The following is a 288,358-nucleotide window of genomic DNA, read 5'->3' as shown; positions in this document are numbered from 1 at the left end:
ACTGATACCTGGAGACCCAAGGTCATATTATAGTCCTCTGCTAGCATGAGGATATAGAGGGACAAGGCAATAAATGTAGTCCTAGCCCAGTTTCAGGTCACAGTAGGTCCATTAAGTTCTTGGACCTACCTAATATTCATTTTCTCAGTCCCCACATGTACAATTAATATGAACACACCTAGCAGTTGGCATAACTGACACAGGGAATGCTCTGCCTATAAGACAAGAGCTATTATGGTGGGGAAGGCCAAGTGAAAGCCTCTGAAATTGTTCCACTCTCTAAGGCAACATAGAAAATTAAAAATAATATTACATCTCAGGGAGAATGGAAGAAATTCATGTCACTCTTAGACCTAAGAGATGTAGAGATGGTGATCCCTATCATAAGAGCATTTAATTTATAATTCTGACCTCCATGAAGAAGTAGATGAATCCTGGAGGATGATAGTGTGCTCCTGCAAATTCAAAGAGTAGGAACCCTATTTGTAACTGCTATACTAGATATGTTATCTATACTAGAGCAGATTAACACAATCTCAGATATATGCTATGCAGCTATTGATCTGGCAAATAAATTCTTTTCCACCCCTATCAGAAAAGAGGATCGGAAATAGTTGCGCTCACTCGAACAGACAGCAATATATATTTGCAGACTTGCCCTAGGGCTTTGTGGAAGAGACAGAACACAGGACATCAAATGATCATGCAGTCCGAACTGTCCATCATGTCAGACTCACCAACTCATAAAATTGGATAGGCCCAGCAGCAATCCATCTTAAATTGGAAGTGGTACAGCCAAAATTGAGCATAAGCAATTTTGAGGTGCACAAGCAGGCTACGGGAGGAGGTAGGACAGATCGACATGCCATCCACCCCGGTTTTTGCACCAGCAATTCTCCCTCACCCATTCTTCCACACCTATGGCCCCCTGGGCAATCCCTGATGACCCACTAATGGATGAAAAAAAGACCTCCAAATTTGGTTTATAGGTGTGTCAGTTTGCCATTGGAGTGAAAGCTGAAAATAAACAGTGGCAGCAATATGATGTCACTTCATGGTGTCCCTGACAGTAATGAGTGGAAATCCTCTCAATAAGAGTTTTGAACAGTTTACCAGGCCATCCAATCTGTGTCAAAAGTGAAGTGGCTCAATGCAAGAGTATACGTGGACTCGTGGACAGTAGCAAATGGTGCCCCTGGTTAGCCAAAGGCCTGAAAAGAGAAAAATAAGAACATCAGAAACAAGGAATTATAGAGAAGAGCGATTTGATAGTGAGCACTAAGTAGTTGTAATCTATCAAGATTATATTGCCACTTATTCTCTCTCGGCACAGTTCTTCCTTCTGCCCTTCATGCTCCTACATGGTGAACCCAAGAACACAACATAATATATCTTCAACTGAGAGTCTGCTACCTAGGGAAACCAACCTACAAAAAATACCTCAAACATTGAAATCATAACTTTGTTTTCTGCTGTATTCCCAGTGCCTAGTTCTGTCTGGCACATATTAGGTTCTTAATAAATACTTGTTGAATAAATTATTAAACCTCAAGGAAGCTGATTTGACAATACCCATGACAGAACTATTTCTGAGCTCTGTACCCAAATGTAAATTCTTGCCTCCTTGGTCCTAATGTAGGTTCTAGCAGCCTGAGGAAGACATAAAATGGCAAGGGGAAGAGGATCATTCTTACTAAATTTTGTAGGCCCAAATTGTCATAACCACAAACACACACATACACATAGGCACACACACACACTCAAACAGACATACCAAAACACACACTTTTGTCTGCATTTTGGACAGCCATATTATATATTAATAACTTATAAAATCATTAATAACACAAAAATATCATTATAAAAGAATAGTTATTGAACTTCTTGATAAATTGTATTAGAGAAAAAATAGCATTTTTGTAGATCATTAGATCTTTTAAACCCACAAAAAAGAGTCACTTGGTTGTCATTCAATATTGCTGGCTTAACATTTTTTCATGGACACTCAAATGCAATGCATCAGTACAGTTAAAAATGTGCTACATGTTGTAAAAATAATTTATGTTCATATATTCAAAATAACAGAGATATAAATTTTAAAATATATATATGTAGTGTTAGTTGAAGGCCAAACTGGAAGGGAGTTTGAGAAATGTTCTTGGTGATATTTGATATTATGCATAATAGCATCTGCTGTGGTTTAAATGTGTCCCCCAAAGTTTATGTGTTGGAAACTCAATCCCAACGCAACAGTGTTGAGAGGTGGGACATTTAAGAGATGATTAGGTCATGACAGCAGACCCCTCATGGACTAATGCCATTATCATGGGGTTGGGTTAGTTAACATAGGAGTCGGTTTCCTATAAAAGGTTGAGAGTCAGCCTCCTCTCTCCCTTTTTCTCATGTGTGCACTCTCTTGAGCCAAATAAGTTTCCATTCATTATAAATGTTGAAGTCTGTGGTATTCTGTTATAAGAACGTAAAACAGACTAAGACAGAAAATTGATACCAAGAAATGGGGCTGTTTTTATAACAAATACCTGAATTTGTGGAAGTGGTTTTGGAACTGATTGAGTGGGTAGAAGGCTGGGAGAGTTTGGAGGAGCAGCCTAGAAGAAGCCTAGATTTCTGTGAATGGATAGTTAAGGACAATTCTGGTGAGGGCTCAGAAGAAGACAAGAGCTATAGGGAGAGCTTAAATCATAGAGATGCCTTAAGTGGTCAGGATCAGAATGTTGGTAGAGATATAGGCAGTAAAGGCCATTCTAGTAAGGTCTCAGAAGGAAATGAAGAACAAGATATTGGAAACTGGAGTAGAGGTCATTCTTGTTATGAAGTTGCAAAGTCCTTGTCCATGTCCTAGTACTTTGTGAAAGGCAGAACTTAAGAGTGATGAACTAAGATATCTGGTGGAAGAAATCCAAGCACTTTTAGATTTCTCATCTTTTTTTGAGATGGAGCCTCCCTCTGTTGCCCAGGCTGGAGTGCAGTGGCACAATCTCGGCTCACTACAACCTCCACCTTCTGGGTTCAAGCGATTCTCCTGCCTCAGCCTCCCAAGTATCTGGGATGACAGGTGCCCGCTGCCATGCCCAGCTAATTTTTGTATTTTTAGTAGAGATGGCGTTTCTCTATGTTGGCCAGGGTGGTCTCAAATTCCTAACCTCAAGTAATCCACCCATCTCGGCCTCCCAAAGTGCTGGGATTACAGGTGTGAGCCACTGCACCCAGCCACGTTCTTAGATTTCTCAGCAGCAAAGTGCTCAAGGTGATGCATAGCTTCTTTTGGCTGTTTAAAGTAAAATGAGTGAAGAGAGAAATGATTTAAAGATGGAATTAATAATTTAAAGGAAAGAAAAATGAAAAGATTTGGAAAACTCTTGGCCTGGCCTTGTAAAGATTTAAAAAGCATGTTTGAGAAAGAATACCAAGGGCGTGACCAAGCAATTGTTTGCTAAAGAGATTAATATGGATAGAAGGAAGCTAGATTCTATTCACCAAGATAAGGAAATAATGACCCTGAAGGCATTTCAGAGATCTTTAAGGAAAGCTAAGACCTTGAGGGCAAGGTTTCCAGAGAGGTGCCCAAGGCACATCAACATTTGTTGCCTTACACTGCTTCAGTAGTCTGTCTCCCTATATTCCAATACAGTGCCCCTCAGTCACCCCAGCTGTGATTCAAGTGTTTCCAGGTGTGGCTTAACTTGTCACTCTGAGAGGTGCAAGCCTCTGCAGCACCCAAATGGTGCTAATTCTGCAGTTGTGCAGAATGCAATAGCTGTGGGGCCATGGCAGCCTCCATCTATATTTCAAAGATGTTTTGGACAGTGTGGGGCCCTAGGCAGAGACTCATCACAGGGCAGAGTCACCACAGAGAATCCTCACTAGAGCAATTCCCAGTGGAGCCACGGGAGAAGACAACCTCCAAAACCTCCGAATTGTAGAGCTACCAGCATGCAACTCCAGCCTGGGGAAGCTGCAGGCACAAGACTTCAACCCATTTGAGCTGTAGGGTGGAATGAGACTCGCAAAGCCATAGGAATAGGGCTGCCCGAGACCCTGGGGGCCCAACTGCCACCCTAGTGTGTCCAGGATATGAGACATGAAGTCAAAGATTATTCTTCAGCTTTAAGGCTTAATATTGTTTTCTCTGTTGGTTTTTGGACCTGCTTGAGACCAGTTTCCCCTTTCTTCCTGCCGATGTATCCCTTTTAAAATGGAAATGTCTTTCTTATGCCTATCCACCACTGTAATTTGGAATCATGTGATTTTTTTTTAACTTCACAAACTCACAGCTGGAAAGGAATTCTCCTCAGGATGAGTTTCACCCACATCTGATTCAGATTATACTCTGAACATTGGACTATTGAGTTGGTGCTGGAATGAGGTAAGACTTTGGGGCTACTGAGATGGAAAGAAATTCATTTTGCATGTGAGAAGGACATAAATTTTGAGTGCCAGAAATGGAATGCTATGGGTGAAATTTGTGCCCCAAAGTTCATGTGTTAGAAACTTCATTCCCAATGCAAGAGTGTTGAAAAGTGGGATCTTTAAGGGGTGATTAGGTCATGAGGGCTCTGCCCTCATGAATTGATTAATGCTGTTATCGCTAGAGTGGGTTAGACATCACAGGAGTGGGTTCCTGTAAAAGGATGAGTTCAGCTCCCCTCTCGCACACAAGCATGAACTTGTGCACTTGCTCTCTTGCCCTTCCACCCTCCTCCATGAGATGGCACAGCATGAAAGCCCTCAACAGATGTGGGCCCTTAGACCTTGGACTTCTTAGGCTCTAGAAGTGTAAGAAATAAATTCCTTTTCTTTATAAATTACCCAGTCTCAAGAATTCTGTTAGAGCAGCACAAAATGGAGTAAGACAGCATTCCTCCTAAAATGTGACAAATTAACTACTTGCTTTTTGTCAGGTTCCCTTCCTAACTTGCTCTCATATTCTACTTGCCTGAATAGACAAAGAACTGAAAGTTCTGCTTGCACTATTATTTGTGAGATAATAAAAATTCTAATTTTAATCAAAATAATTTTCTATGTAGATGGGCCAGAATAAGTTGATTGAATATGAAGCTTGGGATCTCATATAATTTAATAAAACTGTATTGATCCAGCCTGAGTGTAGGAAAGAGCTTCTACTTATCTGAAGGCTGTGGTGGTGACAGCAGCAGCGGCAGCCTGACATGGTACTTTAACTTGCAACATAGTTGTCTGGGACATTGAAGTAGCAGCATTTTAATTACCAATTGTAGATGGTAGTTAGAAATTCATGTATCTCAGTATTTTTTGGGCTGGATGATCACTAAAATGTTAGGTTAATCTTTATTGCTAATCCATCTTTCATTTATTTATTTTTAAGTATTTGGTTATGTTTACTATATTTAAAAGTAATATTTACACACTATAAAAATGCTAAAGCTAAAGTTATGGACCTCCTCTTCCCTTCCCAATTCAATCCATATTTCATTATTATGAACAGGGAATGTATGTGTGGGGGGGTATAAATATTTTATATACATTCATTTTTATATAAATAAATTGCAGATTTGTCCTATTTTTTATATTTTTTCAATCATTTGCTAGATGGTCTATGATATGGCTTGGCTGTGTCCCCACCCAAATCTCATCTTGAATTGTAGTTCTCATAACCCCCACATGTCATGGGAGGGACCTGCGGAGAGGTAATTGAATCATGGGGGTGGGTTTTTCCCATGCTGTTCTTGTGATAGTGAATAAGTCTCACGAGATCTGATGATTTTATAAAGGGCAGTTCCCCTGCACATGCTCTCTCTTGCCTATGTCCATGTAGGACTTGCCTGTGCTACTCCTTTGACTTCTGCCATGATTGTGAGGCCTCACCAGCCATGTGGAGCTGTGAGTCCATGAAACTTCTTTTTCTTTATAAATTACCCTGTCTCGGGTATGTCTTTACTAGAAGCATGAGAACAGACTAATATAGTCTATATTTTGGTTTTATTTTGTTTCATAAATTTTCATTTCTGACCTGCTTTTAGTTCTTCCAGTGTTAATTTTGTAACTACATAAAATACATAGATGTCTCTGTTTCTTGGTTTAACAATGTTATTTTGAATCTGTTGTCTCTAATATGAAAGGTGAGAACATTAGCATGTATACCTCTCTCCTTGTTCCTCTCCAAATCTCCACCACCTCACAACCTCAGTTTTGTCAATGGTATTATTACTTTTTCACCTTGTCAATCATAACAACATTTATAATTTGGTTTGCAACCGTAATTCTAATAGTTTGTTAGCCCCTTCTCTTTTTGTAATAGCTTTCTAATGCCAGAGTTCTTCATTTCCATTCTCATAATTGGCATAATCTCTTTATTAATTACAGCTCAAATGTTTGAGAATATATTACTCCTGTATTTATTCATAAACAAATTGGCTAGATACAAATTCTCGGATTACCCTTTATTATCTCCTCTTAGACCTCTAAAACTATGTTACAGTATCTCAAAAATTTGAGGCCAGTCTGATTTTTCCTTTCCATATGCACTTACTCTTTCTACATGGATGTCAATAGGGCTCTTTTTAATTTTTTCCTGGGGTTCGCTGCCTCAGCACACCATGCCTTGGGGTTATTTTTGTATTTTTTCTTTTGTGTTGTTCTTTCTGGAACAACCTGATGTAAGAGAACAACACACTCTCCTGGAGGTCAGAAGACCTGGGTACTAAAACTTGACATAAATGGATGATTTTGAATAAGTTATCGAAGCTCTCTGGGACCCAATTTCTATATAGTAATATAGGAGGAAACATTACATTATCTCCAAGGAAACTTCTAGCTCCCAAAGCCAATGATACCCATTCAGATGCATGGCTTTATGCAATATTTATTAAGCTACTACAATTCTTGATAAACTGATGCTATCATAATAAATTTAAGTTAATTATAACAAAAAAGAGAATAGATGTGAATATCTCTTTAGCTCTTCCTTCTTGCTACAGGTTCAGTTGGTTAACATTTAACATAAATGAATGTTCATACGTGATGCTATAAAGGATATGGGAGAATAAGTAGGAGAAAGAAACAAAAAACATTCAAAGCCTCAGGCTTTATTCTTAGGGTCAAGGTTCAATCTTGCTTGGAGTCATCATATCAGTGGGAAAATCGCTGGGCTATGAGTCCAAAAATCTGGATTCTTGTCCTATTAATGCAACCAACTCATTGGTATGAATTTGGGCAACTGAGTTAGATAAACCCAGATTTGAATCCTGGCTTTGCCATTTCTAAGCTGTGTGATGTTGGAAAAATTACAACATTTCTCTGAGCCCCAGTTCGCCCATATGTAGATAACAATAATTATTCCAATGTTCAAGTGATGTTGTGGGTATTAAATGAAGCACATTTATTTAAATGGATGTTTGGTTCTCCACCTCCAAGCCACTTTCTGTCTGAGTGCTCTTCCCATTTTAACATTCTGTGAGTCTAATTAAAATTGGGACAACATAACATGTTGTTCATTTCCCCCCATTTCTCTGTAATATTTTTATAAAGCACTTGTCATTATAGTTTGGGTGTAACATTTTTCTATTACTTGGAAATCTCATTTTTAATAAAATATTTACTGAAGATCCATTTATGGTCCCTAATTAGGCATGACTGATGGGTATCCTTGAGACCACCATTTAGTAATTGCAAAATAGATACCATAAAAATACATAAAGAGGAAGAAAACTGCCTCATAGCAGCCAGATTCTCCTCATTCCTCTATTTAACAGTTTCATTAGATCTGGGGAATTCTCTGAAGTCAAAAAGAAATTAGATTTGTGAACAAGAAACTTGACATTTTGTTTCTAAATAATTCATCTGCAGAATTTGAATTTGACATGAAATCTTGTTCAATTAAAGAAAAGAAGTTAAATATAGTATTTTGCAAACAGAAAACAGGTGCTGGTTAATATACTATATTCTGGTTCTGTTAAAAATGCGAAAGAGAAATAAACTATATGCTTAACTGCTTTAACTTTTAATTTTGTTTCCTGAAGCCATACATCATCTGGCTAGGTGATGGATGGTATCATTTAAACTCAATTCTCAAAAAAAAAAAATAGTCCATTAGGTTGCAAATAAGATTGTCATATTTTCCATTGACAAAAAGAAAAGGTAAGAGATGAATAAATTAGCAATCTAGCATTCCTCCTCAGGGAATCTGGCATTAAATATTTTTGAAGTAGTGAGCAGTGTGGTGGAATCAACTCTAGGATGAGCTCTATTTACTAGTAAGGTGACCTCAGGAAATGGCTCCATCTCTTTGGGCCTCATTCTCTTCATCTATAAAGTGGGGGGGGAAAAAACTTCCAAAGGTTGTTTTAAAGATGAGACTAAGATAGTAACTTAGAAAAGGCATTGTAAAATAAAATGGCATCATTAATAATAGCTAATAATTAAAATGAAATCCTGTCATCTTTTCATGCTTTTTATTTCATTTTCCTACAGCCCTAAATCCAGAAAATTTTTATTTCTTCCTTTTCTCTCAGTTTGTAGGGGAAAGTATAAATTTTAAGAAACTATCACATTCCTCTAGATTTTAGCTCCAAATTTAAAGCCTTAAGACATATCCATCTAATCAAATCAACACATCTTTGGGAAAGAAGGAATGCCGAGGCATGTTAATTTATGAGACGTTATAAAACAGAATCACATTAAGCAAAGCCTCTTCAGTAAAGACGAGGCTGAATATTGGAGTCCTCCTTTGAAAAGGGACTTATTCCAATCTCTTTTTTCTAACGCCTTGAGCTGGATGTCTTCCTTTTGCTTCGCCTTCTTGTTCTCTGCCCTCAAATGCTGATCTGTCTGCCTGTAGCAGCAGTCTCCCCAGCCCTGGTTGACTTCAGTCAAAGAGGAGCCTCGCAGGAGACTGGAGGCAGGAAGGAGGCTGAAGGTGACATATTTCCGCAGCCCCTCCCATGGACTGGCCATGGCCTTCAGCTAAAGGTCACAGCTTCTTCTCTGTATCTACTCTGGGGATGGCTCCTTCCTCCACCCTTGCTCATTTAGCGGCATTAATGGTGTCTGGGCACTGTACCGCCCTTTATGGTTTTCCTACACTCTGCAACATTGTAAACAGGCTTTTTAGTAAACTCTCCTCCAATTGCTCATTTTGGACACAACTCCACTTACTTTCAAGCCCCTAATGACTACACCCTTTTATTCTCAACCTTCCACCCAACTCTACCTAGCACCCATCCACTTCCAATTCTAGGTCTTTAGAGGAGAGGAAATATTTCACCTTTATTCCGTTAGAATCTCTAGCTGGGCTTAAGAATTTAACATAAGACAGAATAACTGGAGAAAAGCATACAAGTTTCCTTTTTTTTTCCTACATGTTCGTGAGAGTTTCACAAGAAAAATGAAGACCCAAAGAAGCAGTTAGAGTTGAAACCTTATATACGAAGTTGGACAGAGAGTAGTAAATTGAGAAACATGATAAGGCAAAGGGAGCTGGGCTAGGGTAGTTAATCTTGAAGAAGTAACTAGGAAGACAAAGGTTCCTTTGATAAAGCTTGTTTTGTATAGATTTCTGTCAGCCTCAGCTTTCCATTCTTAGTGATAAGAATGTTTCATTCTTTCTGATATAGGGAAGGGATACTTCACAAAGTCGTTTCATCTCCTGATTTCAGGAAGAAAAAGAAAATTCCAAGTGTCCTTCTTGCATCTGCTGTTTTTCAAGCGCTTTCAACTCAAAATCATCAATATGTCAGAGCAGTATATTTGGGGGTGGTATGTTCTGAACTCGTTCATGCTGTTTGGTTTGGTGCCTGAACACCAGCATTTCTCAGAATTAGGGATTTGAAGACCCCTGAGATTACATTTATGACATCTCAGGAGTCTATGGATACCAGTCGGGAAAGCATTGTTTTGTCTATTATTCCACCCTCACTCCTCGAGCCCCATGGACTAACTCTTTTTCTATTTAAAGGAAAATGAACTTACTAGGAAGAAATCAAAATAACAATTCTATGTTGCTGTTTCATTTTTATAACGTTACATATTACAAAAATCCAATAGTCTACATGACCTTAGATTTTTAGGACTAAGACAAAAACATAGAATTTAATGCAATGTTTTTATTTTATAAAATGAATGAATTAAGATTCAAAGAAGTGAAGTGATTTACTCAAGGCCATACAGCTGTCATTGACCAAAGCTATAATCTGCTTCCTGAGTCCTAATCCAATGCTATTTTCTGCCCAATACCATGCCCAGTGTACACTATCTTATACATAAGATAATGAAAAACATAATGTGTGCCTGAATAGGAAGATTTTTCTAAGAATCTATTCCTAGGAGTGAAGAAATTATAAATTTGTGAGATATTAGAGCTAAATAAAAGATACTTTAGGACTCCCTGATTTTCTAGACAGGGAATCTGAGCCCCAGGAATCATCAATATCTTGTGCTCCCTATATTTCTTGGATTATTTCTATAGCATTTTCTCCATCACTTTCAGGATCTCTAGGGGAACTCTGAATAATTTTATAACCAGAATGTCTCCATAAATCTGTCATTTTTCTTGATGGTAGGATTTTAAGGCTCAAAGAGGTAGAAAGCTACAGAATGGAAAAGCAAAATATGCCCTCTGATAGTGAATATTACAAGAGCTGACCTGTAAATTGAAATATGAGTTAGTTAGCAGATCCCTTTATACCAGCTTGTTGGCAACTGACAAAGGCTCTGTGAAAAGGACGTCCTTGACCAGTGAGCCCACAGAGTCCAGGTATCCTTGGTAGTGCATGTTCTATTAGTATGTACTCTGGTACTAACAAATACAAGGAATGCTTTCGCCAGTGCAAGACATTCAAGATAAAGTTTTCAATCTCCATCTGAGGAAGGAGCAACTACCATTCAATCCATGGGAACACTTACTCAGTGTCAAAAGATGCTATTAACACTGAGCTGGCATCATTTTTCATCTTAAAGAGGGCACTAAATAAGCACAGTAAATTCATACCAGTGAACCTACATGTACTAGCCATAAAATAGCACATTGTTCAGGTTGAATTCCTTTATTAATACTTATTCTTTGAGTCAATTGGCCAATAACTTTGACAAATTGTTAATATCTATATTGAGGAAAGCCGTGAAATTGAGGTCCAGGGCCCCCACTATGTTATAATCAGCTCCAATTTTCCTTTTCTGCCATAATCAGTGGGCACACTGGAATTTGGAGCGAGACACCTGCATTTTGTCCTTAGGTGTCCCTTTCAGACAATGCAGGGCTACTCATCCCTGGTATCTGGTCATTGCATTTTGCTCACCTTTAGAATAGAAAGACCTTTTGGAACACAGGCATTTTGCTCAGTCAGGTTAGAGCTTCTCTATCAAAAAAAGAGACTGGAGGGGGGAAAAAGAAGTGAGATGTCTTCATGTCTGAAATCCTATTGAGAAAATTCATAGATTGGGAAGGCGATTTGATTGGATAATCCTCAAGGTCCCTTCCAACTCTCTAATCCTCTGGTTAGGAACTACAATGTGCGTCTCTGCCATGGTCTACAGCTGAATTAATCCACCAAGGTTTGCCACAGAGTAACCTAGACTTCCATGTGTCTCACTGACAAACCCTCCAGCCCCTTTCTCCATTCCACCCTCTATCCAGAATGCAGTGCTATGACTCTCTGAGACTTACCTGACCAAAAGAAGGTCTTCTACAGCTGCAGAAGATTTCTCAGGCTCTTCATTCTGTTTGAAATCTTTAAACTGTCTGCAAAACAATAGAGTCCAGAGGTGCACCCCACAAAGACCACTAGGGTGCTTAACCCAGTTTATTGCAGAGTGAGAGCCTCACAATCCTAAGTTTGAATCCTGGTATAACCTTGGTCCAGTTAATTACATTCTCTAAGGACCCATGCTGTCATCTATAAAACTGAGCACAGATACCTATCTAGTGGGGTGTTTGAAAGAGTTAAAAGAGATCATATATGAGTTTTGCACTGAAGTTCATCTCCAGGCCTGGGCTTTAGTCAAAATCTGGTACAGAGCTTCAGCTTTAGCCCTGATCTTTAAAAAGCATGATAGACAATTTACCTACTTCATCAGCATTTCTTGCATCCCTCACCTTGAAAGTGGTCAATGATTGTGTGCTCTCATCAGTAACACAGGATCAATACAACACATAACAAGATCGGTAATGAGAACAAGGGGTTCTATTCAGATTCATCATTAATATCTTTATATTCATTTTCTAGTAGGCTAACATTCCTGACCCTGCTTTATTTTTCTGTCTAGTCCTTATCACTACTTGACTCAATAACACGATGATATTTGTGTTTTCTACATATTTTCTGTTGCCCTATCTAGTACATAAGCTACACCAGGGCAGAAATTTCGTGTCTCATTTATCGCAGTTTCCTAAATGCCTAAGCAGTGCCAGCCACTTCACAGGCACTCAATAAATTATTGTCAAATGAGTGAATAAATGAATGAATCAGCGGCAGGTCCTAATCTCTATCTTCATACTCAGACCTGCAGGAACAATCTCTTTTTTATTCCCCTGTAACTGAACTGAGCTGCTCTTCACCAGATTGGCAGTGTGGGATTCAGCCCCTTTTCTAAGGTGGGTCTATTACATATAAGGTCTGGGCTTTACACAGTATCAAGGCGTAGGGTGGCACCAAGACCTCAGAGTAACCTTTCACTTTACCATGCTGATACCCACTGTCATTCTTCCATACTGTTACCCACAGATATATTCATTCTAGTAGCTGCCATGTCGTTTCTTCTATTCCACCAGACTTTGAGTAGCTCTCTTTTACTGCTGTTTCTAGGCCACTCCTGTACACCCAGGAAACACTGTGCAACTCCCATGCCACATTAGAACTGAGGGGAATCCTGCATTTCTGAAGTCCAGTCTGCCTAGGCATCACACAGTCACTCTTCTTCTAGTGTCTATCACTTAACGAGGGCTCTAGCTAGGAGAGGACTCAGAGACCCTCTGTTTTCAGATTCAACAAGTCCATCTGAGTTTTCCAGTGATCCAGAAAGCAGGGCACACACAGCTTCTTCCTTACGGACTCATTGGTGCTGCTTCTCTAGCTCCTATCCCTAGTGAGAGAATTCTTAGGCACTCTTTGTTGAGCATTCTGGGAATCTTCTCAGAGTCTCTGCTTTTGAAACTCAAAAACCAGGAGAGCAACTCCCTTTTCTCTTTTCTGTGTAGGCATTTTCTTTATCTAGTCCAGTGAACACAGACTAGTTTAGTTTGTCAAATGTGGTAGAAGAGACAGGTATAAGAGGAAATATAAGAAAGAAAATATGTTAGCATTTCCAAAGTATCATCCCCACCCACCAGCATACACACATACAAAACTGAGCAAATTTAAAAGTATCAGTTCAGCTGTCTCAGCCTCTCAATGAAAACTCGCATTCTCTCTTATTTGGGAAATAGCAGACCAATTTACGTAAGAGCTCTCAAACCCTCCTTCTAATAAACTTGTCTAGGAATTGTCAGCAATATCTATAAATAGATATTATGGTATCAAACTCTCAACATCAAGGGACGCAAAGGAGGCTTATTCTCCCAGACCTGCTTTACTATCACCTCCTCTGAGAAGCCTTCCCTGTTGTCCCAATTAAAAGGTCACCAGTCCCTCCTTAGTGTCCTTCACTATATCCTATTGCATTAACCAAATTAAGTTAGGCTGCAAGTTGCAGAAAATGCTAAAGAATAGTAGCTTAAACAAAATGTATGCTTACTTTTCTCTCTTGTAAATGAAATGTGAAGGTAAGACACCCAGGCTGGAGGCTGGCCTCATAGTCACCAAAGAATCTAGATTTGGCAGTGAATCTACTTTGCTGCTGCAATATTCTCTCCCTGCAAGACATCCAGCTCAGAGAGAAGACGACTGCTGAAGCCCCAGCTATCACTGACAGCAGCAAAAGAAAAGGAGACTAAAGAAATATCTGTTTACCTTCAGGAAACATTCCAGATGTTGCACACAAATCTTGTGTTTATCTCTCATTGGCTATAACTTACTTGCAAGGCCATACCTAGCTATAAAATGGAGTTGGGGATATAGTATTGTAGCCAAAGGCAATGTTTTCAACAAAAGTTTGGAATTCTTGTTTGTAGAAAAGAAGAAAAGATGGACACTAGAAGGCATCTCACACTCTTCCACCTCTTATTTTTTTTGTTTGTTTTATTGTTGTTGTTTTTTCACCCCTTCTTATAAAATGGTCACCATGCTTTTTACCTATCTTCTGAGCCAGATAGTCAGTCTCTCGAAGAAAAAATAAAAGAAAATAGCATCTCATTTATTTTTCTTTCCCAGATTCTAGCACGAGACCTGATTGGAGTAACACTCAGTAAATTCTTATCAGTAAAGGAGAATTTGAAATTCCTGCAATGTGTCAGGCACCTGATATATGTAATCTCCAGTTCCTAATTAAAATACAATACCAAAACCAATAAAAGTCAGTTTAAAAAGAACCTTCTTCTTTTTTTATTTTTTTCTAAAAGAAAAAAAAAATACGGGAATAGTTTTTTCCTTTTCCTTTTCCTTTTCTAAAAGAATCCCATTTTAGGGGAAATGTAGAAAATAGACCCAGAAATATTAAGTCACTTACACAAGATTTCATGTCCTCTAAGTGGCAGAGATCACAATTAAAGAAAGCACTGCCTGATTCCAAAGTCACACTCCTCCTACTTCATGGGTGTCCCTATTCACTGCTTCTGGGATTTTCTTCCCTCCCACTATGGTGACAGTACCAGGGAGGTAACATGGGCTTCTGAACCTTGGTTTACTGAGCCCTATGATCAGCCATATCATGACCACTCTGGTGGGAAAAGTGGCTGGTGAGAGCAGTGCACCACCCCAGGCTCTTGAAGGTGAAAACTTTTATTTACCGTGAAAACCCTTCCCCATTTAATCTCACACTTTACCGTCTATGCCAACCATTCCTTTACTCCATCCCAAGCCCTACTGTAAGGGCTGGATGATATAAGTCTGTTCTATTCTGCCTTGGTGACTTCATTTGCATGTAATTTTGCTCATCTTAGTGTCTTGAGATAAGGAAAGGCTTTGGACCACCAAGAGTGATGCCTGCCAGGTCCATGCTTACCCAAGATTTCTGCCCATTTAATGAGATGCTAATTGATGTTCTTGGCTCTCATCATTGCTATGGTCACAAAAACATAGAACCTCACAGCCTCCTCCTCTCCATCTTAATAGTGCCTTAAAACAGCTAACTATCTAAAATCTATTCCCCCAAACTCACTGATTCATTATATTTTATTTCCATTAATATAGCACAAATTATTTCCAAGCATATGTAACCGCATAATTATATCTTTATAAACCCTCTAACCAAATACATTTTATATGCTTATTAATTAAACTAATCAAATTTCCAATAAAATTTTATACAGATCTACATTATACATCACACCACACTATGTTGTCTCTCAAACACAGAAATTCTTAACCACTTTTAGCCTATGACTATGCAACTGAATTCAGTCGCAGATCAGGATTAGAATGTGAGGTCTTTGGAAAAATTGACTATCTGTACATCTTCAATGCCCCTATTCTCTGGCCTCCTCCTTGCCATGCATCATATCAGCTCTCACTTATTTCTCAGACTGATCCATATGGAATAACAAAGGCTTCAGCCAGTGATCAGGGCTGGCTCTAAATGTTCTTTGTCTTCTTGCCAAACTAGATCTTTCAAGAAACCAGTAACACTCAGGAAAAGAGAATTTTGTTCATGTTTGTGTCCTCTATTTTCTGACCAAGTCAGGTGGTAATAAAGAACATCTGAAGAAATGTTTGACCAGAATAGCAAAGTGCCCAACCAAGGGTGGGTATTCCGTATTTTCTTCAGGCAGTGTCTCTAAGGGTACTGCCATCATCTCAGTGAGCCTTTGATTACAGCCAGTGACAGACAAGTCAAATACCTCTATGGGCATCCTCTAGGCACATATTTGAGACACAAATTTCAGGAGCTTTCAAGGAACTGGAACCTGGAATAGGTCTAGAAATTCTAATATATATATATATAATCATAAAAACAATCCAACTTTGACTAAATTCAATAAATATGTATTGAGTGCTTAGTACATACCAAGAACAATACTGGGCACCAGGGAGGGTCAGATAGATGAATAAAACACACTTTCCATCTTCAACAGGATTACAGACTACAGAGGGAGATAGAAGTATATATAATTAGCTGATGCATGGCACATTGTAGCATGCATTCTAATAGAGGTATAAGAATATGCATAAGAACAAGAATAATAGTATAAATATAGATATAAATGCAAACATAAACATGGCAAATATTTGCTGAGTGCTTACTGTGAACTCTAAATGCATTATCTTGTTTATTCCTCATGGTAACCTATCAGGTAGATGTCAGTCATCTCCATATTGCAAACAAAGAAATGCTATTGGGATGAACAGAAGGGAGCAGCAAATTCTGTCTTCAGGCATTGGGAAAGACTTCACTGAGAAAGTAACATTTGTTGGTATCATCAAATCTGGTTCCTGGTACAGTCCCCAGCAGGCAGCAATGAAACTTCATAATAAAGTCACTAATAGAAATTACATACTGGGGGATTTCCAATGAAATTGCTAATGGGGAAACTGCCTATATTAGATGACCAAATATGCTGTTCTGGGTCATTAAAATTGTATTATGCATACGCTAAGGTTGGGATTGGCTGCAGCATTATAGAGGGCTGCTAATCTGATCACTAGACCATGTTCAGTAAATTTGTTCAGGGATGAGCTAAAGATAAAAGTATAAATCCAGCTGTAAATAAGGAAATAATTGGACTGCCTGTATCAGTTGATGGGAGTCTCTGGCCAGCTGGAAATCTTTAAAAAATGTATTTTTCATAAAATATTTCATACATTCAAAAAAGGATGTATAATGAATGCCTAAGGTATAAAGAATAATTAAGTGAACATCCTTGTGCCCACAGCCAGCTTAAGAAATAGAAAATTACTAATTCTGGTAAAGCCCTTGATATTCTTCTCCATTACTTTTTTATTTCCCTTCCTCCACCAGAATTACGGTTTTAAAAAATAGTAGTAATAATCCACTAAGTATTATCGCTTTTAAAAATAGCATTATTACATGTGCATATAACCCAAAATTATAAACTACTCATTTTTGTACATCTAAACATTATGTAAGTGAAATCACGCTCTGTGTATCTTTTGTGATTTGTTTTCTTTGCTCCACATTATGTTTTTTATTCTTATCCATGTTGAAGCATGTAGTCGTATTCAATCATTTTTACTGCTGTATAGTATGCAATTTATTGATACATTCTTCTGTCAATGGACATTTGGGTAAACATAGTAGGAATATTGTTATACAATGTGCACATAAGCAAGAACCTCTTTACAACACATACCTAAGAATGAAATTGCTAGGTAATAGGGTATGATTTTCTTCAAATTAAAAAAAATGCCAAATAATTTTCCAAAGTGATTATACATTTACAGTCCCACAATGTCTAAGTGTCTCACATTCTCATCAAAACTTACCCAATTTTACCAGTCTGATAAGTATAAGATGATAATTTACTGTTGTATTAATTTGCATTCTTCTGATTACTAATTAGGCTGGATATTTTCTTCAGATATTCACTAGCATTAGGGTTTCTTGTTATGTGAAATGTTTTTCATGTCTTGTGCTCATTTTTCTCTTAGGTTTCTTTCTATTTTTCTCTTTTCTGATAAGCACATAATTTTTCGTCAGTATGATCAAATGTATTGCTTTTTAAATTTATGATTTATGTTTAATGTGAGTTGTTTAAAAATACATCCCTACTCTGAGGTAAATGAAGATTTTTTTCCTATATTCTCTTTTAAAAGTTTAAAGATTTATTTCACTTTTAAACTTTTAATTCACCTGAAATAGATATGTTTAGAATATGAAGTAGAGTTCCAATTTCACTTGTTTCCACACGGATAGTCAGTTGTCCTAGCACCATCAATTGTACAGTCCATTTCTTTCCCTTGGTGTGCAATGCGAGTTCCCTGGGTAATAAGCTTCCATAGATGGGTTAGTCTGTTCCTGCTCTGTATTCTGTTTGGGTGATCTCTTTATGTACCCACATAGGAAGCTAATATAAAGCTTTATCATAAGTCTCCACAGCTGGTAGGTCAAGTTTTCCACATTTTTCTCTTTTTAGGATGTTCTTTGCTATTTGTTTGGGCTTCCCTCTTTCATATACATATTAGATGGCATCTACCAAGTTTCATAAAGAATTCAATTTATATTTTAACAGATCAATTATGGGAGATCTGATCACTTTATCTAGGAACACTTCATGTCTCCATTTACTTAGGTCTTCTTTTCAGAAAAATTGTGGACTTTTCTGACTGGCATGAAATGGTATCTCATTGTGGTTTTGATTTGCATTTCTCTAATGCTCAGCAGTACTGAGCTTTTTTTCACATGCTTGTTGAACACATGTATGTTTTCTTTTGAAAAGTATCTGTTCATGTCGTTTACCCACTTCTTAAGGAGGTTGTTTGGTTTGTTGTTGTTGTTAATTTGCTTAAGTTCCTTAAAGATGCTGAATATCAGATCTTTGTCGGATACATAATTTGCAAAAATCTTCTTCCATTCTGTAGGTCGTCTGTCTACTCTGATGATAGTTTCTTTTGCTGTACAGAAGACCTTACATTTAATTGGATCTCATTTGTCAATTTTGCTCTTGTTGCGATTGCTTTTGGTGTCTTTTTCACGAAATCCTTGTCCGTTCCTTTGTCCGGGATGGTATTGCCTAGGTTGTCTTCCAGGATTTTTGTAGTTTGGGGTTTTACATTTAAGTCTTTAATCCATCTTGACTTGATTTTTGTATATGGTGTAAGGAAGGGGTCCACCTCCAATCTTCTGCCTCGCCAGTTATCCCAGCACCATTTATTGAATAGGGAGTCTTTTCCCCCACTGCTTGTTTTTGTCAATAGCTATTATTAAAAAGTCAAAAAATAACAGATGCTGGTGAGGTTACAGAGAAAATGGAACACTTCTACACTGTTGGTGAGAGTGTAAGTTAGTTCAACCATTGTGAAAAACAGTATGGCGATTCCTCAAAGAGCTAAAAGCAGAACTACCATTTGACCCAGCAATCTCATTACTGGGTCAGTATATTCCTCTGGTATATATTCAGAAGGATATAAATTATTCTTCCGTAAAGACACATGCATGCAAATGTTCATTGCAGCCCTACTCACAATAGCAAAGACATGGAATCAACCTAAATGCCTATCAATGATAAACTGGATAAAGGAAATGTGATACATATATACCATGGAATACTATGCAGCCATAAAAAGAATTAGATTATGTCTTTGGCAGGAATATGGATGGAGCTGGAGGCTGTTATCCTTAACAAACTGACACAGAAACAGAAAACAAAACACCACATGTTCTCACTTGTAAGTGGGAGCTGAATCATGAGAACTCATGACCACAAAGAAGGGAACAACAGACCTGGAGTCTACTTGAGGGTGGAGAATAGGAGGAGGGAGAGGAGCAGAAAATATAAATATCAACTACTAGGCTTAATACCTGGGTGATAAAATAATCTGTACAACAAACCCCCATGACACAAGTTTACCTGTATAACAAACTTACACATGTATATCAAAACCTAAAATATACATTTTTTAAAAATCTTTTTAAAAATTACATACTTTTCTACACAAATGACTTGGACATCTTTTGTTTAAATTTATTCCTTGATCATATGTTTTCTTCTATTTTTAAACATATTCTATTTAAAATGAACACTTTGTGTCTATTGGCTGTTGTTGTATAGCTTTGCAATTGACTTTTTGAAATTGATCATATATGTAGCAATCTTATTAAACTCGCTTAGTGTATTTATGTGTGCATGTGTGTGTGTGTGTGTGTCTGTGTTATATATCTATAGTATACATTAGATCTTCTATTTGGACAATTGTTATGCTGTCTCTGAATAATCAGTTTTCCTACCATGGCAATTTTTATTTCTTTTTCCTGCCTTACACCAATGGCTGGAGCCTCCAGTACAATGTTGAATAAAAATAATAATACTCGGCTTGAAAAAATTAGAATGTTTCAATAACTTCTTACACAGTAGTCATGCTAATATTCTTGGACTTACTCCATTGTTAGTACATGTGCTGCCAAAAGGAGACACAGTCAAACTCTGCTCTCCTAGGTAGCAATTGACCACTCCCCGGTGGACCTGCAAGGACCTGAGGAAATGACTGTGCAGGTGGGGTCTGTTTTCTGAAAAGAGAGAGACTGCCTCCAGGACAAGAAGTTCTAGCCCTTGGATTGGAATCATCCTTTTCACAATTGTCTCCCTCTGGCCCATCCCCTTGAATATACTCTGCATCTCATAAGTAACCATGAGATTTGTCTTGTGTTCCCTTACTTTAACCACCTTGAAGAGTGAGCAACATTTCTGCCACACAATGAGCAGAGATCCCAGGAGAATAGATTCTCAATCCTCCAGAGTACCACATTTGCAGTAGGTACTAACACACCTGATTATTTTGCCAGCCCCAGGTGTGTCATCTTTATTACCTAAGTAACCAAGTGAATGTACTTGGGCTTTTCAGCATGCAGTGTTTTGCCTTTCTTTCTAAATCCCTATTACACAACTTGGAATTTCAGCAGCCAAAGGCAGGTTTTGGTCCATGCTCATTTTTCTGGTTTCTAAGATTGAAATTGAGCACATCAGTGTTAACTCTGCTGGCTATATAATTTAATGCATAAACCGGGACACTTTTGAGAGTGGAAAGAGGTGCTAAATACATAAGGTGGCTGAGCATAGGTATAAACCGGGGCTCCCCTGAGCAAACTAGGGTATGCAACCACTCCAGCTATAATACTTTCCTAAGTCCTTTTTCTTTCTGTAGCTCCTCTCCCACATAGCATTTCTGCCTGTTATATTTCATCCCTATTTCAAACATTCCTCAGTTCTATTTTGGGAGGGATTCACCCAACCACTGTCGAACCTGTTAGTCCACTTGAAAATGGTGAAGCCACAAATGAGGTATAGCTCAAGTACCTCATGTAAAATGATTTCAAAGAACCTCTGACTGACCTCTAATGCTGTTCCACATCCTTTGTAGTACTACAAAAGATAAGCCTCTAATCTTCTCATCTGCACTCTTCTTTCTAAATTGTACTATCCAAATGTCCTGTTACAGCAAACAGCATACATTACTTAAACACACATACAGACACATAAAATAAAACAAAAATGATGCCTTTATCCCTGATCAGGGAAATTTGCTATAAGCGGCACCACATCAAAATGTTCTTGGGTCATGTTTTTTGTGCTTTATTGGTGACACTCAAAGTAAAGCATTTCAGTTCTTTTCAAAGATCATTTAGTTGAGTTTCTAGCTTATTCCACCAAAGTGGCAGGCATGCTGGGCTGCTTGTCTCAGAATGCCTCTGCCACAAGCCAACATCATTCTACACCACAGTTATTATTTATTAATTGCATTTTAATTGGTCTAGCTATTGCCAGCTAATGAGGAGATGACTATCAAATGTGACAGATATGAACTTAAAAGAGTGGAGTAGGGACTACATAGAAATGGCCAATTTGAGAACGGGCTTCTCTGAAAAAGGCAATATAACTTTCAGAAGCCACATTTCCTGATACTCCAAAATGGTCTCCTGATGGTCTCCAGTTTTATATTTGCACAGGAAATTATGTTTATCTGCCAGAAGGATGGCTCCAAAGAGTCAGATTCAAGACTTGCACTGAGTCTAGTGTTCTATAGGTACATGGAGAATGACACACTCACAAAATAGCAAATGATAATAACAGTTAACATTTATTGAATTCTTGCTATGTTCCCAATACTTATCATGTCAAGAGCTTAATATTTATTATGACGTTTAATCCTCAGGTGACTATGTTGTAGGAACCATTGTTAATCTTCAGTTTACAGGTGAAAAACCTGAATAACTTGCTATGGTCATATGGTAGAGTGGGAGAGATGGAGTTTGATGACAAAGCTGATGCCTCAGTATACAGTATGGCTTGCACTATGTTTGCATTAAGTGCCACGCTATTGATGTTTGTCTTTGGAGCCTCTTGCTATCATATTCTGCAGACTCATCCAGCATGCTGAAGAATACTTTTTACCCATGGCCCCATGAATATGGCAATATAAAACTTATTTACTTATTCACACATCCATTGATTCGCCAAAAATATACATTGCTACAGCTTTACAAAGAAGGACAGTTTACTTTCAGACTGCAATAATAAAGCAAGATTTCACAGGTGAGGTTAGAGTTAACCAATTTCTTTTAAAAGTTAGGATGGGAATCTTTCCAAGCAGAGGAAATAGAATGTACAAGACACAGAGTTAGGAAAGCACAAGAACTGCTTAAGAAACATGGTGGTTCAATGTGGACACAGCATAATATAATGTGACGGAAAATCCATTTGGAAAGGTGGGTTGAGCCAGATGACAGAATTTATCAGACTAAGCCAGGCATCCCCAGAATGACTCAGATTTCCTTGGGGTTAGGGACTATGATTATTCATCTTAGTGACTCCCTCTTCCCAGCAGGACATTGCATGATGTCTGGCTCATTATGGGCATTTACAGATACATATAACATATAAAGGAATGAAGTGTCAATCTTACCAAGACATTATGTTTTTTAAAAACATGGATCTAAACCATAAAGGAAATATGTTCAAGTGGAGTAGTTGGAGTATCATAAGAAGATAGAGAAAAATTTAGGAAGTTTTCAGTATCTCACTAGAATTCCTAAAATTGGACGAGCTAATAATAACTAACATTTTCTGTGCTTGTGCTGTGTGCTAGCCAATGTCCTTGGTGTTTCATTTAGCATCACACTTAATCTTCACAAATCCTAAGAGTACATACCATTATTATGACTAGTGTCCATTTAGGGATACGAGGGAACCATTAGTAATCTTTGTCACATTAAACTAAAATTATGTGTTATCAGCATTTACAGAGGCCTTTAATTTAGTATTCTATTAAGTCTGACCACCCTTCAAGGCTTGGCAACACTGGGAACATTCTACTGCATGGACGTATAGTAGTTACAATTCCCACTATTTGTGAGATGAAAACATGTCATTAGAATGTTACTAATGTTGTCTTGAATGACCAGGATTTTCCAAGGCTGCTATCCTTGCTTTTAAATTAGCATTAGTTTAATTTCATTGTTTTTACTTCAATTTTTTTATCAGTTAATTAACTCTAAATTTGATCATGGCATTTTTGGCTTATAATTTTTCAGTAACTAACACGGAAGAGTTTGACTGTGGTTTTTATTATTTTGTTCTTCTCCAATTTTTTGTCACCATGGAGTATTTTTTACACTAGAAATTGGAAATGGATAAGGTATATGAATCAAGGAATCTTTTGATCCACCTAAGCAGGCTTCAGTCAAAGATTAAAAAAAAGAAAAAAATGACCTAGAAGAAGGCTGCTAAACGAATACCATCCATAACCACCTCCTGCTCTCACAGCTGACATTGCTAATTAGTCATGGCACTGTTTTCACTGAGCTAAAATGCAGCTTCAGAATCCTTCTTAACTCAGCATTCTAGATAGCATGTGAATAGAAGAGTCAAACCCTATTTTCAATCTCTATCTTATAGCTATTACTCTAATCTTTGATTGGAAAAAATCTGCAACATAATTATTGCTTGTAAGTTATTGTTTTGCCTGCCACACTTAGGACTATCCAGCATAATCAACATCATCATTACCATAGCCATGTTTAGGCATCATGCTAAGGGCTTCATATGTTATCTCCTTTAGTTCTCACAGTAGCCATATGAGGCAAGTACAACCAACAACCACTTTGTGATAGTTTCGTATTTTAATTCTCAGAAGTGAATCTTATTTCCAAGCTATTGACTTCACTGTAGTCTCCAGATCCTAACAACTAATGGTATCTCAGTCTTTGGGCAAAGGATGAAGACCCTAGAAGAATATTCTGGAAAAGCTTCAAATAGCAAATGTCTAAGCAGTCCTGAAAAAATATGAATACAAGAGCAATGAACAAAGCATATTTGTAAAAGATAAGAAGGCTATATAGTGGAAATGTTTTAAGGCAGGCAAAGTTAGAGCTGAAATTAAGCCTCTAGTTATAATATAGATAAAAAACAGAAATATTCGCACAAGTGTGCATTATATCAGGGAATATGACAAGTTGTTTCATCACAGCTTATCTCCACAACTATCTAGAAGGTAAGTACAATTTGAGCATCACTTATCCAAAACACTTGGGACCAGCATTGGATTTCAGATTTTTTCAGATTTTGGAATATTTGTGTATAAGCTATTTTGGGGATGAGAGCCAATTCTAACTGTGAAATTTATTTATGTTTCATATAAACCTAATACACATAGACTGAAGGTAATTTGTTCAGTATTTTTAATAGTTTTGTGCCTGAAACAAAGTTTTGACTACATTTTGACAGCTACTCATGAGGTCAGATGTAGAATGTTTTACTTGCATTGTCATGTTGGTGCTCAAAAAGTTCCAGATTTTGAAACATTTTGGATTTTGGATTTTCTGATTAGGGATACTCAGCTTGCATTATTAGCTCCTTCTACAAAGAAGAAAAACAGAATTCAGTGAGATTAAGTCACGTTTCAAAGTCTTACGATCAGGAACCAGGATTCAAACCAATTTGCCTTTCCCCACTCTGATGAGTAACTAACGTGGAAGAGCTTCAGTAAAGTATAATTAAAAAAAAAATTAAAAAAAAAGAATATCTCGAGATAAAATGGGCTGTTGGAGGCGCAGAGTTCTCACAGTGAAAATGTTTTTCAAGCTAGAAAACTCCTTGGTATTGGTTTCAAGACTGAGATTCTGTGAGTCCATAAATGTAAGCAGTAAAGCCACCATCCATGCCCAAAAAAAAAAAAAAAAAAATTCATTATTTTGTTGCTTGATGAGGCAACCTGAGGGGAAAAAAAACTAACGTCAGCCCCAGTAATTTTTTGCTGGGTTCAAAATGCACTGACATTACAATTCAGATCCACTAGGTCCTACAGTTTGGGAGTGACAGACTTAAGAACAAGATCTAAGCAACTTTTTAAAGTGTTAAGTGTAGGGTTAAGTGTTGAAGAGGAAAAAAGAGATCCATTCTTTGAGCACTTTTGTCCAATACTTCTTTAATCAAATATTTCTCCTCTCTAATAGAAAAAAACTCTTATCCTTTCTCACCCAAAGTACAGGTGCCAAGGGCCATCATCATTCATTTTACCCCATTGTATTGTCATCAGACAAATAATGCTAGTGATTATTTCTGCTCAAGACTTGCCAGTGAAAAATGCATCAGGAAATGTCAGCCTTCCATTTTTCATCTTAAAGACGACAACACTAAATAAGAACAGAAATTCACACAGGTAAACCCATCTGTGCTGAGCATAAAGCCACACAGTCTTCAAGATGAATTATTTCAGTGTGTGAGCCTTTGAGTCAGATGGCCAACTTTGCCAAATTATTAATGCGTTGGGTGTTTTTATCTTCTCTCAGAAAGAGACTGAATTCAGAAGGAAGTTCTCACTTACACTCCCTTAGAATCTGAAATTTAAATCTTGGGTTTCAATGGCTAGATTTTTCTGACAATTTGAAAGCAATCCGGGTTTAGAGAGTCTGTATCCTTTTTCTTGTTGTGCTACATTCAAAAAATGTGTCTCCTGTCAATCTCCTAACCAGTGGGCAGCTCCAGCATAATATGCTTCTTCATTTTCCCCCACCCTCTGCAATAATAACATTGGTCAAACTTCATTGAACTCTCACTTACTTGGCATTACAGACATTGCAGGGAAGTATAAGATCACTATGAGGGTCAGGATTAGGAATCTGTTCATTTTTCCTATGCTGCACTTGGTCTTAATTTTTTTTAATTGAGGACAAATATCCTCCCCTTCATAAAATATTTCTCTAAATGAAGTGCAACTTATACAAAAATAAAATGTTTGTAAGTTCCTCCCCCAGCAAGCAAATTTTAAAAAATAATTACTTTTATACTTATTTAACAAGTAGATTGCTCAATTTTAGTATTATAGCCATTTTAAAAAGCAATCTTTTCAGAATTATTTGTTAAGTCTTCCATTTTATGCCATATATAATAAGACTTAAAATTAGGAGCTTACGCATAAAAATTAGTCTTAAACATAATTACCCAATTCCTTATCCCCTAAATACTCTCTTTAATTATTTTCTTATCACAAGAGTAATATATGCTTCTTGGAAAAGTTTTGCTTAAAAATAAAATTCACCCATAGTCCATCATGTAGAGTTAAGCTCTGCTGATATTTAAGTGTAGATGTCACTTTCACTTTTCCCTAGGAATTAACATATAGATAATGCATTCACTGGATGTGGGCAGAAGAAACCTAATTGAAGTAATTAAAGCAAAAGGGAGATTTATGATAAGAATAGCAGAATGTCTCCCTGACTTCACAATAAAAAATGCACCAGGCCTTAGAATCAGACTTAAACACTGCTGGGAATTGGGAAAATATCTGTTCTCTGCATTCTTCGCCTCTCTTTCCTCACCCTGTGGCAAAAATAAAATTAATAATAATAATAATAATAATGGTTAGTAACAACATCTTGTTATTTTAAATCTCCCTCTGCTTAAGATAACTGCCAGACTGAGACCGTACATTCTTAGTCACAATCCCAAAACCCTCTGGGTAGGAAATGAGGACTGGTCAGGGAACCCATCACTGATTTAGTCAGCTGTGGACAGGGCCATGCACATATTCTATAAATATGACTGCCTCCATTGAAAGTGTCTGTCTGGGCTGAAGGGGGGACAGGAAACAGAAAGGAGACATTACTCTGAGCTAGGGAGATAACCACAGATATTCACTGGTGATAGATTTGACATCTTTATTTTGCAAAAGTGAAAATAACCACACATATTGTTTTGTAACTTTCTCCCCTCATTTAATACAAAATGGCTAATGTTCAAATGAGCTTCCTTCATTTCCCCTTTATTTTTGTTATTAATGAAACTTTCTCTGTATTTTTGTTTCCCTAATGCAGTGTTTCCAAACTTCTTTTACATTATGACACACACACACAGAAAACAATACTTGTGTTGCATACTCAGTAAACTGGAGGAAATATAAGGGCATATATAGGGCTTGGTGCAAAATATATTTTCTTTATATTATAAAAGAAGTAAAATATATTTTCTTTATATTATAAAAAGTAAAATAGTACAAACAGCAAAATTGAGGAACACATTAAATATTAAATTACAAAAAGCTTCTAATTAAAGTATTCTCAAGATGTTTGATGAAAAATTTGAGCTTGCTTCCACGACTCTTTTATTCATGTCAGATTTTATGCTTGAAATAACTACACAAAATTCCTGATGAAGAATTTTCCATGATGATATTTTCAAATTCTTTATAAGCACCATCGTGAGAAACTTTGCACATGTAGGTGATAAAAGAGAGTAAAGCATTTTTACAATTATTCCAAAACGGACACATTTAAATTATACTTAAAGAAACTAACAGCTCTTCCTTTTATCTATTAATGTAATATTGAAATTTCTTGTGATAATGTGAATGGATTTTGAATCCATCGAATTTTTTTCATATTAAGTATCTCAAAATAATGGTAATTCTCTCATTTTCAGAATGAGCATATGCTCTTAGAAAGGCCATTCTGAAGCTAGCTAAGTTGCCACTAAAAAGGCACTCTGCCAGAAATGGACAGAAATATCGGATACATGTGAAGGCAGAGATTGGGGTTATCACAGGGAGCTGTACCCACATGGGCCCAACCCCACCTGGAGCTAGTGCTATACTCTCCCAACAACATCATGTTAACATTGGCTGCTGAAGGAGATCCAGGTGATAGCAGTACCTCCTTGTCAGTGCTATGCACATCATGGTGGGGCAGAGTGAAAATGAATGAAGACACATTGTCAGCCTGTGGGGACTGAGAGCATACTATCAGACCACTGCACTCTGTATGAGGCAGCTCCAAGTCGAAGGCTATGGGACTCCAGCAGCCCCAGGCCTGCCCAGCTACCCCATGGTCAGAGATCAATATCTCATGGCAAGCTGTAATCCATTCGTAGCAGATTGGCAAAAGTTGTAGTCTAACAAAATGGAAGTTTTATTGATTTTATCCTACTAGTGCAGTGGTTTTCAAATTTTGGTCCATGAAGCAAAATCTATGCAGGATTTTGCTACAGGGCTCTGAAGCAAAATACAGGTGAAGAGAAAGCCCAGGGGTTAAAGTCCTGGGTTTGCTGCTCTGTCTCAACCAGCACAGTCTTCACTGTTTGTTACCTTTTCTATATTCAGGTGTGTGGGTGCGTGTATAGGGAGGGGGGGATTTTAACCACTAAAAACAAAAAGCTTTAAACCTGCCATACTGATGTCCATCCTTAAAACTTTTTTAAAAAATAAATGATTATATATATACATATATATATTTCTATAAATATCAAACACGACACAGCAGTACTCCTTCATGTAAAATGTGAAATTTCACATACACATCTCAACACTCAGTTTTTGTTGAAATGATCTAGGATTTTAGATCTCGATTCTTTTAATACATTTTGACATTAGGTATCTCCTGTTTCCCTTTATTTTTGACATTTGCAGTAAGTTTCATAACTACATTAGCATTAGTAATCTAAATGTAATACTATTTCACTAGCTCCATCTTTCATTACATTTCCTTTGATAAATCTTCCTGATTTCTAAATTCTTTATTATGACTAATTTCTTGGTTCATTGGAGCACTTATTCAAGTAATTTTTTCAGGAAGAATACACTGACAGTATGCTTTCTGAAGCTGTGCACATTGGAACTTGTTTTTCCTCTACCCTGCCATTTGAAGGCTAATGTGGGTAGGACTAGAATTCTGGGAACATATTTTGCCCCTGGAAATTATGTGGACAATGTGTCATTGTTCTCTGACAGTGTTCATTTTAAACAGAAAATTTCTGATGTCAACTAGATTATTTTCCTTTATAATGAATCCATTTGTTTTCCTCAAAATTGCATTCAGGGATGCTTTGAAGGATTGAGAAATCATTGAGATTTTAAAGCTTTGGGATAGAGTCATTTTAATTATTTTAACTCTAAGATTCATGTTTTTCCTCCATTTAAAGATATTTTCTTTGACTAGTTCTTTGGTTACTTCCCTCCACCTATCTTCTCGTAAAGGCATTTCAATTACGTGATGTCAAATCACCAGGGTAATGTCCCACGTCTCTTTTTTGTCATGATTTCCATTACTTTATCCTTTTCCTTCATGTCTTGTGACAAGTTATAAAGCTTACTTTTTATTCATTAATTGAGTTTTCTACTATGTTTCACTTATTGCCTGCTTTCTCCACTGTATGCATTCAGAGTTCATGTTTTTCTTCTCCAAGAAATGTTTTTTACTTTCAAGACTCTTTTAAGGACTGCCTGCTTCTGTATTATGAATGAAATACTCTCTTATTGAAAATACAAATGAGTCATTATCTGGGAGTTCCCTTCTTCTTGTGACTTGTCGGGTAACAGTTGCCCCAGGTGTGTTAGCATATCTGCTGTCTTTTGAGCCAATGCCTCTTCTAAAATACCCAGTGAGTTTTCCATTTTCCTGCTCTGCAGAGAGACGGCTGTTTGCCCAGCATGAGGAATTCAGGCAGATTCTGCCCCAGAGGACATGGGTCCCTGATGAAATATTTCAGACTCAAGACAAATAAAAAAGGAAAGGACTTAGATTGACTGTAGTGTCACTTTGTGAGATGAGAAGTCTTGCTGCCCAGGGAAATTGGGAGGAAGCTACAGACCCAGGGCTATCACTTCGGAGCCTCATCTCTGTGCCCATGGTTCTGATTCTTTTCCACGTGTGATGTGGTAGCTAGAACATGAGCTGGGGCTCTTGCTTTCCTTCTCCTCTAATAGGCACAACCACCTTTGTTAAGAGTCTGCACAATTTAACTGATCATCTGAGTCAATTACAAGCCCTTAAGTGAGTACCAGGAGGGAGTCAGTTTTCTCATCTACACATGGGGATGGTAGTACTTACCTCATGATGGTGTTGTGATGATGGAAGGAGTTACTGCATATAAAGTCCATAGAACACTGCCTAGTGTGTAGTAAGCACCACGTTATAGTCTGCTATTTTCATACTGGCCTGCACTCCGGGAATTCCAATAACAGCTGCCTTTCTCAGAGGTACAAGTGAATGAAGATCTCTCTCTCTCTCACACACACACACACACATACACACACTCACACACCTGTCACATCATGTGTCCTGCTGTGTAAGCTGGTGGCGTTGTGGACTTTCACTGTGTCTCTTCTTCTCCACCCACACATTGGGCTCTTCCTTCACATATAGCAATTTCAAAGCTGGGCAATGCTTCCCTCAACCTGGCCACACCATCTTTTCCAATAACATGAATTTGCTCCTTTCAATGAAAATTTGGAGAAGTGAGTAAGATTTTGCCCCATTCTGACAGTACCTGGCACATAGTCAGTTCTTAATTTAGTTCTGTTAAAGGAAAGGCTATCCATAGCATCAATTCCCTTTGTGAATCTAAAACTTTCCTGTTTATAAGTGTGAGAAGTGACCTAATGTCATCTCTAGAATGTCAAGGCTTACTGAAAACAGTTTTATCACAGCTGGCAGCAGCTGACACCAATCAAAGTACAATTAGTCAATGAGAATGTCAGAGAAATGATTTTAGACTCCTTTAGGGCTGGAAGTTGGAGCAGCCATCGGTCAGTTGTGATAGACAAGAGGCTTGGAAAATTACTGAAGAGTTTTTAAAAGAGTTGGAACACCTAAGCGAACATTTCTGATCAAAGACAGACTGAGCTGCTAAAATCTGTTCAAAGGCTTTTAGAGCTTCAGCACTGAGCTAATTTTAATTACCATCTTTAGATAAGGGAGAAGTAAACAGATCGCTTTGGTACATTTATAAATGCTATGTGAGTTTTGAGCACTTTTGAGCAAAGAGGTAGAATCTTGAGTCTAAACCTTCCCCCATCACACCAGGATTGCAGAGGCCCAGATAGCACTCTACATCTTGAGACCAATACTTCAGTGCAGTTCCTGGAATAAGTTCAAAAGAATATTGAATTTGGAAAGCAGTATAAAATTCATTTTGGACCAACCAAACTAATCCTTCTTTAATGATTGAAAACATAGTACATCCAAAATCAAAACAAATCTCAAAATAGCAAGAGTCAAACTATGTAAACAAGCTAAGAGGATCTGAAGTACAAGAAAATAAAATAATAATTCAGACCTTCATGAGGTCCCATCTCAGTGGATTTGGTTATACATGATCCAAATAGAAGCTGGTCAGGTAAGTTCAAAGCCGTAGTTGTTCATGACAATTAATTTAGCAATGCCTAAAAGAAGGCTGTATCCTGGAGAAAATAGAGCCCCCTCTAGCCTTCCCTAAATGAGAACATTAAACTCTTTTATGCCAAGCCACTGAGATTTTGAGATTTATTTATTACTGCAGTGTAGTCTCACAGTGTCAGCTTTCACTAAGTTATGCTGGGAAAACAACCGCAAAATACCAGTGGCTTATAACACTATTAGATGTTCTCCCATCAGATGTGGCTGTGGATTGGCTGTTTCTCTGCCGTATGAGTCATCTTCATTCACAGGTTCAGAGGTAAGAAGCAGCCCTTTTCTTGAATACCATTGTTCAAGACATAGAAGAGGCAAGAGAACTGGTGGAACTACATGAAGGCTTTTACACCTTCTGTTCAGAAATGGTACATAATGCTTCTGCCTTCATTTCATTGTTCAAAAAAAGCCACATGACCAAGCCTTATTACAATGGGGCAGAGAACTGTGTGATCTTTTCACAGGGAGGGGTAACAAATAATTGGGAATAATAATACAATCTATCACATCGTCTTACCTTGATGAATACAAATATTGGAAAGAGAAGTGGTGAGCCACCACCAAATAACAAAGCAAAAACAAAAACTTAAAGCTAAAATATGTGGCACTGGCCTAGCCATGAGTGTTGAGAAACCTGCTGTCTGAAGTTGGAGAGATGGAGATCTATGTAATGTATTTGGTGGAACCATCTTCAGAGGTAGCACAGGAAGCAGGTCATGTGTCTGCTGAGCAGGCATCTTAAGAAGAGAGGTTGGAAAACAAAAATTTAATAGTTGTTGTTATTGGCCATTTGGCAATACTACAAAATAAATAATATCTCAGGAAAGAATTGGGCAATTTCAGGCAGAAATGAAGTAAATGGAGAGTCCAAAAATGTGGGGTCTTGCAAGACCAGTAAAACTGATTGCTTTCAGACTCCAAACAGTAGAGATGCAAAAAATGACCTTAAATGGCAGACTAAAATGGAATTTTGGTCTTTGGAACAGAACTGTCTACTCATCTTGGTCCTGTTACATAAAGAATAAGCTTCTATCTATGGTGAGCTACCGAGTTTCGGGGTCTCCTTGTTATAGAAGCTTAGCTTGCACCTTGACTAACAGATAAGTGTAAAGTCACTCTGAATACCAAGATTGCTTTCAAGATTGGTCTCTTGGAATCCAGGACAATTGGCTGGGCTTCTTTGGCATCTAACCTAACCTTAACTAACTTCTTGTTCATTTAGACTTTGTAACTCCCCAAAGACAGGATCCTACCCAATATGAGTGCCATTCTTAGGGAAATATCAAGGAATTCAAAGCAAGCTCATTGCTCTGCAGAAAATTATTATCTAGTATATAATTTGCATTTAATTTAAAGAAAGCAGGAGATGCAACACCAAATGTAGGTGTAATCAGGCATCACTGACCAGGATACATTCTAAGAAATGCATCTTTAGGTGATTTCATCATTGAGTGAACATCACAGAGTATACTTACACAAAACTAGATGGTGTAGCCTACTACACACCTAAGCTATATGGTATAGTCTGTTGTTCCTAGGCTACAAACCTGTCCAGCATACTAAATACCATATGCCTACTGAATAATTGCCTACTGTGCTGAATACTGTAGGCAATTGTAACTCAATGGTAACTGTTTGTGTATCTAAACATAGAAAAGGTAATGTAAATATATGGTATGAAAATCTTATAGGACCACTGTCATTGTGCAGTCCGTTGTTGATTTAAATGTCATGATTTGACATATAACTATACTGACATTCTTGCCAATCTAGTTCAGTTCTTCATTTATTGAAAAACAGACAGACAGAGAGATATGCAGTTTTTACCCTCAAGAAGGTGTCAATTGATTCAGGGAAACTTATCTTACACATATAATGATATAGTGTGATAAACTGTATTGCAGAGAAAAGTAAAAGGAATGTCGTGGAAACACAGCTATAGATGCCTATCTCAGTTGGAGGCAAGGGCTCAGGGCAGGTTTTGCAAAGAAGGCGGTGCCTCAGCAGAGACTTACAGAAAAAAATGAAGAAATTATTCTGGTAAAGAGGGAGATAATCGTGTTCCTGGCAGAGGGAGCCATGGGAGCTAAGTCAAGTATGCAACAGAAACATCCTTACTGCTACTCCAAGGTCTGCCTTGAATACTGAATCCAGATCTGTCACTCTGTGAATACCAGGTCGCTGAGACTCTGAAAGCTGCCTGATATGCTTGCCTTTCCTTTCTTAAGGAAGCATTCTTAGACAGCCAGTCTTAAAGAGTGTCCTTAGGTACACTTGGTCATGTGTGTAAAGTTGCTAAAGGCTTAATATTCTTTCTCTTAGATGTCAGTTGACAATTCTCCATGGTGTTTCTGCATGTCACCTATCAGCTTTTGTTCCAGGCTACCTTGTCAAGGATGTTTGTTAAACAAGCAGCCTTCGAAGATAAAGATAGTGTCTCCCTCGAAAACAGAAAACATGTATGTTTCCTGACCTAGCATAATAAAGATAATGTCTCCAAAGTTGAGCAGGTTTACAAACAGCATTTAAAAGATATGGATTTTTTCATATAAGGTGTAAGGAAAGGATCCAGTTTCAGCTTTCTACATATGGCTAGCCAGTTTTCCCAGCACCATTTGTTAAATAGGGAATCCTTTCCCCATTTCTTGTTTTTGTCAGGTTTGTCAAAGATCAGATGGTTGTAGATGTGTGGTATTATTTCTGAGGGCTCTGTTCGGTTCCATTGGTCTATATCTCTGTTTTGGTATCAGTACCATGCTGTTTTGATTATTGTAGCCTTGTAGTAGAGTTTGAAGTCAGGTAGCATTATGCCTCCAGCTTTGTTCTTTTGGCTTAGGATTGACTTGGCAATGCGGGCTCTTTTTTGGTTCCATACGAACTTTAAAGTAGTTTTTTCCAATTCTGTGAAGAAAGTCATTGGTAGCTTGATGGGGATGGCATTGAATCTATAAATTACCTTGGGCAGTATGGCCATTTACACGATATTGATTCTTCCTATCCATGAGCATGGAATATTCTTCCATTTGTTTGTGTCCTCTTTTATTTCATTGATCAGTGGTTTGTAGTTCTCCTTGAAGAGGTCCTCCACATCCCTTGTAAGTTGGATTCCTAGGTATTTTATTCTCTTTGAAGCAATTGTGAGTGGGAGTTCACTCATGATTTGGCTCTCTGTTTGTCTGTTATTGGTGTATAAGAATGCTTGTGATTTTTGCACATTGCTTTTGTATCCTGAGACTTTGCCGAAGTTGCTTATCAGCTTAAGGAGATTTTGGGCTGAGACAATGGGGTTTTCTAGATATACAATAATGTAATCTACAAACAGGGACAATTTGACTTCCTCTTTTCCTAATTGAATAAATTAATTCAAGATGGATTAAAGACTTAAATGTTAGACCTAAAACCATAAAAACCCTAGAAGAAAACCTAGGCAATACCATTCAGGACATAGGCATGGGCAAGGATCTCATGTCTAAAACACCAAAAGCAATGGCAACAGAAGCCAAAATTGACAAACGGGATCTAATTAAACTAAAGAGCTTCTGCACAGCAAAAGAAACTACCATCAGAGTGAACAGGCAACCTACAAAATGGGAGAAAATTTTTGCAATCTACTTATCTGAAAAAGGGCTAATATCAAGAATCTACAAAGAACTCAAACAAATTTACAAGAAAAAAACAACCCCATCAACAAGTGGGTGAAGGATATGAACAGACACTTCTCAAAAGTGTCTGTTTATACAGCCAACAGACACATGAAAAAATTCTCATCATCACTGGCCATCAGAGAAATGAAAAATCAAAACCACAATGAGATACCATCTCACACCAGTTAGAATGGCGATCATCAAAAAGTCAGGAAACAACAGGTGCTGGAGAGGATGTGGAGAAATAGGAACACTTTTACAGTGTTGGTGGGACTGTAAACTAGCTCAACCATTGTGGAAGACAGTGTGGCGATTCCTCAGGGATCTAGAACTAGAAGTACCATTTGACCCAGCCATTCCATTACTGGGTATATACCCAAAGGATTATAAGTCATGCTGCTATAAAGACACATGCACATGTATATTTATTGTGTGGCACTACTCACAATAGCAAAGACTTCGAACCAACCCAAATGTCCATCAATGATAGACTGGATTAAGAAAATGTGGCACATATACACCATGGAATACTATGCAGCCATGAAAAATGATGAGTTCATGTCCTTTGTAGGGACATGGATGAAGCTGGAAACCATCATTCTCAGCAAACTATCACAAGGACAAACAACCAAACACTGTATGTTCTCACTCATAGGTGGGAATTGAACACAGGAAGGGGAACATCACACACCAGGGCCTGTTGTGGGGTGGGGGAAGGGGGGAGGGATAGCATTAGGAGATATACCTATGTAAATGATGAGTTAGTGGGTGCAGCACACCAACATGGCACATGTATACATATGTAACAAACCTGCACGTTGTACACATGTACCCTAGAACTTAAAGTATAATACAAATATATATATAAAGATATATATATAAAGATATATATATAAAGATATATATAAAGATATATATATAAAGATATATATATAAAGATATATATATATATATATATAAAGATATGGGTTTTTTCATTTGCAGTGTATACCCACCATGTGCACATCATCACCTAGGTGTGCCACCAAATCTCCCCACTGGGATTTGACAGGTGAAGAGAACCAATGTAAATATGAAGTTCATGCTGCTTGTTGGCTTGTTGTGCTTTCAATAATAAATAAAGTCCTTTGTCTCTGACCCAGGAGTCTCATATCTCCTGCCAGTATCCATGAAATTGTGGCAGGGTAATTTGTTAGGTTCTGAGTGGGTAAAATCTCAGATTTCTCACCATTCTTGATATTCCAGAGATATTTTCATTTTGGAACAGAAAACATTCCCCTAAAACATGGTGATGAATTTCCAATTTGTGTTTTAGAAGGATGAATTTTCTTTATTAAGAATTTCAGACATTAATGAATGATTCTTAAGCAATAGACCTTTCCATTGTATCCCTTATCCAGCTTATAGGACAGCCTGGGTGGAGTGCTTTGGCACTAGCTCACCTCCTGAAAGTAAAGGACTAAGAAAGTCAGGGTGAGCAAAGCCTTTAGAAGACAACGGATGCATCTCAATATATTGTAAATAAAATGTTCTAGAAGCCTGGCAATATATTGCTAATAAATTTTCTATTGTTGAACGCATTGTGTCTGGCTCCAGAGTATGATCTGTGGTTCAGTTAACTTTATGGGAAACCATACATGTCAAACTCCCTGGCTTCTGAGTAATAAGGGCTCTGTCATCTCCTAGGGAGTAGTCCTAGTCACATCATCAAAGCTATCTCAGAAGCACAGTGTTCATTTCCAGCCAGTGGGAAAACAGAAAGTGAGTACCTGGAAGGCAACCAAATTTCTTTAAGGAAAGTAATGGAAGCTGCATACTTCCCTTCCGTTCATACTCTTTTGGGAAATGTGATCATACCTAGTTGCCAGGAGAACTAGGAAATGTTGCCTTTAACTGAATGCCTCTAGCTGTGTGCCCTGCTAAAATATGGTGGAGTTGAGTGAAGGCTCTACAACCACAGAAAGAAGGAGAGAAAGAATATTAGGAGACAGTTAGCTGTCTCTTTCACAGACTGAAAATATATTAATAATAATCCACTCTACAGTGCATCTTTGCAATAAACCCAATTATCAAAAGTATCCTGGATGAGTCAGTTCCTTAAAACGTACAACCAGTACATGTGTAGGACCTCAACCAGTGCTTTTTAGTTAACCTGAAGGGTTGAAGGGGTCCTTTACCTTTATACTATAAGCAGAGCAACTACAACAGCAATTGTGAGTATTCATGATAGGCCCAAGGAAAGATCCAGAGCTGATGCCCACATAGAAATGAAAATCCCTTGTGTGCCCTGGCCAGCTAGACTTACTCAGCAGTGAGTACCCTTCACTCACGCTGAAGGGTAGCAGATTCTTCTCTCTCAGCATCACCTTATTAAAAGCCACTGTTGGAAGGGGTGGTGGGGAGGATGGGGTTAATCCTCCCTTCTGATCTGAGTGAGGCTGACTGGGGGAAGACATTATGATGACAGGAAAGCATGGGGGGAAACTTTCTTTCTTGGATGCAGGTTGTTCTAGAATAAAAAAGAGAAGTGATGTCCAGTTAAAACTGGTCTGTTTTCTTTCTCAGTAATTTATCTAAATAATTCAGCAATATGTTTTCTTGCTTGATGCAGAGGATGCAGTTCAAAAGGTGCCAAGCAACATTTTACTTGATATTTTTAAGAATTTGAAATGAGTTACTAAATTGGTTTGGATCCCAAGAGTGATTTGAATCTAAGTTAAAAACAAAACAAAACTAAAAAGACCAACAAGCCCTCCATCAGTATTTATATGTGTTAAGTGAAAACGTACTCCACGAAATGAAGACTAAGTTGGGAGCCTAGTGTCATCAGCATAGTCCCCATTAACAGCTTATAGCTTGAGGGAAAGACACCTCTAACAGCTTAACCCTTCCACAGGCAGCACAATTGCTACCAGCATCTGAAATAAGCCCCTTTCATGGTGTAATTTTATTACGCTGCTTTAGGTTGTTGGCTGGTTTTGCTCTGTGCCGCCAGTTCTAAAAGGATTCTCTCCTCATCTCAGGCATTTTCTAGCTGTATGTTTCTCCTTCCTCTGAATTCTCTACATGGTGGCTGGAATAATACTTCTAAAACACAAGTCTCTTCATGCCACTGCTCTACTTAATTTTCTTCGGTGGCTTCTCCTGGCCAAGGACAGTGCCTGTCAGTGTTTTTCCCCTGCAATACACAAAATAAATGTCATTTAGAAAAAAGAATCCACCTATTGCTGGCCAAAGCCTACTCCCCTCACTTTGTGCACAAGCAAAGCAAATACTATCATGAATAATTATCAGAAGAGCCTCATGGACATGTAATCAGCTGAACATCTCATTTAATGAGAAAAATATTGCTAAATACTGCCAATTTTTATTTTTAAAGAGGGACTGGGCTTCCCCTCTTCCCCAGGACCTCGAGGTTCTTCTCAGTTTCAGGGCCTTTGCAGCCTCTCAGATCTTCACACAGTTTGCCACACACACTGGCAAAGGCAGATCTCCCCTCCTTCCAGTTTCTACTCTGTTGCCACTTCTTCAGGGACACCTTCCCCGACTGTTCCAGTCAACACCATCTGTTCCCTTAGGTACTTTAATTTTCTTCCTTGCATTTGTCACTCCCTGCAATTTTATCATGCATTTATTCATTTGCTTATGTGTATTCTCCTTCTGCTAACAGAATATAAGCTTTTTAAGGGCAAGATTTTTCTTTTATGGCTATATCCCCAGTAACTGCAAGAGTAGGTGAAAAATTATATTTGTTGAATAAATACATGTTGATACACTATTCACTGTCTCCCAAGCTAGCATTATTTTTATACCCAAACTTTTAATTGAAGTTTAATATACGTACATAAAAATACATTTACAGGTCCTAAACTTACAATGTAATGAGTTTCACAAGTTGAACACATCCGTGTAACCAGCACCCAGATCAGAAAATGCATTATCAGCAACCCCAAAGCCCTCTCCGTACTTCCTTTCAGTCACCTACCCCCATCAAAGATAATTATTATCTGAACTTCTAGAGCATAAATTAATTTATTCTGTTTTTGAATTTTATCTAAATAGGATTATATTAATAAGTACAGTCATCCCTCAGTATCCATGAGGGATTGGTTTCAAGACCTCCCTCAGATATCAAAATTCACAGATGCTTAAGTTTTTTTATGTAAAAAGGCATAGTACTTGCATGTAGCCTGCCACCTGCACACATCCTCCTACATATTTTAAGTCATCTCTAGATTATTTATAATACCTAATACAATGTAAGTGCTGAGTAAATAGTTGTTATGCTGTATTGTTTAGGGAATAATAACAAGAAAAAAATCTGTACATGTTCAGTACAGACACAATTTATTTCAAATATTTTTCCATCTGCCGTTGGTTGCATCCATGGATGCAGAACCCATGGATATTGGGGGCTGACCATATACACTGTTTTGCATCTGACTTCTTTCATGAATTATATTTGCGAAATTCTTATATATTGTTATATGTAGTTGTAGTTCGTTCTTTCTCTTTGCTGCATAGCTTTCCATTATATGAATGTGACATTATGTGTCTATCATTACCCTGTGTTGATGGCAATGTGGTAGTTTCCAGTTACAGGCTACTACACTCCGTGGTGCTCTGAACTATTCAAGGACATGGTTTTGGTGCATATAACCAAGCCCCTTACTCAAGCTGTAGCTTACCTAACTTCCAGTCAATCAGCAACAAAGGACCCAAGAAGCTATTAACCACAGGTTCCTGTGTTAGTGGGGTAGGGACTTCCCTGAGGGCTCCCACATGCACAGTTAGACTTAAACTTCATGCCTGGGATGGAGATTTAAAATGCTAAGGTTGCATACAATATAGGAAGAACCATGTAAAGCCACTGCGCATGCGTTAAAGAAACCCCTCCTCTACATACCCTGATGAAACCCTTCCCTATGGAAATGTCCTATAAAACGAACCCATATACTACCATGGGGAGCAGCCCGCCATTTTCCTTTCATTGTGCTCGCTTTCTTGTGCACAAACTCAAAAAACTTTCACTTTCTCTTTGTTACTATGTCTGGTGATCTCTCTTGATTTTCTATCCTGGGAGATTTCAAGAACCCAGAGCGCAGTGCCAGTAACATTACCATCAGTGTATGAGTTCTAGATGCTTTTAGCAATTCATAATTTCAATGATTATATATTTTTTTCCAAATATATCTGATTGTTTTTGATCGTCTCTTGTTCTTTGCTTTCTTTTCTTTTCATTTCTTTGACATTTCATACATAATTATTGTACTGGTTTTCCAGGACTGCCATAACAAAGTACCGTAGGCTGGGTGGCTTAAACATCAGAATTTATTGTCTAACAGTTCTGGAGTTGAGACGTCCGAGATCAAAGTGTCTGTGGGGTTGATTCCTTCTGAGGGCTGTGAGTGGGATCTATTACAGGCCTCTCTCATTGCCTTGTAGATGGCTGTCTTCTGCCTGTGTCTTCACATCATCTCCCCTCTGTGCAAGACTGTGTTCAAATTTTCTCTTCTTATAAGGACACTAGTCATATTGGATTACAGTTCACTCTAATGACCTCCTTCCAACTTAATTACCTCTTTAAAGACCCTGTCTCCAAATGTAGTCACATACTGAGATATCAGGGCTCAGGATTTCAACATATGAATTTGGGGGAGAGACACATAATTCAGTCTGTAATAGGTGTATTATATTATGTCTCTGATAACCCAAATATGTGAAGCTCATAGGGCTCAAATCTTTGATTGGTTATTTCTGTTGATTTTCAAACATATGTTTGCTAAGATTGAGTTGCTTAAAACCACGAGCTCATATAAGGTCTGGTTTTCTCCAAAGAAGATCTGAAAAAGTTCCGGATGCCAGAACCTGTTGAATTTCATCTGTTAGCTATTTCACTGGCTACAGAGGTCATATAAATTTAAATTCCAAACACCACATGAGAGTAGGTCAATGGTAGCAAATTCCCAGAAGATACCTCTGTTTTTCCACCTGGCAGAGATAGGCCAGTTTCAGTGTCAATTTCTAGCCTACTCTTTCAGTGAGAGTGTGCACACTTATAGTGTCCCCAGTGAATGTGGGAGTGACCCATTCAGCTGCCTGCATTGCAGAGGTCTCAGTTTAGTATTCCTCATCCCTGTATGTGTCATTAATCTCCAAAGTTCTATTTTAAGGGTAACTGCATTTCTTTCCCCTCCCCCACGCAGGACATCCCCAGGTTGCTGTGCCCCTGGATCCCTCTGGTTTCAGCTCCTGACGATTTAATTTGTAATATTCCTTTATTTATTATGTTGTTGGGGTTTACTGGTCTTGGGACAATCCCCTTACTTTTTGCACATTTAGTAATGTATTTATAACTTTTTTGTTTGTTTGATTTTAATTTACCCATCATCGAGATATTTGTCAGCGAGAGATCTTTTCAAAAATATGCAATCTATCATTTTCCCCAAAGCCCGAGTCTATGCTTGACCTCTTAACTTTTAAGAAAGAAGCGCTTCCTCTTTCTTTTCTTTCTCCTCCCTCTCCTTTCCCTTTTCCTTGGAAATGATGGCCTAGCTGGCACCAGGAAAGGGGTGGAGCTGAAAGGCTGCAGGACCAAGGAGGGCTGGCTACAGGGTGGGAGGCCCAAGGAGGCAGTGGTGCTGTGGAGGGGGCAGTGAGACCAGGAAGTGCAACAAGGCTAGAGAGGCAGCAACAAGGCTGAGGACCAAAGAGACAGCTGCATGACCTAAAGGTTGGTGCAGAAGGATTGAACAAATAAATAAGTGTATTGCAAATAATGGAAATAAGTTTCCCACTGTCAAAGAAAGGATTACAAATATAGAAAGGGGGAAGACTAGAAAGAGCTCTAAGGTGTTAGAGTGGAATGGGAGATATCAGTGTGAACTCATGGTTTTTAATGGATATATAGATAAATATTGATGTATGTGTGTATAAATATATGTATATATATGCATACATGAATGATACCTTTTTAAAGGCTAAATATATATGTATATATATGTGTGTATATATATATATGCACCACTCTTTTTATTCATTCATCTCTCTATAGATACTAATATTGTTTCCATATGTCAACTATTGTGAATAATGCTGTAATAAACATGGAAGTGCAGACATCTCCATTTCCACTCAGTATCTTTGAGATAATGATTTCATTTACTTTGGCTATACACCCAGAAGTGGAATTTCTAGATCATATGGTAGTTCTATTTTTAATTTTTGGAGGAACCACCATACAGTTTTCCATAATGGCTAAACCAATTTACACTCCTATCAACAGCAAATAAGGGTTCCCTTTTCTCCACATTCCTGCCAACACTTATCTTTTGCCATTTCAGCAAACGTGAGGTGATATCTCATTGTGGTTTTGATGATGATCAGAGATGTTGAGTACTTTTTCATATACCTGTTGGCCATTTACATGCCTTTGAGAAATTATCTATTCAGGTCCTTAGCCCATTTTGTAATCTGTTTTTTGTTTTGTTTTGTGTTTTTTTGCTATTGAGTTTTTTAATTCCTTATATACTTTGGATTTTAACCCCTTATCAGATGTATGGTTTGTAAATATTTTCTGCCCTTCCCATATTGCCTTTTCATTCTGCTGATAGTTTTCTTTGCTGACCATAATAAGCTTTTTAGTTTGGTGTAATCTCATTTGTCTATATTTGCTTTTGTTGCCTGTACTTTTGCTGTCATATCCAAAAAAATCATTGCCCAGTCCATTGTCAAGAAGCTTTTTCCCTATGTTTTCTTTTAGTCGTTTATAGTTTCAGGCCTTATGTTTGAGCCTTTAATCCATTTTTAGTTCATTTTTGTATGTGGTATGATAAGGGTCCAATTTCATTCTGCATGTGGATATCCAGTTTTCCCAATATCATTTATCGAAGAGACTAATGTGTGCTCTTCCCTTCCCTAGTGTGTGTTCTTGGCACTTCTGTAAAGATCAAGTGACTTTAAAGGCATAGATTTATTTTGGGATCTGTATTCTGTTCCATTTAGTTCATATGTCTTTTTTTATAATGCCAGTATCATGCCATTTTGATTAATGTAGCTTTGTAATATGTTTTAAAATCAGGAAGAGTGATGCTTTCAGCTTTATCCTTCTTGTTCAATATTACTTTGTCTATTCATGGTCATTTTGGGATCTATATGAATTTTAGAATTTTCTTCTATGTATTTAAAGATAGCCATTGGGATTTTGATAGGAATTATATAGAATCTGTAGATCACTTTGGGTAGTATGAACATTTTAACAATATTCTTTCTTAATCCATGAACTTGGATGTCTTTCCATTTATCCGTGTCTTCTTTAATTTCCTTCACTAATGTTTTATACTTTCAGTATACAAATCATTCAACTCTCAGGTTAAATTTATTCCTAAGTATTTTAATTTTTATTGATATTGTGAACAGGATTACTTTCTTAATTTTCTTTTCAAATATTTCATTGTTAGTGTATAAAACTAAACTAATTTCACATTTTGATTTTTGTATCCTGCAACTTTATGGAATTTGTTTATTATCTAACAGTTTTATGTTGAGTCTTTAATATTTTCTTCATATACAATCATGTCATCTGCAAACAGAATTTTTCTTGTTCCTTTCTTTCAGCTTGAAATAAACTATTATACAATGTCACTTCTTCCTTTCTGGTTCAGATTTTTTTTCCATTTTTCTATTTTCAGATGTTTATTTCTATTTATTTGGTCTAATTGCACTGGCTAGAACATCCAGTACTTTGTTGAATGTAAGTGGTGAGAGTGGGAATCCCTGCCTTGTACTGGATCTTAGAGGGAAAACTTTCAATTTTCATTGATAATGTTAGCCATGGGCTTTTCATATATGGCCTTTCTTGCGTTGAGATAAGTTATTTCTATTTTGTTGAGAGTTTTAATTATTAATAGATGCCACACTTTGTCAAATACTTTTTCTGTGTCTATTGAGATAATCGTGTGTTTTTTTTCTTTCATTTTGTTAATGTGGTGTATCACATTGATTTATTCGTGCATATTGAACCATCCCTGCATTCCAGGGATGAATCCTCCTTGGCCATGATGTATAATCCTTTTAATGTGCTATTTAATTTGGTTTGCTAGTGTTTTATTGAGGATATTTGCATCTATGTTCATCAGTAAGTTTTCTTCTGGTGTCTTTGTCTGCCTTTAGTATCAGTGATGCTAGTCTCATAAAATGAGTTTGAAAGTATTCCCTCTTCTATTTTTATAAAAAGTTGAAGAAAAATCACCATTAATTCTTTAATGTTTAGGAGAATTCACTCATGAAGCCATCTGGTCCTATGCTTTTTTTTTTGTTGGGAGGTTTTTCTTTCCCATTTCAGTCTCCTTATTTGTTGTTGGTCTGTTCAGACTTTCTATTTCTTCTTGATTGAGTTTTGTTAGAATGTATGTTTCTAGAAATTTATCCTTTTGTTCTAGGTTATCCAATTTGTTGGCATATAATTCTTCATAATAGTCCCTCATGTTCCTTTTTTATTTCTGAGGCATCTATTGTAAAGTCTCCTCTATCATCTCTGGTTCTATTTATCAGTCTTCTCTTTCTTAGTCTAGCTAAAAGATTGTTGATTTTGTTTATTTCTGCAAAAAAAATCTTGGTTTGTAGATTTTGTATTTTTTTCCATTTTCTATTTCATTTATTTCTGCACTAATCATTATTATTTTCTTTCTTCTGCTAATTTAGGGCTCAGTTTGTTCTTTCTTTTCTATGTCATTGAGGTATAAAGTTAAGTTGTTTATTTGTAATCTTTCTTCTGTTTTAATGTAAGCATTTAATGTTATAAATTTCCATCTTAGTACTACTTATGCTGCACTGCATAACTTTTGGTATATTGCGTTTCATTTTTATTCCTCTTAAGATATTTTAAATATTCTTTTTTGATTTTCTCTTTGATTCAATGATTGCTCAAGAGTGTGTTATTTAGTTGCCACATATTTATGAATGCTTTTATTTTCCTACTGTTGTAGATTTCTGGTTTCATTTCATTGTGGTTGAAAATAATACTTGGAATGATTTCAATCTTCCTGAATTTGTTAAGACTTCTTTTGTGACCTAACATGTGATTTATCTTGGAGAATATTTCTTCTGTGCTTTAGAAGAATGTATATTCCCCGCTGTTGACTGGAAAATTCTACATATATATATGGTATATTTCTGTGTGTATGTATATATACACCATATATACACATATATTTATATATACACACCATATATAGATATATTTATAGATATATACTATATGGTATATACACACCATACATACACATATATACCATATATACCATATGTGTATATATGTGTATGTATATCTGTATATGTTCTATATATGCCATATATATACCATATATATGTGCCATATATATACCATCCTTATATACCATATATATGGTGCATATATATGCCATCTATATATACAGTATATATGTATACACCATATATACAATATATATGTATATATGGTACACATATATGGCATATATATCTGGTATATAAACTATATACATATATACATACATATATGTCTATATGTCATATATGTTTACACATATGGTATATATGGTATATATATGGTGTATATGTATATATGTTGTGTGTGTATATAGTATATATAAATATATGGTATACATATATATGGTGTGTGTATATATATGGTGCATATACTCATATATTTTGTATGTATATGGTGTGTATATATGGTGTCTGTGTACATATATGTACATATAGTCTATATGTATATATATACACATCATATATTTATCTATATGGTATGGTGTATATGGTATATATGTATATATGGCATATATGGTATCTCATGTATATACACACACATATGATGCCATATATATGTATAGATGATGTTTCATATATGTGTGTATATACATGAGATGTCATATACACCATATATACATGTATACCATATACACTATATATACACAACATGTATCTATATGGTGTGTGTGTGTATATATGTATATATCACTTATAAGAAAAGATTGGGTAAATGTGGTAAAGCATAAAATGTTAAAAATTGGGAAATCTGAATAAAGGGATTTTGAAAATTTTTTTTACTGTTCTGTTAGCTTTTGTATGTTTGAATTTTTTAATAATTTTAAAATGTACCCATGGATAAAATGAAAAAAAAACATGAAGTGACAATGAAACTGCAACTCACAAACACCATGACAATGCATTATCACTACAATCATCAATGTCACAGCAGTACCGGTGGCTCATGATGCTCTGTGACTGAGATAGGATAGATGGTGATTTGTGTGCAATTATTGGAGCCACAGTTAAAATTCTACTCCATTGTCTTCCATTCAAGGAAACAAATCAGAATGCAAATAGACAAGATAGATTAAAGAAAAGTCAGCCTAGAATATGCTCTAATTCATAAAAGAAACAATGAACCTATAAACCTTGGCATTTCAACTAATATTAGTATCAAATTGTGCCATGATAGACAAGCATGTTAACCATTTTACAGTTGAGAACAGCTGAGTTAGATTAAATGGTTCCGTACCATTTGAATGGTAAGACTTCCTGTACTTCAAATTTTTTCACAGAATAGTACATGAAAGTAATTCCATGGATTTTTCATTCAATCTATAGATGAAGTTTGACCACATATGGATTCTTAGAAACTTTGTTTTTTAGACTGTCCAATACCCTTTGGATTCATATCTCACCTACTGGGAATTACCACACAAGGATAAAAACTCCTTTAGGATTAATTTTGCACTGACTCCTTGGTCTGATCTACTTGGAATTATCCAGACTCATCATACTGCTTGAGACAGTCATCAGTTTACTCATGTCTTCCCTATGTCAGGAGAACTTATCTCTCCTCTTCCTGCTTGCTTTAAAAGCTTTTCCATTCTGATGTACTTAGGATTGTTAGATGCCAAATCTCTGATAAACACAAGACAAAATAAATTTTTTTGGAAGGCTATAGGATGGTTCCCAAGATTGAATGAATATCAGAAGAACCAGGCTCAGAAAGGGCAGGAACCAGGTCAGCTCCAGAAATCCTATTGGAAAAAAGTGAAACATGAGTACTGCCACCATGGGGATGAGTCCACTTCTACTAGTCTTTGTTTCCATCTGTGCATCACTCTGCTCAAGCTCTTAAGTCCTGGGGAGGGAAAGTGTGATTGGCCTAGGACATGTCGGCCCACTCATTGGCTAGAGGAGGGCAGGGCCCTTTGATTAAGAATGCCATCTAGCTGACACAAATGTGAAAGAACTAATGCCCCAAAAGAAAACCAAGAGAATAGATTCTGGGCAGCAAGAAAACTAACAAAACTTACCTCCAAAATGTTTAAGACTTAGTTCAGGTAGTATTTTTATCAGGTAAAATAAAAGCATATCAAACCAAAAGTGTACTCACTCTTTCACCCCAAAATGAAGAATACACCAATGTAATATAATATGATTTTTTATTGACTTCTGTCCTCCACCCAGCTCCTATTCTAAAATCGGGCCAAACAAAAATTCTTATCTTCTTGAGAGGGGCGAGGGGAAAGGTCAAGTTAGAGAATGACTGCCTTATAATCATTTGGGACTTTCTTAGTTCAGCTTATAGGACATATTGTGTTAGTAATTATTGGTGTATTTCCCATACAACTAATAATTTAGGATATTTTATTTCATAATGACTGAAAGACCAACTGTTTTAGTTCATTTTTGCTACTCTAATGAAATAACCAAGACCAGATAACTTCTGAGCAGAAATATATTGGCTCAGTTCTGAAGGCAGTAAATTTCAAGATCTAGGAGTTGGCATATGGTAAGGGCCTTCTTGCAGCATCATCCTATGGCAGAAAGCAGAAGGGCAAGAGAGAAAAAGAGGAGGGTGAACTCATCCTGTCATAGTAGCTCCATGCCCATCTATCAGCGTGGAAGCCTCATAAACTAATCGCCCCTTAAAGGTTCTACATCTTAATACTACTACAATAGCAAGTATATTTCAATATGTGTTTGGGAGGAGACAAACATTCAAACCAGAGCACCAAGTAATAAATACTATTTTTTCACCAATCTCATAATAATATAACATTTTTTTAAGTTTCGGGATCCACTTTTCATGTTATGGTGCTTTAATGTGTGTGTGTGTGTGTGTATCTATATGTATATAAAGACACATGCATACATACACAGATATATATACACATATGCACACATATACAGAAATATATAGACATATGCGTACATGTGCACATTTGTATGTGTACAGATATATACATATATCTGTTTATATATGCATATGTCTATATATATAGTCAGATATATAGAGAGAGAGACACACGCGTATCTATCTATCTATATATGTCTATCTACCTATCTATCATCTCTACAGAATAGCAAGGAAGGGAATACTAAGGAAGGTCAAAGCTACACATTCTATGTTCTCTTACTTTGAATCATCAATTCAGTCATTGGGGTTCTCTGTCCAGTTAATTAATGCACTTTCATTATTTAGGGATTTGAACCCTTGGTGGATCTGCCTATGAGGGGTTGTAACAGTCTTCTGTTAAGATTCCATGCAGAGGCTACCATTTCCATACTTTCTTCTCTCTATTCTCACTATATAACAGCAACTCTATTTTGCCTTGCTACTCAAGTTCAACCAGCCCAGCTGAAATACAACTTCTTTTTGTGTGATCGCCTCATGGCATAAAGAACAAGAAAGGCAAAGGGGGCACTGGCAGACTCCAATTTAAGGGAATAATTATTATGTCTCCTGGTAGAAATAGAACCCAGAGTCAAAAGGACAAGCAGCACAAATATTGCTAGGAGGTCATTAGATGCAATAATGCAAAACACCACTCCCTTCTAGCTGTCGGTTCCCAAAAGTTTACATCTTACTCATGAAGAGTAGTAGTAGGAAAACAATATTTATCAATCTCTGATTTATAGCAACATCTAGAAGAGCAAACCAGCTTTACAGGGTGTTGGCATCAACCAACAACAATAGTCTTCAATATTGCATTCCTCCACTGTGGAAGAGTAGCTGCTCGTGGGTGTTGAGGCATACAATGGTACCAGTGATTCCCAGGAGCATCATCCCATTGCCCTTTATTCTGCTATGATTTGCATTCTTTAGCCCAACATTGCATAGACCACCATAATACTACATATGGCATTGGTGTGCCCAGAGTTGGTGCCAGCATAGGCATGATGGGTGGGGAAAACAAATCCAAATCTTCTTATCAATACTATAATATAGGTATTCTTATTATTTCCACTTTACATATGAGGCAATTAAGACATAAGTTAAATAAAACTTGCCCAAGGTCACATAGTAAGTGGTAGAGACAGGATTCACATCACTGTCTGGGTCCGGTGGAAGATCTTAACCACTGGGCCTCTTTGGAGAAATTAGGTGACTCAACCAATGCAATAACCAAGACACTGGTCCCCTAATTACTGCTTTATCACTGTGTACTCTCTGCTATACTACCTGCTTGCTTTGTGGGTGCAGGAAAAACACTAAGGATTTATAACCCTAGAAGAGAAAGAGTAAACATTTTTTACATAATCATTGGTAGTGCTAAACATATCATGTTGTTTATCTTACAAATATGAAATGTGAAACCTCATTAATTTTTAAGTAGCTTAGATTTAGTAACATAGGTTTTCACCAAACAGAAGTAAACTGAAATCATTGTCACCCTCCTATGTAAAACCCTTAAGCAATTCCCCACTCACTTTAAAATAGTGTCCAAATTCCTTAGCCAGGCGAATTTCATGAATTGATCCCTGCCTACACCACCACCCACCCCTACACCATCACTCCAGTCTTACTGCTCCTGGTGTATCCTCACTACGGGTTCCAAATATATGGAAACACAAACAAATTCTTCCATGTACCTGGGCATTTGTGTAAGATAAACCCTCTGCCCAGAAAGTTCTTCTATTTCTGGTTTAGGCCTCTGCTCTGGCCCCATATAGTCGTATTAACCATGTTTTTTAAATTTTGTTTATTTTGACACTTTGACATTTTAGGCCTTGCTGTCTCCCTGGAGGGACTGCCCCTTCAAGGGTTAGCTAATTCCTAGTGAGAGCAAACAACTAGCCTGGGAGCATGCCTTTGATATGCAAACTACCAATCCAGAGGCTGTACCCCCTACTGCCTTCTTTATCAGCTCTCATCTACCTGCCATCATCACCCCAGGGCCAGGTACCAGACAACTAGAAACAGCCCTTATGCCAGAGACTGCTGAAATTATTCAAACTAGCCAATCCTAAATCTGCTCACTCTGCTTTGTCTAATCACAAGAAAGGCTGTTGCCCACATTGCCCCTTCCATCCTCCTCCACCCCCACCTCCTGATCGACCCTAGTGCTTCCCCACATGGCCTCTCATAGCACATTGTACCCTCTCCTCTTGAAGTTTCTGAGTGTAACTATTTTTTCTATCTGTTCATCTCCTGATCTGTTGGCCTCATCATACCTAAATCATAACAAAAACTTTATTTTAAGATATGATGAGTTGATTGCTCCTGCTTTTTTGCTACCACAGTACCATAAAGATACTGCTGTTGTACTTTCCACACGCCACACAGCATTTCTTTATGGAACTGTCTCTGCTGATGGCCTATGAACTTTCTGAGAAACACTTCCATGTTTGTTTCAGCACCTATCCTACTGCCTACTGCCGGTCACAGCACAGGCTCTTAGTACATGCTTAATAGATTAATTAATTAATTAATTATTCCTAAAAACCATGGCATGTCAAGTCGCTTCTATTCAAATCTCACTTTTCAGCTGCCCTTTCCATGTAACAATGCTTATAAATCCAGGCACCAAATTTATGCATGAAAAATTAGAACTCAACTCATTGGTACATATAACCAGTTAATATAAGTATGAAACAACTCCAACCATGGTAGCAAATGTCCAAGTCAAAAATAGGCTTTACAACTGGAAAATATTATTATTAGCTGCAAAAATGTGTGTGAAAGAAGTTCAGAGCAAAAGTACAGACTGTGGCTTTATTGCTTTAATTTTAAACTCTTCATCCCAACTCCATGAATCTGAGGGTTCATAAATTCTATTTGATGATAACTTACAAAAGGAAGAAATGGCTTCCATATATTTAAGCCCTAGATGTATAACAATACATAAATGGTAAATGATCTCACAGTATTTCATTTCAGCTACCATGTTGCTAAAGAGGAGAAATCACATGTAACTGAGGGCCTACTATGTGCCAGGGCCTGTGCTAGGTGTTAAATGAGTTATTGAGGTTAAGCCTCATGATAATCTAGCAAATTCAGTGCTGTGGCAGCCCTCTCCCTTCAAAGACACCACGTTAAATGAGCTCCTACCCTTCTACCTGATGTGGAAAGAGAAATAAATTTACATGTTAAGTTAGTCCTGGTTGGAAGGCAGTGGGAGGGCGGGACTGAAAATAGAGAATGAAACGATGCATATGCTTTACTGGAAGAGAAAATAGAAGCATCACCGAACATATAAGGATACGTAGGAAAAGATGCCAGTATCTGGGTTGAGAGGGTGCAACAAAGAAGTAGTCATCCAAACTGCACACAGAAGGAAATAAGTAGGCAGGGTGGGTGGTGGGGGGACTTGCAAGTGCCAAGGTGACATAGAGGGAGGAGGTGTAAGGGTCTATAGCTGGGTTTCTGCTTCGATATCTTCAGCCCACACTAGAATTGTGTCTGATTCATTATTTGTACTCTCAATATTTGTTGAATGAATGAATGGATGAAACAATGAATTAACATTTTTCAAACAGTTTAAATTGTCATTTAGGCACAACCTTTAATGCAAAACCATCTGGTTGTGCCACTGACATACTTATGTGTGGATCTTATAAAAATGGGTCCCCCAGAAAACTGCTGTCATGGCTCTTGTCTGTCATCTTAAGAGATAACAGCTGTCTGTTTGTGGAACAAAAGGAGACGTAGTTACTTCTGAAGTATCCATAAGACAGTACAAACAGAACATAATGTACAGGGATCCATCAGCCTGTTTTCACTTCTTTTTATTAATGTTTGCATTTCTCTCCCAGCATTAGGAAGTCTTGTTGTTTCCAAGGTATGCTTGTTTTCCAAGGAAGTGCCTCAGTGGCCGTCTCATGGGGCAGAAAAAGATCTGGGCTTCCTAATCCGATGTCAACCACAGCAGCTTCGATTTAAATTCATGTCATGAGCCTCCAGGTCAGAGTTTTACAGTAATACTTAATATGATTTGTTTTAAGTTAATTATGTGCCAAGGTCCAAATTCTGACACTACCACTTAGTAACTGTGTGACCCTGGGCTTTAGTGTGACCTTAGGCAAGATGCTGATCTGTGACTCAGTTTTCTTATCTGTAAATGGGAGATAATAACAATACCTACCTGAAAGAACTGTTATGAGGATTAAGTATATGGAAAATGCTATACCGTATACATTTTAGAAACTCTTCTCATTGTCTCATTTAATCCTTAAAATGGTCCCTCTGAGGAACTATTGCCATCTCCCTAGCATAGATGAGACAACTGGCGTTTAGAGAGATTTAGTATCTTTTTCAAGGTCACAATCTATAAGTGGCAGGGCTAGGATTGAAACACAGACCTAGTCAACAGTGAAGCCTGTACCCATAATCTTACACAGAGGTAAAATGGAGGTACCACAGATAAAAAGACATTTGAAAATCACAAATTTAGAGCTTTTGATGAGGAGGCAAGGTTCAAATTGACTCTTTAAATGAATGTTGACTTTTTAAAGTTTAACATTTCAATGCTGCTTAAATAAAATCCGCTATTTTAAATGGCATATGCAACATTTCCAAACAAAAGTAAGAAGACACCAGGATGATATAAATTAACGTGTGAAAAGAGGCAGAAAAACACATGTAGATCAATCATGCCTTTTACATTAGCAGAAATATTGCAAGGCCACTCAAGAATGCATGTTTAAATTCATTTTGAAAACTCGAACTAATTTTCCTTCCTGCAGCTGCTACCCCTTATGTTGCGCGCTCTACTAAAAGCACAAAAGAGCCTGCCTTCCTCAATGTAAAAGAGCCTGCCTTCCTCAATGTGTGCCGTCATCACCCTTGACTCCCTGGTTTAGCCAGGAGCGCAGGGAGTTTACAGCACAGCTTCTCATTCAGCTTCAGATTGTTACATTGGGTCCTGCAGGGATGGTCCCTTGTCTTTAATATTTGGAGGAAATATCTGATTTCTTTTAGAGGGAGTCACAGCATTTGCCCCTATTTATCTTTCCTCATTTTACTTTGAGACACTATAAATAATAAAATACAATATCTATTCCCAATGTGAAAAGCAGCTCCCCTTTCTGAAGTGTCCTGGTCTTCCTTCATAGTTGTTGGCCTATCCTCAAATATGCCACATTTAATATGCCGGTGGGGTTTATGAATCCCCAGCAGAGATTAGGCATGCTTTCGAGAAGAAGGTGGAAGAGCTGAGTTCAAGCCCTGATGCCACTAATCGGGTGGGTAACTTTGGATATGTTGCTTAGCTCTCTCAGTCCTAAGCTTAAAAAAAAAAAAGTTAAAATGGTGATGATGATAATAATCATTCAGTTGTTCATTCACAGTCACATTTTCTAAGCGCCTACTTTTCGCGAGGCACTGGAAAACAAAGGTGAGTAATAAAAAAATTTCTAAATGCAACTGCTCACAATCTAGATCAGGAGACAGGAATCTAAACAAATCAGTAATGAGAAAAAGGAGAAAGGCTGTGACAAGACATCTCTATTTGGAACATGAGCTGTGGAAGGAGGAGGAGGAACTGACCATTCCTAGGAGATACACAGCCTTAGTTGGAAACCACACATATTTCTACTTCACAAGGTTATTGGGAGGTTCCAGTGACAAAATGAATTTGATTCCTTCAAGAACTTTACAGAGCAATTTCCATGTGCAGCAGATGTTGTTGATGCCCCGCCCTCATCCCTGTGCCTTTACCACTTCAGTGCAAACTGGGGACTTTAAACTTCTAGCACCTGCATGTCTGCCTGAGGGATTTTTCCAGCCTCCAGGGCCCGCCTGCTTTTCCACCTGTTCTGCCAAGGAATCAACGCCCACCGCCACGTGCCCAGAGCAGTCCTCAACCAAATAAATACCACTACTCCCTCACCCCTCAGGTGGAATAACTGAGGCCTGAGTTCCACACTGGCTGCCAGGAAGTTCCCAGCAGGATTGAGCTCCAGTTGCCTATAGTAGTAACTTGCTTGATAATGCAGCATGAATTGGCCGCCTTCCCTTCCTGTGCCACTTCCCTACTCTCCCAATGGGGTTTCTTTCACCTGCCAAATATTACTGCACATGGATCCTTATCCTAGGGTATGCTTCTGAGAGAACTCAAACTAAGACAAGATGTAAGCCATTTTTTCTTCTTATCATGTATCATTTTGAAATCTGACCAGAATTATACACACCATTTTGCATGGGAAAAAGCACACTTTGTATTTATAAATCCTCTTCACAAAGTTAGGATTTAATCCACTTTAGCCATTGTAACATAATACCTGCCTAAGAATTTCTCGAATCCATCCCAAGCCAACACTGATCTGGCTGAAGCCTTCATCTCTCACTTGAATTTCTACAATAGTCTCCTAGCTGCTCTCTGACTCCACTCTTTCTCCCAACAAATCCACCCTTCTCACTATCTATCTGCAGTGACATTCACCTAGAAAGAAATTCTGAGCAGACCACTCCCAGCCCAAATAATACTTTTATGCATATTTATATAGGCCCCTGTTACTTGCAACACTTTACTTTTATCTACTGGAAAATTGTTGTGACGCTCTGATATCAGGTAAAGCAAAATGCTTAAGTGTCATCTTCAAGGAAACTGACAGAATAAATACACGAATCTGCAACATGTACGATGGGTGATGCCTATTCAGATGTACATCCTCAGGCACTGCACATCCTGCGCAACTGTATAGACCATCTTGGCTCTGACAACTCCCTGCTTCATTCACGAAGTGCTTGTCTGTTCCCAGCACCTACCACGAGGCTCCATGCCTCTGTTTATGCTGTCCTCTCTGCCTGGAAACACTGACTTCTCCTGGCCTACTTCTGGTGTTCCTTTAAAACCAGCTGAGCATTTCTTTTCCGCCAGAAATTATATCTGAACCACTCTCACATGGCTGCGTGTCCCTCTTCTGTGCCCCTTCCACTTCTTGGTTTGTAACTCAATCTTTACACTTAGCACATTGGGTTAGAACTATCTGCTTATATGGGCTTAATACCTAGGTGATGGGTTGATCTGTGCAGCAAACCACCATGGCACACGTTTACCTATGTAACAAACCTGCGCATCCCACACATGTCCCTGGAACTTAACATAAAAGCTGAACAACAACCAAAAAGCAGTATCTGCTTATCGGCTTGTCTTCCGCAGTGAGGGCTGTCTTACTCTTCCTCGCATCCCCAACATTTAGAGGAGGGCTTAGCCTAGAGTCAGAACATTTTGGAAACAGTGGAGTGTGGAATGTGGAGTATGTGAGAGAAGGCTCTTCAGTGACACAGACCTAGCCAAATCTTGATCTGTCAAGTTCTGGCCAAGTGACCTTGGGCAAATGGCCTCACCTCTCTACATCTCCATTTCTTTGTTGGTAAGATGGAGTTCACACCATTACCTGCCTCAGACAGTGATGGTGAGGGTGAAATAAGCTGCTGCCTATATTGAGCACAGTGCCTGACAGCAGGCACACAGTCCATATTAACTCTTGTTTTTTATTATAAGCTCAATAAACATTTGAAAGATGAATGTGCCTCCCTTTATACCAAACAAGCAATCCCTTATGGCAAACCTACCTTTAGATGGACCCTTCTGTATATCCAAAATTGTGATGAACACTTTGCATACATTAGTATATTTTGTCTATACAACCACTTTGCTAGAAAGGTTTAATGACCAGCCTGTTACAAATGAGGAAATTGAGAACAAAAAAATCAGTGGCTTCTCTTGGTGGCACGGGAGTTAAGTGTGAGAGGCTGGGCCAAACCTGGTCTGCGTGATACAAGCTTGTGCTCTTAACCAAACTATGGAAGCATAAAAGAGGAGCCTCACTATTCTACTGGAAGTTGAGGAAGTCAGGGAGGCTGCTGGAGGGGCACAGGCAGAGACATGAGGAGAGAGGAGGAGGTGGAGGGGTGGAGGGACTCCTTAGAAGACTCGATGAGTGTAAAGACTGTGAATTCAAAGAACAGGTTTCATGACTAGTTCCAAGGGTTCTTGTGTAGAAATTAGGAGGTGAGATTAAAAGGAAATGGTGAGTGCAAAGTCAGCAAGTATCCCGTGTACTAAGCAAAGATTTGAGTCTTTTTTTTTTGAGACGGAGTCTCACTCTGTCACCCAGGCTGGAGTGCAGTGGATCTCGGCTCACTGCAAGCTCTGCCTCCCAGGTTCATGCCATTCTCCTGCATCAGCCTCCCGAGTAGCTGGGACTACAGGCTCCCGCCACCACGCCCAGCTAATTTTTTGTATTTTTAGTAGAGACGGGGTTTCACTCTGTTAGCCAGGATGGTCTTGATCTCCTGACCTCGTGATCCACCCACCTCGGCCTCCCAAAGTGCTGGGATTACAGGCATGAGCCACTGCGCCCGGCCAAGATTTGGGTCTTTATCTTGAAAACTGTATAAACCTTTTGAAAGGCAAAGGACACTAGAAAGACTGACCACATCAAGGGCTTGACAAGGATGTGGAACCAACTGGAACTCTCATTCATTGCAGGTGGGAATATAAAATGGTACAACCACTATGGAAAACTGTTTGATAGCCTTCTAAAGTTGACTAGATGCCTATTGTATGATACAACCACTCCACTCCTAAGTTAATAGTTTTGCTCGTAAGAACCCCAAACTGGAAACAAACTAAATGTTCATTAACGGGAGGAAGGATTTTTTTTTTAAATATTGCTGCAGTCACACAACAGAATAGTATTCAACAATAAAAAGGAATAAGCTATTAATACACTCAACAACATGGATAATTCTCAAAAATATTATGCTAAGTAAAATAAGTCAGAATAAAAGGTACATGCTGTATGATGTCATCTATATTAACTTACAGAATAGGCAGATAAAACTCAAAATAATGTCTCTGGGTTTGTCTTTTGGTTGGAGGTAGTATGACTCGTAGGAAGTATGAAGGTATTCTCTGGAGTGGCAGAAATGATCTATATCTTGACAGTGGTGGTAGTTAAAAAGTGTATAATTTTGTCAAAACACATCAAACCATACACTTAAATTCTGCACATTTTATTGTATGTATATATCTTAAAAAATAAAAGTAGCAAAAAAAAGTACCTCATAAAATGAGGAACTGCCTTTGGTTATACTATCTAAAGGTTGGATTTTAACTATACATGCAGTATTCTTGTAAATCAGACCAATTTAGGGTTCAGTAGGAGAATTTGGTTATTGGAACTCTCGGAAAGCATCTATTCATTCTTTTGTCTTTGTTGCATTGTTGTTGAGACAAGGTCTCACTCTGTTGCCCAGGCTGGAGTGCAGTGGCCTGATTTCGGCCCACCACAACCTTGACCACCCATGGCTCAGGTGATCCTCCCACCTCAGCCTCCCTAGTAGCTGGAAATACAGGTGCAGACCACCACGCCTGGCTAATTTTTGTATTTCTTGTAGAGATGGGGTTTTACCTTGTTGCCCAGGCTGGTCTTGAACTCCTTTGCTCAAGCTATCCACCTGCCTCAGCTTCCCAAAGTGTTGTAATTACAGGTGTGAACCACCATGTCTGGCTTATTCATTCACTCTTTAACAAAAATTTATTTGTTTTATCAAATGTTTATTTAGCCCAATGCTACCATCTACTATCTGGGTGACTTTGAACAAATGACTCTTTGATTTTCAGTTCACTCATTTGTGAAATGGGGATAGTAATAGTACCTACTTCATGAGGTTGTTGTAGGGACTAAATAAGTTGATACAAGCAAAGTTCTTAGAATGGTGCTGGTGCATAGTAAGGGCTAGCTAAATGTTAGTGATTAATATTATTATCCTCAGTTATGTGCCAGCCTTGGTGGATATAAACAGTAATAAGACATAGAAAATTTATAGTCTAGAAGAGAGGATCAACAATAAACATGTGAATAGATATGACTAAATCTGCTTAGTGCAATAATAAAATTTGAAAAGTGCTTTGAGAACATAAATGACTGTGTTGGCATGGAAGAATCCATTAAAAATAAAAATAATCAGCCACCTAAATCAAATCAAGTTCTGATAGTCATTTATTGTTTCTCAATACTGTGGTTACTAAGATTCCTCCTTTTCTTGGCAACTGAAACTTGCAACTCTCAAGGCTCAGGCCTGTGACCTCTTCTATTCTGTGGCTTTTTCCTAGGTGATCTCATCCATTCCACTTGTGATACTCATTTCACATCTCTAAGCCCAACATCATACTGAACTGCAAGTGCCTGTGACATCTCACACTGATTGTGTCTACATCCAAATTCTCCCTCCACAGCCCCCTAATCCTTCTTCTCTCACAGTGTTCCCCATACTGGAAACAGCAGCTCCATTCTCCAGCTGCCCAGTCCACAAGCCTTGCAGTTTTCCTCCCCTCCTCTCTACTTCTATTATAATGTCTCATACCCAGTAATCACCAAATCTTGAATTCAGTCACTTGTAAAAGTTCTATGACCTTTCACCTAGACAATTGCAATAGCCTAACTGATCTCCCTGTTTCCACTCTCCCTTCTCCAAAAGCTATTCTCAGCACAGCAGTCAGGTGATCTTTCCAAGGCATTACGGATCCATAATCTTCACCTGCCTTAAACCCTCAGGTGGGATTCCTTCACACCATCTGTTTCATGGCTGACAAGTTCCTAGATATCTGGCTCCAGACTGCCTCTCTGTCATCCTCCTCTACCACTCTCTGGGTCCCTTTATTCCAGCCTCACTAGCCCCCTTGCTGTCTCTCCAACATGCCAAGCAAGGTCTTAGGCAAGCTCTCTCTTGTCTCATGGTCTTTGCACATGATGTTCCCTTTGCATGGGATGACCTTCCTCCAGATAGCCTCATGGCTCACTCTCTTACTTCACTCATTTATCTGCTCAATTGTTGCCATCCTAGCTACAACAGCTCCTACACTTCAATCTCTAACTGCTTCCCCTGCTTTTCTTCCTAGCATCTGACATTCTTTTTTTCTTGACACGGGGTCTTGCTCTGTCAGCCAAGCTGGAGTGCAGTGGCACAATCACGCCTGACTTCAACCTCGACCTCCCAGGCTCAAGCAAATCCTCCCACCTCAGCTTCCCAAGTAGCTGGGACTACAGGCATGCACCACCTTGCCCAGCTAATTTTTGTATTTTTTTGTAGAAACAGGGTCTCACCATGTTGCCTAGGCTGGTCTTGAACTCCTGGGCTCAGCAATCCTCCCACCTCAGCTTCCCGAAGTGTTAGGATTACAGGTGTGAGCCACCATGCCTGGGCCTATTGTATTAGTTTATCATCCTTGCTTAAATATAAACCTGATGAGGCAGAGTCTGTGTGTGTCTTATTCATATCTCCATGACCTAGAATAATACCTGGCACACAGTAGACGCTCAATTCATATTTGTTGAATTAATGAATGAGTTACTATCACCTTAGTTTATGCAGAGCTTCACAGTTTACAAAGCAGTCACATACACAATATCTTAATAAGCCCTCTAACGATTTGTGGTATAGGCTTTGTTATATCCATTTTATAGATATGTTGACAGTCCCTTGCTCAAGGTCACACAGCAATTAGAAGTAAAAGTCAAACTCTGGTGTTTTGCCTTCAAGCCCAGTTTATTAATCATAAATATAAAATACTATTAGCAATTTATTGGTGTTGTTCAAGACATTTGCATCTCGTTTAACCTTCATAACAATGCTTTGAGGTGGGTACTATTTTGCAGATGTGGAAACTAAATCCCTGCGAAGTAACATACCCTAGGTCACAGTGCTGAAAAATGGTAAAGTCAGAATCTGGGTCCTGACAGCCTGATTCCAGGAGCTTATTCTCAACAGATGGACCCACTAGGCCTAGCCTGTAAAATAAAGAGAGTTAAGGAAACTGCAAACATAAATGGACAAGAATCAAATTTGTTCCATGGGGACTTTCTGCCATTAATAAAATTTTTGCTCTTGCTTCATGTAGTAAAACTTTCTTCTTTTTCTTTGAGATCATAATGTGGAAAGCAATTGTATCTCAAATGCAGTTCATTATATTGTTTTCTGGTTTTTATCCATCTTTGAAATGTTTGAAACGTTTGTTTCTAAATTGAGAAGTCACTTAGGAATTTTAGGAATTGTGGGCAGAGCTTACGGATTTCCAGCAGTCTGTCTTTCTTCCTCCTTTGGTAGCTTTGTGCTGCCTTTTGTGGCATGAGCATAGGCTAGCGTTCCCTCTGAGCACGGATTCCACCTGCTCTCTCACCGCCCTATGACATGCCTTGTTTCATCAATTCTCACCTTCATTGTATCACATAACCTACATTGCAGAACACTCAATTTATTTTCCTTTCTTTTTTTCCTTTTTTCAAAAGGAAGAAGCTATTTGATTGGATGTGATGGCACCAGAGGCAGAAATGTGGCAAAATTTTAAATGGTGAGAAATCCATCTCAGCTACCTGGATTTTGAGAAACAAATTGTGATTTCTCGACTCACTTTGTATTGAACTGTGCAAGTTAGATGAACTAAAAAAGCTTCATTGACTTGTCTACTTGTCCGCTTGTCTCCAAGTCAGTCAAGTGTTTGTGAATGCTGCCTGTTTTCTACCCTGTATAGTTATTCAAATGATTAACTTAAGGGTGAATATAAAGGTACATAAACATAAGTAGATAGATGCCCTTGAAATAACAAAGCCCTCAGACCTTACATAAGCAGGCATTTAGAAGGTGAAAAACAAATCAGGTGTGTTGATTGTTCCTAAAGATTGTAACAGAAAGATTCTAAGCACTTATCTGGGAATATACTGTGAAGAGAGCATGTGGTCTATTGATCCAGGTATCCCTAATGCCTGGCACATAGTAGGTACTCAACAGAGTAAGTGCTTAACATAGGAAGTGCTTGATAAATTTGTGTTGAATCTATAGTACTCTGTCTTTTATTGCCTAGTCATGAACTTGTCTCAACACACGTGCATACACACACACATATTAGGTTGTAAGCTCTTAGAGGAGAAGGTCTGTCTTATTCACCACTGTATTCTCTAATACAGAACCACCAAATAAGTGGCAATCATTAATGATCATCAAATTGAAGTAAATTCTATGACTTGTTTTCTTTATCTCGTTTCCCTCACCCTATCTTGTCCATTTGGCTCTCAAGCCAGAATGCCTGAAACGGCTGCATTAATCTAATCAAATATGTAAAAGCCAAGACCTTGAAATCTTTCAAATCAAGCTCTGAATTACATTTTTAAATTTACCCTGGCCATTTCATAAGTAGATTTAGCAACTAGCTAACTGCTATCCCAGGAGGGGGAAAAAAAACCCATAAGCTTAATGAATTTGGTCAGACATACAGTGTAACAGATGTCCAACATGCTGCCATGAACTTAAATCATAGATATGATGCCTCTGTTTGGCATGGCAAAATATATTAGAACTGTTTCATCAGTCACTGGGCAACTTGCTAGATGGAGGGGGAATAATCCTGAAAAATGCAGGAGCTGCTTCTAATAGCATCTAAAAGGATCCCTGGAGAAACACAGATAATCTGCTTGCAATGATTCATCAAGTTGGTCCTTTGTTTCATTAATTTGAGTGTCAAGTGCAACCATACAATAAAGAATTGCCAAGACCTGGTAAGATTCTCCTCTGGCTGCTGCTTTTCCTGCCCTAACAACTGGTACTATTCATGCCTAAAGCACAAACTGAATAAATAGTTTCAAGGCTGGCAATGTTGGACAGTGCTTCCTATTTTGCTTTTCCTTGAAAGGCTAAATCGTGTGCTTTCTTGCCCTCTCCCAAACACGTTGCACTGATATTCATTATTGCACCAATAATTTTAACTTTCTTAATACTAAGTATGGAAGGATGCCTCATAAGATAAAAATAGTTCCTGTTGTATCATCAGTCCAGCAATAGATTAGGGAAGATTAAAAATGGATTGTAATGCCTTCTTTGGCCTTGAGAAAGCTCTTATTGTGCCCATGGTTCAGTAGGCCTGCTGATCATTTCCATCTTAATGTAATCTTTAACATTACACTGCTACAGGTGAGATGTTAAGTAATACATTAAGACAACTATTTTCACTGAGCAATTTCACAAGAAATATGTTTTTAGCTAAATTAGACATTTAACAAATGCCATTTGTAATTCAATGCAGAGGAGACAGCATCCTTAAAACAAGCTATTGATGTGACTTTCCCAACATAAAACAATACTTATGTTTTTTTAATTTTAATTGAAGTCCTGAATGTGAAATTATCGCCGTCAGTGCAGTAGACCAACGGAAAGCACCAAAGACCTTAGGATTATGAAATAAGCCATATGCAGTTTTATCTCTAGCAGACAGAAGTTCTTCATCCAAATTAGGAAGAATCTACAGGTCAAGTTAATCATGTAGCTGTGACGTGCTGAATGTTTTTAAAACTTTAAGATCATTTAGATGAACACTAGGAAACTCAGAGGTCAGGCAGAAATATAAATTGTAATATTTAATGAAAATAATAAATGAAATAATTGAGATGAAATATTGTGATCTAAAGAATGCATGAGAATAACTGAATCTGATAAAGTAAAATAAAGAGAGAAGAGAAAATAAGAAAGTGAGCAATTGAAAAACGGAACAATAAATAATTTTTTAAGAAAAATAATTTCATCATATATTTCTCTATGCTACGTACATAAATGCAAACGCTATAAATAGAGTTATTGACATTTGGGAGGTTGATTTGTTTTTATCAACATCGCAAAACAGAAAATTTAGTTTGCAGATTTTCACATGGCTATCACGTTCAGAATCCAATCAGGTTCTCCTTTACTACTTGATGACTTCTTTAAAGATAAATAAGCCCGCGGACCAAGAAGTGGGTACACTGGCTCGGTTAACTCTCTCTCCCCAGAAATTTCACTACTGAAAAGATTATTATTTGGGGGCGGGGAAGGGGATGCAGAGGTCTTTAGGACCCAGCAGGCGGCGGCAGGCGGCAGTTGTGTAGATCGCTGAGAGACTACGAGGGTCCGGTTCAGTTTTAATTCTGTCTCTAATCTCTGCAACAGCCGCGCTTCCCGGGTCCCGCGGCTCCCGCGCGCGATCTGCCGCGGCCGGCTGCTGGGCAAAAATCAGAGCCGCCTCCGCCCCATTACCCATCATGGAAACCCTCCAGGAAAAAGTGGCCCCGGACGCGCGAGCCTGAGGATTCTGCACAAAAGAGGTGCCCAAAATGAAGACCCTGATGGTGAGTCAGTTGTGGCAACTCCACCGGGCAAAGAGGGGGATCCCCGGGCTCAGGGTCCACGGGACGCACCGTGGAGACTCCGGGACGCCTAACCCTGGGCCGCGAGGTCGCCTGTTACAAAGGGACAACTTTCTACCCGCTCCGCGTTCCCTCCCGATTCTCCAGCTCTGCCTGGCTCGGAATCTCAGAGCCAGGATGGGAACTCGGGGTTGCCTCGCCTCCTAGATCTCCGGCGAGAGGTCCGAGGGGGTGGCGGAGAGCTGCAGGAGCGATGGAGGAGTGGGCAGATTGCTCAAGGGATGGGGGTGCCCAAAAGCAACAGCCTGCCAAAAACTAAGAGGGACGGGGAGGGGGGACCTTTGCAGACTTTCTTCGTTTTCTTAGATTTCAAACTTGCAAGGATCGCAAGGATCCAGGGCCCCAGGAAAGGATGGGTGTGAAGGACTCAAAATTCCAGCAGCTTGGCTGGGGTGGCTGCGCCAGACGGGCCCTTCCCCAAAGTGCAAACCCACCCCTGTCCTCGGCCCGGCGCGCTCCCTCCCTCAGCCCGGGGCCGTACACCACCTGCCCTCTACCGAGAGATCTGGGCGGCGGCGGCCGAAAGCAGCGACGCGCCCGGAGCATCCCTTGCGGTACGCGAGGGGACGGTGCTTTCTCTGTCCCAGTTGCGTGCGGCGGGGCTGGGGCCCAGGCCGCCCCAAATCTCCCCCACTAGAGTGACTACCGCGCAGTTGTCCCCGCTGGGCGCGCTCCTCCGGTGTCTGCGCTCAGCCGCTCTCCTCTTCTCTCTCCCGCCCGCCCGCAGCGCCATGGTCTGGCAGTGTGTTTAGCGCTCACCACCATGTGCACCAGCTTGTTGCTAGTGTACAGCAGCCTCGGCGGCCAGAAGGAGCGGCCCCCGCAGCAGCAGCAGCAGCAGCAACAGCAGCAGCAGGCGTCGGCCACCGGCAGCTCGCAGCCGGCGGCGGAGAGCAGCACCCAGCAGCGCCCCGGGGTCCCCGCGGGACCGCGGCCACTGGACGGATACCTCGGAGTGGCGGACCACAAGGTGACAGCATGCCCGCCAGCCCGCTCGCCACTCAGCCTGGGGATCCCGCACACCTGAGCCTTCCCCCTTTCCCGGGGCTGGGAGGCGCTGTGAGTAGGTGCCGTTCGAAGGCTGGAGGGGAGTGGACCCGCTGGGGTAGGGTGGGCTAGTTCCAACTTGGTATGAATTCTTATTTGGAGAAAGACACAAAGTTTTGTAGAAAATAGGGGTGAGGTGCGTGGACCCCAAAGCCTAATTTCCCAGCAGAAATCGGCCCTGGAACTATAACTCCCTGATCCCCAGAATTGCAGCTGCGGATGGAGGTCCGGTTCCTGAAGCCTCGGGTTTGGCCGCCGAGTCGCTCCCTGGTGGGAGGAAACTGGGGTTGGCGCGGGTACCAGCCTGAGCGTTCCTCTGACCCGGAACCGGAGGGTGAGCGCAGCCAGCCCGCGGCCACTGCTCGGGATCCAGCGTTCCCCTCTGATCTCTCCAGCGCATTGCTTTGGGCTGAATTCTCTCAGCCCTGGGGAGTGGTGCCCAGGCAGGCATGGAAGACTTGAGGGACACACTCAGCTTCCATTGGTTTGAAACTCATCATTGTGAGCCTGTCTTCCTCTGCTTTCCGGGAAGCTGCTGCATGGGGTGGCTAATAATTAATAAGATGAATTTTTTAAAATTGGGCCTCCTTTCCCTGGAATAATAAATATCTGGTTTCAGTGTGTGAAGCCTCTGGGAGAATCCTAATCAAGTTTGCTGATTCTGAAGATATTTTAATACAGTTTAAATGTATCCGCCATTATTTGAAGCTGCTCGTATGTTTTTATTAAAACACAATTCCACTCTCTATCTGCTTTATAAAGCTAGAGGATTTCTTGAAATCTCCCAATTATTCTTTTTGTTTTACTAAATTTTATGGTTGTGAACCGAAGTAATATATAGTAGATGCTCCTTTTGTGTGCAAAGATCACTCTAACCATGCGTGAAAAAGCCAAACTTTTTAAAAAGTGGCATTCAAAATATTGCCACACACCTGTTTCATGCATGATGCTAAGGATTTGAAAGGTATAAAAGAATTTAAGGCAGGACCCAGTCTTACGGATCTTTAAATACCTGAGGACAGAACAATATACCATGAAATGTGTGTAGATGGATAAATCAATAGATAAAAATGTGTAATAAATGCTAGATATGAACAGTACTGTAGGGGTGCAAAAATGAGAACGATGACTTCCCTGGAAAGATCAAGGAAAGCTTCTTTGAAAAAGTGGAATTTTGCAATGAGAAGAATTCAGGGAAGCAAAAAAGGAGGAATCAATTTCATTAGGAAGTGATTGTTTATTTATTTATTTATTGTTGTGGCAGGAGCAGGGGTTGGGGGGTGGGGGTGTTAGTAGACTTAAAATCCAAAAGCAGAAGGCTATCAATTTTACAATTACAGCTTTTGTTTCCGCTCTTAGTTGTTGATTGATGCTTTGTATCTGCATGTGCAAGCAACCGATAAGGGCTGGAGTTCCAGGAAAGTTTAGACATTAGCTTCTGACTGTAGATGGCTGTGGCGTTTATGTGTAACTGGTGTATGATGGATATACTGAGATCATGGATTTCCATGGCTATTGTTTGGTGGAAATTACTATCTAACACTTGTGAAGCTTTGATTAATGGCAGCATCAAAAGGTAAATTTGCTGAAAGTTTTGATCAGCTTTTGGGAAGAGATTTCTAATACTTTTCTTCCTGTGTTCTTCTGCTGTACAGACACCAGCTAAGAATATTGAGAGCTTAATGCAAAGTATAATACCCTAATGCTGATGTTCAAAACAATGGTTATTGACCACAAATATGTTTGATTTCAATTTTTGTTTATCAGAGCTTTATTTTATTGAAACAAAGAACAGTCCTTTTCAATTTGGAGGGCGGGATGTTGATACCCTACATGGGAAATTGAAATGATATTTAGTAAAAGGGTTTTACAAATTGTGAAGTGCTATATGAATGATAAATATTGTGTGAAAGTCATTGGAATTCCTAGTAGAAGAAGGTCTTTAGAGATAATTATGAATATCAATGAAATTATCTCATGGAACACCAACATCTCACAAAATTCTGTACCCAAAGGTTTTGAGGGAGTTCAAGTCACCACAAGCAAAGGAAGAAAAGCATATCTTAAAGTCTATGTCTTCTGTTTAGACATTATCCCAATTGTCCCACTGAACTAAATGTAAACTTCTCAGAATGCCTTAACTGATTCTCTTTACCGCTACTATTTAGCTGGCTGCAAATTGGGCAGAGTTCCCTTACAGATGGTCATATGAAGGTGCATGTGTAAAATGTTGTTTATGTTCTCTCCAAAAGTTCCTGTTTAATTAGGTTTATTTGATATCTTCCTATATTCTTGCATAGGCAGAGGTGGAAGACATTGTTAGAATATTGCTAGGAATTCTTTTCCAATTAAGACAGGGGAGGGTAAGAAATGAAAGCCTTTCTGTTCTTATTATATTGCCAGATGATACTCGATTGCTAATTTTTTTTTACCCTCACATCAGGCCTCAGGAAAATGATGGAATATGCTGGATGTGATGACCACCAAGCCATATGCTGCTGCATATTGAATCAGAATTCCAACAGCCTTTTTTATCTGCCATTGATTTACATAGTCTGGAGAGAGTTACAGATATTATTTAGGAAAATGTTCACACCTCCATAGCTGGAGGCCCCAAAGACTGATAAATATGTAGTGTATATGCTCAGTTACATGATGTTGTTAACATTAACAGTTCTAAGATTAAATTCAACAGGTGGTCCTAATCCCCAGCACCTGAATTTCACAAATTACAGCCTGTCTGCAATGATGGTCTTGTTTCATATGGCTGCAGACTGAATTACTGTTGAGATTAAATCACTGTGTGCTTTTGTTGAAATATATGCTGCAAGTCAAGTCAGTGATGAGCGGCATGTGTTGAGGCTTAAAATATCACTTTTCATGGTCATATTCTCTACTTCCTCTTTCACAAACTATGTGAGCTGCAATTGTAATTTCAGTATCACTAAATGAAGGCTACATGGAGTTTCTTGTCATAATGAAGGCATTTTCTGTTTGAGTCTTTCTCTTCTTTCCCAATCCCTTTCCCCAGACCAATTCCCACAAATGTTCCACCAACTCATTTCCATCGTGTTACATGTCTGTGTCTTCAGGTACTATATCTGTATTCTAACATTACTCTCTCAGTCCCGATTTGTGGAAGCCAATGATAACAAGATTGCTTAGGTACAACTGAAGAAGCCAATTTTCATGGCTTTGGGAACCTTCTGCATTTAGAACTGCAGCCTAATGTATAACCAAGCTAACACACACACACACACACACACACACACACACACACACACCACACACATTAAATCAAGAAATACTCAGAGGAAAGCTCCAAGTCTTATAGCAGAGTGGAAGGGAACATGGAACACAGTTCAGTTTCCAGTCTGGATCTCGTCTGGGTAGATGAGGTCATTTGCCATCTGGTAGACCCTGTGAAATGAAACCGTGAGCTAATTCCCATTTCTAGAGGACAGGCTCTTATCACAGAAGGCCCACTATCACCCAGACTGCCCTTTACTGAAATGGCTTATGAAAGGGCGGTGATCAATGGGGTCTACAGCTAAGCAGCTATCTCTTTGCTTCAGAAGTAGCCCCCAGGGATGGATTTTACACATACCAATAACATACTTGTCCTTGGTTCTTTCCATTTTTAGGCACTCAGTTATTCAGACAAATCAAAATTGCTTAGTGGTAATAGTACTATTACTATTAACTGGTAACTATCCGGTTGGAGTGGTAAGACAAGTGAATGCAAGAATTGAAAAATAGTAATCCAAAACCGGAATTTGGATAAATGCCATCTAACTTATTTTGAAATTATGGGATGAATATTCCTCTTTTAGAAAAGTATATAAATTATCAAACACAAGTTTACATAATTTATTTGACCACATTTTATGACATTTGAGTTGTGAATGAATGACTGAAATGAATGCTAAATCATTTGAATCTCAAGGAAATTCAAAGTGAGCTAATTTTCAATGCTCAGGTATTATAAGATGTAATCTGCCAACGATGATGAAACCCTGTTACCACAAAGCATCAAACCCCCAAAATCAGAAAAAGAACACTATTTCGTGGGGGAGGAGTTGCAATAATGTAGTCACTTTTAACAGGATAAATGTTTTTTATAACATTTATTAAAATACTTAACCTTCCTTAAATCTGTGACAGCCAGGATAATTTTTCCAGCTTCCCACATGGGTAATTTCAAGATATCACTATCCTCCTGTAAATGGCAGATGAGTTTGACCAGGCTCACTCTTAAATTCCAGGCATGCTGGCTTTCCTGCTGATCTGTGAACATTCATTCTGCCTCAGGACCTTTGCACATGCTCTTCTCTCTTCCTGGAAAGCTCTTCCCCAAGGTCTTTTGCATGGTTGATTCCTTCTGGTCATTCAGTCATCAGGTCACATGTCATCTTCTTATGGACCACATTCTTTAACTAGCCCCTCCTCAACAGTCATTCTCTGTCATATTAGCCTGTTTTATTTTCCTTATAACACTTAACAATATCTGAAATAATCTTAAAGTTTGTCTATTTTCTGCCCTTCCCCCAACTAGAATCTAAGTACTGTGACAGCAATGTCTTTGTACATCTTGTTGACCAGTTTAACCCCAGGACCTACAACAGTATCTAAAATTTAATGGGTACACAATAAGTATGTATGGAAAGAAAGAAGGGAGTGAAGGTGGAGGAGGGAAGGACAGACCTACTTACCTATGTCAACTTTTTTCTCTACAAGAATCATCATTGCAATCTCAAGACCCTAGTATGTCTCATTTTTCCAAAATTTGTTCTGCCCACAAAAGTAATTCTAATAACAGGGAGGAAGAGGAGGAAATGATATAAGAGGAAAGACAAAAGAATCTTTGGGAATGAGATTTAGGGGTCCATGTTTAATAAGCTTCCTTTTTAAATATTGCACACATTAAACTTTGAGAAACACTGTTTGAAATGTTTTTAATCATCACAATGTGTAGTTCTGTAGCTAATTCATTTCTAGGTTTTTGAACTAATCATAGCCCTTGGTAAATACTTGTTGAAGGCCTAGTAGTTTCAAAATTGGGCATTCTGGAGGAAGAACACAATCCCTACCCTCAAAGAACCTTTGATCTAATCGTTGCAGAGAAAAGACAAAGAAGCAAGAAAAGTTCAATAATAAGACAAGCACTGAATAATAATTTGAAATCAGGAAGCAATAAATCAAGGCACTGACTCTAAAAAGGAGATAATTTCTGTGATCTTTCTCCATCTATAAAACAAGTTAAATTCTATTATTACCTTAGAAGTTTGTTAAGCTTTCAAACTAATATTCCACTCTTTATTAGCCTCATATCTCTTCATGCGTGTGTGCAGGGTATCCAATGAATAATTACTGAACAAATTGGATATCAAAGCAACTTCAAAGTGGCTTGATTTTAAATTCAAAATATTGTCTCTTTATGATTTTCCTTTGGCATGACATAGGGTCTTCTGCACTCGTTAAGTTAAACCTTCTTGAATGTCTCTGTAACATATGGTGACCACCTTAACCAAGCTAAATCTCATAATTCATTGTACTAGTCAGGGTTCTGTAAAGAGATAAAGCTAATAGGATATTATATTATATATATGGGAGTTTATAAAGTATTAACTTACACAATCACAGCTTCCCACAATAGGCTGTCTGCAAGCTTGAGGAGCAAGGAGAGTCAGTCTAAGTCTCAAAACTGAAGAATTTAGAGTCCAATATTCAAGGGCAGGAAGTGTCCAGCATGGGAGAAAGATGTAGGCTGGGAGACTAGGCCCATCTCACCATTTCACATTTTTCTGCCTGTTTTATATTCGCTGGAAGCTGATTAGATTGTGCTCATGAGATTAAGGGTGGCTCTGCCTTCCCCAGCCCACTGACTCAAATGTTAATCCCTTTTGGCAACACCCACGGAGACACACCCAGGATTAATACTTTGTATCCCTCCATCCAATCAAGTTGACACTCAGTATTAACCATCACAAGTCCACCCCTTGTCAACTTGAACCCACACACATCTCCTGAGATCATACATAATCTTCAAATAAAGACAATAATGAGGTCATAATAATGCCTAACATAATAAAACTATCCTTCATACAACTGGAAACGCACCAACCCCCAACCCAAATACTATTACAAAAAGTTAACAATACTTAAATGCTGATATGCAGTCAATACATCTTATGTCACATGATAAAGGAAAAGGAAACAAAATTAAGATATTTTCTTAGTACAAGTGTATACATGCACAAATGTTTTTAACAGAAGAAGGAAGAAATACTCATGACAATTACAGTCCTCGTTTCTGCAGCTGCTCAAGCAGCTAGTAATGATTACTACCTTCTTCTACTACCCATTGTCTTCCCTTTGCCTTCAGCAAGCACCTCAGCAGGTCATGGTTTTTTTTCCTGGTGGAGTGACCCAAGCCTTCATTCCTGAAGGGTCTGGGTCATTTGTAGTCCTACCTGGATTGGGCGGTTGTAATTTCCCATTGACTTTAATCACAGGGCATGGTAATAACCTAATGGACACCCTAAAGGATCTCCCGTATCCCATGCATACTCTTCCTTACCTCCGTTGTGGAGTAGTGGACTGATTTCATCTTGATAGTCTGGGTCAGTCACCCCAGCCAACACTGTAACTCCCTTCTTACACTGTTGACTTAAAGGTAGGAGGAACACAAGGTGTCCAGGTGGCAATCTTAACTCTCAGTTTAATGGAATCATTGTTGTGTCTCCAGGTGGCAGCGTTCCTCTCTCTGGAGCTAAGACCTCTAGGACAGCAGAACGTTATGTTGCAGGAACAGGAAGCAAAACTTTTGCTAGTGGATCACTAGGGGTGATGGTTAGTGGTTCCGCTTCCACTTCCACCTCTTGATTCCTGGACCCCTGAATCCTGGCTATAGGAGAAACAGTACCATATATTGGACACTGATGCAGAGCATACATCCCTGCCACTATGGCCTTCTGGAGAACTTTGCCCCAGCCCTGCAAAGTATTGTCACCTAGTTGGCATTGTAATTGTGACTTCGAAAGGCCAGTCCACCGTTCTATAAATCCAGCTGCTTCAGGATGATGGGGAACATGGTAAGACCAGTGAATTCCATGAGCATGAGCCCACTGCCACACTACTTTAGCCGTAAAGTGAGTGCCTTGGTCAGAGGCAATTGTGTGTGGAATATCGTAATGGTGGATAAGGCATTCAGTGAGTCCACGGAAGGTAGTCTTGGCAGAAGCATTGTGTGCAGGATAGGCAAACACGCATCTGGAGTAAGTGTCTATTCCAGTTAGGACAAACCTCTGCCTTTTCCATGATGGAAGAGGTCCAATATAATCAATCTGCCACCGGGTAGCTGGCTGATCACCCCAAGGAATGGTGCCATATCGAGGGCTCAGTGTTGGTCTCTGCTGCTGTCAAGTTGGGCACTCAGCAGTGGCCATAGCCATGTCAGCCTTGGTGAGTGGAATTCCATGTTGCTGAGCCCATGTATAACCTCCATCCCTGCCACCATGGCCATTTTGTTCATAGGCCCATTGAGCAATGACAGGGGTGGCTGGGGAAAGAGGCTGAGTTGTGTCCACAGAATAGGTCATTATTAAAATCCTCCTCTGCTGAAGTCACTCCATGTGAACACTCACACGGGATACAAATATCTTCACATTTTTTGGCCCCTCAGATAGGTCCATCCACATACCTCTTCCTTAAATTTCTTTGTCACCAATTTTCCAGTCATGCTTCTTCCAAGTCCCTGACCATCCAGCCAAACCATTGGCTACAGCCCATGAATCAGTATATAATCTCACATCGGACCGTTTCTCCTTCCATGCAAAGTGCACAACCACGTGCACTGCTCAAAGTTCTGCCCACTGTGAAGATTTCCCTTCACTGCTGTCCTTCAGGGATGTCCTAGAAAGGGCCGTAGTGCTGCAGCTGTCCACTTTTGGGTGGTGCCTGCATAACCGTGCAGAACCATCTGTGAACCAGGCCTTAGTCTTCTCGTCTCTGTCAACTGATCATAGGGAACTCCCCATGAGGCCATCTGCTGGGCTGAGGGAGAGAAGGCAGGGTGGCAAGAATGGAGACCATGGGCATTTGAGCCACTTCCTCATGTAACTAACTTGTGCCTTCAGGACATGCTCAAGCCCGATCACGTATACACCACTTCCATTTGATGATGGGATGTTGCTGTGCACAACCCGCTTTTTGGCTGGATGGGCCAGAAAACACTCAGTTCATGATAGGCAATTCAGTTTGCATGGTGACTTGATGACCCGTAGCCAAATGATCAGTTTCCACCAAAGCCCAGTAACAGCTTCACCTTTTGGGCCTGCCAAAGGCTCCAAATAGCATCCCTATCTGCCACTGACACCTCAAGCACCATTGGATCTGCTGGGTCATATGGCCCAAGTGGCAGAGCAGCTTGCACAGCAGCCTGAGCCTGTTGCAGAGCCTTCTCCTGTTCTGGACCCCACTCAAAACTGGCAGCCTTTCAGGTCACTTGATAAATGGGCCAGAGTGACACACTCAAATGAGGAATGTGTTGCCTCCAAAATCTAAATAGGCCCAGTAGGTGTTGCTTCTCTTTCTTGGTTGTAGGAGGGGCCAAATGCAGCAACTCATCCTTCACCTTAGAAGGAATATCTCAACAGGCCCCACACCACTGGACCCCTAGAAATTTTACTGAGGTAGAAGTTCCCTGAATTTTAGTTGGATTTATTTCCCATCCTCTGGCATGCAAATGTCTCACCCATAAGTCCAGTGTGTTTGCTACTTCTTGCTCACTGGATCCAATCAGCATGATGTCATTAATGTAATGGACCAGTGTGATATCTTGTGGGAGTGAAAAGCAATCAAGGTCTCTCTGAATAAGATTATGACACAAAGCTAGAGAGTTGATATGCCCCTGAGGCAGGAAAGTAAAGGTATATTGCTGGCCTTGCCAGCTGAAGGCAAATTGCTTCTAGTGGGCCTTACGGACAGGAATGGAGAAAAAAAGGCATTTGCCGAATCAGTGGCTACATACCAGGTATGAGGAGATGTGTTAATTTGCTCAAGCAATGAAACCACATCTGGTACAGCAGCTGCAATTGGAGTCGCCATTTGGTTAAGTTTATGATAATCCACTGTCATTCTCCAAGATCCTTCTGTCTTCTGTCCAGGCCAAATGGGAGAGTTGAACAGGGATGTGGTAGGACTCACCACCTCTGCATCTTTCAAGTCCTTGATGGTGGCACTAATCTCTGCAATCCCTACAGGGATGTGATATTGTTTTTGATTTACTATATTTCTAGGTAGAGCCATCTCTAATGGCTTCCATTTGGCCTTTCCCACCATAATAGCCCTCACCCTACCAGTCAGGGAGCCAATGTAGGGGTTCTGCCAGTTACTAAGTATGTCTATGCCAATTATGCATTCTGGCACTGGGGAAATGTCTACAGGATGAGTCTGGGGACCCAACAGACCCACTGTAAGTCAGACCTGAGCTAAAACTCCATTAATTACCTGACCTCCATAAGCCCCTACTTTAATGGGAGGACCTCAACAACATTTTAGGTACCCTGGAATCTGTCAGCTCAGAGCCAGTGTCCAGTATCCCCAAAATGTCTGATCATTTCCCTTTCCCCAGTGCACAGGTACCCTGTAAAAGGCTGGCGATCTCCTGGGGAAAGGATGGGGAAAAGAGTCACTGCATAAATTGTCAGTAATGTAGTGGGGTCCTTCCTCAAGGGGATCCAGGCTCCCCTTCATTCAAGGCGTTCTGGGTCTGTAAACTGGCTCAAGTCTGGAAATTGATTGAGGGGCCAGGATTCTCTGTTTTTACAATTCAAATTAGTCTTTTGTCCATTTGACTTCGAAGTTTTCTGCTTGTATAAATTAAGTAGAAATGCAGTAGGCTTCTTATCAATTTCACTTCTAGGAACACCATGATTAATTAGCCAATGCCAGAGCTCTACATGAGTCAGGCTATTCTGATTGCTGCTTTGCCTCTGCTGTCCATTACGGTAGCTATGCCCACCTTGCCTTTGACAGTTGAGTGCCATCACTTGGCCCCTGCCACCTCAGGATCCAGTTATTCCCACTGTATTTACATTTTGTAGTTGAGTGACTTGGTTCCCACTGTTAGATCTGACATACAGAGAAGACCAATTATAGGACTCTTCAAAAACGTGAGTGCTGCCCTCATAAATCTATTTCGCAAGGCATTGGTCAAGGGTATGTCTTCTGGAACCTCCCAGCTGGGATGAGTAGGTCTAAAGTGACTAATCCACTCCACCATCCCAATCTCCCTAAGCCTTTGGTTCCCTTCCTCTACATTAAACTAGGGGAGACCAGGCATTTCCAGCTCACTCACAGTGAGTCATCTTTTAATTCATATTTCATCTAACCAAGCAAATAAACTATTAGAACCTTTTTTTAACTCCCTGAGCTGCAGTATTAAAAGCAGAGTGGGCCCAAATCAATAAATTCAGCCTGATCCAACTCTATGTTCCTTCCACCATTGTCCCATACCCTTAATATGCATTCTTATGCCTGTTCTCCAGATTGCTGTTTATATAAATTAGAGAATTCAAACAGTTATTTTCAAGTGTAGCACACCTCCTATTGGGTCACACTCTCAACCTCATCTCTAGGGGTCCACTGGGACTTTAGTCTAGTTACAGGTCTAGAAGCAAACAGGGGTGTTAGGGTGGCTCCTGAGGAGAATCAACATTATTTGGCCTGGTGAGTGCCTCAGGGAGGCCATCACTGTTGCCTCAGGCAGCACAGGGTTTATGTCCTCAGACAGATGTGGAAAGGCTATGGCAGTGTGGGTCAGGGAGGAGATGTTGCCACTACTGGGGATGGGGAAGCTGTTCCTTCTGGCAAAAAAGGTCCATCAGAGTTTACAAATTCAGTATCCCCAGCTTCATTAGGGTCCTCCACACATCCCCATTCCAAGTTGCAGGGTCCCATTCTTTTCCAATCAATGCCTTTAACAGTAGACACTGGGTGAGGCTGTGCATGCACCTTTTGTTGCAAGTCAGCCACTTGCACGATAAGAACTTGTGTCTGTTTTCCACAATTTCAGCTCTTTCTCTATGGGAGATAAGACTCTCACTCAGGGCAGTCTTATCAGATTTGAGGCTCAGTATCTGCTTCTGAAGCCAGGAGACAGAATCCCTGAGTTCATCATTTTCTTTCATCACTTTGTCCACTGAACTTAGGACCAACCAGCTTCATTATGTTCTTTGGTTCTCCACATATGGTCAAAGGTATTAGGTATAGAGTCACTAAACTCCTTGCCTCTTACGAGCGGTGAGTCAGGAGTGTCAAATGCATTTATTTTGCATAACTCTCTAAACAGTTTATGCCAAAGACTATCAGTGTTTTCCATAGTATTAGAAGTAGAGTTCTTGGCATTTTGGGGTCTAATCATATTAAGCAGCCAACTTCCCCAAAACCAACAAAAGAACTCCATCCTTAATATTCTGTTCCTCTCGAACCACTCCTGCTACAAAAATCTGTATTAGTCAGCATTCTCTAGAGAGATAGAACTAATAGGACATATACACATATAGGGGAGTTTATTAAGTATTAACTTACACAATCACAGGTTCCACAATAGGCTGTCCACAAGCTTGAGGAACAAAAAGAGCCAGTCCGAGTCTCAAAATTGAAGAACTTGGAGTCCAGTGTTCGAGGGCAGGAAGCATCCAGCATGGGAGAAAGATGTAGGCTGAGAGGCTAGGCCAGTCTTGCCAGCTTCGCTGGAAGCTAATTAGATTGTGCCCATCAGATTAAGGGTGGATCTGCCTTCCCCAGCCCACTGACTCAAATGTTAATCCCTTTTGGCACACACACAACCAGGATTAATACTTTGTATCCCTCAATCCAATCAAGTTGACACTTAGCATTAACTATCACACTCATGCTATGGTGAATGTGGGTATAATTGTGTTGACCACAAGACAGAATATTTGCAGTCAGGTCTGTCTTAGAAACATGATACCTATTATAAAAGAGAATTTCCGTAACCTCTAGGGTGAAGTGTCAGTACAATTTCTGCTTTGCAAATACTAGGATTATGGAAGATTAAATATGTGAAAGGACTTTGAAAAATTAAAACATATCATTAATCAACAAGTCATTCCTTAAAACCTCTTATTCACCTATTACATACTCTTTGGACAGCTGTGTAGGGTCTTAAGTATAGAATGACAAGGAGTGATTATCTCTTAAATAATATTGTCATCCATAACCCAGAACTTGATCCAACGGAAGAACTCTCATGGGAGTCAGTGAATTTATGATCAAATGATTGGTAAAACTTTGGGGGGGAGGTATGTGCATTTATGAGATGTGTTCAAATTCTTCTCCATAAGCTCCGAGTCTTAAACACTTAGTCTGGGCCTGGGACAAATAAATATATTTATTGCCTGTTCTATTCAATATGTCTTTCTAAATAAAAAATCACAGGAATGCATAGTCTCAGCATAGACAGCCCATCTGCAATGAAACCTTCCCTGACTTATAGCCCAGGTTTGATCTGAGCTGTATGTTTTGTCTTCATAGCTGAGATCCCATGATAATACTTATTCCACTTTATTGTTATTTCTTGTCTAAAATTGTCTGCCTTCCCTACTAGACAACCAGCTCTTGGAAACCAGGCATTTATTTTTCTCTCTTTTTCTGTCATTGTAGTCCCAGCCTTTAACATAATGCCTGGCATATAATGAGTCTTCAATAAGTACTTGTTGAATGAATGAGAATATCTACATAAAGATTTTGTATTTCTTCTAAAATAAGCCTACCTCAAGAGTTCCTAACCATTTGGAGTTACTGAAAAGGAATAGCTGCAAGTCATAAATATCAATTCCTCCTGCCACAATTTGTAGGCCTGTAACTAATTCATTTCTATCTTCTTGTACTAATCAGATCTCTTAAAACATACTCAGGATTTCAGAGCTAGAAGGAAAACTTAAGAATTATCAAAAGGAATTCCAGAGTGGTTGTGTGATTTGCCCAAGGCCATGGGTTAGTGGCAGAGCTGGGGTAAAATGTCGGTCTCTGATGTGAACATCATTACCATAAGGGAAATTCAGTGCCAACATCTTCTAAGCAGTGACTCAACATTATTTGGACAGAATTTATTAAAATGAAGAGCCTAGGCCTACCCAGTTATTGAAAAGTAATGAATATTTAAACATCTTATTATTCTGAAATGAATATGAGAATATGCCTCTGGATAGTTAAAAAGAGTCTTCCACCAACCACCAACTTTGCAAATGGGTGTTTCAGAGACCACACATATTCATGGTACTAATTAATTGAAACAATTTTCAAACCAGAGTAGATTTTTGCCTTTAAAACATAAACCAAGCCAAAAGGAGTGCCATGCTTAATTATTTGCATAAAATTTTCTGACCAGAGCACTCATTTAGCTGAATTACCTTCTCCACAGTGAAGAAAACATCATCAGGAGACTTAGTTAACCAAGTGTTTGAAGAACTACCATTCTGCAAATATCATTGACTCCCCCCAAATTCTGAGATGTAATACTTACTCTAGGATGGAATTACTTTAGGCAAATAAGAGAGCATTTTACCTATCATAGGGAAAATTAACCCTAATCATTGCTACAGCTCATGAAAAGGAAACTTTTTTAGTATATTCACTCTTAATGGCTAAGAAGGTGTCTGTAGAGTTCCTGGGAAACTGCACAGAGTCTGAGTATTCTCTGGCAGACTGAAATGCAGTGCCAAATAATTTTTTAATAAGAAAGCATATTCTGGAAATTAATTGCATATATGAGACATCTCCATTGACTGAACTGCAAGCATGATTGCATTTCCAACTTACAGATCTTTTCATGTTCCTTGCATGTTTCCTATGGCTTCCCATTGCCTACAGGATCAAGTTCAGACCCTCAGGAAGGCTTGCAAGGCCCAACAGGATCTTGCTGGCCTAATTCTCCAACCCTACCCCCACCACTGCCCTCAGCCTAGGCACTACGCACCCAGGGATACTGCTGCCCTCAGCCTAGGCCCCACGCACCCAGGCACCACACATACCTTGCTGTTTTGTTCTTGTCTGCTTTTCCTTCAGCACCTCCTTTCTAAAGTTTTCCCAGATACAACATCTATGCAGAGCATACCCAACGTTCTCTTATGTCAGCCACACATCATTCAGTCAATCACATATTGACTGAGTAGCTACCGTGTGGTAGGCACAAGGGAGGAAACAAGATAAAGGACCTTGTCCCTACCCACAGGAAAATCAGTGGAGGAAATAAATGTTATAATTACTATACCTTGGTAAGTGCTAAAATATTCTCTGCATCTTACACATGCTTCTAATCACACAATATTGCAATCATTTTTCCACATGCAAGTCTCCCTGACTAGGTTTTACCTTCTTGAGGCTAAGAACATAACTTATCTTGGTATCTACAGAATTGAAAACTGTATCTCAGACATATGAAAGCTAAATAAATATTTGTTGAATGTTGGGTAGGCAAAGTTCTATTTTAATTGTATGTAGTATGAAGAAATTTGACCAAGTCTGGCTAATAGACTATTAATTATAGGAATGGACAGAAATGATAAGTAAGGGCAGAAGGGCTTCAGGTATCTGACATACACATCTTTAATTTCTGTTTCCCCTTTGAATACAGAGCAACATCTCCTGACCTTTCCAGAACAGCTGACCAGATGTGGAGATGCAATGATGCCCATATTTGAAAACAGTATAGTACCATGACAGGCAGGCAGGCCCAGGCTATTTATTTGTTGTGATCTCTTTGGCATATCATAACTTCTAGGCTTGATCCAGTTTATAGAAGAGAAAGTTAAACTATATTCATTCATTCCCTCATTTATTAAATAATATTGTGTTTCTACCATATGCCTAGCATTGTGTTCAGGACCCAGGAAGCAATGAACAATGAATAAGATGTGATCCTCAACTCCATGAAACTTATATCTGTTGGGAGAGGGAGAAACACACATAAAATTTCAGTGCAGATTTGGAGAAGTATTATAGGCTGTGGAGATTGGATTTTATCCTGAAAGCATTGAGGAAGTCTTTAAAAGGTAAATTAGAGGAATAACTCCATCAGATATGTGTGCCAGTGGATCACCCTGGCTTCAGTGTGGCATGGGTTAAAGTAGCCATAGGTTGTAGGAAGAGGGACCAATTAGCAGACTGTTGCTTGGTTTGAGTAAGTGGCACAGCCAGAGGATGATGAAGAGACCTCAGGTTTCTGCCTGCCTTAAGTTTCTATGATTGGCCACCCTCCTGTGTCTGTGCAGACAGTCTGAATGCAGATTCTCCAACAGAAGGTCTGTGGTTCAAGATTGCCTCACAATTGCTGGTAAAGAGAGCTGAGGATGATCCCAGATGGCACTTCAACTTTCTCTAATTTTGAACCTTGCTGTGCATCTGAATACCACATACTGACTTGAGCAAAACAGTAGTGTTATTGTTAGGGCTGAAGCAAGCTGTTTGTCGAGACTCCATAATGCATACTGGTGACAACAGGAATTAAACTCTCCACCTGCAGGACAGCCAGCCAGTGGGGTGTAGAATAAGTGTGCTGGCAGAGACTTTAGTATGTAAAAGTGCCACAGGAAAAGGGGGCAAACTTTATTCTAGAATAATCTTGTCAGAGAGATTGTTACATAATAAATTTTACCAGGTATAGATCTGTTGGAAGTATAGGGTAGAGAATGGTTTTCTCTCCTTTCATTTCCCATATAGCTATAGAGAGAGCAGTTATCATTCTTTTAAATCACTTAAGTTTGTTAACAACTTCTAAGGAAAGTAAAGTTTCCATTTCATTTGCATCAGAAGGAAATTGGCCATAAAGTAATGTAAAATTTGTCAAGAGGAGCCTAGTTCCTAATTCATTCAAAAGGATTTGATTGGGAAAACAAATGTATACATCTGAATGAACTCCAGTTTTATGGGGCATATATTTGGAGTTATATGGCAACGTCGCACCTACCAGGCTGCTGTCAGGGATATAGCCAAGTTGTCTCTCATTACCTGAAGTGGTATCTGTCTCTGCTCTGTACTGAAAATCATAAAGCTGGTTTATTTCATTTTTATTCCACTTGTACAATTTTTGAACAATTAGAGTGCAGGAAGTGATAACATGCCACTTGTATTCCAGAACACAGAAAAGGGAAAGAGGACAGTAGGAACTTGTGTGTATTTCCCACTACCAAATCCCAGCCACACTGACTGAAGCTCCCACCATCACTAATCCCCGGAAGAATTATGCTCATTACTCTCAGTAGCAACCCTGTATGATTTGGGGCTCAGCTTGAAATGTGATGGGCTTTTAATCCAAAAGTTCAGAAATAAAAGAGAAAGATGTCATGGAGAATAGGGTATCCCAACTGAATGAGCCTGCAGTAGTGAAGGCTTATCTTAGTTCATCTTCTGTTGCTATAACACAGTACCACAGCCTGGGTAATTTACAAAGAGCAGAATTTTATTTCTCAGTTCTGGAGGATGGAAGTTCAAGATCAAGGTGCCAGCATTTGCTATCTGGTGAGGGCTGCATCCTCATATGGCTGAAGGTGGAAGGGCAAGAGAGAACAAACTCCCTCCTTCAAGCCTTTGTAAAGACACCTAATCTCATTCACAAGGGAAGAAGCCCTCGTGGCCTAATCGCCTCTTAAAGGCCCCACCTCTTCATATTATCAGATTAACAGCATCTGAATTTTAGAAGAGTCCCATTCAAACCATAGCAGATAAAGATATTATAATTAGAACCAGAACCAAGAGTAAATACTAGAGTAAGAAATGACACCAGTTTGCTTCTTCCCAGTATCAGAGAGTGTCTCTTTCTGGCTATACAGACATGAAATGTTGATTGGGTTCCAGAAAGGCAAGAAAGGGTGGCTTGTCATGGGCTTTTCAATGTCTACGAAGGACTCAAAGTTATTTGAGATATTACATTTGAATATGATTTGATGTGCTGTTTGATAAAAGAACATCAATGGGCAAAAGAATCACTTAGTCCAAAATAAGTTCTTCTGACTAGGACTTATGACAACTAGGGAAGAGTAGTAACCAGGCTTTTTTCTGGAATAAGAACTATGGTGTCCCTCTACGATGAGCAAGATCAGGTCCTCCAAGGAGTTATACATCGCAATACTGACTGGTCTGACAAGTAAAAGACCATTCTTAGTACCCCCACAGAGCATGCTGATGGTATCTCAACCTTTAGAAGGTTTAAAGGATGGGATGGCGCCAGACCTTACTTTACATCTCTTCCAGGGTTTTGTGCCAACCTATGAACACCAAAACTCAGCACTATTTTATGCAAACTATGCCTGTAGACCATATTTAAGAGTATGGAATGACTTCTCTCTGGAAAGAGTTTCCTCTGCCTCATCCCCAGTATAGCATGTCGAAAAGAAATAAGGAAGAAGAAATCCAGGATGCTAGTTTTGAAAAAGAAATTTTGTTCCCTTCCCAATTTTAAATGCAGGTATACTCATTGTCTTCTTGAAATGACAAAAGGAAAAAAAAAAGAGGAAAGTTACAATTATTCATAAATCTACCAATAAAATGTAATTACTGTTGGTACATCAATGTATTTTCATACAATCAACACGTGTATATACGACATTTAAATGTACTTCCTTCTAGTTTTTTATTCATCTATGTTGGATATGTGGGGTTTATGTGTACATTGATTTAGCAGTGCACGTGATCAGTGGTTTAAAGTAGGGGATGGCTTTGTTGTTAGATCCCAGTTATAAAGACTTATCTTGTTTAATAGTTTGAAACCAAAATCTATTTCAATTACAGTTGGAATAATTAGGAAATAGTCTTGATACTTACGCTAAATTATCCATTTACTAATCCGGAAGATATATTCATCCCTCTAGTAGCTTAAAAACCCCTTTCTTTCCCTGCTGTTTACAACCCTTAGCACTTTTCAATTGTGGCATGCTTCCATCTCTTTCATCCCCCACCTATATGCTCAGGCACAGAATGTGTTCAGGCAATTTTTAAGTTTTGTAAATCATTCCCAATAGTCCCTTAATCCTTCTTGCCACTTTTCTCTAAATCCCTTTCAGTCGATCAGTAGCTACTTGGGAGGGTATGGCCTGCGATAACCTGACACAGGCTTCCAGGACACTGTTAGAGGTGATCGCCATCTTCATGGGCAGTGGGGCAGTCCTTTGTACATATGCAGCCTCACGTTTGCCTTTATTTTCCCGGCTTCTGCTCCGTGATGCAATTTCCTGTCCATAAATGGTGCAGATCTAATTCCCTGACCACATATAGTAAAGGTTTACTTTGACATATTGTCTTTCCTAAAAAGAAATTTTACTGCACAGTTATAATTATCACATTTTTCTTAATTAGCAACCTCTTCTGATTTCTTTTTCATCTTCTAGTTTTATAAAACATTTTCTTTATCTTATTTTAACCCAACTTACTGAATTCTATGACTATTTTCTTAGTTCCTTTTTTTTGTACTTGATAAGATCTCTGAGCTACTCTTTACTGCTTAGATTTTTCAAATATGTGGTATTATATCTTGATTTTGGTGTAATCTCAGAACTCCAGCTATTCTTCCAGTCTATGGGTAGAATAATTATGTCATTAGAGACATTGGAGCCTGCCTCTCCCATGACGGCCAGCTGGCAGGGGATATATTTTATATGTCTTGGTTGACGGCTTTCAAGTAAAAGGGTGAATCTGCGAAGACCAGTACTCCTTGCCAACAAGCTCTTTATAAAATCAATTATTTCGTTTTGCCGCCTGAGCTCTCCTTTGGCCGTTAGATTGAACAATCACTGGATGTTTCCTAAATTTGTCATCACCCCAAACGGAGACTCTGTAATATTAAGTAATAACTCCTTATTCTTCTCTTCTACCAGTCCCTGGTAACTTCAATTCTACTTTCTGTCTCTATGAATTTGGCTGTTCTAGCTATTTCCTACAAGTGGAATCATTCAATATTTGTCATCTTGTGTCTGACTAATTTTATTTAGCATAATGATTTTAAGGTTCATCTGTGTTGTAGCATGTATCAGAACTTTGTTCCTCTTTAACACTGAATAATATTCCATTGTATGGCTATACCGTACTTTGTTTTTCCATTCATTAGATGATGGACACCAGGGTTGTTTTCACCTTTTGCCTATTAAAAATAATGCTGCGATGAACATTGGTGTTCCCATTCATTTTGTAAAGTAACCCCCTGTTTTTTCTTCCTTCTCAGCCACATGGCAGCACTTGAGTCTCCAACTCTCATATCCATGGAGGCTGTGCCACTTCCAGCCGTTCCCACCTCCACACACAAAAGTAAAATAGAAATTTTTTTATAAGGGAGAAAAGAAGCTATTAATTGCCCTAATTGTATTTCTTTGTTTAAAAATTATGTATGTTTTTGAAAAATATAGAAAAAATAAGAGAGGGGAAATGTTCCCATACTCCTACCACTTTGGTGTAAGTAATGATATAATTTTGGTTTATTTCTGTCAGTTTTTTTGCATTGCATTCTTTTTCAGACCTAAATGTGAGCATGTTATGGTTCAGAAGTCTAAGTCTGTTTTTGTTTTTGTTTTGCTGAAATTAAAATAGCCATTAAGATTTCCTTTGGTCAGTGTTTGCCTTTTATATCTTTTTCCATCCTATAATTTTCAGTCTTTCTGTGTACTTATATTTCATATATGTCCAAGTCTGCTCCTAATATTTGCAGAGCCTGAGGCAAGAGTACAAATAGAGGCCCACATACATTCTAATTGCTTTATTCAGTAATTATATCTTCATTTAGGAAAGATTTTCAAATTACAAAGGTCTCATCTGACCGATTCCAGTTACAAATTAGATCAGAATAATTCTCTTGCTCATTTTTATTATTTTGGCTAGTAATTAAATCCTCATTAAATATAAAATGTGTTGTTTGAAAATTTTTTATGATGAATGCTTGACAGAGATTTACCCACTTTCATTATTTCTAGTTTTTAAAAATGTCAGTAGACTGCTTATTTGTGTATTTTATTTTTTTGGCTTTTTTCCTCCTAAGATTTTTTTTCATAGGTTCTCTTTTATCATAATCTCAAATTCTTCTCATTCTATTTCCCCTCCCACCATACACACTGTGAAGCAGTGACTAGCTCCTTCTTAGCTGCGGTAAAACCTGCAAATCTTTATGGCATTTGAACACAGTGACCATTTGTTTCAAGGATTTAGGGCAAGGAAATGTGGAGAAGTACTTTTTCTGGAATGTGAATGGTATTAGACACAACCGTGGATGTTTAGGATTATAGATCATGCTGTGACAGAATGACAAAGGTGTCAATGTGGTCTTTAATATAATTTGTGTGTTGGTGGTATGATGTGCCATTTAAAGCAGCGCTTCTCAAACATTAATGGTACATATGCATCACCCGGAGAAGCTTCTTAAAATGCAGATTCTGAATCTTTAGATCTGGGATGGGGCCTGAAAGTCAGCATTTCTAACAGGTGCCTGAGTGATGCTGTTGCTGTTGGTCCGAGATCCATCTCTTGAGTTGTAAGACTGAAGCATAGGACCAAGATCAGGGGTCTCTCTCATCTGATATTAAGAGTAGTACTCTGTATGTCCTATATGAATACAATATAGCTGGAATTGATTTTTAATTTGAAATTATAATCATCGCCTTTTAAGAGTCATGTTTAGTTTATTTACATTTATTGTAATTTTCTAAGTTATTGATATATTGGGATTTTTTCCCCTATTATTTAAACACTGGCTTTGCATTTTATGCATTCTGTGCTTTGGGCTTTTTTTTTAAACTCTCCTTTTCCCCTGGACCATTTTTTCCCTTCTTCTTATTCCATTTTTAGCCTGTATTAGTTTAAAAATTAAATGCTTGATTTATATTCTTTCAATGTCATTCTTTAATTTTAACATGTATATTACCAAAGTTTAAATGAATTAATTTATTTTTAAATGGCAAATAAAAATCGTATATATTCATTGTGTACAGCATGATGTTTTGGTATATGTATACATTATGGAATGGCTAAATCAAGGTTAATTAACATATGTATTGCCTCACATACTTATCTTTTTTTGTGGTGAGAGCACTTAAAATCTACTCTGTTAGCAATTTTTAAAATACAAAATATTGTGATTAACTATAATCACTGTGATGTACAATAGGTCTCTTGAATTTATTCCTCCTGTCTAATTGAAATTTTGTATCCCTTGACAAACATCTTCCCAGTCACACCCCCATCCCTCTGGTAACCATCATTCTACTCTCTAGTTGTATGAGTTCAATTTTTTTAGATTCCACTTATAAGTGATTTAATTAATATCTTTATCCTCTTTCCAGATAATTCAAGGACCTTAGCATTTTAACTCTAGTCAACTGTAATATTACATTCCATTGTATTGCAGTATTTTAGTCTTCTTCTATTAAGCCTTCCAAATTGGATATTAGCATTATTGTGGTTGTTTCACATTAGCATTATTGTAGTTGTTTCAGATAGTCAATATTGATACAGATTTACCTGAATATTACCCATGATTACCATCATTCCTTCTTTCTACTTAGATCTCCATCATCCTTCTTCTTGAAATATAATTTTTAAAAGGTCCATTGAAGAAGTTCTGTTGATGGTAAATACAGTTTTACTTTCTTTGAAAATGTCTTTATTTTGCCCACATCAGTTATTTTATTGTTCAGTATTAAGAAAACCTAATTCCCGTGTTTTCTTCCCATCATTGTTAATATTGAGTTGTGTGCCATCAGGCGAATGTCATTACTTTTTAGATATTCTAAACTGTTGTTTCTTTAAGTAAGTACATTGTCTCCCCTTAATCTGTTCTCTTCATAATGTTTTATTTATTTGTCTCACTATAATGAATTCTGGACAGTTTCTTCTGGTCTTTCTTTCAGTTTGCTAATTCTCTATTCAGCTGTATCTAATCTGCTATTTAATTCATCCATCAAGTATTTTTTCCTTAGTATTTTGTTTTAATAATTTTATTTACTATTTCTAGATTTTTTTCTAATCATCCTGGTCTTTGTCATAGTATCTTCTTCTTTATATACATTTTATTTATGTATCTGATAACATTAATAACTTAAACCTTTGTAAGTTATAAGTATGTTTTTAGTTTTTGTGCTGATTTTGTTCAAATAAACATATTTTGTATGTGTGTTGTTTGTGTTCATGCAGATGTGTATGTTTATCATCACTCTACACTCATCTGGACTATATCTCTGGGAATTCTTCATGTCCTATATTGAAAATGCACTTCTTCAAAGAAAGATTACATTTGCTTTTGCCAAGCCCCTAGAAGCCCTACAAACTAGAACTAAAGCTTTACTAAAATAAGCCTAGACCTTCTGCACACATGCCAATAGTATGAATGCAAATCACAAATCTACATCATTTTTATGAATTCTAAACTTTTATGAAGCAGAGAATTTTTTTATTCTTCTTCACCCAGAGCCAAGGACAAAACAGACAAGTTTTCTTTTACGTTCCCTATGCTTGCTGGATTTTCTTTTTCTAGTTTACTCATTCCTTAGGGTCATGGTTTTTCAGGTCTTCCCTCATTGCTTAGAGTCAAGACTGTGCCCCTTGTCCCTCCACATGGCTGTTGAAATGCAAAGCTCTAGGTTAAAGGATCAGCAGTTACCCTTAGAGCAGCCACTGTCTGCAATGCCCATTCATTATGCTAGATTTTTACTTCAGTTTTTTTTTTTTTTTTGAGCTCTGTGGAGTTCTTTTACTTAACTGTTAACTTGCTTCATAAAAACAGATTTAAGAAACGTTTTGAATGTTTAAATACCAGCTTTTCTTGGTATTCTGTAATGTGAGTGCTTGTATCAATGACAAATTTTAAAATATTATTTATAAATTAAGTGGTTACTATGGTTAATTTAGAAATGCAGAAAAATAGAAGAATAAAAAATTTTAGAATTTTGTAAACTAGAGATAGCATAACCATTATAAACATGTTAGAATTTAAGATTTTTTTCATATACATTTTTACATAAATGAGATTACACTACATTTATCGATTTGAGCATAAGATATTCTCAAGTGAGAAAGTGAATGATTATATTGAGAGGTTGGCAGCAAATAACATCAAGTCTTTCCAAATGAAAACCTCAATTCTCATATCATTAAATATAAATTTTTCAATGTAGTAATTATTCATCATGTATATTTTTAACAATAAAACTTCTATTTGTGGAAGTACAAGTTTGTGTAGGGGACACATGTTTTCACTTCTCTTGGGTATATACCTAGGAGTAGAATTGCTGTATCATATGGTAACCTGAGTCTTAACCTCTTAAGGAAAAGCAAAATGGTTTTCCAAAAGGCGTACCATTTTACAGTCCCACCAGTAAGAAGAGGAGAGTAGGACACAGAGACCACGTGAAGACACTTTGCCAACACATGTTATCATCTCTCTTTTTAAATTTTAGCCATCCTATCAGGTATAAAGTAGTATCTCCTTGTAGTTTGAATTTGCATTTCTTTAATGAAGCATGATGTTAAACATGTTTTTATGTACTTATTGTCTATTTGTATATCTTTCCTGGATTATGTCTATTCAGATTCTTGGCCCATTTTTATTGGATTGTTTTTATTTCTGAGTTGTGTTTTTAATATATTCTGGATACAAGTTCATATAAAATACATGATTTGCAAATTATTTTCCCCCATTCTGTGGGTTGTCTTTTCACTTTCTTGATGGTGTTCTTTGAAGCACAGAGGTTTTTAATTTTGATGATGCTAATTTATCTATTTTTGTCTCACTTATACTTTTGGTGTCTTATCTAAGAAACTGTCACCTAATCCAAGATCATGAAGAATTATTCCTATGTTTTCTTCTAAGAGTTTTGTAGTTTTCGCTTTTACATTTAGGTCTATGACTCAGTTTGAATTAATTGTATACATGATGTGACAGAGAGGTCCAGCTTCATCTCTGGCATGTAGATATCCAGTTGTCCAAGCATAATTTGTTGAAAAAACTCTGCTTTCCCCTATTCAATTGTCTTGGCATTTTTATAAAAAATAAACTGCATATCTATGTATTTTAAATTCAGTTATATATACTGTCACTAGCCATACCAGGCATCATATGTACTTACAAGCTTAAGACTAGCATGGAAATGATTATCACGGGCCATGGCAAAGAATAATGATCTGTTATTTCCAAAGATTCTGTGAAGATGACTGTGCAGCCGAGAATTTATTTGGCTTATACAGACTAAAATTCCATCTGCTTTGTTCACTATTGAGTTAGTAGCTAAACGGTTGTAAAATTTCTCAAGTCTCTCAGAGCTCACACTTGCAGGAAGCTTGATTTCACAACTTGTACATGACAGTCTCACATAAAAGTACTCTCGTGAGAGTGTTACTATGGAAAGAAAAAAAGACTATACCTCTTTTATGACTGCTGTTGTTATTTAGGGCTTCTTTTTTCTTGATGTTGTTTCAAAAGGTTGCATTTTGCAATAAGCAGCAACACCTTAAGATAGATCTTAAACAGAACCATGTTTAAGGCTTTTTTTTCTCCCCTTTAGTTACACTGATTTTCCATTTGCCCTGGAAGGCATTCAGCATTACTTGTAAACAGCAAAGATAAATGTGGCTTCTGATATTCATCTTTATGAATAGTCCATATGTTTATAAATAGGCATAGAACAAAAAGCACTGTCCCAAACTTTCCTTTAAGTTCTAAACATCTAAATGTATTTTAAATATTCCACCCCAATTAATCTCACTTTTAAATAAAACATTGCATGTCTAAGGTGGAAAAACAAAAGACTCTTCGACAATGCCACACAACTGCACATGTTTGAAAATAGGGTGGTCACTTTTAATTGATATAGAGGAAATTTGGGAAAGAAGAAAAGTAATCAACTTTCCTATATCTGGAGTCCTTTAACCAATAAACAGACAAACCAACATAAAGCACACATGGTAAGCTCAGCACACATAACTGAATTTCTCTTTTTACGTTTTTGCACCTCAGCCTGTCCAATTGTGCAAAGAAGGGGAGGAGGATTAAATATGCAACTGAGTAGCCGGGGCCTCTAGCTGCTGGGAGTTCCTCAAAGCTGTACATCCCTCCCTCACCATAACTTGTTTGTTCTCTCCAGCAAATACCATTTACTAGGGTGCCCAGATTCACCTCTGTAGGCCCAAGACTGTGAGGTTCCTAGGCAACAGGATTTTGCTCTAAATATCATCCATATATGCGCTCTTTAATTTAACCCCGTCTTGGCAGGCATAAGGAGTAGCACAATGAAAAAAATGTAGATCCTGCCCCCAACAACTGTGTAAGCTTAGGAGACCAGCACTCAGAAGAAATTTTAGCATAGAGTAAGTGTGCAGTAAAAGTTTGTTAATAAGGAAGGAAAAAAAGAGGAAGGGTGTGCAGGAGGGAGGAAGGACAAATTTGGATTTCATATGTCATACCAGAGAAAGATGGAAGCAGCATATTGAGATATAGAAGTGGTGTAAAAGACAAGAAGAAATCAGTTTAGGAAGGCATAGGAACCAGAAGTGGAAAATTATGGTATAAAACTTAAGTGTGTTTGGAGACAAACTGGATTTGAATCTTAGATTTGCCATTTGCTGGCAGTGATTTTGGGCAATTTACTTAATTATATTTTATCTTCAATCCGCTGTATAATGTGTAAGGAGTAACTGTATCTACGTCATTGGAATTATTAGGAGGATTTAATAAGATAATAAGTTTTACCAATTTAGCACAATTCCCAGCACATAGGAAGGACTCAGGAAATATTAGCCATCAATAGAAGACACTATCTATTTATTTATTTACTTTTATTTACTTATTTATTTATTTTTGAGACAGAGGCTCACTCTGTCGCCCAGGCTAGATTGCAGTGGCGCAATCTCGGCTCACTGCAACCTCCGCCTCCCGGGTTCAAGTGATTCTCCTGCCTCAGCCTCCTGAGTAGCTGGGACTACAGGTGCGTGCCACCACATCCGGCTAATTTTTGCATTTTTAGTAGAGACAGGGTTTCACCATATTGGTCAGGCTGGTGTTGAACTCCTGATCTCGTGATCCACCCACCTTGGCCTTCCAAAGTGCTGGGATTACAGGAATGAGCCACTGCTCCCAGCCTAGAAGAGATGCTATTTATATTCAGGTTTTCTTTAACCCTGAGATGTGGCCATGGCACACAAATGTAAACATTTTCAAATCAGTCCCAGGTGGTAGGCTTCTAGAGTTTTGTTTTTTACCTTTGAAGTAGGTTCAAGACAATGCCATTATGGAAAGCTTCTGCAGAAGAAACTATTTTTATTGTACCAATTGCCTTTCTAAAATCTGTCAAATCTTTTAAGTTTCTCCCTTGACCTTTTTGGAAGCTTAAACAGGAACTGAATCATCATAAAATTTTTGAAATTTGCCTTGAATCTACTTTGGAGCTGCATGAATTGAGATCTCTTGGTAACTGACCTTGTGTTGACCCAGATAGGCCTGTTGCAGTGTACAGCATGTACACCGCACACCTGCCACCACCCCTGTGGCAGCAATGTTTGCGAGCCTGAAGAGTTTTGTGTGGGGAGTTATGACAGAAGTCAGCCAAGTGTAGGTAATGATGTCAGGTAGCATGGGAGGTTGGAGCGCAGGAAGAGGCAGGGGGGGATCTTTAAGCAAGGAACCCTTGTATCCAGCTGTGCCAAATGGGCCTTCCCTGAGGACTTGATAGGCACCCTATTGCCACTTGTAACTCAGCAATTGAGGTCACAGTCAAAGAAAAAAACTTTTATTTTTCACAATGTCATCTTTCAGCAGTACAGCTTCATAAGTGAAGATGGTGATGTTCCAACAGTTCATCTAAACTCTTTAAAATCCTACCAAATACGTTGCAGGTGGTCGGTATGTAGTAAAAGTGGATAGGAGGAGGGTAAGTATTGAAATCTGTTTGAGATATGAAATTACATGAGTAAGGTTTGGGGTTTCCACCACAATTTCACTTGCGTCCATGTGAAGAGACCACCAAACAGGCTTTGTGTGAGCAATAAAGCTGTTTATTTCACCTGGGTGCAGGTGGGCTGAGTCCGAAAACAGTCAGCGAAGGGAGATAAGGGTGGGGCCATTTTATAGGATTTGGGTAGATAAAGGAAAATTATAGTCAAAGGGGGGTTGTTCTCTGGCGGGCAGAGTGGGGGTCACAAGGTGCTCAGTAGGGGAGCTTTTGAGCCAGGATGAACCAGGAGAAGGAATTTCACAAGACAGTGTCATCAGTTAAGGCAGGAACAGGCCATTTTCACTTCTTTTGTGGTGGAATGTCATCAGTTAAGGCAGGAACCGGCTATCTGGACATGTACATGCAGGTCACAAGGGATATGATGGCTTAGCTTGGGCTCAGAGGCCTGACATTCCTGTCTTCTTATATTAATAAGAAAAATACAATGAAATAGTGGTAAAGTGTTGGGATGGTGAAAATTTTTTGGGGCGATGTTTCTCAGGGCTGCTTCAAGCGGGATTAGGGGCAGCGTGGGAACCTAGATTAAGCTGAAGGAAGATTTTGTGGTAAGGGGTGATATTGTGGGGTTGTTAGAAGAAATATTTGTTGTGTAGAATTATTGGTGATGGCCTGGATATGGTTTTGTATGAATTGAAAAACTAAATGGAATAACAGAAGGAGAAAAACAGGTATAAAAGGTCTAAGAATTGGGAGGACCCAGGACATCAGATTAGAGAGTGCCTAAGGAGATTCAGCATAGTCCTGCCAGCAAAGATTATTTATTTACTTCAGGAGTTAAGAGTGGCAGTTTGGGGATAGCACCAGGAGATATCAGCTGTGATGGCTTGGAGAAACAGTGTAAACTGGCAGTGTAAACAAGAGCAGGGCATGTATGAGTAGTTGAGAATGGTGAATAGGAGTATGACTAGACAGAAGATAGTAGGGATGACAAGTTTTTTGGGGGCACAGTCTAAGTTGGTCTGGTGTCTGGAATGAGACTGGGGCCTAATAAAAAGGAGCGTCTATACAGGAGCTCAAATGGGCTGTACCCTGTAGCATTCTGAGGACAGGTCTGACTTCTGAGAAGGGAAAGTGGTAAAAGTATCATCCAGTCCTTTTTAAGTTGGTGGCTGAGCTTGGTGAGGTGTGTTTTTAAAAGACCTTTAGTCCGTTCTACTTTTCCTGAAGGCGGAGGACTGTAAGGGATATAAAGGTTTCACTGAATACTAAGAGCCTGAGAAACTGCTTGGCTGATTTGACTAATAAAGGCTGATCTGTTATCAGACTGTATAGAGGTGGGAAGGCTAAACTGAGGAATTGTGTCTGACAGAAGGGAAGAAATGACTACGGTGGCCTTCTCAGACCCTGTAGGAAAGGCCTCTACCTATCCAGTGAAAGTGTCTACCTAGACTAAGCGGTATTTTAGTTATCTGACATGGGGAATGTTGAGTAAAGATAATTTGCCAGTCCTGGGTTGGGGTAAATCCTTGAGCTTGATGTGTAGGGAAGGGAGGAGGCCTGAATAATCCCTGAGGAGTAGTAGAATAGCAGATGGAACACTGAGAAGTTATTTCGTTGAGGATAGATTTCCACGATGGAAAGAATATGAGGTTCTAAGAGGCGGGCTAGTGGCTTGCCTTTGGTGGTGTGTGGCGATTAGGCCTGGTGGAACTGCCATCAATAAATCAAGCATGCTCAGGGTGAGGAACAGGAAAGAAGGAAACATGGGGAAATGAGGTGGATCAGAGAGATACAGTCATGGGGGTCAGGTGTGGTATCAGGAATAATGTGGGAGGCCAGATTGAAGTCCAGGCCAGGAACAATGGTAATTGTGGGACTTAAAGAGTGAGTACAGCTGAAGGAGCAGGGGAGCAGAAAGTATATGCATCAGGTATGAGGAAGAAAATAGATTTTGGAAGTTATGAGAAATGTAGAGAGTGCGTTGAGAATAGTTTGTGATTTTTAGGGCCTCTAAAGTATTAAAGCAGCGGCAGCCACTGCACGCAGACATGAGGGCTAGGCTAAAACAGTAAGGTCAAGTTGTTTGGACAGGAAGGCTCCAGGGTGCGGTCCTGGCTCTTGTGTAAGAATTCTGACCGCACTAACCATGCCTAGGAAGGAAAGGAGTTGTTGTTTTGTAAGGGATTGAGGTTTAGGGGATTAATCAGACACGATCAGTAGGGAGAGCACATGTGTTTTTATGAGAATTATGCCGAGATAGGTAACAGATGAGGAAGAAATTTGGGCTTGACTGAAGTAATGAGGGCTGCCTGTGAAGCTTTGTGGCAGTACAGCCTAGGTAATTTGCTGAGCTTGATGGGTGTCAGGGTCAGTCCAGGTGAAAGCAAAGAGAGGCTGGGATGAAGGGTGCAAAGGAATAGTAAAGAAAGCATGTTTGAGATCTGGAACAGAATAATGGATTGTGGAGGGAGGTATTGAGGATAGGAGAGTATATGGGTTTGGCACCATGGGGTGGAGAGGCAAAACAATTTGGTTGATAAGGCATAGATCCTGAACTAACTTGTAAGGCTTGTCTGGTTTTAGACAGGTAAAATGGGGGAATTGTAAGGAGAGTTTATAGGCTTTAAAAGGCCATGCTGTAGCAGGTGAGTGATAACAGGCTTTAATCCTTTCAAAGCATGGTGTGGGATGGGATATTGGCATTGAGCGGGGTAAGGGTGATTAGGTTTTAATGAGATGGTAAGGGGTGCATGATCAGTCACCAAGGAGGGAGTAGAGGTATCTTATACTTGTGGGTTAAGGGTTAAGGTAGGGGGATACAAGAGGAGGACTCAAAGGAGGCTTTGGACTGGGAAGAAGGGTGGCAGTAAGATGTAGCTGTAATCCAGGAATAGTCAGGGAAGCAGATAATTTAGTTAAAGTGTCTCGGCCTAATAAGGGAACTGGGCAGGTGGGGATAACTAAAAAGGAGTGCTTAAAAGAGTATTGTCTAAGTTGGCACCAGAGTTGGGAAGTTTTAAGAGGTTTAGAAGCCTGGCCGTCAATACCCACAACAGTTATAGAAGCAAGGGAAACAGGCCTTTGAAAAGAAGGTAATGTGGAGTGGGTAGCCTCCATATTGATTAAGAAGAGGCCGGACTTACTTTCCACTGTGAGAGTTACTCAAAGCTCGGCGTCCATGATTGTCTGCAGGGCTTCCGAGGCGATCGGACAGTGTCAGTCTTCAGCCGCTAAGCTGAGAAGATCTGGGAAGGAGTCAGTCAGAGAGCCTTGGGCCAGAGTTCCAGGGGCTCTGGGAGTGGCTGCCAGGTGAGTTGAACAGTCTGATTTTCAGTGGGGTCTCACACAGATGGGATACAGCTTAGGAGGAATCCTGGGCTGTGGGCATTCCTCAGCTCAGTGGCCAGATTTCTGGCACTTGTAGCAAGCTCCTGGGGGAGGAGGTTCTGGAGGAAACCCTGGCAGCTGCGGTTCAGGCCTTTGGAGTTCTTGTGTGCTGGAGATGTGGCTGGGGTTTGTCTCACAGTGGAGGCAAGGAATTGCAACTCAGAAATACATTGCTACTTGGCTGCCTCTACTCTATTATTGTACACCTTGAAGGTGAGGTTAATTAAGTCCTGTTGTGGGGTTTGAGGGCCAGAATTTAATTTTTGGAGTTTTATTTAATGTCAGGAGCAGATTGGGTAATAAAACGTATATTGAGAATAAGACGGCCTTTTGACCTTTTAGGGTCTAGGGCTGTAAAGAGTCTCAGGGTTGCTGCCGAATGAGCCATGAACTGGGCTGGGTTTTTCATATTTGATGAAACAGCCTAAACGCTACTGATTTCGGAGAGGTCGGATAAAGAAAAAGGAGCATTAACTTTGACTATGCCTTTAGCTTCAGCCACCTTTTTAAGAGGAAATTGCTGGGCAGGTTGGGGAGGGCTAGTCACGGAATGAAACTGTAAACTGGACTGGGTGTGAGGAGGGGAGTTGATAAAAAGATTATAGGTTGGAGGAGCAGAGCCTGAGGAAGAATTCGGACCTAGCTCGGCCTGGCGAGGAAGGGAGAGGTCAGATTGGTCTGTAGAAAAGGTAGATTAGAAAGACTCAGTGACACTTGGGGTTGGGACTGACGGGACAGGTGGGAGGGAAACAAGGAAGATTTGGGATGAGTTGCATTGGGAACAGAGACTAGGGAGGGACTGATGTGTAAAAGAATGCCTGGACATCAGGCACCTCAGACCGTTTGCCTATTTTATGACAAAAATTATTTAGAACTTGTAGGGTGGAAAAATTGAAAGTGCCATTTTCTGGCTATTTGGAACTACTGTCGAGTTTGTATTGGGGTCAAGCGGCATTGCAGAAGAAAATAAGATGGTTAAATTTTAGGTCAGGTGAGAGTTGAAGAGGTTTTAAGTTCTTAAGAACACAGGCTAAGGGAGAAGAAGGAGGAATGGAAGGTGAAAGCTTGCCCATAGTGAAGGAGGCAAGCCCAGAGAAAAGACAGTAGAGACACAGAGAAGGGGTGGGGGTTTCTTGCCCTCCAGAAAAGCAGAGAAGGGGTCGGGGTGTGGAAATAAGGGGTTGGGACACAGAGATAAGAGGTCGGGGCATGGAAATAAGGGATCGGGGCACAGAGATAAGAGGTTGGGGCACAGAAATAACGGATGGGGGCACAGAGATAAGAGGTTGGGGTTCCTGCCCCTCCCCCAGAAAAGCGGGACTTGCCGCTAAGGGTAAAGGACCAAGGCAGGCGTCCCTGCGTGGTCTGACACCACTGAAACCTGGGTGAATAATCAGAGAGGCATCCTTGCAATGATTAAACACCAAGGGAAGGCTGCCTTCCCTAGTCCGTGACTGGCGCCGGAGTTTTGGGTCCACAGATAAAAGTGTCTCCTTTGTCTCTACCAGAAAATGAAAGGAATTGAAATTAAGAGAAGGGAGAGATTGAAGTGTGGCGCCAAGATTGAAAGAAGAAAGAGGTTGAGGGATAGTGAGAGAGGTTGGAGAAGAGAGTAAAAAAGGCTGCTTATTGGATTTAAAATTGGTGAGATGTTCCTTGGGCTGGTTGGTCGGAGGACCAGAGGTTGTAGGTGGATCTTTCTCATGGAGCAAAATGCAGGAGGACAGGGGATTGATCTCCCAAGGGAGGTCCCCCGATCTGAGTCATGGCACCAAATTTCACTCCTGTCTGTGTGAAGAGACCACCAAACAGGCTTTGTGTGAGCAATACAGCTGTTTATTTCACCTGGGTGCAGGTGGGCTGAGTCCGAAAACAGTCAGCGAAGGGAGATAAGGGTGGGGCCGTTTTATAGGATTTGGGTAGATAAAGGAAAATTACAGCCAAAGGGGGGTTGTTCTCTGGTGGGCAGAGTGGAGGTCACAAGGTGCTCAGTAGGGGAGATTTTGAGCCAGGATGAGCCAGGAGAAGGAATTTCACAAGACAATGTCATCAGTTAAGGCAGGAACAGGCCATTTTCACTTCTTTTGTGGTGGAATGTCATCAGTTAAGGCAGGAATTGGCCATCTGGATGTGTACGTGCAGGTCACAGGGGATATGATGGCTTAGATTGGGCTCAGAGGCCTGACATTATCATTCATAATAACCAGAACTTTATATTCTTAACTACAATTATTAAAGATTTTATAGGTTACAATACACTGGGATATACCTTTCTCAAAGAAACATTTAATGTTATCCCAGAATTAAAATATACTTTTGCAAAATAAAATGTTTATCAAGTCTGCCAAAAAGAGAGCCAATTATTTGGGTTTCTCTCTAGGATTTTAATAAATTCCTTTGATACCTAGTCAAAGCAGTTGAGCATCCTCACATTGAACAAAATGAAAGCAAGGAAGCGATCAATCTCATTTGAAAAGTGAACAAACATAAAAATCATTATCTTTTCAAATTTTTCATTTTTACATGTTGCAAAGAAGAATAACCTTTCTTATGTTTCTTGCATGTTTCTTATTTCCTCAGTAATTAAAAAATCATATTTAGATTACTAGTGAATGCTTTTTCATAGTTTTAATCATATTGATTTGTTGAGAATTATCAGAAAACATAATTATTCAGATAAGGAATTGTGAACAGTCTTATGGATTAATACGTTCTCAGAACATCAGTGTTTTAGCAAATAAGATGTTATTTACAGTGAGCACATTGTTAGCCTCACTAGATGTCAGTGTAGTTCTCACTAAGTAAATATTTTATATAGTTCCTCAGTAGTGTTGAATGAGAAGATGTTTTGCTTTAGAACTTAAAGATTGAGAAGACGGAATAGTTGCAATAAGTGTTTGTGGTACATTAATTCCAACATCCTCCTCTGATGAAAACACATAATTGGTAAATTTATACACATCAACACAGGGCCAAAAAATAGTCCAAGGATGTAAATAATTATGGATTCATAGGATACATTGTGCTTCCTTAGTCACCAATGTATTTTCCGTACATTGAAAAGTCTTACTATACATCACAACATACTGGTCAGCCTTTTAGGGCTTTTCCCAATTGCAAAGGGAGCGTGGTTACTCCTCCTGCCATGAGAGGGCAGCACTGAGATTGTCTCCAGCCCAGGAAGCAGTGGGCACTGTTTAGTATGGGTTAGCACCTAGGTTTTTATGTGGAAGCATTCAAGTCAGGCTGTGGTGATATATGTTCTCAGAGTCTACTGTAGTATCATTTTAGTGCTTTTATTACAAGTCATCAAACACTGTACCTGAGAAACATGAGGATAAATTATGGTACATTCAAAAACTGCTGATAAATAGCAAAGAAGAGAACAGGGTACTTTGGGAATCTAAGGCCTTTTGCGTGAGAAATGTTTTGTGCTAGCTATGAGTGAATTTTCTACATGCAGAGAAGTTCCATTTGGTCCTCTGAACTGGTTAACATTTTCTTGATTCTTTGCTTAGTGTAGCAAATAAAATTCTGTTTATTCTTTTTGAGAGTTCCCAAAATATCTTTATTGATTTGGATTTTGCTTTTTCACTTTATTTTATAGTTGATTTTAAGTTTTTCTTGAGTGTGTTCATAAGATAGCCATATAAAATGGAACAATGCATTTGTAATAACAAATATTATACATGATATTTTTTTGGCCAGCCCAGTTGCACAGTCAACTGAGAAAGTGGAAGGTATCACTCTCCTCTTAATTCCTTTTACATATTTTTCCTCTGGATGAGAAAATGTTACTTTCTCATATCCAGAAAAGTGTTATAAAATGATACATTGAGATCACCTGATTCCCTCTTTATTGTGATTGTTTCTTTAAAAGAAAAAAAAGCAGAAAGGGGCCATGAACTTACAAAGAAAGTTTTAAAGAATACACCAAAAATTGTTAAAACAATAAATGAGTTCATCAAGGCTGCAGGGCACAAGATCAATACACAAAAATTAATTATATTTTTATATACTTGAAATAAACGATCTGAAAATGAAGGAAACAATTCTGTTTACAATAGCATCTAAAAGAATAAAATATTTAAGAATAACTATAACAAAAGAAGTGTAAAACTAATACTCTGAGAACTATAAAACATTACTGAAATAAATTACAGAAGATCTACATAAGTAGAAAAACAGCCCATGTTCATGGACAAGAAGATTTTAATCTTGTTAAGATAATAGTGCTCCTCAAATAGATCTAAAGATTCAGTACAATCTCTGTTGCAACTGGGATTCTCTAGGCCAGTTGGCTTCTTTGTACAAATTGATGAGCTGATCCCAAAATTCATATGAAATTGCAGGGGACTCAGAATAGCCAAAACAATCTTTAAAAAGAAGAATAAGTTGAAGGCCTTTCAAATTTCATAACTTCCCAATTTCAAAACTTACAATAAAGTGACGATAATCAAACATATGTTACTAACATAGGGATAAACATATAGATTAATGGGATAGAATTGAGAGTCTACAAATAAATCTATATGTCTTTGGTCACCTGAATTTAACAAGGGTACCATGGTTATTCAATAAAGAATATTTTTTAAACAAATGGTGCTAGGATGATTGTATATCCACATGTAAAACAATGAAATTGGGCCCTTACCTCACACAATATAGAAAAATTAACTCAAAACAGATCAAAGATGTAAATCTAAGATGTATGTACATATAAATCTATTAAACTCCTAGAAGAAAACTCAGGGATAAATCTGCAGGACCTCAGATTTGCCAACGAATTCTTAGGTGTAATTCCCAAAACATGAGCAACCACAACAACAAAAAATTGGTTTTCACCAAAATTAAAATTTTCTGTGCTTCAAAGGATGCTATCAAGAAATAAAAAAACAACCCATGGAATAAGAGAAAATATTTTCAAATTATATATCCCCTTTGGAACTTGTATCCAGAATATGTAAAGACCCATACAACTCAATAATAAAACAAATTAACCCAATTTTAAAATGGGCAAAGAATCTCAATAGACATATCTCCATAGAAGGCATACAAATAGACAAAGCACACGGAAAGATTCTCAACATCATTAGCCATCAAAGAAATGCAAATCAAAATCACAAGGAAATAACTCTTCACACCCCGTAGGATGGCTGTATTGAAAAAAATATAACAACAACTTTTGTCAAATGTGGAAAGAAATTAGATCTCTCATACATTGCTGGTGAAAATGTAAAATGATGCTGTCACTTTGGAAAATGAACTGGCAGTTCCTCAAATTGTGACACATAGAGTTACATGTGTCCCAGCAGTTCTACTCCTAGGTATATGCCAATATAAATGAAAATATCTAGCTACAAAAAACTTGTACACAAATGCATTATTCATAACAGCATTATTCATAACAATCATAAGGTAGAAACCTAAATGTCTGTTAACTGTTGAATAGATAAACAAAATGTGGCATAAAATGTGGCGTATCCATACAATTAAATGTTATTTGGCCGTAAGAAGCAATGAAAATACAGTAGTTAGTGATAGATACTACAATAAGAAGGAGACTTGAAACCATGAAACTATTAAGCTAAGTTAAATAAGACAGCCACAAAGGACCACATACTATACAATCCCATTTATATGAGATGTCCAGAATAAGCAAATCCATACAAACAGAAAGTAGATTAGTGATTGCTCAGGGCTGGGGGTGATTGGTGGGTAGGAGAGTGATAGCTAAAGGGCAGAAATGTTCTGAAATTGACTGTGGGGGTGGTTTCACATATCTCTGAGTAAATTAAAACCATCCAATTCCATGAATTTAGTGGGTGAATTCACATAGCTGTGAATTTTATCTAAATTGTGAAAATAAAACAGGAATGTGATGCTCTAACCAGCATAGGCCCAGGCCACATGCTTCTGGGGAAGAAATTCCACCTGAATACTTGGGCTGTAAATAGGTCATTTTCATGGGAAAAGGATGAATAGATGCCAGATGGTAAGAAGGGTGAAAGTCTACTACACATGTCTGCGAGGTCGGTAAGGGATCTGGTCTTTGCAAAGGAAGGTTATATTAGAGCTCAGTTGAGAAGAGAAAGGGAAAGGGACTCAAATTCATGGTTAAGGGTGCTGTGACAGGTATCCATACCTTTATTAAAAGACATGTACAGGAACGTTCATAGCAACACAGTTTATTAGCCCCAAATATCCATCAATATTTGAACAAATAAATTGTGGTATATTCAAAATGGAATACCATATGGTAACAAGAATGAACAAACTACAAAAGCATACAATATGAATGAATCCCATAAACCTAATATTGAATGAAAAGAGTTATTCAGCCAGATGTAGTGCCTCAGGCTTGTAATTCAGCACCTTGGGAGGCTGAAGGGAGTGGATCACTTGAGGTCAGGAGTTCAAGACCAGCCTGGCCAACATGGCGAAACCCCATCTGTACCAAAAATACAAAAATTAGCCAGGCAGGATGGCACATGCCTGTAATCCCAGCTACTTGGGAGGCTGAGGCAGGGGAATCACTTGAACCTGGGAGGCAGAGGTTGCAGTAAGCTGAGATTGTGCCACTGCATGCCAGCCTGGGCAACAGAGTGAGACTGTCTCAAAAAAAAAAAAAAAAAGAGTCATTAACAGACAGACAAACAATATGATTCCATTTACCTAAAGTTCAAAAATAGGCTAAATGAATCCATGCTGTAGGAAGACAGATTAATATATATCCTTGTGGGGGGCTGTGAATGGATGAGTGGAGGAGAGGAATGACTTTGGGGTGTTGACATTGTTCTGTTTCTTGATCAGGGTGCTGTTTATATGAGGTGTTCACTTTATGAAAATTCTTTCAGTTGTGCACTTGTTATTTACTCACCATTCTCTATGTAAGTTAGATTGTGACAAAAGCGAAATGAAAAAGAAACTAAATACCCTTGTTGTTGTTTACTTTCCCTAAAGATAGAGAGCACATCGTGTTTATTTCTAATGCTTATTCAAAGGGGTAGAGACCCTGAGAAAGGATGAGGTGGCGGGATAACAACTTACAAGAGTCAGAGTTACGGGGCTATTATTTCCTGGGCATGGAAAGAGTAGATCCCTTCCAGCCTAGCCATTTCATTCTTATTATCTTGGAAGCAAACTGTCCAGCTGTTCTTCCTAATGTCAGGTTAACAATGATTGTGGTCATTCCCTGCTGCATGGGTCAGGCTGTGAGACACCCTCCCCTTAAATTTACATAGAGACAGAAGGTATAGACAGGTGCAAATGGGAAGGGAACAGTGTATTTCTCCACTGTGTGCTTATGTCCAAATCAGAAACCAGCCTTATTCTTGCTCATTAATTATTAAGGAAAATAATTTTTAACTATCAGGACACTGTTCTTCAAATCGTGATTGGGTGAAGGAGATTTTCTTTGCGTTCTGTGAAATACTAAAAATTCTATGTGTTGATAATGACTAAAAATATATTTTCCACTTGTAAAGACAAAACTTCTGTATTGAAAAGTTATTTTAATAGAATAAAATCTTAGTTTCTTGAGTCAGTCTTTTGCAAATAGGGTTCCATGTATAAACTATCAAGAAAATATTTCCAGTAAATGCACTGGGGTAGGTTTAGATTTATTTGACATATACAGGAATATTTGAGGGAAGGGAGCAATAAATTCATCTCTTTAATTTGCTGCAGGCTTTCCTTAGAGGGAGTGCTTTTCTAGCTGGTGTTAAGATGGAGAAAGGTGCCTTCTATCGTGCTGTTGCTGAATTCCCTGCTCCAGAAACATGCAGAACGTTAGCATGACCCAACTGCTTGAAAGCAAACAAGATGCTCTTGTCTTAAAAAGCATCATTTCGGAGGAAGAAAAGCCATAATGAACCCTCCCTTTTTCTTTTTCTTAACTGAGGAGTAGCAAATGGTATTTAAGCTGTTATCTGGCAACAAAAAGTTTCAAGTAATGTTTTTAAAAAAGGCTGCCAACACTTCTTTCTGCTGGGCACTGATATAGCTGAGTTAAAAGCCCTTTCGAGATGGAGAATATGACAAGAAAAGTTGCACACCCCTAACCAAAGTGGGCTTTCCAAGAGCTAGAATAAAGCCACTTCATTAAGGTTTCTCACACTGGTGTTTTTTGGCAGCATTTTTCAAGGATCATTTCCTCCATGGGGGAAATGAAGTGGTAGTGTCTTTCCTGACTATTGCTAAAGGTGAAGTAAGAATTTGAATTGAGAAAGGCAGTTAAAATAGTATCTGAACTTTTGAACTTCCTGATCAGATAATTATTCTTGAAACTCTGTATAAGATGGAAAAGAGAATTAATGCCTCTTAAAGTGTTTAATTTTAGAGGAATATCATTATTAAATAGTACTCCTTCTATAATTTTTTGATTGTTGAGTACAGGTATGACAAGAATTAATAAAGATACTTCTGATTGATAACATGGGGTATAAACAGAAAGTTCTCTTAAATAGGGAAGTGTATATGTTTGGAAATTGGACTTGTCTCTTTTGCTTAGACGTGTGTATAAATTAATGCAAGATATTTGTCTATATCTCAACTCCAGGTCTCCCTCCTGCATATCCAACTACTTACTAGACACATCCCCTCGAATGCCCCGTAGGTACTTTATTTCAACATATTCAAAATAAAACTCATAATCTCAGCCTTCTCCTGCTCACCCACCTTGGCCCTTTACTACTGTTTCCTCATTCTTTTTTCTATTAATCATCGTTAAGCCAGTTTCCAAAATCAGGCATCTAGGTATCAACCTTGGATTCTGCCATCACTGATGCCACACACCCTAATAGGCCACTTCTGGTATATTTCCTAAATCCACTCACTTTCAGCAACCCACTATTGCCCATCTACAGGGGACCACTATCATTCTACCACTTGACTCTTTCAACATTCTGCTAACAAGCCTTCTTGTAGCCCTTCACTCTTTTGCCTCCTTCAAGCCATCACCACGAGAGGGATCCAAGATTCAACTCTCCTTTTTTTTCATTTCTATACCAAAACCATTCTTTGGGTTTCTGTTCTTAGGATGAACTCCTCAACATGGTGTGTAAATTCTATATACTCTGATCTTGACCCTGCTTACTACTCTCGCTGATGTGAAGCCTCCTGTTCCTATTATCATCTCTGAGAACACCCAACCCTGCTTGTTGGCAGCAAGGGACAGAAAAAGCACTTGAGGCAGCAGGCTGTCAGATTTGCTAATAGTGCAACCCAACTCATAAAAACCACCAAGTCCAAGACAAGGCCTCTTTTTGTGAAGTAACAATAACAAGTAGAACAGACATTTAGTCAGTTTTCACTGGCTGTAACTGTACTAGTGAGAGAAAGCCCTGCTCCACAGTTTCTTGCATCACTACACTCTGGGAAGCCCCAGTACTTTACCATGCAAGTGTAGCCCCACATCATCTCACTCTTTGCCGTGAGTTTAAATTCCTCCAATTTAAACTCTATCCAAGGGTCCACGTTCCCCTATCCCTGGATGCCATGTGTTTCATTGACATGAGTTTTCCTCCTATTAAGCATGGAGGGGTCTTATAAGTGGCACTGTGAGGACAGATGCTTGCACTTTGTCTTGACCTCTGCTTCAGCAAGTGTATTGTAGCTACATCCTTAGCTCACTTTGGTTTTAGTCTCAAGATCATCCCAGTCCCCTCCTCTATATTTGGTTCATGGTTTCATATATTGTTAACCAGGAAAGCTAAAAATATTAATTTGGTGCATTATATTTATGCGAACACTTGAGATGTTTCAAGCATGCAGGACCACCTGCAGAATCTCTGGAAGGGTTTATTTCCTATGCGCACAATTAGCTCAAAATCTTTTTAATACAATAGATTTTTTTATGATACTATCTATTACTTACCTTTTACAATTTTCCTTATCCCACCTATGGCTCCAAGCAGACTAAATTTCTCTCAGGTTCTTATTTTTGTTGTGCTCTCTGTCTTAGTATTTTCAGGCTGCTATAACAAAATATACCATGAACTGAGTGGCTTATAAACAATAGAAATGTATGTCTCACAGTTCTGGAGGCTGGGAAGTCCAAGATCAAGGCAGTGGCAGATTTGATGTCAGGTGAAGACCTGTTTCCTGGTTCATGGATGGGGGCTTCTCACTATGTCCTTACATAGTGGAAGGGGCAAAGCAGCTCTCTGGAGCCTCTTTCATTCATAAGGGTACTAATCCCATTCACGAGGACTCTGCCATTACGACCCAATCACCTCCCAAAGGCCTCACCTCGTAACCTTATCACATGGGTGATTAGGTTTCAATATGTGGATCTGAGGGGGACACAACATTCAGATCATAGCAGTTTCTTTCAAGACTTTTACACAACAGGTTGCCTCCAGATCACAAGGCTCTTACCCCTCTTTTGTTCTTGGCTACTTTATAACATCCACTTAGACCTCACTTCCTTCAGGACACCTAGGTTAGACCTTTGCCTGTGTGCTTCCCTAGCACCTTCCACTCCCTTCACATAGCACCTAACACACTCTGTTGGGTTTCTCTGAGGTATGTAAGCTCTGTAACCGCAGGGTTCCTGTCTTTCTTGTTCATCCTTGCAACTTCAAAGCCTGCCGCATTACCTGGCCCAGAGCAAGTACTTAATGATCATTTGTTAATGAATGAATAAATAGATTTTTCCATTAATCATCTAATCAGTGAATTTACAATTCTATGCAATTCTTTGATGCTCTAAGAAATTGAAGTTTTATTTTCTGAAGTTATATATTAGTTTTATTTCCTAAGGAATTTGATTTATCCTTACTTTAAATCATCACTACCCAGTGGTTATTATAGCTATGCTGCCATATGGTAAAACACATGAAGCATCTAATATTGCCTTAAGAAAGCTGTTTCACAGTAAAAACTCTTCAGGCCCTTCTCTCGGCACTTTTCATTTTATGTTGAAATTATTGGTGTTTGTATCTCTCTTACCTGTAAGACATTAGGTGCCTCAAAGGCAGTGACCATGTGTCATTCAACTTTGTATCCTCACAACCTTGTATCTAGTGCAGTGTTGGAAGTCAGTAAATGTTTATATAAATGCTTAAGATAGGCCAGAATCCACATCTTGGCTCAAAAACTGTATAACTGCCAACACCCGTCTCTGTACTTACACTCCCAAAGCCTCAGTTTCTACATCTGTAAAAATGGGGATTCTGCTGTTATAAAGGATCATCTTGCGGGGTTGTTATGAATTATTACATAAAATATAATGTAAATAAGGAACTCAGCATAGTGACTGAAATATAGGAATTATGAATAAGCTAGGATGGGGATAAATCTAAGTTTCTTTGTGAAGATGTATGGTGTGTCAAAATGTTAATTTTTCACTGTCACAGGCTGGCAAGACACGGTCTTAGATCTAGTAAAATTGTTGCAAAAAGAAAGCAAAGAGGCAAACTTTCCAACTTTTATATTAAGAATATTTGTCTGAAATATAAAACAAAGTGAGAAATTCAATGCAAATAAAATACACTACAGGAAAATTTATAGAGTGCTCAAATGGATGAGTTGCATAATTTGTCTTATGAATATTTACTAAAAGCAAAATAAATTGGACAAATAATATTCTCGGACTGTAAATCATTGAAAATGATATATACAGTTGGAGAAAAGGACAAGAAAATCATAGCAGGACCTGCTCTTTCCTAATTACAACTCCATAGAGTTGTCTACAGTGTGCTTGTTTTTCATTAATTTTGTGATTATCCTTCCCTTTTCTTTGAAATAACAATAAGAAAACACCAAGGAAAAAGGTTCTGTAGTCATAATATGCTTAGGAAAGTCAAGATGTTAACATTCACATTCTAGGACTGGGAAACAAATTTTAAGGAAAAATAACTTTACCCTTAAGCCTTAAGCCTCAGGTCTCCCAGTGTAACATGTTTCAATTTGCTGAGACTAAGGTGTTTGGCTGGATTGTTTGCTGTTGTCTGATAGAGTTCATCTTAAAGTAGTTTCTATTCTTGTATGGGTTTGTCTGACAATTTTCATATCATTTAGTGAGAATTTGTATTTTTTTCAATTGTTGCCTATTCCTCTGTAATTATTGTAATTGCATCTTATTATATAATTTGCGTAAATATATGCAATCATGGAATTAGAAAACGCGGGTGGTGATATGCAGTGTCACAATTGCAGTGGTTAAAGATGTGTGATTTTTTTAATCTTTGAAAAAAATTAAAGTGAAGTAAATATTGTAATTTCAGGGTAAAGCGTTTTAGCTGTCTAAAACTGATTGCCCAGAGAAATCAACCAAACATTTTTATTTAGACATAGATAAGAGGTTTCATGTTTTTGACTGTTCTAACTCAGAGATTTGGAAATCTTGGTTTTAAAATATCAGTTTGATGACTGCTCAAACACTTATAAAGTTTAAATATTAACTTTAAACTATAAAATACTGAGGATCATATGCTTCTAATGATACCTTTTCTATAGGTTGTTATCAATGTGAGTTTGAATAAGCATTTATTAATACTGTGAATAAGATGCATATTATCAATATTAACGTCTGCATCCATACAGTTGGAGATATTTATGTTGATGTAGATAAAGACACAGACAGGGGTAATTTATATGCCTTTCAAAATCCCAATGACTATAAAATTCTGCTCCTCTGACTATACATTAGGTAAATGGTGTATTTAAATAAGTGGTCAAGGCAAAAAAAAAGAGCATAATTCAAGTTCAGCACCCACTGCAATTGTAGATGATAAAAATGAGGCATTCATCAAGCTAACCCTTTCGCCTCTAGAATTTCATGTGCACTGAGAGAAAAGTCCATTGATCTACATTCAGCTCTTAAAAACTGCACTTGCTGTTACAAGACAGAACATACACTCACTTAGGAAAAACTTCAGGCTGATACTGCTAAGATTTTAACACATTTATAAAACTTCCCATCAATACCTAATTTATTGAGAGTTTTTAGCATGAAGTGTTGTTGAATTTTGTCAAAGGCCTTTTCTGCATCTATTGAGATAATCATGTGGTTTTTGTCTTTGGTTCTGTTTATATGCTGGATTACATTTATTGATTTGCATATATTGACCCAGCCTTGCATCCCAGGGATGAAGCCCACTTGATCATGGTGGATAAGCTTTTTGATGTGCTGCTGGATTTGGTTTGCCAGTATTTTATTGAGGATTTTTGCATCAATGTTCATCAAGGATATTGGTCTAAAATTCTCTTTTTTGGTTGTGTCTCTGCCCGGCTTTGGTATCAGGATGATGCTGGCCTCATAAAATGAGTTAGGGAGGATACCCTCTTTTTCTATTGATTGGAATAGTTTCAGAAGAAATGGTACCAGTTCCTCCTTGTACCTTTGGTAGAATTCGGCTGTGAATCCATCTGGTCCTGGACTCTTTTTGGTTGGTAAGCTATTGATTATTGCCACAATTTCAGATCCTGTTATTGGCCTATTCAGAGATTCAACTTCTTCCTGGTTTAGTCTTGGGAGAGTGTATGTGTTGAGGAATTTCTCCATTTCTTCTAGATTTTCTAGTTTATTTGCATAGAGGTGTTTGTAGTATTCTCTGATGGTAGTTTGTATTGCTGTGGGATTGGTGGTTTTATTGCGTCTATTTGATTCTTCTCTCTTTTTTTCTTTATTAGTCTTGCTAGCGGTCTATCAATTTTGTTGCTCCTTTCAAAAAACCAGCCCCTGGATTCATTAATTTTTTGAAGGGTTTTTTTGGTCTTTATTTCCTTCAGTTCTGCTCTGATTTTAGTCATTTCTTGCCTTCTGCTAGCTTTTGAATGTGTTTGCCCTTGCTTTTCTAGTTCTTTTAATTGTGATGTTAGGGTGTCAATTTTGGATCTTTCCTGCTTTCTCTTGTGGGCAGTTAGTGCTATAAATTTCCCTCTACACACTGCTTTAAATGTGTCCCAGAGATTCTGGTATATTGTGTCTTTATTCTCGTTGGTTTCAAAGAACATCTTTATTTCTGCCTTCATTTCGTTATGTACCCAGTAGTCATTCAGGAGCAGGTTGTTCAGTTTCCATGTAGTTGAGTGGTTTTGAGTGAGTTTCTTAATCCTGAGTTCTAGTTTGATTGCACTGTGGTCTGAGAGACAGTTTGTTATAATTTCTGTTATTTTACATTTGCTGAGGAGAGCTTTACTTCCAACTATGTGGTCAATTTTGGAATAGGTGTGGTGTGGTGCTGAAAAAAATGTATATTCTGTTGATTTGGGCTGGAGAGTTCTGGAGATGTCTATTAGGTCTGCTTGGTGCAGAGCTGAGTTCAATTCCTGGGTATCCTTGTTAACTTTCTGTCTCGTTGATCTGTCTAATGTTGACAGTGGGGTGTTAAAGTCTCCCATTATTATTGTGTGGGAGTCTAAGTCTCTTTGTAGGTCACTCAGGACTTGCTTTATGAATCTGGGTGCTCCTGTGTTCGGTGCATATATATTTAGGATAGTTAGCTCTTCTTGTTGAATTGATCCCTTTACCATTATGTAATGGCCTTGTCTCTTTTGATCTTTGTTGGTTTAAAGTCTGTTTTATCAGAGACTAGGATTGCAACCCCTGCCTTTTTTTGTTTTCCATTTGCTTGGTAGATCTTCCTCCATCCTTTTATTTTGAGCCTATGTGTGTCTGCACATGAGATGGGTCTCCTGAATACAGAACACGGATGGGTCTTGACTCCTTATCCAATTTGCCAGTCTATGTCTTTTAATTGGAGCATTTAGTCCATTTACATTTAAAGTTAATATTGTTATGTGTGAATTTGATCCTGTCATTATGATGTTAGCTGGTGATTTTGCTCATTAGTTGATGCAGTTTCTTCCTAGTCTCCATGGTCTTTACATTTTGGCATGATTTTGCAGCGGCTGGTACCATTTGTTCCTTTCCATGTTTAGTGCTTCCTTCAGGAGCTCTTTTAGGGCAGGCCTGGTGGTGACAAAATCTCTCAGCATTTGCTTGTCTGTAAAGTATTTTATTTCTCCTTCACTTATGAAGCTTAGTTTGGCTGGATATGAAATTCTGGGTTGAAAATTCTTTTCTTTAAGAATTTTGAATATTGGCCCCCACTCTCTTCTGGCTTGTAGAGTTTCTGCCGAGAGATCTGCTGTTAGTCTGATGGGCTTCTCTTTGTGGGTAACCCGACCTTTCTCTCTGGCTGCCCTTAACATTTTTTCCTTCATTTCAACTTTGGTGAATCTGACAATTATGTGTCTTGGAGTTACTCTTCTCGAGGAGTATCTTTGTGGCGTTCTCTGTATTTCCTGAATCTGAATGTTGGCCTGCCTTGCTAGATTCCGGAAGTTCTCCTGGATAATACCCTGCAGAGTGTTTTCCAACTTAGTTCCATTGTCCCCGTCACTTTCAGGTAAACCAATCAGATGCATATTTGGTCTTTTCACATAGTCTCATGTTTCTTGGAGGCTTTGTTCGTTTCTTTTTATTCTTTTTTCTCTAAACTTCCCTTCTTGCTTCATTTCATTCATTTCATCTTCCATCACTGATACCGTTTCTTCCAGTTGATGGCATCGGCTCCAAACCCACAGCCAATATCATACTGAATGGGCAAAAACTGGAAGCATTGCCTTTGAAAACTGGCACAAGACAGGGATGCCCTCTCTCACCACTTCTTTTCAACATAGTGTTGGAAGTTCTGGCCAGGGCAATTAGGCAAGAGAAGGAAATGAAGGGTATTCAATTAGGAAAAGAGGAAGTCAAATTGTCCCTGTTTGCAGACGACATGATTGTATATCTAGAAAACCCCATTGTCTCAGCCCAAAATCTCCTTAACCTGATAAGCAACTTCAGGAAAGTCTCAGGAAACAAAATCAATGTACAAAAATCACAAGCATTCTTATACACCAACAACAGACAAACAGAGAGCCAAATCATGAGTGAACTCCCATTCACAATTGCTTCAAAGAGAATAAAATACTTAGGAATCCAACTTACAAGGGACATGAAGGACCTCTTCAAGGAGAACTACAAACCACTGCTCAATGAAATAAAAGAGGATACAAACAAATGGAAGAACATTCCATGCTCATGGGTAGGAAGGATCAATATCGTGAATATGGCCATACTGCCCAAGGTAATTTATAGATTCAATGCCATCCCCATCAAGCTACCAATGACTTTCTTCACAGAATTGGAAAAAACTACTTTAAAGTTCATGTGGAACCAAAAAAGAGCCCGCATCGCCAAGTCAATCCTAAGCCAAAAGAACAAAGCTGGAGGTATCACGCTACCTGACTTCAAACTCTACTACAAGGCTACAGTAACCAAAACAGCATGGTACTGGTACCAAAACAGAGATATAGATCAATGGAACAGAACAGAGCCCTCAGAAATAATGCCGCATATCTACAACTATCTGATCTTTGACAAACCTGAGAAAAACAAGCAATGGGGAAAGGATTCCCTATTTAATAAATGGTGCTGGGAAAACAGGCTAGCCATATGTAGACAGCTGAAACTGGATCCCTTCCTTACACCTTATACAAAAATCAATTCAAGATGGATTACAGACTTAAATGTTAGACCTAAAACCATAAAAACCCTAGAAGAAAACCTAGGCATTACCATTCAGGACATAGGCATGGGCAAGGACTTCATGACTAAAACACCAACAGCAATGGCAACAAAAGACAAAATTGACAAATGGGATCTAATTAAACTAAAGAGCTTTTGCACAGCAAAAGAAACTACCATCAGAGTGAACAGGCAACCTACAAAATGGGAGAAAATTTTTGCAACCTACTCATCTGACAAAGGGCTAATATCCAGAACCTACAATGAACTCAAACAAATTTACAAGAAAAAAACAAACAACCCCATCAAAAAGTGGGCAAAGGATATGAACAGACACTTCTCAAAAGAAGACATTTATGCAGCCAACAGACACATGAAAAAATGCTCACCATCACTGGCCATCAGAGAAATGCAAATCAAAACCACAATGAGATACCATCTCATACCAGTTAGAATGGCAATCATTAAAAAGTCAGGAAGCAACAGGTGCTGGAGAGGATGTGGAGAAATAGGAACACTTTTACACTGTTGGTGGGACTGTAAACTAGTTCAACCAGTGTGGAAGTCAGTGTGGCGATTCCTCAGGGATCTAGAACTAGAAGTACCATTTGACCCAGCCATCCCATTACTGGGTATATTCCCAAAGGACTGTAAATCATGCTGCTATAAAGACACATGCACACGTATGTTTATTGCGGCACTATTCACAATAGCAAAGACTTGGAACCAACCCAAATGTCCAACAATGATAGACTGGATTAAGAAAATGTGGCATATATACACCATGGAATACTACGCAGCCATAAAAAATGATGAGTTCCTGTGCTTTGTAGGGACATGGATGAAATTGGAAATCATCATTCTCAGTAAACTATCGCAAGGACAAAAAACCGAACACCGCATGTTCTCACTCACAGACGGGAATTGAACAATGAGAACACATGGTCACAGGAAGGGGAACATCACACTCTGGGGACTGTTGTGGGGTGGGGGGAGGGGGGCGGGATAGCATTAGTAGATATACCTAATGCTAAATGACGAGTTAATGGGTGCAGCATACCAGCATGGCACATGTATACATATGTAAGTAACCTGCACATTGTGCACATGTACCCAAAAACTTAAAGTGCAATAATAATTAAAAAAAAAAAAAGAAAAACAACAAAAAAAAACAAAAAAACAAAAAACTTCCTTGGTGGTAATAATAATCATTTTTTTCTATTTGAGAATTTGGAATGTTAACAGAAAACATGTTTTCTACCAAAATAAAGGTAACAGTGATCTGGCCATCTGCATTAAAAAAAAAAAAAAAAACTCATTGAAATACTCCTGTAGAATAGATTGCTCACTTTTCCTTGCTTTTGTAGTTCATAGTTTTTAGGAAAAAAGTATCTTTTACCTTTAAACCAAGAAGGGTATCCAAATTTTGATTGAAAGCGCTCCTGTACCTCGGTTCTCTTAAGTGTTTCTGAGACATGAGTTTGCAGGTAGGAAGCTGGTACGGATGACACAACTGGGAGGGACGGGACTAAGCCAGCCTCATCCAGCTACATGCAGCTGCTTCGCCTTTGTCTCCAAAGGACTCATCCCTTGTTCCACATTTTAAAAACAACCATGCATTTACAAAGAAATTCTCAATCTTCTTGTTTTCTCTTTAATTCTCTTTAAAGGAAGGAAAAAAAATTCTGTATGCCCTATTCAAGTGCTGTACATTGGTCTTAGGGACTGGAACTGAAAACTTTTATGATCAAAAAATTTTCTCCTCCAGTTGCCATTCTGTTCTAAATTTTACTTTATTTTTTGATGTAGGAATGTTTCTTTAAACATCAAGATTTTAGTTTCCACTAGAAAACTAATGAATTATTAAAGGATGGGAACTTGAAGCAATCTTTAGTGCTTAATAAGGAGAAACCACAAGGCTTGAATAAACTGTTCCGTATTTCTCTTTTAATGCTTCGTTTAAAATCCAGACGGTGTGTCATAAGCCTTTTAAAAAAAAAGGATTGTGTTTACCAATATAGAATATGAGATTTTTGTTTCTTTTTAGATATTTTTCTTGCAATTAGGATATACTTTGATGTTACCATGGCTATGGCTTCACGTTCCAAACAATGAGTTTTTTCTTATGTTTGATTAAACCAAAATAATGTTAGTATAATTTCCCTGTTAATTATTATTTGTTGACAATCAGTGTTAATGCCACTAAAAATTGAGTATAAATATCAACAAAGTACACTGGTAAATGATTAACAGGACAAATGAAAAGAAAAATAGAAATTCTAAATAGAATTGCTATACTTCTCCATAATTCATTCCTCGTAGAATAACTCCCTCAGGGTGAATGAAAAGTCAGGTGGGCAAAGCTGTGAGCTCCACCTCCTTCAACTACACAAATTTTGATTTGGAAAAGGAAACTTTGACCTCATTATTTCACCCTGCCTTGAACCAAGTTTTTATGCACCTACTTTATTATTGCTCTTTGCATGTACATTAAAACAAATATTTTATTTTGACTTTAACCTAGAATGAGCACTACAGTTATAAGCAATTGACACAAGATAAGCCTAAAAGAACCAAAAAAAACATAGAGTAAGATTCGTGATAGACAAAAAGTGACTTGCTGGCAATATTAAACATTGCTAAACTCAAGCAATGAAAAATTAGGCTAAATATTGTCAACAGTGTCAAAATGTTCTCCATTCATAATCTATTATTGATCTACGATAACTAATAAATCTGTACACTGTGATTCATGTTTTTGGAAAATTGAACTCCCAACTTACACACAATATTCCAGTTGCCTCTGAGGAATGAGGTTATAAATAATTTAAAATTTTGGTGTCTTGTTTTTCTTTAATAGAAAATTTATTGCCTAGGTATAGTAGTGTATTAGCGTTCTCCAGGAATCAAAAACAATAGGCATTATAAATAAATATATAAAAATATATATTTATATTTGTATGTGTGTATTTATTATAAAGAATTGGCTTATGTGATTATGAGGCTAAGAAGTCCTAAGAGCTACAGTCTCCAGGCTGGAGACCCAGGCAAGCCAGTGGTATAAGTTCTGATACAAAGGCTAGTAGGCTGAAGACCCAAGAAGAGTCTTGAAGTTTTTCAGTTTGAGTCCAAAGGCAGGAAAAGACCCATGTCCCAGCTCAACAGTCAGTAGTAGGTGCTCCCTCTTACTGGGAATTTTGGTGCTATTCAGGTCTTCAACTGATTGGATGGGGCCCACTCACATTAGGGAGCAGAGTAAGCTTTACTCAGTCTACCAGTTCAGATGGTTGTCTCATCCAGAAACACCCAGAATAATGTTTGACCAAATGTCTGGGCACTCCATGGCCAAGTTAATTTGACACATAAGTTAACTGTCACACTAGGTAACATATGAGGAATTGTTTTTAAAAAAGTTATTCAGCTGGGTAGAAATTACCATCTTTCTAGAAAATAGAGTTGGAGAAGAGAATGAAGCTGATAATGTGCCTGAAATCTTTTTTCTGGCTTCTATTCCAGTCTGAGAGTCAGGAAAAGAAGAGATCTCTAATAAAATGCTTCTAATGTGTGGGTCATTTTTACCACAACATCAGTAATGGAAGAGAAAGTCAAAAGAATGAGGCTCCAGGCCAGGTGCAGTGACTCACGCCTGTAATCCCAAAACTTTGGGAGGCCAAGGCCGGCAGATCACAAGGTCAAAAGATTGAGACCATCCTGGCTAACATGGTAAAACCCCGTCTCTAATAAAAATACAAAAATTAGCTGGGCATGGTGCCACATGCCTGTAGTCTCAGCTACTCAGGAGGCTGAGGCAGGAGAATCGCTTGAACCCCGGAGGCAGAGCTTGCAGTGAGCCGAGATCACACCACTGCACTCCAGCCTAGTGACAGAGTGAGACTTCATCTCAAAAAAAAAGAATGAGGCTCCAAGCTGAGCACCTGAGCACCAAGCAGTCCTCATCCTTCTCACTGCTTTGGAGTTTGCCAGATTTGGGTACTTTGATCCCTAGGGAATAAACACTCCTTAGCTGGACAGCAACACAAATAACTCTTAAATGAACTGTGTTACACACACACAGGCACACATAGTTTCAATGGGGTTTATTGAAATAAAGTGGCCTCTACACTGAAGAATTGTAAGGACTGTATTCTATCCATTTCCTGTTTACTTCTCCATTTATTTGTATTCATAGGTAAGGTTTACTAGCACATCATTAAGATACTGTAAAACAGCATTAAAATCCTACCTTTTAATTTCCTCGGGTAAGCGCCTCTCTTCTTGTCTTAGCAATGCCTCGGTTCTCAGGCCTTGTTTATCTTTCTCTGTAATTGTGAGTGAGGAGCTTTCTGAACTGGATGACTGCCTCTGATTTTACCCCTTCAAATTCATCTTCCTTGCAGCCGATTGAGTGATCCCTCTGAAGAACAAACATGATTGATTGAAGAATAAACGTGCCCTCCTAACTTAAACAGCTTCCAGGCCGCCTCAATAACGTGAGGATTGAGGGAAAATGCCTCAGCCTGGCTCAGACAGTGCTTCCCGTCTTGGGCTGCTTGGCTCCTCTCTTCCTATTCACCCTTGTTACTCTCCAGAAGTACCAAGCAGCTTGTAGGTTTTCAATGCCCCAAGGAATGTGTGCGCCGTTCTTCACACTGTTCTTGCTCCTAGATGGCTCCCCACATGCTGAAAACCCCCACCTTCTTCCCTTAATGGGTTTCGATTTAGTCTTCAAGGCATGTCTCAGGCATGTTCTTTTCCCAAAAGTTTTCTGACACTCCCTCTGTTAAAGGACAAGGTGCCTTTCCTCTGTCTTTTGGAGGAAATTTACCAGTGATCACACTGAGCATATATCCGATAGTCTCATCTCCTCAGCTATAAAGTCTTTGGTTTTAGAACCTGTATTAATTCATCTTAACATCCCCTGTGCCTAACAGAATCTAAGTGCTGAGTAAATGGGGGCTGAACTAAGCTAAATTCCAAAGATCAAGCCAAGAGTTCTTAGTTACTTAAAAAACAAACAAACAAACAAACAAACTTCTGACCTTTCTTCATTATAATCTTGGCAAATCAGAATACCTTTGCCCTAAAATAAATGTAATCAAGGAGTTGACGCTAAAGTGATAATGAGAACTGTAGTATTACTACACTAATGAACCTTTTAGCATTGTACAAGAAATAATAGAAAAATCCATAACCAGTTTCACAGAGAACTGCTAATAAAAATCAGAAAACACTATAAATACGGCATTAAATAAGGTAAAAAGCTGGGCTGAAGCTTAAAGATGGAAATATTTGCAGAAAACTAAGGCAGTGAGAAATGATGTCCTGTATCATGTTTTGACGTGTTATATTCATTTTTCTGGTGATGACTTTATTTCACATGTAAATTAGGAAAAAGGGAAAGGAAAGCGTATCCATATCATTCATGTCCAGGGAAGGAAAGTGAAGTATCTTAGAACAGCTTCTCAAGTCAGCTCTACATAGCTGGGCTTTTGAAGTGCTGGTGAATATTTTTTAATCTCGCCTTCTACAAAGAAATAACAAAGCTTAGAAATTTAAAAATCCAGGCTACTGTCAATTCTGTGACTTTCCATGAATCAGTCTCATTATTCTTTGACATCTTAAAAGAAAACAGCCATATGACTGATAATCTTTGGGGAATTTCAGATGCATGTGCCATAGAAACTGTGAAGAAATTTAAATCTTAAAGTACTGATCTTTGGGCTTCTTAAAAAACCTTCCAGTTCAGATATAATGTCTGACACTGAATAATCAACTTATCTACTTTACTAAAAATGGCCAGTACCCCAAACTAACACTGTAAGTTTACCCAGTTGGGAATTTTAAATTGTGGTTTACTCTGAGTGCTTCATAGAAGTTCCCACTCTTACCTCCTTCTGAAAAGTTTTTTATGCATAGTCACATGCTGTGTACCTGCATTACCTTCTAATACTGGTCACAATGCATTGAATCAGGGAACAATGGCTGGCCCAAAGTCAGCCTGTGGGCTAATCTTATAAGTAGATATGGCCAATCTGGCATTTATACTGGAGAGTAACTGACAAGCCAATCAGATACTCTCTTGAAGAGTTTGAATATGGAAACACAAATAATAGAGTAATGCCCAAGCCCCCAAACAGAAAACATATGGTGGAAAGTAGAATAGAGAGCTCAAGGTGGGTTGCTGTAGTGTAAACCATCATTTAGTCATACTTAAGGTACGGTCATGAGAATAGGAAATAGCCATCATGAATGAGAAGTGAACTGCTAATGGCAGAGAATGTAGACTACCTGCTTGAGAGATTTGGTGAAGGAAAGCAATAAAGTAATATTTTAGTGGGAATTATGCCTGAGAGACTTTATTTAGAGTAGACTGGTAGTAGGAACAAATTTAGAGTCTAAGGCATAGCTTGAAGATGAAAGAAAAAAGAAAGTTACAAATGTGGCATGGCTGCAGAGGAGAAAACTGAAACCAAACTGGGAAGACAGAGTTTATCCTTAGAAAGAGAGAAAAGCATCCTTTCTCTGACACAGAAGGAATGGAGAAAAGATAGTGGAAGACACTAAGAACTGGAAAGAAAATGAGTGAAAAGGGGCTCTTCTTTTCCCCTCTTGGGGACTGATCTTCAGTACAAAGAAAAGTAAGAAATACAAAACAAGAAAACAACAGAGAAAAGTCAATGAAACAAAAAAATGATTCTTAAAAAAAGTCAGTAAAACTGATAAACCTCTAGTAAGACTCACAAAGTTATAAAACAAGAAAGAAGACAGAAATCACCAATAGCAATAATAAAATAGGGATTTCAATACAAATTCTGCAGCCATTACATGGATAATGGGATACTGTGAGCAGCTTTACATTCATAAATTTGGAGAAATAGACCAATTCTTTAGAAATTACAAACTACCAAGCCTCAGCCAGAATAGTTCTATAACCATTAATGAAATTGAATTTGCAACTGAAAAACTCCAGAGGTATGCAATACTAATTCACCATTTGAAAGTCAATAAATCATTAACAGAGTAAAGGAGAAAAACATGAGTATCTCAATGGACACAGAAAAGCATTTGACAGTATCCAGCACCCATTCATGATAAAAGCTCTCAGCAAACTAAGAATGAGAAGGGAACCTACTCAACTTGATACAGAACATCTACACAGAAACCCTTACAGCATATATCATACCTAACAGGGTAAGACTGAATACTTTCCTTTAAGATCAGGAACAATGAAAGGACGTTTGGCATCATTCTTATTAAGTATGGTGCTGGAAGTTCCAACCACTGAAATAAGGTAAGAAAAAGAATATAAAAAGCATATGTATTGTAAAGGAAGAAATAAAACTGTTTCTATTTTTAGATGACATGATTATTCTTTTTAGGAAATTCCAAGGAATCTACAAAACAAGTACTGCTAGAACTAATAAATAAATTCAGTATGATTAACAGGATGAAAGAACAACATGCTTAAAGCAATTGCATTTCTGTATTCCTACGATGAACATGTGGAAATAGAAATTTAAAACGTAAAACATTTACAATCACTCCAAAGTATATGAAATACTTAGGTATAAACCTAACCAAAAAATGTACAGAATCTGTCTGTGAAAACCACAAAATGCCATAAGAGAAATCAAAGATCTGAATAAATGGGGAGACATACTATATTCATGTATCAGAAGAGTCAGTATAGTAAATATGTCAGTTCTCCCCAAATTTATCTATAGATTTAATGTAATTCCTATCAAAATACAAGCAAGATATTTTTGGAGCTTATTCTAAAATGTATATGGAAAGGCATAGGCCCAAGAATGCCTGAAATGATCTTGAAAAAGAAACAAAGTGAGACTATTCACTCTACCTGATATAGCTATAGTTATCAACATAGTGTGGTATTACCAGAGGTATAGACACATTGATCAATAGAGTAGAATGGAGAACTCAGAAATAGACCCACACAAATATATACAACTGATTTTTGACAATGGTGCAAAAGCTTTGCATAAGAAACTTTTCAAACCACCCTGGGCAACATGGCAAAAAGTCTCTACTAGAAATACAAAAATGAGCTGGGTATGGTGACACGCACCTGTGGTCCCAGCTACTCGGGAGGCTGAAGAGGGAGGATCACTTAATCCCAAGAGGCTGCAGCTGCAGTGAGCTGTGATCACACCACTACACTCCAGCCTAGGTGACAGAGTGAAACCTTGCCTCAAAAAAAAAAGAAAAAAGAAAAGAAAAGAAACTTTTAAGAAGAAAGTAAGAATAGAGGAATGAAAGCATCTTAAATAATGTTGGTGCAATTGAACATCCATAGGCAAAAAGAAAGCCTATAAAAGGGCAACTTGAGGGATCCTTATGGCAATGAAATATTTTCTATCTCAACTGGATCAGTGTCAGTACCCTGGTTATGATATTGCCGTATACTTTTGCAAGATGTTACAATTGAGGAATACTGGTAAAAGGCATATAAGATCCCTTTGTATTATTTATTGTAACTGCATGTAAGTCTAATTATTGCAAAACAAAAAATTGCTTTAAAAAATTAAACAATATTACCTAATGAAAAAAAAAGGAGTGAGTGGACAATCAGGAACAGAGAATGGAGACTTACAGCCATTGGACGGGGTTTGGAACAGTCCATGTAGAAGTACTTGTTTGTTAACTGGAGATGAGTAAAAGGATTACCCACAGCCGAGCACTGTGGCTCACACCTGTAATTCCAGCACTTTGGGAGGCTGAGGCTGGTGGATCACTTGAGGTCAGGAGTTCAAGACCAGCCTGGCCAACATGGTGAAACCCCGTCTGTACTAAAAATACAAAAATTAGCCAGGTGTGGTGGCAGGTAGCTGTAATCTCAGCTACTTGGGAGGCTGAGACAGGAGAATCGCTTGAACCCAGGAGGCAGAGATTACAGTGAGCTGAGATTATACCGCTGCACTCCAGCCTGGGAGACAGAGAGAAACTCCATCTCAAAGAAACAAAACAAAAAACAAACAAACAAACAAACAAAAAAAACAGTTCCAACACTAGTCCCACTGAGGTTAGATCTCATGGATTTACAGCAGAACAATTACATGTATTTGGAAAAGCCTGATCTCAAGATATGATGACTTCATATCACATCTCGTACATACTATACTGATATTCACAGAAACTATAAAGTATCAGCTCCAACACCTTAAAAATTAATGGACATTCCAAAGAAAATATATGGCATGCACTTTCCTGAGCTTTTGCAAATGCATCAAATGAAAATTCTATTGAAAATATGGTCAAATAAGCACAGCATGATGGTACAAAAATGTGATGCCAAAGAGTAGGAGAGACAGATTTCTGCTGGGTTGTCTTAATCTGTGAGTGTGTGTGAGTGGGTGAGTGTGTGCATCTATGTAAGTTGAGGCGTAAACAAAGGACATTTACCTCCAGATAAAGAAGTAATATTTCTATCTACAAAGCCCACAAACCAGATTCTGTTCAGTAGCATTGTTTTCCCATTCCACTAAGCCCTTCCATTCCAATTTCAACTGCGAGATGTAAAATGCAGCACATTGAAGAGATACTCTGAAAGTATCTAGAGATCATGCTTCTATTGGGAGGAGAAGATTAATTTGACTTAAGTTTCTGGAGAGCAGATCCATTTTGTGCATCTTAATATCCCCTCCACATTTACTTTTATGTAAGAACACACAAGTATCTTCTGAGTGACTGGATGAATACACTCCTTTTAATGAGATCAAACTTTGTGTCTAACATTTATTGGACTTAATGGAGGATACCAAGGCATTTAATATACTGTTCTTTCCCTAAAATATTCATAACCAGAATTTTTGCCTGTCACCTTTTCTCTACAATGACAACTTCACTGAAGAATTAGTTCAAATGTGTTTCTTTGTTTCCTCACATACTTTCATATATGTACCAAAGTTCCATCTACACCATATCCTTGGTGTACAATGACTGGAGCATCCACAGTTCTATGAGCTCAAACACCTAGGGTTTCAGACCAAGGGCAATTTCAACTTAGGTAACCAAAAGCTTCCAAGAAACCCTGAAGAAATGTGTAGTCCTTTGCATCCAAACATTCCTGACCTGTACAGACCCATGAGCAGCAATTAGATTTATTTTTCAGTGTTTTGAAACTAAGGAGAGTAAGTAATTCTGGATGGCCTGGTGTGCTAGTCTGTTTTTGTAATACTATAAAGGAATACCTGAGACTGGATTATTTATAAAGAAAGGAGATTTAAGTGACTCACAGTTCTGCTGGCTTCACAGGAAGCATGGCACTGGCATCTGCTCCTGGTGAGGGCCCCAGGAAGCTTACAATCATGATGGAAGGTGAAGGGGGAGCCAGGGCATCACACGGCAAGAGCAGAAGCAAGAGTGAGGGAGGGGGAAGGTGCTACCTACACTCTTTTAAACAACCAGATCAGTCTCATGAACTAACAGCAAGAATTCACTCATCACCAAGGGGATGGTGTTAAGCCACTGATGAGGGATCTGCCCCCATGATCCAATGCCTCCCAGCAGGCCTCACCTCCAGTACTGGAGGTCACATTTCAACATGAGATTTGGAGGGCACAAATATCCAAACCATATCACCTGGTTTTCTTAAAGCAATCTATTTGAACTTGTCAATTCAAAGCCAAAGACATAGTTTATTATTACCATCAGAGTCACTCAATCTTGAAGATGATAGGGCTGAGAGGACCAGAGCTGAGTCCATTTTCCTTCCTTTAGTCATCACTGCACTGAAATTAGTTCAGATTAAAAAGAGTGAGTTCTTTGCTTTAAAATTTCAAATGACAGAGGCTCTCATGGAAATGCCTTCAGGAGTTTCAAAGCCTCCATCATTAGGTGCAGCCATCCAAGGCAAATATTTGATACTTCATGAAGAGAAGCAATAAGAAGATATGTGTGTCCTACAGGATACATTCCATAATGGATGATAATGTTTTAAATATATATATATACAAATAAAAACCGAGATTCTAATTTTTTCAGGTGTTTCATTAGTAAATATAAACATTTCTTCCATCTCTTGAACTGTGGGAAATACAAATTTCCTTTTCAAAGACTCTGTTTTGCATTTCTCAACATTAGAGAGGCAATATTTTAAAAGGTAACTAGCGATAAAACTCTCTAGAAGAGATGGCTAGGACCTAGAAGGACATTTTGATCCATAAGCCAGCAACACTGAAATCAGGACTTTCAACCCACATGCAGCTCTTTAGGTACCACATGCAGATTTGATGGGCTCTCTGGTTACAGAAACCTGGCCAAGTTCGCAGAACTCTGACAGCTCCGTGCCTCCCACTCCAGCTGAAACACTTGTGGGAAAACTGAGCAAATGGATCTGCCTCGCAGGATCAGAAGAAGTAGGCACCAGCAATTCCATGGCTCTTCTCTTCCTTGTTGTTTTATTTTTCTTGTTATGAAATAAAGCAAAGTAATACAAAATTTATAAAGTACAAAGCAAAGAAAATTTTAAAAAGTAATGAGTGCTCTAAAAGAGAAGTCACTTATATTCCACTATCAAGTGTGAATCACTTTTATCTTTGCATATAAATCTTTTGCAAAAGTTAAAATAGCATGCTTATTTAGAAAATTCAACTATCACCCAGCGGCAACCATTGCTAATCTATTGGTGACCACTCGGTCATCCCTTTATTCATACCTACACACACAGGTATCTCTGTAATTTATGTAGGGGTCACGCTCTATATCATGCCTTGCATCTGGCTCTTTTATTCAGTTGAATTTCAGAGAGATCTTTCTATTATCGAGAAATATTTAAAAAAGTATTTTAATTGTTGCAGAGAATTTCTTTAAATGGACAGATAGATGTTCTAGAATGTATGCAGCTAATCCTTCATTTATGAGTATGTAGGTTGTTTCTAGGTTTCTCTTCTCTGAAATAATGCTTCAGTGAAGCTCCTTGTACATGCATTCTTGTGCTTAACCTAATAGCTCCTTGATATAAATTTCTAGAAGAGGAATTAGTGGTTCAATTTTGATAAGTATTTCAGGACTGCCAAAAGAAAGGTTGTGAGGACGTATGCTGTCATAGCAATACAGGAAAAGATGGATTCTCCATACCTTTATCAGTATTACTAATATTTCTCTAATTTTCTAGGAGAAAAATGAAATATTAACCCCATTTGTTAGGTAAAAATGATGGGCCATTTTTACTGGTAATTTTTCATTAGTAGTACAATCAAACATCTTTTCAGATATTCATTTACCATTTTATTTCTTTTGTGAACTGCTCATTTTTAAATTGTGATTTTCATCTTATTTAAAATTGCTTTGTAAAGGTTTACTTTATATTATAAATATACACTTCATGTCTGTCAGGTATTGCAAATATTTTCACAATTTGTTATTTGTCTTTTGATTTATGATGTCCTTTTACTGTATACAAGTTTTTAAATTATGTATATATTTTAACACCTTCAAATAACACCTAGTACATAATTTCATATTTGGCTTTTGCATTTTTAATATTGTATTGCTTTTGTTTTTCCTTGTTATTCAGAGTTCTAAAAAATATTTTCATGAATATATAAAATATATTTTAGGAATGTACCATTATTTCCTTAACATTGGCTATATTTATATTTCTCAACACTAATAGTGCTGTATTGGAGGATAGTGAGGCGATGAAGAGAGAGAAAGATACAGAGGAAGAGAGAAGTAGCTGTAATTCAAAACTCTAGTAAGAAGAGAAAAAAGCAAAGTGAGACGGTTTCCTTTATCACTATTGGGAAAGGGACAAAGAGTTAGCAAAGGCCTGATAGTGATATCTTGAAAAAAATGAAGAGAGGCATGTTAAGAAAAAGTAGCCCCAGGGGAAAATAAATAATTCTTTCTTCTGAGTGGCAGAGAACTATAGCACATTCAATTTGTGTGTTTTAGTAGACTTATAATTTTAATTAAGCCTCTGGGTTTTTTCTTTGTGCTTGTCCCTTTTGTTTTAATGGGACATGAGGTCTTTTCTTTTTTTCCTTATTTGTAGGGTCCCCAGTGACCTCTATTGCATTTTGTTACTCTTGGCAACAATAAAATGTATCTATTCTCTTTAGGCTTGTCTAATAAGTGGCATTATTGCATTATTCAAGCATTTAAATTTGATTGATGAGTTTATCCATAAGGTTGTTCACAAATCTGTTAAAGTCATTTATTTTTGATTCTGATATAATTGTGCATGCCATTATTAATGCTGCTTTCCAGAAGAGTAACCATATGTTGTAGGGCCTAATTTCAGGTTCAAAATGGAAAGTGGTGATCTTCTCAATGTGTGATTTATTGGAGGAAAATGGAGCTTGATGGGGACAATCTGGGAGTACGTGGTTGGGAGGGAACCCCCAGATAGACTTCATGTTACTTTGCTGTTACTCAACAGTTTGCATTTTGGGACTTCCAGTGCCAGTCAGGGTGAAATATAGTTTCATATTTTACTACCACCTCTATTGTTTCTCTCTCTTTTCTCTTCTAAGACCAGGGAATAGAACATAAAGGTCGACAGCTTTATCCTAATCTGAATTGTTTTGAATACTGCACTTGTATTTTCATCCTTCATTGATTTTTAATGCAATGTGATGTATTATAGCCATATTCATTACGGTGTGCTGCACCAAAATTGTGCTTTTGGAAGTGTGGCTTTTAATAAAAGGAAACACTTGTGATTATTTGTGCCATATCAGCTGTGTCACAAGTCCTTAATATACGTAATTCAGTAGGGGTTCTTTTCCCAATTTCATAGCAATAAAGGTAGCACATTGGCTCCATTGCCTTACTTAGGTTTCAGAGTTGTTTTGAAACATTAAGGATTCTGATTTTAGTTTCCATGCCATTTCATTTACATCAGATGAGTGAGTCCATCCCAAAAAATGAGTTGGGTACGTATTTGGATAGCTACAATAAGTGAGAAGGTGCCTTATTTTGCAAATGGGCATGTGTACTCCTGCCTAGCCTCGTCATCTGTCACCTTTGCTCTTTAGAATGTGGCTTCTTGCCACCCTCACCCTACTATCCCCACCCCTCTGCCTGAAGCTGATTAATCACTTCCAAGGCTGTTTAGGTTCTGTTCCACACCTACACTGCAATGTTAAAGTGTCTGTCTCCCTTATGTGCACTTTAAGGACAAGATCCGGGCCTGTCATCTGCATTTCCTCCAGGGCTTGCTGCTTACCATAGAGTCCAGCACAAGGTAACATTTAATGGATTCAATTAAGTGAGCCCAATGTCACCATCTTAGCATATTGAGCCATTAATACATGGAATTGATTGTTAAAATACGGAGGCCAGCTTCCTTCAAGCCTTACTTTCTTTCAAAAATATTTGTTGAATACTTGCTATTTTGGCACAGAGAACATAGTGGTGAGATGATAGAGATAATCCCTGGCTTCAGTGAGTTACAATCTCATGAAATAATTCATTAGTCTTGTTTCTCCAATTCACTTCCTTTCAAGTTTCAGGTTGGGAAAACAAATCAAATCTCCCCTCATATTAAAAAAAAGTAAACTAAAATACTGCCTCTAGATGTCCAGGTGCAGGGACTCACACCTCTGGTCCCAGCATTTTGAGAGGCCGAGGCAGGAGGATGGCTTGAGCCTAGAAGTTGGAGACCAACCTGGCCGAGACCGTGAGACCTGTTACTATAAAACATTAAAAAATAGAAGGGCATTGTGTTGCATGCCCATAGTCCCATCTACTTGGGAGGCTGAGACAGGAGGATTCCTTGAACTGAGGAGTTTGAGGCCGCAGTGAGCTATGATCATGCCACTGCACTGCAGCCTGGGCAATAAAGTGAGACCCCATCTCTAAGAAGAAGAAAAAAACTGCATCTGGAGCTTTGCTACTTGGATCATAGTGTAGCAGAGATGCATGGTATGGAGCTATCCTGTGCATTACGATAGCTGCTAGCCACATGTGGCTGTTAACACTGCAGTGTGCTAGGTCTGAATTGAGAGGTGCTGTCACTGTAAAGTCACTTCAGTGACCTACATAACAGGTCTTGAAGATTTATATATTAAAACCTGTTCATCATCTCAATAATTTTTAGATTGATTATATGTACAAATAATATTTTTGTAGTTTGAATTTAATAAGATATTATTAAAACTGGGGCCAGGAGTGGGGGCTCATGCCTGTAATCCCAGCACTTTGGGAGGTCAAGGTGGAAGAATCACTTGAACCCAGGAGTTCAAGATCAGCCTAGGCAACATAATGATACCTCATCTCTACAAAAAACTAAAAATTGAAAAATTAATTACACTTGGTTCTTTTCATATTTTTGTGGGATTACAAGATAAATTTTGAAAAATAGATGTAGCTTGTGTTTGTGGCTTGCATTATTTTGCTATTTGAAAGTCCAAGTATAGAGTGAGGCACAGCATAGACTGGAGGCACATTGCTTCACTTCAAATCCTGATCCTTCCCCCTACTCATTTTGTGGTCTTTGGCAATTTACTAAATCTGTCTTTCATTCTTTGTCTTACCATGTTGTAAAATCAAGATAGTGATAGTACCTAACTCAAAATATTGTTATGAGGATAGTTTATATGTCTAAATCATTTAGAACAGTATCTGGCATAGAGTGCATACTCTTTAAATGTTTGTTGAATAAGTAAATAAACCCAGTGGTCATGTGCACCTTCACCCCAGTAGGTAGAATTATCAAAGAAGTAATGCAGTTTTTAAGTAGCAGTTTCGTGAATAACCTGTATTTTTCTAGGAGCAATAGTAGCAATTGTAGACTGACATGGTGAACATTTTTGATGGTTTATTAGTTTAATTTCCTTCTCCTCACTTTCTTCCTCCCCTCAGAACAGGTGGAAGGAAAGGAGCAAAACTCAAATATATTAATTACATTACTCTCTAGTAGGCTTTTTGGGAGAATGATTCTGAAATGGATGGCAAGTCAGTAATTTTTTCTTCGCATTATGGCAGTTTCCTGTTACTTTATGTAGGTAACTTGAAAGAAATCTAACATATGAAAACTCAAGCTTCTACGTTGTGGAGTGGATTCTTTGGATCCATTGAAGAGCATTGTCAGCAGCCATCCAGACACCTCCATGTATTCATGTATTCATTAACTAGAGAAGAGACACTTTGAAGTCAATCAAAATTTAAAATATTTATGAAGCCTATATATAAAGGGAAGATATATTGGTTGTGGCAGAGAGACTCTTAAAGTGGCCTCCAATCCTTGTCTCCTGGTGTTCACACCCTTGCGTGGGACGTTCCTCTTGCGAGTAGGCAGGACCTGTAACTTGCATAACCAGTACAATATGGCAAAGGGGATGGAATATTCATGATGACACATATGCAGTAACATGAAAATAAGATGGTAGCACCCATCCTTCTGGAGTTTCTCCTTTGCTTGATGGCTTTCAGAAAGTATGCAGCCCTGTTGGGGGACCTGCATAGCAAGAGACTTCTGGCAGCTTCTAGTGACTGAATGTGGCCTCTGCCAACAGCCAACAAAACACTGCCAAGAATTAAGTTCTCCCAACAACTGGATTAAGCTTATAAGTGAATCCTTCCCCAGTCAAACCTCTGATGAGACCACACCCTGCCAACACCTTCATTTCAGCCTTGTGAGACCCTATCAGAGGACTAGGTATAGTAGTGCCAAACTCCTGGCCCACAATATATATGTGTTCTTTTAAGCTGCTAGTTTGTGGTATTATTGTTATTCGTCAATAAATAACTAATACACTGGCATTTTTACTTGCCCAAATTTAACCTCCAAGCATATTTTATGGCAAAAGCAAGACATATGCATTGAAATTATTGGGTGATTTTTCCTTTTCTTCTTTTTACTAGCATCAGAGGGATTTAAGTATATGATACTTAGCAGTAGAATCAGTCACTATATTTATAATATTTCACAGCATTTAAAACAGTATACACACCAAAGACTTTAGGTTGGCAGACGATGATTCAGTTATTCATATGTTGATCTGATATAACTATGTTGTTAGGAATGCATGAGACACATATATTTGGGTTTCTGAAGACAGATATGAACTGAAGACAATTTTTTCAAGTTATTAGCATCTTCCAGGTGGTAGTTGGAATACTGAAATGGATTAAACCACCTGATCATCTGCAGACATTAAAGAAGGCTAAGGACAGAGTCCCTGAAGTAACAACATTTAAGGATCATGCAGAAAAAGAATCAGCAAAAGAAAAAACAAACCAGGAAGGCAAGGAAGATTTAGGACAGTGATGTCAGAGATGGAAAGAGTTTCAAGATGAAGAGAATACCAAAAAGGAGAAGCAAAAATGAGACCTGAGTTAATTGGATTTAGGAATTAGGAAGTGACTATTGACTTCAGCAAGGTGGAGTGGAAGTTGGATTTCAGTGAATCATTAAGTTAGGAATAAAGAAGTAGCGGTGAAATATTCACTTAGGTAATAACTAAAGGGAGACATTGAACTAAGGAAAGAGTTGTCCTTAAATGATGCAAGAGATGTTTATGTCTGCTGGCCTTGACAAGTTACCAGAAGAGGTTATCATATGGGAAAGGAAAAGAGTAATTGTTAAAGTGAGGTCCAGGGGGTTGAGAGGGAATATCCCGAGTGGCATCACAAAGAATTAGCCTGAGATGGAATAGAATACATCTTTCTCTGACTAGAGGGGAGGAAACTAGCCTACATGAGGAAGTAGATTCATCACAGGTGTGGGGGATAAGTCAGAGAATGCACATGTCTTCAATTTTCCCATTTGCTGAGAGTAACTGGGGTAGGGTTGAGTAGGGCTTTAGGTAAGTATGTAAGTAGGTAAAACTGCTGATGGCAATTAGAGGGAAAGCTCACTAAACACAAATGAGAGTCTTGCTGAGTAAAAATGAACTTCTAAGGGGCATTGAGAATTTCACCAAATCTGAAAGTAATATCATTATGAAATCTCCCTTGGAATTAAAGGTGAAGGGATTTTGGTTTGTGTCCAGCAAAGTGAGAAACCTGAACTGGGGAAATACCCTGCAGCCCCACTTCCAAGCTGTTGCCAAGGCCATCCCTCTTGCACACATGCAGACTTTGCTCATGCCTCTTGGCTGACAAACTAGGCTTGTGTTGTATTTTACCTTAGTATAGTTAGAGGAAGAAAAAATTAGGATTAGTTCTTCAGATTGGAAGTAAGGAATTCCATATGTAGGAGATACTCTTTGCAATGGGGTGTGGCATGCCCACTTTCTTCACTAGACGGTGTATTGCGGCTTTGCTTTCTTCTTCCTGTTGGAAATATATTTTCAGTCACCATCCCTGTTTTCCCCCAATTTAAGCAAAACAGGCAAGAGCCATCCCTCATCGTTCTCTGAGATTGCTTCTTTTGGAAACTGCACACATTATAATTCTTAGGGGTAACTTTTTTTAAAAAAAAAAAATCTAAGACCATGAAACTGGAATTGTTGTCCATTTAATTTCTTAAATGGAATCCTGGAATTTTGTGTCTAGGGAAATGGTCTATAAAAAAGGCATCTTCTATATCTAGATGATCTGTGTATGGGTGGAGCTCTGGCAATAGTTACTACAAAGGTCGACATTCAGATCTTCTGAAATTATTACAGCAGTTTATTCTTTCACTTAGTATAGTGATCAAATACCTGCTATCTGCCTGGTGCTATTCTAGGCTCCAGATAAGGACCCCTGCTTCAGGGAGCTAACATTGTTGTATGCATGCAGTGGGGAAAAGGAAAGGGAGTGAACCTGAAAATAAACAAATATAATATGTTTTGAAAAAAGATACATTGAATCATGTTTAAGTATGAACAAATTAAAATGAAGAGAGGTGATGGACAAAGGCTAGGAAAAAGAGGCTGGCTTTAGACACCTAAAATCTACAGATTTCAGAAGATTTCTGGGTTGTGACCAGACAGCTAAACAGTCTGTGAGTACTTTGGCAAGAACATAAATGGCGTAAGAACTGCTGTGTCCATATTTTTGAAAGCTGACTCTAAGTCAGGAGAAATAACTATCTTCTGTGAACCCGGGAGAAGAGACGTATCCTTGACATTAGCTGAGGTCAGTATGGCCAGTCAATTCTTTTCTCTGCCAAAAAAAAAAAAAAGCCCAGAAAGTAAGGAAAACAAGAGGGCAGGAGCCTCATAGATGAGGAAAATCATATCTTTAAAACACAGTTTCTTGTTGATAAATAATCCTCTTACTGCACTGGCAACAGGACTCTCTCCTGCCGCTCCCCCTTTGTCTTACATTCTTAATCAGTTGATTACATACCACTAAAAATACACATAATGCCACTTCCTCCTTTCCTGATCACAGCCACAAACCTCCATTTTCCTTTTTTGTTGTTGTTTGGGCTTTTGGTTCTGAACTTTGTGTTTTTAACTACATTTAGACTCTGGGAAATGGAGGTTTCTGAGGTTACCTTTGAAACATCTTTGAGTGACAGGCTCCCTTTGGCCACACAGAATTTCAAGAGTGGAATAAAAAGTGTGGATTCAGTTCAAACTCCGGTAGCTTTTTTCAACTCAGAAATGGAATCTGGCTTTGACTAGCCCCAGGGAATGTAAACAGAACCTTACCTGTAATTAACCTAGGGCTTCTCTTGTTCTCAATGCAAATGGAGTTATAATTGTATTTCTCTTAGTAGAATAGAAAGGCTGTGTTTCAGAGGGGAGCTGGCAGTTGAATAAAGGACAAGTTATCTGTCTAACTGTGACAGCTCTCTCCTATCTCCTTCTAGAAAAGCTGAATGATAATAAAACTGGAGTTGCATTTGATGTAAGACATATGGTAATTACTATAATAATATTATCACCCGGGTTCTGCAGTGGCTTTGTCAGTGAGGTGCAATTTCACATATTGTCTGCGATAAAATCCCCGTTTTTGGTTATTGATAGCAATGCCTTTCTCAAATGCTATAGGTATTTTGTGACAGCTGTGAAGTTCCTGCTTCATATCCAGGTAATTGGGTTGAGAATAAGGCCTGCATGCTAAAACCTGTCGATGTGAGAAGTAGTGAAAGCCCAGGGAGTACTGTGAATATTTTGGTAGTTATTAACAGACTAAATGGGAAGCCTTTGCTAGTCAGTGCTTCTGAAGCAATCCTAGAGAAAAAGAAAGAAAAGAAAAGAAATAAAGGCAATCTCCTTTAGAAAGCCTCTGTTGGGTCTTCAATGACGATTTGCAAATTTTGAGCTAATCAATTATATTATGAATATATAGATAATATTTAAAAGCTATATACAGATTCACAAATTAATTACTTTCATGTCATTCTGCTATTGATTGTTTCATAAGTCAAATTTTACTTGGCTTAATTACTGGTTTAATAGAAGTTATTTCAGCATAATAAGTATGTGACCATGTAATAAACATTTTTATTTATTTGTCACAGAAGGAATTGGTTCTATAGTATATTAGCCTGAGCTTAGCTGTATATATTTAATTTCATGGCTGTTTCCAGGGAACTGAATTTTGAAGACACTAACAGCATGTTAAAATGGACTACTATAAATCCTTTTTTGGAAATACGTGGGAAATAAATAATAAATAACAGTGTGTCAAAGTGATTTTATTACTTAGATTAATAAAAGGAAACTAATACAATGTCTGGATACGGGAAAAAATCAGATTATGGGGTTTTTTTCCTTGTTAATGTTATCCCTTGTGCAGAATTCATTTTTTAAAAATCTCACCAAAGACCCATAAAACAGTGAGCTCTATTCTGGAGTTATTATTTAGGCACCAATAATCAGTAGTGGCAATATTCAGTGAGTACGTCAGAGCATACTCTTGTTGAATCAAATAAATATGTATATGTAAAGGTGCAGATTACAAGTTAATTCTACTATGAAGTGCTAAATAACTAGAAATAATGTGATTAATTTGGGGATAAAATTGGTGTTGTATTGGTTGGTTGTTATGATTTAAATTCCTTGGTTAATTCCTTTTTTTCCTCATAAAGGGGAAATTGCCCAGTTTTTGAATAATTGAACTGCAAAGTTAGCACAAAAACTGAAGACCTTTGGCCCTAGCATTTATAGAAAAACACTTGGGATTTCTATAAAAAACCTATAGCAATGTGGTAATTTAAATCATTTTGATGCAATTCAATTCAAGGGTTGCAATTATTAAATGCCTGCAAAGTCCAGACACTTTCTAGCCCTTGGGATACAGCGATGAACAAAATTAAGTTCTACTTCCATGAGCTTACACTGATTAGGCATGGCTTCTGTGCCAGATTATGTGTATAATATAACATCTCAGGTATACTTGCTAATGATACACCAGATGAAGTTGAGATTCTGAGTGACCATTTGTTACTAAGAGAAAGAACCAAGAATTAGCTCCTGTTTGACTCCCCAAGCACTCTGAACCCTAGTGTAGTGGAAAGATTATCTTCTGCAGAAGTAAAAATATTCTGGATTTCCCAAAAGAAGTTTGCTAACATAACAGGCAATAGATACCTCTAGTTGAGTGGCATATTTTGCACGCGTTTGTTAACTCACCGTATTATTTCCTTCTCCAAATTGTTCTTTGACTATTTTCCAAGGGTCTTAGCATTTTTACATTCATTTGAAGCTCATTGTACAATTAAGGTATTATGCCTTTTTCATGTGTACTATAACTAGTGTTCCCACCTATGATTTTCTTTATTTTGTTGGTATATACCTTTTTAAAGCAAATGTCTGATTCATTGTCTTTAATTTGGAGCAACAGACTTATCTTCAGATGGAAGTAAAAACTCAACTTGTAGCTTATTTTGTTGTTCATAGTCTAAAATGTAGTAAGAAAAAGGTGCACCCCAAGAATAATGGCCAGTGTGAATGAGCCCTTCTTCTTGGAGAAAAGATCATGGGCCAGTTTAACAGAAGGACATTCTTTCTTTGAGATTTTATACACATGTGCTATTGAAATCTGAAGGAGAAGAAATATTTTCTATGGCGTAGTTCCCTTTGTAGGGTCAACCCTTAATTTACAGAACATTATTATAAGATAATACGATAGTGTTTGTGAGGTTGTCCAAAGGGAATAAATTTTATAATCACTTATCTTTTGAAATTGCATTAATTGTTGAACTACTGATAATGAAATTTTGATACTAAAGATTTTTTCTAAGGCAGAGGTTATGTGGTCATGTGGTGGAAGGAGCATTGGACTTTGGACTTTGTACCAGAGGATGTGGGTTTTCACTTAAAAATGAGGATATGAACCTGATGATACTAAGACTGAAAAGACAATTCAAGTCAGGAGACTAGAAGAGAAGCAGGGCGTGTGTGTGTGTGTGTGTGTGTGTGTGTGTGTGTTAGAAAGGGGAGCTATAAGAGACATATTTTGGATATATTCCTCAGAGATGCCGTGTTGAGATGTTTTGTAGATAACTGAATATCATCTACCTCTCAAGAGAGTGGTATGGGTGAGAGAATATAGGCCTGTTAACAACATAGCAGCACTAATAGAAGCCAAAGAGAAAAACAAATGACTTGGGGAGAAGGTGTGAAATGCAAGCCCTAAACTGACCCTGCAAGTGGTTTTTATTATTTTCCTTGTTTCTTTTGGTTTTTGATGTTTGAACATACATCTTTTCTCAAAGACAAAAGTTTTGCAAAATCACACAATAAAAATATTAGGACTTATGGGGAAAATTGGGATGTGACAGATCACTCAAAACTCATAGATGTGTAAGCATAACACTAACAAAAATAACAATAACCTTATTAAATTATCAGCACCCTTAAAAAGCATGTTAACTTCCTGATGAAGTTTTTAGAAGGAAAATATTTGATAGCTTACTGGAAGATGGTGTAAGGAAGGGTTGAGGCGTCTGAGTTATAGAGGAAAGAGCAGAAGCAAACACTCAAGGCACTTCCAAGTCAGAATACATGCACACATAAAGGAAGGATGGAAAATGGATGCAGTCAGCTGGCTAGTGCACTGTGTGCTCAGCTGCTGTTACTTGTTGGAGCAAGATGTTAGGACCGTGAGAAAAACCACTGTGAACCTGTACCTCACACTGATGTTAGCCCTATTGTTACCAGAGGAGAACATGAAAGAAACGCTTTTCTTTTCCTCTGACCTGCCTGGCCAAATAATATTTATAATTCATTACTTTCAGTAAGGACAAGAGAACAGAACTTTCTGTATTCCAATTTGAACGCCTTATGACTAGGGTATCAATATCTATTTGCCACAAGCTCCACCACACTCTATTGTCTTACATCCCCTCATCTCCTATCCATTTCACACACGTATGTTTCCTGTCGGATTTAGTTTGCAGGCCCTTGTGTAGGGAAGAAAAGAACTTAGAGGAAAAGGTTACATTTAAGGGCAGGCTCTAAGAACTGATCATTAGAAAGGTAGAAAGAGCATCGAGAAGAAAATGTTAGATTGGAAACAAAAGGAGGAGATAATTTCAGAGTAGAGTTGTAAGTATAAGATCCTGCAGAGAGGTCCATTGAGATTATGGCATCTCTCCAGTAAGACAGCACTAGTACCTTTGGTAAGAAAAGTTTTTGCATGGTGTGGTGAAGGCAGAGCCAGGCTGCCATGCCAGGGAAAGGGAACAGCAAAGAGTGAAGAAAGGAATGTGCTCCACTCTTTCAAGAAGTTTGATGTGGAAAGAAAAGAGAAAGGAGGACTGGCTGCTTTTATAGGGAGACATGCTGAAACAGTTTTCTTTGTATGGCAAGGAACACTTAAACGTATCATTTGTAGATGGAAGAGAAGTAGCTACTGGGGAGGAAAAGGGAAATGATTGAAGATGAGAGAGCAAGAGTAAGAGAAGAGACTAAATAGAACAACTCTCCAGAGAGCTTATTTCCATTACATAATTCACTCCACAAATGTGGGCTCATCTTTGTTGCATTTCTAGCTCCTTCTGACTGTAAGTGTGATTTCTAGCAATATATTTATAGAATGTCCTCTGCCCCCCTTCAAACACTTTTCAATAAATGCTCCGTGTGGTTCATTTGTAAAGCTATCTCTACTGTAGTAGTTTCTACCAGAAGACATCTGCAGATAATGCAATTCACCAAGTCAGCATGAAGGGTTGAATCCCTGGAACAACTAGGAATTTTTGCAGGCTATTTCTGCTGTGACACAGCCCTGAAGTGGCTAGCAGATATTCAGCCTGAGTGGACCCCCTTTATTACTGATCTATTGCCTGCCTAATTGTGCATAACATTCCAAATATTATTAATTTTTAATTATTTACGTTTAATTATCTGCATTACTTAAGCATTCGAATTCCACAGCTAATGTTCTCAATGAAATATTTACTAAACAGTCAAACCTCTTGGATTCCACAGAATTAAATGTTTTCAATTTGCAGCAAACCTTTCCTCCAGGAGGCATTCTTTGCACTCTAGTGTTCTGGAGGTGGCTGCAGTCTGGGTGGTTATGGCTTCAGCCTTACCATCCTTTTCATCTCAGGGACACTGTCAACTCTAATGGGATGGATTGCTCTGCTTGGCATTAGCATTAGGAGGTTGAGTGCCGTTGGGACACTCATGCCATCTCTCTTCCCACTTCTCTTCTGTTAGGGCCAGAAAATGCATTAACAAGGAGCCAGTTCTGGTGATAGGAAAGCGAAACAACATTATTGTGGTCAAAAGGCAGAGGCATGATGAAAACTAATAATAGCTCTGACAAGAGATGATTACTCACAGCTGATCAGCCAGAAAGCTTTTCCAGAGCAAAATCAGGACCCACTGTCGATGGAAATGCTGTTTCCAGAACAGAGGCCAAGGAAACAAGATTATCCACCCCAGCATTCCTGACATAAATATTCTCACCTCTATTATCCTTTGTACAGAAGGAGGGGGCCCATGGTCCACAAAATGTGAATTGGTTTCAGTTCATTTTCTAGGAGTGGAAATGGACAGAATTGTGCTAATGTACCTATGCTCACTAACGGTGTCTCCCTTCTCACCAACTACAAATCACTGAGAGGGTTGATGATGTGATCTGTATGCATAGTGGTTAAGACTGAGGGATATACATTAGACCTTCATTCATTCCACAACTATTTACTGATCACCTGCCGTGTGCCAGGCACTGTGCTAGGCACTTGAGAGACAGAATACAGTAAGACAAACATAGTTGCTTCCTTTATGGAACTTATAGTCCAGCAAATATGAGACTCCCTGGATTTGAGTCACAATGGCTGCCTCCTAGCTGAATGACTTTGGGGAACTTACTTAACCTCTTCAGACCTCAATTTCTTTATCTTTAAAACCGGAATAATCATAGTACTTTCCTCATAGGTCAGTATGACTATTGAATTGTTGATATGTGAATGCATGTGAAACTCATAAATCATAAGATTGGCACTTACAGCTTGTTTCACTGGGTTGTAGATTAGGTGTGCATGTATGGTTTCACTAAAAGCTTGTACTTGAGGCCTAACAAAATTAGCAATTTAATTATGAGTGTTTAATAAATGCTGTAATTACTGGACACGACTCTAAGTAGCAGAAGATATGGCCGGGGTGAGCAGATAGATGTTAGAGAGTACAACTTTCTGAGTTTGGGTAACAAGTAGACACATTAGTCTTATACCTGGCATGAAATAAGTGTTCAATAAATGTTTATTGTTGTTACAGTTGTGATTATCATTATTAGGCATTGAGGGCTTCATATTAAGCTGAAATTCATGTGAGTTTGTGCCTAGTAAGTAAAACTGACATAATGGAGCACTGGCGTGGTACTTGTACATGTCAAATAGTAACTGTTAGCTGATGCACACATGCAGACCCACACAAGCACATACATGTTAGTGTGCATTTTTATTGCAGGCTATTAAAAGCATTTGTTAACTAGAAGGGACCTTAGAAATGATATAGTATGGCTCCCTCAGGATGATGAAACTCGAGACCTGGAGAAAGGGAAGCAACTTGCCAGGCCACACAGTGAGTGGTAAACCAGGGACCAAAATCTGGTTCTTTGCCCCAGCTAGAGAAAGTCTGCTGGACCCCACCCTGCCTCTCTTCTAACTACTTTACATCATGTGCAATAACAATGACAGTAAGTAATATCCACACCCCGCTGACAGTCTGCAAACACCTTTCTCTTTCATGGCAAGCTGTATTAGAAGCTTTGGAGTGTACTGATTTTGCCTTCTCTGTCTCACCACCTTCCTGCCACCTGTCTTTTTGCATTCCTGATGAAAATAAAACCCAAATGCATAAATCATATGACTGATAGTCATAACTGGTTTCTTTAGATTGCTGTAGCTAAGTTATGCATGTATAGATTCACTGAAAACTTTTTTTGACACCTCATAAAATTAGTATGTAAATTGGGGGTAAAATTGAATACCCCCAATTTAAATTACTGGGCACAGCTCTAGTTAGATAATATTTGGAGACAAGGCTTGGAGACAAGATGTAGCCAGGGTGACCAGATGTCAGGATTGAGAACTCTGTGAGCTTAGGCAATGGGTTCAATGTTTTGAAATTCCTGTTCCCACAAGCCTCATAAATACTACCTTTGTGCCTTCTTAAATACACAGTGTTTTGCTTAGCTGTTTGCATCAGGCATGTAACAGGCGGCAATATTTAGAAAGTTAGAGGGCAGCACCTTCCAAAATGGACCTGGATTTACCTTTTTATCATGTTTTTCTCCTGCTGAGGAGTTCACATTATCACTTCATCATTGATTGTTTTTGTGTGAGGTAATCCATAGAGTTTTGCTTGAACCCCACAAATTGAATTAAGAGAACTAGCTGCTGTTCTCACTTGCTACAGTGGGTGGCTCCCCCAAAAATATCCCACCTCCTAATCACTGGAACCTATAAATGTAGCCTTTTTCAGAAAAAGGGTCATTGCAGATATAATAAATTTAAGGCTCTTCAAATGAGATTATTCTGGATTACCCAAGTAGACCTGAAATCCAATGACAAGTGTCCTTACAAGAGACAGAAGAAGACATGGATACAGAGAAGAGGAGAAGGCCATGGGAAGACGGAGGCAGAGATTGGAGTGAGGCAATCACAAGCCAGTTATGCCTGGGTCACCTGAAGCTGGAAGAGGAGCCTTCGGAAGGAGCCTTGGATGGAGCAAGGCCTGGCCAACAACTTGATTTCTGATTTCTGGCCTCCAGAACTGTGAGAGAATAGATTTCCCTCATCTTAAGCCACCAGGTATGTGGCAATTTGTTACGACTGCCTCAGAAAACTAATACACCTGCCAGCTGCAAGGTGGCCCTCCTCTGAATGCGAGGTGTTAGAAGGGACAGTGTCTCTCAGAGTCAATTCTGAAAAACATTAGTTGTGTGGGTGAAGAGATAGGCGGGCCTTAAATGGCAGAAGGAGTGAGTGAGATGAAAGTATGGAGAGGCCAGACATGAAATCACTAGGCGGATTATTTATGTATTTTTCTGTACGGGTGCATCACTTCTAAAAGTATTGTTTGTTTGCTTGTTTTCACACACTTGCTTCCATTTATTCCTTCTTCTCATGTACATGGTGGAAGAACACTCATAATTGGCCTTTTGTCTTCTAACCTGTAACATAAGAACAACTTGAACTTCAGAACCAGCCATTTCGGCATGCAGTATTCCTGAAATTGGTTTTAGTTATTTCAATTAGGTATTTAAATTAGCACTTGTTTCTCTTTTACCATTCATTCTCACACATTGGTCACATGAAGTGTTGATGTTCTTTTAGGTTTGGGAAGTTCACTTGCAGTAGATAAATCAGTCACCTAAAATGTTACTGTCCAAAATCACTGGAGCAGTTGATACCGCCAGTATCCATGACTGACTGCGTTCCTTCATTTGATCTATGGGGATACTTATCAAGCCCTGTGTGTGCCAGACACTGTGTCTGGAATGAAGTGGACAGTGGGGCACAGAACAGATATGGTTTGGCCCTTCTGGAGCTCTAAGCACAGCAGCACATCTTCTAGATCTTGGCTGACTCTGGAGTTGGTGTTGCCCAAGATCTCTTCAGGATCTAACTGAGTTGGTTTTGTCTTAGACTCTTCTCTCTCCCAGGCTGAATTAGATAAACCAGACTCCAAAAGGCAGCTGGATGAGGTCATCTATGGGTTTCTGGGGACGTGGGATGACGTGTTTGGCAGAAGTCCCCTCTCCTGTCATTCTCCACCTCCACAGACATTTAGAACAGCTCTATCCAGCTGCATATCTAGACAGAACTTGACTCGACATCCACAGCATCTGATTTATACTGAATTTGCCACAGATACATAGAATCTGAAGTTTCCCTTCTAAAGGGGTATTTTGAGCCATAACAAATTCCATGAAAAACAACTCTATGTCCTCCCTAAGTGATAACAATATTAAGAGTGGAAATTGTCACTCACAAAGAGCTTGACTAACAAATTCCCATTCTTTCTTACAGGCAACTTTTGTCTCCTCTCCTTCCTCTAGCCACAGTTAATGTTTGCTGAGATGTAAATTCACCCTCCACTGCTCTAAATATATTAGAGGTATCAATTCATTTGTTCTTCATACAACCAGAGATAGGTGCTATTATCCCCATTTTACAAGTGAAGAAACTGAGGTAAAGTTACTTGCCCAACTTTCAAGGACATTATGTATGAGTTGGGACTCAAATTCAGATAGTTTGGCTCTAGGGTCCACAGTCTTTACCATTATGCTAGACTGCCATCACAGAATCAGATCAACATGCATTGTTAATCTATCTGTGACTGATGATTGTTTAGCCAATCAGTAACCAAACTGCAAAGAACCAGAGTTCTTCGACTACAGGTACTAATCTCTCTACTCTGAGCCATGTAAAAAAATAATTGTAGAAGAGAGGGAAATTAAAAATTAAAGTGTGGGGGTATTGCATTGAAGCTGCACATTTACGTGAGTTAAGAGTCCCTGATCACAGAGCACCCTCTCCAAACCAGCCTCCCATCTCCTGAAGGATGAGACCCCACTGACTGACTTCGACCACAGAACATGCAACCTTTGAAACATTTCCAGAAACAATACAGTCCTTCATAACAGTGTAGGAATGAAGCTATCTAATTCCCTGTATCAGCCATCAGAGGTACAAGTGACTTGAAAGCTTAACTGGAATCTTTTTTTTTCCTTATGTCTCAATGCATACTTTGCACTTTTAATTCAGTATTGTGTCAAGTTCATACATCTAATTCATGGAAACTACTTATAAAATATGAAGACACATTAGCAACTAAGATTTGGTTAATACACATTTCAAATGTTGTTGGATTTCTTTGGAGTACAACAATACCTAAATGTTGCATTATTTAACCAATGTTGGGGTGTGGGTTTGTGCACATAGGGTTCCCAGCAGGTAATTTATCTAGTGATCATGTCCTGATGAACACAAGGGCCCTATTACAGGCAAATCAAAAGAGGTAGGACTATGTCCCAAGTGTTGCTTCTCTTACCCCAAGGTTGCCCAATGCAATAGTTTTCATTCTGGTACATGCAAACATGTTTCCTCTAAGGTGCAATGCGAGAAACCTAGAGGAAAATGTGTCTTGGTTTTATCTGAGAAAACTGGCAACAATTCCTTTGGAATTGATTCCTTTTCTTTTTATTATTTTAAAGAGAGAATAGATGGTTATTATACCACTTACGCAGCTAACAGTTTGTAGGTCAAGATGACCTAGAGCCAAGAATGTGATATTCATTATGATACAGCATGAAAAAGAGAAAGTTTTGTTTGTAAAGGATTTTTTTATGAAGTCACAGGCCCAAGGAAGATGAGTACAGAAAGCTATTTAGGGTACCAAGAATAAATTGGATGGCCCCCTCTCTATTCCCTTTTTTTATCCCCCTAATTATTTATTCTGCAACTTCTCCCCCAACAAGTATGTAAGCCACATTAGGGCCGGGATTTTTGTTTATTGTGGCATCCCCAGTGCTGGTATGTACTCTGTATTAAAAATATATTAATGAATGAGTGAATGAATGAATGAATGAATTTCATCTGAAGAATGAGCCTTCCAGACGAATTCCTTGTTAAAATAAGCCAGCACATTGTCTATAAAGCAGCTTCCTTGATTAAGGGGCAAGGTCTCAGGTTAACGTGAGATAAGAGTTTCTGATTTCAGCATCCAGCCAAATGATACTGTTCTTTGGAACGCACTCTCTTCTTCCCTCCACTAGTTTTTCTTCCCTAGCATTTGTTTTGGATCTGTAGTTACAGCATTTTCTGCTCAGAATTCAACTGAGGGGAAAAAAAATGTGTTTTGAGTAATATTCACTAAGGTGAAAATCTGACCATATTTTGAGAAATAAGGGGTTTGGAAGCTCAGGACAGACCATCCCACTGCTGTCTTAGGGACATTGGGCTGCTGGAGCCTGGCCCAAAGAAGGTCTTCTGGGAAATCAGGACTGAGTCTGGGCAATGCTAGAGTCAGTGGGTAAAATGGCTTTGGAGTGTGGCACACATAATAACGCTCTGTGGAACCCTCCATATTGACCTGAGCCTGGCCTGATCTAGGAGTCATCTAAACCTAACAAAAGGCATCTAGAGGACTTGGGGTTAAGGCCGAGTTATTCTTCAAGTACACAATTATGGTTGCCAGTAAAATGAATTTCATGCTTGAGGTGATATTTGTGGGAGAAAAAAAAAGGAAGATTAAAAAGGCTGTGTCAAAATAGTATTTTGATTAGACCAGAAGCATCATTTTAGAAAATGCAAAATAGTAGGAATGCAATAAAACAAACAAACAGACAAAACCCAAACAAACAAAAAATGCTTTGGGCATGCCTTTCAGGAATGAACGATGAACCAACGTCATAAATCATCCCCCTCTATTCCCTATTCTTCAGGTGTTATGTTTCTCTATTTTGTAGACTTTCATGTTCTACATTGTGAAAAAATAACTAATGCACAATCCCATATATTTAAGCTTGTATGATTACTAATATTTGTCATCTTTTTAATTTGTAGAGGATATTTAATTTACTCTTTTCTGGAATATATGATAATCCTGTGCTTTACTTTCTCATGAAGGAGAGAGAGTAAAACAATAAGCACCTTGGTTTAAAAAGAACTAATTAGCAAGTTTCCCTCCGGTTCTCCAGGCTTATGGCAAATAACTTTCTTCCTGACAACTGAATATTACATCCCAACCTCCATTAGTCTTAGTAGAAGTCACGCATTCTCTCCCACTTGCTGTGATATAAGAATAATTTTTCTTCTGAGTAGAATAATGGTTGTGAAGTCATTTAGGTAGTCACAGAAAAAAATAGCCTTTTATTGTTGTTGTTGGGTTTTCTTTGATTCCGGGAATGAGGCTAAGAGAAACCTTGTTCCATTTTACCGTAAATACTATTAATCCAGAGATGAGTCCTTAGCATACAGAAATGATTGATTTGCATTTAAATGAGTGAATATTCAGAGTTTCTAGACTCAGATAAAACATCAAAATTATCCAGTGACCTTGGCTAAATTTTAGAGTTAACTACTTAGGTGGCCTAAACAAAAGCTTGTATTTTCAGCACTCCTACCATATGAAAAAAAAGACTAAAAGCTACCTTCCACCATCCTGATGTAAATTAGACACTGAAAGTATACACCTTACCTCCACTATTATTGATTTATTCATTTCTGACCTCGTTCCCAAGACAGCTCACTCATTTCCTCCACCAGGTCCAGGACCAATATCTTACTTTAAGTAAAAAGTTTTCACTCAGAAAAGTCTGGTTGACTATTGTATTTGACAAAGTAGAAAATAGAGTTATGGTGCTGTTTTAAAAGAACTGGGGAGGTCTGATTCCCAATCTGCATAATAAGGCTGTCTTTAGCACTGTGCATTAGCAGCAAGTAATTACCTCCAACTAGAATGAAATGAGGGTCAAGAATGGTTCCAAGTAATCCAGCGGAAGTGTTACTTGCTTTATTGAACATGCTAATACAAAGCTGTATTTGGAAGAGTCAAAGAAGAAAAAATGCCCCAAACCCAAATTGCCTTATGAGCTTTTTCACAAGAGCAGTCCAGAGTGGTCTGTACATGATAAATTTAAGAGTTGCGGTTGTTTAGTTTTACCACTTTAAATTAATTCACCTAAGAATTTAAATGATTTTGGGCTTCTGCTTTTGTGTCTAAATTTAATGATGCATTCTGTGAATATAAGGATAAACACACACAGATTTTTATACATGTAACTGACCTATTTTCAAATAGGTGTGCCTATTCCTGAATAAATAGATTGATGTCCTACCAGATTACAAATTAAGTAGATATGATTTATATGGTTTTAGTATGTGAAAGTATTAGCTGATTCTAATTTCTTCTTGTGAAATACTAAGCGAATGAAACATACTTATTAAAACTCAAACAAACTGTTATTGACTTATAGTCATCCATAGTTCTAATCTGGGTGGGTGACAATTCAAAGTCATGACAATAATTTTTTTATTAGCAGCAAATTAGCTTTGAGAACAAAAATGCAATCAGCTCCAGAATTCATACATTTTTTTCTTTCATTAGACATTAACCAACCAAAGTTTAGGGTGAATATGTTTTATACATCTAGGTCAATAATAATACAAAGAATGCTGGCCTAATAGCAATATCTTGAGCTTTTTACCCCACTAACATACAGCAGAAAGCACGTAGAAAATAAGCTCTTTCAACGAAATAAGTAATTAGAAATGACGGACTGTTCAGATTTAAATTTGATGATAATTATTTAAAAATGACAGAAGTATTGGAAGTTTATCATTCAAACCACCTTAAAAGTTCTTCCTAGTATACACTACAACAACAACAAAAGGAACATTACAAAAAACTAAGACTTTGAGAGGCCAGACATGGTGGTTCACACCTGTAATCCCAGCACTTTGGGAGACTGAGCGGGGGAGGATTGCTTGAGCTCAGAAGTTTGAGACCAGCCTTGGCAACATAGAGAGACCCCATCTCTAATAAAAAATTTTAAATTAGCTAGGTGTGGTGGAATGTGCCCATTGACCCAGCTACTCAGGATGCTGAGGACACTGAGTGGGGAGGATTGCTTGAGCCCAGGAGTTCAAGGCTGTAGTGAGCTATGATCACGCCGCTGTATTCTAGCCTCGGTAACAGAGCTTGACCTTGTCTCATAAAAGGAAAAATAATAATAAGACCTTGGGAAACTTTTAAAGCAGAAGAGAAAATGTGGGCATATGTATAACTTCCCCTCAAATACCTCTATCCTATGCTGATACACTCATATTCCTAAGAAAGATAGCCGGAGAGGATTGCCAGACAAATGCAAACTTTTTTTATCCTGCAGAAGTTTCCTGTCCTGCATTCTTGCCTTCTTATCATCCTCAGATGAGATGAGCTTAATACATCAGAAAAGTCAGGATACAGTAGGCTATGTTCCAGTAACAAATAAACCCCAAAGAGCGAATTGTTTAACACACTAAGTTTATTCTACACTCAAAGTCCAAAATGAATCAGATGGCCGTCTTCCATCTTATAGCCTGCAAGGTTGCTGTGTCAAGAAAGAGAGAGCTAAAAGTTTCCATGAGGTGTGTCTGTAAGGGCCAGGTTTAGAAGTGCCTTGTGAAACCCCCCACCTTTGCATGCATCAGGGCCTAGCCATGTGATCCCAACCTAAGGCAAGGGAGACTGGGGAGTGGTTGGCCCACAAGAGGATGTGAAGTGGATCTTACCACTGTCTCTGCTGCAGGAGACCTTCTAGCTCCCTTAAGCTCATCTGGCTTAACAGCCAGCTCTGTTTTCTCTCCTCAGGGCTGTGCTGTGGGCCCTCTGATTCTCTAGAACCAACATCCCTTCAGAGAAAGAGAACGTTCAGTGAAAGAGGAAGAGAGAGAGATGGAATGACAGCACTAGTTCTCATACGAAGTCCCAAAAGCATGGAATTCCAGAATGGAATTCATTCTGCACATCATTTTCTTCAAGTGGGGAGAGAGAGAGAGGTACGGGAGTGGGGACAGAGAGACAGAGAGAGAACTATTGAAATAAGAATTTACCCTTATATTTGGAATAAGTAAGAATATAAATAAGAATATCCTTCTCACTCTACTTTCCTTCCTCCCACATAACTACTCCCACCATAGTGAATATGATAGAGTGTATATCTGATTTCCTTACTCCAAAAAGATATCAAGAACCTTAAGCTTTCTTTCTGAGCCACTCCTCACTAAGCTTATCCTCATTTCTTAAAGTATAACTATAGCTGGGCCATTTTACATTCTACTGAATATTCTGTGACACTGTGGTCATCAGCATGAATGACACTTTGGGGACTCATCTAACCAATATTTTGGATGTCTCCCAAGTGCCAAGTCTTGTACTAACTCCATCCTGAGGCTGTGCTTCTCTCAAAGAGCTTGTGGTCTAGCTGGTGTCATCCAAATACTGACAGATACATTACAGGAAACACAGCTACTGTTGCTTGTAACCCACACCCTGAGGTGTGCTGCCAGGTATGTGCTCAGCCACACATCACACACAAAAATGCCTTCTGAGGTACCAGTTGTGTACTGCTCTAGAGTAATCACATCCAAGATGGGATGGCACATACATTAAAGACCAAAGCTTTGCTCTTCTCATGGGTGTTAAGAACTGGGAATTTGTTTCTTCCCGAGGCCAACTCTCACAGTCTTGATCTGTCAGAACTTACTGGCGTTGAGGAGAAAGAAGATGTTCTGAACATGGCCTGTTTGGGCCTGTTTGGGGCTCAGTTTTGCCATCAGAGATGTTCCTTGCTGGCAGTGGCAGTGGCACTGGCCCACAATGGATAGAGCTGGCGTGAGGAGTGGAAGCTATAAACCAGGACACCAGAAGTTGCCCTTTTTAGACCCAGCTCTTCCACTAACTCACTCTGTGACCTTGGAGGTGTCCTTTTGGCCTCTCTGAGCTCCAGTTTTCCTCATGTGTAAAATCAAATGTTTGGACTAGACAAGGGCTCTTTCAGCTGTGACACCCTGTTATTCTGGGCATCTGTGTTCCTGCCTCTGTAATTGAGGTCATCAGTCCTATGTCATACTGGGTCTGCAGGAAGGATGAATTGTAGCAGAGTCACCAGGTTGATCAACTCGAGAGGCATCCCTCCCACAGTGACTCACCAGGAGAAAAACCATTAGACCCATCACCTCTGGGACTTGTTGACACTGATTTTCGTTTTTTTCTATAACTTCTAAATGCTCACAAACTGAAGAAGGCAATAACCCTTTTTTAGTCAGTGCAGCTACCAAAATGGAATGAAAGTACCTTTGCACCTGTCGCTGAGCTAGCCTCTCCAAAATGTACTTAGCCCATTGCTGAGGAAGTCTGTGGGTTTAGAGAGAGGACTTTCTAGAAGACAGAGCACTGCCTGTCACTGGAGGCCCAGCTTAGCATGAGGGGACTTGTCACACAGTACTGTGGAATTACACACCTTTAGAGCTGCCAATAAGTTCAGCCTTCTCCTCACCTTCACACAGATTTCTTCACACACATTTTGCACACAGGGAAGTGAAGCCCAGAGAGGTTGATTAACCCAAAGTTATGCACGGTATGAAGGACTGAGATGAGAACTGGCATCTTCTGACTCCTGACTGTTAGGCCAGTGCTCTTGCACTCTACTGTGCTAAATAATTCATAGACACATGAATCTGGTATCAAGAACAGTGACATGATAATGGTACAGCCAATAATGGTAGTTACATATACCACATATTTATTTTACATGTATATAATATGTGTATTATATGTAATATATACTCTTTAGTCCCAACTTATAGGTAAGAAACTGAGACACGTAGAGATGAACTAATTTATTCATTTGGTGACATACAGCTCAGTTCTTCCATTGAAGCAATTTTTTAAGTGCTTGTCATGAGCAGGCATTAAACTAGTCACTATGATGGAATTTAGAGTTAAATTAGAGCTCTGCCCTCAAGGAGATGATAGTAATGTATAACCTAAGCCACAGACATGGGTAACAGTTATATAAGGGAGAGATGGGACTGATGTCAGAAGAGAGAGCTGGCTAGATTTGGGGAAACTCAAAGAAAGGGATGTATTTTCTTTTCCAGATTGAATGGGTTAGAGGAGGAAAGACAAGGGTAGAGGTAACTGAACTGAATCTCCAAAGAAGTGTAGGTTGTAGGGCATAGAATAGGGAGTGAAGAGCCAGAATGGGCCAAAAATATCTGCATGAAGCCAAACAGCACATCAGTTGACAAGTTTGTTCTTTGACAGGTGCGCAGCCACAACCAAGGGATAGCAAGTGTAAAATGTTTAGTAGTAGGTGAAGACCAGGAATGTGACTAATCTCATGAACCACCTGTGATAAAGAAATCTTTGCTTTCTGATTTTGTTACACCAAAAAAAAAAAAAAAAAAAAAAGAAAAGCCATTAGAAAACTTGTAAACCTGGTATCTAAACTACAAGCAAATTGAAACTGACCCAGCTCACTGTTAAGAGTCTCTTTGTGAGGGAAACCAGAGCATTTTCCTGTAAAGTCAACAGGGTTTACAGTTGTAATAGGCCATTGATTCTGAATACAAAAATCTGAACAAACCATGGATCAAATCAGTCTCCCTGAAAGATGGCAGCTGCAAAAGGTAAAAGCCAGATGCAACAGAGTTAACCTCCATCACCACTTTAAAGAGGAGCAGAGCTGTGATTGTCTCCACTGAAGAACAAAATGAAGATTGGGTTTAAGCCAGTGTTGTGCTGGTAAATATTTGAACACTGACTGTTTAAAAATGTGTATGTGTCAAGGACAGAAAACCAAACACCGCACATTCTCACTCATAAGTGGGAGTTGAGCAATGAGAACACATGGACACAGGGAGGGAAACATCACACACTGGGGCCTGTTTTGGATCTGTAGTTATTGGGAGGGTCAGGGGAGGGATGGCATTAGGAGAAATACCTAATGTAGATGACAGGTTGTTGGGTGCAGCAAACCACCATGGCACGTGTATACCTATGTAACAAACCTGCACATGTACCCCAGAACACGAAGTATAATAGATAATATTTTAATGAAATATTAAAATTAAACTGCCAAGAATGTATATTTTAAAAGGTGTGTGTTTAAGCTTATTATTAATTTTCCCAATAAAGAGCACATAATTTACAAATAACAATAAAATGTTCAGTATTCTTTGTTCTAAATTCCATGTACCCAATTGTTTCTTTAAGAACGTTTTTATTGATTTTTGCCAAATTATTGTATCTATAGCTAACCTATGGGTGCAACTGATGAATGAATATAGTCTCAAAATAATATGGTTAGTATTTTTGGTTACCTTAGTAGGTAAGAAGAAGGTGAAACCAAAAAGACCTGTGTTGGAACCTCATTTGCTCCTCCATAATATTAGTAACTTCCTTACTGAATCAAATAACAGTTTTCAAATAATAGACCATCACTATTTTTCCAGTTTTGTGCTGCTCATGATGTAATGTCTACAAACACAGCACACTTTGAAGTTTAATATGTAATATTTACATTTTCTCCATCCATTTCTAATAATCAACAGTATAGCAAATCAAGTCCTGATTGGTGGTGTTTGCTTATTTCTATGATATAATACTTCCTTACAGCTGGTTTCCAGCTCCCAATGAGATATCACTGAATGCAGAGCTGGAAAGAGAGGTACCGTAGCAGGCCTTATGTAACATTTTCACTATTATGCACTGAATATGTGCGTGTATGTCCCCAAGTCTATATGTTGAAGCCCTGACCCCCAATGTGATGGTATTTGGAGAAGGCTCCTTTGGTAGGTAATTAGATTTATGTAATTAGGTTTAGATGAGGTCACAAGTGTGGGGTCCCCATGATGAGATTAGTGACCTTATAAAAAGAGACCGGAGTATCCTATAACACTGTAGTTAAATACGAACAGAATTAACAATAATACATAGATTTAAATAGCTAGAATGAAGATATTGAATGGTCTCAACCCAAAGAAATGATCAATGTTTGAGATGATGGGTATGCCAATTACCCTGATCTGATCACTGTCCATCATGTATATTGCAACATCACTATGTACCCCATAAACATGTACAATTATTATGTGTCAATTTTTTAAAACTAAAAAGTTTGAAAAAGTAAAAATAATTGTAGAAAATAAAAACACCATGGTCACAAAAAAATAAAAATTAAAAAAGAAACCAGAGTTTGCACTTGTGCACCCCCTCGCCTGCCCCATCACCATAAAGGAACACCCTCCCTGTGCTTCCTCTTTCTATTGTTACCACTTACTCCCCATCCTCTCACAACTACTAATCTGTTCTCCATCTCCATAGTTTTATTTCCAGAATGTTATAAATATAAAATTATACAGTACATTAACTTTTGAGATGACTTTTTTCACTAAGAATAATTCCCTAGTTTCGTCTACATAGTTGCATGTATCATTTCTTTTATTTCTGAGTAGTATTCCATTGTGCAGATAAACCAGAATTTGTTTAACCATTCACCCATTGATAGACATGTGGGTTGTTTCCAGTTCTTTGCTGTTATGGATAGAGCTGCCATAGACATTTGTGTATTTTGTATATAGATTTTATGCGAATATAATTTTTCATTTTTCTGGGATAAGTGCCTAAAACTGATTGCTGGGACATATGATTGGTGCAAGAAACTTCCAAACTATTTTCCAGAGTGCCTGTATTATTTTCCTTTCCCACTATCATGTATGAGAGATCAAGCTTCTCTGTATTCTCGCCAGCATTTTGTGTTGTCACTGTTTTCCATTTTAGCAGTTCTAATTGCTATGTGCTGATATCTCATTCAGGTTTTAATTTGCATTCTCTAATGGATAACGATGTTGGACATCTTTTTATGTGTTTATTTGCCACCCGTATCACCTCTTTGGGGAAATGTTTCCTCATGTCTTTTACCCATTTTCTAATTGGAGTTTGTTTCTTTACTATAGAGTTTTAAGAGTTCTTTATATATTCGAGATGTAAGAACTTTGTCAGATATATGGTTTGCAAGCTTTTTCTCCCAGTCTGTAACTTGTCTTTTCATTCTCTTAAAAGAGTCTTTTGCAGCATAAAAGCTTCAAATGTTGATAAATCATATATCAATTTTTGGTGTCATGTCTAAGAACTCTTTACTTAGATTTACATCCTGAATATTTTCACTTATTTTTAAATAAAAAGTTTTAGAGTTTTATATTTTCATTTAAATCCATGATCCATTATGAATTAATTTTTCATGTGGTGTGAGGTTTTAAATCAAGGTTCATTTTTCTGCCCATTGGTGTCCAATTGTTCCCGTGTTGTTTGTTCAAAGTTATCCCTTCTCCAATGAAATTTTTGTTTTTAATATAATTCATTTCATTATAAGTTTTAAAAATAATGCTTGTGCGTAACAACTAGCTCACAAAAATTTAACAATCAGTTCTGGGAGCCAGCACAGGGTGGCTCCAGCACTTTATTGGTTTAAACTATATTGTATGTTATTGATTAGGAGGGAAAAAGTAGTCATATGGATGGTTAGAAATGATGAGTGTTTACCTAAATGCCCATCAGTGATAGACTGGACAAAAAAAATGTGGTACATATACACCATGGAATACTGTGCAGCCTTAAAAAGGAGCGAGATTATGTCCTTTGCAGGGACATGGATGGAGCTGGAAGCCATAATCCTTAGCAAACTAATGCAGGAACAGAAAACCAAACACTTCATGTCCTCACTTATAAGTGGGAGCTGAATTATGAGAACACATGGACACATGTCGGGGAACAACCCACACTGAGGCCTGTTGGAAAGTGGGAGGGGAGGGAGAGTATCAGGAAGAATAGCTAATGGATGCTGGACTTTATGCCAAGGTGCTGAAATGATCTTTGCAGCAAACCACCATGGCACACGTTTACCTGTGTAAAAAGCCTGCGCATCCTGCACATGTACCCCAAGCTTAAAATAGATGTTAAGAGGAAAAAAAGAAAGAGTGAGTGTTTGTAAATAAATACATATGTAAAACATTATAAGAACATAAGGGCCCAGAGGTAGCATTAGTATCATTTTGTAGAAAATTAAAACTCAGGTTTGAAACTCACATTTTACTAGCCTCAGAGGGAGGAAGCAGGAATGGGATGTAATTCATGCTATTACTTTGAAATTGCTTAATTAATAGATTATTTTCAAACTAATTGGGTGGCCAGGAAGCTTAGTAGAATAATCATGGCCTCTGTGGTCAAATGGAGCTGGGTCTGAACCTTGGCTCTGACATTTACCAGCTTTGAGGAAATGCCTTATTCACTATCAGTTTCCCTTAGTGTTAAAATGGAGAGAACTCCAAGAATCAAAAGCTATATTCATTAATTTAACAAATACTTGATGAGTTCTGGTCTATGGAGAAGGGATTGGGGATACAGCAATGAGCAAAACAGTCATGATTTTTGCCCTCAAAGAGTTTACAATCCAGTGAAGAGGTGGACAGTGAACAAATAAGCACATTAGTGAAATGGTATTACCATTGTGATAAGCGGCATGAAGGAAAAAAAGCAGATGTAGTGGTTTAAACAGACAAACCCAAAACTTAGCACTTTTCCAAGCACACAGAGTTTGCTCAGTGGCAGCTATTCATATTACTGCAGATTAGGGTACGATTAGTGTGGTCTAGGCAGAGGTTTGGAGGCCTGTCTGGGGACCTGACCACTGTCATCTATGTTGCATACTGTAATGCTCATTTTGCACATCAATCTGAATTGGATGTGCTTCAAGGTCCTCCTCTTACTCTAAAAATCTGTGTTCCTTAGGTGTGTCAAACAGGGATTAGTTTAATTTCTTACAAAAGGTGAGGGTAAATTCAGCAATCAATATGGTAGTAATTGACTCAGTTGCTATATGTGTTTACATTTTAATAACGTTTTTCTGTGATATTCCCTACTCATTATGCCTTTTTTAACATAGAGTAAATTATGAAAAAAGACTTAGGGAGCTAGAATCCTAGGACAATGAGATGACTCTGAAAGTGTTTACCAACTTTACTTCCAACTACTGGCACACATTGAGTTTTGTTTGGAAGTAAGTTATTATTAATCAATGTTTTTTTGTAATGAAGTCCATAAATCCACATTAAATACACATCCAGACTTCTTGAGGTCCTTTTGATTTTGCATATTTTCATCAGAATAATTCACTAAACTCAATCTGAGTCTTTTTCATTTTAAGTTTTTGCTGATTTTCTACTAAGTGTCCTCTGACTTATTGAGCAACCAGTGCAGCATTGGCTGCCTGGGCAGGGAAGGAAACAGCAGGGGTTATATAGGCATCTGAGTGATTCTGCTACTTGGCTCTTGTTCTTATGGTTTAAAGTAGAAGGAATAATCTTTTCACCACTGCCTCCACCACCTCCAGTTTTCAGTGGGAAGATGAGGAGTAAGAGGTACATGGTTAGTTATTTTCTGTTTCCCTTCTCTAATTTCTTTTATTATCAGATTGGTACTGCCTTATTGTAGGAAATTGGGAAAATAAAAACTACAAAAGGGAAAATAAAACTTATCTGTAATGTTACTGTTAGGAGTCATCGTCTCCCATACTTTGAAACCGGATATGATAATTCCATAATTTCAGGGTTAGACTCTATTAAAGTCTCTACTTATGCCTCTACAGCACTTTAAGACTAATGGAGGAAGCCATATACCTAAGTGAGGCCCAAGATCCAGAAAAAAAAAAAAGAGAAGAAAGCATAGGTAAGAGCCATATAATGCTGTGTTACAGGAACTATTCTAAATACATTGCAAATATGTTTCTTACAACCACACTCTATGGGTACTATTATTACCCTCATTTTTCTATAGTCACAAAAGCAGTAAGAGGTAGAACCTGAATTCAGGCCCAGTAAGACTGGCTCCAGAGTCCACAGGCTAACAAACTTTGTAATACTACAGAAAGCTGAGTAACCATTTCCAACTTCCCTCCTCCCCTAGCTCATTCCCTCCTGTGGGAAGCCAACACTTTCATTGTTTCTTTGTCTCACTCATGGCCCAATATTTACTTTGTTCCTATTTTGACTTGTTGTGTGATGTCTGTCACTCCTGTCAGTGGAGGAACTGTTTTGTCCCATTATCCTCTTTCTAGAACTTTCCCTCCACTCACTTCTACTGAAGGCCAGCTGTATTTCCATGACCTGCCAATACAACTCACAACCATCTCCTCCAAAAATCTGGTAGTTTTACACAGTAACCAAAGTCACATACAATCTTTAGCATAGATTTGGGGAGGAGGGAGGGAGATGATTAAGTGCGGTGTTTAACATGGGGTTGGGGAGGTTTTGTGAGGTCACTGAGGGTCCGACGACTCCTTCAAACCATCAGGGAGATAACCTCTATTGATTGGTGTATTTTTCTTGAATTTTTTTCTATGCATACACTTTTCTAAAGTTTATTTTATTTATTTTTATTTTACCCAACTTGTAATTTTGAAATAACTCAAACCTGGAGAAAAATGGAAAGTATTTTAACTGAAGACTTTTTACCTTTACCTACTATATTAGTTTCCTGGGACTGCTATAACAAATTACCACAGACTGGGTAACTTAAAACAATATAAATGTATTGTCTCACAGTTCTGGAGGCCAGAAATCTTAAATGGAGGTGTTGGCAGGGCCATGCTCCCTCTGAAGGCTCCAGGGAAGGATCCTTTCCTTTTCCTACCTTCTGGCGATTGCCGACAGTCCTTGGGTTCCTTGGCTTGTAGAGGCATTCCTCGAATCTTTGACATCACATGGCACTTGGCCTCCTTCCTCATGGGTCTCTCTGTCCCTCCTTTCTTCTTATAAGGAATGCAATTGTATTGGATTTAGGGCCCACCCTAATTCAGTATGACCTCATCATAATTTAATTACATCTGCAAAGGTCCTATTTCTAAATAATGTTACATTCTGCAGTTCTGAGAGGACATTAATTTTGGTGGATATTATTTAGCTCAGTACACCTGTAGTCACCAATTGTTAACATTTTGACACATTTGTTTTATTTTTAACTCCAACTGTCCACCCACCCACCCACCCGTCCATCCTCACACACACAGATTTTGTTAATCCATTTGAAAGTACTAGACATGACACTACACCCCTAAATACTTCAGCTGCTGGTATCTATTAGGCAAAATAACATTTTCGCTACATAACCACAATACTACTATTATCTCATATTTAATATGAATCCCATAATATCTGATATAGAGATCATATTCATATTTCCCCATTTTTTCTAAAAACATTCTTTATAGCTGATGGATTTTTTCCCCCACAAATCAAGATTGAATAAAGGATCAAACATTGCACTTATTTATTATGTTTCTTTAATCTCCTTTTAGCTAGAAGGATACCTCCCTTTTTTTTATTTTTCATGATACTCATATTTTTGAAGAGTCCAAGCCAGTTGACTTTGAGAATGTACCATATTCTGGGTTTGTCTGATCATTTCTTCATTATTAGATCAGATTAAGCATTTTTGAAAAGAATTCCCCGCAGGAGACGCTGTCTACTCTGGTTGCCTGACATCCTGAGGCTCATGATGCCCGTTTGCTCTGCTGGTCATGATGCCACATGTGACAGCTTTGCTGGGGTGGCGGCAACCGCTTCTCTGCACAGTCATGCACATTGTTTCCCAGTCTTTTCAACTCTCGCTTCACATCGTCTTTTTATTTGTCCTTTTTTCTTCAGAGCTTTTGGATTTCTGATTAGAAGTGTTTAGAAAATATCTGTAAGTGCTTTTTTGTACACATTTAACTCAGTCCGGCAGTAGTGTTAGTTTTCTTCCGCTATGTAGTTGTTTGGAGGAAAAAATTTTCACCTGCTGAAATGTTTTGACTCTCATTTTCTAAAGTTTTATATTGACTTTGTGGGGATGTCATCGCTGTTTTATGTTTTAATTGTCTTGCGTTTTCCTGTACCAACAAAACCAGATGATTCTGTGTAGACAGCAATAAGGTTTTGGAGAGACTTAATTGATTCTTGGATCAAGAACACTGTCTTCTGTTGACACAGTGAAGTTTTTTGTTGTTGTTTTTTTGTTTTTTAATAGTAGATGGCACATTTTGTGTGATGGGATGCGGGTGGTAGTGTGCTGTCTCTTCTTCCTGAACAACCCTTAATTTCATGATCATGGTATCTCCCCTGCCAGGTAAGTATGTCATATGGCCTCCTTCCTCATGGGTCTCTCTGTTTTGAATGCTTACTTTCTTCTGCTTCACCATCTAGGCTCCAAGGGCACCTCCTCTCCCAAAAAAGCCATGCCTGGACCTGCACTCTCAAGCCTCCTCCCTTTGTGCCCCAGTAGCTCTGATCCACCAGGTCATTGACCTTTCTCTCTTTATCCTCTCAGGTGTGACATTTTCTTACCGGGAATGATTTTATCTGTGCTCTTCCACTTGCTAGGCCTCACTGCCTCCTCCTCTGCCTCCTCCTCTTTCCCGAGCATTCGCCAGCTGACTTTCGGCTCCAGCAAGGCCTTCAGCGCTGGCTCTGCAGGTGTCAGATTTTTATTTCCCCACCTCTGTGTAAATTCAGATTTGTAGCATTCTCAGTCTCTTACTTATGTTGTAGACAGGGGTTATGGGTGGTTTTATTTGCTATCCTTGTTCATCTCTGTAGGTTTCAGAGAACATGTGTGGAGAGATCCATATTTAATGTCTAGAAACTCCAAGCCTGCATATATTTATTCTTGCTGCTTTGATGTTTTGATGTAAATACAATTATATATTTCACATTTTAAAATTCTGACATGGTATAGTATAATTGTATATATCTTTTTCTCTCTTTTTGTGGTTTGCTTTTTACATTTAACTCTTTAATTCTTCTGGAATTATTCTTTGCTTTGGCTTGTTTATCTAGACCTTCTGTTCTTGCCTATGGGCACAATAGAACATAAGGAAACATGGCCTAGTTTGCTTAGCAATGGACAGATGCTTAGAGAAATGAGGGGCAAGCTTTGGCCTTGTGCAAATGTGGTGGATGCTTGCTGAAGCGCAGAGTGGACAGGACCAGGGATGATCTGACTGTGAGTTTCTTAAGAAAGTTGAGTGTTGGTCTCTTGGCACTTGAGGCTCTCATTTCTGCAGAGTTTGTCAAGGACCAACGGCCCATCAAATCTGGCTGCTTGTCAGATGCCTCAGAACAGCTTTATGTCTTGTCACATTCTTAGTCACTGGCTTATGCCCCAAATTCTCCACTAACGTTTCAGCTTCTCATGAGCAGTGACTACTTCCTTGTCTCAGAGGACATCTAGCTGGAGCCTTGCCCAAAGTGGGTTCTCAGAGACAATTCAGTCACCTTTGAAAGCTTCTATCCTGAGATCACAAAAGGGGTTACAACAAAAGCAGTGTATTTTCCTTTGGAGACGGATAAGAAAAGAAAGACACCTGAGCGGGAGTGGGTAGAAGAAGTATTATGCAGCCTCTATGAGGCCTGACCCTTTGACAGCCTCAGGTCCTCTTCATTTTCCTCAAGAAGAGCTGAAAAAAAGGAAGCCTGTCAATATCCCACTTTTAAATATACACTATGTTGGTATATTCACCAGTAGCTATCAGGGAAAATTCAGCCAGATATCGGGTGAAATTCACCCCCGATATTTCACGTAGTTTCTTTTCTATTTTCCCTAAGTGTTGGTCGGTCTGAGAAATAAAGGGACAGAGTACAAAAGAGGGAAATTTTAAAGCTGGGTATCCGGGGGAGACATCACATGTCAGCAGGTTCCGTGATGCCCCCTGAGCCATAAAACCAGCAAGTTTTTATTAGTGATTTTCAAAAGGGGAGGGAGTGTATGAATAGGGTGTGGGTCACAGAGATCATGTGCTTCACAAGGTAATAGAATATCACAAGGCAAATGGAGGCAGGGCGAGATCACAGGACCACAGGACGGGGTGAAATTAAAATTGCTAATGAAGTTTTGGGCACGCATTGTCATTGATAACATCTTATCAGGAGCCAGGGTTTGAGAGCAGACAACTGGTCTGACCAAAATTTATTAGGCGGGAATTTCCTCGTCCTAATAAGCCTGGGAGCACTATGGGAGACTGGGGCTTATTTCATCCCTACAGCTTCGACCATAAAAGATGGCCAACCCCCGAAGCGGCCATTTCAGAGGCCTACCCTCAGGGATGCATTCTCTTTCTCAGGGATGTTCCTTGCTGAGAAAAAGAATTCAATGATATTTCTCCCATTTGCTTTTGAAAGAAGAGAAATATGGCTCTGTTCCGCCCGGCTCACCGGCGGTCAGAGTTTAAGGTTACCTCTCTTGTTTTCTGAACATTGCTGTTATCCTGTTCTTTTTCAAGTTGCCCAGATTTCATATAGTTCAAACATGCATGCTCTACAAACAATTTGTGCAGTTAACACAATCATCACAGGGTCCTGAGGCGACATACATCCCCCTCATCTTACGAAGATGATGGGATTAAGAGATTGAAGTAAAGGCAGGCATAGGAAATCACAAGGGTATTGATTGGGGAAGTGATAAGTGTCCATGAAATCTTCACAATTTATGTTCAGAGATTGCAGTAGAGACAGGCATAAGAAATTATAAAAATATTAATTTGGGGAACTAATAAATGTCCATGAAATCTTCACAATCCACGTTCTTCTGCCATGGCTTCAGCCGGTCCCTCCATTCAGGGTTCCTGACTTCCTGCAGAAAGCAGCCACCCAGATCCTGCCCGAAGTTGCCCATAAAGCACTTTTGGAGAGGCTAGATTATGGATCCAATTAAGAATCCCTGTACTGCAAATTCTAAAGTTCTGGCCTAGAGTCCTGTGAGCTATCCTGCTTACAATTGTTACTAGCAGCACACACGTCTCTGGAATGCGAAGAAGAAAGAAAAAAAAGACAAGGAACGTGAAAATTGGGTGATGTCAGCCTCCCTTGGATAAAGCCCATCAATGGTTTTCGTTGTCTTGGGGTGAGGAACAAATCCTTGATAGAACTAATATGATCCTCCATGATCTGCCCATGCCGCCTTCTCCAGCATCATCTGCTACTCCAACTCCCTTGCTGCCTGTGCACCAGCCCCTGGCCTCATTTCAGTTTCTCAAACATTCTGAGCTTCTTTCCACCAGAGGGTGTTTGCATATGCTGTTCCCCCTCCCTTGAATGCAGCTACTCCCTCTTTTTCCTTAGTTAATGCTTGGATATCTTTCAGATCTCAGGTCAAATTTCACTTCTTCAGAAAGTCTTCCTTGATTGCCCCTGTTAAACACACATTCTTGTAGCAACTGGTATTTCCAGGGTATTTCTTGCAGTTGTAATTTTACATGTTTTGCAGGGTCCTTTTACTAATAATGTTCTTCTCCCTACCCCACCAGGCTACAATTTCCATGAATGCAGAAAAAGAATTTATTTTTGCCAACCATTGAAATCCATGTGCTTAAAATAAAGACTGGCCCACAGAAGATGCTGAATAAAATGTTTGTGGTATGCATGAATGAAGTGATTAATGTAAAGCAACTGGTGAGGGCTAAATGTCCAAAGTGAAACAAACACTGAACAATCATGTAGGCAGATAAACAGTTGGCTGATTTTTTTTAAGAAGTGATTCTTTGGTAATCTCTGACAAAGATGCTGATACAACTGAATATATACATAGCTGAGAGACAGATGGAATAACTAAGATGAAAGTTGAGGAAGAAGATTGAACAAAACATGATAAAAAATTCAGAGCTACTTGCTGGTTGTGTCTGAAAGTAGTGTTCATTTCTAGTCATATCGCTGCCATAAGGAGTTGAAAGACAGTGAGGAGAAGAGCCTAAGAAGGGCAGCACGGATGACCCCAGATTAAATGTCAAGCCACTCACAGAAAGTTTAGAGACTTACAGTGGAAAGTCAAAAGGACTTGAAGGAGATGTAATTACAGATTCAAAGCTCAATGACTGTATATGATAATGTCACCTGCTTTCATTTTAACAGAGACCTATTTACACAACGCAGATCCTAAAGTGCAGACTTGGAAAATTCCAAGTAAATTTATGAAGGGTTTTTCAATAGCAACAAAAGGACCTAAAAGCATAGGGTAGTGGAAGGTATTAAAGTTGCTATGTGAGAAGAAACACATGAATCTGTGAATGAATTCTCTTTCTTTCACCCTCACTCTCTGTCTCTGTCTAGTGCGTGTGCACACACATTTATATTTTAAGAAAAGTATTTTTAAAAGGAATCTAACAAAGAGATGGTGTTAATTTGGATCTTTTAAACCAAAATACTACATATTCATTTTGCATTTTAATCAGATTTTTTCATAATCTGAAAGAAACAGATATATGGCTGCTGTTTTCCACTCATTAGTATATTCTATTGACTCCAAAAGTAAAGGGAGATTTATAATTCTTTACTGTTTACCAAGAGCATTGAAGGAAAAAGCTGAACATTGACTTTTTTTATAGAGTTGTTATATTATACTTCATATTGGTATGGAGATGGAATTGGCTTCTCAAAGCATCATTCTTGAAATATATCTCTTCCTCCCTATAGAAAATTTGTGCATAGGATTACCAGGGACATTTGTGGAAGATCTGGTGAGAATAGAAAACCAGGGAGGTGGGATGACTAGGAACAGACTGAGCTAAGGCAGGGTTAAGTGAGACCCTGATAGTAAAGAGAGATTGCCTGTTAGCTAGAAGTTATTGAAATACTTATCACATTAAAGAATGTGGCTAAAGGCTCAAATAGCCATATTTTTTCCAGCTAGAAAATAAATCAAATTTAACATGACCAGCCCACGCTTTATTGATAATAGACTAAGATCACACAGCGAGTGCTGTGGCTAATAGGATTGCTGTGCAGTTACAACCATTGCTATTACAGCAGATACAGTTCTGCCTGCAAAGGCACCATGGAATTGTGCATGACCAAAGACTTGAGTTGTCCTGAATGTCTTTGACCTTGAAAAGAGGAGATAAATGGGACTGAGTAACATGGGGACTAAGGAAGACATTCAGGACAGACCTGAATTGAAGAATGGGGTGTCGAAATCACAAGCCTGGTCTGGTTTAGGTGACCATCATATACAGAATGGATTGGGAGTCTTAATTTAGTAGGCAGGTGGAGCTGCCAGAAGCACTCAGGCTGCTTCTCAAAAGCAGGTGAATACTTTATGTCCTCTTTTGTCCATTTCCACCTCTACATTTGTGGTAGACAGAACAAAGGTCCACAAAGATATCCATGTCCTAATCCCCAGAACCTTTAAATGTGTTACCTTACCTTACCAAATAATTTACCGTGACTTACTAAAAGGGACTTTGCACATGTGATTAAGGTTAGGGGCCTTGAGATGGGGAGATAATCCTGTATTATTCCATTGTGAACCCAACCTAATCATATGAATCCATAAAAGGGGAGAACCTTTTCCCGCTGAAGTTGAAATCAAAAAGAGATGTGCCCCCAGGAGAATGGTAAGAGAAATGCAATGTTTTTGAAGATAGAGGAGGGGACCATGAGCCAAGGAATGTGTGTGGTCTCTAGAAACTAAATAAAGTGAGGAAATGGATTATTTTTTGGAGTCTTCAGAAAGGAACACAGCCCTGCCAACACTTTGATCTTAGCCCAGTGAGGCCTGCTTTGGACTTGTAACCTACAGAACTTTAAAATAGTAAGTTGTATTGTTTTAAGCCCCTGTATTTGTGGTAATTTGTAACAGCAGCTATAAAAAAAAAATAAAGTCTCTTAATCCAAGTTGATAACGCCACTTGTCTGAAGTATTTACTGCAGTAATCTTCTTACGGATTTCCCTGCTTCCAGTTCTGTCCTTCCACAACCCACAATTGTTCAGAGTTGTCCTCTTGAAAAATACCAGGTCAGTGATATTTCGTGGCTCAAAACTATCCAATGAATCCATGGCCCATAGCATGAAACCCAGAATTCTAAATGGCCCCTTTTCAACCTCTTATCACACTACTTTCTCTCTCATGGGCCCAGAAGTTCCCCCTCAGAGATAAAGTTTCTGATTTTTATAATTGCTTGCTTGATATTTTTTCATAACGTGACTGCCTAGGTATAATTTGATTTTGTCAGTTTCTTAAACATTATATAAGTAGGATAATACAGTAACTATTTTTTATAATTATTATACTTTAAGTTCTAGGGTACATGTGCACAATGTGCAGGTTTGTTACACAGGTATACGTGTGCCATGTTGGTTTCCTGCACCCATTAACTCGTCATTTACATTAGGTATTTCTCCTAATGCTATCCCTCCCCCTGACCCCACCCCATGACAGGCCTCAGGGTGAGATGTTCCCCACCCTGTGTCTAAGTGTTCTCATTGTTCAATTCCTACCTATGAATGAGAACATGTGGTGTTTGGTTTTCTGTCCTTGGGATAGTTTGCTCAGAATGATGGTTTCCAGCTGCATCCATGTCCCTGCAAAGGACATGAACTCATCCTTTTTTATGGCTGCATAGTATTCCATGGTGTATATGTGCCACATTTTCTTAATCCAGTCTATCATTGATGGACATTTGGGTTGGTTCCAAGTCTTTGCTATTGTGAATAGTGCCACAACAAACATACAAGTGCATGTGTCTTTATAGTAGCATGATTTATAATCCTTTGGGTATATACCCAGTAATGGGATTGCTGGGTCAAATGATAATTCTAGTTCTAGATCCTTGAGGAATTGCCACACTGTCTTCTGCAATGGTGGAATTAGTTTACCCCCCCCCCCCACCAACAGTGTAAAAGCATTCCTATTTCTCAACATCCTCTCCAGCATCTGTTGTTTCCTGACTTTTTGATTATCGCCATTCTAACTAGCGTGAGACAGTATCTCATTGTGGTTTTGATTTGCGTTTCTCTGATGACCAGTGATGATGAGCATTTTTTCATGTGTCTGCGGGTGCATAAATGTCTTCTTTTGAGAAGTGTCTGTTCACATCCTTTGCCCTCTTTTTGATGGGGTTGTTTTCTTCTTCTAAATTTGTTTAAGTTCTTTGTAGATTCTAGATATTAGCCCTTTGTCAGATGGGTAGATTGCAAAAATTTTCTCCCATTCTCTATATTTCCCATTCACTCTGACAGTAGTTTCTTTTGCTGTGCAGAAGCTCTTTAGTTTAATTAGATCCCATTTATCTAGTTTGGCTTTTGTTGCCATTGCTTTTGATGTTTTAGTCATGAAGTCCTTGCCCATGCCTATGTCCTGAAAGGTATTGCCTAGGTTTTCTTCTAGGATTTTTATGGTTTTAGGTCTAACATTTAAGTCTTTAATCCATCTTGAATTAATTTTTGTATAAGGTGTAAGGAAGGGATCCAATTTCAGCTTTCTACATATGGCTAGCTAGTTTTCCCAGCACCATTTATTAAATAGAGAATCCTTTCCCATTTCTTGCTTTTGTCAGGTTTGTCAAAGATCAGATGGTTGTAGATGTGTGGTGTTATTTCTGAGGCCTCTGTTCTGCTCCATTGGTCTATATATCTGTTTTGGTACCAGTACCATGCTGTTTTGGTTACTGTAGCCTTGTAGTAGAGTTTGAAGTCAGGTAGCGTGATGCCTCAAGCTTTGTTCTTTTTGCTTGGGATTGTCTTGGCAATGTGGGCTCCTTTTTGGATCCATATGAACTTTAATTGTTTCCAATTCTATGAAAAATGTCATTGGTAGTTTAATGGGGATGGCATTGAATCTATAAATTACCTTGGGCAATATGGCCATTTTCACCATATTGATTCTTCCTATTCATGAGCATGGAAGGTTCTTCCATTTGTTTGTGTCCTCTTTTATTTTGTTGGGAAGTGGTTTGTAGTTCTCCTTGAAGAGGTCCTTCACATCCCTTGTAAGTTGGATTTCTAAGTATTTTATTCTTTTTGTAGCAATTGTGAATGGGAGTTCACTGATGATTTGGCTCTCTGTTTGTCTGTTATTGGTATTTAGGAATGCTTGTGATTTTTGCACATTGATTTTGTATCTTGAGACTTTGCTGAAATTGCTTATCAGCTTAAGGAGATTTTGGGCTGAGACGATGGGGTTTTCTAAATATACAATCATGTCGTCTGCAAAAAGGGACAATTTGACTTCCTCTTTTCCTAATTGAATACTTTTATTTCTTTCTCTTGCCTGATTGCCCTGGCCAGAACTTCCAACACTATGTTGAATAGGAGTAGTGAGAGAGGGCATCCCTGTCTTGTGCCAGTTTTCAAAGGGAATGCTTCCAGTTTTTGCCCATTCAGTATGATGTTGGCTGTGGGTTTGTCATAAATAGCTCTTATTATTTTGAGTTACGTTCCATCAATACCTAGTTTATTGAGAGCTTTCAGCATGAAGGCTGTTGAATTTTATCAAAGGCCTTTTCTGCATCTATTGAGATAATCATGTGGTTTCTGTCATTGGTTCTGTTTATGTGATGGATTATATTTATTGATTTGCATATGTTGAACCAGCCTTGCATCCCAGGGATGAAGCTGACTTGATCGTGGTGCATAAGCTTTTTGATGTGCTGCTGGATTCAGATTGCCAGTATTTTATTGAGGATTTTTGCATCAATGTTCATCAGCAATACTGGTCTAAAATTCTCTTTTTTTGTTGTGTCACTGCCAGCCTTTGGTATCAGGATGATGCTGGCCTCATAAAATGAGCTAGGGAGGATTCCCTCTTTTTCTATTGATCGGAATACTTTCAGAAGGAATGGTACCAGCTCCTCTTTGTATCTCTGGTACAATTCGGCTGTGAATCCGTGTGGTCCTGGACTTTTTTTGGTTGGAAGGCTGTTAATTATTGCCTCAATTTCAGAGCCTGTTATTGGTCTATTCAGAGATTCAACTTCTTCCTGGTTTAGTCTTGGGAGGGTGTATGTGTCCAGGAATTTATCCATTTCTTCTATATTTTCTAGTTTATTTGCATAGAGGTGTTCATAGTATTCTTTGTATTTCTGCGGGATAGGTGGTGACATCCCCTTTATCATTTTTATTGCATCTGTTTGATTCTTCTCTCTTCTTCTTTAGCAGTCTTGCTAGCAGTCTATCAATTTTGTTAATCTTTTCAAAAAATCAGCTCCTGAATTCATTAATTTTTTGAAGGGTTTTTTGTGTCTCTATCTCTTTCAGTGCTGCTCTGATCTTAGTTATTTCTTGCATTCTGCTAGCTTTTGAATTTGTTTGCTCTTGCTTCACGGGTTCTTCTAATTTTGATGTTAGGGTGTCAATTTTAGATCTTTCCTGCTTTCTTGTGGGCAGTTAGTGCTATGAATTTCCCTCTACACACTGCTTTAAATGTGTCCCAGAGATTCTGGTACATTGTGTCTTTTTTCTCATTGGTTTGAAAGAACATCTTTATTTCTGCCTTCATTTCATTATTTACCCAGTAGTCATTCAGGAGCAGGTTGTTCAGTTTCCATGTAGTTGTGCGGTTTTGAGTGAATTTCTTAATCCTGAGTTCTAATTTGGTTGCAGTGTGGTCTGAGAGACAGTTTGTTGTGATTTCTGTTCTTTTACATTTGCTGAGGAGTGCTTTACTTCCAACTATGTGGTCAAGTTTGGAATAAGTGCGATGTGGTGCTGAGAAGAATGTATATTCTGTTGATTTGGGGTGAAGAGTTCTGCAGCTGTCTATTAGGTCTGCTTGGTGCAGAGCTGAGTTCAGGTCCTGGATATCCTTGTTAACCTTCTGTCTCGTTGATCTGTCTAATATTGACAGTGGGGTGTTAAAGTCTCCCATTATTATTCTGCGGGAGTCTAAGTCCCTTTGTAGGTCTCTAAGGACTTGCTTTATGAATCTGGGTGTTCCTGTATTGGGTGCATATATATTAAGGATAGTTAGCTCTTCTTGTTGAATTGATCCCTTTGCCATTATGTAATGGCCTTCTTTGTCTCTTTTGATCTTTGTTGGTTTAAAGTCTGTTTTATCATAGACTAGGATTGCAACCCCTGCTTTTTTGCCTTCCATTTGCTTGGTAGATCTTCCTCCATCCCTTTATTTTGAGCCTATGTGTGTCTCTGCACATGAGATGGGTCTCCTGAATAGAGCACACTGATGGGTCTTGACTCCTTATCCAATTTTCCAGTCTGTGTCTTTTAATTGGGGCATTTAGCCCATTTACAGTTAAGGTTAGTATTGTTGTGTGTTAATCTGATCCAGTCATTATGATGTTAGCTGGTTATTTTGCCCATTAGTTGATGCAGTTTCTTCCTAGCATTGATGGCATTTACAATTTGGCATGTTTTTGCAGTGGCTGGTACAGGTTGTTCCTTTCCATGTTTAGTGCTTCCTTCAGGAGCTCTTGTAAGGCAGGCCTGGGTGACAAAATCTCTCAGAATTTGCTGTCTGTAAAGGATTTTATTTCTCCTTCACTTATGAAGCTTAGTTTGGCTGGATATGAAATTCTGGGTTGAAAATTCTTTTCTTTAAGAATGTTGAATATTGGCCCCCACTCTCTTCTGGCTTGTAGAGTTTCTGCCAAGAAATCCACTGTTACACTGATGGTCTTCCCTTTGTGCGTAACCCAACTTTTCTCTCTGGTTGCCCTTAACTTTTTTCCCTTCATTTCAACCTTGGAGAATCTGATTCCCTTCCAAAATGGCCAAATAGGAACAGCTCCAGTCTGCAGCTCCCAGTGTGATCAACGCAGAACACGCATGATTTCTGCATTTCCAACTGAGGTTCCTGGTTCATCACACTGGGACTGTTGGACAGGGGGTGTAGCCCACGGAGGGCAAGCTGAAGCAGGGCGGTGCATTGTCTGAACCAGGAAGTGCAGGGGTTCAGGGGATTTCCCTTTCCTAGCCAAGGGAATCCGTACCTTCACCAAAGACTGTACCTGGAAAAACAGGACACTCCTGCCCAAATACTATGCTTTTCCAATGGTCTTAGCAAATGGCACACCAGGAGATTATATCCCATGCCTGGTTCAGCAAGTCCTACTCCCATGGAGCCTTGCTCACTGCTAGTGCAGCAGTCTGAGATCGACCTGCAAGGCAGTAGCCTGTCAGGGAGAGGGGCATCTGCCATTACTGAGCCTTCAGTAGGTAAACAAAGCAGCCTGGAAGCTCAAACTGGGCGGAGCCTACCACAGCTCAGCAAGGCTTCTGCCTCTGTAGACTCCACCTCTGGGGGCAGGGCATAGCTGAACAAAAGACAGCAGAAACTTCTGCAGACTTAAACGTCCCTGTCTGACAGCTCTAAAGAGAGCAGTGGTTCTCCCAGCATGGTGTTTGAGCTCAGAGAACGGACAGACTGCCTCCTCAAGTGGGTCCCTGACCCCCGTGTAGCCTAACTGGGAGAGACCTCCCAGTAGTGGCCGACTGACACCTCATACAGGCAGGTGCCCCTCTGGGACGAAGCTTCCAGAGGAAGGATTGGGCAGCAATATTTGCTGTTCTGCAGCCTCTGCTGGTAATACCTAGGTAAACAGGGTCTGGAGTGGACCACCAGCAAACTCCAGCTGACCTGCGGATGACTGTTAGAAGGAAAATGAACAAGCAGAAAGGAATAGCATCAACATAACAAAAAGGACAAAAAAGGACATCCACACCAAAACCCCATCTGTAGGTCACCAACATCAAAGACCAAAGGTAGAGAAAACCAAAAAGATGAGGAGAAACCAGAGCAGAAAAGCTGAAAATTCTGAAAACCAGAGTGCTTCTTCCTCCTCCAAAGGATCGCAGCCCCTCGCCAGCAACAGAACAAAGCTGGATGGAGAATGACTTAGAAGAGCTGACAGAAGTAGGCTTCAGAAGGTCGGTAATAACAAACTCCTCTGAGCTAAAGGAGGATGTTCGAATCCATCACAAGAAAGCTAAAAACCTTGAAAAAAGATTAGATGAATGGCTAACTAGAATAAACAGTGTAGAGAAGACCTTAAATGACCTGATGGAGCTGAAAACCATGGCACAAGAACTACATGACTCATGCACAAGCTTCAATAGCCGATCCAATCAAGCAGAAGAAAAGGTATCAGTGATTGCAGATCAATTTAATGAAATAAAGTGAGAATAGAAGTTTAGAGAAAAAAAGAGTAAAAAGAAATGAACAAAGCCTCCAAGAAATATGGGACTATGTGAAAAGACCAAATCTATGTGTGATTAGTGTACCTGAAAGTGACGGGGAGAGGGGAACCAAGTTGGAAAACACTCTTCAGGATATTATCCAGGAGAACTTCCCCAACCTAGCAAGGCAGGCCAACATTCAAATTCAGGAAATACAGAGAACACCACAAAGATACTCCTCGAGAAGAGCAATACCAAGACACATACAGTAACTATTTTTTTTAGTATGACTTTCACTCAACAGTATCATTAAGAATCATGTGTTGCGTGTAGCTGGAGTCTGTTCATTTTCATTCTAATAACTCATCTTTGAATTCTTTTTGATGTGTTATGTAATTTGTAGCACTACATAATTTGTAGATGTTGTGATTTACAGATAATTGCATCATATGTAAATAAGAAAATATTTGTTTTTTTCCAAAACCACTTTTATTTCTTGTTCTTTCTTGATTGCACTGTAAATGACCTCAATTATGATAGTGAATTAAAATGGTAACAGCCACTGTTTTTATCTCATTCTCAATTTCAGAAAGAAATGTTTCAGAAGGTCATTATTAGGGATGAGCTTTATTGAAAGTTACTTTTTGTTTTGTTTAGATTTGTAGATAGCATTCCTCAGAGTAAGGAATTTCTCTCCTGTTTGCTAAATATTTGCAAAATTAAAAAATTAAATGTTTGCTAAATAGGGTGATAGACCCGTGATGCATCGTGATGTCTTATTTAAGGGGAATGTGTGGGCAATCTTAGTTTCATGGCCGTGAGGTAGGAACCAGATGCCGGATACAGTTCAGTATAGCTACCCCCAAGTGTTACGGGCCCAGAGCAAGGAGAGTAGCACACTTGCGTGGGATATTGATTTCATGGAGGATGGTGAGTGAGAAACCACTAAATATTTGCTAAATATTTTGGCATGGATGAATGTTGAAATGTATATAATGATTTTTCTATATTTATTAAGATGATTATATCACATGATTTTTCTCTTTTAATGCTATGATCTTACAAAATGGTTTCTGTTCTTTCCAATTCTATATTTTTCCCTGTTTTTTGCCTTTTGTTCAATTGATTGCAGTTTTTATTATTCCATTTCGTCCCTCTATGAGCTTATAAATCATATACTCTTTCAGAATACTCACATTAGTGTACAGTTGGGCAAAATCATCCAACACAAAGCCTGTTTTGTATTGAATACCATACTGAAAGTGAAAAAAGGATAGTTCTATTGGTAATCAAAGTATAATTTCCACTGACTCAGTATCACTTTCACACCATCGTAAAGTCAAAAAATCTTAAGTTGGAGACTGTCTGTAGACACATTGTTCAAATATCAGAAAGTGTAAAACATTATACAATGAAAAGTCCTTTTCCTGCTTTAGACCTGCATTCATCCAGTTTCCATCCCTCTCAACATAATGTGTTACTTTTTAAAGTTTTCATACTGATCTTTCCCGAAATATTTCATGCATATGTAAGTCAATATAATCATTTTGTATTAGTCTGTTCTCACACTGCTAATAAATAAATACCCGAGACTGGGTAACTTATAAAGGAAAGAGGTTTAAGTGACTCACAGTTCCACATAGCTGGGGAGGCCTCACAATCATGGTGGAAGGCGAAGGAGGAGCAAAGTCACATCTTACATAGCAGCAGGCAACAAGAGAGCGTGTGCAGGGGAACTCCCCTTTAAAACCATCAGCTCTTGTGAGACTTATTCACTATCATGAGAACAGCATGGGAAAGACCCCACCCCATGATTCAATTGCCTCCCATCAGAACCCTCCCATGACACGTGGGAATGATGAGATCTACAATTCAAGTTGAGATTTGTGTGGGGACACAGCCAAACCATTTCAAATATGTTACTACTCTTCCATTTTTAAGTAAGTGATACATACTTTACACATGATTATGCATCTTCCTTTTTACCTTATATATTTAAAAGCATTTCATAGCTACACATAGAAAAATCTTTATTTTTTCAATGATGTATACGTTTGTCCCATATTATATATTATACTTAAATCAGTCCCTTACTTATAACATTTTGTGTTGTTTCTGATCCTGTGTTTTTATAAACCTACAAACATAATACAGATGTCATTTTGCACATGAGAGTTATTATCTGTAGAATAAATTTCTGGAAGTGGAGTGCTGAGTCTACAAGCAGGTGCATCTGTCATCTTGATAGATAATGTCACTTGCCCTCCATATGGGTTATACCATTTTGCACTCCCATCATCAATAATTGAGACTGCTTATTTTTACCTATCCTCACCCACAGTGCCTAATACATTTAGATTTTTGTCACTTTGAAACTAAGAACGATAATTCTGTGTAACTTTTTTTTTGTAATTATGAGTGACAGTGATCATATTTTCATAAGTTTAAGAGAGATGTGAGATAGTTCATCTCTTTTGCCCATTTTTCCATTGGTCTGTTGGTCCTTATTGATCAAAAAATGATCATTCTCTAGCAAGGGTATTAGTCAATTGTCTGAACAAATGTTTTTCCTAGTTCATGAAATGTATTTGAATTTTTTGATGGGTAGGGTTTTTTCTGCTTTGTGTTATTTGCTTGTTTCTGGTTTTGTTTGGTATATAGACAATTTTTCTTTGTATATGGTAGAATTTTTCATAATTCCTACAGTGTTTGTCAGTGTTCTTCAGACAAACAGAACCAATAAGATATATATAATTATATAAAGAAACTTATTTAAAAGGAATCAGCTCATACAATTAAGGAGGTTGGAAAGGCCAAAATCTGAAGGATGGCCTGGCAGGTGAGAGACCCATGGAAGAGTGGATGTTGTAGTTCCAGTATGAAGATTGTCTACTGGCAGAATTTCCTCTTACTCAGGAAGCAGTCAGGTTTTTTATTATTATTATTATTATTCAGGCAAGTAATTGGCCCATCTACCTTATGAAGGTTAATCTGCTTTACTTGAAGTCCACTAACTTAAATGATAATCTCATCCAAAAACACCCTCATGGAAACATCAAGAATAATGTTTGACCAAATATCTGAGGACTGTGACCCAGTCAAATTGACACATAAAATTAACTATCACACACCCTTTATGGCTTCTGAATTTTTGTGTCATTTTTGGAAGATCCACCCCCACTCCAAAGTTATAAAAAAATCCCATTTGTATCTCTAGTGCATTATGATTTCATTTTTAATAGGTATATCTTAAATTCTCATGAAATGTTTCTTGTGTGTGTAACCAGACTCAATTGTCCAAATATTGTGGATTGAATATAATCATGATCATCTTCTTCTGATTTAAGATGCCAACCTTTTCCTAAAGTTTCATGTGCATTTAGGTATCTTTCCAAGTTTTATGTTCTGTTTGGATTGATTTATTTGCCTTATTATGAAACAGAACCAGACTGCTTTAATTACTGAATATTTATAGGATATTTTAATTTCTGATAAAGTTAGTGTTTGCTCTCTTATTTGGTTTCTTTACTATTCTAATATATAAGAATAAAAAACAACTAATTTTATTACACTAAAATGCCATGTGCCATACTGGTGTTTCTATTAGATTCAAATTAAAATTACAAATTAGTGAAGATTGACATCTTTTTTAAATCTTCATTTCTAAAAATGTAGTATGTCTTTTCATTTGTTGAAGTATTCTTTTGCTTTTCACTTTTTTTTTTTTTTTTTTTTTTTTTAGAAATAAGGCCTCGCTCTGTCTCCCAGGCTGGATTGCAATGGTGCAATCATAGCGCCTCAAACTCCTGGGCTCAAAGTGATCCTCCTACCTTTGCCTCCCAAGTAACTAGGACTATAGACATGCATCACCACACTCAGTTGATTTTTTAAATTTTTTTGTAGAGAAGAGGTTTCTCTTCCCAGGCAGGTCTCAAACACCTGGCCTCATGAAATTCTCCCACCTTGGTCTCCCAAAGTGTTGGGTTCCAGGCATGAGCTACTGTGCCAGCCTTCTTTTGTATTCTTTAGAGCTATTTCAGAAGCTTCTTTCTTCTTAATATGTCTGTAAATTTTCTTGGTACATTTTTGCATAGTTATTTTATTATTTTTGTTGCTGTCATAAGTGTGGGTCTGGTGTGAAGGTTACTGAATTCTGTATGTTAGTTTATAACCTGATACATTTCTGCATTTTCATACTGCTTGCAGTATGAAATATAAGATATACAGTCTTATAATTTCTTCTCTTTTCCAATTTTCATATCTGTAAGTTTTTTCTTTCTTTTTTTTTTTTTTTTTTTTTTGAGGCAGAGTTTTGCTCTTGTTGCCCAAGCTGGAGTGCAATAACGTGATCTCAGCTCACTGCAGCAACTTCCGCCTCCCGGGTTCAAGTTATTCTCCTGCCTTAGCCTCCTGAGTAGCTGGGATTACAGGCATGCACCAACATGCCCGGCTAATTTTTTGTATTTTTAGTAGAAACGGGGTTTCACCATGTTAGCCAGGCTGGTTTCGAACTGCTGACCTCAGGTGATCTGCCTGCCTCAGCCTCCCAAAGTGCTGGGATTACAAGCGTGAGCCACCGTGCCCAGCCTTTTTCTTAAAATTTCATGAGATTCTAAGTCTAGTACGTTATTAAATAATAAAGTTAATACTTAATATCCTTTTCTTATGAGGATACTTCTAGTATTTCTCCATTAATTTTAACACTAGCTTTGGGATAGAAGTGGATACATTATCCCATAGTTAAGCTACTATTCATTAATGATTATTTTCTTAAGTGTTTATAAAGAATGGATTTGGATCATTCAAATGATTTTTTGTATCTATGGAGATTATTATATTACTTTCCCTTTTGACCTACTGAAATAAAAGTTATATCTATATATTTCTTGATATTGAACACCACCTTTCCATATCTGGAGTAAACTGCACTGGTGAGAGTGATATTTTTAATTCAGCAGGGTGAGAATGTTTAGTGAAGCATTATACGTTCAAAAATTTGAAATAATCTACAGGTTCATTATCAGATAAATTGGAGTTACTTTAATAGGTGGATATATGTAAGTGGGATTAATACTGTATGTGAATGGAGATTAACAGATTATAAACATATGCAGCAAGGTAGATAAATCTTATAACTTTGCATCCTCTGCCCCCTCCCAAAAGAAAAGCAGACACAAAAGAATATGTACTGTGTGATATTGTTTGCATAAAGTTTAAACATGAGAAAATTTAAATGATAGTGTTTAGGAATGTGTATTTTAAGGAAATAATTATGATAAAAGTCAAAATATTAGTTACCTTTAAAAAACAGAGTGGGACTGGGCACGGTGGATGGCTCACGCCTATAATCCCAGCACTTTGGGAGGCTGAGGTGGGCAGATTGCTTGAGCTCAGGAGTTCCAGACCAGCCTGGGCAACATGATGAAACCCCATCTCTACTAAAAATACAAAACTTAGCCAGGCTTGGTGGCACATGTCTGTAATCCCAGCTACTTGGGAGGCTGAGGCACAAGAATAGCTTGAAACCCGGAGGTGGAGACTGCAGTGAGTTGAGATTGCACCACAGCATTCCAGCCTGGGCGACAAAGCGAGATCCATCTCAAAAAAATAAAAAATTAAAATAAAAAAATTAAAAAAAAAAGACAGAGACAGAGACAGAAAGTGATTGGGCAAATGAGGGACTTCCAGGGTGCTGATATGTTTAAATTCTTGACCTGGGTAGTATTTGCAAAAGTATGTGCTTTATAATAATTCATGCAGTTTTACATTTATATTTAATGTATTTTTCTCCATATGTGCATATTGCATTACGAAAATAATTTAAAAATTATTTGCTTATAATTTATTTAAAATTTTCACATCACTATTCAGGAGTGAAGATGTCTATAGTTTTCTCCCATTTTTATTCTTTTTTTGAGGTTTGATATGTTGATTATGTAAAAAGAACTTGAAGATTTCCATTATTTGTCTTGGCTCAGAAAATGTTAAAAAAATCACTGTATAATTACCCATTCTTTAAAGATTTAATAAAAGTTCCCTGTGCCTTCATCTGAGCTTGTTGTTTTTCTTGTTCATTGAAGAGATAGAGATTGTAAAATTTGGCCCATTTAGGTTTTTGCAATACTATGGGTCACATTTGATAAATTATGTTTTCTTAGAAATTTGTCTATTTTATCTAGGTTTTGTATATTTGCATCAAAATAAATAAAGTAATGCTGTATGATCTTTTAATTTCCTCTATTTTTATAGTCCCCCCTGAGCCCCCGTATCATTTACTGGTTGTGAATTTGTACCTTCTCCTGTTCCTCCTTGATTAATGAAACTAACAGTTTTGGGATTTTTTTTTTAAGAACCAACATTAGCCTTTCTTTATAAATTTATCTGATGATTCGTCTAATTCAATCCTTCTCAAACTTTGATCTCTATACAAATCACCTGGAGACCTTGTTAAAATACTGATTCTGATTTAGTAGGTCTGAGTTGGGGCCTGAGATTCTGCATTTGTAGCATGTTGCCAGTGATCCCAACATTGCTGGCCCCTACTTTGAGTAATAAGGTTCTAGCACATCTATTTATTCTTTTATATGTTTCTATCTATATTAATCTCTTTCTTCACTTATTTTTCTAATTTCCTGAAAGATATTTAATACATTTCTTTCCACTTTATTTTTCATTACTAATAAGTTTTTTATTTATAGTTGACATAACAATTGTATATATTTAGAGTGCAGTGTTACGTTTTAATGATTGTATACCTTGTGTAATGATCAAATCAGGTTAATTACCATATTTGTTACTTTAAACATTTATCTCTCTTTGTGGAAATATCATACAAAATTTTCTCTTTTTGCTGTCTTGAAATGTACACAACATTGTTATTCATTACAGTTGCCTAGCTGTGTTATAGGACACCAGAACCATTCTTCTTGTCTAACTATAACTTTGTACCCACTGACCAACATCTCCCCATCATGCTATCCCCTACACCTACCTTCCCCAGCCTCTGATAACCTCTACTCTCTATTTCTATGAGGTCAACTTTTTTAGAGTACACAAATGAGTGAGATCATGCAGTGTTTGTCCTTCTGTGCCTGGCTTATTTCACTTAACATAATGTCCTCTAGGTTTATGCTGCCACAAATGATAGAATTTCGTTCTGTTTTATGACTAAGTAGCATTCCATTGTAAACTATTCCATTCTATACACCACATTTTCTTTATCCATTCATCTATGGATAGGCATTTAGATTGATTCTATATCTTTGCTATTGTGAATAGCACTGCAATAAAAACAGGAGTGTAGCTATCTCTTTGACACAAATGATTTCATTTCCTTTGGATATATATAATAATGGCATTGCTGTATCATATGATAGTTCTATTTTTAATTGTTTGAGAAACTTCTGCGTCCTTTTCCATAATGGCTATATTAATTTACATTATTACCAACAAGTCATAAGAGTTCTCCTTTCTCCACATTCTCTCCAGCATTTGTTATTTTTTATCTTTTTGATAACAGCCGTTCTGACTAGGGTGAGGTAATAGCTCATAGTAGTTTTGATTTGCATTTCCCTGATTATTAGTGATATTGACCATTTTTTGTCATATATCTGTTGACTATTTGTATGTATTCTTTTGAGAAACATCTCTTCAAGTCTGTTGCCCATTATTAATCACATTGTTTGTTATTTTGTTATTGCATTGAGTTCCTTACATATTCTGCATATTAACCCCTTGTTAGATGCATAGTTCACACATACTTTCTCCTATTCTGTAGGTTGTTTTTTCACTCTGATTTTTTTCCTGTGCTATACAGAAGCTCTTTAGTTTGATGTAATCCCATTTGTCTATTTTTGCTTTTGTTGTCTGTGCTGCAGAAATACTCGACAAAATACTAGGAAACCAATCTCATCAACACATTAAAAAGATGATTCACCATGATCGACTGATTCATCCCAGGGATGCAAGGATGGTTCAATATATGGAAGTTAGTAAATGTGATACATCACTTTAACATAACCAAGAATAAAAACTCTATGATCATTTTAATAGATGCTGAAAAAGCATTCAATAAAATTCAACGTCCTTTCACGACAAAAACTCTTAACAAATTGCATATCAAAGGAACATGCTTGAACACAGTAAAGGCCACATAGGACAAATTCATAGCTAACATCATACTGAACAGGGAAAAATTGAAATCTTTTCCTCTAAGACTTGAAACAAGACAAGAATGCCCACTTTTACCACTTACATTAAACACAGTACTGGAAGTTCTAGGCAGAGCCATTAGGCAAGAGAAAGAAATAATGGACATCCAAATCTGAAAGGAGGAAGCCAAATTGTCCCTGGTTGCAGATGACATGGTCATATTTATAGAAAACTCCAAAGATTGCACCAAAAAACTGTTAGAACTAATAAATAAATTTAGTAAATTTACAGAATACAAATCAACATATAAAAATTAGTAGTATTTCTATAAACCAATAGCAAACTCTCTGAAAAAGAAATCAAGAAAGCAATTTCATTTGCAATAGCTAAAGAAAAAAACCTAGGAATAAACTTAACTGAGGAGGTGAAAGATCCCTATAGTAAAAACTATAAAACATGGATGAAAGAAATTGAATAAGACACAAAAAAAATGGAAAGGTAACCTGTGATTATGGAATGGAAGAATTAATATTTTTAAAATGTTCGTATTACCTAAAGCTAGCTGCAGATTCAATGCAATCCCTATGAAAATACCAAAGACATTCTTTACAGAAATGGAAAAAAAAATCTTAAATTCATATTGAAATGCAGAAGACTCTGAATACTCAAAGCAATCTGGAGCAAATAAATAAATAAATAAAGCAACAGGTATCACACTACCTGATTTTAAAATACACTACAAGACTATAGTAATCAAAACAGCATGGTACTGGCATAAAAACAGACATATAGAATAATGAAACAGAATAGAGAACCCAGAAATAAATCTATGCATTTACAACCAATTGATTTTCACAAAGATGCCAATAACATACATTGGGGGAAAGAGCAGCCTCTTCAATAAATGGTGCTGGGAAAAGTGATTATATTCAGAAGAATGAAACTAGACTCCTACCTCTCACGATATGCAAAAATCAACTCAAATTAAGACTGTAATGTAAGACTGGGCATGGTAGCTCATGCCTGTAATTCCAGCACTTTGGGAGGCCAAGGCGGGAAGATCACCTGAGATCAAGAATTCAAGACCAGCCTGGCCAACATGGCAAAACCCCGTCTCTGCTGAAAATACAAAAATTATTTGGGTGTGGTGGCAGGTGCCTGTAATCCCAGCTACTTGGGAGGCTGAGGCATGATAATCACTTGAATCTGGGAAACTGAGGTTGCAGTAAGCCAAGCTTGCCCCATTGCACTCCAGCCTGGGGGATAGAGTGAGACTCTGTCTCCAAAAAAAGACTGTAATGTAAGACCCAAAACTATGAAACTACTAGAAGAAAACATAAGGGATATGCTTCACAAAATTGGACTGAGCAAGGATCTTTTTAATAAGACCTAAGAAGGACAGACAACATAACTATTTTATTTATTAATAATTTATTAAATGAGATTAATTTAAAAAATTAACATGAAATTAATGATTTATTAATATACATGTTTCTATGAATTTCCATAAGTCCTGCTTTAATAGTATGTAGTAGGTTTTGACCTACATACTGTGGTATTTTTATGATTTCTTTTTCTAGACATTTTGATATTTCAATATTTGTACCCTGTCTGAGCTAAGAGTTGTTATAACAGAAAACTTTTTAACATTTAGGTGCTATTGACCATTGTTTTCTGAATTTTGTTAATTTCTCATTTTTTGCATTGATGATACTGTTTCTACTTCTTAAAATTTGTTGAAGTTTTCTTTGAGGCCTAGTGGGTGGTTAATTTCTATGACTGTTACACAAAAAGGTGTATACTTCATTATCGAGGTATATTTTGAGGCATATCAATTAGACTATATCTATGTCATTTAGCACTATATATTTTGCTACTTAGTACTTCTACACCTTGACTAATTTTTCCTACTGGATGTGTCAAAAACAGAAAGAAGAAAATTAAAGCCTCCTTTAAATGGGGGAAAGAATCGGTTTTTCAACAAATGCTACCTGGACAACTGCATATCCATATGAAAAGAAGGGAATGGAACCACCTTTCCACTCCATACACAAAAATTAACTCATAATGAATCAAAGAGCTAAATGTAAGAAATAGCACTATGAAATTCTCAAAAGAAAATGTAGGTATAAATCTTTATGACCTTGATTAGGTATGGATTCTTAGATGTGATACCAAAAACACAAGCAACATAAGAAAAAATAGAGAAAGTGGAAATAATCAAAATTAAAAACGTTTTTCCTTCAAAGGATACCATCAAGAAAATAAAAAAATAACCCAAGGATTTGGAGAAAATTTTAACAAGTCATATATGTGATAAGGGACTTGTATTTAAAATAATATGTAATGAAAAAGGGGGGCACATTCCAAGATGGCCAAATAGGAACAGCTTCGGTCTGCATCTCCCAGCGTGATCAACACAGAAGACAGGTGATTTCTGCATTTCCATCTGAGGTACCTGGTTCATCTCACTAGGACTGCTTGGACAGAGGGTGCAGCCCAGAGAGGGCGAGCTGAAGCACAGCGGGCATCGCCTCACCAGGGAAGCATGAGGGGTCGGGGGATTTCCCTTTCCTAGCCAAGGGAAGCCTTGGCTACCCTTGTAGCCAAGGGTACAGACTACCTGGAAAAATGGGGCACTCCCACCCAAATACTGTGCTTTTCCCAAGGTCTTAGCAACTGGCCGACAAGGTGATTCTCTCCTGTGCCTGGCTCGATGGTCCCACACCCATAAAGCCTTGCTCACTGCTAGCACAGCAGTCTGAGATCAATCTGCAAGGCTGCAGCCTGGCTGGGGGAGGGGCATCCAACATTGCTGAGGCTTAAGTAGGTAAACAAAGCAGCCTGGAAGCTCAAACTGGGTGGGGCCCACCACAGCTCGACAAGACCTACTGCCTCTAGACTCCACCTCTGTGGGCAGGGCATAGCTGAATAAAAGGCAGTAGACAACTTCTGCAGACTTAAATGTCCCTGTCTGACAGCTCTGAAGAGAGCAGTTGTTCTCCCAGCATTGCATTTGAGCTCTGAGAATGGACAGACTGCCTCCTCAAGTGGGTCTGACCCCCTTGTAGCCTAACTGGGAGACACCTCCCAGTAGGGGCTGACAGACACCTCATATAGGTGGCTGCCCTTCTGGGACGAAGCTTCCAGAGGAAGGATCAGGCAGCAATATTTGCTGTTCTGCAATATTTGCTATTCTGCAGCCTACATTGGAGATACCCAGGCAAACAGGGTCTGGAGTGGAACTCCAGCAAACTCCAACAGACCTGCAGCTGAGAGACCTGACCATTAGAAGGAAAACTAATGAGCAGAAAGGAGTAGCATCAACATCAACAAAAAGGACATCCACACCAAAACCCCATCCGTAGGTAACCAACATCAAAGAACAAAGGTAGATAAAACCACAAAGATGGGGAGAAACAAGAGCAGAAAAGCTGAAAATTCTAAAAATCAGAGCACCTCTTCTCCTCCAAAGGATCACAGCTCCTCGCCAGCAATGGAACAAAGCTGGATGGAGAATGACTTTGATGAGTTGACAGAAGTAGTCTTCAGAAGGTCGGTAATAACAAACTTCTCTGAGCTAAAGGAGTATGTTCAAACCCATCGCAAGGAAGCTAAAAACCCTGAAAAAAGATTAGATGAATGGCTAACTAGAATAAACAGTAAAGAGAAGACCTTAAATGACCTGATGGAGCTGAAAACCATGGCATGAGAACTTCGTGAAGCATGCACAAGCTTCAATAGCTGAATCAATCAAGTGGAAGAAAGGGTATCAGTAACTGAAGATCAAATTAATGAAATAAAGCAAGAAGACAAGGTTAGAGAAAAAAAGAGTAAAAAGAAATGAACGAAGCCTCCAAGAAATATGGGACTATGTGAAAAGACCAAATCTACATCTGATTGGTGTACCTGAAAGTGATGGGCGGATGAAGCCAAGTTGGAAAACACTCTTCAGGATATTATCCAGGAGAACTTCCCTAACCTAGCAAGGCAGGCCAACATTCAAATTCGGGAAATACAGAGAACACCACAAAGATATTCCTTAAGAAAAGCAACCCCAAGACACATAATTGTCAGATTCAACAAGGTTGAAATGAAGGAAAAAGTATAAGGGCAGCCAGAAAGAAAGGTCGGGCTACCCACAAAGGGAAGCCCATCAGACTAACAGCAGATCTCTCAGTGGAAACCCTAAAAGCCAGAAGAGAGTGGGGGCCAATATTCAACATTCTTAAAGAGAAGAAATTTCAACCCAGATTTCATATCCAGCCAAACAAAGCTTCATACGTGAAGGAGAAACAAAATCCTTTACAGACAAGCAAATGCTGAGAGATTTTGTCACCACCAGGCCTGCTTTACAAGAGCTCCTGAAGGAGGCACTAAACATGGAAAGGAACAACCAGTACCAGCCACTGCAAAAAATATGCCAAATTGTAAAGACCATCGATGCTAGGAAGAAACTGCATCAATTAACAGGCAAAATAACCAGCAAACTTCATAATGACAGGATCAAATTCACACATAACAATAATAACTTTAAATGTAAATGGGCTAAATACCCCAATTAAAAGACACAGACTGGCAAATTGGATAAAGAGTCAAGACCCATCAGTGTGCTGTATTCAGGAGACCCATCTCACATGCAAAGACTCACATAGACTCAAAATAAAGGGATGGAGGAAGATCTACCAAGCAAATAGAAAGAAAAAGAAAAAGCAGGGGTTGCAATCCTAGTCTCTGATAAAACAGACTTTAAACCAACAAAGATCGAAGGAGACAAAGAACACCATTACATAATGGTAAAGGGATCAATTCAACCAGAAGAGCTAACTATCCTAAATATATACGCACCCAATACAAGAGCACCCAGGTTCATAAAACAAGTCCTTAGAGATCTACAAAGAGACTTAGACTCCCACACAATAATAATGGGAGATTTTAACACCCCACTGTCAATATTAGACAGATCAACAAGACAAGTTAACAAGGATATCCAGGACCTGAACTCAGCTCTGCACCAAGCAGACCTAATAGACAGCTGCAGAACTCTCCACCCCAAATCAACAGAATATACATTCTTCTCAGCACCACATCGCACTTATTCCAAAATTGACCACATAGTTGGAAGTAAAGCACTCCTCAACAAATGTAAAAGAACAGAAATCACAACAAACTGTCTCTCAGACCACACTGCAATCAAATTAGAACTCAGGATTAAGAAACTCACTCAAAACCACACAACTACATGGAAACTGAACAACCTGCTCCTGAATGACTACTGGGTAAATAATGAAATGAAGGCAGAAATAAAGATGTTCTTTCAAACCAATGAGAACAAAGACACAACGTGTCAGAATCTCTGGGACACATTTAAAGCAGTGTGTAGAGGGAAATTTATAGCACTAACTGCCCACAAGAGAAAGCAGGAAAGATCTAAAATTGACACCCTAACATCAAAATTAGAAGAACTAGAGAAGCAAGAGCAAACAAATTAAAATGCTAGCAGAAGGCAAGAAATAACTAAGATCAGAGCAGCACTGAAAGAGATAGAGACACAAAAAACCCTTCAAAAAATTAATGAATTCAGGAGCTGGTTTTTTGAAAAGATTAACAAAATTGATAGACTGCTAGCAAGACTAATAAAGAAGAAAAAAGAGAAGAAGACTCAAATAGATGCAATAAAAAATGACAAAGTGGATATCACCATCGATCCCACAGAAATACAAACTACCATCAGAGAATACTATAAACACCTCTACAAAAATAAACTGGAAAGTCTAGAAGAAATGGATAAATTCCTGGACACACACACCCTCCCAAGACTAAACTAGGAAGAAGTTGAATCTCTGAATAGACCAATAACAGGCTCTGAAATTGAGGCAATAATTAATAGCCTACCAACGAAAAAAATTCCAGGACCAGAAGGATTCACAGCCGAATTCTACTAGAGGTACAAAGAGGAGCTGGTACCATTCCTTCTGAAAGTATTCTAATCAATAGAAAAAGAGGGAATCCTCCCTAACTCATTTTATGAGGCCAACATCATCCTGATACCAAAGGCTGGCAGAGACACAACAGAAAAAGAGAATTTTAGATGAATATTCCCAATGAACATCAATGCAAATATCCTCAATAAAATACTGGCAAACTGAATACAACAGCATATCAAAAAGTTTATGCACCACGATCAAGTCAGCTTCATCCCTAGCATGCAAGGCTGTTTCAACATACACAAATCAATAAATGTAATCCATCACATAAACAGAACCAATGACAGAAACCACATGATTATCTCAACAGATGCAGAAAAGGCCTTCGGCAAAATTCAACAGCTTTCTTGCTAAAAACACTCAATAAACTAGGTATTGATGGAATGTATCTCAAAATAATAAGAACTATTTATGACAAACCCACACCCAATATCATAGTGAATGAGCAAAAACTGGAAGCATTCCCTTTGAAAACCAGCACAAGAAAACGATGCCCTCTCTCACCACTCCTGTGCAACATATTGTTGGAAGATCTGGCCAAGGCAATCAGGCAAGAGAAAGAAAGAAAGGGTATTCAATTAGGAAAAGAGGAAGTCAAATTGTCCCTTTTTGCAGATGACATGATTGTATATTTAGAAAACCCCATCATGTCAGCCCAAATCTCCTTAAGCTGATAAGCAACTTCAGCAAAATCTCAGGATACAAAATCAAGTGCAAAAATTACAAGCATTCCTATACACTAACAGACAAACAGAGAGCCAAATCATGAGTGAACTCCCATTCACAATTGCTACAAAGAGAATAAAATACCTAGAAATCCAACTTACAAGGGATGTGAAGGACCTCCTCAAGGAGAACTACCAACCACTGTACAATGAAATAAAAGAGGACAGAAACAAATGGAAGAATATTCCATGCTCATGGATAGGAAGAATCAATATCATGAAAATGGCCACACTGCCCAGGATAATTTATAGATTCAAGGCCATCCCCTTAAGCTACCAATGACCTTCTTTGCAGAATTGGAAAACTACTTCAAAGTTCATATGAAGCAAAAAAGAGCCCGCATTGCCAAGTAAATCCCAAGCAAAAAGAACAAAGCTGGAGGCATCATGCTACCTGACTTCAAACTATACTATAAGGCTACAGTAACCAAAACAGCAAGACACTGGTACCAAAACAGATATATAGACCAATGGAACAGAACAGAGGCCTCAGAAATAACACCACACATCTACAATCATCTGATCTTTGACAAACCTGACAAAAACAAGAAATGGGGAAAGAATTCCCGGTTTAATAAATGGTGTTGGGAAAACTGGCTAGCCATATGTAGAAAGCTGAAATTGGATCCCTTCCTTACACCTTATACAAAAATTAATTCAAGATGGATTAAAGACTTAAATGTTACACCTAAAACCATAAAAACCCTAGAAGAAAACCTAGGCGATACATTTCAGGACATAGGCATGGGCAAGGACTTCATAACTAAAACACCAAAAGCGATGGTAACAAAAGCCAAAAGCCAAAATAGACAAATGGGATCTAATTAAACTGAGGAGCTTCTGCACAGCAAAAGAAACTATCATCAGAGTGAACAGACAACCTACAGAGTGGGAGAAAATTTTTGCAATCTACCCATTTGACAAAGGGCTAATTTCCAGAATCTACAAAGAACTTAAACAAATTTACAAGAAGAAAACAAACAACCCCATCAAAAAGTGTGCAAAGATATGAACAGACACTTCTCAAAAGAAGACATCTATGCAGCCAACAGACACATGAAAAAATGTTCATCATCACTGGTTATTAGAGAAATGCAAATCAAAACCACCATGAGATACCATCTCACCCCAGTTAGAATGGCAATCATTAAAAAGTCAGGAAACAATAGATGCTAGAGGATGTGGAGAAATAGGAACACTTTTACACTGTTGGTGGGAGTGTAAATTAGTTCAACCATTGTGGAAGACAGTGTGCTGATTCCTCAAGGATCTAGAACTAGAATTACCATTTGACCCAGCAATCCCATTACTGGGTATATACCCAAAGGATTATAAATCATGCTACTATAAAGACACATGCACACGTATGTTTATTGTGGCACTATTCACAATATCAATGACTTGGAACCAATCCAAATGTCCATCAATGATAGACTAGATTAAGAAAATGTGGCACATATACACCATGGAATGCTCTGCAGCCATAAAAAAATAAAGGATGAGTTCACGTCCTTTGTAGGGACATGGATGTGACTGGAAACCATCATTCTGAGCAAACTATCCCAAGGACAGAAATCCAAACACCACAGGTTCTCACTCATAGGTGGGAATTGAACAATGAGATCAGTTGGACACAGGGCAAGGGAACATCACACACCAGGGCCTGTTGTGGAGTGGGGGACTGGGGGAGGGATAGCATTAGGAGAAATATCTAATGTAAATGATGAGTTGATGGGTGCAGCAAACCAACATGGCACGTGTATACCTATGTATCAAACCTGCACCTTGTGCACATGTACCCTAGAACTTAAAGTATAATAATAAAAGCAAATAAACAAATAAACAAAAGCAATAATAAGACAAATTTTAAAAAGTAGCTATTACAATTCAATAATACAAAGACAAATAACTCAATTTTAAAATGAGCAAAGGATTTCAACCAACATTTCTCCAAAGAAGATATAAAATGTTAGCCAAACACACAAGAAGATTTTCAGTGTCATTCATCATTAGGGAAATGCAAACCCAAATCACAGTGAGATATCATTTGACACCAGTTAGGTTGGCTATATTCAAAAAGACAAAAAATAACAAGTGTTGGCAAGGATGTGGGAAAATTGGAACCCTCATACGTTGCTGGTCAGAATGCAAAATGTTGCAACCTCTTTGAAAAGCAGCCTGGCTGTTTCTCAAACGATTAAGAATAGAGTTACCATGTGGTCCAACAATTCTACCACTTGATATCTACCCAAGAGAAATGAAAACATGTCCACACAAAAGCTTTTGTCTGAATGTTCACAGCAGCACCATACACAATAGCCCAACAGTGGAAAAAACCCAAATGTCCATAAATTGATGAATAGATTAATAAAATGTAGTAACCCATATAATGGAATATTCATCAGCAATAAAAACAAATGAAGTACTTGATGCTTTTGCCTCACAACTCTTAAGATTCTTTCCTTTGTCCTGACTTTAGATAATCTGATGACTATGTGCCTAGGTGATGATCTTTTTGCGATGAATTTCCCGGTGTTCTTAGAACTTGTTGTATGTGGATGTCTAGATCTCTAGTAAAGCCAAGGAAGTTTTCTTCGATTAGTCCCTCAAATATGTTTTCCAAACTTTTAGATTTCTCTTCTTCCTTAGAAACACCAATTATTCTTAGGTTTGGATGTTTAATATAGTCCCAAACTTCTTGGAAGCCTTTTTCATTAAAAAAATTTTTTTTCTTTGTCTTTGACAGATTGGGTTAATTTGAAAGCTTTGTCATCAAGCTCTGAGGTTCTTTCTTCTGCTTCTTTGATTCTATTGCTGAGACTTTCCAGTGCATTTTGCATTTCTTTAAGTGTGTCCTTGATTTCCAGAGGTTGTGACTGGTTTTTATTTATGCTATCTATTTCACTGAAAATTTTTCCTTTCATATCCTGTATCACGTTTTTGATTCTGTCACTATCTTCTGTGTCCTTGCCAATATTTTAATTAAATTATTCACTCTATGGTCAGTTATCTTCACTTTGTTTTCTCTGTGAAGTTATATTTTTGTGCTCTTATTAGAGCATTTATATTTTTATTATATTAGTTATCTTTATAGTTATAAATTGATCTTAGTCCTCTGGTGTTTGTTTATTCTTACTAGTTATAACTGTGAATATTATTATATTTCTTCCTTTTCTCTCCTTTTATCTCTGGATCCAGCAGCATACTGATTTTAGTCAATAATTTCTTTTCTGGTGTTTGCTTTGATATAACTGTGTTTCTGATTTATGACTTGATTTGCCAACTTTAAATGAAATCCTTTGACTTCCAGCTGTTTTAAATTAAACAGTAAACACATTTTCTCATCATTTCAATTTCTTTCCCTCTTCTCCTCTCAATGTTTCAGTTATGTTTTATCTGCCACTCTAACTCACATTTTTCTAGTTTTAGTGGTATTGTTAAATATATAGTCTCCCTCAATCTTTTCCCCAAACTTATTGATTGACTGAATTTTCTCTTTTATTGGTTCCCACAAAAAGACATCAACAAAATAATATTGCTCCAGTTTTTGAACTCTTATTAAAACTATTGTTTGTAGCCCTTATACTTCAAGAAGAGTTTGCATATATATTCTTATCTCGAAGTCTCTTTGCTTGAGAATCTCATGGGATTGTATCTGGTATTCAGAGTTGCTGTGTAAAAACAGGAAGGCAGCCTGAATTCTTCTTTCTTGTAAAATTGACCTAATCTTTTCACCTGTCTGCCGAAAGGATTCTTTATCTTTGAAGCCCAGCAACTTTATTGGGATATGTCTCATTGGTCATTCTGGGTCTTTCTTTATTTCTTCTATTCTATCACACCAACTTTGCCATTCTCAACCTCTGTGAATCTCTTGTGATTTTTATACTATCTGATTCTTTTGCCCCATTTTGTTTTTATTTCCTTAATTCTTCTATTTTTTTTTTCTTGGACTACACCTTTCCTTAGTTGTGCAAGCTCATATCTTATCTCTTCCTGCTATGCTACCATACTTTCCCTCAATTATTCCATTACTGCTTTATATATCGTCTTTCATCCAGGTGATCACTTTAATTTGAAGGACTTTTTTCCTCCAAATTCATGGCAAGACATTTGTTCATAACTTTCATTGGTATGGTAATATTTTACAGAAGGATGTACTTTATTAATACATTTTTTGACTTTTTTCCCTTTTGTCTTGGAGTATAGATACAATTTTTATTATTCATCTTTGAATGGTTTTCATTTTCCTAAACTCTGTATTTATAAGGGTTTTCTTGAGGCAGGACCAGGTTAGCTTTCCTGTCTAGCGTGCTTGCCCAGTGCAAAGGTTCTTCTTTTCCAGTCTCCACAAAGATAGAACGCTTCTCAAAAAAATGTGCCTTGTCTTTCCAAATCTTTATTTGGCCTTGCTTCTTCTTTTTTATGAAATTCATTATAGTCCCATTGGGGTAGAAGGTCACATCCTGCTTCTGCCACACTTTTGCCAGCAAGGGGTACAGCTTCTGACTCTCAAGACATACCCATCACTTGCGGGAAGGAAATTGTTAGTAGTGTGTTCTGAGATCTGTCATGGCTGGTCTCCTACAACTGAGGTCTTGAGATCTGTCTTTAGCCTCTCCCAAATTCTTCCCAGAAGAATTCAGTTGCTTTTAGAAAATCTTAAAAGTATTTTAAGATTTAGAATAAATACTTAAACGTATTTAAACTCTCTCCTGAAGTTTATGTAACAACTGAGTTTTTGTTCTGAGTTTTCCGTTCTTTATTTGCCTTAGGGTGGTTCCAGGGAGAGAAGTCTGGAGAAGGCTGCATGACGCAGCCATGAGTATACACTGGGAGTTTCCACTCCATCCCCAATCTCCACTAAAAAGACGGTGCTTCTGAAGGTATTTTTTTCCTTCTAATGCCTTAGTTTCTTTATACAGTGGCCAAAAATAGTACAAGAATATCTTCATGGCAACTACAGGCATTGCTCATTGTATGGCAAGCTGATTTATGGAACTTGTCCACCACAGAATTGATGGTTCTGAGCATGAACTCAAACAGCAGTTACCTGAAAATCCAGACACATGAGGTCTTATCCCCCAATCTGTCATTTCTGTCAGGGTGAAATGTGCGCCTTCTCAGCCTTCTGCAGTCTTTGGTACTCATTGCTAAATGGTTCAGTAGAAATGCCTCAGAGGAATCATCTTGGTGCTGGCTCCAAGGCTCTGTGCAGTCAGCCAGGCTATGAAAGAAGGCAGCCTGTACCTTCTCCAGACTCATTCCTGCTCCATCCTCAACCTAATCTTCCTGAATACACTCTCCATTCAAGAGCCGATGGAAAAATGGATCACTTGACAAATAACGAATTTTTTTTTTCTTTTTCTTTTTTTTTTTATTGATCATTCTTGGGTGTTTCTCGCAGAGGGGGATTTGGCAGGGTCATAGGACAATAGTGGAGGGAAGGTCAGCAGATAAACAAGTGAACAAAGGTCTCTGGTTTTCCTAGGCAGAGGACCCTGCGGCCTTCCGCAGTGTTTGTGTCCCTGGGTACTTGAGATTAGGGAGTGGTGATGACTCTTAACGAGCATGCTGCCTTCAAGCATCTGTTTAACAAAGCACATCTTGCACCGCCCTTAATCCATTTAACCCTGAGTGGATACAGCACATGTTTCAGGGAGCACAGGGTTGGGGGTAAGGTCACAGATCAACAGGATCCCAAGGCAGAAGAATTTTTCTTAGTACAGAACAAAATGAAAACTCTCCCATGTCTACTTCTTTCTACACAGACACGGCAACCATCCGATTTCTCAATCTTTTCCCCACCTTTCCCCCCCTTCTATTCCACAAAACCGCTATTGTCATCATGGCCCGTTCTCAATGAGCTGCTGGGCACACCTCCCAGACGGGGTGGTGGCCGGGCAGAGGGGCTCCTCACCTCCCAGTAGGGGTGGCCGGGCAGAGGCGCCCCTCACCTCCCGGACCGGGTGGCTGGCCGGGTGGGGGGCTGACCTCCCCACCTCCCTCCCGGACCGGGCGGCTGGCCGGGCGGGGGGCTGACCCCCCCACCTCCTTCCCGGACGGGGCGGCTGGCCCCAGGCGGGGGGCTGACCCCCCCACCTCCCTCCCAGACGGGGCGGCTGGCCGGGCAGAGGGGCTCCTCACTTCTCAGTAGGGGCGGCTGGGCAGAGGTGCCCCTCACCTCCCAGACGGGGTGGCTGGCAGGGCGGGGGGCTGACCCCCCCCACCTCCCTCCCGGACGGGGCGGCTGTCCGGGCAGAGGGGCTCCTCACTTCCCAGTAGGGGAGGCCGGGCAGAGGCGCCCCTCACCTCCCAGACGGGGCGGCTGGCCAGGTGGGGAGCTGACCCCCCCACCTCCCTCCCGGACAGGGCGGCTGGCCGGGCGGGGGGCTGACCCCCCCCACCTCCCTCCCAGACGGGGCGGCTGGCCGGGCGGGGGGCTGACCCCCCCACCTCCCTCCTGGACAGGGCGGCTGGCCGGGCGGGGGGCTGACCCCCCCACCTCCCTCCCGGATGGGGCGGCTGGCCGGGCGGGGGGCTGACCCCCCCACCTCCCTCCCGGACGGGGCGGCTGGCCGGGCAGAGGGGCTCCTCACTTCCCAGTAGGGGCGGCTGGGCAGAGGCGCCCCTCACCTCCCAGACGGGGCGGCTGGCTGGGCGGGGGGCTGACCCCCCCACCTCCCTCCCGGACGGGGCGGCTGGCCGGGCAGAGGGGCTCCTCACTTCCCAGTAGGGGCGGCTGGGCAGAGGCGCCCCTCACCTCCTGGACGGGGCGGCTGGCCGGGTGGGGGGCTGACCCCCCCACCTCCTTCCCGGACGGGGCGGCTGGCCCCGGGCGGGGGGCTGACCCCCACACCTCCCTCCCGGATGGGGCGGCTGGCCGGGCAGAGGGGCTCCTCACTTCTCAGTAGGGGCGGCTGGGCAGAGGCGCCCCTCACCTCCCGGACGGGGCGGCTGGCAGGGCAGGGGGCTGACCCCCCCACCTCCCTCCCGGACGGGGCGGCTGTCCGGGCAGAGGGGCTCCTCACTTCCCAGTAGGGGCGGCCGGGCAGAGGCGCCCCTCACCTCCCAGACGGGGCGGCTGGCCGGGCGGGGGGCTGACCCCCCCACCTCCCTCCCGGACGGGGCGGCTGGCCGGGTGGGGGGGCTGACCCCCCCACCTCCCTCCCGGACGGGGCGGCTGGCCGGGCGGGGGGCTGACCCCCCCACCTCCCTCCTGGACGGGGCGGCTGGCCGGGTGTGGGGCTGACCCTCCCACCTCCCTCCCAGATGGGGCGGCTGGCCTGGCGGGGGCTGACCCCCACCTCCCTCCCGGACGGGGTGGCTGCTGGGCGGAGACGCTCCTCACTTCCCAGACGGGGTGGCTGCCAGGTGGAGGGGCTCCTCACTTCTCAGACAGTGCGGCTGCCAGGCGGAGGGGCTCCTCACTTCTCAGACGGGGCGGTTGCCGGGCGGAGGGTCTCCTCACTTTTCAGACGGGGCGGCCGGGCAGAGATGCTCCTCACCTCCCAGACGGGGTCGCGGCCGGGCAGAGGCGCTCCTCACATCCCAGACGGGGTGGCGGGGCAGAGGTGCTCCCCACATCTCAGACGATGGGCAGCCGGGCAGAGACGCTCCTCACTTCCTAGATGGGATGGCAGCCGGGAAGAGGCGCTCCTCACTTCCTAGATGGGATGGCGGCCGGGCAGAGACGCTCCTCACTTTCCAGACTGGGCAGCCAGGCAGAGGGGCTCCTCACGTCCCAGATGATGGGTGGTCAGGCAGAGACGCTCCTCACTTCCCAGACGGGGTGGCGGCCGGGCAGAGGCTGCACTCCCGGCACTTTGGGAGGCCAAGGCAGGCGACCATAAAACAGGGACCTCTGATGCTTCACATTATCAGGTAAGAAATGTTTCTTGCCCAGCAGCCCCCAGAGGATGAACAGCTCCCTCCACCTTTTACTTTTATCCAGCATTTCTTAGCTCGGTTGGCAAACTGGATATTTATGCACCTCCATTTCACAATCCATCTCCACCGATTATTCCTGGCCAGGGCACGGGGCTGCCCCGGTCCGCCGCCGTCCTCGCTGCGCCGCTGTTCCAATAACGAATTATTGTATGAATTAACCTCTTGCTGGCAACTGGGCAGTTTGATAGCAGACTCAAACTGGGTGATTTGAGAATTTAATAAAGGGACTACTAATTCATCCTATGCTAATATGAACCCTCATTTAGGGTTGAGAGAGAGTAGCCAAGGGATAGTGCAATAGTTGGGGATTTATAAATGGCAGAGAGCCTTTACCATTTCTTGACCTGGAGGGGCTAAATGGCACAGGAAACTCCCAAGAGTATTGCATAGCTAGGGCTTCTGGAAAGGAGCTTCAGCCTTCAGTAGCGGGCTATAGGCTGTAGAAGGAGGGAAGTAGGGAAAAGAATCTCACCCTCTCTGTGTCACCTTCTCAGATCCTGCCAGTGCTTCTCATTGGCCAAACCAAATCAACAGCCAGATAGCAAATGGAGTTACTTGATTAAGTCCTTCTCCTATGATGGGGGGAAGACAGTGGATATGGAGGGGCAGAAAGAAAATAAACAACCCTACAGGGATCCACCAACTGCTTTTATTCAGAATAAAATTTTATTCAGAATAAAATTTCAAAGCGATTTTATTCTGTACCAAACATTGCAAATGTTGGCTTGCAGAAAGCAAATACAAGATTATTCTAAAGAAAACATTAAGCCTGAGGCCATATATCAATTACAAGGTGAATTTTAGGGCTCAACACAGTTATATATCATCAAGTTCAAATGAACAAATGCCTGGATTTGAATGCTAAGGCATAGGATTATTTCAATATGCACACACTGAGCATTTTCTGAAAATCATCAAGCTTTTATTACCATTTTATCCTAAATCCCCTGACCACTTCTCATTCAATTTCCATGAACAGGCCTCCTCTTTCCACCCTTATTTTAATCCTGGAGTTTCCTAACTCAGCCTTCTTCTCTGCTACTTCTACTCCTTCTCATAGACAGGTAACTTTTTCTATTCTTTGACATCAGTTTCCACATCTTCTCTAGTGAGATTTCATACTATTTCTTTAGCTCAGCCCTCCCTTATGAATTCCCAGCCCATAGAACATAGCTGCCAACTGGACATTTTCACCTGGATGCTTTATAGACATCTTAAATCATGTTGAAAAACTAACTCATTATCTTAAGCATTCCCAAACAACCTCCTAACTCACGCGTGTGTGCACGTGCGCGCACGCACACACACACACACACACACACACACACAGACACCCTGCCTATTCCTGAATTCTCAAACTTTTAAAATATGTCATGGCCTTCATTTTTGTTTTCTAACAAAAATAGATAAATGTATGAATGGAATTTTTTTTGGCAGAGAAATAAGTAAATATTTTTAAAATTTCTTCAGTGTTTTCTACAATGAAAAGGAAATCAACAATTTCTATACTCTATGTAGGGGTCAGTTTCCCAAACCCATGACCCATTAGTAATCATCAACACCTTATCCCTGGTGTCCCATATCCCGGTGGTTATAAATTCATGGTTAAGGCACATAGCTCATGTCTTCCCTGCTTGGAACTGTATGCCCATGTCTGGCATTAAAACAGCTATTTCTTGAATGAATAACTCTATGTCTTTTAGCTCTACCCTCTAACTATCTCCACTGCCAGCCCTGCTTCATCTGATTTTAGTCAATAATTTCTTTTCTGGTGTTTGCTTTGAGGACCTATGTCAAGGTCTGCTGCCACCACCTTCACATAGGTTCTCAGTGTCTTTCTCCTATAGCACCAAAGGGCCTTCCAGAGGCCTTCCTGCCTCCAAATATTCCCTCTCTAATCCTTTCTCTTCACTCCAGCCAATTACCTTTCTAAAGGGCAATTGTGGTCCCTCTTTAATTTTATTTTATTTTATTTTATTTGAGACCGGTTCTGGCTCTATCACCCAGTTTGGAGTTCGATGGTGCAATCTCAGCTCACTGCAACCTCTGCCTCCCAGGCTCAAGCTGTCCTGCCACCTCAGCCTCCCAGGTAACTGGGACTATAGGTGCATGCCACCAAGCCCAGCTAATTTTTCTATTTCTTTGTAGAGATGAATTTTCACCATGTTGCCAGGCTGGTCTCAAACTCCTGAGCTCAAGTTATCTGCCCACCTCGGCCTTCCAAAGTGCTGGTATTACAGGCATGAGCCACTGAGCCCATAAATAATAATAAAAAAACTCACTACTTCTGCCTTGCTGGCTGGGCCACAGACGATTCCTGTGTATTTGCCAAAACAGTATGCACACACTTGCATTTGCAGGTTAGAGATAAAGTATGTCCACTCTAGGTTCTTGCTGCCCTTGAGCTACCTTCCAGTTTGCTACCTCCTATCTACAGGACTAAGACCCAAGTTCTTAGCATGGAAATCAGTTTTCCTTTTCAGCCTCATTTCCTGCCTTACCCATCCACTCACTTAGAACTTGGATTCTTCAACCTCTTACAGTCCCCTAAAATGTTTTCTGTGTGCCATGCCCCTTTTGCCTTCCCCAGGAGTTCCTATTTATGCTTCAAGAAGCATCTCAAATATCACTCCCTCCATGATGCCTTTGCGAACTCTCTAGCATTAGCTGCTCCTTCCTCTGATGTTGTCCTATTTTGTCTATCTCTGTGTTGTGCAATAATTACATCTTTACATTTCTGTTGGCCCAGCACAAGCCCTACAGGCCAGGGCTGTATTGTAGTTTTCTTTGTCATCCTACCCATCAGTGCCAAATTTGGGAAATAGCAAGAACTCAATCAATAGATGCTAAACTAATGAACACTTTATTAGCCTACATTTATGGAGCATTCTTGGTACCCATCAAACAGTTTCATCTCTCTCATACGTCAGTGTTATGTTTCACTGCAGCTTTCCCTAAGGAATTTTGTGAGAAATATGGAGTATTGCAGCACTATTCTTTGGTCACATGGGGGTTTAATTCCTATTTATACTTTTCTTGTATTACTAGAAATAATGACTGTAACTACTTATCTGGCAAATCTCTGAAATTTCTTTTTAAGGAAATTGTTATTGTTGGAGAAATTTGCAAAGCCTGACTCTGCCAGGGCCCTATTCCTCATATCTAAGCAGTTAATTCTCTACTACGTTATGTTTAGCTTTCGGCTCTGGAAACACTCTTTGAATGCCTCCTTTGTGCAGATTTATCCAACTGTCTCCTCTTTCTTTCATTAAGCTTGCCCTGTAAAGCCATATTCCTTCTGTTTTCAATTGTGAATTTATTTCCTCTGGAGCTTTCTGACTTAGAATCTATTTGAACTTCTATAGAAACTTTGGTTGAAAAGGAAAAAAAGAAAAAAAAGGGCCTGTTTTTAAAGGTTTTCTCTTTCACCTAATATTAGAGGGGATTTCTTTGTGATTAAACAAATTTGTTATAAAGTAACACACACTGTGAAATATCCAAACAACTACAATGTCATTATAAATATATTTTTCTTATCAGAGAAGGCAACAGGCAAATCAGCCACTCTTGCAAGGTCATATTTCACAGAGACAGCTGAATTCACCCACTGTTGAATTATGTTATAAAGCCAGTGATTTAGTATTGTCATCTATTTTGATTGACACCAAAAGCCTTCCAGGACAGTAAATGTAAAGACGTTAGAAGAAAATCACTTACAAAATGGCTTGATAGTTCATGTTAATGAGTTTTAAAATGCGGTATAACAACTTAATCAAATCAGATAGCTCCATAAAAGAATTAATTTGGTCATTGGCTCTCTTTCCAAAATGACTTTGTTGTACTGAGTAAGGTGAGAATTTTTCTGTGGCTAAAACATTCACAACTAGATTCGAAATGACATGGCCTGGGATAAGTTATGGATTAACCAAAGTTTCTCAGGAGTTATTTATATTTGGCCTCTTGTTAAATGAGATGCATGTATTTTCTGAAGTTTCATTTTAATGAAAGAGAAAGAAGAATATGAATGACATGTATTAAAGACCCCGAGCCCACACTTAAAACCTCAATTTTGGATAACTTGTGTGTTACCTTTTAGAAATTAGAGTGTCATTGGGATGCTATTATGGGTCGCCAACAGAAGGGGATTCAGGAATATCTCCATACTGCCCCAGACCACAGCAATAATTTTCTGCAATGTCAAGAGAAAAACACAGGACAATAACCAGTTGAAAGCAGCAAAGTTCTGCATTATTTTTTGCTGTCCTCTTGTCCCAAACTCTAGAGGAGATTATTAGAAACGTAGTATCTGCCCCTGTAGAATTATGGGCTTATGACAAGACTAGAGACCTAAGGAGACTAGTTTCTTGTCTATCCGGGCTCAAACACCAACCTCTTTCATGCACTTCCAGATTGAAGTTGTTTCTAAGGTCAGCTTTAAGGAGAAAATTACATATAATCAGAATTACCCTCCAGAATTCATAAATCACCTTCCATTGGTATAGATCACTATCTCTTGGATTGAGCAGCAGATTAAGTAGTCAGGTTGCATTTAGGTTTACGTTATATAAAATTTAATATGTTTTGGCTGGGCGCAGTGGCTCACACCTGTAATCCCAGCACTTTAGGAAGCCAAGGTGGGAGGATGGATAGAGGTCAGGAGTTCAAGACCAGCTTGGGCAACATAGCAAGACCTCATCTCTATAAAAACTTTAAGAATTAGCTGGACACAGTGGCACATGCCTGTAGTCCCAGATACTTGGGAGGCTGGGGCAGAAGGATCATTTGAGCCCAGGAGTTTGAGGCTGCAGTGAGCTATGATCATGACACTGCACTCCAGTCTGGGTGACAGAATGAGACCGTGTCTCTTTAAATATTAGGAATCACCTTCAGAATGGCATTGAAAGGCAGGAAGTCTGCCAGGCAGTGCGTGAGGGAAGAGCAGAGTCATAGACTCTCCTCAGACTATCTTACTGACAGACAAGTTACAGGTACTTTTAAAATCAGTCTCTCCTTTCCTTCCTCTCTCTCTCCTTTTCTCAGCTTTCTGTCTCTCTCCTAGAGTTAAATTTTAATGAAAAAAAATAATGTGAATTATTTGTGTGTTATATATGTGTAACATTTCTATGTATTTATATTATTAATATGACATAATAATATAATATTTGTATTATTAATATTTATTTAAAACCATCAGCACACACTTAGAACCTCCGTTTTGGGTAATGTAGTAATTACCAACATTCCTATCTGACATTTATTTGTGTATTTGTTCAGTGTATATCTGTGTCTTCTGTGAGACTGTGGGGTTTATGAAGAAAGGGACTATGTATCTTTTGGCTCACCATTTCATTCTCACGACTAGCATGGAGCCGAAGAGGAGATGAAAACATTTTTATCAAATGAATGGCTAAAGGAGAGAGACCATTAGACATTACTACCTTTGGAAGTTCTCTTAGTAACTGTGGCTCAATCATGTTGCAGTGTTATAGACACCTTTATAATTTACAAAGAGCTTTCACAAACATGGCCTCATTATAAAGGTGACAAGCATGATTGTCCCCCATACCAGTTTGTAGAAGAAGAAACTGAGACTTGGAGAGGCTAACCAACTTGTCCAAAGTTGCACAGCTAACTTATGACAGAACTAGGTCTTGAACCCCTGTCTTCTAACCCTTAGCCAGACCAGTTGGAGTTCCCCATCCCCAGTGACCTCTCCTACATTTATGGGGACTCTTGTGTATCAGACTTTGTGACTCTGTGCCCGTGTAAGGCAGTGATCACATCTTGTCTCTCACAACAGAGATGTATTAAGTGCCTACTATGCGCCAGACATGCAAAAAACTTCCAGGACGCAAACAAGAATGAGATGTATTTCTTGCCGTCAAAACAACTCACAATCTAATGCAGCATAGTGTTAAACATGTACATTTCTAATATACTGTTGAATATGTTTGTGGATGAAATCCTATCCTGCTTGCAGTTGCAATAATCTGCAGGTTAAATGGAAGGAAAAGCAAGGCTTGCTGGTTTGCACATACGTTAACAACTATTAGCTCAAGTTCGAAACAAGATTGTAACCATTCTGCACAAGTGTTAAGGAGTGCATATTTGCAGAGCTGAGGCCAGGAGGCTTAAATTTTAGAAACAGCTGTGGAACTCCTTTCAGTATGTACAGTTGGAAGGAGGCTGGCATTGTCAGGGAGTAGCTCTGGAAAATACAGGCACTGAATATATTTTATCTTTTCCCTTATTCCAGTGTTAGTGTCCCCATAGAATTCCAAGTGAGAAAATAACCTGCAAAGGTGTGAGGTGGGAATCATATTACAACATTCAAGCAGGTGAGATCCTCAGAGATGAAAGGGGAAGAAAATGGCACTTTAATGCATGAGAGTAATCTTCCAGGATTTGTACCAGGATGTGTTATATTTTAACAAGAAGAGTTCCCAGAAGGGTCAGTTTCAGGAACGTCACATGAACCCCTGGAGAAAAGTAAATGGTTGATTGGCTGTCACACTTACTGTTTCAATATGCTGGGTAAAGCAAAGCGAGGAAAGGTGAGGTCTCACCAAGTGCAGATTACAAAACAAATGCATTCTTTGTGTGCTTTTTTCATAGCAGATGATTTTGAAACAAAAAGAGAAAAATAAACCTGTTGAGTAGAAACTTGGGAAGTAAAACTGAGTGATAGAGGATTAGTTTTCACATGTAGGCGGTACACAGAGTTTGTACAGTTTTGTAGTTACAAGACAGGGTAGAATGAATATTTCAAGAGAAGACTGTTAGGAACAATGGTTCAGAAGGATGAAGGAACTCAATAAGGTTGTGAGGGATTGAGAAGGAATGTTTTGCTTGAAACATGGAGTATGGCGACAATGAATGAGCCTAGTTTTGAATCAAAATGACCTGAAAAACTTCTGTAGAAAGTTTCCAACAAAGCAGTGCTGTATTATGGAAGATCCTGCCATATGGATTGAAACTTTTCTAGAACTTTTAATAGACGAGCCCTCATAAGTAAGATCCAGGCAACCAAATTACTACTCTTTGAATGCTATTGTGGGTATCATGTCAAGATCCAATGTTTTCTTTCCATGTTATACTAAAGAAATAAAACTTAATGTCTATAGTTCAGGTTATATTTGAAACTTTAATAGTTCTAGATTGAAGCTAGCATAAAAACATTGTATACTGAGCATGGTGGCTCACATCTATAATCTCAATGCTTTGAGAGGCCAAGGCCAGAGGATCACTTGAGGCCAGGAGTTCAAGACCAACCTGAGCAACATAGCGAGACCCCATCTGATATGATTTGGCTCTGTGTTCCCACCCAAATCTCACCTCAAATTGTAATAATTCCCATGTGTTAAGAGCGAGACCAGGTGGAGATAATTGAATCATGGTGGCAGTTTCCTCTATGCTGTTCTCATGATAGTGAGTTCTCATGAGATCTGATGGTTTTATAAGGGGCTTCCCCCTTTACTCAGCACTCATCCTCCCTCCTGCTGCCCTGCGAAGAGGTGCCTTCTGCCATGATTGTCAGTTTCCTGAGGCCTTCACAGCCATGTGGAACTATGAGTCAATTAAACCTCTTTTCTTTATAAATTACCCAGTCTTGGGTATTTCTTCATAGCAGCCTGAAAACAGACTAATACAGTAAATTGGTACCAGGAGTAGTGGATCACTGCTGAAAACATACCCAAAAAATGAAAATAAAAAATTAGCCAGACATGATGGCATGCTCCTGAGGTCTAGCTATTCAGGAGGCTAAGGCAGGAGGATCGCTTGAGCCCAGGAGTTTGAGGTTACAGTGAGCTATGATTGTGCCACTGCACTCTAGCCTGGGTGACAGGGTGAGACTTTGTCTCTAAAAAAGTGAAATTAAAAAAAAGAAACACTCCATAAATGACATTTTAAAGGGAAAAAAATGTTTATGACAATTACATTGTATATTCAAACAAAATGTATTCTTATTTCATAACCAATGAAAATCTGTGTTGACTGGAAAAGAGATTAATTATGGTCACTGAGAAGCAGAATGTAAAGCATTATTTGCAGGAAAAGAAAGCCTAGTTTCCTTTACATGCCACTCACATATTGGTATTTTCTCATTATTAGAACTTACATTTTTTTAAGTTCAGAGTTTTAAAATTCCCCAGAGACTTCTGCAAAACCTGAACCATCATTGAGTAATCCATCAAAAATCCAGAGGCATTAAAAGTTCCATGACTAATATGTGTGAAATGTTTGAAGATGAAACTCTATTTTGTAATTATAGACCGCAGAATGTGGAATAGTTTCTGCCGTTTGAATAACCTACCTGAGGATACTACTTGAAAGTTCTATCTTCCGTAAATAACAGTCAGCCTCTTATAGAAGACAGGCAGTGTTTTCATACCTGGAATAGAAATTATTTTAGAATCGTTTCCATGCAACATTTTTTCATTATTACTAAGATCTGGTGACTATGAAAGGGAGTAAACTTACACAGCTGGCTCTTTTCAGACAGAGAGATTCAATTTATTCTTGTTCCAATACTGTAGGAAAATAAAAAGGTTAAAATTACCTTTTGGATTCAATGTGATATTTTCCCTAGATACCTAAAAAAATGGAAGACAGGCAGCTTTCCCAGCTTTGGAATAGGGGACAGTAAGGGATTTCCCTTGTAGCGTGTTGTGTTTTATCTGAAATCTGGCGCTTTTCCGTAATTAAAAAAGGGATTAAGATACTGAATTTAATCCTTAAAATGGCCAATATCTTGTAACTTTTCCAGATATTTCCCTGGTTCATCAAGAGGCAAGAGACTTACTTTAATTCTGATCTAATATGTACCTGCCTTTTAATTATGTGCTAAAACAATTTGGGAGATGGGATGGTTTGGTACAAACTTGCTCCTGCTGTGGAAACGGTGACTTGGTTGATCTAGGTTCTGGTCCAGAAATGTGCAGGTTTGGGTTTTTTGTTGTTGTTGTTGTTGTTGTTGTTTTATTATTATACTTTAAGTTTTAGGGTACATGTGCACATTGTGCAGGTTAGTTACATATGTATACATGTGCCATGCTGGTGCGCTGCACCCACTAACTCGTCATCTAGCATTAGGTATATCTCCCAATGCTATCCCTCCCCCCTCCCCCCACCCCACCACAGTCCCCAGAGTGTGATATTCCCCTTCCTGTGTCCATGTGATCTCATTGTTCAATTCCCACCTATGAGTGAGAATATGCAGTGTTTGGTTTTTTGTTCTTGCAATAGTTTACTGAGAATGATGATTTCCAATTTCATCCACGTCCCTACAAAGGACATGAACTCATCATTTTTTATGGCTGCATAGTATTCCATGGTGTATATGTGCCACATTTTCTTAATCCAGTCTATCATTGTTGGACATTTGGGTTGGTTCCAAGTCTTTGCTATTGTGAATAATGCCGCAATAAACATACGTGTGCATGTGTCTTTATAGCAGCATGATTTATAGTCCTTTGGGTATATACCCAGTAATGGGATGGCTGGGTCAAATGGTATTTCTAGTTCTAGATCCCTGAGGAATTGCCACACTGACTTCCACACTGGTTGAACTAGTTTACAGTCCCACCAACAGTGTAAAAGTGTTCCTATTTCTCCACATCCTCTCCAGCCCCTGTTGTTTCCTGACTTTTTAATGATTGCCATTCTAACTGGTGTGAGATGGTATCTCATTGTGGTTTTGATTTGCATTTCTCTGATGGCCAGTGATGATGAGCATTTTTTCATATGTTTTTTGGCTGCATAAATGTCTTCTTTTGAGAAGTGTCTGTTCATGTCCTTCGCCCACTTTTTGATGGGGTTGTTTATTTTTTTCTTGTAAATTTGTTTGAGTTCATTGTAGATTCTGGATATTAGCCCTTTGTCAGATGAGTAGGTTGCAAAAATTTTCTCCCATTTTGTAGGTTGCCTGTTCACTCTGATGGTAGTTTCTTTTGCTGTGCAGAAGCTCTTTAGTTTAATTAGATCCCATTTGTCAATTTTGGCTTTTGTTGCCATTGCTTTTGGTGTTTTGGACATGAAGTCCTTGCCCATGCCTATGTCCTGAATGGTAATGCCTAGGTTTTCTTCTAGGGTTTTTATGGTTTTAGATCTAAAGTTTAAGTCTTTAATCCATCTTGAATTGATTTTTGTATAAGGTGTAAGGAAGGGATCCAGTTTCAGCTTTCTACATATGGCTAGCCAGTTTTCCCAGCACCATTTATTAAATAGGGAATCCTTTCCCCATTGATTGTTTTTCTCAGGTTTGTCAAAGATCAGATAGTTGTAGATATGCGGCGTTATTTCTGAGGGCTCTGTTCTGTTCCATTGATCTATATCTCTGTTTTGGTACCAGTACCATGCTGTTTTGGTTACTGTGGCCTTGTAGTATAGTTTGAAGTCAGGTAGTGTGATGCCTCCAGCTTTGTTCTTTTGGCTTAGGATTGACTTGGTGATGCGGGCTCTTTTTTGGTTCCATATGAACTTTAAAGTAGTTTTTTCCAATTCTGTGAAGAAAGTCATTGGTAGCTTGATGGGGATGGCATTGAATCTGTAAATTACCTTGGGCAGTACGGCCATTTTCTCGATATTGATTCTTCCTACCCATGAGCATGGAATATTCTTCCATTTGTTTGTATCCTCTTTTATTTCTTTGAGCAGTGGTTTGTAGTTCTCCTTGAGGAGGTCCTTCACATCCCTTGTAAGTTGGATTCCTAGGTATTTTATTCTCTTTGAAGCAATTGTGAATGGGAGTTCACTCATGATTTGGCTCTCTGTTTGTCTGTTGTTGGTGTATAAGAATGCTTGTGATTTTTGTACATTGATTTTGTATCCTGAGACTTTGCTGAAGTTGCTTATCGGCTTAAGGAGATTTTGGGCTGAGACAATGGGGTTTTCTAGATATACAATCATGTCATCTGCAAACAGGGACAATTTGACTTCCTCTTTTCCTAATTGAATACCCTTTATTTCCTTCTCCTGCCTAATTGCCCTGGCCAGAACTTCCAACACTATGTTGAATAGGAGTGGTGAGAGAGGGCATCCCTGTCTTGTGCCAGTTTTCAAAGGGAATGCTTCCAGTTTCTGCCCATTCAGTATGATATTGGCTGTGGGTTTGTCATACATAGCTCTTATTATTTTGAAATATGTCCCATCAATAACTAATTTATTGAGAGTTTTTAGCATGAAGGGTTGTTGAATTTTGTCAAAGGCTTTTTCTGCATCTATTGAGATAATCATGTGGTTTTTGTCTTTGGCTCTGTTTATATGCTGGATTACATTTATTGATTTGTGTATATTGAACCAGCCTTGCATCCCAGGGATGAAGCCCACTTGATCATGGTAGATAAGCTTTTTGATGTGCTGCTGGATTCGTTTTGCCAGTATTTTATTGAGGATTTTTGCATCAATGTTCATCAAGGATATTGGTCTAAAATTCTCTTTTTTGGTTGTGTCTCTGCCCGGCTTTGGTATCAGAATGATGCTGGCCTCATAAAATGAGTTAGGAAGGATTCCCTCTTTTTCTATTGATTGGAATAGTTTCAGAAGGAATGGTACCAGTTCCTCCTTATACTTCTGGTAGAATTCGGCTGTGAATCCATTGGTCCTGGACTCTTTTTGGTTGGTAAACTATTGATTATTGCCACAATTTCAGTTCCTGTTATTGGTCTATTCAGAGATTCAACTTCTTCCTGGTTTAGTGTTGGGAGAGTGTATATGTCGAGGAATTTATCCATTTCTTCTAGATTTTCTAGTTTATTTGCGTAGAGGTGTTTGTAGTATTCTCTGATGGTAGTTTGTATTTCTGTGGGATCAGTGGTGATATCCCCTTTATCATTTTTTATTGCATCTATTTGATTCTTCTCTCTTTTTTTCTTTATTAGTCTTGCTAGCGGTCTGTCAATTTTGTTGCTCCTTTCAAAAAACCAGCTCCTGGATTCATTAATTTTTTGAATGGTTTTTTGTGTCTCTATTTCCTTCAGTTCTGCTCTGATTTTAGTTATTTCTTGCCTTCTGCTAGCTTTTGAATGTGTTTGCTCTTGCTTTTCTAGTTCTTTTAATTGTGATGTTAGGGTGTCAATTTTGGATCTTTCCTGCTTTCTCTTGTGGGCATTTAGTGCTATAAATTTCCCTCTACACACTGCTTTGAATGCATCCCAGAGATTCTGGTATGTTGTGTCTTTGTTCTCCTTGGTTTCAAACAACATCTTCATTTCTGCCTTCATTTCGTTATGTATCCAGTAGTCATTCAGGAGAAGGTTGTTCAGTTTCCATGTAGTTGAGCGGCTTTGAGTGAGATTCTTAATCCTGAGTTCTAGTTATATTGCACTGTGGTCTGAGAGATAGTTTGTTATAATCTCTGTTCTTTTACATTTGCTGAGGAGTGCTTTACTTCCAAGTGTGTGGTCAATTTTGGAATAGGTGTGGTGTGGTGCTGAAAAAAATGTATATTCTGTTGATTTGGTGTGGAGAGTTCTGTGGATGTCTATTAGGTCCGCTTGGTGCAGAGCTGAGTTCAATTCCTGGGTATCCTTGTTGACTTTCTGTCTCGTTGATCTGTCTAATGTTGACAGTGGGGTGTTAAAGTCTCCCATTATTAATGCGTGGGAGTCTAAGTCTCTTTGTAGGTCACTCAGGACTTGCTTTACGAATCTGGGTGCTCCTGTGTTGGGTGCATATATATTTAGGATAGTTAGCTCTTCTTGTTGAATTGATCCCTTTACCATTATGTAATGGCCTTCTGTGTCTCTTTTGATCTTTGTTGGTTTAAAGTCTGTTTCATCAGAGACTAGGATTGCAACCCCTGCCTTTTTTTGTTTTCCATTTGCTTGGTAGATCTTCCTCCATCCTTTTATTTTGAGCCTATGTGTGTCTCTGCACGTGAGATGGGTTTCGTGAATACAGCACACTGATGGGTCTTGACTCTTTATCCAATTTGCCAGTCTGTGTCTTTTAATTGGAGCATTTAGTCCATTTACATTTAAAGTTAATATTGTTATGTGTGAATTTGATCCTGTCATTATGATGTTAGCTGGTGATTTTGCTCGTTAGTTGATGCAGTTTCTTCCTAGTCTCCATGGTCTTTACATTTTGGCATGATTTTGCAGCGGCTGGTACTGGTTGTTCCTTTCCAAGTTTAGCGCTTCCTTCAGGAACTCTTTTAGGGCAGGCCTGGTGGTGACAAGATCTCTCAGCATTTGCTTGTCTGTAAAGTATTTTATTTCTCCTCCACTTATGAAGCTTATTTTGGCTGGATATGAAATTCTGGGTTGAAAATTCTTTTCTTTAAGAATGTTGAATATTGGCCCCCACTCTCTTCTGGCTTGTAGAGTTTCTGCCGAGAGATCCGCTGTTAGTCTGATGGGCTTCCCTTTGAGGGTAACCTGACCTTTCTCTCTGGCTGCCCTTAACATTTTTTCCTTCATTTCAACTTTGGTGAATCTGACAATTATGTGTCTTGGAGTTGCTCTTCTTGAGGAGTATCTTTGTGGTGTTCTCTGTATTTCCTGAATCTGAACATTGGCCTGCCTTGCTAGATTGGGGAAGTTCTCCTGGATAATATCCTGCAGAGTGTTTTCCAACTTGGTTCCATTCTCCCCATCACTTTCAGGTACACCAATCAGACGTAGATTTGGTCTTTTCACATAGTCCCATATTTCTTGGAGGCTTTGCTCATTTCTTTTTATTCTTTTTTCTCTAAACTTCCCTTCTTGCTTCATTTCATTCATTTCATCTTCCATTGCTGATACCCTTTCTTCCAGTTGATCGCATCGGCTCCTGAGGCTTCTGCATTCTTCACATAGTTCTCGAGCCTTGGTTTTCAGCTCCATCAGCTCCTTTAAGCACTTCTCTGTATTGGTTATTCTAGTTATACATTCTTCTAAATTTTTTCAAAGTTTTCAACTTCTTTGCCTTTGGTTTGAATGTCCTCCCGTAGCTCAGAGTAATTTCATCGTCTGAAGCCTTCTTCTCTCAGCTCGTCAAAGTCATTCTCCATCCAGCTTTGTTCTGTTGCTGGTGAGGAACTGCGTTCCTTTGGAGGAGGAGAGGCGCTCTGTGTTTTAGAGTTTCCAGTTTTTCTGTTCTGTTTTTTCCCCATCTTTGTGGTTTTATCTACTTTTGGTCTTTGATGATGGTGATGTACAGATGGGTTTTTGGTGTGGATGTCCTTTCTGTTTGTTAGTTTTCCTTCTAACAGACAGGACCCTTAGCTGCAGGTCTGTTGGAGTACCCTGCCGTGTGAGGTGTCAGTGTGCCCCTGCTGGGGGTGCCTCCCAGTTAGGCTGCTCGGGGGTCAGGGGTCAGGGACCCACTTGAGGAGGTAGTCTGCCCGTTCTCAGATCTCCAGCTGCGTGCTGGGAGAACCACTGCTCTCTTCAAAGCTGTCAGACAGGGACATTTAAGTCTGCAGAGGTTACTGCTGTCTTTTTGTTTGTCTGTGCCCTGCCCCCAGAGGTGGAGCCTACAGAGGCAGGCAGGCCTCCTTGAGCTGTGGTGGGCTCCACCCAGTTCGAGCTTCCCAGCTGCTTTGTTTACCTAATCAAGCCTGGGCAATGGCGGGCGCCCCTCCCCCAGCCTCGCTGCAGCCTTGCAGTTTGATCTCAGACTGCTGTGCTAGCAAGCAGCGAGACTCCGTGGGATAAGACCCTCCGAGCCAGGTGCGGGATATAATCTGGTGGTGTGCCATTTTTTAAGCCGGTCCGAAAAGCGCAATATTCGGGTGGGAGTGACGCGATTTTCCAGGTGTGTCTGTCACCCCTTTCTTTGACTCGGAAAGGGAACTCCCTGTCCCTTGCGCTTCCCAAGTGAGGCAATGCCTCGCCCTGCTTCGGCTCACGCACGGTGCACGCACCCACTGACCTGCGCCCACTCTCTGGCACTCCCTAGTGAGATGAACCGGGTACCTCAGATGGAAATGCAGAAATCACCCGTCTTCTGCGTCGCTCACGCTGGGAGCTGTAGACCGGAGCTGTTCCTATTCGGCCATCTTGGCTTCTCCTCTCAGGTTTGGGTTTTTTATGATGGTAAAATATACATATTATAAAATGTACCACTTTAATTGTTTTTAAGTGTACAATTCAGTGGCATTAAGTACACTCACATTGTTGTGCAACCAATACCACTATCCACATGCAGAACTTTATTCTCATCCCAAATTGAAACTCCACACTCATTAAACAGTAGCTGTCCATTTTCCTCTTCTCTCAGCCCTTGGTAACCACTATTCTAGTTTCTGTCTCTATGAGTTTAACTATTCTGGGTACCTCATATACATGAAATCATACAGCGTTTGTCCTTTTGGATCTGGATTGTTTCATTGAGCATGTTTTCAAGGTTCAGGAATGTTGTAGTTTGAATCAGAATTTCATTCCCTTTTAAGGCTAAATATGTTCTACTCTATGTTATACACATTTTGTTTATCCATTCCTCCATTGATGGGCATTTGGGTTGTTTCCAACATTTGGCTTTTGAGAAGAAAGATGCTATTGACATTGGTATACAAAATTTCTTTGAGCCCATGCTTTCAGTTTGTTCTATATATCTCTAGAAGTGAATTGCTGGATGATATGGTAACTCTATGTTTAATTTATTGAGGAATTATCATACTATAGAAATGTGTACTTTTTTGTTGTTGTTGTTGTTGTTTTATTTGTTTGTTTGTTGAGACAGGGTCTCCTTCTGTTGCCCAGGCTAGGCTTCAGTGGCATGATCACAGCTCACTGCAGCCTTGACCTCCTAGGCCCAAGCAATACTACCACTTTAGCCTCCCAAGTAGCTGGGACTACAGGTGCCTGCCACTACACCCGGCTAATTTTTTTTTTTTTTTTTTTTTTTTTTTGAGACAGAGTCTCACTCTGTCACCCAGGTGTGATCTCGGCTCACTGCAACCTCTGCCGCCCAGGTTCAAGTGATTCTCCTGCCTCTACCTCCTGAGTAGCTGAGATTACAGGCGCCAGCCACCACGCCTGGCTAATTTTTGTAGTTTTTTATTTTTTAGTAGAGATAGGGTTTCACCATATTGCCCAGGCTGGTCTCAAACTCCTGAGCTCAAGCAGTTTGCCCACCTCAACCTCCAAAGTGCTGGAATTACAGGCATGGACCACCATGCCAGGCCAGAATGTATAGTTCTTAATCAGCATTCCAGGTGATGTTATGATCAGATAATTTGAGAAACATTTATTTGTCAGTTACCTATTGCTATGCAACCAACCACTCCAAACAATTAGTAGCTTACAACAACAACCATTTATTTAGCTCACAATTATACTGGGTGGCTCTTCTGGCCTGGGCTGGGTTTGTCTGGTCTCTGTTGGCCTAGCTCATGTTTCTGTGGTCATTTGGCTGGTCTTTTGAGTGCTGGCTGTTCTCAGATGGCCTCAGTCATATATCCAGTGGTTGCTTGGCTATAGGCTGAAGCAATGGCGTGACTAGGCCTAGAACCTTTCCTTGTTTAGTAAGCTAACCCCAGCTTGCTCCCAGGGTGGCAGGGTCCCAAGAACAGCAAGAGAGCAAGCTCCAGTGCATAAGCTCTTTTCAAGTCTTTGCCTATATTATGTTTGCTTGTCCTGTTGGGCAAAGCAAGTCACCTGGCCAAGCCCAGTGTCAGTATAGAGGGCACTACCAAATGGTATGGACACAGCGAGGCAGAAAAAGAGCTGAGACCATTACTATTATTATTCCACCACAACTTAACTGCTTGATTCAGTATTCTGATGTGAACTCAGGGTTATCTGAAAACTTTCTCCTGCCGTAATAAATCTGTGAATGGAGCATAATCATGTCTGAAGTTGCATAGAGCCCTCTGAACCACATGCCCCAGCACCTCTGCAACGCTCTCCATTTGAGGATTCATTCATTAATTTAATAAATACTTATTGTGAATCTACTGGTGTCTGGAACTCTTCTAGGACCTGGGTATACAGCTATTGACAAAATAGTCCAAGTTCCTCTTCTCCAGGGACTTACATTCTACTGCAGGTGGAAAAGTTTTAGGAGTGAGAATAAATGTTTGGATCCCTAGCACATATTCAGGAGGTTTTGTGGTTGTCATTGTTTAAAGAGGAAGAAGTTTGAAGAATGTTCTTTATTCCCTATTCTTCACCACTATGTGCTTTTACTAATATTTGAGTAGAGAAAAATATTTTGGTTAATTAGAATTTCCAGGTATTTAAATGCCAGAAGGCAGATGCAAACCTGTGGTAGGATATTAGGATTGACTTTTAACTTGTAATCCTTATAGCTTGGTGCAGAAGTAACCGTGGCTTGCCGTAAGGGCAAAAGCCACAATTACTTTTGCACCAACCTAATACAAGACTGATGGATTCGCTTCTCACTTCGTTTATGCTTTCTGCAAGGCTTTGTGGCTAAGACTTTTGGCCCCATGGCTACCTGAGGGAGGGCTACTGATCTTTACAGCTGAAAGGGCACTGAAGAGTCACACCCAGCTGAGCAGTGATGGATGGCTACAACAGACATTTTCTTTGGATACTTCTTTATTTTATTATTATTATTGTGTGTGTTTAATCCTATGAGAGTGGACCAGCATTCTATATTTTTAAAGTAGCACTAGTTTGTTGGAAAATTTGACTTTTATAAACTGAAAGTGTATGTCATCAGTACCTGGAGATGAGATGGGTTTAATGTCCAGCTGGTGCTCAGAGGGGCTGGGACTCTCTGCATGGGTTAGTTTGCCAACTAAAACTCACTTCATGCACAAGAGCTTTCATTGAACAACAGTCAAGCTTTGCTTCAGGGTAAGCAGGTATTTCAGTGGGGGAGAATTAGGAGACAGCATGTAGTAGTATTCAAATTAGGATCTTTAGAGTCAGACAGATGTGTCCGTTACTAGCATGGACCTTGGGCAAATGACTGAACCTCTCTGAGTCTCAGTTTCTTTATCTATAAAATGGGATAATAACACTATCTGCCCCATAAAACTGGCAGCGCTAACAGAAAGCATGCAAAGCTTGTAGCATAGTGCCTGCAGTGGACACTTGATTAAAAATGTTAGCTAAAGGCTGTTATCTTTTTTTTTTTTTTTAGATGGAGTCTCACTCTGCCTCGTAGGCTGGAGTGCAGTGGCTCAATCTCGGCTCACTGCAACCTCTGCCTCCCGGGTTCAAGCAATTCTCCTGCCCCAGCCTCCGGAGTAGCTGGGATTACAGGTGCCCGCCACCACACCCGGTTAATTTTTGTATTTTGAGTAGAGACTGGGTTTCACCATGTTGGTCAGGCTGGTCTCGAACTCCTGACCTCAGATGATCCACTCGCCTCAGCCTACCAAAGTGCTGGGATTGCAGGCGTGAGCCACCATCCCTGGCCTAAAGGCTGTTATCTTAATAAATGCTGTTCTGATCTACAGTTACATCACCACAAACAGGTGCCTTTGGCCTGGCCCACAGTGCCAGAATCTGAACTACAGGGGAGTTACTCTTTGAACCACCCTAGCACCAATCCTAGCTGAGAAAAAGACATTTATGAAACTGATTTGCCATTTGTGTGTAGCCAGTCAGGAATTCCTACTTGGGCTCTTGGCCACTATTTGAGCAACTTTTCTGTAACACTGAACCATAGAAGCAGCCCATCCACCACCACCACAACAATAAAAACTAGCACTTCACACACTAGCACCTTACCTGGAATGATTTTAGAGGTGTTAGAGAGCCCCAGAATATCTCCTGTGTAACTTTCCACCAGACTTTATGGACGAGCCAACTACCAAGCTGTAAATTGATTGAATCTTGTATTTTCCTCTTTGGACTTAGCTGGGCCCAGTGAGAGTTTGGTTGAGAGTAGATTTTGGTGGATGGGAACAGGAGTTTCATGAGGTAAGAGGAGAAGAGAGAGAGAATTTTTGTTCATGGGTATAGGAGCCATGTAAGTTGTATAATTTCACTATAAACATGGCGCTCAGGGAGAGGGTGAAATGTGCCCAGGTAGGCAGGGGAAATTGCAAGGCTTTGGTGTTGGGGAGAGCACAGAGATAAAGAAATTACGGGTAGGAGAGGGATCCAAAGGGGAAATGAAGGAGAGTGAAAGGCAAACTTTTCAGCTGAGTTACATGAGCGACATCAACTGTAACACAAGGTGGAAAAATCCCATCTTCCTGTCCTCCCCCATGTGACAGGAAGCTGATCTGCCTTCTTGGATTTATTTCCTTCTGGGGCTGTATTTCTCTCCTTGCGCTTTGTCTCACCTCCTACCTTGTTATAGGCGATCTTTCTCCCCCTGAGGAAATCATAATTCTATCACTGTGGAAATTGAAGTGTCTTCAGCTTTCTTACCAGTCTTAGAGTATTTTCTTAGGACAAATTGCCAATTTCCTCTTTTATGGAAAATACTAAAATACTTTTTTTTAATACAGTGACCTTGATCCTTTCCCATTTGCTATTCTTTCTAATTTCTAGACTGGAGCTAGAAAAATTGAATGAAGTTGTCAGCCTAGTGGCAATAACCACATTAAAATGTTTCTCTGAAAGTCTTTGGAGCAGAGTCCTTGGGCATTTTTACCAGTGACCATCCGTGAAGTGACAGCACTATAGACACAGGGTTTTACTGTGTCCAGAGAACTTTCCACCAGCCCTTCTGGTATGATTTACTGTGTCTGTCTTATCCAGGCCCTAACACAGGGCTTGGAGCACAATCAGTGATCAATAAGTGTTAACTCAGTGATAGGGCAGATGGTCATTGATTTAAAAATAACAACCTTGGGCCGGGCAGTGGTTCACACCTGTAATCCCAGCACATTGGGAGGCCGAGGCGGGCAGATTACCTGAGGTAAGGTGGTCGAGACCAGCCTGACCAACATGGTGAAACCCCATCTCTACTAAAAATACAAAAATTAGCCAGGTGTGGTGGCACACACTTGTAATCTCACCTACTCAGGGGGCCGAGGCAGGAGAATTGCTTGAGCCTGGGAGACAGAGGTTGCAGTGAACCAAGATCGTGCCACTGCACTCCAGCCTGGGCGACAGAGCAAGACTCTGTCTCAAAAAAATAAAAATAAAAATAAAAATAAAAATATCCTTGCCTCATACTGTTGGGGTACACACTTCCAAGCAGTGACCCTTGGCAGCTCTGGGAAGCTCTGAGACATGTTCTTCCTTGGAGTAGTCCCTCTCAGCCTGCGACACTGTCCATCTAAATCTGTGGCACAGGTTCTCCAACTCTAGGAGGCCAGGAGGCGCTGTGTCTGACAATCGTTTGACCCTGTGGCTCCAGGACACCCCAGCACTCTGGACTAAACACACTGCACCATTCCTCTCCTTAAAGATGTTAAGGATTGCGCTCTAATTAGTTTGGAAATGGAATTTCTTAGACTATTTCTAAAAGCAGCTGCAGCCTGGGGACAAATTGACTAAATTCACCAGTTCTCCTGAAAATGATATTTGAAAGGAAAGTTGAGCTGCTTCTATCTTCCCAGAGAAATCTACATGTCATTCAGATGTTGGAGACCCTCAAGAGGCAGAAATGTCTTCATCCTCTGCCGTTTGGGTACTGACTAAAACCGTTGATCCTTTTCCTTGAAGTCTGAGGTTCTGCTGTTGGCCTCTGAAAAGCAGGGGACAGAATATTCTGGCAGACTCTGGCAAGTAGATGACCCCTTGCTGGGAGTAAGCTTCAGCCTTTTCCAAGGTCTGCCACAACAGAAGCAGTAACATGAGAGCGGCACTCAGTAGGACAATGACGATGAGGCTAATGAGAGCTTTTGGCCGTGAGAAACACTGCCTCCCCAAGCAGCATTCAGATATGTAGAAACGGTCTTGTTTTACGTGCCTTGGTGCCTCGGGCCTGTACAAAGTCACCAACACATTCAAACTGGAGTGGAGAATTGGGGATTTAAAAATGTGATTGCTGAAGGCAGCACCATCTTAACCCCTGGAGCCATCGAGTGCTCATTTGCTGCTAGGGGACAGAAAAGCCATTAGAGATATTCCCTGGGTATGTAGCCCAGTTATTTTTGTTTTTTAACATATATCCCAAGTGATTCAAGAGCATGACAAGGTTTGGGAATTACAGTCCTTGAGCACAATCTCCCATTGGTACTTTACAAGGTTATACTTTAGACTAATTGAACTTGTTTTATTTTTATTTTATCTGTAATGATATTTGATATTCATTTTGTATATAAAATAATTTTGTTTTTATATTTTGTATATGTAGTATGTAATACAACATAATTATTTTGTTAGTAATATTTTTATTTTATAATATAGTGATAATGATAATAATATAGTAACTGTATGTAAGTACTATTTATTATATACAAGATATTGTTCTGAGTGCTTTTACATACATTATCGCAATTAATCTTCACAATGACTTTTTGAAGGAGGTGGTATTAGTAACATCATTTTACAGATGAGAAAAGACAGGCACAAAGAAGCTAAATGATTTGCCCAAGGTTCCATAGCGGTCAAGTGGTGGAGCTTGAATTTATACCCAGACCAGGCGATTCTTAGGTCTGAGACTTTTAACTACCACACTGTGCTGATCCAAGTGACCCAAAGCTTTAGAAAATTTGATTAGAGAGAGTTGCATCACTGGGAAACAGAGAGATATAAAAAGTCCGTGGGAAGGGAAAGAAAGATGCCTTCTCTGCAGAAATAATGTTTAAGAGTTTTTTAAGCCTTAAGTAAATTAGACCATCTGTTTGTGGCCAGGAACATACTCAGTGGAATAATGTCCCAGCCAATAGAAAAATAGATTTTGCAGAACCCCAGCAGTCAGTTGCTGACATGAGTATGGAATCCACAGGAATTCCAGGTTACTCCTTGCTCCGGAAATAAGGAAAAGCACTAATATGAAGTAGATCTTGGCTTCACCCAACCTGGGAGTGGGAGGAAGTCTGCCTCTGAATGCCAGAAAAAACCTAGGGATAGTAGGGGACACGAAATGCAAGCAGATTCCTCAAATCTCCACTTGAAAGCTAGAAAGCTTCACTATGTATTCTGCACTGACAGGGAAAGACAGGTCCTAATTGGATCGACTGATTCTTCTCTTGGTGGGAGAGGCCTTGGCCTTTGTGAACCAAGGAAGAGATTTTTATGACAAACTTTTCTAGATGCTTTTTAGCTGAAGTTAAAGAAGATTATGGGTGAATTAGAAAAGGGATTTATAATAGAACTTTGGATTAATTTATTCATTCATAAACATTTATTGAGTGCTTTGGCTGAATTAGGCAGTACTCTAGGGGATACAGGAATGAAGAAAAAAATGGTTCGTTCCCAAGAATCTTACAACTGAATGGTGGAGACAGACAGCAAAACCAGCAACAGCTTAATGTGGTGTTCCCATAGACATGTTTGAGAATTCCTATGGTCTATCAGGCAAGGGCACTTTAAACTTCTTAAGGGTGGGAAAGTCAAGTGCAAAAAAGCCCCCAAAGAAGGAGGCTTTGCATTATGTCACAAAGTAGTTGCAGTTACCCAGGGTGATATGCAAAGACCTCCCTGGCAGAAGGAGCAGTGTGTGCACTAGAGGACAGAAGGCAAGGGCACCCCACAGTCCTGCGGGTGCACGGTGAGCAACCAGAACTAGCCAGCTGGTCCCCCAACTCATGTCCTCTTTTGGTGGAATCTCCACACACAGCTGTACAACCTCAAGAATCCCAAGCCAGGGTCTAGGTCTCAATATGAAGTCAGACTCTGTTTCTGAAGCCTACTCTGTGATTCTATGCACAATTTCATGCTAATATTCACCTGGACAATGGAAGGCATGAAAAGCCATTCAGCCTCGCTTGTGAAGTTAGAATTGTCAAGGAAAGGGGCTGATACTTCTCAAGTAATCAGGCATGGGGCTAAAGGCTTTCTGAGTTTTGGCCAGGAGGTTGTTGTTTGATTTTACATATCATCTTTATTATGAGCTTTCTCACCCAACTGTTGCTGTCTGTCTTAATCACTGAAAAGCATCCTCTCCTAACCTGCAGTCATGTTATGATTTGTTTTCTCCTAGTCTCATATTTTCTCTGGATGCATTTCATCCCCAGTGTGAGGAGAAGCCATCCCTAAATCCTAATGCCACATTGTGTATTTCTAAGCACTTGCCTCAAGGCCCCACTCCCAGCAGCTATTGATCCCTGAGAGACTATTATATTTATTTGCATTGACACGGTGGCTCACCACCTTAAGTGAAAGGATAAACAATTAATGTCCCAGCTCCTGGAAGTCGGATGGCCTTTCTGGGATGCCATTAAGACTTGTCTTGGAGAGGGCTGTTTAAAGTAGCTGCTCAGACTGAACTTTAACTAATTATTCAATCAACAATTTGGCAGGTCAGTCAGTGGGAAATGATGCACAGTTTGCTGAAATTGATCACACTTCATTTCCCATCAATTGTAAAGCCAAATTGTGGGTAAAGTCATAAGTAAAGGATCATTGCCTGCCATTCTTAGGACCATGTTTCCCTATCCCTTCCATTTACTTAAACCCCAGCCTCATCCATAAAAGCAAGAGAATTTTGCACTTACAGAGGGAATCAGTATAAAATGCTTACCACCTTCTGAGATGGAAGGGGAAGGGAGAGTGTTTTCTATTTCATAATTGATATGTTGCAGCCACATAATCCTCTAACCTTTTCCTCTAACCTTTTCGGCAGCTCGGATGTGGAGGCTGGATTTTAAATCCCATGATCCATTATGCATCACTTACTTCCATATCTATTACCATTCCGTCGTCCAAGTGACAGGATTCCCCATCAGGGCCTTTGACTGTGTGGGGCTCTTCAACTTTATGCTGGCGGATAGGCATGTGGAACTTCATACATGGGTGATTTACAGACAATTAGCAGGAGGCAATGGCAGATTAAGTGTAGCTTTTCTGAAAAATTATGAATAAAGGATGTAAAAAGGAAGGTCCCCACACCCAGGCCCTGCCCAGGAAAAGGCTTAGAATGATCCAAGCAGTGAATTTTATGACAGTAACTACCACCCTCTCAGAAGATGCAAAATGGAATGTGTGCTTGTCCACATTGATTGGCAGCTTCTGAAACCAATCACCGGCCCAGGTCAGTAGAGCCCCAGTGGTAGGCCAATGGATCATGAAGAAAGCAGAGACACAGACTCGGATTTCCACATAAGCTTCCTCACCCGCTTTGTTCTCCCAAGCCAATTGGCCTTTTTTCTTGCACACTGGGACCTGATAAAAGCCTCTGGGACTTGAGATGAACCACTAGACAATAATCAGAATGGAATTTTCTGGGAAATGTGGCCATATGAAAAAAATGATCACTTTTTCCTCACAAGGATTTGCAAAGTGGAAAGAGTAGGATTTTAAAAACTGTGTTTTGTAGCAGAGAAAACTAAGGTTTAGAAATTTGAATGACTTCCTTAACAAATATTTATTGAGAACTTGCCATGTGCTAAGCACAATATTAAGCACTGAGCTTACTCGGTATTAGTCAGAATTCTCCAGAGAAACAGAAACAATAGAACACTCGCACACAAACACACACACACACACACACACACACACACACGGAGCTTTATTATGAGAAGTTGGCTCATGCAATTACGGAGGCCAAGACATCCCATGATCAGCAGATTGCAAGTTGGGGACTCAGGAAAGCCAGTAGGGTAAATCAGTCCAACCTGAGACCCAGGGGAGCTGATGATATAAATCTCAGGCCAAAAGCAGGAGGAGATGAGAGGAGATGTCCTAATTTAAGCACTGAGGCAGAAAAACAGGTTGTTAATCCTTTCCTTAACCTTTTGTCCTGTTCAGGCCCTCAATGGATCTGATAATGCCAACCACACTGGGTAGGACCAGCTACTTTACTGAGTCCACCAACTCAAATGCTAGTCTCATCCAGAAACACCCTCAAGACACACCAGAAGTAATGCTTACTCTGTGAACCCTGTAGCTCAGTCCTCACAGGGCTCACAGTCCACCCATAAATATGTACATATATTATGTATCAATAAAAATTGTTCTAATTGTTTTAATTAAAATGAAGAGCTAGTAGTCTACTGGAGGAGACAGACCTGAATGCAGGCAAAAATGATACAAGGTGGACAGAGCTGAAGCGGTTGAAGTGGAAGTGCTTTGGGGGTTCAGAGGAGGGGCACCTGCCTCAATTTTGGGGTGGCAGAGGGTCCAGCAAGGTCTGTGCTGAGGAAATGACATAAGGCATCAAGAACAAGCAGGAGTGAACCAGGTGGAGAAGGCTTTTCAGGCAGAGAGAACAGCATATACAAAGCCCCAGAGGCAAGACAGGGCTTCACAGGCAAAAGCTTAGAGGCCAAAATACAAGGAGGAAAAGGGGAGAGATGGGCTGGAGAGACCCAGGGTCCTGTTCGGGGAGGCGTGTGTGAGCTTGTAAGTAGCTTTCTCCTCAGAGCCAGGCCTCTGATCCCAGCATCCTGAAAGGCAGGGGGCTCAGCTTCAGCTCTAGCCAAATTCACCCTCCTCCACCTCCTCCTCCTCTTCCCCTCAAATCTCCTTCATCTACACCCACTCCTCCCCCTCATGCTCCTGTATCTCCTCCCTCTCCTCCTCCTGTATCTCCTCCCTCTCCTCCTCCTGTATTTCCTCCCTCTCCTCCTGTATCTTCCCCTCCTCCTCCTGTATCTCCTCCCCCTCCTCCTCCTGTATCTCCTCCCCCTCCTCCTCCTGTATCTCCTCCCCCTCCTCCTCCTGTATCTCCTCCCCCTCCTCCTCCTGTATCTCCTCCCCCTCATCCTCCTGTATCTCCTCCCCCTCATCCTCCTGTATCTCCTCCCCCTCCTCCTCCTGTATCTCCTCCCCCTCCTCCTCCTGTATCTCCTCCCCCTGCTCCTCCTGTATCTCCTCCCCCTCATCCTCCTCTATCTCCTCCCCCTCCTCCTCCTCTATCTCCTCCCCCTCCTCCTCCTCTATCTCCTCCCCCTCCTCCTCCTGTATCTCCTCCCCCTCCTCCTCCTGTATCTCCTCCCCCTCATCCTCCTCTATCTCCTCCCCCTCCTCCTCCTCTATCTCCTCCCCCTCCTCCTCCTGTATCTCCTCCCCCTCCTCCTCCTGAAACTCTTCCTCCTCTTTCTCCACTCCTCCTCATTCTTGCTAGACGGAAAAAATATTTATTTATTTTTTATTGATACATAATAATTACACATATTTATGGAGTATGTGTGCTATTTTGAAATTTTCCTTTCGGTCACTGTCAAGCACTTCTGGAGGTAATGCCTTTTCTACAAAGTGCACAATGGTCATTGCACCCTCAAACATCCCCCAACCCCCTGCCCCCTGAAAGAAGGCCATATGGGCTAAGTAATCTGATCAAAGTCACTTGGTGCTAATTAGAGACGGAGCTGGGATTTAAGGCCAGGCTCTCTGTCCCAGCTGCTTTCATTGTGTAAACTGAACGCTGACTTGGCCTCTTTGTATGTCACTCAAAAAACCCACTGGGATGCACACCCTTTTAAATGACATCTTTTTCTTTTTAGAATTGTTTCATGTTGGAGAAAATAACATGGTTCTCAAGCCTTTCAACAGTCCTACATCCACAAAAGGGGAAAGGGACACTGCACTGAAATTAGAATCTTCAGCAACTTCTTCAATCTTCCCTTTTTAATTGGGTGAAAGTCATGTACTCATAATTATTTGAGAAATGATGTGATAAGCCCCATTATTAAGACCTCTTTTTTCTGAGTGACATGAGCAATTTAAAAGGAAGGGAAATTAACAATGGCATGAATGGTGCATTATGTGCTCCAAGTTCGGGTACAATCATTGAACCAAAAGAGAGGGGGCAGGGGAATGAGACTGGGCTTTCTCGTAATATTTCTGAGTTGGTGAGCATGAAGGGAGAAAAAAGCCTAGTCCAAGCTTGTGTTTCAGACTCTGTAATCAGGAAAAGGCAAAAAAAAAAGTAAAGACACAGTATCTTTCCCTTCCTTCTCAAGCAGTAAACACTGGGGGACACTTCTAGTGAGTGCATCTGACATCAATTTCTATTTCTTCAGCATCAGAATATCAATGAAGTAGAACAGGGGATGTTTCCACAAGATATTAAGATGACAGACAGTCTTACTCTCTGTTCACTGGAGAGTAGTATTGGTAGCTCTCCAACTGGTATGATTTTAGAGGGTGCAAATACAAATGCCTAGGGGAACCAGGAAGGAGCTCTCCATGGGCAAGGCTGGCATGGGTGAGGGTCAAGGGCACGGGCGCATGGCCTCTCTGCACGTCAGGGCTGCTGCTCCGCTCTGCATGACTGTCATCAAGCAAGAGGGACCCAGGGATCAAGGTCCTCTGAGTTTTCAAGGGAGGCCAAAGAATTCTAGGTTTTATCTTTATGTGTTTAAATGACAAAGCTCCTCATTTTGAAATGTTGCAGTGCTGTTGACACATTACTAATAAGGTTTGTGTCCTTATGTTGTAGAAGGAAAAGTAATGGTTTGCTGAATATTATTAAAAGTTCTTACGTAGGATTTTGTAAGTCTCAATAGTATGAGAAAGAATGAAAGTGAGATAGGGATTTGGTATTAAATATTAAATACAAGTCTTCAGAATATGGAGGTCATATTACAGAGATAATATGTAAAGAGACATAATATAGTACAATGGAAAGAACACTACACGTGGGATGAGAATTGCTCAGGATGTCCACAGACAAGGGCTTCATTAGCCCTGCCTCAGTTTCTTCATCTGGAGAGCCAAAGATTCAATTCACAATCTATCTAGGCTCTCTTCTAACCTTAACCTTGGTGACACCCCTAGACCCACATTGAAATCCATCAGAGATCCTCCATTGGTGCTGAGCAGTTTATGTTTCATTCTGAATGATGGAGTTCTCTTCCATTAGGTAACTTAAGGCAAGAAGAAGAAGATTGTATCAGGGGTTCACAAAATAAAGAAAAAAGAAAGCAGGAAGGAGAGTTCTAGAAAGAGCCACCCTTTAGAAAAATTCTGGTGCACCTTCATCTTCTCACCATCACAATACCCCCATTTTTGCTTCTAAGTCTTTATAGATCGTAAGTCAACTTCCTACCAACAGTTAAGAATCTTAACAACAGTTAGAAACTCAGAATCCTAGCAGCACAGCCATCTTCTGAGTACTCACCATGCACGAGGCACTGTGCCAGGTACAAACATTCATATTCCTCACAACAACCCCAAGTGATAGGTTTCTAGAGAACTGTTACTGTACACATCTTGCAGATAGGAGAACTGGGGCTGAGAAATGGAAAAGCCATTTGTGCAAATCCACACAGCCAGGAGGAGGCAGATCACCCAGCACTGACTCCACAGCCCTTGATCTTAATCACTCCCAAGAGGCTGAAACGTGTGCTACACCAGTTGGGCTCTGGGAATCTGGCCTCAGTTTAAATCCTGCGTCTGCCACACAGTGAATGTCCTTGAAAAAGTAATTTAACCTCTTTAAAGCCTCAGTTTTCCGACCTGTCGTTGAGAAGAATGAAGTAACTGCCACAAGTTTTGAGGATTAGTGAGCTCTACATAAGGGATGTCAGGTACATTATGAGCGTTCAATAAATGGTGGTGATTATTGTTATTAGTCCACTATCATTCTTAAATATCTTGTTTCTTACTGAACTGCTAGGAGTTGCAAAACCATCCTGTTAAGCAGGAAAAGCAAGGAAGCCACTTAACAGATGCACATGGCATTTCACAAGGGAGTCAGAGACAGGGGCTGAGAAGGGACTCAGATGGCTTCAGCCCAGCTCCTAGCTGACTGAACAGATCACTTCCTTGAAGCCTCTAGAGGAAGCAGTGAAATGATATCAATTCCCCTGAGCTTTGGAAGGGAAAAAGATTCTATCTTGCTTAAACTGTTCTACTGTAGAGAAATCATATGCTTTAGATGCCAGGGCAGGGGGGAAATACCCCTGGATCTTCCCAAAGGTCATTTGTTGCAGGCAGAGGGATTAAATACTTACCACTGCTTGCTGGTATGGAACACTGAAAACACATCTTCTCTCTAGATAGAATATATGAAACAAAAAGGAGGCTCCCTTCTGCCAGCTGAGGGAAATTGTAGGGCAGTGCACTTTGTCATCACTGTGGAAGTGCCTGGTAGAACAGGTGACATTGGGCAAGAGAAAGCCCTTCAGTGCCAGATTTGTTTTCATCACTGTGTTCTGTTCTCATCATATTGTGGTGTGAGACTCACAAAATCTCATGCATTCTCACCACGGGAGCCTGCATCTTCATTGCTGAAGGGAAGTGGAGAGCTCAAAGCAGTTCATGCAGGCAGTTCCTCCAAAAAGTTCCCAAAACTATCTGGAGCATCATCTCATTCTCCACTTCAAGTTAATTCCAAAGGCTGGCCTGGAGGAACTTCTGCACAGAATTTATAATTAGCCCAGCTTTGTGGAATAGTCAGGGCTGAGTCCTTTGTTCACGCTGATATGAGTAGCAGAAGGGTTTCTGCAAGTTCTTGCCCAGTTGCAATTGAAGTGTTTAGGCGGTTAGCTCTTTCTGCTAGAAAACTCACCTTGGGTGTGCCTGCCACTCTGGCACATGTCTTCAAAAATGTGCTTTGTCACATTTAAATATTGATGTTTTGTTCCTAGTTATGGAAATGTAGGAGTGTCTGTCTGATGGTTCATTTCTAACCCCCAAATTCCTATCTTATACTTTAAACTGCCCTGAAAATCAAAAGCCCTTGGAATCAAACTCCAGATACACAGCCACATTGCCAACACACTACTTTAGCAAAAGATCCAGAACATATTTTACATGAAAACCTGTCAGACTGGTTTTTTATTATAAAAATAATGTAAAGAATTGAGCCAAGCACCCATGTTATTCTGATGACAAAGAAAACTAATTGTGCTAATAACACTAAGCAAAGTCTTCAGCAATCACTCTGAGCTGTAAATTGGGCATGCTTTTTTAACTGTGGAGCCTCTTTATGAGGTATATGAAGATAACAAGCATGCTTTTGAGGGGATTCTTGTGTAATTGACATTTTTTAAGTGCCGAGAATGTGGTTCTAAGAGACATTTGAGACTGGGGTCTTGCACTCGTTAGACAGTCCAAAGTATTTTTAGCTTCCTTCTCATTGGAGAGCTAGCATTTGGGGCGTAGGGAGAATGAAGCTTATGCCATGTTTTTGTTTCCTTTGTTGTTTGTTTGTTTGTTGGGGAGTGTGGGGATACAGGATCTCACTTTGTCACAGGCTGGAGTACAGTGGCACAGTCTCAGCTCACTGCAACCCGCACCTCCCAAGCTCAAGCCATCATCCCACCTCAGCTCCCCAAGTAGCTGGGACCATAGGTGTGCACCACCACACTCCTCTAATTTTTGTATTTCTTTTAGAGATGAGGTCTTGCCATGTTGCCCAGGCTGGTCTTGAGCTCCTGGACTCAAGAAATCTGCCCACCTCAGCCTCCCAAAGTGCTGGGATTACAGGCCTGAGCCACTGTGCCCGGCCTTATGCCATGCCTCTTACTGAATGCACCTAGTAACAAACTACCCCAAACTTGGTAATTGTTCATTATTATTATCTCTCAGAATTCTGAAATTTGCAGTTAGATGGAGGCTGAGGCTGGAATCATTAAAGGCTCCGTTACACCTCTGGGGGCTGATGCTGGCTGGTGGCTTGCACTTCAGCAGGAGCTATAGGCAGGAACACCTACAGATGTCCTCTTCTTGTTACCCGGGGTTCCGCACAGCATGGCTGCTGGTTTGAAGCATCAAGCATCCCAAGACAGAGAGCCAGGCAGAAGCCACATCACCAATTCTAATCTAGCCACAGAAGCCACACAGTGACACTTTCCACTGCATTCTGTTCTTTGCAGGTGAGACACTAAGGTGAGCCCATATTTAGGGCAAGTGAAACTAGATTCTACCTCTTGATGGGGAAGTGTCAAAGAATTTGAGGAGATGAAAAACTTCAAATCAGTCTTTTTTTAAAAAGTAGTCAAACCAGTCTCTTTTTAAAAAAGTATTCAAACCTTTCTTCCATCCCCTGCTTGTAAACTCACATCCTGAGGAATAATGACTTGAATAATTCTACCAGAATCCAAGAAACCAAATTGGTTGGGGGCAGGGGGTATGTTGCTTTTATTGTTTCCAAGATGAAGTTCTCTGTGAAACTAGAATGTGGTTCCTCTTATAGAACCCTCTGGAATTAGCAAATGATTCCGAAATAGTACAGGTAAGACTCCTGAGTATTAATGACTTCATTATATTTTGTTGCCGCCATACTTCAAGTCAGGATGCTTGATGACTTGATGTGATATGTGTGTGTCTCCTCCCATCCACCTTAAGATAAGCAATAGGCAATATCCAATTGTGTGAGAACCTGCATTGTTCACATGAGCCTTTGTCCTGGATAACAGCTCCTGTTCATCAATATGATACATTGCACTCTGACTTTACTTCTGTCTTTCTTTGTGGGTATTCCTTTCTCCTCTCTGATTGCTTTTTCTTCTTAGACCATTACTCTAGTTGATAGTGCCAGGTTATCATTGGATCCCATCTCCCTCTCCAATAAGCCTGTGATTGATACTAATCTTCCTCATGGGACACATTTTATAGGATGCACATTGGAAACCACTCTCTAAATCTTAGCTTTCTATGTGCTGACAATTTACAAGTTTGCACCTCACACACATCTCAGGAGGCTTAAGGGGAAATTTGAGAGCCATGTAATCAGACCTCCTAATAAGAACAGAAATGCCTTTCATACACAGATGCTGTCGTGCCATTCAGCAGTCTGTGCTGCGCCCCCCGTTTGTCTTTTTTTCCCCCAGCCAACAAAATGCACATCTAGGGAAGTGCTATCTGGGAAGTGGCAAGTTCCTAGAAGCCCAGCATGAATCATTTCTCTCTTCTGCAGGAGAGTAGTGTTTTAATTATTCTAATGAAAGCTTTCACTTGCCATTGAATCCATAAAAGCAGAAAATTAAGGTGGTTGCAAACACCTCTCTGAAGCAGAAACCTTGCTTTATAATATACCTGCACCTTTCCTAGCAAAACTGAGACCCCAAGAAATTTATAGACACAGGATATTACCCTTCCAGTTTAACACATGCTTTGGCATTGAAATTTTACCTTTCCAGACCCAAGAAAGTATTTTGTGAAAAGTTTTAATTTCTTATGTGAAGTTTGTACCCCTAAAATATGCCAGCCAAGAAAGCCAATATAATGCAGTATTTGCTTACAACAATATTAGATTCAGTGTGTCCTTTAAATGAAGGCTTGTGTCCAGAAAATAGAGGGAATCATGGGACTCAAAACTTTAAAGCAACCTAGGCTAGATTAATGATTTGATTATTAGTTTATAGGAAACTCAAAGGAGGATGCTGTGGTCTCTTATACCTCAGTAAGGTCACACTATGGACCAGTAAAGTTTAAGCATTAAGAACCTGGGTTTGTTTTGCATTTTAACTTAAAAATTCAGACCCAGTTATATCCATTGTGAAAAAGTAAATATTTAAAAACTTGGGTTTTCTTGAAGTGCGAGATTTCATTCCCAATTTTGTTCTCACCTCTGAAAATGGGATACTTCTTTGTATTGGCCCTTTTAGGAGAAGTGACATCTCAGACCCCTCCTGTTTTTCTTCCTCTACCATCTGTGTTCTTCATGGATATGTATTTCTTGGCAAATTTGGTGTCATGAGCCACACTGTGTCTCCCCAAATTTGTACGTGGAAGTCCTAATTCCCATTACTTCAGAATGTGACTGTATTTGAAGATGCAGGATGTACTTAAGGAGGTAATTAAGTTGAGATGAGACCTTTAGAGAGGCCCTAATTCAATATGACTGGTGTTCTTATGAGAAGAGGTTGGGACACTGAAAACACAGGCCAAGGGACCATGTGAGGACACAGTGAGAAGGCAGGCCCCTGCAAGCCAAGGGAAGAGGACTCAGAAGAAACCCAATCTGCCAACACCTTGATCTTGGACTTCAGCCTCTGGAACTGTTGCGGGGAGGGATTCTGTTATTTAAGCCACACAACCAGTGGTATTTTGTTATGGCAGCCTAGCGAACTAATATATTGGGGATTTCTCCTGCATATAATAGAAACTCATTTTTCCATATAACAAACTAAAACCCCCTTGCACATCCCTAGGTACAGCTCTGTGCATGGTGACAGTGACATAAAGCTGTAATACTCTCCATGACTTAGTTTCAGGGCCACCGGCACCAGGCAGAGACTGGAACCCGATAAGCACCATTGAAGCTCTTCCAGCATGGGTTCCCACTGAGAGGCAGGCAGAGCAACTGGAGGTTTGTGCTGACAAAGCGGCATGGAGCTATAATGTCCAGAGCCACTCAGAACTGCAGGATGGCACAAGTCAAGAAGGAACTGTGTCAGAGCAGAGCTGAAATCTCGGACAGCTCAGAAATCTTGGCACTGAAGGAGGCAGGAGCCTTCACAGTTAGATTGAGAGTGGGCAGTTTTTTCTCTATCTGTTGCACTTTATTATATTGTTTTTTAAAATTATTATTATATCCAGCACCACAGGGAAGGGTGAGGCTGAGCACAGGGGCCTGGTAGAACTGGGTCATTGTAGCGCCAACTAGAAGAGTGTGAGCTACAAAGCAGGAAGAACAGTTTCTCAAAGGGGCCGAATGGGGGTAGTCATTGGGGTGCCATGAGCAGGTGTCCTGTGCTGATGCTGGCAGATTAAGCCCGCATGGGTTTGCTTCACATTTTAACTTCAAAATTCAACCTCAGTTATATCTACTGGAGAATATACACATGAATAAAAGGGTCAATGTTAAGGAGACAGATCTGAGAGAGCCCAGATAACAAGCTGCAACCAGGCCCCAGGCAGCAGAGGAAAGGGCTGCTTGGTCGGTGTGGGCCTGGAAGCTTGAGAGCTTCCCAGAAGCCAGGACCACAGCTTTATTCCAACACCCTGCAGCTGACCCAATGTGCTCCCCACAGAGAATGTTCTCGTAAGACCTTGTACTTTTCTTTCATAGCATTGGCTGCAGTTGTAATTTTGCATTTGTGCAATTCTTTGGTTAATATTGGTCTTCCCCACCAAACCGCATGTTGGTGAGGGCAGCTGGGGCTGTTTTACTCTCCACTGTATTCCCTGTACCTAAGGTGGTCCTTGGTAAGAGCTGACTCTCAGGATATTTCTTGAATGAATGAATGAATTGATTCATGTTAATATCACCTCCCCTTCTCCAAGTACTCAGAATCTTGCTACTGGTACAGGAACTTATAAGATGTGTGGAAGGCCAAGGACAGGAGATAGCATCTCCCAGGGGCTCACTGAAAAGCCTGTGCCCTTTTCCAGCCTCCGGGCCTCAGATTGCAGGTGCCTCCAGGTGGGCTGGGGAGCATCTCACCTCTGCCTAGTACTGTGTGCTCTGGATGGCCAGAGAAGGTCTCCAGGGCGGGATCTGATTCTAGGGATTTCGCAAGGGACTTTGATATGTGAGACCCAGAAGCTCCCTGCAGAGAACAAAGGGGCAGTGTGGACTGCCTGTGGAGCCTGAGCCAAGATATGATCTGGGCCTAAGAAGGCACCATGGCATGGCTATTCAGTAGTCCCCAGTCCTGCTCTGGAGCAAACCAAGACCTAACCAGCCACGGAGCACCAGAATCCCCAGCTGGTCAGTTCAGGGATTTAGAGAAGCTTCCTTTCTCCCAACTCCATCTGCTGTGACCCACCTTCCTTAGTCAGCCCCTCACCAGGCAGGTCCTCTTTCTTGCCTCTGTCCTTTCTACCTTCTTCTGTATCCTTCCCCCGCTCCAGGCTCTCTCTCTGTCTGTGGATTCTCTTTGTCCTGGGTATAGGCATAAACATAATAGGCATTAACAGGTACTGGAAAGCCTGATCGATTCTGAAGTCTTGCACTCCCCAGCCATCCTATTAAAAATTTTAAAATACCTAATATTCCACCACCATTATCCCTTTTGGCTTTAGAAATTACATTCTTACGCCTGGACACAATTTACTTTGTGAGAATCAACTGTGTCTATGAACCAGAAATAGTCTGTTAAAAATGGATCATGGAGCCCGTGTGCTCACGCTTGTAATCCCAGAACTTTGGGAGACCAAGGTAGGTGGATCACCTGAGGTCAAGAGTTTGAGACCAGCCAGGCTAACATGGGGAAATCCCCTCTTTACTAAAAATACAAAAATTAGCCAGGTGTGGTGGCAGATGCCTTTAATTCCAGATACTCTGGAGAATCACTTGAACCCAGAAGGTGGAGGTTGCAGTGAGCTGAGATCACACCATTGAACTCCAGACTGGGCGACAGAGCAAGACTGTCTTGAAAAAAAAAAAAATGGATCATAGAGTAGATCAATCTTGATCAGAAAATGTCACTAATAAAGGTCTAGAACATGGGGTGCATCTGTAGCCACATGGGATCCTTGGGTGGCCCAGAGGCTGTGGTGGGGTGACCAGTTGGGGGTAACATGGTAAGGATGCTTGGAAGAAGAAAGTGAGAGAAGGGGGTCAATGGAAAGACATAGGTCAGTGGGCTCCCAGCCTCGTCCACTGTGCCGGGTCATCCAGTCCCACTCAGGCTCCCTCCCTCCTGCTGCCCCTCCTCCAGGCAGTCTTCTCCCCTGCAGCTACAGGGCCCCAGCTGCCAGGCCCCAGAGACCCACCCACCCTCCATGGGTGGGAAACATGAACACAGGCAGGTCAGCTCAGTCTTCTATCACAAAGCTCACATACATAGGGAGGCCCAGCCTCGTCCAGGGCTGATTTCAGGAAAGAAGATTATTCTCCAAGATTTTCTCTTAGGAGGCAGCACCACAAAATGGAAGAGGAACTGACTGCAAGTTCTAACCTGAATTCTAGTCTTGGCTTTGGCAGTAACTCACTGGGTGACCTTGGGCAAGTTCCTTCGCCTCCCAGGGCTTCTCTTTCTTCCATGGCACTTATGTGATTTATTTTAAAGGTCATGCATGCTATCTTTGACCTGTTTGCTGCCATTTTCTTTGGAAAAAAGAGCCCTGGGAGATATGATTAAGGAGAGAGTCCTGGCCTGTTAGCCAGGGGAGCCCTCCTGCCCAGACCCTGTAAGCACTCTGGATAACCCTCTGCTCCTCTTATGTTAATTTCCTCCTCTTTCTCACCTATCCTGCTGTCTCCATATAAGGGCACAGCACGGCCAATTGCATTTAAAATTGCCTTCTAAAAGGCACACACATGCATCCTGGCTGGGCAGTCTTTGTGTGGAGCTGGGACTGATTCATCTCAGGGGCGTAATTCCAGCTTTGGCACTGGCTTGTGGAGGTGTCATTGAGAGGGGTTCAGAGGGCCAAGCTTACCAACCCCCCAGAACAGGGGAAACATAGCCTTGGCTCCATGTGCCAAGCAGCAGCATAATATGCGGGGCTCTGCAAAGTCAGCAGAGAAAGGACAGCAGGTGTCAACCACTGCACATGTTTTACTTATTTATTGATTTACAGTCCATCTTCCCAGTTTGTATGTAGCCTCCTTCATAGTAGAGATTCAGCCTCATTAGCTGTCTCTGGCATCCTCAGCTTGTAGAATGGTGCCTGGAAGATAGTGGACCACTAAAGAACACTTTCTGAATGAATGAATGAATGAATGAATGAATAAAAATGTGTTAGGTACAAGTGTTGTGCTGTGGAACACACTCCTGGATTCTGGCTCCTGCCCCACAGGCTTGTCCCCAAACTGATGAAGAGCAAGGCAGGCACTGCGCACAGTGGTTTGGGTCATCAGCAGCCCAAGAATGTTTTCCCCAGTGTAGGTGCTCCCCCAAGTTGATGGGAGTCTGGGAGAGGTGGTGCTGACAAGAGAGTTTCTTCACCTCCACTCCAAAGACAGAAAGCAATGAAAGTTAATGACAGAAGCAAGCAGCAGGTGCCAGTGCCAGCTCCACTGCTCAGTGCTTCTGGATCCTTTCACGGTTCTGTAATGTACTCAATCCCCAAAGGTATATCTCCTGCCTTCTAATCACTTACAACAAAAACACATGTTGCCCTTTACACCAAAGATAAATTGAAAGGTGTTCAGGTTCTCTTCTACTTGGGCTTATGACCAAGTCTCAGAGCACCTACATTAGGGGGCAGGGGTGAAGTATACTTTCCCATTGGCCTCTTCCAATTGCTGGAAGTGCGAGCTTAAGATGGGTGACCATTTATTGAGCGTTTACTGTGTGTGTTGAAAACTGTGCCAAGCTCTGTAAATAAGACAACATCCCAAGGCAAGGCGACTGCAATCTCCTGAGAAATGCTGGCAAACAAACCACCATTATAACCGAGTTGGAGTAATTCAGGGCAGAGATGGTGGAGGGCTGGACTGAGGAGCACAATGGGAACTGGGAGACGCAGAGTTGAGAGAAATTGAGGGTTATAAGACTTAATGATTGATCTGTTGAGGAGAAGGAAATGGAGGGTTTAATGTGACTCCCGGGTTTCTGGCATGGGAAGCCAGGTGGGATTACAACCTTCACTGCATGGAAGACAGAGTGGCAGATCTGGGGAGACTGAAGTTGAGTTCAGCTTTAGATGTGTTTGGTGGTGATGTTCTGATGTGCCATCCAAGTGGAAAATCTCATTAGGAATTGGAATTATTTAATACCAGATATCATTTAATGAGTGGGGGAGTTTTATTGTTTCAGTATTTTTACACTTCAATAGTGCTTTAGAGAGACATGTCCTCTTGTGTTTGACAAAACACTGATTTGCAGTTCTGGTATCCCTCCTGAGTAAGTCTTATTTTTGAGATAAACATCACATCAGCCCCGAGTGCAACTGAAAATGAGCTGGGCCAGGGCGGTGGGGACTGCAGTCTGTCAAGGCTCTGTATTTAACAATGCCTTTCTCCAGTGGCCTCTGCCCTGTGCCTCCCACACTGTCAGCTCTAAAGGATATTTAGTCCTTGCAGCCTCAAATTCTTTAACCCTTCTTTGGCCTCTTAAGACAAGCCCTGGGTATCACTGAAACCTAAGGCATGTCCAGAAACAAGCACAAAAGAAGAATGTGACCACTACTGCTTAACCTGGCCAGAGAAATTCACTAAGTCTTGCACCTGAAAAACCGAAACAAAACTTCCTAGCAAATCAGGTTCCCACAATCAAAGGATGGAAAATCTCACTGGAGGTTGGAAAAATGATCAGAGCCTCTTCAAAACTTCAGGACATCAAAAGACCTCACTGTACTCTTATTAGAAATCAAGCTGGAAGGAAACATCATAGTCCTTCAAGTGACACATGAACGAATGGAAAGCTGAAACCCACTTTCTGCAGCTTCAGAAATTCATATTTTTATTCATTCAACCAACATTTATTGGGTGTCTTTTATATTTAAAACACTTTGTGGGACACAAAGAAAAAGAAAGTTATTCTGTCTCCCAATGAAGTGACACACAAATGGCTGAGTTTGGTGAAGAAATAACTGCAGTGAGTAGTGGGGTTTGCTGATAGCAGTGGAGGAGGTGGAAGCTCCTCTACAGATTAGCTTATTGAACCCTCACAGCTTTATGAGCTCGGGTCTAGCATTACCATTATTTTATAGGTGAGGGAACTAAGACACAGGGAAGTTGAGAAATTTTCCCAAAGTCAGCAGTTGGTAAGTGATGGGATTTGAACCCAAGCAATCATTATTAAAGACAACTCTGCTGAATAAGTAGCTTTTACATAGGACCTGGAATGTTGGGTTGGCTGTCAAAAACTGCAGCTGGGACAGCTGGGAGTGCATTCCAGATGAAGGCTATTCTAACGGGAAAGGCAAGGACAGGGTACATTTGGATACGTGGGTGGTGGTCCAGTGTGGGCATGTGTAGAGTTCTTGAAATGGATCAGTGGAAAATAAGCTATAAAGGGTCACTTTTAGAAATATAGACTTCCCTCTTTAGGGATGAGGGGGTTACAGAAGATCATTACGTTGGAGTGACATGATCAGAACTGTATTTTAGAAAGAACACATGACTCCTGCACTCTAGCCACTTAGTACAATAAGTGGAAAAAAGAGAAAGTTTCCTGGTTTCTGAAACAGTGAGTATAGTTACATTGCCTGCTGTCACAAAGGGATCCCCAAAGATGTGTAATAGCTCAAAAATGACAGCTTTTGTCTTGTTCACATGGTCAAAAAAGTGGGAGGTTCTACTATGTATCATCCAAACCATGGTTTAGGGACTTGGTCTCCTTCTGTTCTTTGGCTCTGTCACATTCAATGTGTGGCTTCCAATGTTACTGTGCCATGTGTATCAAGGTGTCAGAAAGGGAAAGAGAGTGGAGAAGACAGTTGCTTCTGAAGTTTTCCAATGACCTCTGCTCCTGTTCCATTAGGAGGCACAGGGCTCTCCATAGAGGCATGGGGACTAGAAATGAAGTCCCTGACTGGGCAGCCACTTCCATCTGTGACTCCATACTGTGGAAGGGAAGCATGAATTTTGGTGGAAAGTTAGTCATCACCATCATACCTGAGTGAGGAAAGAAAAACATATTTACCCTTCAGCAGTAACTTTTCAAAGTAGTCTGGCACCTCATTTTGAAGCCTGGTTGAGAAATGAGTTTTACGAGCAAATGAGGCTTAAAACAACATAAGCACAGTCCCGTTTAGCACCAAATCTTATTTGTCTAAATTATTGTTGAAGGTTCCAAATTGATTTTATACTTTCCTACCTAAGTGAACAAAACTTAATTTAAGCTTTTCTTGATGACTTAGGATCACCATTATGAATGTCACTTATGGGAATGCAGTGTGTTGTATACCAGCAGCTTTTGAGTGGTGTGAAAATGTTAGTTCCTGGGCTGAATGCCTCCTGAATTCTAGGCTGTTCCATTAAGTCTCTTCGTTAACCTCTTTGGTCCCTTAGAATTTTTACAGTCACTGTGTTTTCTCAATACCTCCAATTTCTATGTTTCTCTGCTTTCTGATTTCTCCTGCCATTTTTATTATTTACTAACCCATTCATGTAGGTTTTCTTTTTTCTTCTTTAAGACTCCCCAATCCTCTTTTCTTTCCAGTCCTTTCACTGATTTTGTTTTGCATATTATGGTGGAAAGAGCAGGCACACATGTGGGAGTGGCTTTGGCCTCAGCACTGACACTAGCTGTGCTGCAGAAGCTATGACCTTGAGCAATTTAACCCCTGAGCCCCTGTTTCCTCAATATAAACTAAGGTGGTAATATGGATCTCACAGGCTTACATTGGGGTTAACTGAGATGCTAGTAATAGTATACAAATTCATCTGTAAAAATTGATCGTCATTATGACTGTTATTTTGGCAGTTGGACCTGGTTTTTATTGTCATCGTCAATAGAAATAGAAAGAGTCCATGGGACTCCAGGGAGTTGGAATCCAGACATGAACAGAGGAATAGCTAGAATACTCGAGACATCTCTATGGAGTGGACAGCTGAAGCCATGAGTCAGGCTCCTGAAAGTCTCCAAGAGGTTATAGATCTACTAATGTGCTTAAGCAGAATCTCAAGAAAGGTCTAATATAAATGGATGAAGCCATAAGAGGAATATCAAGAAAAGAAGACTAGATAAAAATATTCCCTGTTTCTAAGAAAAGAAGAAGTTTTCTAAACCTTGAAACTCTTTTAAGCTATCAATCCTATCTGCCACCATCCACTCCCAGCCTTCTTGAAGGAGCAGGGGGGCCTCCATCTCTTCTTGCCAGGAATCTGCTTCTTGTATTTTACAATTCCTTGCCAAATCTGGGCAGAGTCAGTGGAGTGAAGGCAGTTGTGTCTGGGCAGTCTGCCTAAGAGATTCCATTACATAAACAGTAGGTGCTTAATAACTTGCATTGTGCACATAAAAGGGAAAAAGAAGAAAATGTGATTTTTCACTGCTACAGAGTAAACCATTCTGTGGCCCCAGAGGATGCATCATGTTTAGCAAGATTAAAGCAGGTGGCAAAGTCCCTCCCCAGTGGGTACATCACAGCTAATGTCCATCAATGGTTAGCAAATGAGTAGATGGTGCCTTTGTCAATAATCCTGTTTCTACCCTCATGCTTTATTTATTTAACTAATGGCTGCCTAGCTGGTAGCTCATCAAGATGGTGTTTACTGAGCTTGGCAAAGTGAAAAATTATGATTTTGTTTACTCATGTGTTTCCAGCTGGGGTGCTGAGTTGTTATCCAGGCAGCTGATGACCGTTCTTCCACTCTCAGAGCCCCTAACACAGGCAGTTCAGTAAACAAACCATCAGCTTGAGAACCAGAGCATCAACACTGCCACAATCTGGTTATTTGCTACTTTGCAGTCGTCAGTGTCCAGAACCTCAAATGATGACTCATTCTGGAACCTCCCTTATACTTAGATAATAAAACAAATAGAAGTCAGGTTAAGTGTAATTGGTTTAGTTTGAGCTATTCAGTTGTTTATGAGAAAAATGAGTATTTGCTCCAAATTAAATATTTGATTTGGGATAGATTTGTCTCTTGCTCTATACTCAAGCATGTAAAAATAGAATGGAAACCCAAACAGAAAACCTGGGAGAGACTATCACTCTGGAATGGTTCTCATACATGCACTAACTAATTTAGTTATTTGTACAGCAAATATATAGTGAGTACATACTGTGTATTAGGTCCTGTGGATATTGTGGTGACTTAAACCCAACATAAACATGAACCTAGTTATTCAGAACCTTGCAACTTTGTAGGAAAGAGAGACATTGAATCAGTGATTGTCAATATGATGAGAATTATAAAGGGAGAAACAGGGTGCTACAGTAGTCTTGGAGTTTAGGGAAGAATCCTCGAGAAAGTGATGCTTTGAATGGGAGATGAAGGAGTTCCAAAAATCATAGAGAGCGAAAGGCAGAGAGGGTAAGCTTAAATATTATTATTATCTCAGTTAAGTCACAAAATAACTCTGCGAGGTCGGTATTATTGCTCCGGTTTACAATTGAGGAGACTTGGGTTCCAGGGGAAGCACGTGCAAAGACCTGAGACCAGACTTTATGAATAGTGCCACTTGGAGCTACAAGGTCGAGCAAAGGCAGTGTGGCTGGAGTAGAGAGGAACCATGAGAGGCATGAGATACAGAGGGACTTGCCAAGGAGTTCCTAATTAAAAGTGCATTTTAGAAAGCCACTCTGGCTGGTATGGAGAATGGATTGAGGTGGATGTAGGAGGACTGGCTTTGAGGCATGGCAGTGATTGGGTGAAAAAGATAGTGAGTTGAACCAGGGGTGGAGTCAGGGGAAGCAACCTGCAGGAAGATAGAAATGATTAACGTCAACAGACACACAGGAGGTTGGGTCAGCAGGGTCAGTGAGTGGTTGGATATGAGGGGAGAGGCACTGACAGGTTATTCCACATGGCTCTCTTTATATCTGTAACAATTGAGCCATAATAATACTAATAGCTACTCCTTACTGAGTGTCTACCATAGTCATTTTATAGATGAGAAAACTGAGACTGAGAGTAGGGAAGTACCTACCAATAGATGACTGAACTGAGATCTGAGCCCCAGCCTGACTCCCAAGCCAGTGCTCTCTCCACTCTAACACTACATTTATGATTCTGGTCAATTCGATATTTTTCTCATTTGGTTGACTGAAACCTCAGATTTTTCCCCCAATTTAATTCAGCTATATATACGACTCCAAGTTCTCATAATTCTTTTGCATTTGACCATTAATTCTCAGTTATCTTCCAGATTTCGAGCCATGCTATGTTTATCTTCAGGCCATTTCAAACAGCAGAGGCCAGAGAAGCCAGTTTTGTGGAGTCGGGCTTGTCGGGCCACATTAAATATCACCTCACTCTAATGAAAATGCAGGTTTTTGTTTGTTCTAATGAGCGCAGGGGGCCTTTATGTCCAATCTCTTCCTAGAGGAAGTAATTGCATACGAGTGACCTTTGAAGGAAATCACATCAGGGAGTTATTTGAAGGCACTGAGGTGAGCCAGTGCGTAACATCAACCAATGTACTAGCATTTCAGAAAAGAAACAAATAGGCTTGTCCCACTGACAACTCATCCATGCCCACTTTGGACAGAGGAAAATCATCTACTGCTTGCTGAGAAAGTGAGGCACTGAGGCACAGAGATTTCTTTAACTATTTCTTGAACACCTGCTGTATGCCATGCACTGTGCAGAATCGCTGCCTCATGGCACTCCTGTTTTAGTGGCAGGGAACAGACAATACAGAAATTTTTAAAAAGTTTAAATCATTAAAGATTTTGATAATTACCATGAAGGAAACAAATGGGATCATGAGAGGCGGTGAACTGTACCTCAACTTCCTCATCTAGTTAAAAAGGAGAGAATGGTGGAACTTGCCTCTTGGGGCTGTCTTCAGGACTAGGTTAGATAACGTATGTATTGGGCTCGGAAGAGGTCCTGGCACATTAGTTGAACACTTAGTCAGTGTTATGTGGGGTTAACATCGTTGTTATAGAATAAGTGGGGGAGGCAGTCAGGAAGGGCCTCCTGGAGGAGGTGACATTTAAGCTGAGACCTGAGCGATGAGGAGCCAAGCTTATGAACAACTGGGAAAGCAAAGGCTGGAGACCAGAGAAGGAATGCTTACTGTTTCCCAGGAACAGAAAGGAGAGGGAAATTAGCCGGGCCGGAGAATAGAGAGTAGAGTGGGGAGTGAAATGAGTGAGGGCCATGAGGCAGACAAGATTCCAACCAGGTAATTAACTCAGTTTTACTCTATAAGCAGGGGAAGGGAGTGGTGTGAGCTATGCTGAAACCCCACTCTGGCAGCTGCGCAGAGAATGACCTGAAAGGTGAAAGCTGCAAGACAAAGGAGGAGAACTGCAAAGTCGAGGCACTGGTGGGAGGGTGTTAGGCAGAGGGTAGCGACCTTGTTGGTGGCAAAGTATTAGTTTCTTAGGGCTACCAGAATAAATTATTACAAATCGGCTGTGTAAAAACCACAGAAATTTACTCTCTCACAGTTCTGGAGGTTAAAAGTCTGAAATCAAGGTGTTGGCACAGCCTTGTTCCCCCTGCAAGCTCTAGGGAATGATACTTCCTTGCATCTTCCAGCTTCTGGTGGTTGCCAGCGAATCCTCCGTGTTCCTCACCTACTAGATGCATCACCCCAATCTCTGCCTCTGTCATCACGTGGTGCTCTCCCTGTGTATCTCTGTGTTTTGTGTCTCTTCTTATAACTTCACCGGTGACTGGATTGAGAGCCTGCCCTCATCCAGTATGACCTCACCCTGAGTTACATCTCAATTACATCTGCAAAACCTCTGTTTCTAGATAAGATCATATTCACAGGTACCAGAGAGTAGGGCTTCAACATAGCTTTTGAGGGAAGCAGAAAACCCACAACAGCAAGGTGAGTCCTGACTGTCCCACCTCTAAGGGGATGTGCTGGCTTGAAAGTAGCCCCCCATGGCCCAGCTTCTGGGGTAAGCAAAACCGCCAGCCATGCACAAAGGCATTCAGCATCTTTCCTGTAATTGGGGGTTGAAATGCTGTATAGCGATTCCCAGTTGCTTATTCCAAATAAGCAGGCAGGTGGTGCAGAGGAAGGCAGCCTGCAGAGTGAGGGCAGCATGTCAAACAAGGGATGTTCCTTCTTATTTGTCTGTTTCCTTAAAACCACTTACACTTCTAGGTTGCAACTTAAGTGTACTATTATTTAAGGATTCCTTTTCGGTGAGTACCCAGTGACTTTGAACAGTCTATGGATACAGGTGGATTTTCTTGGATTTTTAGAAGTAAGGAGACTTGGGGTTCATCCCAGATGCTACCTTTCGTGTATGGTTTTGAACAAATCCCATAGCCCCCTGAGCTTCCACTTCTTCTGTAAAATGAGGATGCTGACCCAGCCCAGTGGTTCTTAACCTTGAGGATGAATCAGAAGCACTGGAGGGCTTGGGAAAACACAGATTGCTGGGCCCCATCATGGAGCATCTGATTCAGAAGGTCTAGGGCAGTGCCTGAATATTCACATTTCTGGCAAGTTCCTAGACTGTGTTGTTGCTGCTGGCCTGGGAACCACACTGTGAGAATTACTGGCCTAGATCATCTCTGAGATTTCTGCAACAATATTATTCCATAAGTCTATGAAACTCATTTTAATGTAAATGACTAGATGAAGTGAATTTTCTAACCTTAGCTAGCAAAATTTGGATCCCATATAAAAATATGTCCCAGCTACTGCTCACTCTGTTTTTCACTTTGGGTTTACCTCTCTAGACTTAAGGGTGTTGTACAGAGAATAGAAAGAGAGAGGGGCCATTTAAACAACACCCTTAAGTATAGAGAGGTACCCAAATTTTGCTAGCTAAGACTAGAAAATTCACTTCATCTCCTGTGGCTAGTGGGGCCTCCACATACAAGGCTCCCAGAGAAGTCAGCTGAATGTTGGCTTGGAGCCCAATAGAATCACTTAGCTTTGGTGGCACTTATTTAGGGTGGAGGGTGGGGCATAGTAGATGCAATTGAAAGCCTGAGAATAATGGCATAAATAAGCCCATGAAAAGATGTTCATCATTAGTCACTTGGAAAATGCAAATCAAAAGCACAGTGAGGTACTTCTTTTCACCCATTAGAATAATCAAAAGAGACAGTACTAAGTGATGACAAGGATGTAGAGAAATTGGAACTAGTGGGTGGGAATATAAAATGGTGTAGCCACTTTGGAAAGTAGTTTAGCAGTTTTTCAAAATGTTAAACAAAATTGTCATATGACCCAGTAATTCCCCTGCTAGAGTTCCATTCAAGAAAAAAAATGAAAACATATGTCCACATAAAAATTTGTATGTGAATGTTTATAATACCATTATTCACAATAACCAAAAAATGGAGACAAATCCAATGTACATCGAATGATGACTGAATAAACAAAATGTGGTATGGACAAAAATAATCAAAGTACTGACACATGCTAGATACATATGTATATATGTACAAGATGACGCTGAATTTTGATGAACCTCAAAATTACTATGCTAAGTGAAAGAAACAAGACACAAAAGACTATATATTTTATTGTTCCATTTATGTGAAATGTCCAGAAAAGGCCAATCTTTAGAGATAAAAAGTAGATTAGTGGTTGCCTAGGGCTGGACATGGAAGGGACAGTGACTATAAATGGACATGAGATTTCTTTTCAGGATGATGGAAATGTTCTAAAATTAGGTCATGCTGATGGTTGCCCAACTCTCTAAATATACAAAAAAATTATTTTTAATTCATGTTTTAAATTGAGGGATTTTATGGTTTGCAAATTAATCTCAATAAAGCTGTTAAAAATAATTTTACAAATAGAATGGAATTAAATAAAAAAAAACTAATGGGATTTCCTGCACCTCCCTCTGAAGGTCATTTAGTGCTGAAGGTGGTTATGACATATGCAGATTCCAAATACTGGGCTTTAGAAAATATTATCCTAGTTACCCAGTCAGAAAAGATCAGGAACTGCTTACTGGAAGAATGGGGACACTTAAAACACAATAAACACATCTATTTCACACTCCTTATGTGCCAGACACTGTGGTTAAGTGCTTTACATGGCTTATCATTCACTTATTCTTTGCAAAGTATATTTGTTGAACACCTTCTATGTGCTGGGCACTGTCCTTGGTGCTGAAGATACTGTGTGAATAACACAAAGTCCCTCCTTTCGGGGAGCTTAAACATGTAGATGTACAAATACTATTTTAAGATTATTTTAGGTAGTGATACATGAATTTAAACAAAAACCTGGATGATGAGAGGTAGTTACAGTAGGTGGGAAAGGGAACAGTTTAGATTGAGTGGTCAAGGAAAGCCTCCCTGGGGAGGCGGTCTGAGGTAACACGTGGAAAAGTCATCATGCAGACATGAGGAGAAGAGTGGCTTGGGTGGGAGGAATTGCTAACATGAAGTATATCAGACAGCAAGCAGTAGAGAAATGACAGTGTAAGCAAGGGAGAGTTCTGTACAGGATGATGCTGAAAGGATACACAAGGATAGAAGCTGCAGATCTTGAGAGCCATGACACAGAGCTCAGTTTAAAGTTTGGCTTTTCATGGAATAGTATACAGCCATGAAAAATGAAATCATGTCCTTTGTAACAACAATATGGATACAGCTGGAGGCCATTATCCAAAGTGAATTAGTGCAAGAACAGAAAACCAGATTCCACATGTTCTTACTTATAAGTGGGAACTAAGCATTGGGTGTTCATGGACATACAGATGGCAAAATAGACACTGGAGACTACTAGAGTGGGGAAGGAGTGATGGGGCAAGAGTTGAAAAAACTATTGAGTACTATCCTCACTACCTTGGTGATGGGATCATTCATGCCTCAAAACTCAGTATCACACAATATACCCATGTAACAAATCTGCATGTGTACCCCTGCATCTAAAATAAAAGTTAAAATTATAAAAATAAATATTAAAAAAAAGTTTGGCTTCTTATTCCAAAAGCAATAAGAAGCAAATAGTAAGATCTAAGCAGGTGAGTGACATAATTTGATTTACATATTAAAGGGGACCCTAGGATCTACATAGGAACAGAAATATAAAAGATAGAATAAAAGAAGTGAACTTAAGAGCTAAGAGTGCTGCAGGAACTACAAGACAATGGTGGCTTAGATGAAGATGGTGGCAGCAGGGATGGTGAGAAGTGGTAGGATCTGGGGCATATGTAGTAGGATAGACCCAACAGGATTGTCTGAGTTGTAAAGGGCAGAGAAAAAGAGGTATCAAGAAAGATCCTTGAATTTGGGCTTGAGCACCTGGGTAGAAGGTGCACCATTACTTGAGATGGCAAAGCTTCCCTTTGGGTTTGGCTTTACTATCTTTGTGTCATAGATGAAAAATGGGGCTCAGAAAAGCTAAGCAACTTTGCTTCAAATTACCTTTCTAATGAGTAGAAGAAGCAGAGTCAAAGTCAGTGACTCAAAAAACTTATCTTCTAAACTGCTCAGTACTGCCTTCTGCCCACGGATTTCTTGCATCCTTAGCCAGCCAGTAGATGGAAATCAGATGAGGTGGCATTCACTGGGTGGAGACAGAAAGACTTCTTGGCAGTGAAGGCTGGTGGGTGGGCTTGTCATAGAACAAAAAAGAAAGGAACAGCTTGGAAGAGTAACATTTTTCTAGTGAATCACATTAAATAATCAGCATGGCTTATACCCAGTGTCAGCCTGAACTGAGATTGACAGCTAATAAAAGCACAGTAATTACAGGAAAACATCAGATTGGAAAGTACAGAGATTCTTGAAACACCTGAAGCCATTTAATATGTCTTATGTTTGCTCCAGACTAACAGGCAGCTCCCAGAGCAAGACCGGTCTCATTACTGAGCTAATGGACATTATGCTCTGAGGTACTCTTCCCTCTGCCAAATATATCAGAATTTTAAAAACGGAAGCCTGATATTGCCATGCTGCAAATGTTTGCAAGGACATCGCTGAGTGTTTTAGGTGTCAAGTTTAATTTCAGTTGGCCTGGCCTATTCTCTTAAGGAAGGCTCCAGAGCAGTCAGCCAGGTCACAGGGAGAATTCCTTCTGCTCTTGCTCTTCAGGCTGTGACAGAAATCAGACCTTGATTCCCTGAGCACGCTTCCCAAGAAGGGATTGCTCCTGTCACCACAGCCCAAAGGAGTTAGTTGTGATGAAAGTTGTCATGCTTCGCTATTCCATTATTTTAGGTATGTTTGGGGGTTTTGTTGGTGATGGTGCTGGTTTTTGTTGTTGTTGCTGGGGGCGGGCGGGGGTGACAGAAGGAGAAACTCATTCACACATTCTAAAATATTCATGAGTCCTCCTCTAAATTGCAGATAGTATCTTAGATTCTGGGATGATGGCAAATACTTAAAATTACCAAAGCACAAAAGAGACAGCAAAAATAAAATGGTAAGATCTGAGTGTGCATTCACATGTGTGTGTGTGTGTCTGCACACTCCCTCTAGAGACCCCGCCCACCTGCCTCCCACTGGCTCCTGTACAGCATGCTGGCTTCTGGGGGCCTGGGCTGTAGCTCTGAGCATCAGCAGCCTGGAGAACAGTCACTCTTCCATGTGCTGTGCATTTTCCTGGGCATTTTTCACCTCACAACAGCTCTAATGACCTTGGCATCAAGCTCTTACTGGGGATTAATAACTGGCTGGGCTTAATGGTCCTTACTGTGTCCCGGGCCATTTTCCCAGCCAGCCATTAATTCCAGGCAGTGCCCTGGACTCTGGTCATTATGGTTCCCTGGGCTGAGAGGCTGCCCAGTGGCAAATGGCCACAGCCTCCTCTGCAGACAGAGGTTTCCACAGCCTACCACCCTTTCTCTTTGTGGCATCTTTAGCAAGGCCTGGGGTTTACAGCCAAATAATTGGTTATGGCATCACATTATGTCTACTTTGTATGTGGCAGCAGGTAGGTTTCTCAGAGGATAGATAAGGCAGGGGGTTGGGTTTCATTCACTCATTTATTCATCCATCTATTCAGTATTAATTAAATGATTTTTCTTATGAGTCAGGATGGAAGAGAGACTACTAAGCTAGGAGTGAACTAAGATAGATGCCTATGTTTCCTAAGAAGGAACGGAGTGTTTCACCAAATGAGGCTTTACGGAAAATGTTCCAAAGAATTGGGGAGGCTGAACACTATGAGGAAAAAGTCAGAGAGAAGGCCTTGCTCAGCGGAGAGCCCGCTGGAGCCACCTCCCCTCTTGTGTCTTCGGCAGTACATCATCTCCCAGGCCGATGGGCAGAGATTCAAGTTCACCTCCGTGTGTTCCACTTAGTGACTCATCAACCCAGCATCTGAACGCTTAAGGGAAGAACATGTAAATATTGCATCAGGAATCTTGACTCACCAAGGCATGAATATTTCCACCCATATCATTAAGACATTAAAGGTTATAATGGTACTGAGAGTGTGGGAGCATGCTTCTCTCAGAGGACTGTACCAAATCATGAGGAACAGGGTCACACAATTTGTACAATTTTTTGCCATTCTGCCTCCTAAGATATCATCAGTCCCCCTGAATACAAGAAACAGACTTCATTTCGTCCTTTGGAAGTGGGTCAGCCTTTAGTACATGCTCTTCTCAGCTGCTGGAATTGTAACATTATGTTTAGAACAGCTATTGTCATTTTATTGGCACGCCTTACCAAAAGCACCTAAGGCATACTTCAGACTTCGATCTTTTTTGCATTGTTTGATGTATCTGCACAACTCAAAGAACGAGTGTTAGTGTCTGATGTAATCAATACCAGAGCTCAGATTTCTCAGGTAGCAGAAATCAAGAGGGTGGCTTTTGGGGACTGGGTCAACCTGGCATGTTCTAGTGGTGCCCACTAATCACAGAGGGTCAATATGGCAAGGTCAGGAAACTTGGCCTTCTCGGAAAGAGTGTTCAGCTGGCCTGCTCTGGGCAAAGAGAAAGAGAGAGCGCCAGGTCCTTGGAAGGCCCCTAAGGCGATGTGTTTCACCTGCCAGCCAGTCTCTGTTCTGAGAATCAAAGCAGAATAATTAATTAAAGGGAAAGAGATGCTACTGGGACCTTTCTTCAGAATGTTTTCCCTAGTAATAATGACTACAATAAAATTACAGATCCAACCGGAAAATTCAGGATAATTCTAGGTGAGCATGATGAGAAAAAGCAGCTTCCCATGGCCTTAGGGTCCACTGGGATGAACTTACAAAGTAACCTTATTAAGCAAATGTGCTGAGTTACACAGAACCTCAGGGGTGTATTAAGTCCTCAGTGAAGGTCTTTAGAATGAATGAACAAATCAATGTTGTCTGGCCACAAGTATTTAGTGTCAAAGTCAGTCCTGCCATGCTCCACCATCAACCCTCTGTCAACTCTTTGCAGTCAGCTGTGGTCTCTACTTCCTCAATCCGAACACGATCACACTCTTGTCACTTCTGTTCAGCTGAGACTATTTTGGCCGAAGTCATCAAATCCAAAGCACATTTCCCAAGTCTTGTTTTACTTGTCCTATGACACTGTTGACTACTTGCTCCTTTTTAAAATTGTCTCTTCTGCTGGTTTCCATTACATAATCCTTTCCTGGTTGTTCTCTCACCTCTCTGGCTCTTCTGGATAGGCTTAAATGTTCCCTCATCTTTGGTCCCATGGTCCCTTGTGCCTAATTGCATTATAGCGCTTACAGCACAGTTCTGTCATGGTTTGTCTGGGGGCACCCTCAACGTGGACTGTTTGCTCTTTTATTGTGTTATTAAGGTTGGCGCAAAAGTAATTGTGGTTTTGGCCATTACTTTTAATGGCAATTAGTTTTGTGCTAACCTAATATCTGTAGCACCAGATTCAGTGCCTGGTACGTAATAGGAATTTCACCATTGAATAAATTATCATGGAACTCTTCCCTCTTCATCATTTATGTATGGGATGTGCAAGTAAAATAAGGGAAAGGAAAGTTAAGCATTTCCTCCATTTTTTGGCCACTGAAATTGCCTCTCATCCCAACAGTTCGCCCAGGGATTCAGGACTCCTTACTCCAGATTTCAGTAGTTTTCTGAGGGGAATAGGGGCCACTTTCTGGACATCTGGAATGTGGCACTTCCTAAAGAAGGTTTGGTCTCAACCACATTTCAGCATCATGTACTTAATGTTCTAGTTAGATGAATCTATTTCAAATGATCCTCCAAGGAATGGAGGTCTTTGGTAGAAGATTCTTGTCACTTTACTGCATCCACTGAGCCCAGTGCCCTCAGAGTGGTAACAACACTACTGATTAAAAAATAGCATCACTGAGTTTCTAAGAGGCAAGAAAGAGGCAATGAGGTAAGAAAACATCCCATAACACTGATTCTGCTTATTCTACTGCACTGTGTTGGCATCATGGTGAATCCCTTTGTCTCTGCAGTCAGGTTTCTTGGGTTCAAATTTCAACACTGCCACCGCCTTACAGTGTGATCTTGAGCAAACTGCTTCATTTTTCTACCCTTCAATATTCTCATTTGTAAAATGGGAGTGATAATATACTATCTTAGAGTATTATTTGAAGGATTAATGGAATTATATTTATAAAAAATCAGAACAGTGCCTAACACAGTTGTGGCTGAAAAGCACTCAGTAAATATTAACTGACTGGCCAGTTTTCCTTTGTGCCCCCCAGCTTTGCTGTGCTCTCCACAGCCCCTTACTCCGACTTCAGCAGAGCCTCCTCTCCTTATACTGTGTCACACTGTATTGTCCTCCTTTACTGATCACTGTCCCTCACTAAAGTGTAAGCTTTCAAGGCTATTTGCCCCATTTTTGCATTCTGACTGCCTAGCACAGTGCCTGTCATGTAAGAGTAATTAGATGTTGGGGGAATTATGAGAATTTGCAATGGTAGAACCTCCATTTCATAAGCCCTGCATCAATTATAAACCCTAAGTGTTCAGTGCTGATATCGTGAGTACTTATTGTACAATTACTTTATGGACCCCTGCATTCTCTTCTAAATGGGTGATAGGAACCCTGGACAAGAGCAAAAGGCTCCGCACTGACCAATAATCCTAATAGCACCTAACATTTAGTGAATGATCACTATGACAATCCTATGCTAAAGGTTCAACCGTATGCAGTTGCTATTTTTGCAGGCCAAATATTGGCAGTTTCAAAGGGCTCAATCGAATACGGTATCTATCTTAATTTTTTTTTATTCTACCATAGTAGAATGAGGTTTTAACCTCAGTTAGAGATGAGAAAACTGAGACTTGTGGAGGTTAGTGTCTTACCAAGGTCCCACAGCTAGTAGGTGGTGGAAGCAAGGCTGGGCCCATCCTGCTACATCCCAGAGCTGATGCTTTGAGGCACCACAAGGCGAGGGAAGTTGGCTGCCCTCGGGTGCTCTCAGTGTAGTTCTGAAGACACAGCCATGTCTCAGGAAACTCCCAAAATAAACACAAAACTGAATATATGCAGTACTAAGTTGGATTCAATTTCCTGAGACAGTACAGGAAGCCGGCGTGTCCTGTTCAAAGTTAACAGAGAAGAAGCGCATAGACTCTGGAAAAAAATCTAACAATGCAACATCCCTTCAGAACATCTTGTTATTTTCTTGTACATTTGCTGGCCTTGGCCTCAGGCCCTAATTACATTATCTTCAAACAGCAACTAGAAATATTGCTCATTAAACATGAACATGGGAATGTTTAATTTGTTAGGACGTAGGTGTTTTGAAAGCAAATCATTGGTTCAGGGCATTGAACTGAGTGCTGCCATTGGAGTTGTCTTTGGTGAACACCATGTCCTGGCCAGAACTTTGCCATGACGCGTGTTCACTGCAGATGAGAGAAGGACCTAGGCCCTGCAATTCCTAGCTGGGGTCTGTGGCTCTGAGCTTGACGCTTTCTTTATGTTTATGAAAATGGGACAACTCAGTTTCTCTCCCTCATCCGTTAAAATAGAAGAAGCAATCCTAATGTCACTTCAAAATTATGGCCTCTAAGGGGTTACAATCAGCATGTCATTTCCCATATGATGCTTAGATGATGTTTATTTAGTACAAACATATTTGTACAGCATCCAAGAATTTTAATCAAGGTTTAACTTTCAATAAGGTGAGTTAAGAGCATCACAACTAGTGTCACAGCAATTTGCAGGACAGTCTTTGCTTCAACTTGGGAGTAACTTTGGACTCAAAAATACCTAGTTTTGAAAGCCAGAAGCACAACTTTATTACTGGCTAGGAATAAAGGGCAACTTTGGACAAATTTTTAACATCTCTATGCTTAAGTATCTTCATCTGTAAAATGACCACGAGAGAAACCTTGCTGGGTTGATGTGTCGATTTGGTTATTTAATATCAGTAAAGCCCTTAGTTCAATGTTTGACAGGTCAGTGCTAGCTCCCTTTTGCTCTTGTCCATTGTTCCCTGTCACCCATTTAGAAGAGAACGCAAGGGTCCATAAAGTAATAGCAGAAGGGATATACTCTGACATGATGGGGAGGAGAGAAGAGATGGGTGCCCTTCTTCAAAGGCAGGGAAGTAGCCTGCTGGTGCTGAGTGAGGGTTAAGCCCTTTGCCCCTGACAGTGTCCTTCTCCCCCTGCCTTCCAGCCCCTGAAAATGCACTGCAGGGACTGTGCCCTGGTGACCAGCTCAGGGCATCTGCTTCACAGTCGGCAAGGCTCCCAGATTGACCAGACAGAGTGTGTCATCCGCATGAATGACGCCCCCACACGCGGCTATGGGCGTGACGTGGGCAATCGCACCAGCCTGAGGGTCATCGCGCATTCCAGCATCCAGAGGATCCTCCGCAACCGCCATGACCTGCTCAACGTGAGCCAGGGCACCGTGTTCATCTTCTGGGGCCCCAGCAGCTACATGCGGCGGGACGGCAAGGGCCAGGTCTACAACAACCTGCATCTCCTGAGCCAGGTGCTGCCCCGGCTGAAGGCCTTCATGATTACTCGCCACAAGATGCTGCAGTTTGATGAGCTCTTCAAGCAGGAGACTGGCAAAGACAGGTACAAAGGCACAGGGAAGAAGATGCAGGGGAGGGTGAGGATAAGTCATCATTGGCTGACTCACCCAAAGCAAAGCTTTTGCTACAGGCTTTTGTTGTGGGCTCCACTGCTCATGTCATTGCTAGAGTTCACTTGTAGGGTCCTCTGCGTGACTGGGCTGCTCAAGCTGACTTTACAAGACAAAGTGAAAAGAAGCATGGAGATCATTATATGGATATTTCAGGGCCTTATTTTTGAGGAGGAGGCTACACAGCTCCTGGCCTTCATTGGTTAAAAGTGCAGTATAACAGCTTTATTGCATTTCATTTTACTTGCATAAACCCTCACCAAAAAAAAGTATATGGGTTTATTTTTTCCCATTCAAAGGCAAACATTTATTTAGTCAACCAATATTTCTTGAGTGCCCACTACTTGCTCATCACTGTGCTTGGCCCTGGGGAAACAGTCAAACACAAGTATATAAAGTCTTGGACACTTACCAAGTAGTAGCCAGTGCACTGAGGGTCTTGAGAGGGAAGAAAATGGTGCTGTAGATGTGCCATGGGCCCTAGCCCATGGAAACCCAAACTGTTAGCTACAACTCCATATTAAGACACGAAATCAATGTAGTGAGGCACTGAAAGATTTTTTTTCTAAAGTAATGGGAAGAATGGGATAAAATGGAACAGAGTAGAATAGAAAAGACATTATCAGCATTCATCCCACACAGTAAGTTAGGTAAGGTATTGCTTCATGAAACTTTTATTTTGGTTTGATAGAGATGGAGATAGATGGATAGGGATTTCTTCTCAAAGTGATGAAAATGTTCTGAAATTAGTGGTGATGGTTGCACAATCCTGTGAATGTAAAATAAATATCACTGAATTACACACTTTAGAAAATGAAATTAAAACTGTGTCTGTGTGTCTCAATCATGATGTAAAAATGTATTTTTCACTATAGGTTGAAAGATCTGGAAATTACTGGTCTGGGAGATAAGGAAAATGCTTTCTCAAAAAGATGTACATAAGCTGAGACCCAGGGCAATAAGTCTTGGATAAAGTAAAGGACCTGGGGAGTGGGAGGGAGAAACCTCCCTGGAGGTCCAGGGAATCAGGTGTGAGAGAACATGCAGTGGGTTGGAGAAAAGGCCCCTGTGGCTGCAGTCAGGAGAACTAGGGGGTGGGGGTGACACAAGGTGAAGAAGAGAGGTGAAAAGATGTCAGCTGGACAAATCTAGGTGAAGAAAGGACAATGAAGAATCAAGGGCCACTAGAGAGTACAGCTCTGGGTTGGAACTCTGGCTCTGTCACTCTCTAGTTGTGAGGGCCTGGACAAGTTATCTAACCTTTTAGAGACTCAGTGACCTTACGTGTGAAAAGGGAATAGTGACTACTAATCTCTGGATGGACTGGTCTAATAATCAAATTGCCTCATTTCCTTAATTCTAAAACCTGTACTTTTATACGTTTATGATGTAATTTACCCCTCTTACAAAAACTGTTACTGAGTCAATTGCTTATCTTTAAACTAAAGGAGAGCCAGACTTAGTGGTGCATGCCTATAATCCCAGCTACTTGAGAGGCTGAGGCAAGAGGATGGCTTGAGCCCAGGAGTTCAAATCCAGTGTGAGCAACATAGCAAGACCCCATCTCATAAAAATTGTTTTAAATAAAGTGATATGATAAATGCAATAAAGAATATAAAGTAATAAATCCATTCTTTGGCTAGCAGCTCATTATTAGAGAATAGTCTCAAAGAAAGACTTAAGTCCAGTGCCCCCAAATTCTTTGTGTGGAAGAGCTAGATAGCTTTTAAATCCTAGAAACCTTGTGACTAGTCAAGGACTGCACCAGGCAGGAGGCATGGGTCTGGTGGAGGAAGGAGGAAGAGCTGGCTGTTGGCACTGTGGCCTTCCTCCCTGGAAGGCCCAGCAGACCCCATGGGCAGCCCAGCCAGCAGATCACATTGGGGATTCTGATTATCATCTCCAGCTGCCACAAAATCCAGTCACGCATTGACCTTTGCAACTCACAGATAAGAGAGACTGTCACTCAGTTGAATGAGTTATTTAATCAAGAAAACATTTTATAAGGAATCAAGAAGGAGGGGAATTATTTAGTTTCATTTTTTACTTGTTGGAAAATTTGAAATAAGTAGAAACCATCTCAATAGAAAACACTTTTCTCTTTTTAGTTTAATGGTTGATTGCTAAATAAGTATTCCTAAAACACTGCCGCAATGTTAGCTATTTAGTATAATTAAACATTGTTCTGGACTCCTTGAGAAATCATTTTAAGCTGATAAGTTAGATACTAAGTCATCATACCCTTTGGCCACTCAGGATCTTTAGGAACCCATCTCACAGCAAGGCATATCCTGCTCACTAAATTCACTAAATTCTGGCCAATGAGAAGCTTTTTCTCACCAGGTCTTTCTTCCTGGTCGTCCTGGCTGGTACAGAGGGAGCCAAAGCTTTGTGGAGTGGCTGGTGGGACTCTTTCCACAGACATCCATCTGCCAGGGTCCACGTAGTCCCTACTCAGGGGAATCACACTTATGAATGTGGAGGATGCCAGAGTACACTGCTGCTTCCAGAAACTTTGTGCCTCTTGCCTTCGGGAAACAGTCTTAAAGAAGCCAATACTCTATTGACTTAATATTCTTTACCTGTAGCCTGCTCCAAGCTAAAAGAAACAAGTCAGAAATGGCCATTCAGGACAAAACTATTTCTGTAAATTAAAACCTAAAACATTTAGGGTGTAATGGTGTTTCTCAATGTATGCTTTTCTTCAAACCCAACAAAACAGTAGCATATGATACATAAAGTGCAGAATATCTAACTTGCAGATCTCATGATCAGGACTTTCCTTTTGGGTGAATATTTTGAAGAAATAGGGTCATTTAATAGATTGTGATTGATAGAAGTTTCACCCTCCTTAAAAGTGGAGAAAAAAGTGGCTCAGGAACAATCTGCAATTAAGAAGCATGACAAATGACTTAGATGGCCAAGTGGTATTCTTTGATATTAAAAAGTAACTGTACTTGAGAATAACTTTATAATTGAATAAGGGTGCATTAGGAAAATATGATTCAGAACCAATATTATAGTAATTAGATAAAGGAAGCATAAATGAAATAACTGCAGGAAGAATATTTCCATAGAGATTATAAATGAGATTCTGGTGGAGCAGAAAGGCCCTTAATTGTAATTTAGTGTGCACTATAGAATTATCAGCTCAGTGTGTTACTTCATCATATAAAAGAATATCTGATAATTTTCCCTAATAAGCACATGACAGCTCTTCATATTCTTTCATTACAGCTGATTAAGTGTAAAAACAGTAGATATTCCTTTGTTAGAAAAAGAGTTCAACAAAGAGTTTTAGAAAGACAGCACAAAGTGTTGCATTTCTATAGCACGTGACCCCAGAAGGCTGTTATTTAGGAAGTCTGGGGAATTTTAAGTGTCACTTTAAAGAACTCTTCACTTTACTTTCTTTCGTCCTCTACCTTGCATTCTTTTCCCCATTTTACCCACAAAGCCTTTTCCTGTGCAGCCACATCCTCCTGTATTCAGGCTGTGGTTTACAATCTCTACTACATCACATAAAACAGAACCAGAGTTATGGGAGAGTTTCTGCCCTTGGAGAAAGCCCCCTTTGGTGTGTCCAATAGCTCTAAAAGCAGAGGGGATATAAGTGTGATTCCCAGATTAGGCTCCTGAAGCTGTGAGTGAGCTGTCATCCTCTTCCTGGGTTCCACATCCTCCCAGTTATTCACTCACCCAGATTAGGTCTAGAACACATGGCCAGTGCATTGTCGCGGCCCATAGGTGAAAACAGCTTCTAACTTAAGGGAAGCCACTTCCTCTTCTTACCCTTTGCCATTCAGTCAGCTCTTCTCCATTCCAGCTCCTTCAGTCTCAAAGGTCTTATGAATATATAGCCTTAGTGAGAAAGAAGGAAAATCATTAATACCTATGTAGGCTGAAGGCTTCTGAATTTCATAATTCCTGCCCTGACTACTGATGGCAGTCCCTACACAGCCCCCAGTAGCAGAGTGTTGGAAGAATTTTCTTCATGGTTGCTAAAAAGCACCAAAAAGAATGGTGAAATTATTTACCTTGATTGCTCAACCTAGCAACTAAAAGAGGAGGAAGAGATGTCAACGTATCAACATACCAAACTTGGTGCTTTTCATGCATGCTTGTTTATTTAGCTCTCAAATAGCCCAGGGGACAGAGATTCCTATGCCTCCTTTATAGATAAGAAATGAAGGGCCAAAGATCAACAATAACTTGCCTCAGTTCATCCAGCTGGTTATGATAGAAACAGGTAACATTCAGCCCATGTTATTCCCATCTTTAGGAGCTTTTAAATATGCTTTCTGGGATGTTACTAGGTCAAAATACAATGGAATAGGGGAATGAATGAGCAAAGGGCTTAAGAAATAGAAAGTTGAAGACATGATCCCCAGGGATAACTAAGCCACCCATGCTGTCAGGTATTGGACAAAATGAAGGACTCCTTAAAAATGTCCTCTCTCTATTTTTTTTTCTTTTTTGGTCCTTATATGAAATGAAAATAATGATGCAAACTGATAGACAGAAGGTTTTCCTTCTTCTCAAGGATGGGTGCTACACAGTGCAAGTAGAAAAGCCTTCCTGCAACCTCTGTTATTCACATCACAAATGATGCTATGGCTGGGCAAAGTCAGACAGTCTGACCTTGGGGATAAGGTGTTTGAAACTGGCTAATGAGGCATGCCGTAAGTACTGAAGGAAAAGTAAAAGCAGCAACCCCCGAAGAATTGAAATTAATATCCACAGTAGTGTAGCATGGTAGGCTGAGTCATTCTCACAGGGTCAAATTAGACCTTGGTGTTATGTCTCCGCAGTTATCCTAAGGTGTAGCATATGGTAGAAGCTCATTACAGATGTCTGAATGGGAAAATTAATGAATGGTGGGGTGCACCAGTTCATTCCTTAAATTTTGTCAGTTTTTGGTCTCCTAGTAAAAATTTTCTGATATGTAAAATGAAGCAAATGTTCAGTTAAATATAAGCATTCCTGTGGCTCTTTTCCTGTGGTCATTAGCCCATACCCAAATGAGTGTACCCTTCTTACGGAAAGATATTCAATCAAGATGTTGGTGTTAGTCTACTTGAAGGCAAGCTTTCACCCTAAGTTCAGTCAATCAACCAATTGACTAATAGATAGATAAATACATGTGCATGTTTATTTATATTTAATAAGTTACTCATTATCTAGCCTGTTTGGGGAACAAGGAGAATTTCTAGTTACTCAAGTGTTCTCGTTAAGAAAGAGTTGTTAAACGGGGGCTGTCATAAGAAATTGAGTTGTGGTAACATACACTTAGACATTTAAACACTGATCATCATCTTTGATGATGCAGAAGTCCCTTGAGCATCTTTCATTGTCACAAATTCAACATGAGCATTAACATCAATTATGATTGTACTGTGGAATATGGTAATGTTAGTAAGAGATGTCAATTTGGTAAAGTTCCAGATGTTTACCAAATGGAGGAGAGAGGGAGAGACTCTTGTTTATAGTTAGCCTTACTCCAGGAAAGAATTAAAGATGGTAGTGGGTATAATGGTTACTTTACCAGCTTGCAGACTTAATTATTGTTCCTTCCAGGAAGATATCCAACACTTGGCTCAGCACTGGCTGGTTTACAATGACAATTGCACTGGAGCTCTGTGACAGGATCAATGTTTATGGCATGGTGCCCCCAGACTTCTGCAGGTAGGATTTATTCTGCAAGTGTAAATCATCAGCCGTGTTGTGCAGGATTTATAAATATCTGATTCTGAATATCAACCATGAAACATGTCTAACTGTCTTCTTGAAGCAATTAATTAGCATGTCCCAAGTTCTCATTCTAGAAACAACAAACAGCATTTAATTATGTTATATAAAATATTGAAAGTTTTTGTTTGTACTGCTGGAGAATAAATCCATCTTGTGGGCTCCATTTATCCTCTGAATATTTATCAGCCAGAAGTAATGCAATAATTGGCATAATATTAACGATGAACAAGCATTAAGAAATATTAGTTTTACTCTCATTTCAAAGGAATGTGATAATTTTTTAATGAATTAAAGAGAGCAATTCCTTTGACAGTGAGGTCTTTTTTCTAAAATTAAAATATTTCTCTGAGCCTCCTTCCCTTGCCACATCAGTGGCCTGGGCTTGCACTTCTAAGGCCAAAAGCACAGGCATAAATATTTTGAGGTGTCACTTTAAAGAGAACATGCATACATCTCTGTTGCCACCTTAACTTTCCTCCTGGCATGTGCCCAGGCAGAGTTCAGGGCATACCACAAATGCACTCAGCAATATTCAGGGCCTGATTTTTGGAAGCCTGCTTGAAAACTCACCTGTAATTTAAAATAGTGAGACCAGAAATTCCAGAAAGTACCCTAGTTTTTGGGAATGCCTGATGGCCTGCACATGGACTCAATCCTGATTTTCAAATGGCAAAAGCTGGGGTGGGGGACATTTAAAACTTGCTTTTTAAATTGTGTGCTTACTTATACTATCTGGTGTTTTATTTGTTTATTTTTTCTAACAATGTCTCGAAGGCCATGAGTCTTTAGGCAAAAGCTGCAATTTGGAGGTTTAAAGCAAAGATGAGAAACAGCATCTAATCATCCCATTAACATTTTACCACTTTTCTCTCTTTTTAACCCAAAGATCCAACACAGCAACAATACTAATTGATATGGAAGAGTCAGGCCGCAAAGGAGGAGAGAGAGGTACAGATAGAGCAGACCTTTGATGTAAGGTCAGGGTCAAAAATGCTGGGGCTAGGCTGCACAGGTGTAAAGCCTGGCCTGGTCACTTACCCACCTAGTATGACCTTGAACAAGTCACTTAGTGTCTCTAGGTCTCAGCTTCCTCATCCATAGACGTGGATGTGATAGTAATAGACTCTGCCTCAAAGGGCTGTAGGCAGAGTAAATAAGCTAATACATGTGAAATGCTTGGAACAGTGCCTAGTAAGAACATGGCAAGCACAAGGCAAGTTAGCTTGGATCCTCACCCAGTGCTGCTTCACTTAATTCACTGGCCCTCTGTCCCTGTTTAACAATCTATACACAAAAAGTAAGTAGAATGGCATAAAAAGACAAACTGCCTCCTCAAACCAACAGGCTAACAGAGACAGTGAGAATGGTACTTATGGGCATGCAAAGAGCCATCAACGTTGATGGGTATACAGCAGATATAATTATGCAATATTGCCATTAGGATGCCAGAAAGAAAAAGCATGAATAAATTGAAATGTTAATGACTTCAAGTGTTCAAGGAAATATTCCATTTATTATGGAAAACAAATGAAAGGCAAGTTAACCTGTCATTTCTCCTACTCAGAGTTAGTTCATCATGACTTCATGTACGGTAGGATCGAAACAATTTATGGAAAATACTAACAAAGAAATTAAGATAATGTCAATGCATTACATATTGCCACTGGCTCTGAGTTTCTCTTCCTAAGCTATCATCCCCAAAGCTTTGATAGTTGTTTGCACAAGACGGTTTCAGCAAGAACTCTTCAAAAGGACCCCTACGCCCAAGTTCTGTCAGAGAAGTGAAGAGTGTCATCTGGAGGAAAGGTTCAGTGCTGGAGAGAGCATTCTGCTCAGTCATAAAGCCTGTTAAAGGAAGGGTAAGAAGGAAGACCAGGAGTAGCACAGATGGATTCTACAGTTCCATTCATCTGCATTTCCAGGACATGTTGACTGGACCACCAGGCATCCAGTTTCGACTTGTTGGGTCTTGAGGCTTGTTTTCCTTGTTTGTAAAATGGGGATAAGAAAATAAGAAGACGAACAAGCAGGTCATGGTGAGAATTAAATGAGATAATAGATGTAGAGTGTTGGATGCAGTTCCTAGCACACAGTATTCAGGAAAGAGTATCAATATCATTAATATTAATAAGATATGTAAAATAATTTATATTATTAATATTATCCCAAGCACTTGAGAGTTTCCCTGAAAGATACCAAGAATTCTGAGCAGGGGGCTGCTTCACAACTATAATCCCAGCACTTTGGGAGGCTGAGGCAAGCAAATTGCTTGAGCTCGGGAGTTCAAGACCAGCCTGGCCAACATGACGAAACCCTGTCTCTACAAAAAATACAAAAATTAGCCAGGCATGATAGTGTGCACCTGTAATCCCAGCTACTCGGGTGGCTGAGCATGAGAATCGCTTGAACCTGGGAGGCGGAGGATGCAGTGAGCCGAGATCATTCGACTGCCCTCCAGCCGGGGCGACAAAGTGAGGCTCTGTCTCAAAAAAAAAAAAAAAAAAAAAACAATTTTAAGGGGGGCTTCAAAGACACAGCTTCTTGCCTCCTGGAGGCTTATAATAAGCCTTACCCATGCCAAAATATAAAGAACACAGCAAAGCCACTTACCATGTGACTATAAAAAGATGCAGTTTTTGCAATCTTCATCTAAGAGTTAAATGAGTCTGTAAACAGTACCTTCCTCACCACCAGAGAATGAAAAAGCAACTGGTAGGCTAGTCTGCTACTCATCTGACCATTCCCTCTTTTATCTTTATTTTGAAAGAAGCAGAGAACTATTTGGGGCTGAAAACATGGTACATGTATCATGAGCTCTATGGCTTAAGGAGGTAAGCTATCGCCAGGGCCAAAAATGGTTGTGGATGGTTTTGTGTGGTGGCAGAGCTCACATTGGCTGGGCCCATTGGAATATAGCCTCCCTGAGGGCAGAGTTCTGTGTGTTTACTTCAGTGTTGTAGACCTAGAACACAGGACAGTAGATATTTACTCTCCTGGCATATGGCAGATACTTCATAAATATCAAGGGAATGAATGGCTGTGTCCTCTACTCTCCGTAGTGCTATAGTAAAGGGTGTTGTATATGGATAAAAATAGCCATTTCTGCCTCTCAGAAACTCTGACTTTGAGAAAGTTACCTGACCTCACTGAGCCTTAGTGACTGATATTGGGCAAGCTACCTAATGCTCCATCTCAGAAGCCTTACCCACAAAATGGTGATGACAATTATCATATAAACTCTCTTGCATTGAGAGTCTATATGATAATTGCATGAAGTCATAGATGAGGAATGCTTAGCAAAGTCTCAGGGCCTGTTCAGTACACAGAAAGTTATGGGGTGAAGGGATTCACTGATCTGCAGTTGTGGATACTCATTGGCGCATTTTACAGAACTGGCATTATGTGGCCTTCAGCTCCTTGCAGGACATCTCATGGGCTGCTCAAAGTGTGCCTAGCCTTTCTACAGCTTCCCTAAGTTCCCAGTGTCTCACTGCAATGAAGAGCTAGCCACATGGAGCCAGATTTCAGCAGGCAAAAAGAGCCAACTCTTCAGTTTGGGCAAATTAACCATTTCAGACCATAAGACAAAATTAGTACCCTCAAAAAAGTCACTAACTAAATAAACCACAAGCCTTTTATTCATTCAGCTAACTCGTGTTGGGTACCAGGGAGGTAATCAGAGATGAATGAGACAGGGTCTCTGACTTCAGTTGCCTGAGACTCAGTTGACCACAATTAAATCATGAGGTACAGAAGGTTACTCGAGGTGCCTGTGGGAGAAGATGTTCACTCTCTGCCTGTCAGCAGCATCTGACCCACTGAGCTTTATTGGACCATCTGTCTCCAACTTTCAAACTGGACTCAGAGAAGTCCTTGCATTCCACTGATTCTATCAGGTGGCATAGGGATAAGGAGCCAGGACAACAGGAATATTGTACCCTTCCACCCCACTTGGTCAGGGGCAGACCCAGTTGGCTCTGTTTGCATCTGGACTATTGTATAAGATTTCTTTTCAACAAAAGAGCCTTTGACAAATAAGAACTTCAACAACCTCTGGTCTAAGACACAACCATGATGCTTTCCAATCTAAATCAAACTCTTTCACACTTTTCAGGAGAGTTGAATCATCACCTTATTACTGTCCCAAAGAGAATGTAAGCTGTCATATGCATGGTGTGAGGGAGCAGAGGCAGTGGGGCAGAGAGAGAAGGGCTAAATTATATCTTGGGGGAGCAAACTGCCAAGCAATCCGTGAGTGCCTAATCCCCAAGGGGAAGTGTAGGTAACCTGGAGAGTCATTTCCCATCAGGTGTCCTGGAGGTCTGCCTTCTCATCTCACCCAAAGGGCCTGAGTTACTTCTAGGAGTCAGTCATTGGCAAGAAAACTAATTGTACCCCCTAAAAGTATTAAGCCCATGGACTTCTTAGGAAGAAAGATAGCATCGCATTCACATTTAAAACCCCAAGTGGAAGTGGTGGGCATATAAATGGCCATGGTGGCAGATGACAGACATATCTCATTCAAGATCTGGCAGAATCTAACTGACTCAAAGTCATTTGAATGGCATGCAGCATCTTTCATTTGGTACTGTGATGGCCTCCTGGACTGCTCTCTCCATCACTTGTCTTCTTCCTCTCCAAACACGACTGCCTTACTAGATGACAAATCTGACTTTGAAGAGTCACTTAAAACTCCTCAGTGACTTCCCAAAGCTTTGTGAGCAGAGTTCATACTCCCTAGCTTAGCACACAAGACCTTCAGGATAGGGCTTCTGCATATCACTTTAGTCACATCTTCTCTACTGATGCATTTATGTGTTTATTTGTTTATTCAACCTTACTGAAAAATTCATAAAGGAACTCACCCTGCAGACACCTGTTCCTATGACCTCAGTTTGGACTGCCCATCCCCTACTTCCTTAAGCTGGCTGGTTTTCCACTGGCTCTTTACTAATAACACTAATGGCTGATATTTGTTGTGCACATACTTCATGCTGGCTCTGTGCTTAACATGAACACATGCATTATTTTCTTGAGCCTTATAATAATCTTATGAGGTAAGCATCATTAATATCACCATTTTACATAGAAGACTTAAAGACATGAAACAGCTGCCCATGGTCATAGGGCAAATAAATAGCAGAGCTGGAATTTGAATGCAGTCTCCAGGGCTCAAGAGCCAATGCTCTTAATCCTTCAGTTCATTGTTTCAGATACAGTGGCCCTTCTTTCTCAGCTCTCCTTAGCCCCCTGTCTGAGTCAGACCTACTGGGCCCACTGGGCCTCCCTCTTCCTCTGCCTTGCCCCATCTCACTGATTGGTTTGTCCATCTCCTTTGTTTGACTCTAGGCTCCTTAAGAGGAGGGCCCTGTCTCAATCCACATTTGTATCATTAGCACTTGTCATTGTGTCTGGCATAGAGTGTATCTTCAGTACAGATTAGTTCAATGAGAAACAAAAATAAGCCCTGTCCATGGGGATGTTTAAGAGATTGATTCTAAACATTATTATTGCAAGACCAAAAGTGCCAGGCACATTAAAACTATAACTAGCAAATTCAGATTTTGAGAAGTCAATGAGGGCCACATTGTTTTATTTTCAGCCAGAGCCAGCTCTGGGTACTCAAACAGGGGCTCAGGCATCAGCCCCCATCCTGCCTGTATCACCAGACTTCAGGCACATCAAAGTTGAGAAAGCTGGAGAAAATTAATGCCATGTTGCACCAGAAACAGCATCAAAATATATTATTCAGTGGACAGTGGACTCTTAAATCATGCCGTATCCATACTGTAAGCCAAATTCATTCTCTCTAGATGGCCTATAAATTGCGTGAAAAGATCTGTTGTGGTTGCTTTCCAAACTAAGTTATGCTAAGTATTTAATCTCATTTTCCATTGCAAATTATTTGTGATAATAATGGGCCAAGCATTTAAATTCTACCTAATAATCTTATTTCTGGTCATACTTAGCACATTACCAAGTTTACAACTCTCTGTTACCCACCATTTCTTGAGTATTAATTAGCGGGGTAATGATTCAGAGTGATCACCGTCATGGAACTAAATTAATATCTCATCCGTAATATGAAGGACATCTCAAAGGTATCATGAATATCAGAGAGTTGATGCTGCCAGAATTATTAGCTAGCGAACATTAATAAAGCTGCCAGCCTAACAGGGAAAGTTCTTACTTTGCGACAGTCCACCGGGTAGAATCGGAAGCTTACTCACAGAAGACGGGTGTGGAATGGCAATGCCGCCCATGTGGTTTATGTTTTATGAAATAGACTTAAAATATATGGTTGTGTTTCTCCCAGGGTGAGGGTGGGGCTTGAGTGATTCACTGTGGCTCTTTGTCCCATGAACTGTGGGCAGCTGCAGGCTCTTGGTGCTCCATGCGCCTGGGCACACAATGCTATTCCATGGGCTTCCAAGGTATACAGCTCTTTTCCTCCCATAAGAAGATCCAAGGACCAGAAATCAAGGCAGCAGAATAAGGGTGGCTCAGGGCACCTCCAGGACTGTGACAGACGCTTGGGAAGGACTGCTGCAGGAATGTTTTCTTCTCAATGCCTCATAGTGTCACCAAGCCCCCAGTGCAAGCCAATTGCAGAACAACCTAGCAGCTTCACAGCTATTAATTCAACTCTATTCTCTCTATTCTTCAAACATTTCCTGAGTACCTACTATATGCCAGGTACTGCACCAAGAATAGAAATGTGTTTAAAGAGAGTGTCTAAGAGTTCTAGAGAGAGGCAAAGACACCATTCTTTCCTCAGGATATTTGCAGCCTTCTGCATAGTCCAGCTCCAAACCCAGTGGGCAGGGTCAACCTAGATCACACTATAGGAGAGAAAAAGTAATTTCTTTTCCTCATCCATCATAGGTTCTTTGCTGAGACTCCTAGGAAAAAAAGACAGATTAACAAGAGAAAAGCATACACATTTATTTAATATAAATTTTACATGACACCAGAGCCTTCAGAAATGAAGAGCCAAAGAAACAGGGAGACCTCCTTATTTTTATGCTAAGTTTGATGAGGAAGTGGATAGCTGTGAAGAAGTAGGATTGGACAAAGCAGGTGTGATCTAATGGTAATAAACCAGGGTGGGTGGGAGGAGGTAGCAAGGTATGTTTGTTCAGATTCTTTTGACATTTCCTTGTCTTTGAAGATAAGGATGTTCATTTCCTCCGGATATATGGAGGGTACCTCTGGAATGAAAGTTTATGACCTGCTTTAGACGAGGGCAAAGAAATCTTTTATGAACTGCATCAGAGGAGAACAGTGAAGGGAGGTGAAAGTGATCTCCCTGCTTCTGTTGTTTCCTCAAATGCCAAGGTACCATATTTTGGAGCAACATGTCCTAAACCTCGTCAGTACCCAGAAATGGAAGTGTCTTCCCTTGCTTGTTAGGGTTATGAGGTTTTTTTCAGTTGTAAAACTTAGCTTTAGAAGAGTCAAAAAGTGGAACATTACAAACCCCTGTTGCCATTAGCACCGATGGGCAGAATTGCACATGAGCACAAAGCCTCTGTTTAACACCCTGAGCAGCTCGCAAGCACCACACATGGGGCTCCTCTGTAGCAAGAGCTCGGAGGAAAGCGGCAAGGACAAGCTGCTTTCAACCACACACTGTTGATCCCAGCGAAACCTGGGTGCCATTAGTACAGAAACCCCACCTGGGGGAAAGGAGTTTTTCCAAGACACAGAACCTCACTCTTAAGAGTACAGAGTCAACTGGAGTCAACTGGCTTTGGTCCAAACCTTGGCTGCGAAACTTCAGTTTTTCTGTGCATGAGTTTCCTCGTCTGCAGAGTAGGGGTGCTAATAGTAGCTCTCTGCTATAGTTTGGATATGTTTTGTTTGTTCCCACCAAATCTCATGTTGAAATTTGATCCTCAGTGTTGGACGTGGGGCCTAGTGGCAGGTGTTTGGGTCATGGGGGCAGATCCCTCATGAATAGATTAGTGCCCTCCCTGGGGCGGGGCATGAGTGAGTTCTCACTCTATTTGCCCCCAACAGAGCTAGTTGTTAAAAAGAGCCTAGCACGTCCCCCTTTCTCTTCTTCCTCTCTCGCCTTGTGATTTATGCACATGCCAGCTCCCCTTCACTTTCTGCTAGGAGTGGAAGCAGCCTGGGGCTCTCCCCAGATGCCCAATCTTGAATTTTTTGAGACATCAGAATCATGGGCCAAATAAGCCTTTTTTCTTTATAAATTACCCAGACTTGGGTATTCTTTTCTAGCAACACAAAATGGACTGACCCTCTCTTATAGGGGTGTTGTGAGGACTAAATAAGTGAGTATATGTGGAGTGCTGAGCACTGTGTTCTGAGCTGAAATAGTCAAGTCCAGCAGCTTGGATGGACAATAAGTCAGGTTGTGTGCTGAAAGCCAGGCAGTGGACTGTCTCCCTGGGTGTCAGATGCTCCCTATCAAATGGGAGCTGCAATACTTGCCTCAGAGGGCTGATGAGGATGTAAAGGAGATCACATCAGTTAAGCGCAGAAGCTGAGCAGGTACTTACAAAATCAGTTGTCTCAAACTTGGCTGCATATTAGAATCTCAAGGAGCTTTCCACCATTTGAATCTTCTAAAAAGCTTTGTTGTTATGATATGTATTATTTAAAAATATGTTTATTTTTGTTTTAAATAATTTTAGAGTTACAGAAAGGTTGCAAAAATAATACTGAGAGTTCATATAACTTTTATCCAGCTTCCCCTAATGCGGATTTGCATTCCTATGGTCCAATTATCAAAAGTAAGAAATTAACATGAGTATAATGCTCAGCTAAACTACAGGCATTATTGAGATTTTACCAGTTTCTCTACTAATGTCCTTTATCTCCTCCAAGAACGAATCCAGGTTCCCTTTGCATTTATTTGTCAGGTGTCCTTAGTCTCTAAATCCATGGCAGTTCCTCAGGCTTTCCCTGCATTTCATGACACTTTTGATGAGGACTAGTCACGTATTTCATAGAATGTCCTTCACTTGGGGTTTATCTAATGTTTTCCTGTGCTTAGATTGAGGTTATGCATTACTGAGAAGGATACCACAGAAGCCATAGGCCCTTCCCAGAATCTCATAACAGGAAGTATGTGATGTCCATACGTCTTATTACTGGCAATGTTAACCTTCATCACTTGGTTAAGGTAATGTCTGCTGGGTTTACCCATTGTAAAGATACTATTTTTCCCTTTGTCATTAATAAATAACTAGGGAGAGATACTTTCAGGTTATGCAGATAGCCTATTTCTCCTCATCTTTTTCCCCATTAATGTTCTGTTCATTTGGTGCATCTTGCCTGCGACAATTACTGCAACGTTCTGAGGATGGTTTCCTAGTCCCTCATTCTTTCTACATTGTTTATTGGAATTTTTCTGTCATGAAATGCTGTTTCTTCTCCTCCATTTATTTATTTATTTATTCAGTTATTTATTGAAATTATCATGGACTCATGGATATTTATTTTATTTTATTGGTTTTATAATCCAATACTGACATTGTTTATTTTGGTTCAAACCTAAGACACTTTCTAAAATACCTGTGCCTGAGTTCCTCTCCAAGTCATCCAAAGCAGAGTCTATGGGGTTGGAGCATAGGTATTTCCTTAAAGCTCCCCAACCGCACTAAATGTTAGTTCCCTCACTCTCCCCACCTGCTTCCTCTAAAAAGAAAAAAAAAAATTCTTCCTCACATCATTCTGCAGGGCTTGTTCTCAAACTGGCTGTCAGAGTGTGCATGGCAGGCTGCAGCCACTTGGGGAACTGGCTCTGTGGTTATCTCCATTCCTGCCTCCCCAGCCCACACATCCTTTCCTTCAGCTCACGGGGCCCACAATGGGAACTTGAGTACCAGAATTCCTTTTACAACTGCTTCCTCATGTGGAAATTCTGCTGAGGTTTATTGTAGTTTTCACTGAGGTCAGGTGAAGGAAGAAAAAAACTAGGGCAGTCTTTAGAAAGTCAGGTTTGAGAAAAGACCCAAGGAAGTATGACCTTCAGCTAGGAGTGTCTTTCTAAATGGCATAGTGAATTTAGTGAATTCCACCTGATGGCAGGCTCACAGCTGGGGTAGATGTTCCTGCAGTTTCCAGCGCTGCCTTCTGAGTCCCAGAAAGCACTTTTCTGCTGCTTGGACAGAGTTTTAACATGTGGAAACAACTCGCTTACATGAATAACTTATCTTGACACCTCTGAAATCACAGTAACCAAATATGTAAATTTAATTCTTTTTTTAGGGGATCAATATGGAGTCAGATAAGTTTTTTTTCCAAAGAGATGGTCTTCCTGAATAAGGAAATTGATCCTGTAGCATCTTTAGCTGGTTTCCAATTGCCCCCTACTCCTAGGTGCCGAATCAATCTCATGATATTTTTAGAAACCTAACTGTTTCTTTAGTCAGATTGATGCCAATAAAATGTCCAAAACTTAGATGAATCAAATTTAAAGTGATTTGTGATGGAATAAAAGCTTAACCCCAAGCATACCATGGCAACATGAAATTGGCATGGTTCCCCCAAATTATGCCATATGAATATGGGAAGATATGTCTCACAAATTCTTATTTTTTTCTTCATAGTGGTCAGCTTCAACCTGAATTTTTGTTAGCAGGCATTTTTTGTGTTGAAAACACCTTCTATTAAAATTTTAATGGGATTCCAATTTCTAGGGTAAGTAAATTAATAAAATCTGCAATAACTAGTCAGGAAAGGATCCAGTGTTTCACTATAGAACATAGAGATAATTCCAAGACAGGCATATTAGAGATGCAAAGTGTTAATTCAGCATAGCATCCAAACCAGGATAAGGAATGTTTAGATGCTGCATGACAAAAATAAATCTCTCTTCCTGGAAGAACTTTAACCTAAGAGGAGAAACAGCTCAAAGGTTTATTGTTGTCAGAGCCAAAAACATGACACCCCTCTTGATAAAAGACTTCGATCCCTGACCCCAGTAGAGTTGCTACTCTAAAAGCTATTTGTATATTGATCTCCTCTGAAGAAAACGAATAGGTGTCTGGCAGGATGAGCATCTTTGGGAAACCAAGTTATGATACTTAGAGGAGAGCCCAGGTGACCAAAGTGGGAAACCTAGGGCATCAGGCTCTGAAAGATGATTTGCAAGATGCTGGGAAGCCTGGGCCTTTTCCTTAGTCTCTGCAACAAGGCCAGTTGCTGAGCATAGCTCAAATTAGGAAAGTTTGTCTGCCAAGAAACCTTGACTAATCTTACCATTCATTCTTCAAAAGACAGAAGAGGTGGGCTAGACTGGCCTGTTTTAGAAACCAGTCTGAGACCAAGAGTCTTTAGTGCGTAAATATTTATTAACCCTCAAACAAGGGCACCTACCACCCCCACATGTTAATCCTGTGCACACCATCTTGAAGAAATGAGCCAGTACTTCCTGTTTGAGGCTGAGACAGAGATATAGAGGCAGAAAAACACTCGGAGACTCTCAGGCCACCAAACAAGGACTGAGGATGTAGAGTTTCTGGACTAAAAGACTGTAGACTTTGAGTACATAGGCCCTCTGAAGCATCAAAAGAAAAATCGTGGCCTCTTGCTTGCTGTCTTCCTTTTTCTCCCATAGGATCAAACTAGGATCATCAACTTTCCATACTCAGAGAAGAAATTTGCGTTTAGCTGCTAATTCCATATAAATTTAGAAGTTTGCTATTTAGCTGCTAATTCCATATAAATTTCTTTCAACAACAGAATTTTTAAAATTATTTATTAAGCACCTACCAGGGACTGTTCCAGGAATAAGACAAAACACTGCCCTCATGAACACCCAATAAACAAGTAAACAGCAACAACAATTCCAGAGAGCAATTGATGCTATAAAGAAAATGAATTCAAGTGAGATGAAGTGAGGGGAGCAAGTGTCAGGTAAGGCCTCTCAGAGAAGGATATTACTTGAGCTGACACCCAAAGGTGAGGAGTGAACTCAGAGAGGGTATTCCAGGCAAGTGACCACCATCAAGTGCAAAGGCCCTGAAGTAGGGATGAGCTTTGTAGAGTTGACCAGAAAGGCCAGTATGGTGGGAACATAGTGAACAAGGCTGGGTGGATTAGGAGAAGACTTAGAAGAGGAGCCACATCATAATGCATCCCAGCAGCCATGCTCTCTGTATAACTGGAAGCCTCTGGAAGCTTAGTGGAGTGGGGAATGGGAATGACATATTTTGTTTTGGTAATATCTCTGCAGCTGCTTATGGTAAATAGACTGTAAGAAGAGTGAAAACAATACTATTGTTGTGACTTATTAATATGTAGGGTCTAAATCTGAGGAGACTGAACGTTCTGCAGCTCATTTTCAATCTCTTTGATGAAAATGATGGGCACTGATTTTATTTCACAACCTCAAAACCTCTTCACTTCCTTATTGTGTAATCAGAAAAACCATTTGTTGAAACTCATTTAACTAGAAAATACAATTTTTGTTTATCAGCTTATTAAAGATAACATCTTACCTCAATCAGTCAAAGGAAAAAAAATTTTTTTGCTTTAATCAGTTATCTCAATTTCCTCCTACAGGGATCCCAATCACCCTTCAGTACCTTATCATTATTATGAACCTTTTGGACCTGATGAATGTACAATGTACCTCTCCCATGAGCGAGGACGCAAGGGCAGTCATCACCGCTTTATCACAGAGAAACGAGTCTTTAAGAACTGGGCACGGACATTCAATATTCACTTTTTTCAACCAGACTGGAAACCAGAATCACTTGCTATAAATCATCCTGAGAATAAACCTGTGTTCTAAGGAATGAGCGTGCCAGACTATAATCCCAGGTATTCACTGCATCAGACACCGAGACCCTGAACTTCCTGAGCCACCAGACAGGAAAGGGTAGCAGAAAACAGCTTCACTCCTCAGGAAGTACCATGGACAGACGCCTACCAGGTGTGACAAAGCAGTGCAGTTGGATTGTAAGGAAAAATTCCAGAATTAATGCATCCTAATGAATGTTGTCCCCTTCAATGGTGTTACCTTAGGAGCTGAACATTCAATTCAGTTATACCACTATGACTAAAAACAGTTTGGATCTCTTAGTATTGCCTTTGAAACTGCAACATAAGCAACTCAACAATATTAGTTGCATTCCTTTATAGACATACCATGTCAAAGACGTTTTTCTATCAAGTTGTATTCTTTCCTGTTCTATAACCTTTGTCATCTGTTAGACTGTGTATGTGTGATTTGTAAAAAGCAGGCTGAAACTACGGACATGATTTCTGAAGAGCACATCTCCACTGACTTTCATAAAGCAAATGTCCAATATTTATTTATTGAGAGTTTTTTAGTGCAATCTGGGCCAGTATTTTTATAGATTATGATTATGTGGTAATTTATCCTTCCTAACTCTTTAATCCTGAATGATGGTTGGAAATGGCCTAGAATTAGGTTACTCTGTTCACAATGCTCATTGTTAGCATGCAATTGGTATTTGACTTGGAAGTGTTGTGTTGTATTTTTTGAACCCCTAGGCTTCAGGAAAACTGCTCTTTTGTAAAAAGAATAGCGATGACATTTTCTAATGTGCAGAAATGTTCCAAAAGGACAAAATTGAAAACCAAAAACTATGTTATTAAAACAAAAAAATGCTAACAAGAGAAATTTAAAGGTAGTTTTCTTTAGTAATAATTTATGTAAGTGTCCTCTCTTGAGCCCTAGTTTCCTCTTTGGCAGAATGATGTCACTGTACCAGACAACCTCTTAAGTTTCATCCCAAATCTAAACTTGTGGCCTCTTCTTGACCCATTTGAAGACTCTGCACTTGGAGTGATGGGGCCCCAACAGTAGCAGGAACTTTATTTTGGGGAGCCTTATCTACATTCATATTACTTATATCACTCTTCTGGTTAAAACTACACTTCTTCCTGTGCCCACATGGGCTAAAATCTACCCCCTGCTTCTCTTGAAGCATCACCATCCACCTCTTCCCCAGCCTCTCAACACAAAAACACAGGATACACACACACACACACACACAAAAGACATACTTCCAAGGGGTTCCCTGGCTACAAGAGCAAAGAGCTGCCCTTCTGTGAGGAAAAGAGACTACAAGGACATGCCCTATCATTCAACTCATTTATGCTATGAACTGTTTAGACTCACTACAAATCTTTTTAGATTATATTCATTACCATTCCTTGGTCTGAAGGAGTATAAAGGACTTATTTTATTCAGAGCCAAGATAAATTCATATTATAGATTTTTATTTAAACAAGTAATATTGTTCAAAAATAGTCTCTTATAAATATACTAGTGTTTTCTTTACACATGACTTAGAAGGCATTAGTTTCTCTAATGCCAAATTTGAAGGCACCAGCAAATATTATGTATGAAGACTGACATTGTTTTACAGACATGACCTGGCTTATGATTAAAGAAGTTTTATCGCATTACCACTTCTTTTCCCTTTTCTTAATTAGTACACTAACTAGTACTATTAATTACATGGAGTATTGTTGTTAAAATGCAAACACAATCAGGGTACTCACATAACATAAACGAAGTTGATATTGCTGTGTATGGCTTGGGCTGTTCAAAGCCAGTAAGATTGAAATGGCTGTCCAAAACATACTGGAATATGTTCTTTAAGTTTTCTCATAGTTTTTAAAGGGACTATGAATTTTATTCCAACACATTGTCTTCCACAGCATGGACTCTGAACACGTCATATTTTATCAACATATGAAAAAGTGTATTAATTTTATACAATTTATTTATAGGCCACCTTTATAATCACTTGAAGACATTATGTTGCTCAAACGTAAGTGGCTCCTTTGGCAATTTCTATATTTGTGGAAATTTGGAAAGGCATAGTTTCAACATGAAAGAATGTAATTATATTGCTTCATCTAATAATATCTCACATATCTGTCTATCTTCAGATTTTAGATTTTCTTTATTAAAAAAACCATCATGGTAGCTCCATCTTGTTTGTAACTTCTCCCTCTCAAATACTCAGAAGAATGAAGTGGCCAAATTCAGAAAATCCTGGCTTCACTGGGAAATGTTTTAAATCTACATGTAGCTAGGATATGTGATTTCATATTTTTTAAAAGTGTGGTGTAAATAAGTGTAAAAAATTACCACTTGCAAAGTGGTTTTATTACAGCATTAAAGAAAATGACTAGAATTCTGATAGATTGTGCTGATGAACCTGGTTGTGGGCAATTGAATTCTTGTCTTCCCACTACCATTTCATGACTGTCGTCTTAACACTATTCAACACCATTAAATATAAACTCTGATATAAAAGATGACTACAGAACCATGTTTATAGACCTCGGTGATTTCAGTATCTGATTGTGTTTGATGCCTAAGTCATACTCGTTATGTTACATACCTTTTTCCTCTCTCCCAGCTGTGTCATCAGCTCCCTCCTAGCTTTTAAGACCACAGTAATACAATGCCACAGCTGGCCGATCCATGGCTTCTGTTATTTCAACACAAGAACATTTGGCAGAGGCCATTACAATAGATAGCCATTATGGGCAAAGATACAGGAATTTGCAAACAAAATCAATCACTTCAAATGGCCCATAAAAAGAGGAATCTCAGATTTAATATCCTACAGTAAATATTCACCCAAGAAAGCATACATTAAAAGAACATTAGGAGGTAAATATTCAGCATGCTGCGTGGAGACTTAGCTGTGTGATTTCCATTACCGTTAATGGGCGTTTGGCAACTAAGTCCCTGTGCTTTGCTAACCCTGGTGTGTACTCCTAAGGGCTACACATAAAACCTGAGCAATTCAGAGACTTCTGAGGTCATCAGATTTCAGAGTAAGATCTTTTCTTTAAAAAAAAAAAAAAATAGATGAAAGCAAAACACAACGTATTGTACCTAAAAGAGAAATTCGTGTGGTCTCTCACAATCCTTAGGTTACTACCAGATTTGTGTATCCTTTGTTTTCTGAAGTTCTCTCCATTACTGATCTATTTGAATGACATGAGAATGGAGGGAAATAATCTCATTTTGAAATAAAAACTCCCCTCAAAAATTAAAATTACCGACTTAGAAGATGATGAATGCTAAGTAAAAGTAGAAGGAGAAAGTTGAAATTCTATTAGGATTAAGACAGTGTTATTTAAAGGCATATGCACCCATTTAGTACCTGCCTAAATATTTGCCCTTGTGTAAGAGCAAACTCATTTCAGAAATATATCCTGAATTCCACCAGGGTGATGGTTCAAATTGTTAAATAAACCTACTCTGAAAGAAGGGTCCATGTTCCTATTCTCTCTCTGCAGTGTTAGGAGGTGATGTTAACACTCTACGTGTTTTGTATCTGACCCAATCATTTCTTCCATTCTCATTGCTTCTCTCTTAAACCTCATTGTATCTCTTTACTGTCATTTTCTCCCAATTGTCTTCTTTTGTCCACAGTGTGCTCCTAAACCAGCAGTCTTTGGGGCTGTTAAGGTCTTCCTTGTAGGTTTTTAAACTAAAGATCTATCTGGGGAACAGATTTGGGGTAGGTCCTGCCAGAGTAATGACCATGGTAGGTGGGAGGAATATATCTGGCTACCATACAAGGTACTTCAGAAGTACCATTATGGTTTGCCCAGGGCCAAGTGGGGAGTGAAGAAGAGGGGTCCCCAAGACACAGACTTCAATGCTAAAACCAGGGAAGTCCTGGGCTCCATGACAGTGGCTCACCCTATCAGAAGGCCACCTCAAAGAGAACTATAATCATAAGCCCTTGGGGGCAGGATGTGTGAACCAATTGCCTAGGTGTTAGCACATGCCAGAAGGTACTTTGGAATGGAAAGAGGTGAGAGTGTCTCAAGGTTTAAAAATGAGCAAGTGTAGCCCCTCTTTTGTAGCTCACTCATCCCACCTTCTCAGGGTGTTGAAATGCAAATGCAAAAAGGCTGAAACCCTGTTTCTTTCTACTCAGTGCCCTAATATTATATACTACCTTGAAATGTGCTTTGTCTTTTTATCCATGTGTCCTGTTAGTCTAATTAGATTGTAAGCTCCTTGAGGGCAGAGACTCTTTCTCCTTTGTCTCTGCAGCCTATACCTAGTATAGTGCCTTGCACACAATAGGTGCTCAATAAATGTCTGTTGTTGATCATGACCTCTTAATGTTGACCCACTGGATTAGTAATTGGGTATAAACACATCCTTCTATTTTAAAAGTACAAGAAATGCAATATGTTATGATATAGTAAAATTTTAAGTGGGTTTTAATAGGGTTAGTTCTTAAACCTATAATGTTTTTAATCAACAGAGCTGACCTAGATTTCAGTAGGATAATGTTGCTGAATTCATTACATTTGCTAATCCTGGCTGTACTAAGCACACAGGTGAAGTAAAGTTCAGCAAGCTTTGTGTTTTCCCTGTTAGTGAACTGCTCTTAGCACAAATTAAATTTAATATTGACAAATGCTATACCATCTGCAGAAAGGCGGAAGAACAGCTTGGGCTCTGACTTCTGTGGTTCAACGACAAAAGGAAGGCTAAAACGAGACAGGTTATAACCTGCTTTAAACTTGACAGCTTTCTAAAGCTGCTGGGAATCCAACTGGTGGTTATTGAAGGTCTATAAAAATTAAGTATACATTTATCTTGAAAACGAAATGAAACAAACAAACAAAAAAACATTTTGTTTCCATGAAGCAGATCCAAAATGGTTTCACCTCTACCAGAATGTGAAGGGAAAGGAGAGCCCTTGGGAAAAGCTGTCCTCAGGCAGAGCATCGCAGGCTCCTGAATCACCACCTGGCCAGAACCTGGTGTTCAGTTACATCCCAGCTACAGGAGAGGGCAACAGGCAGGCAGTAAAGGTGAGTCAGCTGCCACCTTTACTTCTACAAAGGACCGTATCATTCCCTTCTTGAGCATGTGGACACTCTAGAATTCCTCTTTCGTCATCTACTCTTCCACATACTTATTTAACTGTGTGATCTCAATTTCATTTTTTAAAGCACAGGAAAAGGGCTAGAAGATACTAAACTGAGAAGACTGCTTATTTCTAAATGGAGAGGATCACAGATTTTCTAGCATTTTCAAAATTTATATTATAATCACAAAATGTTATTTCATAAAATTTTAAGAATGTCTTTGCTCACAGCATAAGTTATCTCAAGAGTTAGTGTCTTTAGTCCTGTACCATGTGACTAGCTCTTTAATTTCAAAACCAAATATAGGAAATCCATAAAATTGAGTCAAAATTTTTATAATTATACTCTACCTACTGAATATCTTCTGTGTTTTGCACAATGTCTTTTGTGACATACATGTTATTTCACCATAATCCTATTATCCCATTTTGCAGACAAGCAGACTGAAACTAACAGAAGTTGTGTGTCTGGCCCCCTGGGTGATGAAGATGAGAACAGACACACAGCATGTCTTGTACCGAGCATTCTTCTATGTGCTTCAGGTATATAAATGCATTTAGTCCTCACAATAACCCCATGACATAGGTTCTTTTATCATTCCCCTTTACAGATGCAAAAATTGAGGTACAAGGCACTTCAGTAACTTACCCAAGGTCATGCCTCCATTAAGTGGGAAAGGCAGGTTAGAAGCCAAAGGGTCTGTCTCTGGAGTGTCTGTTCTTTGTCACCATGTACTTCTTGGCAGAAATTTAATCCTATAGGCAACAATTTCTATTAGAATATTCATTATATAATATTCGATACACACCAAATAATGTGATGAGTATATATATTATGAAGGAAACATAAAAAGAACATTATCACTACTTTTGAAGCTACCTGAGTATTTCTTCTATTGCCTTGAATTTTTTTATTTACCATTTTCTTGCTTTCTAAATGGTTTTATTACATACAGATGTATATATAAATACTATATCATTTAGTTTTGTATATTTACAAACATTATAAGCCTGTTAAAATGTTGTATATAGTCTTCTGAAACTTGCTTTTTCCCAAGATTTATCCATATCCTTTGCATATACAACTCCAGTTTATTTGCACTACTGTATAATGCCATCATGTGAATATACCATAATTTACTTTTATCCATTCTTTTAGTAAATATTTGGGATTTTTGCTTGTTACTAATATGTACAATGCTTGTATGAACATTCTTAGAAAATTCTAGTACGTTTGCAAGAATTTTGTAGAGTGCATACCTAGGAATCGAATTGCTGAGCTATAGAGTCAAACAGTTCACATGTGCACGATATTGCCAAATCGTTTTCCAAAGTGGTTGGACATTTTATACTTCTAACAGTAGTTGTCCACATCCTTGCCAACATTTGGTATTTCCAGACTGTAAATTTTTGACCAACTGGTGGATGTAAATTATATCTCATTATGATCTTTACGGGTATTTCCCTTATTTTTTATGTAGTTTAGCATTTTTTCCTATTGTTAATTCTCTATGAGTGTTACTTCATCTGTGAAAATGGCTATTCATCTTTGTTCACTCTTCTCCTGGGTTACTTTACTTTTTGATTTAAAGAATTCTTAGTATATTCTTGATACTATTTTTGTTGATTCTATGTGTTATAAACATCTTCCAATTTGTGGCTTGTCTTTTCTTTTTCTCTGTGGTGCGTTTCAAGGAACAAAAGTTTTACATTGTACTGTTTATGTCAATTTCATGTTTTCTATCTTACATCATTAGAGCTTCTTATTCCTTATTTAATAACTCTTCCACTGTTCTTAATCATTAACTATTTTCCTATATCTTATTCTAGAAATTTCAAAGGTTTTGTCTTTCACATGGCAGTTAGGGATTTATTTGCTTGTATGATGTGAGGGTAGAACTCACTTTTGTTTTTATATAGATACCAACTGTCCCAGCCAGCACAATTTACTGAAGAATTTGTTTTTCCCTAGTGATTTGCAAATTTTCATATATGTGGGAATTTATTTCTGCTCTCTGTAATCTGTTCAATTCTGATCAAATTGACTATCTCTTTACTAATAAAAATCATGGTCTTAATTACTATAACTTTATAATAAATCTTGATATCTTGTGGTAAAATTTCTTCCTCACCTTATTCTGCCTTCGGGGAATGTCTTGCTTATTCTGGTTTTTTGTTTGTTTGTTTTTTGTTTTTTTTAGTTATAAATTTTTACCGAGGTAAAATTTTCATTCAGTAAGTACACAAATCTTATGTTTATAGATTAATGAAATTCTATATGTCTATGCACCTGAGTAACCACTACGAAGGTCAAAATGTGGTATGCTTCCATTATCCTGGAGGCTCACTCATGTCTCTTCCAGTCAACCTTTCCATCCAGAGTAACCATCATTCTGACTTGTATCCATGTAGATTTGCTCTGCCTGTTTTAAAATTTCATACAAATGGAATCATGTGTCTCATTCATATATATATATATATATATATATATATTTTTTTTTTTTTTTTTTTTTTTTGAGACAGAGTTTCGCTCTTGTTGCCCAAGCTGGAGTACAATGGCACGATCTCACCTCACTGCAACCTCTGCCTCCCAGGTTCAAGTGATTCTCCTGCCTCAGCCTTCCAAGTAGCTGGGATTATAGGTGTGCACCACCACACCTGGCAAACTTTTTGTATTTTTAGTAGAAACGGGGTTTAACCATGTAAGCCTGGCTGGTCTTGAACTCCTGACTTCAGCTGATCCACCCACCTTGGCCTCCCAAAGTGCTGGGATTACAGGCATGAGCCACCACGCCCGGCCCATGTGGTATATTTTTATATCCAACTTCTCAGTCAAAATTATGTTTGTAAGGTTTATTCCTGTCAATAGTTATTCTTTCATTGCTGTGTAGTATGGCATTGCACTAGAATTACTAATTCTAATATTGATGGTCTTTTGGGTTGCTTTCATTTTAAGGCTACTATGAATATAGTTGTTATGAACATTCCTAAACATGAATTTTGGTGGACTGTCTTGGTCCATTTGGACTGCTATAACAAAGTGCCATAGACTGAGTGGCTTCCAAACAGCAGAAATTTATTTCTCACAGTTCTGAAGGTGAGAAAGTCTGAGATTGGGTGTCAGCATCTTCAGATTCTGCTAAGAACACTTTTCCACATTGCAGAGTCATCTTCGCATTTTATACTCACCTGGCAAAAACATGGCAAGAGAGCTCTTTGAGGTCTGCTCAGGGATTCTTCAGGCCCAGTCCCCATTTTAATTTACTCCAACACACTGATTTTCAAATGTTAATACAAACTTGCATTAGTAGGGAAAAAACCCACTTAGTCATGATGTAGTATCATCCTTTCTACTTATTATTATATTTTAGCACTGTTTTTTAAAGGATTTTTTACAAACGTTTTCACAAGATAGCATGGTCTGTAATTTTTCTTGCTTGTATTAACTTTTTCAGGTTTTGATATCAAGGTTATGCTAGTGTCATTAATGGATTAGAAAGTGTTTCCTCTTTTTCTGTTTTCTACAAGAGTTTGTGTAATGTTGTTATTATTTCCTCCTTGAGTGTTTGAAAGAATCGAAGCCATTTGAAACTGTAATTTTCTGTGTGAAGGTATTTTTAATTATAGATTCAGTATCTTTAATAAATACAGAAATAGATTTTCTACTTCCACTTCTGTCAATTTTGGCGAATTGTGTTTTAAAATAAATTTGTCCATTTCATCTAAATGAAATAAAGTTGTTTGTAATATTCTTAGTCTCTTTTTAATTTCTGCGGGATAGCTTGTATATCTTTTTCCCTTTCCCGTTAGTGGTTCTCCCTGTCTCTCTCTCTCTCTGTTTAACTTGACAGGAGTTTCTTGTAATTGTTTGTTTAACATATCCTTGAAATTTTTATATTAATTAGTGTTTTCCTCCTCCTGTCATTGGGTTTAATTTGCTGTACTTGTTCTAGCTTCTTCAGGTAGAAGTTTAGATCTGTGATTTTTTTCATTCTTCTTGTCTAATATATGAATCTAGAGCTATAAATTTTTCTCTAAATTCTGATTTAGCTACATTTCACAAGTTTTGATATGTTGAATCTTCATTAACATTCACTTCAAAATATTTTAAAATTTCCCTTGTGATTTCTTCTTTAATGCATGAGTTATTCAGATATATGTTGCTTAATTTCCAAATATTTTGGCATTTTCTAGAAACGTTTTAGTTAATTTTTAACTCTGTTCCATTGTGGTCAAACATCACAATAATACTCTGGCAAATAATACTCTGTATTATTTCCATTCTTTTTTTGAAATTTATTTAGACTTTTCTTAATGGTCCATAATGTTGTCTATTTTGATGAATATTCCACGTGGACTTAAAAATGTGTACTTTAGGTCGGGCACGGTGGCTCACGCCTGTAATCCCAGCACTTTAGGAGGCCGAGGCGGGCGGATCACGAGGTCAGAAGATCGAGACGGATCACGAGGTCAGAAGATCGAGACCATCCTGGCTAACATGGTGAAACCCCGTCTCTACTAAAAATACAAAAAAAAAATTAGCCGGGCGTGGTGGCGCGCGCCTGTGGTCCCAGCTACTCAGGAGGCTGAGGCAGGAGAATGGCGTGAACCCGGGAGGCGGAGCTTGCAGTGAGCCGAGATGGTGCCACTGCACTCCAGCCTCGGCGACAGAGCGAGACTCCATCTCAAAAAAAAAAAAAAAAAAAAAAAAAAATGTGTGCTTCATTATGGTTGTGGATAGTAATCTTTATGTGTCAGTTAAGTTGATTACTAATGTTGTTTAAATCTTTTTTATACTTAACTGATTTTGTTGTCTGTTCATTCTATCATTTACTAAGGGGAATATATGGAATCCTACAACTATTTCTCTGTGAATTCCTGTTTTCTCTTTTAGACTGAATTTTGCCTTGAAAATGTGTTGTTAGGTGCATACATATTTAGGACTGTTATACCTTCCTTTAGAAGTGATCTTTTTGCCATTATAAAATGTATCTCATTATCTTTAGTAATGCTGCACTCCTTAAAGCCAATTTTGCCTGGCACTGGTATAGCTACACTTGCTTTTGTTAATGTTTTTATGTTTATATCCTTTTCTACCCTCTAATGTCCTTTTAATTTCAATTGTCTTGTGTTCTTTCATTTAAATTGTTTCTCTTATAAACAGCAGTGATTTACTTTTGTTTTTTATCTTGTCTGATGCAAGATATTTTTACTGAACACTGCATTTTACTTTGACAGGTTTTTTCCTCAGCACTTGATGTCATTCCATTGTCTTCTTGTTTCCATAGTTTCCATTTTTATTGTATAAATATTTATATACACACATATACATATATACATGTCTGTATTTATACATATAAGTACATATGCATTTATATATATATATGTACAAAGAGAGAGAGAGAGGGACGTTCTATCAGTTTTGTTTCTCTGAAAAATCTTGACTAATAGAGGCGATGTCTTAGGTTTCTTCACTGTAAAGTTACTCTTTTCCCCTTTGTAATTGTTAAGAATCTTGCAGGTTGATACTTTGAAAATATGCAAATATCCTGTTTTTTATCATACTATCACTCACTTATGTTAACATCCATTGATGATCCTTGCTGCAAAAATTATTACTGTGGTGTTTACCAAATAGTGATTTTTTTTTTATTTTCATCACTTATTCTATATTTTGTCTGGAATCTGGAGTTGTACTGTAAGAAAGAATCACCTCTTTTCCCCAGTTATTCAGATATTTTAAATTTCCAAATATATAGGACTTCATTAATCATTTTATGTTGATAGCTAACTTAATTGCTTGTGGTTAGATAATATGGTTAGCATTATGTTAATTGTTTTAAACATTTGAGACTCATTTTATATAGTACATTGTCAACTTGTGCAAGTGTTTCATGTGTATTTCTCTTTAATATTGGGGCCCAGTTTTCCATAATACACCCATTACATCAAGCTTGCTAATTGTGTTGTTCAAATATTTTATATTTTTACTAATTTTAGTCGGTTAGGTCAAATCATAATAGAAAAGCATTTTTTACTTACCCAATATGATATTGAATTTGTCATTTTTCCTCTATACATCTACAAATTTTTTTGCTTTAGTTATTCTGAGGTGTATACAAGTTTTTCATTGTTTTGAAGTCAGTTTTATCATTTGGTATTAACCACTTGTATTCCTAATAACAATTTTACCTTAAAGTTTGTATTTTTCTGTCATTAATACAGCTGAATGCTCTTTTTGTTATATTTTCTATAAATTTCTTTTAAAAACACTTTTTTACTTTCAATCTTTTGTGCCCTTATATTTTAGGTATTTCTTATCAACAACATAAGCAACATAATGTTTTTTCTTTCTGAAATCTGACAATCTCTGTCTTTTATTAGAAAGTTGACTTAATTTCCAATTTGGGGGAATTAATAATTTATTTCAACTTGTTACTATAACTTATTTTGCAATTTCCATTCATTCATTCTTCTTCTAAGCCTTTATCTCCTTTATTGCCCATTTCTTCTAACTGGTCATGTTTATTGTTACTCCACTTTTCTCTTTCTGTTAGTTTGGAAGTTAGATACTTTTTCTGGTAATGGTTACTCTTGAAGTGAAATTTTACCATATATACTTAACAACTTAAGAAATGATATGATTAATCAATATCTTCAAATTCCTCCTCCCTGCCTGAATAATCAAGGACCTTAGAAACCTTTAATTCTCAATGATATCCTTCCTACATAAGTCAATTCTATATACTTCTTTTTCAATTCTACACATTAGAAATTAGTTTAATTTTATACACATTTTACTTGTTTACTTATTTTTTTTTTTTTTGCTCTCCATCCCTTTTTTCATATCAGAAATTTTCACTGTTTTTTCCTGTTGTTCTTAAATTCTTTAGAAGCTTCATTGATGAAGATTTATTTGTGGGGAAACTACCACATTTGTATGCATGAAAATGTCTTCCATCCTTGCCTTGCTTTTCTGGATACACAATTCTAGGTTAATAGTGATTTTTTTCTCACCTGTTTAAAGATATTGTTCAATTATCTCCTGATTTATGTCACTGTTGAAAAGTCTTCTGTTGTTGCTTTATTATTCCTTTGTACAGTCTCTGGCTGCTTGTGTGATCTTGTCTATCTTCAGAGTTCTACATTTTCACTACAATATGTCTAGATATGGATTTTCTTTATCCTGCTAGTTATGTAGGTTAATTCCTACATCTACAGAGCAACATCTTTTATCATTTCTGGAAAACCTTTAACCACGATCTCTTCACCTATTGCCTCTCCTATATTACCTCTATTCTCCCTTTCAGTACTCGAGTTAGATGCATATTAGATCTTCTGTTTTATCCTCCATGTTCTTAATCATTTTTCCATGTTTTTCATCTCCCTGTCTTTTGTGTCACATTCTAGGTCATTTCTTTAATTCTGTTTCCTAGTTTGTTAATTTTCTCTTACCTGGTCCACGCTCTTATTTAATTCAATTCAACCCAGACCATCTGACCAATTCAAAGCAATATCCTTTGGCCCAAACCTATATTTCTGTTAATACATTTTTTTAGGATGCAACATTCCTTTGTAGGCTTCTCATCAGACACGTATCTGTATAATCTATGTAAAATCACAAAATACCAAAGGAAATATACCAGCATAAGGGAAATTCAACAGAAATAACAAACAACAATTTAGAAATGTGAATTATTTATCAGATAAAGAATATATAATAATTACATATGGAATATTTAAAAATACTTAAAATGGATTTTTAAAAGAGCAAGTTGTCATAGGATCAACTACATTTCCCAGTAGCATCTCAGTCAGTTTGGGCTGCTATAACAAATTACCATAAACTGGGTGGCTGAAACAAGCATTTATTTCTCACAGTTCTGGAGACTGAGAAGTCCAAGATCACTGGTGCTGGCAGATCCGGTGTCTTGTGAGGGCCTGCTTCCTGGTTTAGGGATGTCATCCTCTTACTTGAATCCCACGCTTCCTCCTCTTTTGAAAAGGGTATTGATCCCATTCATTTAGGCTCCACCCTCATGAGCTAATTATCTCTCAAAGGCCCCACCTCCAAATATCATCACACTGGAGAATAGGCTTCAACATGGAAATTTTGGGAGGGGGAGTGCACAAACATTCAGCCCATAGCAGCATCTTCTTATAATCCTGTATACTAAGCCATAGAAACCTCAACAGAAGAAACAATCAGCCTAAATAAAGAACTTAACATTTATCTATGTTAACTTTAATTGTACTGGTGTCAGCTTGTCAAAATAATTTTAATTCTGTCATCTCTTGGACATCTAATCCCTTATTGTTTGTGCCACATGTAAAGTTGATAAGCATATTATTAGGAGATGGTAGTCCAGCCACAGATTCCCTGCAGGATAATAGAAAGCTGCTAATTTGGATATGACTGATCCACCTGGTATCTGTTACTTGATCCAAAGCATATTTCACTTTATTTTACAAGGATGCAGTGGAAGGCTTTAGCAAACGTGTTGCTGAAATACAAACATTTTCCGACTATATTATCCCCCTGGCCTGTCACCAGCCTAAAAAGAAAATCAAGTTGGTACCTGGTGAGAGCTGCATTCCTTCTTGTAAGTTCTTGCTTCAAACGTAGAATTTTCAAAGCCCTTTTTTGGTGTCTTCATTCATTTTACAGCATGATTGTTTCCTGCAGTATTCTACTATGATTTCAGCTTCCTCTTTTCTTGGACTGTGTTACAAATATATTCTTTTGCCTCTGGTGCCCACATGTTAGCCTCCTTCCTTTCCTGGATTTCAGACATATGAGTCTCATTTGAGCTGGCCTGGCATTTTTAATAAGGGATTAAAACCAGACAAGATGTTGGGAGGGTTACCTTGATTTTTCTCATGCCCTGCTGTATTATTCCACTCTTACTTTGCTAATAAAGACATACCCAAGACTGGGTAACTTATAAAGGAAAAGAGGTTTAATGGACTCACAGCTCCACATGGCTGGGGAGGCCTTGTAATCATGGCAAAAGGCGAAGGAGCAGCAAAGCCACATCGTGCATGGCAGCAGGCAAGAGAGAAGTGTCAGCAAACGTGGGGAAAACCCCTTCTAAAACCATCAGATCTCATGAGAACTCACTCACTATCATGAGAACAGCAGCATGGGGGTAACCGCCCCCATGATTCAATTACTTCCCACTGGGTCACTCCCACAGTACATGGGGATTATGGGAACTACAATTCAAGATGAGATTTGGGTGGCGACACAGCCAAACCATATCACCTGCCTTTTCGCTACTAATACTTGTCATTTTTGAGTTTGTAACAAGATATGGATTTGATTGTTACCAAAATAGGCCATGCAGCTAATAGGCTCTACATGAGACTAGAACTATCTTTTTTCATCAAATCCAAGATCTTGAAGGAGAGGCATCGCTAGCCAGGCTCACTCACAGGGTGAGAGAAGACCATACTAAACTGGCAAGAGATTTCACTGGCAAGAGATTTGTGCCACAATGTGCCAAATTGGGGTGTTAGTCCTCAGAATAAGTTTTTGGATTTTGGCCAAGTATTTTCAGCATAGACAGTATTGTCAGTAGCAGCAGGTTTCACTGAGGAGCCAGGGCTGAAATTGAAGGTAAGCAGAGAGAAGCAAGCACAGACAAAGAGGAGGGAAACTCTCAGGGGTGGAGAAGAGAGCTTGGAAATAAAACTAGAAATCTAGGTTGTGGTGACATTATTGCAGACATTGAACTCCAAGCTAAAGGGTGTGGACTTGGTGACATTAGCAGGATATCTCTGAAGATCATTAAGTATGGCAGTCACATGAATAAAACAATGCTTTATGGGATTCTAGGAATATTAAAAAACTGTTATTTTAAAGAAAGACATCAAAAATGACTTCAAGTATAGATGTTTCAATTTCCTTAAATTACTCCTTGTTCTCAGTATAAGTGTCTCTAATGTAGGAGAGAAACGAATCTTGCTTGTATTTTAGTAATAATAAACCTGTAACACCAGATGTCTTTCACCATAGATTACCCATTATTCTTGCGTGTGTGTGTGTGTGTGTGTGTGTGTGTGTGTATGTGTGTGTGTACCGTTTATTCTGTCTATAAAAGTCTTCTTCATTGAACAGGTGTCAAAACTGTTGGGCTTATGCTGGCACACAAATAAAGAAGTGACATAGCAACGGACAAAAAAGGGATCCCAAGTTGTCTGATTCAACTCCAAAAGGACAGAGTCACTGCAAGCAGAGAGCAGGTAGAAGCTGTAAGCTCCAGTGCAGCAAAAGACCTGTAAGCCAGCCCATCTCTCAAGGCCACTCCAACCTCCCTTCCCAGCTGTGTGACTCTCAATGACTTTGCTAAACCTGTTTTCTGTAAAACTGGGTTTCCCCCTAGCATTTCCATTATACAGCATTGTAGTAAAAATTAAATAAGCCTTGGGAGGCTGAGGCAGGGAGATCACTTGAGGCCAGGAGTTCAAGAGCAGGCTGGGCAACATAGTGAGACCCTGTTTCTACAAAAATACACTTTTTAAAATTAGCCTGGGGTGGTGGTGCCTACCTGTAGTCCCAGTCACTCAAAAGGCTGAGGTGGGGGGATTGCTTGAACATAGGAGTTTGAGGTTACAGTGAGCTACAATCGCACCACTGCAATCCAGCCTAGGCAACACAGCAAGACCTTGTCTCTTTAAAATGAAATTAAATAAGAATATATAAAAATCTGTGTAAACTCCAAATTTATATATTGATTTTTTACCAGATGACTCAGTCCCAGCATGGACAGAGGTTGAGCCTATTGCCTGGATTCAGGCAACTTAGAGTCCCCTTAGAGTTTCTCTAAGAAATTGCTACGTATTTCTGAAGACATCATGAGTTCAAAGTTGCTATGGCATTCTTCATGTTCAAACATCCATCTGCCAGATGAGCACTTTCCAATGACCCTCCTTTCTCCTGCCTTCTTTGACTACTTGTCTTTTAAGACTTGTTATTAAGTATTGCCTCTGATGAAGCATTTCCATTTCTTACTGCACACAGCGGACCTCTCCTCCCACTGCACTCTGTGCCAATGTCTCTCCCAGCACTTGTTAAATGCCTTACTTCCCACACTAAACCAGAGCCTCCCTAGGTTCAGGTCTAGCTAGGATTCATATCCATATCCCAGCTCCAGCCATAGTGCTTGGATCCAAGTAGAGGTGCTTGGGAAAGAGGAAAAGAAATTATTTTACTCAACCTGAAGAGGTTTCTGTCACCCCAAACCCTCATCATAATCTAGTGGGTAATAAAAAATGCACATATGTAATATTTGATGGTTGGAATCAAGGTTCTATAAGATACAGATGAGAAGAATTCTGACCATGGGGCTCTAGGGAGAGAGACCTCTGGAGCCTGTTTGGTGACTTAGAAACGTCTTTGTTTCATTTCATTTGTCGCAAAGTAATTGAACCATGTGATGAGACAGACTTCTGTAATGAGTTACGTAACTATTGGTTTATTTTTTTCCAACAGGTGGTTTCTTCCTTTTTGAAAAGTAAAGCTCTCAGGAATTATTTGATCTTTGTTTGAAGCCAATTAAATATTGAAGGATCTCTCCCGCCTTTGCATAAGTCAACAGAATAGAAAGTTTCATGGGGTGATGGGATAGAGGGGCACAGAGCTTTGGAATCAATTCCTCTCCTCTCTCTACACTCACTGCTACCCTGTTTGGCACTCCATTAACTCTTGCCTGGAATACTGTAATCTTCCAGGATTGTCTTTCTCCAGTGCATTTCTGTCCCATTTCATTAATGCAAAGTTAATCTCCTACGGTGCTAATTTTACTTAAAATCTTTCTCTGAATTCTGACTAGCTGTTAAATTTAGTTTTCAGTCTGTAGCCTGGAAATCAGAACCCACAGGCTGCTTTATCAGCTCTCGTCTCATCTCTCACTGCTCCTCAGTGTATGTACTGAAGCTCCAGCTACACCAGATGACATAAGGTGGCCCCTGGCCTCACTTGTGCTGCTCCTTCCACCTACAGTGCTGCCCCTGACCCATGCCTGCTGCCCATTGACAAGGCTTCCCCACCACAACTTTTTTTCCTATCTCCATGCTGCATTTGAGGCTCAGTGGAGTAAGCACCTGCCCTTGGCAGCCCCGCTTCCATTTTCTCATCTTCCAAGTCACAGTTCTCTCTTTATTTTCTTTGAAAAATCAGTCCCCCCACTCTTAATCATGTGGGAGATCCAGAAGTAGGCCCTGACTGGCTTACACCTATTGGCGTATCCTGTCTCCCCAGACACAATAATTGGTTCAGGAATGAGAAAATGACCCTAGGCAGAAACATAAACTTTTCCTCCAGTTCATGGTGCTTTAGGGTTTGGAACTATTATGGTCATATTTGCGACCACAAGGGGAGCCACCTTGAGAATGGGGACATTTCAGGGAAGCAGAGCTGAGAGATGCATCTTAGAATATCATTGAGTCCTGGATCAAGCTGAGCCTGAAGACAAATGTTTCCTAAACATTCAGTTATGTAAATAAATTCTACTTTTTATTTAAGGATACTCGAAATGGATTTTCTGTAGCTTCCAAAAAAATTATGACCAACAGATACTCTAATTTAATGACATGTAGAAACCCTTCTAGAGCTCTCTTCACCGGTATCCTGGCTTCCCATCCCCTATTGTAAGTACCTTACCGATAAAAAGTATTTATATTTCATATATGTTGGGGGAACAAAGACACAATATATAGACCAGATCGGCAATAGGGAGTAGTAAAGTGCATTTTCAGTACAAAGATGTTGTAGTGATTCTACCACCCTTTTGGGCACTTTCCTTGCCTGTGGTTCTCTATGCTGTCATTGAATCGGCTTGGTAGGAATCCTGGAGTTGCTAATGTAGGTAGATATAGCTGGGAAGCTGTAAACAGAACTATAATACAATAGAATACAAGAAGAAAAGATATGCTATTAGAAGAAAGAGTATTGTATTGTGAAACTGTTAATTATATAGATACATACACATATGTGTATTGGGACACAATGTTAAATGTATTTCTTAGTGTGGATGGAAGTACTTTTTTTTTTTTTTCTTTTGAGACGGAGTCTCACTCTGTCACCAGGCTGGAGTGCAGTGGCACAATCTCGGCTCACTGCAACCTCCGCCTCCTGGGTTCAAGCGATTCTCCTGCCTCAGCCTCCCGAGTAGCTGGGACTACAGGCATGTGCCACCACGCCCAGCCAATTTTTGTATTTTTAGTAGAGATGGGGTTTCACCATGTTGCCCAGGATGGTCTCTATCTCTTGACCTCGTGATCTGCCCGCCTCAGCCTCCCAAAGTGTTGGGATTACAGGCATGTAATCCTGTGCCTAGCCAGCAAAATATTTTTAAAAACCATTGCTCCAGCTCCCACGAGACAATTCTGTAATACACAATACAAAAAAAAGTAACAGAGGGCATGATATTAGACAGGGTATTTATTTTACAAAATTTCTTTTTCAGTTATATAGATATATACGTATATGTATGTATTGAGTCACTATATGAAATGTACTTCTTATTGTGGGTGGTAGCCCAAAAGTTTGAAAACCACTGACTTGCTCTCTACCTGTGGCCTGAAATGTTACAGAACAGTACAATTGTCTAAACTGCAGCCAGGAATGTGACGAGAAGAAGGAGAGTCCATAATAACCTCCGCAACTAGAGCTATGTAGGCAGGCAATATATCTGTAGAGTGATTCCCGGGCTTCCTGGCAAGCAGTGAAGTGCTTGTCTAGAGGACTGCTTGCAGAGCCAAGGCAGACAACAGAGCTGGCCAAGCCAGGGTATGTATCTTTCCAGCCTGTTTCCATGGCCAACTCCTCAAGGTATCTAATTAAAGGCCACGCAGACACAGGAGACAAGAGCCTTTGGAGAAAGGAGCTTGAAGAGGTTAAACATTTTGAACTGCTTGCTACCTTTGGCTTTGGCCTAAAGGAACCCTGAGGGATGCTTTGCAAAGAACCTGGCCTCCGGAATCAAAAGTACAGAGACAATCTACTGGAATGTGTGGCTGCTTTAGTATTTGGAGAATAATAATAAGAAAAGCCAGATGTCTTTAAAAAGCAGGTAATTTGCTTTTCAAAAAAATGTTTGCTCTTCTCATGTTTTAAATTGTTCAGCTCTTGTCTTCTATATTTAGGTTGTTTTGTTCTCTAAATGTTTAGTACTTAGAGAATGTTATATTCCTTTGACTAGATTTTCACTTAGTTTTTATCTTCCTTTAAAATGTTTCAGCTACCTGGCTTACTCTTTCTATTCCATTTAATTTTTTCCTCCATTGTTTTCACTTGAAAACATTGTTGTTTCCTTTTCTCCTTAAGCTTTATTCGCAACTATATCCTTGAAATTCTACGTTTCTGATTTTAACATCTAAAATTTTAATTCTTTTATCTCATTTTTCCCTAGTTATACTTCTAATTTCTGAGTTCCTGGTTTTCTTTTTTAACCCGTTCAATGTGTTCTGTATTCCTTTTATTTGATTTCTCTTATTTCAACCTCAATTTTTCTCCTCCACGTTTGGTTTTCTTGGTTTATAAATGTATTTTCTTATTTGTAATTTTAATTATTATGTTCCTTGTATAGTGTACATTTATCAGGCTGACAAGCGACAGAAATACAAAGCTTAGGCTTTTAACCTCTATACCATTCAGGCTTAATCTGCAAACAGCTTTGTAGCTAACTAAACTAGAACATTTCCTACACCGATTGGCCGCTAACATGTTTTTTTTCTCTTTTGACCTATCTCCCTTCTTAGCAGGGTTACAGGGGGCTCCTCCTGCTCCTGAATCTTTCCATTTCCTGTACTTGTCAGAAGAAGCAAGGAGAGGCTGCCTAAAGCTAGAAGAATTCAGGGTTACTAAAAAAAAAAAAAAAAAAAAAAAACAGTCGCTCAGACTCTTGTGGGATGACTTTCACATATATGATAGGTCTGTGCGTCATATAGACCAGCTGCAACTCCCAGAACGATAACAGAAGGTGGTGCCTTTTCACGTCTTTCTTTTTTTAACTTTTATTTTAGGTTTGCGGCCACATGTGCAGGTTTGTTACCTAGGTGAACTCGTGTCACGGGGATTTGTTGTACAGAATTATTTCATCACTCAGGTATTAAGCCCAGCACCCAGTAGTTACCTTTTCTGAGCCTCTCCCTCCTCCCACCCTCCACCCCCAAGTAGTTCCCAGTGCCTTTGTTGTTCCCTTCTTCATGTGTTCTCATCCTTTTGCTCCCATTTATAAGTGAGAATATGTGGTGTTTGGTTTTCTGTTCCTGCATTAGCTTGCTAAGAATAGCCTCCAACTCCATCTATGTTCCTGCAAAAGACATGATCTCATTCTTTTTTATGGCTGCATAGCATTCCATGGTGTATCTATAACACATCTTCTTTATCCAGTCTATCATTGATGGGTATTTAGGTTGATTCCATGTCTTTGCTATTGTGAATAGTGTTGCAATGAACATTCGCATCGCAGGGAAGCCTTCAGAATTAGGGAAGGTGGTCAAGAATGGGCTCTGACCCTTTGTTCATCTCTTTTGGAGAGAATAAGACTTTTCCTTAAACCCAGAGGAATAATCTGAAAAATTTAAATGACCATGGCCAAGAATTTCATCATGTAATACCATCTAGTTTCTTTAAGAACTTGTATCAGTGAAAGTCCAATCAGGACACAGAAATCACATAGTAATTTGAAGAAAGAATTAGAGTAAAGGGGCAGTTGCTAGTGAGAGATAACAAGTACTCTAAAGAATATAGCAATGGCAGGCATTCTCTTGAGCTTTGCTACTTTGGAGGTCTTCGCCCCCAAAAGGGGGAATTCATTAGGAGACAAACAGTAATTTCACTGAATTTGAAGAGAAGATTGCCACCTGGTCATTTGAGGCTGTTTATGTCACTAAACCAATGGGCCAAAAATAAGGAGTTGCTTCACTGGCTGGAGTGATTGATCCCAATTACCAAAGGGAAATTGAATGGGCAGCCCCCTCCCCTAGGACTAAGCCAGAAGTCCAAGGAAGAAGCCAACTCCTCCCAGGGCTGAGATCAGACATCGTTGGAGAGGGCATGGCAAGGCACACTGGCAGAGAAGTTCACTGAAGTGTCGTTGTCAGTGGAGCTTGCTGGAAAACTGCCCTTTGGAGTGCTAAGGTCATATCCTCAGGGAGGAGCCATGTCTCAGAACTCACTGAAAAGCCACCTGAAGGAATGTGGGGAAAGTTGTCCAGAGGAAGGTGCCCTGTTAGCAGCTCTCTGCAAGGAGGTATGCTGGGGGAAGATGTTCATGAGAATGTGCCCACCATCTGTACCTTGCTTAAAATGGCTGGAACCAGTTGCCTGAGGCAGCCATTCAAGTGAAGATGCTTTGCTGGTAGCCCTCCCACTATAAAGTTGTCCACAGGAAGGTGCTCTGTGCTGCCGGCCACTGGGCACTGCAGAAAACACAGAATGTGTGCACACACACGTACTCTCTCTCTCTCTCTCTCTCTCTCTCTCTCTCTCTCTCCCTCCCCCTGCAGGAGAAGATCACCTGAAACAAGAAGAAAAGCTCCTTTCTTCTGTGATCCTCCAGCACTGTCTATTGACAAAGCTTAGCAACATGTTCACTGTAAAGAAGAAATTCTTAAAGGGTTCAGCTCCATTATCATAGAATGGTAATAAGTGGATTGGGGGTTGAGACAATGAGTTGATAACTGGGAACAGTACATTCCTTTAGCTACTCATTTTCCATATTTACCCTTCACTCATGTGAGTTCTGTACAATGAAGCAACTCTGTGTTTCCACCTAACAAGATATTGCTATTCTCACAAGTGAAGAAATTCTCACCCTTCACAAAATAAAGAGATGCATAGTCCTAACCATCACTGTATCCATTGGCAGCTATAGTCATTACTCCTCAAATTCTATCATAGTTTCATTGATTATTTTCTTGCCTAAAGACTATTATGTATGGTTAAGCACCACTAGTTTGTGTAAAAACAAAAATGGAAAAAAGAGAAACAGCCTACACACATAAACATATAATAGCCAAAGAGAAAATACACAAAGCCACTACAGTCCTCATTTCAGTAGCTGGGCACAAGGCCATAGTTGATACCTCTGGCTTATATTTCTTTTGCCCTTGGCCAGAAGTTCAGCGGGTCAATTCTTTATCCAGCAGAGGGACCTAAACCTTCCTTCAGAAGGGTAAAGTCCTTAGTCATCTGCCTTTTTATTTTTTTTTGGTTGTTATAAGAAGTGCTAATGGGCATCCCAGATAATCCCCTGGATTCCACATAATCCTCCTTCTCCCCAGTGTGTAGCAGCAACTCAATATCCATTTGATAATTGAGATCAATCACTCCAACCAGTGAAGCAACTCCCTATTTTTGGCCTGTTGGTTTAGTGACATAAACAGCCTCAAATGACCAGGTGGCAATGTTCTCTTCAAATTCAGTGAAATTGTTGTATCTCATGATGAAAGCATTCTCCCTCTTGGGGGCAAAGACCTCCAAATTAGCAAAGTTCAAAGTTTCCATTGGATTTGGCAGTTCCATCACTGATAGCAGTAAACGAAATCATTTCAGGGGAGTAGTGGGAACAAAAGCCAGATTACAAGGGGGTTTACAATGAAGAGAAGGCAAGGCAGGGAAGCCAGTAAGTGAATGCAGCCCACTCTTTCAAAAGAAAAGCTATGAAATTAAGTAGAGGAGAGCTCTGTAAAGCACTCAGAAGAGGACACAGGATTTTGAGAGGAATTTTTAAAATGAGGAAAACTTACACATCTTATAAAATTCAAGGGGAAGCTCTTCTATGTAAAAAGAAATTGAAGGAAGACATGAGTAAACAAGCTCCCAAATGGGATGGGATCAATAACTCAAAGCAGAGGCATCTCTGCCTCAGTATCTGAGCCCAAAGAAGTGGGGTAGGGGTGTGATAGGAGAAAATAAAGGCAAATTTGTAGGAGGTGGAGCAGGAAGTTGAGCTGGTTACCTTCTCCCAGTTTAATTTTCAGATTACAAAGCAAAGCCTTTTGATGAAAGAACTAAGTTGGTAGAGCAGGAAGACTGAAGAAAATGCACAATTTTGAAAAGAACAATAGTGGAAAATAGAGAGGGGCAAGAGATAGAGAAATCTAATCTGGTTGTCTATAAATCATGACTCAAATTTTACTTCCTCCTTGATGTGTGCTCTGCCTCTTCAACTGATAGTAAATAAAAGATTAATAATATATCTATATAGCAATTAAAAACAGAAGTTTCTCTGTAAGTGTCTGTCCTATAGCTCTTACATAGCACTCGTCATTTTCTGCTATGTAGTTTTTTTCCTTTCTATAATCCACTGGTAACTCTTTAATTAATTAGATTTTTGTGTCCCTCATAAGCATCTACTAGAGTGTGTAACTCATTAACACAGTGTTTCAATAACTAATTGTTGTACAACAAACCACTCTATACTAATGGAGTAAAATAACAATCTTTTGTAATTATTCTCTCTCATGGTTCTGGGGATAACTAAGTGGTTCTCACTTGGGGGTCTCTCCTGTGGTTGCAGTCAGGGAACATCTGGAGGCTCCTTCCTGCACATCTCTGGAGTGTGATGTTGGCTCCTGGCTGGGACCTCAGCCGGGAGGCTGCCCTCCACAATACACATATGTGACTTCTCCATGCGGCTTGGGCTTCCTCAGGGGATGGTGGCTGGGTTCCGAGAGCAAGTGTCCTAGAAAAGAGCTGGGCAGGTGTTATAATCCTTTTTATGATCTCTGAAGTCATGCAGTAGTATTCGGTAACACTCTATTTATTAGAATTAAGTCACTAAGGCCAGCCCACATTCAAGGGGCGGGGAGTTTAGACTCCATGTCTTGATGAGAGGAGTGTCAAGGGATTTGAAGATACTACACATATAAATGCTAATTAGCTGCTTGTTTTAAGCATTTAGTGTATTTTGAAAAAGCCTCAGAAAGAAAGAGAATGAGAGTGGTACACAGTCTTACAAGGTCTGAATAGAAGTCAGGAATAATGCTAAAGAGTCAATTAACCATAAAAGATGCTACCCATGGCTGCTTATTTCACAAGTGTTTGTGATCTTCTTTTACAATCTCTTTTTAGGAGATAAAATTGAGCTATTTTGTCTAGAAAGGTGTAGTAGGTCAGTGCTTCTCTTACTTTATGGGCACACAAACTCCTGGGGATATTGTTAAAATGCAGATTCTGATTCAGTAGGTCTGAGGTGGGGCATCACATTCTGCATTTCTAGGAAGCTACAGGGGGGATACTGCAGCTCCATGAGCCACCCATTGAACAGCAAGTTAGCAGAAAGTAATAAGGGTAACTGCCTGGCTCCTGTGATCCCATCCTTCTCTGGGAGGAGCGCTAATGGGGTATGCCACCAGAGGTCCTTATGGGCTTACAAGACCTTAGCCCTCTGGCCTGTGAACCTGTGATGCCAATAAGGTTAATCTATTCTTCCATAAGACTTGTAGAACTGGAATTAAAGGAAGACAGTAATTTACCTGTCTCTTGTGGTAGAAGCATGGGATATGAGGTTCTATCCATCATGTGAGAAAGTCAGTTTCCAGGAGGAATAAAGGGAACACAGAGAGAGAGAGTGAGTCCAGGTGATACTCCAGTGCCTGATGAGGCTCAGACCTGACCCCACTTCTGAAAGATTATACAAAATATCCTAATATTCTTCTGGCAAATTCCCCTCTTGGCCTACATTTGTTCTACTTCGGTTGTTATCATTTGAAACTAAAAAAGCTCTAACAAAGGGTAGGGAAAGTAGGGGATATGTTCTCTTGGAAATGTAATGCTCACTGTTTTGCAGTACTAGATTATTATCCAGACGTCTGCAACCTGAGGGTGAGGAAAGACTGTCCCTTAAATCATGTTAAAGGTATGTTCCCAACAGAGTGGACTGAATATGAAAAAAGAAGACAGTGGAACACTAAGGCTGAGGGAAGATGAGAAAAGCCTCAATCTACCTAAAATAGGAGAAAAATCTAGAAAAGGGAGGCAAGAGAGTCTATGGATTAAAATCGTTGGATAGTATCGAAAGAAACTGTTACCCAAAACTTATGCCTGCTGAAAACAGATGGGAAAAGGACAGTCTAGGAATAGCAAAGCTAATGTTCTCTAAAGAGTGACAAGACCCTGGGCCTGAGTGGAAGTTAAAAGCAAGATAGTCCTGCCCAGCAAAGAACAAAACATTGACTTTTCCTATATGTCAGACATTGTGTGATTTGCTTTACTTTTTTTTTTTTTTTTTTTTTTTTTTGAGACGGAGTCTCGCTCTGTCGCCCAGGCTGGAGTGCAGTGGCGCAATCTCGGCTCACTGCAGGCTCCGCCCCCCGGAGGTTCACGCCATTCTCCTGCCTCAGCCTCCCGAGTAGCTGGGACTACAGGCGCCCG

At 39.6% G+C, this 288,358-nt stretch overlaps 1 protein-coding gene across 7 annotated transcripts; it reads left to right on the top strand.

Moving 5' to 3' along the window:
- The first annotated feature begins 63,058 nt into the window (after positions 1 to 63,058).
- Positions 63,059 to 264,515, top strand: ST6GALNAC5 (ST6 N-acetylgalactosaminide alpha-2,6-sialyltransferase 5). Of its 7 annotated transcripts, none has more exons than XR_004673402.3 (5): positions 63,079 to 63,461; positions 64,267 to 64,509; positions 243,875 to 244,284; positions 249,933 to 250,036; positions 262,640 to 262,680. XR_004673402.3 is itself a non-coding variant. In XM_003807791.6 (5 exons), exons 1-5 carry the CDS (start codon positions 63,447 to 63,449, stop codon positions 262,869 to 262,871), a joined length of 1,008 nt encoding a protein of 335 aa, XP_003807839.1. In that variant the 5' UTR covers positions 63,090 to 63,446; the 3' UTR covers positions 262,872 to 264,515. The 7 variants fall into 7 exon arrangements, 6 of the variants coding, with proteins under 6 accessions (XP_034823777.1, XP_063463297.1, XP_057159094.1 ...); XM_003807791.6 differs by having other exon boundaries at positions 63,090 to 63,461; positions 249,929 to 250,036; positions 262,640 to 264,515; XM_034967886.3 differs by lacking the exon at positions 243,875 to 244,284 and having other exon boundaries at positions 63,059 to 63,461; positions 249,929 to 250,036.
- Positions 264,516 to 288,358: the final 23,843 nt, after the last annotated feature.

Source organism: Pan paniscus, chromosome 1 (genome assembly GCF_029289425.2).
Source record: "Pan paniscus chromosome 1, NHGRI_mPanPan1-v2.0_pri, whole genome shotgun sequence".
NCBI classification, from domain to species: Eukaryota; Metazoa; Chordata; class Mammalia; order Primates; family Hominidae; genus Pan; species Pan paniscus.
Note: the sequence above shows the minus strand (reverse complement) of the source record. Positions and strands in the feature narration are given on the sequence as shown.

Coding starts and splice junctions, on each gene's coding strand:
- ST6GALNAC5 (XM_003807791.6), top strand. Junction 244,285..249,928: donor CAGGAGACTGGCAAAGACAG/GTACAAAGGCAC, acceptor TGTTCCTTCCAG/GAAGATATCCAACACTTGGC. Junction 250,037..262,639: donor GTGCCCCCAGACTTCTGCAG/GTAGGATTTATT, acceptor TTCCTCCTACAG/GGATCCCAATCACCCTTCAG.